General features: G+C 47.0%; 5 protein-coding genes across 14 annotated transcripts in view; 1 reads left to right on the forward strand and 4 right to left on the reverse strand.

Moving 5' to 3' along the window:
• The window catches only part of CRIP1 (cysteine rich protein 1), a 3,834-nt gene extending 3,082 nt beyond the window's left edge, over positions 1 to 752 (reverse strand). Inside the window, exons 1-2 of one of the 2 annotated variants that reach the window (XM_065673905.1) lie at positions 665 to 752; positions 592 to 634 (exon numbers count right to left, since the gene is read on the reverse strand). In XM_065673905.1, coding sequence (XP_065529977.1) covers positions 592 to 631 — 40 coding nt within the window. In that variant the 5' untranslated portion in view covers positions 632 to 634; positions 665 to 752. Of the gene's footprint in view, positions 1 to 591 lie in introns of both variants that reach the window. The other variant, XM_065673903.1, reaches the window with a different exon arrangement.
• An 8,534-nt stretch (positions 753 to 9,286) lies between these two features.
• On the reverse strand, positions 9,287 to 23,558 carry CRIP2 (cysteine rich protein 2). Of its 2 annotated transcripts, none has more exons than XM_065673901.1 (8): positions 23,428 to 23,558; positions 14,208 to 14,302; positions 12,213 to 12,270; positions 11,618 to 11,758; positions 11,421 to 11,489; positions 10,902 to 10,996; positions 10,567 to 10,624; positions 9,287 to 10,446 (listed from the first exon to the last, which is right to left on the reverse strand). In XM_065673901.1, exons 1-8 carry the CDS (start codon positions 23,468 to 23,470, stop codon positions 10,379 to 10,381), a joined length of 627 nt encoding a protein of 208 aa, XP_065529973.1. In that variant the 5' UTR covers positions 23,471 to 23,558; the 3' UTR covers positions 9,287 to 10,378. The 2 variants fall into 2 exon arrangements, with proteins under 2 accessions (XP_065529973.1, XP_065529974.1); XM_065673902.1 differs by lacking the exon at positions 23,428 to 23,558 and adding an exon at positions 18,230 to 18,384.
• An 8,917-nt stretch (positions 23,559 to 32,475) lies between these two features.
• On the reverse strand, positions 32,476 to 113,549 carry MTA1 (metastasis associated 1). Of its 4 annotated transcripts, XM_065673906.1 has the most exons (20): positions 113,356 to 113,547; positions 97,713 to 97,780; positions 95,246 to 95,339; positions 87,450 to 87,576; positions 87,212 to 87,275; positions 81,836 to 81,953; positions 79,884 to 79,986; positions 76,364 to 76,463; positions 74,740 to 74,928; positions 73,585 to 73,659; positions 65,632 to 65,690; positions 59,053 to 59,168; positions 58,064 to 58,215; positions 56,277 to 56,466; positions 55,805 to 55,894; positions 54,045 to 54,197; positions 53,010 to 53,045; positions 41,503 to 41,534; positions 38,461 to 38,612; positions 32,476 to 34,167 (listed from the first exon to the last, which is right to left on the reverse strand). In XM_065673906.1, exons 1-20 carry the CDS (start codon positions 113,381 to 113,383, stop codon positions 34,029 to 34,031), a joined length of 2,085 nt encoding a protein of 694 aa, XP_065529978.1. In that variant the 5' UTR covers positions 113,384 to 113,547; the 3' UTR covers positions 32,476 to 34,028. The 4 variants fall into 4 exon arrangements, with proteins under 4 accessions (XP_065529978.1, XP_065529979.1, XP_065529980.1 ...); XM_065673907.1 differs by lacking the exon at positions 41,503 to 41,534 and having other exon boundaries at positions 34,080 to 34,167; positions 113,356 to 113,548; XM_065673908.1 differs by lacking the exons at positions 32,476 to 34,167; positions 41,503 to 41,534 and having other exon boundaries at positions 38,460 to 38,612; positions 113,356 to 113,549.
• A 3,668-nt stretch (positions 113,550 to 117,217) lies between these two features.
• On the reverse strand, positions 117,218 to 198,413 carry PACS2 (phosphofurin acidic cluster sorting protein 2). Of its 5 annotated transcripts, none has more exons than XM_065673915.1 (24): positions 198,244 to 198,413; positions 170,086 to 170,173; positions 166,722 to 166,811; positions 162,019 to 162,144; positions 159,806 to 159,968; positions 158,478 to 158,551; positions 157,647 to 157,727; positions 156,168 to 156,227; positions 154,795 to 154,952; positions 152,632 to 152,722; positions 151,730 to 151,807; positions 150,853 to 150,974; positions 149,984 to 150,119; positions 149,216 to 149,320; positions 147,605 to 147,711; positions 146,733 to 146,887; positions 143,248 to 143,358; positions 141,134 to 141,242; positions 133,921 to 133,963; positions 130,194 to 130,236; positions 129,085 to 129,220; positions 125,523 to 125,749; positions 123,516 to 123,629; positions 117,218 to 122,535 (listed from the first exon to the last, which is right to left on the reverse strand). In XM_065673915.1, the coding sequence occupies exons 1-24, from the start codon at positions 198,369 to 198,371 to the stop codon at positions 122,417 to 122,419; spliced, it is 2,664 nt and encodes an 887-aa protein (XP_065529987.1). In that variant the 5' UTR covers positions 198,372 to 198,413; the 3' UTR covers positions 117,218 to 122,416. The 5 variants fall into 5 exon arrangements, with proteins under 5 accessions (XP_065529987.1, XP_065529984.1, XP_065529983.1 ...); XM_065673912.1 differs by having other exon boundaries at positions 149,984 to 150,116; positions 151,730 to 151,804; positions 198,244 to 198,401; XM_065673911.1 differs by having other exon boundaries at positions 151,730 to 151,804; positions 198,244 to 198,401.
• A 302-nt stretch (positions 198,414 to 198,715) lies between these two features.
• SEC22B (SEC22 homolog B, vesicle trafficking protein) lies at positions 198,716 to 205,665 on the forward strand. The gene is made up of 5 exons (XM_065672600.1): positions 198,716 to 198,884; positions 199,138 to 199,247; positions 203,488 to 203,648; positions 203,978 to 204,124; positions 204,529 to 205,665. The coding sequence occupies exons 1-5, from the start codon at positions 198,810 to 198,812 to the stop codon at positions 204,681 to 204,683; spliced, it is 648 nt and encodes a 215-aa protein (XP_065528672.1). The 5' UTR covers positions 198,716 to 198,809; the 3' UTR covers positions 204,684 to 205,665.
• Positions 205,666 to 213,256: the final 7,591 nt, after the last annotated feature.

Below are 213,256 nucleotides of genomic sequence, written 5' to 3' on the forward strand. Positions count from 1 at the left end.
TCAGTGAGCCCAGTAAGACTCATGACTAGCCTGCAATGGTGGTTTAAAAATAATGCCCCAGAGCAGTCACCTCACTCTACTAAACCACACCGCACAACATGTGGGCAACCCACTGACCCAGGAACCCAGAACCCATGAGAAGGTGCTTGCTTGCTTGCAAGAGCAGTTTAGAGCAGTGGGCTGCACCAGCTGGGCTTTTGGGCTCCAAACTGGTATGGGGCTGTGGGCGATGCTAGGAAGGAAACAAGGCTGAGCTGCCATGTTGTGCCATGACCCTGTCTGCAGGCTGGGCAGCCCACTCCCTGCAGTGAAGCATCTCTTTGGGTGGATTATAGGGCCACCCAGCCAGGGCACCGTAGGGACCCAGTGCACAGAGCTGCATAACTCTGGGGCACCCCATCAATTTGCAGTGATGGGTTCTACAACATCTGAGTACCCAGACTCGCAGCGCTGGGTGCACAGGGACCTGTGAGCACCAGGGTGCCAGGGGACCCAAAGCCCTGAGGGGTGCAGCGTTAGTGTACCCCTGCTTAAGCAGCCCGGCGGACCCCGAGGGGTGGAGGCGGGCGGGAGGCAGCGGGAAGCCCTTACCGAAGTAGACCTCCTTCTGGCAGCGGGGGCACTTGGGCATGGTCTCGGCTCGGCTCGGCTCGGCTCGGCTCGGCTCGGCTCGGCTCGGCTCGGCTCTGCTCGGGGCGCCGCTCGCACCGCCTGTGGGATGCTCGGCTCTGCCCCGCCGGAGTCACTGCCCGGCCGCCCCGCCCCGCCCCGCCCCGCCCAGATGTGCGGCCCCCTCCGCAGCTGGAGGCACGCGCGCGGGGCACAGCCCTGCCGGGGCTCCCAGGGCGGGGCTGGCACCCCTTGCCCCCCTTGCCCCTGCAGTCCCCCCACCTGCGCTTCCCGCACCCCTTCCACCCTTTTCACCCGCATGCCCTTTGCATCCTGCAGCCCTACACCCCTTGCGCCCCTACCTCCACTGCACTCAACACCCCCTGCACACTCCACACTTTCCAGCTGTGCCCCGTCTGCACCCCGATTCGCTGCACCCTGGCTACCTACCTGCTCCCTGCCCATGCTTGTGCGGTATGGGTGGCTAAGCCCCACTCTATCAAGCACACTCCCACATATATGGGATACAACTGGCATCTGTCAATCGCACTCCCGGATACATGGGGTGCTGACTACCAGGGCTCATCCCCTCGGAGCACAGATCTGTTTTCTCCCAAGACAGTGTAAGAGTCGACCCTCAGGCGGGGTGTTCTGCCCATGGGGAAGTTTGGGGTACGAGGTGAAGCAGGAGAGAGACATAAGGCTGTAACTTCCATTGCAGGACCTGAGGAATGGCGTGGGTGCCGCGGGACATGGTTCCACTCACTGTCGAGAGCCAACCCATCTACGTCGCTGACTTGTCATTTTATTAGGAGCGAGGACTTGCTGTTCCTTCATGCTTGGCTGTGAAGGAAATGAAAAGCCTATCCAAAGGTCTGTTTTGTATGAAACAATCCTCCCCAGGGCACGTTGCTGTTCTGGGAAGGTCATGAGGGCTTGTGAAACCCAGCGCCAGGACGCCTGGTGTCTGCCTCCTGAAATGCAGGGCACCCCTCGCCTGCACCAACAGGGCCCTGCTGACGCCGGAGACCGCTCGCGGGCACAGGGGGAGAGGCGGCAAGCTGTGCCCAGAGAAGTTCAGCTGTGATTGCTTTATAACCCCGCCTGGCTCCAGCCTCCCTTCGCAGCGGGATCCCTCATCCCATTCTCCCCGCTGCTGTCTGTGGCGCAGGGCTCACCCCACTGCTGGCTGGGGAGCACCTCTGACATGTGCATGGGCACTGCGGGGCTCAGCAAGGCGGTCAGCAGCCTGTGCGGGCTGCGACATCGCTGGGAAGCCCGTTCCCAGCTAAGGCGTGAGTCATGCTGAGACAGTGTCTCACAGCATGGGAGGAGAGAGGTGTCCTGCAAAGGCTGCTTCCTCCACCCTGCACACTCCCCATCCTTCCCCCCCCTGCCCCGCGAGACACCGCACACATGTAAGCACTGTATTTCAGCCACACCACGTGTCCCTGCTCTGAGCCGCAGCTCCCGGCTGCATTGTCCAGGCCAGGACCCCCTCCCTGCACCTGATGAAATACAGGGGACAAGGCATGCCCTCTCCCCTCTCCCATGGCCATGCTCCCCCTCCCACATGGTGCCAGGCTGCTTTGAGGCCACTGCCTGGCTAGGACAGCTGTCCTCAGCTGTGCTCCCTTTTAAGGCAGGTTTTGTGCCAGCGGGCAGCTGAAAAGCAGCCTCCCACAGGTCTCCTCTAGCTGACCCTGCCCTGTGGCTAGTCCCCATGGAGCACTCAGCCCAGCTCCTGTGCACTGGGCTGATGCAGCTGAGGCAGAGCCTGGCCACCCCTTCCCCTCTGCTCCCCATGGATTTACTGGAGACTGTCCACACAGCAGAGTGGGCACAAAGCTGGTGGCAGCTCTGACAAAGCAGGCGCCACCAAGCTGCGCATTGCTCTGTGCCAGCCTTGCCTGCACGGGGCTCTGCGCCTGATGTCTGCCTCACACAGCCCCTAGATCAGACTGGCCAGCCCTGCCGTGCTGTGGGATAGCCTCACCTTGGGCTGCCCCGAGCCTGCTTCACCAAGGGGTGAGCCAAAGTGTCAGAGCATCATGCAAACCAATGGGGATTACAGTGAGCTGATATCAGAGTGAAGGCTGCTGCAGGACAGCAGCCCCAGTTCCTGTGCCTCACCAGAGCTGTTCATGCATCCTGCTCATAGCCGTCACCATGCTCTTGTCCCATCGATCAGAATGGGTACACGGCAATGGCACAGTGTAGCAAAGATGGTGGAGGGCCCTAGGCAGGGAGGGAGGAAGGGTTGCAGGTGCTCCCAGAGCATAGCAGCGCCCTGGGAGCTCATGGGAGGGGCATTTTTGCTTGTTTTACAGGGAGCGAGTCCATAAGCACTCCAAATGACGGAGTGTGAAATACATCAGCATGTGGCAGGGCAATAAACCAGGCTCCCATTGGCCTGTGCTGGGAGGAGCTGGCTGGAAATGCTGTGGCAGACCAGCATTAGGGGTCACCACCCCTTCTGCCATCCAGGGTACCCCAGGAGCCAAAACTGAGCTGTAACTGTCCATGAGCCATCTTGGAGCAGCAGTAAGCTTATTCCTCTGCAGCAGGATGCTGCCCACAGCGCACACAGGCAAGGGCAGGCAGTGGGCAACTCTGGTGCTGGACACAGATGGCTCCAGGTAGCAGCAGAAGAGAGGCAGAGGCACTGCTTTCAGCAAAGCCAGATCCAAACACAAGCATCTCTTCAAATCAAGGTTCACAGCCTGCAAGGGAAACAACACAGCCAACACCAACGGAGAACAGCCTCCTCAGCAAACCACAGCCTTATCTTATCTGGAGACCTTGTTCCAGCTAATTTAACCATTAGAGAAGAGCATGCTTCAGCTGTCTGTGCCCTGGTAGGAATCTGTGGGTGAGGCTCCATCCCAGAGCATCAGGCGCCAGTGCTCCCCGATGGCTCAGCAACCGCCCGCAGACAAACCTGGGCTGTCTCATTTGTTTGTTTGGATGCTGTTGTTATGGCAAGGATCTCCTCCCCGGTCCCTTGGCAAGAGCCAGCACCAGCTCCCCAGGTCTGTCCTCAGCATGTTTTGTGCAAGGTCCCCCCAGCCCTCAAGGATTCCCCAGGAGTTTCCCGAGTTCTTGGGTCAGGGTTGCAGGGTGAGAGCTCCTGGGCACACCAGAGCTGTGGGCACACGCTGCCTGCCCAAATATCCCCCTTGAGCAGCTTGGCCCTGGTGATTACCGGGGTAATGACTGGAAAAGTCACTGGCATTTCAGCATGAACCAATTTAGGTTTGTTTTGCTAACACAGCAAGATAAACAGCTATTTCCACATGGCAAACCAGCCCATCTGCCAGGGTGGCAGCCCCTGGCTCTCCTGTCCTCCCTCAATGGAGTGGGGCAGGGGCTCCCACCCTTCTCACATCACAGCCCCCCAGCATGCCTGCACAGCAGGGAGACGATGCACCAGTGAAGGCATGACCCAGAGGCCTTCAGCCTGCACTTGTGCAAGTGAAGGGCCTGCTCAGCCGAGACAATTTGTTGGGAAATACGCCCTACCCAGCTCAACGTGGGACTCTTATTTGACAAGAAAATTACAGTGCGCATAAAAAAGACCAGTAAAGGCTGGGGGGGAGCTGCCAGACATGTGATTCCATCAAAAGGCCTGTGAGATGCTTGTGGGAAGCAGCACAGGGTACCCCACAGTGGGGGTCAATGTGCCGCTCCCCCCGTTCACCTTCTATTACCTCCGGATTTGCACACCCCTAATCCCATTACTGCCCATCCGGGAAAATAACAGCATGAAGGCAGCTGTCAGGGCAAATTAGGCTGGGCGTAATTGGGAACAGCATGGCAGCAGGAAAGGCAGAGTGGGAGAGAGGGGCTTGGGGAAAGGCCCTGTAAAGGGCCGCCATGGGGGGATGCTGGCAGGGGAGCCCAGCACACCCACCACCAGCCTGCCACGGGTGCTGTAAAGCCCCAAACGGTTTGAGCCTGTGAAACACACTTGCTGTTGTGACAAAATCTGTGCTCGCTGCCTTCCTGGATGCAATGCAGGGTCCGTCCCAGGGTCCATCCCACCCTGCCCATTGGGTATGGGCAATCACACAGCCCTTTCTAGCAGAAACTGTTAAAGCATTTCCAGCCTGGTTAAGGGAGCTGGCTGCCCACAGCAGTCACTTCTCAGGTCAGCTCCCAGCCTCAAGAGCCAGGGTGTGAATTACTATCCCACGGTTAGTATTACACTGCACGAGCAATAACAAACACGGGAGCCCTGGGGCCAGCTCCCCAGGGTTCGGGGGGATGGGATGAGCCCTGCTGCTGAGAGAGCGCAGGGCTGCCTGCACAGGGCCACACCAGGGATGCAGCTGAGATTTCCATCCATGGGACAGAAGAGCGGGGTAGCCCTCGCCCGCCTCTCGAACCTCTCCAAGTCCCAGCTACATGGAAAAATCTCCTAATTTCATCCAGGCATCATTCCCCCGGTCTTCCCGAGTATGGTCTGGCCAAAGTCTCTGCTGCCATCTGCTCTTTTCTGCAAGCTTTCCATCAGCGGCAGCCCAAGGAAACCTCCTGGCTAAATCCTTCCCCGGGGGAAGGTTTGGTGCATTTTCCTGGCACAGCCCTGGTGTTTCTGTTGTGGCTATCAAATCCAGCCAGGACCCTTGAGGAAGCAACGCCTGCTGCTTTGGGAGGCCGCCCAGCACCCATGAGGCATTGCTCTGCCTGCTGGGAGATCACATCTGTACTGGGGGCTGGTGAGGAGTGTGGGCACGGCTCAAGGGCTGCTCCAGGGACCAGTGCCAGGGAGCACCTTCCCAGCCCTGCCCTGGCATAGGGCACTCACTCAGTGGTACCATTTGCCCTGGGCTGGGTCTGGAAAACAAGGCTGTTGGCACCACACTTTTTATTCCTGGTTAAAAATTCACCGGAGGTGAGGCAAAGGGGAAGGAGTGCAGAGGTGTTTGCTCTCTCCATCAGCAAACTGCGTGGTCGTGCCACAGTGGTGGTGCAGGGAGGGAAGAGGGATAGAGCTACTCCACTCTGCCGCACCCAAGCATCACGGAGGGCCAGGACAGAGCAAGAGAGGAGGAGCCACAGGTTTGCACACCCACTGGCAGTGTGCACACCTCCATCCTACCAGCACAGGTATTCCTCCCCCTGCCCCTGCTGCTCACCCCACCTGAACACCAGCCAGCTATACAAAGGCTGCTGCAGAGCCCAGCCTATATTCGGGGGAGGAAATTCCCTAGCAGATGCACTCAGGCCAGAGCCTGCCCCAGCAGCTCTCCCTGTGTGACAGCCCACTGCACTGCAGTGACAGGGGATTTACAGCCCAAATCCTTCTCTGTTTGGTATCATGCCGTTCCTCCTCCTTCATCCCTGCCTACTCTCCTACACCCTCTCCAGTATTTACACCCAGGACTTTAACCTCTCCTCCTGGGGCTGAGCCAAAGCCTGGCCAAGCCAGGGAGAGCCACTCCACTGACTTCAGGGAATATCAGAGCCAGTTCTTGGCCCTTGTGGAAACAAGCTGTGCTTACCGGGTCGCTTTTAATATCCCATCTTAAATCACATCTTCCAGCACTTCATCCTTTTTGGCTCCTATTTACTGACTTCCCAGCAAATGCTTTAAGTCTGCCTTGCTTTACTGCCCAGCTGGGCTGCTCCAGCCCCTGGCACATCAGAGCCATTTTGCCAGCCATAGTTGTGCTGTCCTGCCACTTCCCTGCGCTTCATGAGCCCCTCCGCACCACGATGCTGCATCTCCCTTCCCCACATGGACTGACTAGCTCAGGTGTTATAGCACAGGCCTGCCCTCATCCTTCCTGCCCCAGCAAGTTCCTCCCTGGTGTTTTCCATGTGTGCAGCCTGCGGTGCCCCTCTAGGTCCAGCCTCTGTGCACTCACCGGTCCCTTTCCTGGGTCCCTAAGGACCTGCTCAAGGAATGCAGCCCCGTTCCTGGTGGCACAAGCGCCCTCAGCCTTCTGCTGAGAAACACCACTAGGTGACAATCCTGCTCCTCCTGCGGCTGAGGGATACCTGGGCTGGCACCCATCACCAGGGCTGCTCTCATGGCAGCGGTGGGATCCCTGCCTGTGCCCAGAGAGGAGCTGCAAGGCATGGCTCCCCCTCTCATGAGAGCTGCGAGCCAGCAAGGGTAATTGCCTAGCACAAGTTCACAGGGCTTGGGGGATTTCCAAGCAAAGCTGAATCCACTTTGTTCTCTGTTTTCCCCTGTACCCTGGAGAGAATGCCTGCAGTCACCAGAGCCCTCCAACCTTTTTTATCCCACTAGCAAGTCCAAGCTGAAGAAAAATAGAATACTTGACATCCCCGAGGGGAAGGATGTTTTCCAAGCCTCAAGTAAAGGAGCATTTTCAGCTCACACAGGCCTCCCAAAAATAAACACAAAAATGCACCAAGGACTAGAGGCCAGAGCTGCCTCCTCTGCTCAAGCAAAGTGCTTGACTCTGCTGTGTCAGTGCCGGGTCCTCTCACTGAGCCAGCAGCACAGGGATAGCCCTGACCTCTCTGAACGCACACAGATAACCCCACATGGGATTCCAAAGCCCTGCAGCATCCTTCAGCTTCCTGGCCTCAACACCCCTGCTGTGGGTTCCCACCGTACCTGCCACAAGGGGTGCCCAGCCCCCCTGCCACATCAGGGTCGGGGGACAGGGAAGAGAAATCACCCACCTGGAGCTGGAGCAGCTGGGTTGTCCCCTTCGGAGTGACAGGAAACTGTGATGGATGCTGGCTTCCCAGCACTCCCTTGTGCAGCAGAGCTGAATTTTGTCTATTTTTAATTTCATTGCATTCCCCCAGTGAAACTCTCATGGGGAAAAGAAAATGTAGGCAAAAAAAGAAAGGAGGAGGGAAAAAAGCCAGCTCCAAACCAAAATGAATTCTTGCATTTGATGGATGCCGCCTGGGAGCAGGCAGCAACAGGGATGCTGTACCTGCCCTGCCCCATACCCCTTCACACCACAACTAACCCAAGTACCAACCACTAGGGCATCCCATCCCTGCTACCCAAAACAGACTTCCCATCTCAAGACCATTTGTTTAACTAGTCCCAGCAGCCCTGCATTGCCTCTTTCCTATCACACTCTGGCCTGGTGGTGCCCAACTTCTCCCTACACTGAGCATCCTGCCCAAAGGTGCAGGGGATGGAGCCTGCGCTTGGCCTAGGGAGAGACTTTAAACAGGGCCTGTTGTGATAGGATGAGGGGTAATGGTTTTAAACTACCAGAGGGGAGGTTCAGGCTGGACATGAGGAAAAAAATTCTCTACAGTGAGGGTGGTACAACACTGGCACAGGTTGCCCAGAGAGGTGACGGGTGCACCATCCCTGGAGACACTCAAGGCCAGGCTGGATGTGGCTCCTGTGCAGTCCTTCAGGGAAACTCCCTGCTGCAGGGGATTGCCACAGGCTAGCAAAAAGGTTGGCATATCAAGCTCATTAATTAGCGACAGTAAATAATTGATTGCAGCAAGAGCTGGATTTGTGCCAAGGGCTTCTCCAGCAGCTGTGTCGGGTCCCAGGTGGGATATGGGGACCCCACCACCCCTGCTGCTACATGGGGCAGATTTGGCAAAATTTGGCTGCGAGTGCACAGCTCTCTCGTCCGGGTTAGGGAAGGAGCCAGCAACACCACCACTCTGATTCACACAGCGGACTTGATCCCTAAAGTGTAAGAGGGGTCATGTCCCTATAGAAACCCTGCCAAAACATGAACACACAGAACCCATTCCCTGGCCCGGGAACCCATTGCCAAGCCCTCTGTGCCTGGGAAAAAGCTGTATGTTGCTGGGATCAGTGCTGGGAGAGGGAAAACCAGCAGCTGCTGCACCCACTGCTCTGAGCCTGCAGGATGCCACTGTGGCCAAACGCTCCCTATAGGCATGATGCATGGGCAGAGCCAGTGGTCCCATTCTGCAGCGCCCATTGCATTTCCTAGCCATGCCCAGGTGAGGAGTGAGGCCAGGTGCTGTGGCTGGTACCCACCACTGCTCTCCTGCACAGTGATGGAGCAGCTCCAGGGCTGAGGCTGCTACAAGAATGAAGACACTATGGGTGGGCACCATGTCCCTGTTTTCCCCAGAAAATGGGACCGGTGGAGTGCCTGCATCCCTGGGGACACAGCCAGCCCAGCTGGGCTCTTGCAAGAACCTGCCAGAAGGGACAAGCTGGAGCAACGGTTCCCAGAGCCAGTGTTTGCCTTGGCAGCCCCAGCCTCTGTGCCTTGTTTTCCAGACTCCAAGCTCCTAGGGGGAATAGCTCGATGTCTAAAACCAGGCCTGGCAGCCAGGTTGGTATCTGGCTGGGACGTGGCAGCTCCAAGGGGTTAGGGGGAGTGCTTCATGTCTCCACGCTGCATTCCTACCCCTCTGCCTCCTGGCTGGGCTTTCCCACTGCAGCCCTGCTCAGGCACTGTGCCTGCTCAACAAACCTGGTCTGGGGAAACAGTGTCACCTGCTACATCACATCTCTCCGTTAGTTTTCCACCCTGCAAAGCCAAGGAGGATCCCATCCCAGGCCAGCACAGCCTACTACAAGCCCATCCTGCCCACAGCCCAGAGAGCAGCCATGGGTTGTGCTGCACCAACAGCAGTGTGTCCTGGGCAGCTTGCGCTCAGCTGGGGCTAAGGCTGCTGCGTGGCACACACAGCTTCCCCACCTCCACCCAGAGCTGAGCCGCACAACACATCTCTCAAAACCTTTATTGTCAGCAAATAACAAAAGTCAGCCCCATGGCAGCACAGGGAGGCTGGAGAGAGCGGGGTGCTGGCACCCCAGGGCTCATGCCCTGGTGGGTTCCCTGCACCAGCCCCCTCCCCAGCCTCCTGGGCAGCAGTGGGGCTGCCTGTGCACAGGGGGGACGGGTGAGACAAAGGGCACGTGTCATTCTCCAAAGCGAGGGGCACAGTTACAACTGCTTATAAATAAACAACAACAATGGGAAAACTCCAGCTCTGTGGAGCAGGCGGGAATCTCGTTGCCGAGCCGCCAGCCCAATGTGCTTTGCCCTCCGAAGGTGGGGAGCAGCCCACTGCCCCAGGGCTGCAGCCACCAAGTGCTCCCCCAGCACAGGCTCTACCCCAGCATGGGACCAGGCTGGGGCCACAAGCCCAAACTGACTGGCAGGGCAGGTTGGGCACCTGCCTGGGTGGATGTACAGGGATGCCCTGGGGGTGCAAGGATGGGGATGCAGGGAGGTGCCAGACCCTGCAACCCCAATGGCAGCTGGGGTTGGCAACAGGCACTGGGAAGAGTGAGAAGCAGGGCATGGAGCCTGGGAGGTGTCAGGAGAAGGGGAACACTGGCAGATGGACCAGAGCCCTCAGTGACACGTTTCCCCAGCGGCTGGCAAGGAACGGGACTGGGTGCCCTGGCCGCCAGCTTTCCCAAGTGCTGCGTGACACCTTCCCTGCTCTACCACCCTCCCATGGTGGGACTTCAGCCCCCACCTTCACTCACTCACAGCCCTTCAGGTGCTACCCGCCCCCCCAGCACATGGTGACATTCCCACACACACCCGTTGCCTCCTGCACTCAGGAGGTGGGAAGGCTGAGGAGGGCAGAGCGCATTGGGAACCATCAGAGATACCTTCTACCTTTAAACACTGAAGCTTATATTAGAGACTATGATAGATAACCCGGGGGGCAGGGCTGTCCTGCCCTGAGTAGAGACAGCAGAGAGAGCTCAGCTCTGTGGCCAGCCTGGCGAGGGTCTGCTCCGGCTGCGAGCAGGAGGTTAGTACAGGGGCACAGAGCAGGCGGGTGGGCAGGGGGACACCGTCTAGGGCTGGTTCTTCGCCTCGGGGTCTTTGTCATAGATGTAGCTTCCCACACCTCCGGTGTTCACACCTGCGCAGGGGGAGATGCAGGAGGGTGAGGACCTGAACAAAAGGGTGGCACGCTCCAGGGAGACGTCCCCTCTGGGCATGAGCAGCGAGCTCCCTGTCCCACATGTCCCCAGGCACTCACCCTTTGGCCCAAAGAGGATCCCGTAGCAAGGCTTATGGCAGTATGGCTGTCCATCATGCTGTGCAGGGCAGAGAGAGGAGCATGTCATCTGGGGTGGAGGGCCAGGGAAAGGCCAGTCCCCAGGACATGTTGTCCTGGCTTGTCCCCCAGCACCACTAACACCCCCTTAACTCACCCCACCCCCCCGCCCCCAGGCTACAGGGGCTGCTTCTGCCAGCCCTGCCCTGCCCTCTTGCAAAGGCAGGGGCTGTCCCACCAGCGCAGCCCAGCTCAGCCATGACCCACGGCATCCCCCACGCACGCTGCCCAGGCTCTCAGGGCCAGGACATCCTTACCTCGGCATGGCCCCCCGGGGTCAGCGTCTTGCTGCAGCGCTCACAGCGTAGGCAGGGACGGTGCCAGTCCTTCCCCAGTGAAGTCACCTTCTCAGCTACAGTGGGGACAAGGAGGGAGGGTCGCGCTCCATGCGCACACATGCTGAGGGGAAACACCCCGCAGGGCCAGCACCTCTGCATGTAAAACCCTGAGACAGCCCTGTGCACTCCAGCCTCCCATGTTTCTCACACCCCTCTGCTGCCCTGCAGGTAACAGAGGGTGGCTACTAAGACCACACCACCCACCTGGGAGGTGACAGCAGGACACATGGTGCAGATGAGGCCCTACACCCAGGAGCTAATCCAAGAGGACCCATTCCTGCAGGCTCCTCGGGCACATCCCTCTGTGCCCCCAACCCCGTCTCTGAGCCAAAACTCCCTCCCAGCCCCTCTACGTGCCCCAGGAGTCCTGCATGGAGCCCCGCACCATGGGACCATGCCATCCTGGGGCATGTACCCACTGCCCGCTCGCCACCTTACCAAAGTAGACTCGCTTGCCGCAGCGCGGGCACATGTTGGGCTCCCCAGTGAAGGTGGTGACACTGGAAGCTGAAAGGAGACAGAGCATGGGCATGGGAAGTGGAGGGACATCTCAGCCAGGACACACGGGTGCAGCGGAGCCCCCCAGCATCAGCAAACACTGAACACCAACACTGCCCGCCCTGCCTGCCCCTCACCTTTGCTGGGTCCCTTGGGAGGTGCAGCATTCACCTTCCTCTCCTCCACCTTCACTGGGTGCTCGATGGGTCCCGGCGCAGTCTGCCCCTCGATCTGCGGCTTCTCGTAGATGTAGGACCCAGCACCACCGATGTTCACCCCTGCAGAGGGGCAGAGAGAGGCTGCTGTGGTCTGGGAGCACTTGGAGTCTCCATCCTCCCCCCAACACTCTGCCCCCCCTCCCCAAGCACCACTGAGCCACAGGGTCACTGCAAACACCACTGCATGCCAGCCCCAGCCTCCTTTGGCCTGGCCTGGCTTTCTCCAGCCACATCCGGGATGGGAGAGCAACTCCACCTTCTGTTGGAATTGGATTTTGGCTTATAAATATAAAAAAAAGGGGCAGCTGTCAGGACGGATCCCTCCCTCAAGCTGCTCTCCCTCTGTACAAGGGGATGGCAGGGCTGGGACTGCAAGCGCTGGCTTGATGCTCAGCCCATGCTAGCCTGGCTCCAGGGGTATTTTCAGGGCCTCAGCTCCCCACCAGCAGGGATGAGGCGAGCTGGCCCCTCCTGCAGCCCTGGGCACAGCCACATGGGGAGAGCACGGACCTACCTTTGGGGCCAAACAGTGTGGCGTAGCAGGGCTTGTGGCAGAAGGGCTTCCCATCATGCTGGGGAGAGAGAGGGTAGTGTTAGAGTGCTGAGTGGTGAGCATGGTTCTCTTGGGATCACTTCCATCCCCACTGGTGTTCAGAGACCACCATGGCCATGCCTACACCCCAGAATGTACCCAGCCTGTGGGTCTGCCAGTGACAGGCTAACCCAGCCTGAGCACTCAAGGATTCTGCCTGCATCAAGCACTCTGGCTGTTCTGCACACGCCATACAGCGGGGCTGGAGCACCAGCATCCTGCGCCACTTCAGCTGAGAGGCATCTCCAAGCCCCAGCCTGGCCGTGTGCCACTCAGTAAGATATCACTTTGCCAGTTAAGCATCCTGTGCGCACCCAGGCCGTTATTAGGCACACAGAGCACCATGGCTACCACCAAAGTCTGCCTCCCCCTCGCCTTGGTCTGAGATCAGAGGCTCCATCCGGGCACTGGTCCCAGCCCAGCCACTATCAGCCCCACTATCAGCTGGGGCCGATTTATCACAGGAAGGCATGAAGCAGGCGATAAGCCCCAGAGCTCCCTGTAGGCATTCCTCATGGGCCAAGAGGAACCGAGTCCAAGAGAAAAGAAAGAGCCTTTGTAGCTAGGGCAGGGGGCCAGCAGGGCTACCGCACACACCACCCCGTGTGGAAAAGCCACTGGGACCCAGGAAAGAACTTACCCCATTGCCTGCTTGGCTCCATTCAGCACCTCAGCCCTGCTTCCTGCCCTGTGCTCCTGCCCTCCATCCCCTCTGCTGCAGGCAGGGATGCCTTGCACAAAGCACCAGGGCAGTAGCTGAGCAGAAGCCATGTGCCTTTCCTCGCCTCCCCAAGCACTGCCATGCCAAAGGCAAGGGCTAAGAGCAGCCAGGGCAAGGCTGGGGAGCGGGCAGGCAGCGGGCTGGCAGCAGGCAGCTGTAAAACATCGTCAGGCATAAACATCAGTGTGCTTGCTGCGTTACCATGCCGGGGGCAGGTAAACATTTAGCTGGTCTCCCCGCGACACCTTTCCAACCCGGCTGGACACACTGGCTTGAAAGGAGGGAGAAAAAGCAGGGAAGGGCCAAATCCTGCTTCCGGCACAGTTGGTGGGGGCTTGGCTGCTTCCCCACGGGAGCAGACTCTGGCCTTATATGGAGAAACAGCAAAACCCCCGGGGTTAACCGGGCCTGAAGCACAGAGCCACCCGTGCAGCCCCATCGTCCTTCCCGCAGGACGGGCCCGCTCCCCCAGCGCTGCTGCTGCCCCTGCCGCCTGCTCCCAGCTGTGCTGCGTGCTAAAACCCTGCTAAAGAGCTGGTGACACGCTGGCATGACAGGCACTGCGCTAAACCCAGGGCACCGCGTGTCACGCTGGGGCATCGCACAACAAAAACACAGTTGCTCCCAGGCCCGAGCACCTGCCACCGCCGGCATGGCACCCTCACGACCCTGAGCGCGAGCAGCCGCAGTGGTATCGCACCCCAGCACAAGCCCCGGGGCACCAGTGCTGAGCTTGCACCATCACAGCAGCCCCCGCATCCCCGATTTTTGGTGTTTTTAACCACACTCCGGTAGGAGCTCTTACTTCCTGCATGACTGAAGTCAGCACGATGCACAGACAAGCTTGCCTGGTACACAGAGCAGCGTCAAGTGCTTGCCAGGGCATGCACGCCCTGCCACAGGCTGCCTGTGAGCCCGCACCAGGGTGGCACAGCTGGGCCACAACACGTGGAGCCAGCACCACTCTGTGGCTTGCCCAGGACTGTGCACAAGAACTCTTGAGCACCACGCGTCGCAGCAGCAGCAGCACTTGAAGCCACAGTGTGTGTGCTCCTGGACTTGTGCCCTGCAGGGACAACCCATCCGCATGGCACTGGGTACCTGCTCCTGGCAGATTCCTGGGACTTGCCATCCCTGGGGTGCTGTAGAGCCCACCCTGCATGGCAGCACAGCTCCCCCACCCCAGCGGCTCTTACCTCAGCGTGCCCGCCTGGGGTCAGGGTCTTGTTGCAGCGCTCACACTTCAGGCAGAACTTGTGCCAGTCCTTGCCCAGGGAGGACACCTTCTCGGCTGCAGAGAACACGAGAGAGCAGTGAGCAACTGCCCAGCTGCTGCTGAAGCCCCTGGGGAAGCCAAGCTCCGGGTACCACGGGGAGGCTGTGCTCGAGGGGAGCTGCATCAGCCACGCTGCAGGGGCTGCACTGTTCAGGCCATGGGCATGGGACCCCCCCAGCCCCTGCTTCCCCCCAGCGACAGTTCTGCCATTGCACAGATGCTCTTTCCCACGCACCAATCCAGCCACGGTAGCAATTTTTCCTTTCTACTCCCTACATCTATTTTTACTCACGTTACCCGGGCTGACCTGCTCCCATTCAAATATTTAGTGTTACCATGCCCACCCCACCCATTTAGTCATGCCTCCCCACACACACCCAGCCTCTTGGGCTCCCCAGGGAGCCTCCCCCCAGTTCCAGCCCTCAGCCAGAGCTGCCCCCAGTGCTGCTCCCAGGCCCGCATCCAGCCAGGCGGATGGGACCGCAGACAGCCTCCAGTGCCACCAAGGATGGATGTTTGGCCCCAGAACACACCTGTATCTGGGTGTGCGGGTGCTCCCCAGCCCAGCCCAGGAGCAGGCAAGATGTGCAGATGGGCGCGCAGGCACCATCCCTGCATTGCCCTGGAGTGCCATGAACCTGCAGAGCAACTCGCTGCCGGCACCGAAAACAATTTCAAAGCATCAGTGGGAAAATTCATGGAAGGAAACTGCTTTGAGACCGGTTACACAAATGCACCTCCTCGGGCCGGCCCCAAGCTGTATGTCGCCAGCAGCACCTGGGAGGTAGCACAGGCTGCCAGTCGTCATCTTGCATCCCTGGCCTCCTGCTGTCCCCTTTCTCCTCAGCTCCTGGGGGGTGGCCGCTGCCCCGTGCCCCCCACTGCTTCCCATTCCCCCTTCCTCTCCCACATACATGTGCAAAGACAGCTGGAAAACAGCGTGATCCTGTTAAAGCCACCGTAAAACTAAATCAGAAGGGCCAAATAAAATATTTAACAAGCAAATAAAAGCGCAACCGGAGCCGGCCCTACTCCACAAGACCTCCTCCGCCATGGTGGGGTTCCCAGCCCTCCTGCCCACAGAGGACTGCAGCAAATGTCACCTGTTTGCAGCAGGTCAAGATGGGGGTCAAGAGCTCCCCGAGGGCAGGTCCTGGCTTCCAGAGCCACCCTCCTCTCCAGGCAAACAGCTGCGTCCGGGGCATGCCACAGGGCCAAGATAAGCTGAAACAACTGCCCTCACCGCCCACAAAATCAACCCCGGCGCAAAGCATGGTGGCCGGTGGCAGATGAGGGCAGAGTAAGGGGACAGAGCTGAAGCCATTGCACCGGGGTGCAGGGGGGAGCCCCATGAGCATCCCCAAGCAAGCGCGTGGAGAGAACACCCAATCAGGGAGAGAAACGGAGCATGATGGGCTGAAAGCCAAGGCAGGGGCTTGTGGACAGAGAGCTCTCGGCTTCGACACAGCGGATGCACAGCTAGGCTGTGCCTTGGCTCCATCACCCCCAGCAGCTTGACCCAGCAACGCCATGGCCCCGGGTACAAAACAAGGAGGAAACTCCTGGCGGATGTTTTCCAGAGGCCATTGCAATTACAGCCGGCCACAGCCCACACCATCTCCTCCTGCCCCCGCGAGATGAAGTCCCCATCCTGTTGTTCCCCCCCCCCCCCCCCCCCCACCTAATAACTCAGGCAGCTGTAAATCCCTGCTGCTCCCTGACAACGTACACACACACACCCCAGCCAAGGCCACACAGAGCAAGGACTTCGCTGGCATCTGCAGCCCCCGGCAGGGGACAGAGCAGAAGGGAGGAGATGGCCTGTGCATCACCCTGCTCCCGGGGCACAGGGGCAGCCCCTGTGGTTTGGGCTGCCCCTTGCCTGCGGGTGGAAATGCCATGCAGAGACTGCTCAGGCATCCTCTGGTTGCAAACAAGGGCTCCCTGGGGACCCGGCGGGGGCCGGCACAGCTGGGATGGCTTTCCAGGCAGCATTGTTCGCGCTAAGCAGAGGAAGCAGCTCGGAGCCGCCTCAGCCCATTTCCAGGGCAGTGACGTCCTGCCCGTGGCCGCGCTGCCCCATAAATCACTGCGAAGAGAAAGCACCAGCGCCCGGATTTCCTGTCACCCGGCCACATCTGCTCCAGGGCTGCATCAGCTCCAGAGCGGACATCTCTGGACATCCTCCCACTGCAGCAGAGACCCCCGGGTGGCTGCTGGGGGGAGCCCTGCTCCACACCCGCATACCCCAGGGGATCACCCCACCATCAGCACTGCAGCCTGGGGTGAAGCAGCACCTGGGCTCCATCCAGCTCTGCACAGGGAGCACAGGATGGCAGGAGGCTCCAGAGCAAGCTTTGCTTGGCCAGATGTCACACTGCACCCAGCCTCTGCCACTGAACCCCATGCCTCACTGTGCTAAGCCACGCCAAGAAGAGACAGACTCAGCATCACACCGAGCGCAGGCACATCCTGCCCCGCTTGCTGCCTCCCAGCAGCAAGGTGCTCCCCTCACGGCCGCCAAATTTAAACCAGCGGTGCAGCAACCCCCGCGCAGGGCAGAGCACTCAGCTGCAGGAATTTGGCCTCTGCCAGACTTGCACAACTCAGGGTTTGCCTGCCCTGGGTTACCTGTGTCACTGTGGGTGGGCACCACAATGATAAACCTCCCCCGCAGGGGAAATGACCCCGTGGAGGAGAGGTGGAGGCACAGCCGGGTACACAGGCAGCTGCGGGATGCAGCCATGGGGTGGATTTGCACCGTGCAGGGGGTGCAACCCACGCCGCCAAGGGACACCACCAGCGCCGGGTAGGATGAGAGGGCAGAGCAGGAAAGTGCCCAGGGGGGCTGCCGAGGCTGCCTGCTCCCCAGCTCTGCGGCAGCACCACCCCAGAGGCAACGTGGCTCACGCCAATTACCCACCGTGCCTGGGCGAGGCAGCTGGCGCGGGCCAGAGGCGGGTGCATCTTTCCAGGCTTCGCTAGGCCAGCTCCAGGCCCTTGCACAGGTATTTCCACAGCCTGACGTCAGCGCTGCTCCCAGCCACAGGCTTATTCAGCAAAAGCGAGCGTAGCTGCAGCCGCGTCCCTGCAAAGGGCTGGGCTGTGCCCCATACATTCCGCCGCAGCCCTGGGAGGATGCGGGGAAGGGCTAAAGAAACCAAATCTGAAGATAAAGATGCCAAATCCCCGCAGGGACCCAGCGACAGGCACCCCTAGAGGACAGAGATGCTGTCAGACTGGCCGCAGATGCACTTCAGAGCAATCACAGGCACAAAGGAATGAGTAAGAGATGAGCGCAGGGAAAGGAGCCTGGTAAACGGCTGGAAACAAAGCCGAGAGCTCGGGCAGCCGGCAGTGTGGCTGGGAGATGGAAAAAACAGACGGATGGGTTGAGAATTTCCTGCCATGCCATGTCCAGGGGTACCATCATCCATGGTGCCCTGCTGGTCCCCTGCGAAGGGTCTGCGCTGCCTTCCCACATCCCCCACACCATCCCTCCTGCCCTCCCCAGGGACAGCCAGGCAGCTCCTCTCCTCATCACACAGCCGGTGCTGACGGTTACACCGCACTGAGATTTTTGGCCAAGATGTATATATTTAGCTCCCCCACAGCAAGGCGAGGCAAGCCCTCCGGCCCCGAGCCGCTCGCTTGCTGGGCTCCCTCCAAGTGTGCAACAAAGCCAGCTCAGTACAGCCTCACCAGGGAGCACAGCCGGGGCAGGAAAAGCAGCGACAAGGAATATCCCAGGCAGGGGGTCCTGTTTCCCAGGGCCTTGTTTCCAGCCGAGCGAGAGGCGAGGTCTTGCCCAGGACCCAAGCCCCACATAGCTGAACCTCTCAGGCACGAGCAAGAGTTGTTTGATTTCCTGCTGCAGCCCTAAAGCGTGGCACAGCTCCCATCCACCCATCGCTCCCTGACTCTCTGCCGACAGAACCTCACCTACTGCAGGCACTTTCTTAGCCATGGGCCTCCAACCTCCTGCTCTCGTTCATAGGGTCTCCTCCAGCAAATGCCTCTCCATTTTCCACAGGATTGCTGTACTTCAGCAAGTAGCATCCACATGGGATGCACCTCATCGGCTCTGAGGCCAGGCAGCTTGACAGTGACTGTGCTGGGAGAGGATCAGTGGTGTTTCTTGCCAGGCACTGGGTTCAGCCAGGGCTGAGCCCCAGAAATCGACTGCTTTCTTGCTGTGAAGCGTTGCAGGCAGGACCCCTGGCCAGCAGCAGGAACCGAGGCAGCTTGCAGCCCTCCTCTCGCCCTGCTGCATGGTGAGGAGCAAAGCAGCCAGCAGAGAGCCAGGGCATGGGCTGCACACAAGTAAAACTCCTCCCTGTGTAATCGCTGGTCCAGAGCACCGTGCTCCTCCCGCATGCTGAGATACCATCTCTAGCCAGCAGCGTTGTCGGGAGGATCAGACAGTTTCCTGGCCCATGTCAGCAAGAGCAGGGCTCTGCTGCAGCAGCTATGCCTAAGTGCCCCTCCAGCTCCACGGCTCCTCATCTCCCCACCCTGATGGCTCCCCACAGCTGCAGGGCACAACCAGACCCAAGCACGGTAGGCCCAGGGCTTTGGACAACACAGTGTGAACAGAGACAGGAGAGCAGGAGAGGATGCTCGGGACCTCGCTGGGGACCACAGCACGGCACTCCCCACAGCAAGTGCATGACAGGCTTCTGGGGGAGCTCTCCCCTCTGCATGCCAGGACCTGTCCCCACCATCACCTCCCTGGCTGCTCTAGGGCCACCCAGCACACTGACTAAAGCAATGGGCACCGCCACCTCACCACAGCCACAAGTGGCACCACAGCACACGCTCCAGGCTCCTATTTGGTTGCAACATTTCAGTGACAGATTTTCCATTACCTGTCACTTGTGCATTCCTGCTCCGCCTTTCCTTGTCTTTCCAATCCCATCACCTCACCTCTCCCCATCTCTGTGCTCCTGCCGGGGACAGTGAGGGAGGACAGGGACACAATGAGCTCTGCCCAAGCCCTGAAATGTGGGTGCAGAGCTCCATAAACCAGACACCAGGGTCACTGAGGACCAGCCAGGCTTGCAGAGAGCTGCCTGCCAGCCCCAAGCCTCTGCCCCATTCTGACCCAGGAGCAGCACTGCTCACCGCAGGCATGGGGAGAGCAGGGTATCCAGCTGTCCAGCACAAAACCCTACTACAACCCTTGCAAACACATCTATATGGATCCCTGTGTCCCACAAGAGCCAAGATCCAGCTCCCTGCAAGGCAGGCATCTGCCCATGAACGTGCACACAAGATGCCTGCACCACACTGTGCAGGAGCATCAGCAGCTCCAGCAAAGCTGAGGGTGCTTGAGAGCAAGGGGGCTGAGACCTCACCCCATCCATCCCGCCCTCGCACAGGTAATTTTCTATAGCTCTGTTTTCCTGAGGGAGAAGCTAATGCTAATCAGCCCATCCTACAGAGGCATCCCCTCCCCGGCAGCGCCCGGTGTGGGAAGCACGGAGCCGGTGCATCCTTAGTTACCGTTCTGCTAGGTCCACGCACACTCCAAGAGCAGCCGCCCCGAGGTACGAGAGCAGGCGGTTACCCAGGGAGCCCGGCCAGCCTTTGTGCTGGCAAGCCAGGGGCCGCGCCGACACTGACGCGCTGAACACTATGGCTGCTTCCTTTGTTAGGGATGGCTGTAATAGGAATAAAGCCCCTCCTGCCTCTCTGCCCGGCCACCGTCTCCCAACAGGCAGTGCCCGGAGCCAAGGACAGCAGTTACTTATTAATTGCAGAGTGGCTTCTGCAGCTTGAATTTCTGCAGGACTGACCTGTCGGGGCAGAGCTCTGCAGGGAGAGCACCCACACCCCACAGCACCCTGTGTGCTGCTGCATCCCTCTCCTCCAGCACGCTCGGGACATCAGTGTGACAGTGGGGTCAGGGGCACGCTAAGCTTGGACCCTCCTTGCTTCCCAGCTGGATGTGTCCATGCCCTTGCTGCCCCTTCAGCACTCCACCGGCAAATTGTCCCCAACGAGCTTTGCTGCTCCAGCTGCAGACAAGCCCTGGCGCTCCTGGGTGATTCCCACGTGTTACTGGGATAGCTCTTCCCAAAACAAACAGTGCAGCAGCACCTCCTGCCACCCCTCAGACACCCCAGCATGCGCAGAGCTCCCTGCAAGCCGCTCGCTGGCAGGCCCCGCTGCACGTGTGCTCGCCGCATCCTCGAGATGGGATGCGAAAACAGGAAACCCCCCACGGCCACGGTCCCCCGCAGCTCCCTGGGAAGAGAGGACGGGTGGCGGAAAGGCTTGGCCAGGGCTCCCGGTGCCCCTGCAAAGCTCATTTAAGGCTCATGGTGAGCAGGGAGCTGGGGAAACGTGCGGCTGCTTGGTCCCAGGAGACTCCGGTCCCTCCGGCGCTTCCTGCCACAAGAGAGAACCCAAATCCAACGCGCCGCCACCTGCCAGCGCGGGATGGGAACCGGCCCCGCAGCCCCTGGCAGCGCTGCTCCGCCGGTTAAACATTCACTGCACCCCTTCAGCGTCCCCGGAGCAGGGAAGGTCGCCCCAGCCGCTCCTGGAAACAATGTCACAGCCCTCGGCCTGCCTTCAGAAAATAGAGGAAAAGCCAGCAAACTATTTTTATATTTCCCTGCGCTTTTTAAAGCAAAAAAGCTCATTCTGTAGCTCAGGAAACGCCCACATCCTCCCCACCGCGCAGGGAGGAGCCCGCTGGATTTTTCCAGGGAGCATGAAGCAACAGGCAGCCTGGAAATGAGTTTTCCATCGGTACCCAGGACGGTTGGTGTTGGTCAGACGCTGCGCGGGGCCGGGAACGGGACGTGGTGACATTTCTCACACATGACCCACGGCTGCAATCCCAGGCATTTGAGGAGCTCGGAGTTGCCAGCGTCCATTCAGCGCAGGCGAGGAGCGCTCCCGAACAAGCGGGGCTTTATGAATCACCTCCCTGCTAAGCTTCGGGCCAGCCAAGGAATTCACAAGCGCTACCAAACCCCGGGCGCAGTGCTCCCATTGCCCTTCCCACCGAACCATGCGGCCTGTCAGGAGGAAACCCAGGAGCCGTGTCCCGGAAAGACAGCTCAGAGGCTGCACAGTTTCTATGCATTAAATAAACGGACCCATGTTTATCTGACAGAGCCTGGGCAGGAAAGCTCAAGACGTCAGCAAGGACACGCTCCAGCCTATCTCAGCTCCAAGCACAGAGAAGTTTCTGGCTTGGACCCATTCCTATTCATCCCCTGGTCTCTCGCAGGGGCCGTGGGGACCACGCAGCCCTGTGGGGAGATGTGTGATGGGGCTGCTGCTACCCCACTGCGGGGAGCCTGCCTCTCCTCTACTCACAGGGCAAAGTGCCCTAGGGTGCAGGGGTGGGGGAACAGGGACACCAAGGAGCAGCACAGACCTGAACATGGACCACTACATCAGAAACCCACCCAGGAAGAGAGAGCCAGCACACAGCTGGGGATGTGGGGTACAGCTCTGCTCTCCCCACCACCACATCACTGAGGGACCGAGTCCTGCAGCACATGGGGAGAGAGAAAGCACAGGCACTGCTGGTGCCTCACCTCCTGGCACAGCCCGGCCTGAGTGACTGACCCAGGGCCAGTGCCCAGCTGGCTGGGCGGACACGCTGTTTTCTGCTTAAAAAGGAAAAGATTCACACAAGGAAAGACATCCAAGGGGCCGAGCCCTTCCCACCCCCACGCAAAAAGGTTTATTTAACGGAGGAAGACAGCAAATTCCTATTTCTCTGTGTTTACTTGGAGATGGCTGGAAAGGAATGAAAGCACCAATGCCTCAAATGCTCAGGCACCATCAGGACCCTTTGGTATTTCTCCACCAAACAAACGTGCTGAGGCAGCAGGGGCTGGACCCCCAAGCACCAAAGGGAGACATGCAGGGAGGGGTGCAGGCTGGCAGTGCCAGGCTAGGGCAGCCGGACCCTGTGGCCAGCAGGTCCCAGGAGGCAGCTTGGGCTGGAGCGATGGATCCGTGCCCAGAGCCCACAGTGCAGCCCCAGGGGTGCCAACCCCGAAGGATGCCCACGCCGGGGCCGGGGGGTCAGGTCACTCCCTCGAGGGCTCCCGCTGGGCACCACGGCGCCGGAGGGAAGTGGGCTGGGGCAGGCTCCCTAGGGAGCAGCAGTGCGGCACCGAGGCAGGGATCAAGGCAGGGACCTGCTCCCACCTCTGCCCCCGGCATTTTCTGCAAGCTGGGCGGCGGCGCTCACCCCGGGATGCCCGACGGGAGGCACCCCATCCCTGGTTCCGAGATCCTCACCAGCCACAACCCCCGGCAGGGCCCTTAGGGACTCGCTGCTGCTCAAACCCCGCCCGGGCATGCCGGGATGGACCTCTAAGCCCAGACGCTGCCTTTGTAAAGGTCCCGTAGAAACCCCAAACCATTCATTAGCTCGCCCACTGGGCTAGGGAGAGGCGCGATGGGAAGGGTTGAGCAGCACACCTGGAGCGGGGTTCGCAGGGAATGGGAATTCATTGGCCGGGAGAAGGTTTTGTTTGCACCTGCCACGGTCAGCTCCTCCCCACCATGACCCCCGGCTCCTGGGACGCCTTGCCCAGTGCCCCATCCATGTCAGATGGGCTGGGTGCTCCTCTGACCCAAGCCAGAGGAGACATGAGCCCCCCCCAGGACCAAAGCAGGCTGCGGGCACACACCCCAGCCGGGGCTCCTCACCCCTGCTTCACCTCCTCAGGCAGGAACCAGGGCAAGGTGCCCCGGACCCCCCTGACACCGCCCCCCCCCGCCGTGTCCTCAGCCCCGGGGCGAGCCGGCAGCATCCCCCAGCACAGCCCGGGCATGGCGGCCCGGGGAAGGGGCAGGGGGCTCAGCAGAGGGGCCGCGGCCTCTGCCCGGGGGGGACAAGCAGCTGGTGCCGGGCAGGTCTCTGGGCGCTGGGCGACCCGGGGAAGCCGCTGGGACCGGGGCGCGCAGGAGCGGCGGATCCGGGGCCACCCCCCGGAGCCGGGAAGGAGCAGAGGACCCGGGGGCGCACCGGAGTTTGGGGCAGGGCGGACAGGGCTGAGCGCCGGCTCCGGGATGGGGGACCGGGGACAGCGCGGGGGGCCCGGGGATGCGTCCCGGCTCGGGGAGGGGGATGCGGGGCCGGGCCCCGGGGATGCGCTCACCGAAGTACACGGTCTTGTCGCACTTGGGGCACTTGGATGCCATGGCGGGAGAGAGGAGCCGAGCCGCGCTGTGCCGAGCCGAGCCGAGCAGAGCCGTGCGCCCCGCTCCGCCCGGCCCCCGCCCACTGGCCCCGCCGCCGCCCGGGGGGGGGCCGGGGCGGGGCTGCCAGCGGAGCGTCTGCCCGGCCCGGCCCGGCCCGGCTCGGTACGGCTCGGTACGGCTCGGTACGGCACGGCGCGGCTCGGCTCGGCGCTGTCCGAGCGCGGCAGGTGCACGGTCCCTGCCGGAGGAGCCCTTCCCTCCCTCCCCTCCGCTGATCCCATCTCCGAAAGGCCGAAGGATGCAGGTGTCCGCGGTGCTGGGGAAAACATCGCAGTGGAGCACCGTGGCTTGCTGGGTTTTGCCACCGTGCCCGGTCCCCTCCAGGGCACGCCCGAGCAGTGGTGCCGATTTTCCTGTCCCTGGGTGAGTCCTGCACCCACCTGCGGGCTGGCACCCACTCAGGAAACCAACAATCTCTGACCCCAGAGCCCCTGCAGAAAGGAGACAGGAGAGAGCTTGACCACTTTCAGGGACATGAGAGCACCTGGGGGGATGCTTTCCATCTCTGCACACTCACAGTCTGGTCAAAGTGAGGCCCTTTGAGGCTGCAGAGGGTGTACAGCTGTTGGCTGTGGTCCTCTGGGGCAGCAGAGCAGTGTTTGAGGAAGCCCAGCACCGAATGCAGTGGCTGAAAAACCTCTGGCTGCACCCTGACAGCAGCCCCTCTCGGCAGCCCATCCCCAGTGCCACGGCTGTGCAGTGGCTGGTTTGGTGGGATGGTGCTCCAACGGGGATGAAGGGTGCAGGGCTGAGCACAGTGTGGAGGGGGCTGGCAGCAGCCCCCCGCTCTGGGATGCGCCGTGCCTGCACTGGGTATTCTTAGACACATTTTTTCCAGCTGGGGTAACCGAGAAACCGAGATTAAGTAGCCGGGACAGCGGGCCTGATACGGGAGACCTTGGCGGGGGGACGAGGGCAAGAGGCCCTGGAGAGCAGAGATAGTGGTGGTGGCAGGCGGGAGAGGGGAGGGAGCAAGGCACGTCCTAGGGCAGCACGGCATGCATGGCACGACATGGCATGGCATCACATGGCTGCCCATCACAGGCACGCCATGGCCTGGGGCGCAAGCTGAGGGTGCTGGTCCTGGGGCCAGCCCCAGGACAGGGCCTCGGGCATCTCCCATGCCCTCTGCAGGGTGAGGCGCCGCGCTGGCTGCTCCGGCACCCTCAGCCCTTCCCCACCATGCCCTGCCCCGGCTGCCTTGCCACAGCGCCCAGTAGCCCCCGGGTTCCTGGCGCCATTTTGCTTCGTTGCCATGGAAACGCCATGTCAAAACTCCCTCCGCTGCACGGGGATGCTCGGGAGCCGCGGAGCGGAGCCGCGGCGGGACGGAGCCCCCGCGCCCGCCCCGTGCCGGGGTGCAGCGCCCGGGGAAGCCACCCCGCGCTCGGCCGGCTGGGTCCTGCCCCACGGGAGGGGGCACTCGGGGCGAGGCGAGCGGGGTGCAGAGCCCGGGGCTGCGCGCTCCCCGGGTGCGCCCCGCACTGGCACCCTCCGGCCCGGGCCGTGCGGGTAAGCAGGGAACCTGCCGCTCCCCCAGAGCGAAGCCGTTGCGTTGCTCATCAGCCGGCGGCCCGGCTCCCCTCTGCCGCCATTGTCATGTAATTCCTCCTTTCTCTGCCGGCAGCTGGCGCGGCTGCCAAGAGCCCGTCCGGCCCCGGCAGCTCTGGGAAGGGAACGCGGGGCTCCGGGATGGGACGGGGTGACCCCGGTCAGACGGGATGGGGATGCTTGACAGCGGGTTTCTGCACGGGCCGCTCGCCCCGCTGCCTCGGAAGGACCCAGGCGCCCCTGTCACTCCTTGCCCAGCTGCTGTCACAACAATGCGGGGCTTTGTGGCCGGGGGGTCCCTGCGCAGGGGCAGGTGGCAGCGGTGTCCCGGCTCCGCTCGGCCCCAGCGAGGCCGCTGAGCCCTGCGTGCCCCGCCGCGCAGCCCGCTCCGCAGCCACCGCGGTGCCGGCAGGCGCCAGGAGGAGGCAGGAGCAGGGGATCTGTGGAGCTGTTGATTCCCGGGAGGCCAGCTGCCTCCGCCGGCCCCTCTGCTGTACCCGGTGCCTCTGCTGCCACGGAGCACCGCACGGCAGAGGCAGGAGCCAGCACGGTACCAGCAGCATCATCCTCTTGCCTGCAGCGGCTCCTTTCCGTCCCGAAAAGGGTCTGCTGCCTAAATCGCCCGGATCCACAGGAAACCTCAGCTGGTGTCTCAGACCGGGGTGGGGGGGAGCAGGAGGAGGAGGAAGGAGGCTGCACCCGCCCGAACAGTGTGCATGGGGCAGCGACGGGTGAAACCCCGGGCTCAGCAGTGCCGTAGAACCAGCACCCAGCCGGGCTCTAGCCTGCCAAGGGCTTTTCACACATAGAGGCTAGGGGGAATTAAGACAAATCACCTAAAGGTGTGAATCCCTGCCTGCAAATGCGCTAAATCCCAAGCGGATATGCTCTTCCAGGAGCAAAGTGGCTTTAGCTGCTTGTGTCTTAATCGGTCCCGGTTTAGGCTCAGCATGCTCCTGCACCAAGGGCAGGGCTGTCCCAGGGCCACAGGGACAGCGGGACTGGCGACTGAGGTGGCACTGCTTCTCCGCGGACAGCACGCCCAGCGCCGGGCTCGGGAGCGCAGCCATGGGACATCGTGCTGCTGGGGGCACGCAGGGTGCAGGCAGTGGCGGTGGCGCACGGAGGACAGCCCTGGCCCCGCTGTGCCGTGCCCCTGGACAGCAGCATCAGTGCCCAGGGCTGCGCCTGTCCCAGGGAGCCATTTTCACCAAGTGATGCATTTTACACCAGAAACCTGGGGGCTCCCCCGTGCCCCGGCAGCCCACCAGCAGATGGGAGGTTTCTGGCACAGGCAATGGGGGGGGGTGACTGTCCCGAGCCCTCGCCCCATGGCAGCAGGTGACCTATTTCCGTGCAGTGGCACCTGGCCCCTCAGTCCTGCGGCTGCCTGGGCCGCTGCGGGCAGCTGGCTGCCCGGCCCAGCACACATCCCATTGCCAGCACTGGTGGCTGATGCTGGCTGGTCTGGCTGTGCCCTTAATAACCTGCTTAGGGACTGTGGGGCACAATGGGGCCTCCCCGGCAGCCCAGCATTCCCCTCCCCAGCCCGTTTCTGCAGGGATGCTGCACGGAGTGGGTGAGGAGCCACATCCCTGCAGCACCCCCCTTCCCAAGCAGGACTAAGGCTGAAGCAAGCCCAGATCCTAAAGCTGGTGTCAGCACGTGTAGCCGTTCCCTGGGCAGCAGCAACAGCCATGGAGCCAAGGGGGGCTGAGGGACGTGGTGGTGGGGAGGGGGGGGGGTGTTCTGCTGACCATGCTGGGCTGGCCTTGGCCATGAAACAGGGTTTGCCTCCACTGGGAGCCTTGGAAAGGCACGAGGCTGCTTGGGACCTCTGCCTGGGGCAGGTCAACCAGAGAGCTTTGAGGGAGATTAAGGGAAAGTAATAAATACATAAGGAATAACTCCCCCCAGGCTGCCTCTCCTTTGGCTCACCTCTCTCCCCCTCCCCACGCTGCCTCCTCTCAGCTCTTTCTTCTTCCTTCAGATGCAAATACCACAAAATCTCACACATGGAGACAGGGCTGCTCATAGAGGGAGCTGGGGCTGCAAAGCCTTCCTCTGCTCTCTGCTTGCGTCTCACGTTTTCTGGCACCTGGGCGCAGCTGGATTTGTTACAGGGCAAGAAGGGGGGGGGGGGACGGGACGGGGGGGACGATGACTATCAAAAAAGACTAGGGCAAACCCCACTGCTGGCTGGGTTTGCCCAGAGGACAGTTGGCCATGCATGGCCCACAGCCACCCAGATGGTGCATCATGAGCACCCATATCCCAGTCCCCTCTGTGACAGTGCCCACGGGGTGAGAGGCTGCAGCTTTCTGTCACCCCAAAGCTCCTGCACCCCTGGATGCAGCGCAGAGCAGAGCAGGCAGCTGCTGCCACGGGCTTGGTGAGTGGTGGCTGTTGCCCATCAGCTGCCCCAGCTCTGCCTGCATTTTGCCTTGGTCCTTACCAGTTGGCAGGAACTTCATGGCAAAATGGGTCAGGCTCCTATTCAGGGCCTGGGAGCCGCTCCTGGCCGGTGCTCAGGGATGGGACAGAGGAGTCTTTCACAAAACCAGGCAAAACACTTATTTTATGTTTTATTCTTACTGCAGAGGCCTCCTGGATATGCAGTGCTGCCAGCCCAAACCTGGCCACCCTGAGCTGGGGTTGCATGGGGGGGGGCGAGGAGGGCAGCACCCTGCCTGCAGCGGGGAAACCTGCTCCCCAACGGGAAGAGCTCTGGGCTGGCTGGGATGGGGAGGCAGCAGCATGCAGGGGGGATGTGGCCCACACATGCCAAGTACCCAGCTTCACTGCCAAAGGGTGGCCACAGGATAAGCACACGGCTCAGGATGGGGAGCCCAGGGGCTTAGGAAGGATTAGCAAGAGATGGGAAGATGGAGAACCAGAGCAAGAGCATGGGGGGGCTGGCAGGAGCTGGGTCTTGTCAGGCAGCACATGCCACTGGCCAGGGCTTGGCACGTCACCACCTGGCCCCAGCACCCGCTATCTGGAGCTCCAACCATCCACTTGTCGCTTCTCTCCTTTAAAAGGCATCTGAGTCCCTGCTGTTATCAGGCAGGGCAGATAGCACTGTCACGCTTGCAATAAGCAGGTTTACAGACATCCCACTTGTCCTTGCAAGCAGGAATGGATGTCCCCATTGTCCCTGCACCCCCTTCCCAAGGGGCTGTAGTTGCCAACTCACCCAGGGCCTGTGAGCATCCCAGCCAGCTGCATGTGGTCACCCAGGATGCAGATACCAATGGATGGCATCTCCATACCATGGAGCAGGAGTGACGCCTCCTTGAGGCAGGATGCAGGTGCCCAAAGAGCAGCACTGTAACCAAAAAAAGGCAGTACCCGATTGGAGAGACCCGAGCATGGCTCTCAAACCCCCGGTGGAGCCAGGCTCCATGGCAGGGCTGTAGCAGGGGGGCCATGCATGGCAGTGGCTGGCACCGGCAGCTCTCCCGCAGCCTTTCTGTGGGAAGGAAAGGGTGTCCCGGGGGACGGGCTGTGCTCAGAGCCAGGCGTCAGTGGCAAAGTTCAGCTCCTGGTGTGTGGGGCACCGCGGGGTGGTTTGTCACCAAGCTCTCCTGGTCCCAGGGCCCCTCCCAGACACCCTGTGGGCAGAGGTCAGGCTGGCCATGGTGCAACACGGTTACAGGGGCCAGCACAGTGGCAGGACAAGCGTGTACAGCAGCTGCCCAGTTTTCACTGCCTGTGCCCCCTTGCACACCACCTCCAGGACACAGCTGTCTGCGAGCTCCTGGGCTGGACATACATAACCCAGGGCCTCATGGGCACTGCAATGTCCCCACAGCACTATGTTCTTCCTTCAGCAGCAGAAGGGGTAAGACACACCCATTGGGATGCAGCATTTGCTTTAGGTCTGCCTCAGACATTACGAGCATCTTCCTGGGATGCAGGGAAACAAGCATCCAAACATGCCTGGCTTGGCTCCACATCTGCAAGGCCCCTCCTATGTCCTGCATGGGGGCAGCCAAGATGCAGGCAGAGGGGAACAAACTTGTTCCCGCTCAGATGGAAAATCTCTGAATGAGCACAACTTGGCTGAAACCCTCTGGCAAAGACCTGTAAATCTGCTCACTGTGACGCTGCCAGCATCCTGTGGAGCACTGGATCCAGGTGGAAAGTCCCCTTGCAGGCAGGAGGGGAGGAAGCTGTCTGCAGAAAGATGCTGAATTTGTTACTTGCATCGCTCCAGGAATGCGGTGAATGAACTCACAAAGCCCAGGACAGGAATCAAGTGTGCTTCAGCCCTGACCTTGCCTGACTCTCTTCCAGGCTGAAGATGAGGTGGGGACAAGCCCCCAGCCCCAGAGCCTGTCTGAATTTACTGTGTGTCTTTTAACAGCTTTCCCGCTCCCAAGAGGCTGCAGGGATGAAATGTGATCAGAGGCAGAGTCTTTCACCACGTTTCAAAGATGGCAGAGCAGAGCAAACTCCTATTCAGTCCTTAGGAAGGGAAGGAAGCGCAGCAGGGCCACAGGGTACACCAGCCTCCTCCCTCATGGAGAGCAGCAAAGACCAAATGCACTGATGACATGTGAGGTTGGAGATCAGAGCAGAGCCCATCACTGTTGGCTCCTGCAAGCTCTCCTAGAACAGTATTGACTACAAAGCGCATTTACAGGGGAAAAAACCCCAACCAAGAAACAAATGCTTGCCAGCTAGAGAGGACTGTCATGCCAGGGCTTGCCTTTCTGCAGCAATCTCTCTTCTTTCCCTCTAACACTGCTGCCAATGCTTATTTTAACTTGAAAGTGTTTTTGAGCCTGCGCAATCTTGATGGATTAAGAAACCCATCCTCCCAGTCAGAATCTGCTAGGAGCTCACACACCTCCCATACCACTACTCCACACACCACCACGTGCCCACGCCATCATCTGAGCAGGTCAAGTGCCCCCTCCTCCTCCATGGCCCCACCTCAGCAGTGGAAAGCGGCTCCACCGTGACGCAGACTGACCATCCAAAAGACTCGCAGGCTTCTCAAGGTCTGGCTTGTGTAACGCTCACCCCGAGAGCCAGAGCCCGCAGCAGAGCTGGCACGGGCTCCAAATTTCCATTTCAAAGTAGATTTCAGCGTGTATTTTGCTTTACGACTCCGCAGTAGTGTCCCGGTTACAGGCCGCCTCCCACAGCAGGAATGCCAGGTTCAGAACTGTTGGTTTTGGTCATGCTTTGCTTTTTTATCACACTGTTTCAACACGGCTGTTACTGACAGTACGCAGCCTTCATGTTACAGCATCAAATGCCGAGATCCCAGGGAGCTGCTACTGACAAGCTGGTAAAATGCTAAGTAGAAAACACCAAAACAAACGAATTCTGAAGTTAACTAAAGAAATCCGCTGTCAGGAAGTACTGTAGGAATGGCTGGATTTTTCTTTTGCTTTTAAAGGACTTCCCTGACCAGCTCCCAGCTACTTTTAAACCTGTAAAATAGTAAGCATGGTAGTAAGTCCGGAGGCCAACACGCCCCATCCATGTGAGCATGAAGCACAGCCTCCTCAAAGAATCTGAGCTGAGCTTGTGACATGTCTGCTCCCACATCTGCAAGGCAGAAAAGTGAAGGATGGGGATGTCAGGGACACACAGCTAAGGAAAATATCCAAACGTATGTGCCAAAACTTGCTATGGACTGGAAATGCATGCAGTGGAAATGAGCTGTTCCAGGTGGGTGAGCACTTCCAGATGCCAGGCTCCGCACCATGGAGTTAACGTGTCCGAATACCAGCCTATCTTTCACTGCAACTCCCATAAGAATTCTTCCCCTACAATCCAAAGGGCTCTTTAGGAGATGGGAGCAGGGAGTGGAAGGGGCACTGAAAACTGACACTGCCCCATCTGTATGAATCTTATTTTTGCAGGGGTCTAGAGTAGGACGGTGAATAATCAAAGGCAATTGAAGCAGCGACAGCACATCAGCATTTGAATGTGAATGCACAAGAGAGGTTGGTTCAGGAGAGGTTTAGTGACAGCAGCTAGCTTAAGAGAGTGACTGATGGCTCAGCCTTGGATATGTCAGTGGTGGGACCTACCGTTCACTGCACTTCCCAAGAGCTGGCATTTTTTTGTTGCTGAAGATATCTTCCGAAGTTTCCTCCTAAGGTGGTATAAACACAAGCCAGTGAAACACAAAGAAGCAAGGTCTGCTACTGCACACTGAAAAATGGCATCCATATTAAAGGACATGCAAAGGATCTTTCAAAGTCAGGGCAGCCCAGGATATTCTCTCTACTTGCCTGGACTCATTCCCAGAGCAATCTCTGGAGCTGCTCCAAGCAAGCTTTCAAGTTGTTGGAAACTGCAAGGCTGGCACCCCCAAGTGGTTATTCTGAGCTCTTCGTGCAGCCTGAACAGCTTCTCTCAGGTCTCAGTAATTCATCTACCGATAACCAAAGTGCATCGTCACCTGCATGCAGGCACTTTGGAGCTCCCCACACCAAGGCAGAGCACGACCCTCTGCTGCGGTCTCAGCGCCAAATCCCACTGCAGAACGGATGAAGACAATTTGGACACATGTATTCAAAGTGATCTCTTTCAGATTTCATCTTGCCACAGGAAGGAATCCCTGCGAGACCTCACAGAGCAGAATCAAGTGTTACAAAACCTTCCTGCAGTCAGCAATATTTCTTACATATATAGGGTTAATCTTACAGATTGACGGAGAAGTAGACTCTTTGGTGCGGCCCTGCACTGTTGTATGCAGCCTGGAGATTTCCAACTACCAAGCTTGGTGCCCTTCCTGAGCAGTATATCCTTTGGGAATGGATGTTCCCTCGTTCTATGGACAGAAAATCATGACCAGCAGCGTAGGATACACTTACCACATCTGCTAAGTTTCACAGCTACTCACAGCCACAAAGTAAATCTTATCACTCTTGAGCAGCAAATGAGCCCCAAAACACTGACCCCCGCTTTGTTTATCCAGTAACGATCAAACGTAGAAATGAAGAAGTACTTACACATCAGCGGGTTCGGTTGCTAACCCCCATGGATTTCACTCTGCCACATGCCAGAGTCATGCCCCTGATCAGCAGGATGCATGAGCCACCACAGACAAAAGGCTCATTCAGAGCCCTGGCGTTGCATCTGCTGCCGCATTCAAGAGGAGGAGGGAGGGAATCACAGTCTGAAGTGCTAGAAATGTTTAAACTGCACAGGAGGGGAATCAAACTATGAATGGCTCTTGCCCTGTACAATGTACCGGCACCGGCAGCACAGGGATGGGCCGCAGTTAAGCGAACACTCGGGAGCAGAACACAACTCTGGGATGCGAAGGAGGTGCAGAGAGGCATGAGCACCAGCCAGATGGCACCCTGAGCAAGGGTCTTGGCAGCTATTTCAGAAGAGACAAAAAGCAGATGTTTCACAAAAGCTCATTTTCCAGGTTTATTAAGTAAAGTTAACTGAATTGTTTTCATTTTGTGGGGATTCCTTTCCGTCTAACCCCGTGGGTTAGCAGAGTTGCACAGAATCACGGTTGGACTGTGATAACCCAAATACAACTTTGGCTCATCTCACCGCTGACACATATGGAATGACTTGGGGATTACTACATGCTGTGTCTGCTTGAGGCAGGTACATGTACAGATCAGCACAAGTTGCAAATGATAGTTTACATCCTTTCAAAACAGAGCAGGGCATTCAACAAACGCACTGCAATGAGAAGACATATGAAAAAGAAATTATACAGACTTGCAAATACGTAAGAAGTTCAAGAGATGCAAGAAACCTCAAACACAAGAAATGTCAAGGGGGGAAAAACCCACTTAATTTCAGACACAATGTGTTCAAATGAAAACCCAGCTGTAATTTAAATTCCCTTCAAAATGGGAAACATACAGTAACGCAATTAAAGAGAAACCAGGTCTTGTCCTGGGAGAGATGTGTCCAAAACCACTGATGCACAAACAGGTTCAGAGTTCTAAGCAAAATGTCCCTGGGCATTGGTGTACTTGACTCTTGGAGCCAGAGCAAAGCAATTCATTACACTTGCTGGACTGCTGGGCCTACTGCTGGGTCTTGGTGGTATAACAGCACGTAGGATTCCAGATGTCAGAGAGAAGGCAGCACACAAACTGCTGGTTACTGGGAGAAATGCCACAGGCCAGATCTCCCAGGGATTGACTAGAGTAAGGACACCTATTTCTGGTAGCCTGGCCGCCACTGCACACAACGTTAGTGTGATGTTCTGTAGGGTTCTTCAGTTCTTAGCTCACTCCCTTCTCAGCCTGAGTTGTTTCTGTCTTGTGCATGAGCACAACTGGCCGTGCAAAATGATCCAAAAAATATAAGGGACAGGACCAAAGAAAACTGGCTGAACCTGGGGCTGGCTTTCAGCTCCTATTTCCAAATATCAGTTAAAGGTTGGAAATATATCTACAAAAGAAATGATATAAATGAAATAAAAAATGGCACCGTCCACAAAATTAAAAAAGAAAAGAAAAAAAAGAATCTTACAACACAGCCTCGTAAAAATGGCTTTGCAACGAGAGCTCAGTCACAAAATGAAGGGTTCTAGCTCTTCGTACATCGGAAGAGGAAACAAAGCTAAAAAGTACTAATCCACATTCTCTTAATAAGTTAAACTTACTTTCCCTCCCCCTGTCTACAAAAGGGGTAGAAGCAAAGGGGAAAAGAGGCTACCAAAAATAATAATAAAAAATTAAAATAAAAAAAAAAAAAAACAAAGGAAGAAAAAAAGAAAGGAGAGAGGAGAGCGCGCGCGAGAGAGAGAGCAGTCTGTGGTCAGAGGCTCAGAGCAGGGCTGAGTTCCTTTTAAGGGTTTAAAAGATGCAAAACAGTTCCTCAAAAGTTCCCTCTCTTCAACAGTTAGTTCAATGCTGTAGCCATAGAAACTCAAGTATATATTGGAGGAGAGATTCTTTCAGGCAGATCCACCGTCATCCAGAGAGCTGCTCAGTGTGTGTTAATCCTCAATGATTATGGGTTCATCATTCATGGGCTGGCGTAGCTGTACTGCCTGGATGGGCCGGAGGATAATAGGCTTGTAAGGGCGTCTGGCGGCTCGCTTGGCTTCAGAGGAGGAAAGCAGCTTGCGGATTTTCCTACAGACAGCAAAGGAAGAAAGGAACTGATTACAGAGACTGGATGCTAACTACTGTAGCTTTCTCAGCTCCCCCAAGGGAACCAGGCCTGCACATGCAGTGGCTGCTCGCTAACAGGATGGGTTAACGCTGTTATTTCAGTAATGAATTCCCTGGAGAACTTTTGTTTTCTGGTTTATAAACCCACCAATAAAGATGAAATTGCACTCTCTGTTTCAGAATCCTTCCCCTGCAGAGCAGAAGGCATTCTGGTCCAGCCTTGTAGGACCAGGGGCTACTGCTGTCAATACAGCACATGAAGCGGTTCCGATAGCCAGTTTCCATACCACTAATTTACTTTGAAGCACAGTCAGCTGCAGGCAGCTTTGTGGGAATTTATAAAGCCAAATTACAACCAAACCACTTCTGGTGACGCTGGTCACATCCCCACCTGCTTATCCATCTCTCACAGAGCTCTATCCATCTCTCACAGAGCTCTCTGACGTTCCCCAGTCCCAAGCAGGTGCACACAGCTGCCTCTTCAAGAAAGTCCTGTCACAGCACAAGCAAGCAACATTTGGTCTCCCATGGAGCTGTGCCTCAAGGCTGAGCTGCTGCAAGGGAGCTCCATGATGGCCACTATAACCAGCAAACCAACACTGGTGCTTTCCTCCCCACTGGGAAACACTAACAGGGTGTCTCTCGCTCTTATTTCTCCCACACTGCAGGTGCCCAATCCAGAAACGGGTAATATTCATGTCTTGCATTTGCTTAGAGTTTCCCTGTATGTTACAAGACCAGCAACAATTCTTATCAGATAAAGGAAGCAGTTTTCCATATGGGGAGAAAGTAAAAGTGAGGAAGAATGTAGGGGGACACACTGAAGCTTTAAAACTAGCAAAATAAAGGCTGAAAGCAACAATACACAATGATTGCTTCTTTTTGTCAATACCAGTCTTAGAGTTAAACAAAGTATCAAAAACCCAAACAAATAAACCACCCATCAAAAAAACCCCACCAAACACAAAAAAGCCCACAAAACCAAACCCCAGCAACGATGAAAAATGTACTCCGTAATTAAAATGAGGAATTCATTTCCAAAGAATGTTGTGGTGGTAAAAGGCATAAAAAGATTAGAAAAGAAAGTAATAAATATTCACAATAGTCCACCAGTACCCACTGTACACAGCCTTCAGTTCAGGACCTGGGGCAACGAGGAGGGTCTGATAAGGCAGCACTGCCCACCTTACAGGCTCTTACCCTAATGATGTTTTTGACTTTATCGTGACAGACATTATACCACACCAGAGTAAGGGCAGCCACACGGCTTTACAGACCACAACTCAATTAGCCATCTATCCCCCAAAGGCAGCTTTAAGATTTTTGGGTAGCCAACATTGCTGGGGCCAAGAAACCCCTTTTTTGGGGGTGAGCTGTTTTTTGTTTGGTTGGTTTTTGTCGTTTCGTTTGTTGTTTAGGTGTTTGGGTTGTTTGCTAGGTAGTGCACGCACAGACACAGTCTTTTGCTTGCTCAGTGTCCCCATTTCACCAGTGCCTTTTAAAGTTGAAAAGCCACAGAGTGTGGGAGAGAACAGGGTGGAAAGAAACAAGGTGGTAGGGAGAAAAAAAGATGTGATGATTTTTCCAAGACTCATTTAGCTGAAATCGATCTACTTTTGCCAGTGGAGCTTCTTACAATATCTGCATGTGCTCAATTAGACACGCTACCATCAGCAACACGTCTCGTAGCAGCTCTAGATTCTGATCAGGTCACCCACTGCCTCCACTTGCATAAATTATAAATGCCAGGTTTCTTACTGTGAGGCTTGAATTCAAAAACTTACTCCTTTCAACTGACCAACTTTTCAAACTGCTCCCCCTCAAGGCTATCCACTTTTCCAGCACCATTCTCAACAGTGCTACACAAGAAGGGGAGGGGTGCATGTGTGTAAAACTGTAGGAAAGCCTGCTTTCTGTGACTGAAAACACAGCCTGACCTCAGCTGGAGGATGATATGCAGATACTGCTGCTAGATTGATTGCTATGGAGCTAACACAAAGCTCAAATTGTTTCAGAGCTCACAAACAAGTCTTACATTCTTGACACTGGAATGTAGCAGATGGTTCAGGGAAAAGTTAGAGGTGAAATGCTCAACAGAAAACCCGTGCCGATTACAATGCTACATCACTCAGGCTTCCCTGCTTTTCAACAGGCTGCCAAACATCTCCTTTCAGCACTCATCATGCCGCTAAGCAGCAAGACTGTCAGACAAAGAAGCCCGTTCTCTCTCTTTCTTTCTTAAATGGAAGAGATAAGGTCTTACTGAGCTGATGTCTATCACTACGCTATGATTTCTGGGTTAGAGATGTGCTGGTTGCTGTGGGACTGATCTTCCCTGTCTCCATCAGTGGTTCTGTATGAGCAGACAATTTTGTGCCTTTACAACAAACTGTTCTCACAACCAACATCACACTTGATGAATATTCTCACTGTTCTGTACAAATCAAAGGGTAGGGCCTTGTAGTAGCACTGAGACATTACTACCATGGACCTGCAGTATTTCTTGTGGGTTGGACGATAAACATGTCAAGAAGTGTTTCGTAGATGCAGGATTACAAAATAAGCCTTGAGCATCTAAGGATTGATCTGCATCCACAATGGCACATGAATTTGCTAGAGCTGCAGGTCTGTAACAGGATCCCAGAACCTCTTTACCAGAGCAAGAAGACAACAGGAATAAGGAAACTGCTTCCCCTGCAAATTAAATACTTCTCTCACTTTAGTTTCATTATATATGAAATCCCACTGCTTACTTTCACAGCATCTCACAAAAACAGAATAGGAGAAGGGAAAATGCAAGTAAAGATACGAATTCATGTGAAATGCACAGTTGCATTAAAGGTGTACATAGGAACAAGTCTGACAAGGAAAACAATTTCATGTTTCTTATGTGTTCTAGCAGGGGTGGGGGTGTTCCTGCACTGAAATAATCATCCAATAAATAGTGGTTAACAACTTGAACACTATCAGTCTCAGATTGCTTCTGAAGCCCATCTTTGATACTAGGCCCACAGAACAGTCACTTGACACTTGAAATGTCTTGAGGCTGAGGAGGAGTTTGGGGATGTCATGACTCTGACTATGCACTTCATGCTGAACAAATGAAGATTCAGAACAGTTGCCAATTTACTAGTAGCAGAAGAGATGAAGTACTCAAAATTCCCGAACCCCTTGGCCACTTGTCAGGGCTCACCAGACACCCAGTAATTCCCACATCCATCTCTGCTAGTTACTGGAGGGATGGGTAAGAGCTTCTCTACCTGTTGGGAGACTGATACCGATTGTTGATAACTCCAGGATTCAGATACAGACAAAAGCCAGAGAGTGTCTCTGCTTGCAGAGAAGGATGAAAGGCAGGACGGGCTTTGCTCTGACCTTCTTCAAGGTTACCCAGGAGAGAGGCATCAAGTTCTTGGGAGGAAACCACGCAAGAATATGTCTCTACTTTTTTCATCATACCCAGAAGCAGTCCTCCCTTCCTAGGAATAACAGTACTGGGACCACAGACACAAAAGCTCTGGCCACATAGCTTCTACCATGCTGCCAGCAGCCTGTAAACAGAGTTTACAGTGAAACTCATGCAAGGAAGGTTTCTTTCACTATTTCTATCCTCTGCACAGACTAACAAGAAGGACTAGCAGAAGCAGTACCACCAAAGAAGGAAGACAGGAACTGCAGAGAAGGCTAAATCTCACCACTACTGGTGGCAAATGTAAGCCACCAGAGAAATGAGGCAACTCGGCCAATGGAAACCCTCTGTGTCACTTGTAGGTTTCAGCACTCAGACACACGAGGAGATGTTCTGAGAGGTAATACAAGAGACTTTAGTGTGCAAGAACATATGCAGAGTTCTGTAGAGAAGCCTCTATTCCTCAGCATCACCTGTGTAGCAGAAGGCCCTATCTTGTTACTGAGACACTGCAGTGGGACCTCCAAAGGCAGTCATGGGTCTGAACCAGGTGAACTTTCCAGCTCTGTCTTCCTCCCCCCCCGGCCTTATTGCCCATCTCTGACAGCAACTGCTCTAGAGGAAGAATAATCTGCTTTCTCTGGAATGCAAGTTCACGATTAGGCCCATCAGACATGATTAGGTATATCACAGTCTTCATCCACCTCAATACTGGCAGTGGTTTCTGCATTCAGTTTGGAGCAACAGATCTGCTGAAGCGATCCTTGTCCAACACCTGCAGCACCCCCAAGGAACGCAAACCAGAAGACCTCCCCTTAAGCCCATTGAAAGACCCAGTTTCCTACCTGGTTTCTTCAGTGGCCATGTAAAAAACATCATCTGGTGCATCAATCCAGTTCATCCTCCTCCTTTTCACTGGAGGCATGGATCCACCACGAATTAATCGGACTTTTGTTGGGTATGATTTCCCATTGAGCAGCAAGTTTCGGCTTGGTCCCTAACATGATACATAAAAAAGTATAGTTATGGACTGCAACAAACCTGCAGCAGTAGCACGTGATAAGCACTCAAAGGAAAAGAGAAAGAAAGTTTTTGTATCACTTGTTGAGAGCTTACAGTAAAAATTTCCCCTCTTGCCCATGACTGAACACAGAATTCACATAAAAGCAATTGTCCACGAGCAGTACAAGTTAAGCACCTTCAATATAAAATAGGACAGCAATACTCCAGTGACAGGACAAATAATAAATGAAAGGCATTACCAATAATCTGTTGCTTGTGTCTGAAAGATGACATCAAGGTTGAAAGATTGAGCATAAGACTTAGATTTCAACTACTACCATAAATCTAGAGCAAATCTATTGATTTCAGAGAAGGATATCTAGCTACACAGCAAACCAAATATAAAAATCAGAATTTACAGTTATTCTGGGGCACCAAACTTACCCATATCCTTTTTGTTCTAGAGAGGTTAATATTTAATGAGGATAGTATACAATTAAACATGCTGTTGAGAACAAAGCTTAGTAGCTTTCATCATAAAATCCTTTTAGCATTTAACACCACAGATTTACCATATATAACACACTGGCGTTACAAATCAACACAGGTATAATTTTCCAGACCCACAGAAGCCCCCTTCCACTCAACTGGATAAACACGAGCTGTTACTAAGAGGTGCAGATGAAAGGGAGCAAAGTTTTAAGCTTCTCATATGCAGCTGTCCTTGATCATCAGAAGTCCAGTTCTGCTGCCCCTCTTCCTGCTGATTAGCACATTGAGAAATCCCACAGAAATCAGTAACACTGGACAGTCAGAAAAGATGCAAAATAAGGGCCCAGAAAATTCAATTAAAGCTGGTCAGAAAATGTCTCAGTAGAAATTTAATTCTTGCGTTTCACAGCCCATCGCCCGAGGCCAGACCATCTCCCCAGATGCACTAAGGCTTCTCCTTCTGCCCATGGAATGGGAAACTGAGCATGTACATGAGGGATGTCTGCTCTGGGAGATCCACCTCAAAATGAAAGGTGAGGACATGAGGTATTCATGTCCTTAAGTGTTGGGTTATAGTGCAAAAGCACAACCAAATTTTATCACTTTGACCTGGAAATGGAAGATTTCAGTCTGCCAACCAAGGAAAAAAGCCAGCAAAACCCTGCATCTCGATTTTATCTGAGGAGGAACCAAAAAATGTAAGATAGATTACTTTCTTCTTTTTTGACCAGCCTTAATCCACTGCGCTACCAAGATCCACTTCCTGTCAAAAATTAGGGCTTTAGAACTGAACAAACAGAATCCCACTTTTTAAAATCCTTAGCTCTTTAAAGCTGTTGTCTACAGGTGCAATAACAGTTTAATTTCTTAGTTGCCCAGCTCCATGTTATGCAAGACAACTTTGGCACGACAGCAGACCACTGAAATACTTCAAGAAGTGCTTCTGTAGCTGAGATGTATTGAGGAAAACATTTAAAATAAAAAGCTTTTCTGTTGGTTTGTGTTTTGGTGATTCGGTTTTTTGTTTGTTTGGGTTTGGGATTTTTTACCCCTTCCAGATTTCTCCAAGAAAATCCCTTCATTAGTGTTGCAAAGGACATGTTCTCCACATCTGCTACATACACAGGAGAACAACTCTGGAAGAAGTTCTTGGAAATACCTAGAAGGGGCACTCCTATGCTTCCAGGTTGCCTTTTTTCTACCTGCACAGAGCAACCTGTTTCAAATGGTATACCCTGAAACAGGAACCTTTGATTTTCTGTTCAGTAGCACACTTTATCAAGCAACCAGAAATCAAAACAGTTCAGAGGTTTTACCCTAAAACACTTAAAATGTGTTAAGTCATCACAGATTTCTCCCAGGGCACTGAGTTTGTTTATTCAGCAGACACAAACAAGTAGCCAGTCTCCTCAATGACAAGAAATGAAGCTGAATTAATGGAGGAATATAATTTACCACTTCTGATCAGATATTCAAGCAACAAACCAAATGAATGCTTCATTATTACAACACACTAGCATGCTCAAGTTATAGCCTACTCTCATGACACTGCACACTATCCAAGATTATTAGACATAGTAATGCTTGTGATCACCACTGAGTGACCATTGTCATACCTGCTGCTGACTGACCCACGTCAAAGTGACTCTACTGACACTTACACACTGTGGCAATTCACCTAATGAGGTAAGCTCCACTTTATCAACATCAGAAGATCATTTACTGGGGGGGAAATTATGCTTGAAGTTCTCTCCCGTGAGCCTCCCATAAGCCATGTGTAAGAGGGGAAAGTGATGCACAGCCTTTGCCCTGGCCCCTTCACACCGAGGTGAATTTCATGAGAAAGCATTTTGCCAGAGACGCATCAATCAGACTGGCTATTTGCTTCTGTCCTTTGATTAAACTCAGCATAATGGATGAAAGGCTAGGAATAATTTTTACTCAAATAAAATGCAAGCATTCTGAGCAGACAACTTCCACACCAACTTCCTAATTAAAAAAATAAAAAAGAAACTGTTTTCCAAACAAACCCTTCCATCATTTCAACCTTCCTCCTTCAGGGAAACACATTCCACCTAGAAACACATCCCAGAACTTTGCTATAAACAGCCACTCCATTTCTGTATGAGCAGAAACAAGATGTTCCATTCAAAACAGAATCTCATTTATATACAGATAGATAGATTTGAGGTTTAAATTGCATTTTAACCACTCGGATGTTTCATATGCCCCGAAATTGTATTTTTTCTTTAAGTTTTCAATAAATTAGGTAAAATGACCAGCTGCAAACAGCAAAGATGGAAGTGAAACACTATGGTTTAATGGGGTGTTCTATCTAGCACAGGTTAATAATCCTTTTTTTCCCTGTTTTGGTTAAATGAACATTCTCTTACCATTTGTCTGGTTTGTCCGTGGTTAGGCAGACCTAACAAACAGGAAAGAGAATAGAGCTGGTAAGACCATTGCTTTTCCAAGACAGAAAAAAGTACAAAATCAAAACACACGCAGCTATAATTGTAACTGTGTTGTTTTGCTAAATCAAGAGTTGTCTACCAAACTAACTTCTCCCCTCCTGGAAAGGTAACTGAGAAAAGAGCTTCCTTAACAACATGGTTTGAAGAGCAGAGAGGCCCCAAGTTAAAAACACATTCCATTTGCCCATTTTTTTCTCTGTTTGCTCACACCTTTCTTCAAACTGCCACTAAAAGTACACCTCCTCTTTCAGATCCGAGGTTTTCCTCAAGTCTTGGGAAAAATCTGGTATTCTGTTTTAGTTTTGGAGGAATCCACTGACATCAAGAAGAAGAAAATGGAAGGTATTATACACTGTCAAGACAGAAACAAATAGGATCTTTCCTAACATCCTTGGATCCCCAAGGGAGCTCTTCAGCTCAGGCGTTAGCTACTAGCTATTAGCAAACAGACTGTATCTGCTGAACCTGCCACAAGTAAATACTTGCACAGGCGTAGCTCCATCAGTCACAAAGCTCTGCGACTCCAACTACCACACAAAGCCCTTCCACAGTAACACACAAACAGCACTGTAAAGCACTGAGCACAATGGCTTGATTCTACTAGCTTATTTGCTATACTATCAGATACCCTATCATGCTGCCACAGCCTACGTATTGAACTGTACTTTACACATATAAGGCCTTGTAGGACACACAAAGGTCTTGGTATGTAAGAGAATGACATGTTGCTATAAGGCAGCAGGGTATGACACAGAATGACTGGAGACTTAATGAACCTTTTTAGGTCTAGTTAGGTTTAGTTGTCTGAGATGCACGTTCCCAGAAAACACTATTTCATTAGCATCAGTGCACCAGACCACCTTTCTCAGCCCCTTCTGGCTCAGAACCAAAATGTCAGGACACCACATCCAACAGGTACTACAGGACAGGCATCAGCAAATGTTGTCACTGGCTGCAGAAGTTATCAGTACAAATTCTGCTTTCACATTTATAGCAAGCTTCCCAGCCTGACTTTCTGAATCTTTCCATTTCCAGCGAGTTAAACTATGATGAAAGAGCAAAGCTTTTTAAAGAATCCAGCAAAAATGGACTTTTACAGCTCATGGCCCATACTCCCAACAGATTCCTTGACATTCTCCTTGATAAACCAAACACAACGTACTCACAGCAACTATGCCAGGAAACCCATGGCACAGCAATGTAGCAGGAGGGAGAAAGGCAGAATGGGGCACATTTCCTGAGCATTAAGTATTGCAGCACCACAATAAAATCAACAGTTTGTATCGAGTGTATTTTCCATTTTATGTTGCTACTTCAAACATGAAGACACATAGTTTCAATTTTTTGCAGCATTTTTGTTCCTGAGTACCCACAGAGATGAAGAAATAGTTGCCAGAAAGATTTCCATTAAATCTGCAGAACAGATGTACCAGACACCAAGTGAGAAGACCAGCAACAACCTCTGGATGTTAACAAAGGCAATGTAGGCTCCAGATAATTCCTTTTTACATGGGAGCAGCAACTGCATCCAAAACACAGCTGTGAGCGGCCGTTTGAGATGGATAGACAAAGAGCTCCACAGATGTTGGGAAACAGCACAGCCAGCAGGATGCAACCTTGATCTGTTGGCTTTAGAGCCAAGCTCCAACACTTGTTGTTCCCCCCCCCCCCCCCCTTCATAATGGAAAGATAACAGTTTCTTCATTTACAGGAGCTCTGAGAGATGTAAATCAGTTGAGGCTAGCCCCTGGACTGAAGCCACACATTTCATTTTAACCATGCTCCAGATCAGCTCTTTGCTTGTACTAAGAACTTTCTTGATCACAGAACAGACTTGCCTACAGGAGCAGCTGATATGTGGCTGCTGCGATGACTATTGCTGGATACTACCTATGCCAACTCTTTGCTCCAGTACAACAGGACACAAAGTCACAGTTTCAATAAAATTTGTATGCTTGCTCTTACAGTAATAAGGTATCAATCAGCATATTAATCTTAGCTATCTGTTAATTTTCCCTTCAGTCACACTTTGATGACTGGAGTTTGAAAGAATGAAACCAGACACTAGAAAGACTAGCTTCAGTTTGCAGTAAAAAAAAAATCCCCCTAAAAGCATATGCATCTGAAGCACTGCTATTAAATGAATAATTTTACCCACAATGGTCACCAAAGAGATGCAGAGAGACAGCATATAACATCTGTAATGCACTGCAGAACAGCTGTGAAGTCAACAGGACGCATCTGTACCATAAACAACGGATTCTTGACCATAAGTTTTTGGTGGCTTCTGTGTGAAAAATGAGGTCTGTGAGACAGGCACCTCTAAGAACTAAACCAACCCTCTGTCTCTGGGTAAGGAGTGGTGCAGACACATAACTCACCATATAAAACTTAGTCCTCCCTGAGATGCTTGTTCCATTTTCACAGATCAAGGTTTGAGAGACACTTCTCACACATACACATCCACAAGCAGGTTAAAAATGTAAGACAGCTTATGAATATAAATCAGAAGCAAAATACAACAAGGTTCTGGCAGCTCCTCTCCAGGGGAAAAAATCCCCCAAAACTAAACAACAAACCAAAACCACAAACCTGTCTTTATTTTATGGAGGGATGTTTAAAGAAGCCACAGGGTAGAAAGTGTGACTATTCCTTACAATGATATCTAAGGTCTAACTGCCTGAATTGGACCTTAGATATCATTGATGTGAATTAACACAGCTCCAACACATCACAAAAAAAACACTAATCTAAAACTGAGATAAAAAAGGGAAAAAAGAAAAAAAGGGGGGGAAAAAAAAAAGGAAAAAAAAGGAGGTATTTTCAAGATGAACCAAACCATTAAAACCACAAAGTATGAAAGTCTACAACAATGAATCTCAGCAGGTCTTCCACTCTTTGCAGTCAAAGAAATTGCAATGCACTCTGAAAAGTCAAGATTACATGATTTTTCGAGAGCACTGAAAAAAAAACCCAGAGACCTACAAAATATCCTGCCACTCAATCCCACCTGCCAGTCTTCTCTATACACTGAAATAAAAAGGAAGTCCCAGAGGATAAAATGAAGACAAGGTAAACCGAAGGTGTATCTGCAGATAAGCATAAATGTCCTTTGCCACAGATGAATTTTACATTGTTACTGAAATGGCAATAAAACACCTGATCACAGTACACAGATAAACTGACAACCACAGAGCATGCCTCCACTCCCCACAGCTTAGTGACAAAGACCTCAGAACTGTTCTTCAAGCATAAGCACAATTAGAGAGATCTTGGCTCAAAACCAGTCACAGCAGGTTACTATGCCCTAACAATCCTTTCATTCTTGAAGTATCAAAGCTGCAGATGAATATATTTTCATCCAAAGAAACACAGGTGGGGAAGGACTATCACAAACAGCAAAACAAGATTGTAACTACTGTTACTTTGCAGCTTTATCTTTTGAGGATGTGGAAAACATCTCTCAGTCAACCAACCTGTTTCTTTTCCAACAATTTCCTACCATTTTAATCTAATGCTTTCAGATTTGTTCAAAAAATAAAACAATATAAAAATAAAACAATATAAAAATAAAATGAGAGAATACCTAAACTTCCAGCAGCAACTTGAGCAGCACCCCAAGAGCATGCTGTGTGAGGAGGGAATAGCTGGCACCCAACGACACAGAGTGGAGTGTGGGAATTTGATTTCCCAATGGGATGCAAACCAGCACATCTGGTCCCACTGGAAGCCTGAGAGTAGACACGTATGCTTTCTGCCGATCCAGTCCCACCCCCTGCGAGTCCAGCAAGAGGACATCAACACCTGAATGGCAGCATTCAGAAATTAATTCCCACCACACAAACTCAGCCTGCTTTTTTAACCAGCTCTGCACAATACACAACTGTGATTCTGAGAAGCAGGAGAGCCTAAACCCTCAGCAGTGTGCCCAGTGCAGACTGGAGTGCCGGGGTATTTCCATGAAATTACTACAGCAGGTGCCAAGAAGCTGCAGAACAGGCACCAGCCATGGTCACTTTACCTGGATAGAACTCTCCCAGTGATTTTCCACGCCTGGACATACACACCATTCCCTGTATGTTTACAGATCATGTCATAGTTTGGCACAGGAAGCCTGTACAGAGCTGACCCCTAGTACCAAGGACAAAGAGTAGCCCAGCTTTCAGCCACTGGACATTACTTGCAGTTGTTAAATTTGTATTTACTCAAACTTACTAACTCTGATCTTTGGTATAACCACCAGCACACACAAAAATACGGGTCCTTCATGTCAACATAATTCTTATTTTTTTTTTTTTTAACCAGTTGGGACATTAAGCAGTTAGTCACAGATGGCATTTTAGTTTTAACTTCTGTTTACCAAAGAGAACAATCATGCAGAACGTGCAATAAGCAGTAACATTCATAAGCACATCTTCAGTCACAATGAACTCAGAAAATTTAACACACACTTTCACAACCAGCAAGTTTACTATACTAAAATACACTGCTTTCAAAACTCCATACACTCTTCATGTGCATTTTCCTTTTCCCAAAGTAATCCTCCTCCTGGGATTCCATCCTTCCCAGTAGTAACAAGAACATCAACAGTACCACATTAGCGAGCAAGCTAGAAAAAAAATATAAAAATTCATGCATGAATGAGGCTTGATGAACAAGGACTTCACTTCCAAGTTACCGGCTCACTTGAAGTCGTCTCTGCATGTTGACATATACACACAGTTTCTGCAAGCTTGTAAAAATGCTTCAGCACCCCTCCCTTTCTTAAAACTGCCAAGAGTGTGATACTGCTGTGAGCAGACAGAAAGTACACCTTCTAATGATCAAAGTCTATAAACTTTTAGGAATTCAAGTGCAACAAGCAGAACAGAGCATAAGTAGTACCAAACACCACCTAGACTAACATTTTCTTAAAAATCCGTTGTACATAAAAACAATGTTAAAACTGCAATTTACTTACCTAAGTAAGTTCCTACCAAGATTGGCAAAGGAAAAGGAAAAAAAGATTTAAGGTTAAAAAAAGGAAAGATTCACACAGTTCAGAATACAGTAGCCCAGCCCCATGCAACAAATACAGAAACACAGAGTGGTCTGGTTGTAATGAAACACAGAAGTGATCACAGTTCTGTGTGGGACAGATAAACCCAAGACAACATTAAATAGACAGCAACACCGGAAGAGAGATACCACAAAGAAAACCTTTAATTTTGCATAAGTAACTAATGACTTGTTACCCATCTCCTTCCGTAATCCCTGCACATTAACCTTGTTGGATGTGGACAATCCTCCCTGAAATGTTTGGTCTAACAATTTACATTAATTTGCTTCACAGTACCTCTCAGATGATGTGTTTGTTCATGCAAAGCTGTACCTTCTGCTAAGAGTACTTCAAGGACCCTATTAATACTTTCTGGGCAGCGACATCCAACTATGATGAGTCAGTAGCTACCCTTGGACAAGCGTGCTGAGAATGGAGAGCTGCTATCTGTCTTGACGTTGAGGGATAGGGAGGAAAAGGAGGGGGAGTGAGCAAGCGGCTGCATGGTTCTGAGTTATCGGCTGGGCTTAAACCATGACACCTACCCGCATCCCTAGAAGAGCATCATGGTATATTCTGTCTTGCTGTAACACACTATGGTTAAAAAACAGAGGCAACAAAACCATGCACCTCACTGCTTTAGCATCTGCTGATCCAAGCTATACAAACTAGAAAGTGCTGAATTATTCACTGTTCTTAGAATTGGGAGTATTACACATCATACATACATATGATATGTATCACACATGTAGATCCCACCTAATGACAAATTCTGGCTTTGTACTATCTGGGACATTTGCAGTTCTGCACTTGAATTGTTATACATTCATTTCCTCTCATAATAATTACACTTGCTTTCTACCACGGCCTTGGGATATGCACTCTCCTCTTTCTCAATCAACATTTGCATTTTACTCCATGCCATTCCTCATAAATTAAATGGTTTTCATTAGTTGATCCATAGAGCACAATACCCATATGCTGATTTTCTTCCCAGATCTTTCTCCATAACATCAAAGGAAATCAAACACAGTATCATAGCTAAGCTGAAGGCAAGTGGAGAAGTTTCACTTAACATTTCAATACAAAATCCTAAGTAAAATTCTCAAAAATAATCTGTACTTTTGATATATAATCTAAAGTGAGGAAGTTGCACAGGCACACAGTTCTTGGGGTTTCCAAGGAGCATTTCAAGCAACTTGTCATTCCCAGCTGTGCTGCTGCTGGCTAGGAACAGTCATTCCTTTAAGATGCACTGAACATCTTAACACTAGTCAACATTACTCTGGTCTGGATATCAATAGCTAAAGCCAGGACTTCTCCCCAGTACTCTGTGTATCATATTATTTATCAAAGGACCAATATCCCCTGCAGTTTACAGTCATTCCTGGAAGATTTCCTTTGGCTGGTTATCCTCAACTTTGGAAGAGCAGCAAGGGCCACTGCTGATAAAGGCAGAATTTTAATGCAACTTCTGCATACAGAGAAGTCCAAATCATCTGCAAGGTCTAAGTCAGCCACAATAAAAGCTTTGAGATAAGTCTGGTCACCTACATAGCTGATACTAGAGAATTTCCCTATATTCCCACCTCGACAGCTGCTTTGCTCAAGAGCAGTATTTCTACTTTCATGCTCCTATTTTGATAATTAAACTAATGCCATGCTAGGGTGATGAATGCTTCCAGTTCCAGGAATTCATTCCCATTTCCCCAAAAGGAGGTGAGAAACAGTGAACCAGAACATGTTAAATTAGACTGACATTCCACTTTGGTTTAGAAATCCCCAGTAGCAGAAGCAAGGTATTCCAACAGTTAATTAACTTCACTCAAAAAAATTTGCAGCTTGTTTCCAGCCAAAGTTTTTCTCCTGTACCTTCTGGCTACTGCAGCTCATTATTCCATTCCCACCCAGACTTAAAAGCCCTATTATTACACTTCTGCTGCTCCTGTCAGCAGAAACAAACATCTACAACTTCCACTTTGATAGAAGCATTATACAGCGAGTTTTCCAGTCCCTTCACCATTTTCATGGTTCTTCTATAAACCCTCTCCAATTTTCAGCATTTGATCCACTACTATTTTATCAGTGCAAGTTTGTTGCTGGGGAAAGCCTTCCCTTTATTTCCACTACTCATTCATGTTCTCTCTCTGCCAATTTTACAGTGCATGTGATGACCCTAAATACCAGATTTGATTAGATGAAAGCTTTTACATGGTGTAAAAGATAAGGGGAAAAAAATTGAGAATCTAACAATGCTCTCTCCCTTCCCCCTGCAGGATTTGCATAGACAAGTATCACACAGACACCCCCCCCCCCCGTACTGAATAGCTGCAAGGGAAAAAGTAAACAGGGTCCAGAACATAAACCACCCTTCTCTACCTCTTTAGAGGAAGTTTCATGGCAAAGATTGCCAGTCAAGCTCCAGACTATTAACGATAAAGCAATGAACTAATAACTTTCAGCATTTCACTGTACTTGGCAGCTTATGAGACTCCATGTACTTTCCATGCTCCAAAAATGGGATTCTGCAGCAATTTGTCTGTGCTAACCTAATGTTGAAGGAGCTGGGAAGGGCACTGTATGCCTAATGATGCCTCCACTGTGATTTAAAGAAGCAGAACCAAAGCTTAAACAAGTACACCATTCTTCTAAAATAGAGTGGAGGTAGTGAGGAGAGATGAGATTAAGAATATTTTCCTGTTCTTGGGATTCAAGCACCAGTCAAAACTCTAGATGCTTGGCCAGACAAACCATATTCATGCTTGAAAAATAGGGACTACCATAAGCAGGTAGTCACTAGGCGCTGTGGAAATTCAGAGAGCTACTCCACATCCACATCCCTCATCACTGAACAAAGCTTCTGAGAAAGCCAAACTAACCAAGGCAGCAGGATTTTCTTATTCTTCCCAAGTTCAGGTTTTTAGCATTAAGAAGGGATGAGTCAGAAAAAGGATAGTTAAAGATACTTGGCTGGAGTTACAGCAGCAAGAGAAAAAAACAAACAGAAAATTTCAAAGGAAAAATCTGAGGTACTCTTTTAAGTCCAGCAGTTTCCAGTACTGCCTAATTAGTTTAGTTCTGGCCACAGCCAGAACTGAAAAAATAACCAGTCTCCTTCTCCTCTTTGATCTCTCGTCGTCAGAGCTCAACCTGACCAACCTGCATCCACCTACAGAATAGGTGTTCTTCATGTCAAATCCGTCTACCCTCAGTCATTGTTTAGGCACATTTAGGAACAGTGTTTTCATTTACACAGGAGCATTCATCAAGGCACTTCACTGATTTAACTGTTCAGAAGGCTGAATTCCAACCACTGCCACCCATCACCCTAAATACCAAGAGGTGTAAAGACTCGGAGGAAGATCTTTCAGCAGAGTTGCCTGAAGGAACACCCAAAAACCTGTGTGAACAGTTCAGTTGTCAGCAACGTTAAACAGCCTAATTCTAAGCAAAGGCAGCAAGTGCTACAGGAATTTAAATGCTTAGAAACCTGACCACCAATATACGTGTATAAACATGGATCCTAATGTTCTACCCTAAACAAAAATATAAGCTGTTACTTGGCTTATTCCCCGCAAAGCAATCTCAATTTTACATTGCTTTACACACTGGCCATCAGGAAATAATTACAAAACTCATCACATAGAATCAGCTTAGCAACCAGCCATAACTTACAGTATATGTACTTCTGCAGGGACTTCAGAAGCAACAGCCCAGAACCAAAAGGCTTTTGTCACCAGCAAAGAGACTTAAGCAAAAGCCCACCATAACAGCTGTCCGCTGCCATGTGTCAGACTCTGACATGGTGACTGTAAGGTATCACCCAGGTGCCACCAACACAGCACATCCACATGTAGAAGAGAAACCCCTGGATAATTCATGTAACATTGCAGTAGGTTAACAACCCCTTGAAAACTATTTCAACATAGATGGACACAAAGTGTCTTCTTGTACCCAAATTTCTGCAGAAAGATTATTTTCAGTCTCTGCATGCAGTTGTCTTAACACCATCTTTTATTTGCAGTACACTCCTACAGTGACCTAAACCAGCTGGTATGTGCCACTGTGTGTCATTAAGGGGAGAGGAAAACCATAAAAACAACAAAGAACCTCCCCCCCCCAATTTCATTTACATAGCAGCTATGTAGATGAAGAATCTGACTTGTTATAATAATCCAGTTTTATTCTCATTATCTTTCTCTTCTATCTTAGGTCAGTTGCTATCCAAAAATCACTCATTCCAGATAGATGGGTTTATTTCAGTCCTTTTGTGCTAATTCACTGGCTCCCAAATTCTGGTCACAAGGCCTTCATCACTCTTGCTGCAATTCACCTCGTCTTCACAATGGTTTCAGCCCGTGCTCCCTTTCTCCTCTCCCTTCCCACCAGCAGCTCCTCCAAACTATTAAGCCTGTATGTTTAGTAGTGCCATGTTCCCAGGCCTGGCACAGCACAGGAAGCCAGTGTTAGTCATGCCCAAAGCCACCAAAGGTTACTAGCTGACCTACAAGGCAACCGGGTGCCAGTGCTAAGTGGGCACTGGCACAGAAACTGACACCAGGCCAGAAACAGATCCACCAAACTTCCGCCATCTGTTTGCTTGTGCCCAGCAGATCTTGATCCAAGTTCTTTAAATCCCATTTCCTTGCAGGTGGTTCCCTTCCCTCTCCTGTCTCGGCAAAGCTTCCAGCAACCCAGGGTCCGAAAACATTCCAGTGTCAAAACTGCTGTGTGGCAAATGTTCTCCATTCACAAATAAACCTCAACCAACAAGTTGAAGCTGAAACGCCCTCAGAAATATCCAGTTAACACTCACTACCCAACAGGTAAACAGATTCTGGGACTGAATCATACTCCACAACCTAGCATTTTATAAATACTACACCAAGTATTTCAGTGGCTGGCTGAGCACAGACCAAGCAGATAAAGCAGCAGGCATGCGGATGAGAGCCATTGCCTGCACAACTGCATACACATGCTTCAGAGAAACACGTATTCTGAGGAGCCTGAACAGGTACTTCACCAAAATCTTTGTTTTGCAAACTGCTCCAGCAGCAGTTATGACTGAAATGTACCTAATCAAATATGTATACCAGCAGACAGACATTTTAAAAACACTAAACCAAGAATCCTCCATTTCCAGTATGCAAATGATCTCAGGTCATCACATCTAGTGCTCTATACAGAGAACATCTTCCTGAGGGAAGAATCGGTTCTACTTTCCGCTTTCTGGCCACAGCTTCTCAGAGCTTCAGAAGTGCGTCATCTGCTGAGTGACTCAGCAGTACCCCTGTTGATGAGGACAGTCAGCAGTGAGCAACAGACATGCCCATAAGCAGGTAGTCACTAGGAGCTGTGGAAATTCAGAGAGCTACTCCATGTCTACATCCCTCATTACTGGACAAAGCTTCTGAGAAAGCCAAACTAACCAAGGCAGCAGGATTTTCTTCTCCTTCCCGAAATATTAAAGTTAAAAAGCACATGAAAAACTCAGCAACACAATATCAAGATATAAATTACCAAAGAAAGCAAGACAGTAGAAGGATCACTGTCCTCATTGTTACTGTATTCTCCACGTGCACTTATACATGCATGCATGTAAATACCGACAACAGTCATCCACTGTCTCAGCCATTAAACACAAAGCTTAACATCAGGGCATGCAGTGTCAGCCATTCGTGGTAACACGTAAGCTGGAGTTTTTGTGTGTGCCTGTCTCACAATAACATCTGTGTACCCTAACGGTTCAAAATGGGTCTGTTCTACTGAATTTGGCTAAGTAACATCATAGGTACGTTTCCTGCATTATCACAAACTAAAGCTTCTGAGGTCTATTCAGTAGTCACAACACATTATTTTTAACCTGTGGAAATTTTGAAAACTGTGTTACTGTAAGTAGAGAGTGTGCAGACAGCCTCTCACCAGTGACTGTCCATTCACACTGGAAAACGGGGAGGCTTAAACTTTGGACTCAGTGTGAACGGTCTTCTATTTCTTTTGGTCAAAGTGAATTTGTAGTTCAGGACACATTAACTTTGATTTCTTAGAAGTCAAATAGTGAAACAACACCTAATTTCAAACCAACCATCAGAGCTTTCAGCAGTTTCACAAAACTGCTAGAAAACTTTTCCGTCAACTTGAGGAATTAGTAATCAATTCCGAACACAGCACTTCACATCTTCAGTACGGCTGTACGATTTGTTGTCTGCATGTGAAAAGCCTGGAAGATGAGCAGCATAACCACGGGTGGAAATGGTTACCCAGAAACACTCAGACATCAACACAGAAGGAGCACACAGACTCATTAGCCACAAAGCACAGACAAGCCAGCAGATGAAACTAAAAATCACTCTCCTAGCATAAGCTGAGCGCAGCTTCAAGGTCTTACCCCTGCTAGGCATCAACAGGCGCTTCTTCATGTTGCCTGATAGAGCACAAGTGAACAGAAAAGAGAAAAACATCACATCAGCAACCTGAACAGCAGCAGTTTAAAAAGTTCTTAATGTTAAAACACAAACAGTAAGATATCAAATGTTTGTAACTATATTTCAGATAAGCCATTTAGAAAGAATTAAAGGTAAAAAAAGACTCTCCTTGCTCAGTCACCATTAAAACAACTGCTAAGGAGAACTACCCTCCATGTTCTCACTCTTGTTATGACCATTTGAACAGTCCCTTTTATCCTCATCTGAGAAAAAGACTGCACTATTCCTTCCCTGACACTCAGGCAAGAGCAACTCTACAGAACTGAGCCCTGGAGTTTATGCCAGGAACATCCTGCATCTATCTCCCACTTCAAACACCTTTCCCTTGCCTTTTAATCTTGAGGAGATGAAGCCCAAACTCCACTGCACAAAGGTGCTCAGTGACAGGGCCAACAAAAGTGAACGCTCAGGTTCTGCGCAAGGCAGGGGCAGGTTTATGCCATACCAGATCTGGCACATCTGCCTCCCTCAGCTAAGCAGCAGCATCTGGTAGCTTTGCTGATAACCAGGTGATCTACATGTTACAGAGCCACCTGGGAAATGCACAGCTACTACCTACAGGTTAAAAAGCTGTAAACCTCAAAAGAAAAAGGAAGCATAATTGTAATAAGCTATAAAGGTTTTCTTCATACTATCCATTTAGAAAAACCTGAAGGGAAGTTTCTCCTTCACTATCACACTTGCAAAATTGGTCAAGCTAGGCAGAGCTCCACCAGCACATATGTACATACACCACCCAGGCAGTACAAATCATGTGTCTCATCCAGAGAAACGGGATAAGTGACTTTTTGTAAAAGGAAAGAAATTAACCCCCCCTCAAGAGTAAGAAACTTGGAATTTATATAAAAAAAATATAGTTTTAACTAATCTCTTTGTATACAAAAGGGCAGAAGAAAAAGCCTATACAGGCAATATACATTTTGCAGAACAATATTTACCATCCATTCCATTGTGTTGTTCATAACTTCTTTTTCCCAGGATAGTTGGGGACCCATTATTAATGACAGGCGTAAACTTAGCAGGAGTCAGACTATTGAGAGAACTGGACAAACTCTTTGCAGGATCTGGTTTTGGAGGACATGGATGAGACTCTGTTGAAAAACAGCACAGCAGGGTTTTTTTATTAGTGAAGATACTCATATATCTGAAAACCACCTGCACAGGTCATTCCAAGGTGACCAAACATACCTCCACTTACATACAAACTACCTCAGTCAATAATTTTGACTGGAGATTGCTATTTATAAAGTACTTCAAGCATATTTAGGAATACGCCACTACTGAAGATGTTAAGCCCAATTTCATATTATCCTAAAACAAGGGCTGGTAACAAAAGCACTTTGTATCTACTTCCAAAACACTGTTCTCCAACAATTTGGGATCCTTTGGGGTGCTGTATATTAAAAGCCATCTTTGGACAACCACGCAACACCCCTAAATTCTAGTGAAATTGCAGCTTTGTCATTTTTGCAAGGTCTGCAAAAAACCTAATTTCTAAACTGGCCAAACAAATGAGGATTCAAAGCACCAACATTCAACAGTCAAATGGAAACCCTGGCACATCACTAATAAAATCTCAAAATTTACCGTTACATGCTGTACAACTATTAGAAGATGGATTTTATCCAACAGCAAAACTTCTCCCTTTATTGGCTTTCTTTGGTTGCACTGTATGTATCCAAAGGTTTCTCAATTGGTGTATCTCATTAGCATACAGGAGTACAACACTCAGAGAAGTAGTAAATATTTAATAAACTCTGAGTCTTACAATATTTCATCAAGAAAAATGTTCAAAGAAACATAAATTGACTCCAGTGTTTCTTACTAGTGTAAAAAGGCAATCAATCCCCTCGTTAATCTGGAAGCCTTCAAAGCACCACTGCCCAAGATAGCTTTCAGAATCACATCAAGATTGTAACAACCTCAGATGTGTTTTCTGTGTAACACTAGCAACCTGCAACACTGGGGAAAACGATTTTGCATTCATTTGTAGTCAAAGCTGGCCTGTCACAAAGCATCACCTTAGATGCCTCCAGAACCTCAAACATATACAAAGGTTCTGGATAGTGCTACTCACTACTCCCCCACAGGTCAGCTGACGAGGCCCAGGTCCTCAAGAAAACCATAACAAAAAACCACCAAACAGCAAAACTGCAAACAAAAAACTGAACAAAACAACTAAGAAGAAAGTAAAAAATGGAAGTATAGTCCCCTTGCCTAGCTCCAGCACAGGACAGCCAGCAACTGACTGATGAGCTGTGGGGAGTCAGTGCTGTCCTAAACCAAGAGACTTCTTGGAGAACCCAACTCTAGGTAGGAACTGCCTCCAGACAGCCCAAAAATTGGAACACTGGACTGACCAACTCTTCCCAGAACACAATGTTTGTGCCTCCATTAGCAAATAATAACTTGTCCCCACATAAATCAGAAGCCACAGCAAACACATTCCTCCCTTCACTTGAAATTCTGATACAGTTCCATGAGATCAGAGTGGACTGCTGAGGCACTAGGTATAGCAAATTAAACAGGAAAAGAAAAAAAAGGGCAAGTTAATGGGAAGGTTTTAATGTTCCGTTTTCTTTTTTTATGCAGAACCAGCATCTAAATCCGGAACCAAATGGTCAGCAGAATTAGCTAGTGGGGTTTTTGGTTTGGTTGGGGGTTTGTGTGTTTGGTGGTACTTGTGTTTTTTTAGTACCTAAATACCGGAGTACTGCTTCTAAAGGCTTTCGAACCACTTGCTTTAATAGCAATGGGTTTTCTGATGCCTCAGGTAAACGTGCTGTGCCTGTAAAATAAAGAAAAATAATTAGAGTGCAAAGGCATCTAGGTATTATAGCAAAATTAAATTAATAACTCAAGTGTCCTAAAGAGCTTTCCAATTACAAAGAAATTTTACAGGCTGCAAGCATATCTTGGCAACAGGACACAAATGCAGGAGAATGCTAAATGTAATAGCAAACATGAGTATCTTAAAACAGCAGCTCACGAATTCTCAACCTTATTTTTCTAGCCTGTAATCAGTAAGAACCTCTGCAACACAGCCACATTTTGTGAAACCACTAGGTATATACAAGAGAGCATCTCAGGAAGTCACAACTCAAACTTTACAGGAAAAGAACCACAAAAGGGCTCCTTTGCAAGTAGGTCCCAGCTGCATCACCACTCACATTCTGCTTTGATTGCTGCACTGTTAATAGGCAAATAGGGATGTCTTGCAGCATGCCAAGGGCGCAAGATATCTCGACATAAACGTCTGGCAATTCTTGTCAGTTTTGTTGTGTGGAGATAGAAGGCTTGTCGTGTCTTCATAGCAAACTTGGGACTCCCACTGTTTCGGACTGGCACACCATGAGGACTCTAAAAAAAGAAAAATACATACTGTTTGTAAAAAATAATTATTAGAAAAAGAAGAAGAGAAAGAATATCACATAAAATCAGCTACCGATTCACAGACATAAGAACAGAAATAGTATTTTCAGCCCAGCTATTCCCCATTTCCCAAATCTTACCCATTAACATTTGGCATTTTCTTCCAAAATATCTCAAAGGCAGGTATACATTTTCTCGTCACACGGAAGTATTTATTTCTGTGCTGTACCAATTTTTAAAGCAGGGATCCAAAAGCCAGATGTAAAGAAGTTACCTGATGCTATCATGAGAGTTAGTGCTTATAGAGTCAATACACCCTCCAACTTTGGGTGCTTAAGAGTTGCTCTGCATATAGAATGCAAACTCCTTACAGGAAATCATTTGTAAGAGGGAAAGGAAAAATCAGAAAACAGCTGCATGGCTAAAATGTACATCACAAACTCACTTCAAAAAGCAAGCTTACAGCATGCAAGAATGATTTTGTCTCAAAAGTTTCAGGTATTTCTGTTTTAATTTTTCCTCTGAATTCAATGAATGCGTTTACAGAGTTATCAAATATTCACTGTTTGTAATAAAGAATACTACTGAAAGTAATTTATGAACTACAGAGAGCCAAAGCAGTATATTTTTCATGAAAGCAGCAAGTCAACCAATAAAATAATGAAAGTACTTTCTTGTTATCTCAGATCTGCCCACAGCTGGAAAACAGGCAGAAATTTCAGTCTGGGGAGAACAAGACTCTCTGAATATTTACATGTAAATCAACAAACAAGAGTACAGAGCTGGTAAAACCTGGCGGTTATTGCAGCAATTAAGTAGCTTCAGAGGGCAAACAGAAGCCTGGAAAGGAGAGAGGTTAAACAAAAGAAATAGTATAGAAAGGGAATGATAGCAAAGGCTAAGACAGAGGAAAGAAACCAATCTAAGACCCAAGTTCAGTGTGCGCTATCCTTTCTGTCCATGTGATGCAGCTACTTTTCAGCTCAAAGTATGATGCTTCCAGATTGACCTTCCACCAAATTCAGAAAAACTCTCAGAATTTTGGTTTTTAAATAAAAGGGGAAAAATTAAACAGAAGCAGCTCATACAATAAATACATAAACCTACCCAAAAGGGAAGAGCATTAATAAAAGAGGTAGAAAAACAAGATAGGGGATCTCTAAAAAGCCACTAGCAATTTGGGTATCTAATTTTAAATGTGCCTTGGGAAAGGCAACAGGTTTCAGGAAATAATGAATTCCTTGATGGAAAAAAGTCCTCTTCCCCCTACAGCAAAAATCATAGAAAATGAATACCAGAAACACTGGCTGGCATTTCATATCCCATGCATTTGATGCCTAGTTTGCTAAACAAATGCTGGTTGATTTTTCTTTCCTTAGGGCAGTACTTGGCAACAAATTAGTTACAGCTGAAGTTAAATTGCCAACTTTTGCAAGACATGCAATACCAAACCCAAGGACAACAATGGAGGCTGAAGGCATTCTTTCTGTTGTTAAATATTTAAGAACAGTGAACAACTACTTAGTATCATGATACCCTGCTGTCCAGGCAAAAGCACTAAGCAGCCTGCTTTGCAAATACCTACCAAATTATTGCGGTTTGGTCCTGGTCTCTCCCCATCTAACCGTGTTGGCATTTTCAAGCCACCGTATTTCTTCCAGTAGGTCCAACAGGATGCACAGAGGCGACACTGCATGTTAGGGGGACCCCAAGAATACCACTGGTAAGACTGTGTGGCTAGAGATAACAAAGGTGGAAATTATATATATCCTTAAACAGGATCACTTTTCAGAGCTTATTCTCTTTAGAACCATCACAAAAGAAACCCCACACACAGACAGTGCAAAGCTCAAACAAACCTTAAAAAAAATGATGATGGCTTCACAATCATCACCACTGTTACAGATACTTGTGACTTCAGCAGAACTAGTTACACATACAAACTCCTTTTGAAACATGAACAGAAAAAACAACTAATAGGATGGGGAATTTTCCTGCCAATGAAACTGAAAGCTCTCATTTTGCAAGAGTGGTAGACAACAATTTCTGCAGCGCATGGGAGAGAGGGAAATTGTCTTCAGGAACTCCCCATACATTAATTCTATGACTAAAGAATATATGGAATCTGTGACTTGACTTCTCATATAGTCCTACATTCCAGCATATCTAAAGGCTCCCCAGAAATGAGCACAATCATTAGAACTCAGTGTATTAATATCAGGCAGTAGACCAAATACAGTGATTTTTATATTATTATAATGATATATATTTTGAAATCTACTAAAAAATAAGACAAATTCACACCTTGGTGATTCAAGTCTTTGCTCAACAGCTGTATGCAATTATGTAGAACATTTACTAACTCCCCCTTTAGTACTTCATAATTCTATCTACAAATGTAACACCAATAACTCAAACAAAACCTCTGCTTAAATGCTGCAATGTCAAATTCTGTACTGCAACCCTTCCAAAGCCTTCTCTCCCACCCTCCACACAACACAACTTTCACTTTACTGTTTGCAGCACAGCACACACTCTCTCTATGAACAACTGCCATGCCGGCACATCACTTACTGTAACAGCTTTCACAAGCCCGTCCTGCTCCCGTGTTCTGCGCCTGTACTCCAGTACCATTCACCACTCCCGGTTTGACATTATTTACATTGATCTGGTTGGGGTTTGGCTTGTTACTTAAAGCAAAAAGAAGGACAAACGTTAATCGAGGCATGCAATTTCCTATTTGACTTTCAAAAGTATGGCCCAAAATATTTGAAAATTCAGATTTCATTCATCATGTGGCTTCCAGAACAAGCTGTGCTTACCAGCAATCTCACTTCTGTGAACACACTGTCTCTGACAACATTTATATAACACCAATAACAAAACTAACTATAATGATAGTTAGATGTCACTTTCAAGAGTCCAAAACCATTTAAAAACAATAAACCAGTGAGGCCATGTAGGTATCTTACTATTCCAGACATTCTACTCTAGGTAACAGAATGATCTCACCTCCAGATCTCTCTCAGTCCTCAACATGAGGGACATTTTATTTAAATCTCCAAAAAGAAGGCTGGGGGGATGCAGCAGAGAAAGAGCAACCCTTGCCTTACTGGGGGAAATATAACCCTAGATGCAGTCACAAATATTTCCACATTGTCTTACTGCAAAGGTTTGCATCTTGTAGCCACAGTTTGCACAAGGACACCCAACCCACTGAACAAAATCTCTGGACCTAACATATACACAGATTTTCATGAATATGAGCCTTCTGACAAGTCTTAAGCTATGGTCTGTGCTTTTAATAGAAAACATTTACATTTCTACTAAATAGAAAAAGTCTGAAAGCTTAACATCCACACAGCAAGAAATGCAGAAATGCATTAATGGCTGTCACCAATACATTCCAATATTACAACACCTGAATCACCTCAGCTCATCACTATAACTCTCTTAAAAATGTTGACTCAGGAGAAAACAAAAAAAGCTACTGGCAGGAGCAGATAATGGAAGGGCAAACAAAACCTTGGCATAGAGAGCAGCATGGAATGGTACAAAATCTCTGCAGGGGAAGAGGTATCCAAGAGGGAAAATGAGGCATTCAAAAAAACTTTGGCAACTGAGGGAACAAGAATGATAGAGAATTGGTATTGCAGGGACAGGACTTCTAGAGAAGGGAGTAAGATGGGAGAAGCCACATGAGAAGTTTCGGACGAGAATAAACAAGGAGCTTATAAAACATGCAAGGACTCCCAGTTGCTGTTAGGAGCTCAATTTATAGAAACAACAAAATATAGACAGCCTTTGGTGACAACTTCTGAACACAAGTGGAAATGGTAGTGTCGATTGCATTTCCTCCTCATATTCTCTTACCTGAAGACCAAAGGAAGTGGACATATTCCTTTTAATTCCAACTAATAAACCCATGATTTAGAATCCGCTTATTCAAGCAGAAGTATCTTAAAATGGCTTTCTGAAACCACATTTTCCTACACATCAGTTGCACACTGACACACGAGTCACAGTGATTTCAGTGACTGAGAATACTTAACTTGGTTAATACACCCTGGTTAGAGCTGCAAAAACAGCATTGTGAGAATATGGCCAAAGTAATGTCTTTCTAATGGGGCATCAATATTAGGTTTCATGTTCACAGCAATGACCCCTGAAAGCAAATGAGTTCCAAGTAACTGAATTCCAAAAACAACTGTCCCTCCCAGCTCCAGAACAAACCCAAATGCCTCTGGAAAGCATACACTGCCCTGAAAGCCAGAAGGTCATACTTCTCATCTGAAAATATCTGATCAGGGACTGAGATAGAGAGCTCAGTTAAGCGCCATTTCTACAGAGATAAAATACATTCTGCGGTGTATGTCCTAAAAGAACCACATATGGAGGTAAGAGAGAATTTTCCCAGTCCAGGAAAAACTTGTGACACTGTCCTGATGATGCTCCCTGCTGTAAAGTTCAGGGCCTTCCTGCAGAACAGAAAGCTGAGGAGGCTAAGCAGCACAGAAACACTGTAGTTTGTTCCTTCAGTACACTCAGCAGTCCATACACAGCCCATAGAAGCAGAGAAGAGAGGGAGGGGAAGGCCTTTAGATTAACAAGCCTGACGAGGTTTTCATTTCCTTTTGCTTATTAATTTGTCTGGCTCATACAAAGATTAAAGGGTTTTGGGGTGTTTATCAGAACGGCACAAAGTTCTGACACCACAGACAGCAGGAGATCTGCAGACGTGTTTAACAAAGGGAAAGTTGAAAGAGGGTACACATTCATGCTTCCCAGCATTATAGTGACTCCGGGATGTCACTATAGTAACCTGCTGCAGAAGAACTTTTGCCAGTGATTCACTAGCAAGCTCCATGTGCAAACATTACCAAGATGCTGCAAAACAAACAGTCCTCACATATGCACACTGTTACAAGCAGTGTTGCTCATAAAGCAAATGACTGAAGCAAATAAAATAAAGGTCTTACAGCTGAACATGAGGCATACTTTTCCATCTATACATGGATTTATCCTCCCAAAAAGACAGTAAAGGAGTCTGAAATCCATCCGTAAAGCACAACAAATGTTTTGGATTTTTGAGCAGCATGACAGGAAGGGATGTAAACAGTAAGTTGAGAACACGACTGCACGCGTTGGCATGAACATCCAAAGTACTAAGATATTGTGCAGAAAGGAAGGTGATGGCCTGACTCCATTGTGCTTTCTACAACCCTTATCAAATTTGTATTTCAAGCACAAGAGAAAGGGATGGACAGGTGAAAGCTGATCACTAAATCATGCTGATCAGCATGAGATACATGCTGTATTTGTGGCAGTAACTTCACTTTAGGATTTTTGGAACACTACAATTAACGTAGCTGCAACAAGCACCAGAAGTGTCCTGCTCCAAAGCTAAGGTCAAGTTTCACAGGGGCAATAACAATAAAATTCAGGGAGCTAATGCTTTCAACATATGGGAAGAAAAGAAGCTCTTAATTGTTGATGATATGTTAATTAAACTTATTTGATATCACCAAAGCCTGCTACAGCTATTAACAAGAGAATTAGATTAATAACTGGATGAATCATTACACAATTAATGAAGCTGAAGTGAAAGATGCAAATAAGGTAGGAAAAATACTGATGGCGTGGTAAGCTATCATTTCCAGTTCTTACATCAAGAATGGAAGTCTCTTAAATGGGCTTCAATTGCAATGGAGCAGTCAGTTATGCTAGAACAGGGATCACCAAGTACAAATTTCTGGGCTGTATTCTGCAGGAGATCAGTCTCAATCTAAGAGATTACGGTGATAAATAAAGCACATGCAGAAAGAAGGCACTGGAAGCCAGCCATCATGGACTGAAGCCCCTGCCCCAAAAAACCCAAACTGAAGATAATCCTAAACCACACAGAACACCGAAATCCCTTCACTATATGACTGACTAGCATGTAATGCACAGCAGAGTGATAAAATTTTAGTTGTTAAAAAGAACTATAAACTCTACACCATCCTGTTACTGACAAAACCACAGTGGTGCTAGGTGCAACAGAACAATTAAGAAATAAAGCATAAAAAATAAGTACAACTTTAAATCCTCTGCGAGGAATATTTATGCCATGTACCCCTAGACATCTAAAGTAAGTGTCTGAATTCCTTGTCCAGACAAAAAAGGCAAATTCTCTTCACAACTCTCCAGGCTACTGTAAATAATCCACTTCTAAAAACAGGCCTACAACTGCTACTTTTTGAAAATCAGAAGCCTTCTCCAACAAAATGTTGACCATCACCATTTTAAATAGCACAGCTACAAAAGAAAGAACACTGTCACACCTGTGCTGCCATGCACCTCTGCACAATTAAACAGGGAAGGAAAAGTCTGGCTCCTCAGGCAGAGGACAACCAAGAACCAGATAAGGGAATTACCTTCAGCTTGTTAAGCAATGGCCCTTTGTAGTCACCCAAAGCTTTGACTTATTCTCCCTACCCTGCCTCTTTTTTTAAGTGAATAAGGAAACAGGGAGACTATTAATTTCTCTACTTTACAAACGTTTGCAAGGCAGCGTTTGCAGCTTGTCAAAGTGCTTTGAGATTCTCAGATAAAATTCCGTAGTAGAACGTATTAATTTACATTTACAGATGTAAATAATGCAAATTCTAAATGTACATCAATACATTTTGGAGATTGGGGATTGCATGGAGCACTTCATGCTTCCCTTTCTGTTCTTATTTCTTCTGGGATCACTGAGACCAAAGCAAAAGAGAGAAAAGCCACACAAAACTGTATGTCTCTGCTGTCACGATTTACAGATGCCATAATCCCAAAAAGCAACAGCTTTGCAACTAGACCATCACCAAAAAGAAGTAAGTAACTAGTACATATGATGCCCATAAGATTAGTGAAATGAGAATATGACTTCCACAAGAGCTTGAGGATTATGTTTGGGTACACAGAAGGACAAAGAGATGGAGACTTCACCTGCAACAAGAAAGGTCTCTGAGTTGCACATTCATGCTAATGAATGGCAGGATGAAGCATGTGAGAACATGAAATCTGTGCATTTGGGCTTCTGCTGCTGCTTTATTTAACACCTCTCCCACTGACAGGGAAATTGCTACAGAAAATAACTTATTCTTCTCCCTGCCCCCCCCCCCCCCAGTGTTTCCTAAAACCAGAATGCATCTGATTTTATGCCTTCTCCTTTCATCAGAAGTCATAAAACAGTGCTTTCAATCTAAGGAATGCATTACAAAGCCACACATCCAAACGCTATTCAATCACATCAGCTACAGATGTCTGTCTCAAAACCAGGGTTGTTCTTGGAAGGACTATGCATGCTTCAGTTACCCACACTGAAAATTTGGGCCATAGCCTCAAGCTGGAAAACACCAACCTGAAAGCCTCAGTTTGACCTGTTACTTTTTAACTGTATAAAATGTATGTGACATGAGAAATAAGTTTTGAAGACTGCGTCTATTGTTTTTCTTATCCTGCTTCCCTCTTCTCCCCCTAATTTTCCTGTTAACATCACAAGAACAAAGTGTCCTATCTGTAGAACACAGCCAGAGACACAGGCATGGATATTGAAAGAGGAAGGAAATTTGACATCATTTTATCAATTAAACAACAAGTTAGTTAAGGTATAACACTCACAAAATCAACCACAACTGGAAATCAAGGCCAGAGACAAAAATAGCAACCACACAGGCAGAGACAGAAGTCTTCCTGAAGTAGAGGTAAATTGCTGATTTGATTATATTCTCCAGATAGCAACCAGAACTATCTTCCTGAGAAACAGTGTTGAGGGATACCATCCCAGACAGCCATTATCAAATAAGCATCATAACCTTTCAAATACAGAGCCCTGCCTACATACATTATAATCCAAAAGCAAAAGCCAAGACTACCAGCCTCTCTCATCTGCAATATCCTTTTGCAACTGCAGTCTCAATTATATTGGCTTTTGCTTTACAAGCTTATCACATTGTGAATTCATGTTTAATTTGATGTCCAGTGTCCCCCTGCAGAGTAACACCATGCACAACAGCAATAGTGTTGAAAAACTGCATGACAAGAAATCTATTTGGCTTCACTCTGAATATTACATCTAATTTTTAGCAAATTCACTTGAGAGACACTGACGTATTTCAAAGCAAAAAGGAAATCAGGGATCCTTGATTTTCACAAGAAATAAGGGATGGTCTTGCAAGCTAAATATGTGAAACTTAGTTTTCTCTTAAGTAATGGAACACATGGTAGAACACATGGTAGAAGTTTAGAAATATTTGAAAGGAGACTGTATTAAAGAGTGAAGGAGTTATTGGGGATAATACACATGGGAACGTATCTGGAGTGAAAGCTAAAAAGAAAAAGGACAGAGGAGATTTTAAATTCTGACTGGATTATGCAGAAGAAATGCAATAGAGGGAACACCTTAATAAGTATTTATATACCAGTATGTATTATTTTTAATATATTTCTACATACAATTTATATATATATTATGTTAAGAAACAACCACATATTGGTGATCCACTGATGACAAAAATGAAGAAAAACAGAGGTATTATCAAGCAGTTAATTACCTACGTTTTATTCACAACCATGCTGACCTGCTAGCAAGTCCCCAACTCCCAGTTGGTATAAAATAAAAATCAGAAGACATGTAATGATTGCTTCAGGATGGGAACATTATACAGGATGAAGAAAATGAGCAACATGACAGCACACCATCCTAACCAGGAAAGCCCCAGAGGGAAAGTCCTCTGCTGTCCATTAAGGAAATTCACTTCTGGAACACAGAGTAAGGTCAGCACTTGGGAACAGCTTTACCTTTTACATACACATAAGCAGCAGCATAAGCATACTGGGAGGAATGCTGCTTTGTTCTAGCCAGCTCTGAATTACCAAAGCTATCATGTTTTCTTCCACAGGGCAGCTAGTTCTTTATTAGCATCAGGGTGGTTAGCATTAACTCAGATAAAAATAAAAAGGAATTCAAGCATCAGCATAAAGTTCATTATATTGGTAACCTAATTTAATAGTTGAAAAACATCATAGAACTATGTCTCTCAAATATATAATACTGGCAGGCCATCGAAACTGCTACACCAAACCCTCTACAATGAAATAGAAACCAAAACAAGACAAAAAGATACTTACTAGTTGGGTATATACACTTGTTTTAGTTTGCTTTCTGCTTCTGCTGCTTTCAATCGTTTCTTTAAAAAGAAAATAAGAACAAAGAAAGTTAAACTAAAAATGAAATAAGCAATATTTTTATAGATATATTATTTAATTCCCAGGTAAAACTTCAGCACTTATTAAGGTACAATGAAGTTCTCCCTTCACTAAGCAGCTACCGCAAAACCCTTTTCCAACAGGAAAGCGTCCTCTGAAAACGACTGAGCATCAGATGACTCTGTACACAGCTTTTCAAAAAGTCAAAGAGATGACAATCTACTGCTTATATGGACAAACTTTTAATTCCTGTTCATTTCAATGCACATTCATGCATTGTTCCTGCCACAATTGCCGCTTTTCTTTTTTTTACCTGCAGAGGAAGATCTGACATATCAGTCTGCGCCTGTTCTCCATGACAACATTCACCAACTGGACAATAATAGGTACCTTAATGTACCCTCTCCATCACATCTACTCAACAGCTGAACCATTTCAAGGAAGACTCTTTTGTTGACAGTCCTCACTTCTGAAGACCAAGTGACTCAGGAGATTTTCTTTAAAAGTTTATAAGGCCCCTAATGAAAACCACCACCGCCAGGACATCAAGGAACATTAACACAGATGTGTTATGAATGCATATAAGAAGTAGAGTTCCAGAGCATGGGGACACAGTACACACCATTTGTCTCTTTATGTGGCCCTACTTCAGTAAAACCATCCATTAACTTCTGCCCACATTTCTGTACCAATTGATCAGAGGATCTTTTCAATGGGATGTACGGAGAAAATTCCCCCGGAATAGCTCTGCTCCTTTCTTTCATTTCGCTACAGCTGTGAACTTGTTGAGAGTCCACAAGAACATGTCAGAGGTGTGCAACTAGCATAAGCTTTACTAACTGGCAAGAGTCTCTTTTATAACTCAGACCTTCATACCATTTAGAAAGAGAGACATTCTCAAGTTTTCCCTTTATTACGTAACCTAAATTCATTTAGGGTAAATCTCTGGAGGCCTCCAGTCTGACCTCCTGCTCAAGCCATGCTCTTCAACATCCACGCTGGTAACACTGGTCTGCATAAATCCACAACGTTTTCCAGACAAACCAGCAGCATAGCAATACCCTAGACAAACAGGTTAACTTAGCATTTCCTATGCAGCAGCCTCAAGTTATAGTGTAGAAAAATAACTGAAAGCTGAATTTCATATCTTCATAGCAACAGTAAGCATCCAAAAAATGCAGTAAAACTGAACAATGTGTCACTGAGGAACGGACAAACATTTTTACAGGGTCACAATGAACGCACAGAAGAAAAAAATGTTTCCCATAAGCATAAAGCTTGCTCTGATCAGAAGGCCAGGCTTAAGCAAGGATTTTCCATTTGACAGTCAGACAGTTTCTCACCAAAGCTCCCTAGACTCGTTAAGAATTCCCCTCTTTCCTTCTGCAAATAAAAGTCAACCTATCTTGGAAATCAAAGAATGAAGTTTTCAGAGAAGAGAACAAGGGCTGAGAAAGCAGAACTTCTGAGAGCTATCTTGATACTACGGGTACACCTTCACGGTGCTGCATTCAAAAGCTGACTTGTTTCTGCTGGTGTAGGCGTTTTCCAGATCCTGATGAATCCTATAGACTTGCAAGAATCAATAATACAGGTTTTGCTGGAAACTGGTGATGAAACTAAAAAAGTTCTCCCTTTGAATAAAAAACCCAACTTCAAACATTTTCAAACCACCCTACCAAAGTCTTTATGTGAGAATCCAAAGCATCCAATGATGGGCCTCAAAAAGTGCTATGACAGTGGCTTTCCAAAGAGCATCAGCATTCCTCCTCCTCAACTTTGCAGAGAGGCACCACCCAAAAAAAAGTCACCCTTCAACAAAATGCATGCTCAGATGCCTTTTGGCTCAAGACCTGGTGGCTGTTCCACCCACAGCCTGAACTGGAAAACAGGTAGTCTCTCCCCAGGCACAGATTACCACGGCAGTTACATCAACTGATGAACAGTCACAGAGCTCATTATCTCCCCAGGAATTACAAGGAAGTCCAACATAGAATCATAGAACAGTTAGGCTTGGAAAGGACCTTAAGATCATCTAGTTCCAACCCTCTGCCATGGGCCGGGACACCCCACCCTAGACCATGTAGCCCAAGGCTCTGTCCAGCCTGGCCTTGAACACTGCCAGGGATGGAGCATTTATCACTTATTTGGGCAACCTGTGCCAGAGCCTCACCCCCCTCACAGTAAAGAACTTCTTCCTTATATCTAACCTGAACTTTTCCTGTTTTAAGTTTGAATTCATTAGCCCTTATCCTGTCACTGCAGTCCCTGATGAAGAGTCTCTCTCCAGCATCCTTGTAGTCCCCCTTCAGACGCTGGAAGGCTGCTGGGAGGTCTCCACACAGTTTCTCTTCTCCAGGCTGAACAGCTCCAACTTTCTCAGCCTGTCTTCATACAGGAGGTGCTCCAGTCCCCTGATCATCCTCGTGGCCCTCCTCTGGACTTATTCCAACAGCTCCATGTCCTTATTTTGAGGACACCAGAACCGCACACAGTATGCCAAGTGGGGTCTCACAAGAGCAAAGTAGAGGGGCAGGATCACCTCTTACAACCTGCTAGTCACACTCCTTTTTATGCAGCCCAGCATAATATATCTGATACTGATAAACATCAGATACCGACAAACAGCTTAAAATACTGCTTGATGAAACTTGTATAACGACTCTACTTCCTTGAGACCTAAGCAGGAAATTCAGGGAACTTCCACTGGTATAAAACTGCTTGGGTTATTTTCCACTAGATTTCTAGACTGGGCAGTGGGGGAAGCTGCCGTTTGCTTGACAAAAGCTCCCAAGAGGACTATCTAGACTCATTATGTCATGGCAGTTTTGGAAATCTATGAATGCAAAAGCTTCATGCAATCACAAAGTATTACCAGCAGCTGAAATATTCTACTATCCACAATGTAAAGTCATTTGCCTTGGAGACATGCTTAATTTAGGGCATTGAGCAACATTTTAGTAAACTGGTGATGAATGTTAACTTCACACCACAGATCTTTGTGATTGAAGATCATAGCACAAAGCCTGAGCTAACAAGTGCCATAAGTCACCTGGACCTAGCAATACCCTCCTCTCCTACAGCTGCCTGGGGATCAGCACAGAGCATGACATACAGCATATGCCTTTATTACAAACTAGGATACCAGGAAAATTTAAGGTTTTTAGAAGGTACCACAATGGACTGGATAAGAAGAGGTTCTGCACTAAGTACCTAATGCTGTGGGCAATCAATAGACCAGATATGATGAGTTTCCTATTTTCTGACAGTGACTGATACCAGAAGGTACAAAATAAAGGTGCCTGAAATGTAGTCCTGCACAATTGCAGAATAATCCCTTCGCAGAGAAAGTGCTTTGCTAGGTTCTTGGCCAGTTATTAATTGATTTGTGCTTGAAGCATATTTACACTATAAATTCTTAATGTTGTCTGATGCAGTGCTGAATGTCCTTATCCACAAAAAAGCCCTGAACATTTGCAACTTTTCCCTAGTAGTTTGGCTTAAATGAAATCTTTTGTCTCTGAGTTATTTATATATCTTAAGTATACCCTCTTATTTATCTCATCATATTTTCCCCATCTATATAGAAGGGAGATATTACCAACTTGTCTATCCCACAGGGACTAAGGGTTTAAAATACTAAGCACTGTACATTTAAGTTAGTACAAACATCTGTCCTTTATATATCCTCTCCCTAGATTTGATATCTTTCATTCTACCCACTAAGCTTGTTTGTGGTCATTTTAGAAAGACTGATTATTTATAAAGAGGAAATAACAGAAGAAACCCAGAAACACAAGGGATGTTTCAAGGTCTACAACACAAGAGTTGGGTTGGTAAATAGCACAGGGACACCTCAAACATTCTTAAACAAGCCTTTATGACAGGGAAGACTAATTTAATTTTCTGGATTTAGAGGAGAACTTTCACACAGTTTATTCTTTTCCAAAACTCTGAACATACAAGTGCTGCTGTGGGGCAGGGGAGATGGGACAGAAAAGTTAGCCAGTCCATGAGCATTTGAAAGAAGTGTTTCCAGCTGCCTGTGCTCCAGTAACACATCTGGGTACTGATGTGTGGTACCTATGGTCTCTGTCTCTTGCTTGCCAAAACTGCCATAGTTCCAATGTTAGTGTAGGAGGTGTCTGGGGATAAAATGCACTACGTATGCGGAAAACCATTTCTTTGATGCTGTTTCTACTTTGCTAGCACACAGAACTTTATGAAGGCTAGTACATTAAGATGTCATTCTCGGCTCTTGGCTAGGTACAAAGGGAGCTTGCTTCCCTTAATAAAGATGTTTTCTACCCTCAACAAGATTTACCCAGAGCTCCCTCCTTTATTTAAACTCCCTACTTCATGTAGCCAAATATAAGGGCACTTCCACTTTCTCTAGTATCTTCTCAACACTATACGTACCTTAAAACTGATTGTTTATTCCTTGACTTTTCCAATAAAAAAATAGCACAGCAGAGATTGATATTTGATCTTTACCCTCAAGTTATACGGACCTCAAGCGCAAATAAAACTTAAAAAAGTAAAATAAAGCCTTCAATTCCCTAAAAGCGTATGACTAATTCAGTCATCTGCCACTGCTAACTGCCATGTCTCACGCTCTCCTCAACTGCATCTCAACAGTTATAAAGAGTTATGTTTTAAAGCTTTCAAAACTTCCCCTCATAACATGAAAACAGAAGAATTTAAGGATTGGGGTGGGGGGCAAGGAGGGGAAGGAAATCAAAAATCACCCTGGAATTCACAGCTATGTAAGAACTGAACTTTTACTTTGGATGAAAACATAGGCATATCCAAACATCACATCGACTCTGAAAGAGCAGTTCTGTTCTTGGAGGGTCAGTATATCTCTTGATATGACTGAACTCCCAATTACATTGGGTTACCTTCAAAAACGTGGTATAGCTGAAGCCAAATAAAAATTACTAAATAAGAGATCCAAGTTCATGCTCCAAACTGCTCAATCACAGTGTTTTACTCACAAGACAAGGAAGTGCTGTATTAAGCCTTTTGATCTTAAGTATACCAAGATACGTATACCTTATTGTTCAATTCCAAAAAAGGGTCTTCTGTTGAAGTAAACTAAAAATTTAGCTTCCTCAATGGCAAGAAATTTAGGATTATGATAATGCTTACTCAGTCTAAGAAAATATCAAAGGAAATAGAGAAGGATGTAAGCAATTCCCAGCTGTTTTCCACCAAAGGAGGCAATTGGCTGATCACAGAATCACAGAATCCCAAGGGTTGGAAGGGACCTCAAAAGATCATCTAGTCCAACCCCCCTGCAAGAGCAGGGTAACCTACAGTACATCACACAGGAACTTGTCCAGGCGGGCCTTGAATATCTCCAGTGTAGGAGACTCCACAACCCCCCTGGGCAACCTGTTCCAGTGCTCTGTCACTCTTACAGTAAAGAAGTTCTTCCTGATGTTAACGTGGAACTTCCTATGCTCCAGTTTACACCCATTGCCCCTTGTCCTACCACTGGATATCACTGAAAAAAGCCTAGCTCCATCATCCTGACACCCACCCTTTACATATTTGTAAACATTGATGAGGTCACCCCTCAGTCTCCTCCAAGCTAAAGAGACCCAGCTCCCTCAGCCTCTCCTCATAAGGGAGATGTTCCACTCCCTTAATCATCTTTGTGGCTCTGCGCTGGACTGATGACAAAGAACTTCATTATTATGTTGTGTAACTCTGAGAAACAGACAGTATAAATGCATGTTTTTATGTTAATTCAGCCAAGGATTCTACAGGAATGAGCAAGTTACTAGTATTTTTTAAAAGACAATAGCATATAGCCTTGGAATATAACTTAATCATCCTCCTAGAAGGAGGACAAGTCAAAGGGAAACAATTTGGGATACACACTTCTTGTATCCTTACTTAGCATATTCATGTACAAAAATGCTGTTAGCCCCAGAATCATTTTGTGGTATTAGTCAGGAAAGAATCTACACAGACAAAGCACTATGAAGAAACAGATGGAAAAAGTGGTGAGGGATGTGCTTTGCCAAAGACTCTGCACACATGAAGTAAAATATAAATGTAATACATCATTATTTCAACTACAACTTCCTATGCTTTCTTTGTGGTTATATATAGATAGCTCTCCCAGGCTTTTTATAAATGTTTAATAGTATTATTTGCTTGTACAAGCTGGGAATTTGAGATGAGGTCTTCAGCTCAGTTCAGACTTAACTGATGTGCTATCTCTGTACAGCAATTTCTACCTGTTTGGCTTACACTCGTACTGTCTCCTAAGTGTAAAGCCTCTAAATAGAAGTTTTCCTCAAATTCTACTCCCTGGAACACTACTGGGCAGAACATGTAAGATACAGTACAGCCATGATAGAAACCCCACTACATAGGAATATTACAAAACAGAGAAACTGTGGGTTTGTTGGGTTTTATTAATTGCTGCAAGAACAAATAATCAAAGTCTTTCATGCAACTATTCCCTCTCCAAGTCTGTCTATGTAGAAGAAAGTCAAGAAAGCGGAAATAGCAAAAGAATTTAACCACTTCCTAATCAAGGGAGTTTCTCCAGTTGTTCTGCCTTCCCGGCACATAAGTTCTCACTTTTTCTGATACCTACCATGTTGCTAGATGGATTTTTATGACTAATATGGAGGATAGAAGATAAATGGATTCTTCCCAGTGCAAATATTGATCGTAGAACAAGCTGAGTACATCTCCTAAACAGCTGTAGTCAGAGAGTATAGCAGCACTCACTATATCAAACAATACACAGTTCGATGGCGAAGGAAAGACCATGACCTCATTTCTCCAACATGCCAGCTTCCATCACCATCCCACTGTATTACCACCTACTCTTTTACTGGAAGCAAAAGTTTATACCAACGAATGAACTTGGGGAAATACTGGAATGAGGATGCTGTTCATTAAAAATATAAAATTGATGCAAAAAAGAGCTCTCATTTGTCTAGAGGATCCATCTGTTATTTAAACGGTGTTCCAATCACAAAGAAAAAGGTAAAAATCACACTGCAAACCAAGGTACTCAAAAACAGCACATTCCGCATACCGGTCAATGCCTCAGGCATCTTCTCTTTATCACAGGCTGAATTTCCAATGAAGCAAGCTAAGGCTGGACTTTTTTGTAATTCTGTTTCTTCTAATACTTCAAATAGATGTTTAAACATAAAACTAATAATTATACTGAAAAATCCATTATAGGTTCTCCCTTCTTTTAATTAATTTTCCTATTAAATAAGTAGCATCTAATAGTCTGCAACATTTTGCATGCTGCTTGCATTTAAGGAATCAAGCAGCCTTCGTATTTAAACAAGTAGAGATAAAAATGATTGTAAACACTAGTCAAAGTTGATTCTCAAGTATAATGACTCTGGGAACTTCAGCTATCAATGCTTCCCAGACAAATACTTTACTCGCAGTGCTTACATGGGGGAGCCTCCGTGCATCTGAATCAGTCATGGGCAGGCAGAGATGGAGAATTAGCATGGGTGCCTGCTGTACAGCACTGCCCAGCCCCTAAGAAGTCAAAACTGAATTTAATGCTGATCTCGAACTCTATGAGCAGAAATTAACTGTATTCCTTTCTTCAAACTGCTGAACTCCTAAACAGACATTTGAAAGCTCCAAACAAATAAAGTGGAAGCAAACATGAAAAGAAAGCACAAATGCCAATGTTACATGTTTGCATCAGAATGGCTGATGAATTCAGTGACGAAAGAGATTGTTCAGTGCTTCAGATAGTTACAGAACCTACCTACTGGAAAGGCTGAACCCCAAAAGGGAGAATGAAACATTTGGTTTCAAAGGCAAGAAAAACATATTCCATTAGAAAGAAATACATGATTCTGACTCTCTTACCTGCTGAACGTATCTGTCTGTAGTTTTCCACATATAGTAATATTCTATTATGCTTGTTAAGGACTTCCATGGGAGCTAGGGACATAAAGAAAAAGCAGCAGTCATTGCAGGGAACTGGCACACAGCCTCACTGAAAATTCACATGATTCCTTTGACAGCTTCTAGCAAAGTCTTGCAACTACTAACCCTCCTAAGAAAAAAAGACAGTCTAAACCTCTTAAGGGCATTAGATGCACATGGGACCCATGTTAAATTAAATGTCCTTTCAAAAGGGTTCTTTCAGTGCAGAAGTAGAGCAGGTTACAGGTAAATCTTCATGCTGCATTGGCTCCACAGTAAACAATTCGAGAGGCACAATGTGAAAGGAATCCCACTGGCTCAGACTCTCTCTGAGCAGCAAAGACTTGAGCAAGAGTCACAGCAACACCATCACAATTCTGATCTGCTTGGCTTCTATGGAGTTGGCCCATTAAAATAAGGGCAAAACTAGTAACAGAGTTGTGCCCTGCCAGTTCTGTTCTCTGTGTGAGAAGCACGAGGATTTCAGGACCAGTGTATTGTGCTGTTTCCAAGTTCCTCTGTCTAAAAGATTAGAGTATGGGACAAGAAGCACTAAAACTACTTGTTTTGTTGCAGAGGACTCAAACAGCAATACAGTGAAACTTGGCTCTCTTTACTTTGCTCTATTCAATCTGCATGCTGAGCACCTAGGGTAGAGCTTTGGACAAACTACAGGACACTTCCCTTGGATGCCCAAGATCCCTTCTTAAACACCAAAAGGCCCTTTCTGAAATTTCATTATTCTAAGTGACTAAATTTTCATGTTTCAGAAGGCCCAATACTTATTCTCCTTCAAACACAAATTAATCTACAGCAGCTAGGCTGTCACAACACTTTCCTAAATCCTCCTTCAGCTGTAGCGGAGCAGATGACTTTAAATTAATGTCTCTAAAGGAAAAGCTATCATCTGTGATTTGAAATTCTGACTGTATAACAGGCTGTCATCAGCATGAGGTCTTCCTTTCCCCAATATATGGCATGACACATGCTCCAGTTCAAAGCCCTCTTCATCAACATGAAGAAAACCAACACAATTTAGACAAGCTGTAAACCAGCTCTGTCCCTGATTAGAACAGGTCACCATGTGGTACTTACAAAATCTTGCTGAATGTCAGTGAAATCTTTTCCATATTTTTCTAGTGCTTCCTCAAAGAGGTTTGCCTCTGAAGCAGACCACTCCTCCATCTCATCTCTGCACAGGACTGGCCCACCTTGTGGCACAAGCGCAGAGATTGCCTTGGAAATGTCATAGACATTTTTGTGCAAAGTGTCCATAGCATGGAACTACATAGTTGTAAAAGAGAAAGATAAATGTCAGGGCAAGCATCTAGGGGAGAAAATGCTCAACAGTGAAACAGTAATAACAAAAATTCTGCACCAAGATTTGAGGGTGCAGTGATCGGTACCTATCACAAAGTCAATAAAAACCTTGTTCCAACCTTAGACTCCCTGTAATTGTCAACATACAAGTCTAATGTTCATTAACAGTGCAGTTTTTGTGGCCTATCAATAACTCTCACTTAGCTATTCACCAGCAACACCACTGTAGCACTTGAGGTATGTATCATTATTAAATACACTATCCTGTGTATGTCCTGTGTGGGACAGAGACCCATTCACCCCAGGACTGAGCAGGCCCTGTTAGGTACCATCCATACATGTGACATGAAGATAGAGGTCCAAGAGTACGTTATTGTCAAATAATCCACAAAAATTGCACGAGAGAAATATTTAAGTGCAGCAGCACAGGCATAAAGTCTCTTCAGTGGCCAGAAACACCCAGAAGATTCAAGTCAAGTCACACATCATAGCTGATTAGGAAAAAAGAATTGCTCCCATGAGCAATTACTCCTCAGAAAGCTGAGCTATGACTGTCTGCAACTTGTGATTTACAAGGGCTGAGAACATGTTGCGAGGGAGGAGCTGGTATTAGTAAATGAAATTTTGGCTTTATTTCCTGATTTCTGCAGCTTTAGTCAGGATGTTATTTGCCTTTCATCATACCAGTTTTGTGCACGTGCATAATTGATCTGCAGTGCTCTATCCTAGAATTTATTCTATATGGTTTCACATTACTCCACAGTTATGAGGTGAGGCTTTGGTAACAGTTCTCTGAAGACTTCATAAATTTTATTCAGATTTTCATTAAACTAGCACAGAAGTTCAAGTTTTTCCTTTCCTGTATGTACTCAGAATAATTTATGATTATAAAATATTAACAATGTCACTACTCCTCATGTACACTAAAATACAGCTCACTGAAGAGAAGAACTGGATCAACTGAAATTTCTTATCTGACCACAAGCTCACCCCCCAGACAAATCTTGCCCAAGGATGCCAGTGACACACTGGTGCAGGGGAAGTGATGAGGAGGGGCTTCTGGCACGACAACATTGCAGGCAGGCAGATTTGCATGCTTCTTAGGACAGCTACTGAGCCCATGCAAGAGATGGGCTGTGAAGCATGTCATCAGAACATGTTAATAAAACAGAACAAAAAAAAAAAAAGCTCCTACACTTATCCATGATGGATCATAGGAGGCACAAGGCCAGAAAAAGTTACTTCATATGTAAATAAAGGGTTCCTTTACAAAGACAGGATCTGCTTCACAGCAGGCCACAATTACAATCCATCTGCTCCTCTTTTTGCCAACTGTTATTGCTGAGGTGAGTATTTTGCGTTTCTCAAAAACTTACAGTCCTCTTAAAAAAGATCTTACCAGTGTGATGTCCCTGGAGGCTGCTGCAGCGCTCATGTGCAAACTCGGCTGTCTGACAGAACTACTGCAATCTAGCGCTCGGGCAAATGTACCAACAGACCTGAAAGAAATTAAACGGAGCATTAACTTTAATGCAAAACAAGCATAAACACACAGCTAACACTCTGAGATCAGCAGACTCTCTTTCTCACTAACAAGATTACATGGTTTGGTGTAGTTCTGAGCCAGTTGACCATTCTCTTCAGATGTAGTTTGTTATTACAAACACTTTACTAGGTTCATATGACCAAAGAGGCTTAGGCGGGGAAACAGTGAAAGACTCAAAGACCACAAATGGGGGAGTTCTGAAGTACTCTCTTATGTCTTATCTCTCAACAGACTTAAGCTTTAACAGAAACTGAGCACAAGCAACCTTTATGAATGGCAAAGTCTCTTCCACAACAGCAAGAATAGTGCTGTGTTATCCAGAGGTAGAGAGAGATGCCAGTATCAGACAGAAAAAATGCAGTAACACAAGCTTTTTCCTGGAAGTTTACATAAAGTAAAAAATAATCTTTATTTTACAACTTAATATTTAATAATAAATATATAGCCTGTATGAGAATACAACAATTCTCAAATACTTCCTGATGCAAGCCGTTCCTGCATCTGAGGTCACAATCCCATGATGCTCCTCATCTTATTCCTAAAGAAATTAAGTTGGAGAAACCTTCAACAGGAAAACCAGCTCCAGCAATTCCTGCTCTCTTCACTGCTTGCTACACCACATGGGTGAAACACTCGTGGCTCCTGTACAGTAAACTGGAGCTGAATTCCTCTGAGCAACTACAGCAAAAAACAGGTGGGTTGGGTTTTCTCCACTTGTATCACTTCCTCAAATTAGTTGAGCACACAGAGAAACAAACTAGTTCTGAGCAGCACAAGAGCAGGAAAGGTAAATGCTTAAGCAGTAGTTGTCATCAAATATTTAAGTTGGGCCAAAATAGAAACCAGACTCCCCTACTCAAGGTTTCTGTGGAGATTCACACTTCACCATCTCCCTGGCCTCCCAGTCACCATCCCCATCCTGCTTCACAACTTCCCCACCCCCAGCTTCAGCTGAACTGGTACTTTTTGTGTGTTTCACTGACATTTTATCATAAACTGGACCACTTTGCTGATTCTGGGTAGAAGCAATTTTTATACTGATCTCCTTAGTGATCCTCATTATAGCATTCATCTTCAAGTGGCTGCATCAGCAAACCCAGTGGGTAGCAGTCAACAGCCAGAAGGAACCACTAAAAGCAGCCTCACCACTAAAGCCTACACCCAGTGGAACCCCCCACCACAAAGCAGCTCTACAGTCACTCTAAACCAACCCACTTGAAAACCCCCATCCACCGGGCACTTCTACGCTCTCACTTCCTGCTGTGTCTTCCTCACACCAACACCAGAGCACTGTGCGGCTCAGTGGCAATTTGAATCAATCCTGCTGCAAATTAACCCAGAAAACAAAGATTTTAGCATTTTGGTGGTGTGCTGTATTACACTTGATTAGAAGCAACTGTGAAGCCACAGCCTTGCCAAGAAGGGTCCCTTAAGAAGTAGGAACACCCCTTGCTCAGATATTCCAGCTCTCCCCATCACTCCATCTGTTTGTTCCATACTGCTCATGGAGATGATCCTCCTGCCATTTTCATCCACTTTCCTTCATCCATCCAAACAATTAGAATTAATCTGTTGCAGATAAATCATTTAGTTCAACCAGTTTGACTTTACTGTTGACACAAGTCAAGGGAAACAGCAATATATCATGTAAGCAGCACAGTAAAACTTCCAAGAGCCTAAATTCTATGGTGACTCCTTAGTGTAGCCAGAACACTATGAACTTTATGAACCTTAAAAAGAGTCTACACAACAAAAAGTCCATATTTAACCAATGGCAAAACTATATTAATGGATTCTGAACTGTGAGATTTTCTTCAATGTGGACTGTAGCTGAATTTTTATTTTACCAGCCTGGTTTCACTCTTGGCTCCCTCTTACTGGACTCTCACGCAAGGCCCAAGCAGCCACACAAAGGGTTTTAAGTGCTGCAATGCAGATTAACCATTTATTGTTTGGGGTTTTTTTTAAATTTTGGCCAAAGTTCATCATAATGGCAAGCTTTACCTTCAAAGTATACAGAAGAATCGCTGCGGGTATGTATTTCTGAGTATACACACACTTTTCATCTTGAGTATTTAAACACTGCATTTCCCAAGGTCCTTCATTTACATCAATTCTTTTTTATTTTTCCTCAGTATTTCGCTGAGCTTGTACCATTCAGCATGTTGAACACAAGTACTGCTATTTGATACAAACACACCCTCGTTGCATCGTCTAGAAGCTTCTACCAGAACTGGAGGGCTCTGTCAGGCAGACTGTTACACACAAGCTCTAGTGCTGCCTCTCTGGCAAGTATCCCATCAACTTACCCCACAACAGGCACAGCAATGCCACGCTTGGGAAAGTTCAGGAGAAATTTCAAAAGCATAGTAACTCAAGGAGTGAAAAACTAAGAACCAAAAGGCAGACAGAACTAGGGCCCAATTTAACAGAGTATGTGAAATACAGGTTTAACCCTTTTCCAGGGCTAAAGGCCTTGACTGAAGTACGTAGCCCTGCAAGTCAGAGTCCACATCTATCAGACAGATCAGCCAATGAACAAGATACTACTAGCAGCTTGTAACTTCACACATCCCTTTCCTAACCATATCCAGTAACTTGCTCCACTTGACTACAACCAGCAAAAAGGTCCAACTATCCATTTACACACAACACTTTCCTCCCATGCAGTCCTACAAGCTTACCTACAAGACACAGAATTTGGAGTGTTACCTTATTTTTTTTCTCCCCTCCCCAAATTATTCAGTCACCAATTTTTAGAAAAGCCAAAAATTTTGCATTGGCTTCTGTTCATATAAATGCATACCAATGAAAAAACTCAAGAACATTTTTAAAAGGAAAAGCTGATCAATAAAGATTGCATCGGGCTTAAATGAAAGCACACGTTTCACCATCTGTACAGATTTGCAGGGTGCTTTTTTTCACTTTATTGTGCCTACCTATTGGAATCTAAGCATTAGAAAGCATCCATGCTCCATCAAAAAACACTTTAACAGACTTCTTAGCAAACTATTAGTAGATGCTAAAATGTCACTAGATTTGAAAAAGGGAGAAAATGGACAGAGTAATAAACTGTCAAGAATCTAACTCACTAAACCTTCCGCATGCTGGCTGAAGTATTTGAAAAACCTCACCAAGTAGAGGAAAGTTTTAACATGACATTTGCTGGTCCTTTATAAAAGTGATTAAGTTGTAAATCTGAGTAGCCATGCAATTCCCAAGAAGGCATGTAAATGTCCATCATTTCAAAATGGAGCAAGTGAATAAAGCAACTGAAACCAGCATGTACACTAATAAAGCATAAAGAACATAAAAAGTGCTTTAAAGAGTTATTAACATTTACTTATTGAAAGGAGAGTTAAAATGCTCTTACCTTGCTACCACCAGGAACTGGTCTATCTGCTTATCTACTAGCGGGTTAAAGGCTTCCCAAACTTTTGTTTCAAGTTTTGACTGGTCTCTTCCATCATCCTCACCTGGTTGAAAAGCAAACCAGAAATGCTTGGTACGGCTGTTTTAAAATAGAACTACCTTCTAGACTTTTTTCTCTCACAATAATTTAACTGCTAACCCGTTTCAGTTACTCTGCTTTAACCAGCCACTGTAAAAATTTCATTCATTTATTTGCCATGACAATTTCAGTTTGACAGGCATGGCAACACGCCTCACCTGCATCAGACAATCAGATTTTCAAGCACTGGTTTAAAGGATGCATGTAATAGGAAACAGAATACATCCTTCCCCTGACTAGACAGTCCCTCTTCTGTCCCGTTGCTCAGCTCCTCTTTCTCCTTTATCTTGCAGCAGCTCCAGGACACCCTTCCAGCTACTCTGAGCAGGCAAAGAGTAGCTGGGTTTCAATGTGCATCAGCTGCTAAGGGGGAAATCATGGCATCAGACTCTTGCTTTTATATTCCTGACTCTACACAAACCAAAACACCCTGGAAAAATACAGGAGCTATTGAGAATTTTTTATTTTTATTTTTTTCTGATCCTTTTAAAACATCTGGAGATTATCCTTCTCTGAAGACTGCTGGCCTACTGAGGGAAGAGAATGCCTTTCAAGTTAGCTCATCCTCACTTAGGAGGCTTGCTCAGCTGCTGAATAAATACCAGTTTCACAGACAAGTTAAACAAGAGTCCTGACCAATCTGTTTGCCTGTTCTAACATGAGCCTAACAGTATCAGCAAAGCTCCTAAGCAAAGACAGAAGCATCTCACTGCTTTCACATCTCTTCCCACACAGCCAGAAGTCTTTCCAACATGGGCCACAACTCCTGCTCTCTTAGGAGAAGCATCCCAACAGACCTTTCCCCATGTGTTACATGGGTCTCAGAAAGGAGCCATTAGACACCAATATTCTCCATCCCTCTCAGCTTCTCCATCCACTTTTGGATCTGTAGGGTAGTGCAATGACAAATCTGAAGTTAGTTACTATCTGGTAATTAGTATCAGTTACTGCTACTACTCCCTCTTCCTTGGGCCAGGGTCCTCCTGGTCTTACTGCTCAGTGGCACAGTGGGAGCAGGCAGAGGTCTCAGAACACATTCAAGCCAGCAAATTCTTCCTCCTGCCTGTTTTGCAGGTGAGAAGCCTAGGCTGGCAGCCAACACTTGGGATGGGGAGAGAGGGCTCCGGGGAAAAAGGCATCCAGCAGTAACAGGCAAATCGATGAGGGGAGACAGCATTTAACTCGCAGTAATTTAGGAGGGGCTCTTATAGGGAAGTGAGGCTTGATTAAAACCACAAAAGGCTTTATAGTCACAATGGAAATTTGTGTTTCCCATGGAAATTCTGAAATCTCTTAATAAAAGAGTACAAGCTCTGAGAGAGCCCATTAATTCAATTTGTTTCAGCAATTTTTATTATTTGGACAAATGCCACTTAAGACTGGTTTGAGACATAACTAATTGTGTTTAGTGGGCAACAGCTTCAGTTACCAACAAACCAGGCCACTGCTGTACACATGACCTGGCAGTGGAAAAAAAAAAAAACTTAAACAGGGGAAGTTTAGATTGGACATAAGGAGGAAATTCTTTCCTGTGAGGGTGGTGAGGCACTGGAATGGGTTGCCCAGGGAGGCTGTGAATGCTCCATCCCTGGCAGTGTTCAAGGCCAGGTTGGATGAAGCCTTGGGTGGGATGGTTTAGTGTGAGGTGTCTCTTCCCATGGCAGGGGGGTTGGAACTAGATGATCTTGAGGTCCTTTCCAACCCTAACTATTCTATGATTCTATGAAACCTCCACCTCCCACACCTCTGCAGGCTGCACACATAAAAGTGGCCACATTCAACATTCAACAACTGAAATAAGTTATGGAAATTACCCTCTTTTAGTAAGTCTGTTATATCTGCCTGGTATCTGTTTCCAACTCGGATCTCTCCTTTATCCGCGAGTAAGGTCTTTTGTTGAGGATCATATACTAGTGAATAAAAGAAGAAATCCTAAAAATAAAACAAGAGAAAAGAAGTAAACAGTATCATTAGCTTTTTACTTTCAGCTTTGTATACATACTAGAAAGCACTTACATTTTAAGTCTGATTACCTATATACAGATTTTAAAACTGGGTGAAGAAACAATAAATGAACCACTGGTTTTAAAACCCCACATTAAATGCTGCCACTTTCTAAGTGTAACAGCTCCCCCTCAAAACCAGCCATTTCTTTAATATACATACAGTCTTTGAAGCTGAACAAAGCTCCTCTTGCACAAATGAGGCTCAGAAAGGCCAGAGATAATTTTTAGTAATACCAGCTGTTTCAGAACACAAAATTGCACTTTCTCATATACCGAAATAGCAGTACGAGATGCTAGTGACTTATCTGCACAAAAATACTGGTACAAGTTAAAGCATAACTTCAGAGTGTTACCAGTGAAACACGCCATAGACACAAAGCTCCAGACAACCTCTGTGGCCTCTACTGGACTTGCTCCAGTATGTCAATTATCTCTCTCTTGCTGGAATGCCCGAAGCTGGACAGAGCACTCCAGAAGTCATCTCACAAGTGATGAACTGAGGGGATGAAACTCTTCCCTCCATCTGCTCGCTACACTCCTGCTAAAGCAGACCAGAATGTACATGGCTTTCCTTGTCACAGAGATGCACTGCTGATCAGCTTCTTGTCCACCTCCATCTAAGCTTAAATCACCATGTCTCCTTCAGCTTATTACTGGGAGAAGGATAGAAGATTTGGCAGCAGCAGTAATCAGCTGCAGGTGGCAATACATTAATTTGCTGCCTTTGTTTAAACAGAGAAAAAAGCTGAAAAAGCTGCTTGGCCTCTGTTACCTGGGTGTGTAAAATTAAAGCAAGAATTCATACCAGAACAAGAAATGTCCTGCCAGGGTGAAGAAAGAAAACAGCCACAACTTTAACTACTTAAAAGTGCACAGTACAAGTAATTCAACTTTTCTGCATGGGTAAATACTAAACTGCAGCTATGGAGTGACACACTGGTGACCACGTATGCCCCATGAATGTATAGCGGGTATATGGGGCAGGAAGAGAGCTCTGATAGGTCATGAAATAAGAGACCTTTCATAACGTCTGTCCACAGCAACACTATCACCAGGAAAGAAAGCTGTTTCTGAAGAGAAGCATTGGGTTATGTGTTGCACCATTTTTCACGTATCAGGCTTCTGGCTAATTTTCCTTTCCCCCATATTTCTGTGTCAATAGCAGGCACCCTGTTTAAACACATCTCATTTCATGCTCACCTCATTTTCCCTTTCCCTATATTTGGTATGTGTCAACTGCATGCAACAAAAATGAGGACAAAACCAGCATCAGTTTCAAGCCCTGTTCATCTTCATGAAGAGGTGGCAAGGGAAAAGAGTCTCCCAATCTGTTATACAAAGCCCGAAAAAGGAAGAATCACTGTGAGTTTCCCCAGTAACATGGCAAAAATTCTGCAGGCTAGGGCTTCTAAGGTACATACTAGTTCTGTTCCCCAGCCCTGCACATTACACACATTAATCCAAGACTGGTATCACAGCAGTAAGGTTTCTCATGTTTTCTTTACACGCGTAATGCATCCAGCATCCAATTACGGCATGTTGCAATTACAGAGTGTTAAACCTGGTAACTCTGTTTTCTGCTCCAATTTTAATAAAAATTGTCAATTTTTCTGGGCAGAGATCACCATCTTTGGAAGGGAGGAAAAAAGCCAAAAAAAGAGCCAAGCAAGCAAGCCAAACCTGCTTTGCTACCTAAGAAAGCTACTGCACGAAAACTGTCACCTATGCAGCACAGCACAAGAGACAAGACAGGAACTAATAGCAGTCTCCTCCAGCAAAAAACTTGTCACTTCTTCACCATGAAAACGTGAACTCCAAGGGCAAGAACAATCTCAAGTTATGTCACAATTAACAGGATAGAAGTTGGCAAAATGCTGTTCCAGCACCCAGCCAAGTCAATTGGAAGGGTTGTCTGTGGTTGGGTTTGAGGAGGTGGGATTCAGTTGCAACCTATATGACATTTCTGACTCCTACTCCCACCAGGCACCAGGGTCAAATCTACTTACAAATAGAAGGGAGCTTCAGAGTATATGAAAAGTATATTCTGGCTGTGTAAAGAAATCTGGGTCTCTTGCTCTCTGTCATATACAAAGTTCAAGATATTACAATATTTTGAGAAGGTATCGTTGCATAAATAAAATGTAGGTAAAGCTTCTGTCTCACAAGACTCCACGTTATAAATACAGCCTTTTATTTATTCAGGATTAAAATAACCAACTCTAGGACAAAGTATATGCAGTGCAACATTAATGTGTTTCAGGCATGCTGCCCAGCAAATACGCAAACCAAACACTGTAGTATAAACAACACAGTGGGCCCCAAGAAAGGCCAATTAAGTCTTTCTCTGCCAGGGAAAGTCATTCATTGTGGAGGGGGTTTCTCCCATGGTATTTGACTGCGAGATGCCCTATTGCTTCTTTTTTATTATCACTATGAATTTTCTCTACAAAATAAACTCCATCCTTCTCTACCAGTCTCAGGTCATATTCCTATACTTTGCCCAGTTTTGCCTCGAACCAAGCATGTCCTATGAAAAAAATAAAAGCCTCTCAGCTCTTCTCCCCGACCACAGCCTCCTCAACTGAGGAAAGATTGAAGTTCAAGGGCTAAACATGAATACAAGAACAGGCTGTAATCACCAGATGGAATGCAATCCCAGCGCCATCTTCTTCCATAAAAGTATGAAATTCACGCAATGAGTGGGATTTCTGAAAACATTATTAAATGTCAGTTTAGTGCCAATGCAAACTATAATTTAAGGAACAAAGCAGATCCTTGCATACTCTTGCACATGTGAACTCCCGATCACTATTATGCAATAAGAACAATTTTTCAGAAGGGTTTCATGAGAAGTGTGATGTTCAAGACAAAATAACATGGTTCTTCAAAATCCTCCATGTTCATTTCAGCTGTCAAAACTGTGTATGCTGAGCTTGCAACAGTGAAGAAAAAGACTTCTCTCTTTTAATTTCAGATCCCAGACAACACCCAACATGTTTGGAAAGATTAAAGTGACCTGCCAAGAGTTAAAATTAAACCATGACTTTCTCCTTCTCCAAAGTGTTAGACACACAATCTCAGAGCTTCCCTACCCAAACCCCTAGGCCACCTAAGCTATAGCCAAGAACCAAAGCCACAAAGAAACTGCAGAAGAACCAAAGAAAAAAAACAGGCTCAAAGTCAAAGTACAGTACAGAAATAATGGTTATTTCATAACAGCTTGCAAACTTTTTTTCATTAAGTCAGTGTGGGTGAGGGGGGAAATGTATTTTAACTAGAGAGCACTTTATTTTTAGGGGGGATACCAAAAGGAATGGAAATGTCAGACATGCGCCCAGCAGGCAAAATGCACACAAGTCTCTGGATATATCTGAGCAGAGCAGTAAAATTGATGGTACATATAGTTTCCTGCAGAATAGAGAAATCAAATGCTTTTGCCATAACTGGCTATATGCCTTTCTCTTGATCTCCATGGGAATTCAGTATCTACAGGAAATTCAGGTTTTCCAGTTGCTTTTTCCCCCCATTCCTCACTCCTGCTAAAAACCCTATTTTGCCAGGCACAGTAAAAATGTCTTTGCTGGTCCCCTTCAGCCCGCTCTCCAAATGTAATGGAGCAATCTTCCTGGGGAAAATGACAGAGAAAGGGTGGAAGGAGGAAAACAGGTAACACAAATGTAATTTTGCTATGCTTACTATCTCCTTAAAATTTTCCATCTACATGTTTAAGCTCCTCTGAGGCAGACAGCCTCGGGCTTAAAACCTACTTTTAGTGGTCATAACATATAAGAAATCAAAAACAAATTCCCTAAAAGTGCTGAGGCTTTATTGATAAAAGCCATGTTTAAAAAAAACCAACAAACAAACAAAAAACCCCCAACAAACCAACAACAGAACAAAACAAACCCTGAAACATTTTAGAAGCAAAGAATGGATTAAGAACAGGGACAGGGGAAAGAAACAGTTCATAACAATACCATTCAGGGCTAGGAATTTACCAGACAACAATTATCTCTTTCTTAATCTCTTCACCCTCCACCCAAGCACATTTGTGCTCCTGAGCTTTCAATTTCTTTACCATCTGTCCAAGTTAGTTTGCACCACAGCAAAATACCACGTTAAGTGACAGGACACATTCAGGGAACTCTCTCATTCTGTGAAATCTCTAAGTGCCTGTTCAGTTTTAAAAATAACCTGCATCACTCATCTTGCGTTTTGAGAGTTCAAAAGGATGAAAAAGAGAAATCTCTTTCTATTCCTACATATGCAACCAAGCAGTTGCATGATTAGAGGAAGCCAGCTCCCTTCTCTGTCTCAAGGTACCTACCTGTAACATTAGCAGTAATAACAATGTGTTGGGAGCAATTGAGAATAAACACTACTTAAAAGTTGGATACTAGCAAATCAAAAATAATTTCAGTTTAACTTTTTCATTCAACATGGCCTATCCTGGGCTGCTAGTTGGTTACAAACGTTTCTGAATGCAATGCCCCTTGTTTGACGCACTGCCATTTGGCAGCCCTGAACAGACTTGAGATGTTTCTGGTTTCACATTCCAGAGAGAAACCTGACTATTTAATCTGCTTTGTTTAAAATTCTCTTAAACCAGAATATCAGATTTAATTAATCTTATGCTTAAATAAATACTAAAGAAAGCTAAAAAGTGATTTTAAAAGAAAGGCCAACTATGAGACAGAAATTACAGTATGTTCCTTGCAAAAAAAAAAAAAAAAGGTCTGTTTTCTCCTTGTTTCTTAAAGGCTGGTGATGACTGCTACCCTACTGTTTTTAATTACAAGATTTCCTCTCTTGTATAACATTTTAATGTTTTCAAATGCAAATCTAATGCTTGCAGATGTATTCAGTTTCTGTATCACCCACCCTGTCTCATCTCGGGCATTAGGCTTCAGGTTTGAATTCTGAAGCTGCAAGGAGCAAGTAAGGCTCTCTTTACAGAGGGACAGGCGGCCTGAAGTTACAAGGATGTAAACAACAGGTCTGGCCTCTAGATCCACAGAGGTATACATCAGAATGAAGGAAGCCTAAAGCTTCCCACTGTCAATACTGGGGTATGCGCAGAAATAAAAGAACCACCTTCTTTTAGAAAACCTGCAAAAAGCCATCAATCCTAGAATGTGCCAGAATAAACTGTTCAAGGTTGACAATTCAGAAAACAGTCCATACCTCACGTTCCAGATATGATTTAAGGGACTCTGTCTCATTTAACAGAGTAACGCTGCATTTGCCTCTAAAAAACAGAGAAACACATTTTATGAAAAAACATCTTAAATGCTCATGTGATTCACAAGATGATATTACTGAAGTTGTAAACGTAATTTTACCTTACACTGAAGAATACTTTAATAATAATAATAACAATAATAACAATAATAATAATGCACTGGAAGAAAGTAGTCATTACCTAATGTGTGTGGCTGGCAGAGATTCCAGCTGTCGTGAGAGAAACAACTCACGATGTCGTAGCTGATGCTTCTGTTTCTCTGGTAAATCAACCATTTCTGGATTTTCCATCTCTTCTTCCATTTCTCCTAGTTACAAAGAGACAAAATTGATCATCAAGAACAGCGCAAGTATCTATTCTGAGCCAAACAGGATGAGTTGCTCCAAAACCTTTGCTAAATAATTCACATTAATTAGATTAAATCTAACTTCATCTGAATCCACATTTCAGCCAAGTGTATAATAAGGTAATTAGTATAAATCCTTTAAAGATGCCTGTGAAGAACTGCACTGGGATCAAAAGCATTCCAGGTACACACAGGTCATACTGGCATACCAAGCTGAAAGTCACATACTATTCTATGGTTGTATCTGCTACCAACAGACAAGCTCTGAGGAGAGCTGTTCTTGGAGACCCCATCACTGCTCTGACAGATTCATCAGGTAGAAGCTAACACACAGCTACTGAGGCAGTAAATGCAACGTCTTTCCCCTCTGCCAAGCATCAGCTATCTTACACCCTACTCCTCTTTCAGGATATCATAGACTCTTCCATCCTGACTTCAACAGTTTTTGCAGGAAATGCCCCCTGAAAAGGTTATTTATTTATTTAGCATATTTTATGCTCTTTACCCCAACCACAGCAAAGAGATCACAGCACAAGACCAAATGCCTAAGGCCAGTCTTCCAAGCCACTCTACCCTACCATACCACACACATTTGAATGCCGTGCTGCTGCATTTCAAAAGCTTGCTTTATTCTGGTGTCACGATCCACCATGTCTGGCTTTGAGCTATCCAAGCTCCATCCAATCAGTTTTTAAATGAATGCTATAAGTAAATATATGAACTCACATCCACACCAATACATAACTGATCCAAAATATCTCGAGGCACCTTTCTTGTAAGAAATACACTGTTACTGTATTTTGTGTTCATTAGCAAGTACCTTCTCCATTAGGTAAGACAAAGCTGTAAAAGACAAAATACTCCCCTCAAAAAAGCTTCAACCCCCCACCCCCCAGAAAAAAATGTGCAAAGCTTCTTCACGATGAAGGACTTCAAAAGAAAACACCAAGCTTCCTCCTCCCCTAAGAAATTAAGGCAGTTACTGTATTTTCTGAAACCACTGAAAGAAACAGAAAAGTTTCCCAGACTCTAATAGAATGAGCTGTAAAGTCTCATGCATGAATCGTAAAACTCTAATTTTACGGCAGGAGTACTCTCAAAGAGCAGACTTATGCCTGCAGCTTAATCCAACAGTTGTTGCCAAGAAACATTTCTAGTCAGAAACACAGTCAGGCACAGTTATGATTTATATACTCTTAAGATTAGTTAACTATAATCCTCATAGTTATCCTAAAATAAAGCAAACAGAAATGAGAGATCTCCATTTTATAAAACACTAAAATTGCACTCCATTTTAAACAGGCCACCATTACACTGAAGGGGGTGACACAAAATTATGTACCCTTCAGGTTCCCCACAGTTTATCACTGTTTTATTGTCCTGGAAAAAGACCTGTGGTTTATATGCCCTTCAGGTAAGCTGCTCCAGAAAGGAAGGAAAAAAAATAGCAGCATAATTAAACCCAACTGCAACATACAGTAGCTCTTACACCACATGAGCTGTTAAGCATACAGCATTATGCACTTACATGATAATATTTTCCTAGGAACTAGAACACCAAATTTACATTTGTGCCACGGTTTCATGGTTCTGCAATTTATTTACTGAGGTGGATTCTGTTTTAGTTGAAAATTAATATTGTGGCTGCTGACCTACACTATAAATATACCAGCAGTAATCCACAAACAAGTCAGTTTAAGTTCCAAGGTAGCTTGCCTTAAAACTGAAGGATACACAAATGAAAAGGCATTCACGCCTGCATTTACAACAGTTTTGGGTAATGAGAGTAGTGCACTGTGTAATGCAGGAAAAATACCATAAGGAGCAACCTAAAATACTTAATATCTTCAGTATATTTAATAACCTAAAGGGTTGTTTTTTTTTAATTACATTTAAAGAAAAAATAGATATAGCAACCACTTTGTGCCAATCAAATCTCTAAGCAAAATGAAACCACCCAGCACAACCAAGCTAATCTTGGGAACTGCATCCCTTCAGCTAGGCTTGTCTTCCAACTAGTGTTTTATTTATGTGCCCAGCTTCTGTAATAAAATAAGGAAGGTGGGAAGCACACGTTTTCCTCTTATGCCAGCCCTGCTATGCACAGCCTTTCAAAATAAAAATGCACAATACTTTTCTTCTCAAAAACATTAAAGACATTTCTACAGGTAACAAACAACTCCCCCACACTCACGGATAAAACTGTCATAGTTCCCAAAGACAAATTTAGGAGTATTTCAAGAAATGACACAAACAAATCTACACAAGCATCTCCCCTCCTTTTTTCACAGCCATGACTTAGTACTGAAGAGAATGAATCTAGTAAATCATTCTGGAACCAATGGAAGACGGAGAGAATACAGGACTGGATCTAGCACAGGTCGTGAGAAATAAGGACCATGGTTTTAGAAAAATATAAAAATACATATAAAAAATCTTTTCAGAAAGACTTGCCTGCATTTTTTTACGGTACTGCAGAATAAGTGGTATGTGAATACAGAAGGTGCAGTATATTGGGACTTCAATCCTCTCACAAAGCTCTACTTCAAAATTAATCTCTCTGCTTGATAGATGTGCTTGTGCAGATTTAAAACTAAACATTTAGTCTTAATACAGACAGTAATATATCAGCTATGCAGAAGTAGCCAGTGGAATGCTGCAAGGAGTGTATTAAATTAAGTATTATTTGATATTTGATGACAGAATCATTAATAGCGCATTAAACAAAGCTTGAAGATGACTTATACTGGGAACAAGAGACAGGCAGATCGGACACAAACAGCAAGACTCATGTGAAAGCTAACATGTATGGGGAAAAATAATTAGAGTAAACTTGGAGTTGACAGAAGAAACCCAAGAGGCAGTAATTGTAATTTAAAATGGCTGGATGTGTGAGATGTGAAATTAAACATCAATATTTGCTAGACATTAGAAAGAATAGCAATTTGCTATAGATCAGATTGGGCTCTACAACAGAGGCAGAAAGCACCAGCCCTTTCTCTGCATTCTGGGTGTTGTACAAGTAGCTACATGGCAGAATTCGGAAACACACAAAGGCAAACAAGGTACAGAAATCAGGTTTAAAGAGCACAGCAGGTTGTCCAGCTTGGGAGACAGTCTCAAAAGACTGCCACAGGAGAATTAGTTAGCATGCTTATCACTAACAGAAAACGTAAAGAGAAAAAAAAAAAAATTAGGGTCAAAACATTGGGAAACACAGTAAAGCCAGTGCTAGTGAGCTGCGTAACAGTTCCTTTGGTAGCAAAGGAAGCACTGACCTAAAGGTTAAACAGCTCAACTAAGCAGCTTGGAGGGACATTACAGAAGTGTTGCATATGACGAAATGAACAATGTAACACGACATTCCTTCTCCCAGGTCCAGTTTCAAATGGTCTATGTTAAGCCTCAGCCTTATTAATTTTCTTGCTACAAAAAAAAAAAAAAAAACCAAACAAAAAAAAACCAAACCAGATATTGATTCTTAGCTATACAAAGTATCATGAAAGTTTTAACTAATAGAAATCCTTATACCTTGACACTTCAGAAGGTATTTGCTACATTATCAACACATCACACTACAATCCCTTCCAAAATGTCTTGTGACCATCTTTTGCAGCCATGGCTGTGATTACAGGTAACATACAGAGCAAACAGACACCATTTGGGGCACTTAGCTCATCTTTCCTCACTGCACCAGCCCTAGAAGAGAAAAAAGTTTCCTCCTCTCAGTAGCAACAGAGCCAAAGTGTCATCAGTGGAATAATGAATTTGACTTCTCCTAAATCTGCATACGTGGTGTTAGGAGAAAACAGAGAAGGGAAATAAAATTAAAGAAATAAAAAGAGCTAATTTGTGAAGCTATTGCCAAGCTGCATTTAGACTAGTGTTACCTAAAGATAAAACACAACAAAACCCAAACGACCCCCAAATTCAACAGCCCCCCTACTTGTTTAGGCACAGAGGTCTCACCGACTGATTGAGCAATGGCACTTCACTGCAGCGACATATATTTTTAGAAGCTTTGGCACTTAAAAAAACCATGCTGCCATATGTGCCTGGTATCCAAACATCAGCTGCTGAAAACTAACCATTAACTAACCCACCAAACTGGCCAGCAATAACTTACCAGCTCTCCAACCTCTACCAACTAGTCACTCGTTTTACAAATCAGGATAAACATTTTCAATGAAGCAAAAGCTGTGGTCATAAGACAGATCACAACCATCTGGAGATGGTTGGGTTGGATCGTTAGAAGGGAGGATAGGAGGTCATATTCCTGCTGTTGGAACACTTTTAGTTAATGATACAAGACATTATATAGAAACTACATATATATAAAAAATATATAGTCACAGCATCCAACAGTCGCTTGAGGAGTAAACCATCTTTATTACTTCTCTTCCCTCAAGTTCTGCCTGCAATCTTGTTTGCACACATTTATCTTAAACCACTATAAAGTCTCTGGGCAAGAACACTGAACAGTCTTCTACTTGTGAAGCAGGTTTGTTTCAGAAAGAGGTGGAGAAATTCCCTAGAATAATTTGTGAGGTCATTAAAGAGGTCACTATTTTTACAAATAAAAAGAGCTAACAATGTATGGAAGCCTTTATAACGCTGAAAGATTTATAGGACAGACCAGACAAGTTTTATATCATATGATAAAAACAGTAAGATCATAGACCAAATCCAAGAATCAGGTTGCATACATCAGGTGCTAATTTACAGTCTCCAACTATAGAATAAGGTGCTTCCAGCTCATTTCTCTTTATAAAGAATTATGAGAAAAGACAAGGTACCTCAGACTTGTCTGTTTCAGATATCTGATGGATTATGCAAGCTAAGGCATAAGTGGGTTTTGCTATGGGTTTGGTTTTTTTTTCCCTTTAAATCTTGCAGTATTCATTTCAACCACATCTTTTTCCTTTCTTTATTGTGATATTACAAAATAAACATATACTTTTCCCATTCATGCTCTGGCCATATCTTGCCATTACTTGGTCTCTCGCCGCATTGATCTCAACAGTAGGTCTAAAATAAAGGCATCTTGAACAGAAGACTGTGTGAATCCAGAAATGTCTGCAGTCAGAATGCTCCATTAATCAGCTGAACAAAGGCAGTTAAAAGATCAGCGATGCAGATACGTACATCTACTGCAAATGCATCAAAATGAGGCAACAGGAGACTTTATGGAAATGAACTCAAAGTCAATGACAGTGCCGATATCTGTACTAGAATCTTAACATCCACAAAATTCAATTTCATTATATCACGCAGGTTGTAGATGTTTTTTTTTTTTTCAGAATAAAGAACTAACACTGCCCAAAAGCTTCATTTTATTCTCTTCTCCCTCTGTAAGAAGAAAGGAAGTCTCACAACAGCACATCTATCTAAATAAATGAAAGCCATTTAGAAGCAATTTTATAATGCAATAGAAACATACTGGAAAAAAATGTTAGTTAGTAATGAAATTTACACTAAGAGACAGCCTCAGTTGTCTCTGGTGGTTCTATTAATAGGATTGTGTTATAGAAGAATTTTACTATGAATATGAACAATGAACTATTTGTTAGCATTAAAAGAAACCCTTCAATTTCTTATCACAAAAAAAATCAGCCTTTGCAGGTTCAAAGAGCATTTATATGAGTTCAAATACTTTCCACTTTCAGCCTCAGACATGCATTTCTTTGAATCATTCCTACCTGCTTCCTTTACTAAATCTAGTGAAGTGAGACACAATGAAGGAATCAATAGTCATGTTTATGGTGAAGCTCCTACTCAGCTTCAGTATTCTCTGATAAAACTAGCTCTGATAAAACTAGCACTGTGCACTGAAGAGATACCAAAAAAGCTTTGCTACCACAGTTCTGCAACATAGCCAAATCTCATCTCAGTGCCATGTGACATTTTTCCTATGGTATGGTTGCAATGGAGTGACTTATTTGGACTTGAAACTACAACACAAGACATCGGAATTTATCAACAAGGGTCTAGTTTTGCTGCATGCTTTCCTCAATGGCACTACAGCACTGAGAACACAGCAAGACACAATATTGTTAAAACAGAGTATCCGATTTAATCAATGTCCATACAGTCCAGCTATGTAGATCTCCATTACATATATATCACAGTCTATTGACACACCAAGAAACATACTAAAAAAACAATGCTGCTTGGCAGCCAAGTCATAATATTGATATGCCAAGATCTGATTGCTTCTTTTTCATTAATGCATGTGCCTTGAATTACACGGCTTGATATGGTTGTCCATGCTTTTCGCTAAATTTTAAGCAATCTGAACTCCACTATTTGTAAGTAAAAACAGTTTAGTAACTCCACCTGCTTAGTCTTTTTCTCCCTTTAAACATGTCTGGTTTCATAACTGTTTTGTTAGTACTATATCCATCATTTTGCAAGGATGGAACAAAAGAGATGAACTGACAGAGGAAGGTGTAATGAAACTAAATCTAATTCTCACCAGCAACTAAAGTGGAGTCAAATGGGCTGGAAGCACCCCAGATCAACTGCCCAAAGTCACTATTTCTTCTCTGAAGACAGATACTCTCCATGAGAGCCAGCTAGTGTGCCCCGCTCTCATCCTTTCTAATTTATAATGTACAGATCTACAGCAGCTGCTTAGCTATTGGGGGTGGGGAGGCTGGGGGTGGAATTTGTGGGGTTTTTTTTAAAACCATCCAAATTTTTCTTGCAGTATATTGTCTTACAGATTTATATAGGCAAGCATCTAATCTGTACTGACACAGAACTATTTTTTGCATGAACTTTCTAGCATTTTAAAACTGTTTCTATAACTGAAAGAGAATCGTAACACTAAGTTTCTGTTGAGAACTAAGTTTCCATCTCTACTTAGCAGGGTATCTCACACGTTTTTGATCTCCTCAGAAGAGGAGTAAATGCTAACCTAAGTTAACAAAATATCCTAAGAAATAACAAAAATCAAGAAATTAGTTACATGGCACACAGGCAAGGGGGGCTGATGCAAGGTAGCATGAACAGCTCCCTGAATTTTATAACAGTTCAATTTCATGCTTTTTAATTAATTTTTAAGTAGCTACAGCATTCAAAAAAAGTTTTCAAGTCTCCTCTCAACACAGCCATTCTTTTTTCCTAACAAAAGGACTTAAAATATTCAAAATACTGGAATCATGTCCTGAAATTCAGTGCTTTTAAAGTCTGTATCCTGAGCATGTTCAGACGATAGCTGTGTCACTACAAAAAATATTATTAATGCTGGAATTTAAAGAGAATTTCTGTTATCCAAGTTTCAAGTTGGTTTCCTATGATCAGTCTATCTACTCATAAAAAAAGTGTGAGCTGGTTTTTATGGGAAGTTGTTTGCTTTATTTCTTTTTCAATCTACTAATCAAACCAAATAATTAGAAGTAATATATGAGACAGGGAGAATACATCTTCTCATCCCCAAAATTAAGAAATTTACTTCTGTGAAGCAAGTAGGATGATTTTATTCAGCCCTAACTGAAAATCTATGTCCTGTCTGAGATTAATAAGGACATTTAAGAATAATAATACTGACACTTGTAATTATAACATTAAAGTTCTATTCAAGTTTGGCAATTTTGCGTAGAAGAAATCTGAACACAAACAAGCTTACTTGCATGTTTGTCTGCCAATACAATCAGTGTACTTGATATGTCTCTTCTTCTGTAGAAGCATACCACCTTTGCTTCCACATTTCCATTGGCAGTCTGAAACAGGAAAAGAGAAAAATTGAGCACAAATCAAGGACTGAACTGTATGTGCACCAAACGACAAATATCAGACATAATGTGGAATTTTGTTACAAGAGCTACACAGCTCTTGTACCTTCTACCTTCTAGTACCCTCCAGCTGCACACACTTAGCCTAACAACACAGAGACTCTGGTGTAATCCATTCCAGGGTAGGGAAACAAAGTTTGGCCTTTTCCTCCTAATTGTTTCTGTGGGATCACCATGTTCAGCAGTTACAGATATTTCAGTTACAGATGTTTCAAGGGGCAAGAAATACCACTTACCTGCAGTTACAACATATTTACATGTCACTTTGGTACTTTTCAGGTAATACCTACATTAAGTAGAACTCAAAAGCATTTTTAAAATCCTAATAAAAACAGCTGAGAAACGTAACAACAGAATTCACATTCAGGCTGTTCTCCAAACTCTGTTGGACAGTAGGAAAGCAAAAGAACTCAGCCATTATTACCTTCACAAAAGGTTTTTTTCTCTCTGACAGCACTGGTGAGCTAAACAATGACCAACACAAAAAAACATTCAAAAAGGAGAGCCAAGGAAGCTGCACCAGGAAATAAACTGTAAACCACTGACAACATACAAAAAGGGCTGAATTTTTCAAAGGTTTGGGATTTTTTTCTTAAAGCTCTTAAAATGTGATCATCAATCACTTGTAAGATGGCACCTGCCGAATTGTGAAAGTGCATTTATACAAACTCTGGGGAAAATGTACCTACTGGTGTGTAACAGCCAATCTACTGCCTCTAAAATAAATCCACAAATAATTACAATGTAACTTCAAGGAGTTGTATGGTACTACTGAAGGGGCCTTGAAAACCATGAGCCTGCTCAGCTTCATAAATGAGCAGCTTGTGGCTAAGATGTGAATGGAGGAAATGTTTCATCTTTTATACTATTGGTTTTCCTAGCACAAAGAAAGGAAAGGGAGAAAAAAATCCCAAAACAAACCCCAACAAACAAGCACACACAAAAACAAACACCCCAACAATCGACACAAATATTTGTCCTTGCAGCCTAACAGTTTTTGGTACAGAGCCTGAGGAACTTCTACCCTTTTCTGCTAAATAATTCAGAAGTTTCGAATTTTGAGGAACTAAAACAGAAAGGCAGGAGCCATCTTGCTAAACTACAGATAGCTACATTGTAGAATTCTGTATTTCATTTAACTGCCCGAACTTCATTTACACTCAGGGAAAAAAAAAGGCAACTCAAGATACACAATTCACTTCAACCTGAAAGCTTTACTTCAAAGCACGAATCAGGGAAACTACAGCTCAAGCAAGAGCTGCACACAGATGAGAGGCCCAGGCTGAAAGTTTTTTTTCAAAGGGGGGAAGAATGAAGAGGGAAAGCACAGCAGAAAACAACTCGTTCCTAGAAAGTGGTCAGCACCCTGTAACTGGTGGAATACAGCTACCGATACCCTCATGGCTACGGATCCACTGGGAACATTCTAAGAACTTGATCTCACTTCATTAATGGAGGAGAGACAAAAGTATTTCTGCAAAAGACCTCCAATAAAAAGCAGGGGCTACAACGATATCCTAGCCTTCACATTCTTTCTTTGTCATTATATTGATGCCTTTTCAATTCCAAATAGCTGGTTTGGAAAGACCTGGTTTTCCATCACTGGTGGCTGAAGAAAAAGATCTAATTTTAGCCAGTTAATTTAAATTTAAATCCAAACCAGCGATGTCATATTCCTTTGGGGGCGCAGAGAGACTGCAGTGGGCACACTGGTACTAAACCTGAGAAAGCAGCATGTTTAGAACACAGCTAACAACTTCAGAACGCTCTCCCCCACCCCTTGTATAGGTAAAATTTCAGCATCGAGGACATCAGCTGGCTTCCCACACACAAGCTACCATGCTTCCCTTTTAGATACAATAAAAAGGAAATTTGGCAGATGAAATGATACACTGGCCCAAAGACAACCAGCAAAGTCTGAGGAAGCAGACAATAGCTCCCAACTTTCCTGTTGAACAAGCCTCCCCAAGAAAGATCAAATTACAAAACTCTCCATCCTCTAGGCAAACTATTATCTTTGTATCACATGATCCTGGCACAGGATTGAAGAACTGCAGAAATATCCTGCCCTACAGGTGGGCATAACCACCTTGAGAATGACCTACCACTGACATGCAGTCCTTTCATACCAAAGGAGAACAATCCAACAGGTCTCAAAGCATTCCAGAAAACTATTAGAACAAAAGTATTTTTAAGCTCCTAATTACCAGAGAACTGCTAAAGAATTGGTTTGATTTTAATCAAATCAAACAGATCATAAATTCAATTAACTTCAAAGACTTGAAGGAAGAACTTGTTTACCTTATTGAGCTCTTCTATTCTTCGTATCAAATACGGGTTACTTGAAGAATTCTCAAAGTAGACATAATCTGACAAAAAGAAAAAAAGCTCTTTACAATATGAACTGCTAAAAAAATTGAATCAAAACCTCCCATGCATACCTGTTAGAGACATCACGGCAAATTCATTTCTTGGCACAACCAGTATTTCAAATGTTCCTACCAAATCCAGGATTTTAATAAAGGAAATAAAACCCCCACACCAGTATAAGGAACATTTATTAGTGCAATCTGGAGGCAATAAACTCACTTTCAGGGGAAAAAAAATACGATGCTCTACCATCAGCCCTGAAAGCAAATCATATGATCTTCATTCTCTCCCCAATCAGATTGTTTCCACTTCTATCACACTGCTGTCTTTACTTGCTTCCTCTTCTTTCCTTTTCCACTCCAACACATATTACACATTTTACACATATTGTCCATTTACTAAGAGTACAAACAGTTTCATTCTTTCTTTCTCCTTTATCTTTCTCTCTACTTCCTGGTCTTTTACACTTACTCCAGAAGCCAAACCCTAAGCCTTAAATGAGGCAAAAAAAGAGGGCCGAGTTCACCTCCCTGCTGCAGCCACACACCCTCGGGTGCTGACCTTGCATACAGATCTAACAACCATTCCTTCAAGACTATTTACTAAAATCAAGACTATTTCCCTTCAGATTTCCCAGCCCATTATTGTTTGGAGTCAGAAGGTAGTGGAAGGACCCACAGTCCCCGGGCATGACTCAGATAATCTTCTGCAATGAAGACAAGACATTAGCATGATGCTCCAACAATGAATGGGTTTTTAGCAGTGCTCCCCTTCTGTAAACAGAGACAACTACTGACACTGTTAGCTTAAATCTCAAAATGCTTGTTAAAAGGGCAGTCAGTATCAGAGATATTCTTACCATCTCCCCAGCTCAAAGGAAGCAAATGCTCCTGAAGAGCTGCACCATGAGTTAACCATTCCCCTCTTATCCTCAAGGTGTCCAGGGAAGTATCAGAGCATTCATCCTTCACATCCTGCAGAAGCCCTTCAAATTCCTCAGGTCAAGCTGCTCAAGCTCCTGACACGGATCTTCTAAGACTACTGCTTTAGCTCCTGTTATCTACAGGTGTCCCTGGAGTTAACACGCCAAGCTATCCGCTATGTGAGACCCAAGAGCACAACAGGGACTGCGGGCCCAGTGACACAGCAGAAACTGCAGCTTGCACGACCTGCCAACAACTCAGGTGTCTTCATGTTCCCCCAACAAGGCTGGCGCGCCTTGGGAGACAGGTCACCAGTTGAGAATCCCAGGGGATACAATCCCAAGAGTGATAAAAAAGCTTGAAAGCTCTTGTCTTCCCAAAACCTATGTCATGTGCCACAAGTTGCAAGGACACCTTGCACTGAAGCCTCAACACGACCTTGAAGTTGTGAGTGACAAGGCTCTGTGTGATGCCAATCCTCAAACAGTGCACACCTGGAGTCATCTAACGATGCATACTGTAACCAGGGCTAATAAAGCATAGAAACACTATTTTATATATATATATAATTTTTGTGCATTCAGTGCTCCACACTTCTCAGACTGATCATCAGCCATCTTCACGCGCACTAACATGCATGTGAGCGACTCCACAACTTCCTTCCCAACTCCCAGAGTTGGGTCTTTCTAAATGTCACTTCCCTGCAGGCTTTAGACTGGAAAATGGTCTCATCTAAGGAATTCAGATTGGACATCTGCTTTGTAGATAACAAAGTTACTGGAAATGGTTAAATAACCCAAGTAACCAGGTCCTAAATTTTCACTCCCAAGCACAACATGGAAAACAACAGGCTCAACATTACTATGACCAACTCTACCGGAAGTCCCGAAACCAAACAGATATTGTGCAGCACCAGCAACAACAACTGCTGACTGAAACAACAATGACGGGCATTAAGCAATTTACAGATCAGCAGAGCTTTAGGGATATCTTTTTCCCCCACAACAGAACCATCCATGACACAACAAAGGCAATGCAGTGGAGGATGTGGAAGCTCTGAGGTACCTCCATGCTCACTGGCGACTTCTCAAGGCTCCACCACCTGAAGAAAGGATGAGTTCTTTCCCTCCAGCCCTCTCATTACTCCCAAGACAACCTGCTAACCCCCACCTCAGGTAGTTTGGATGAGACTGATGCAAAAATCTTATATTTGTGAACACTGTGACTAAAAATTAAAAGGAAATGTCAATCTCTTCCCTGAAAATACAATCTTGTTAATTCTATGGATTTCAGGTGACTGAGAGCTTTTTTTGCATGCATATATGTGCATATATTCTCACAGACACATTTTCTACCCCAAGGGAACATCAAATCCATTTTTCATGTAACACTTATTGATTGTAGAATCTGGCATGGATTTAAAGAAAGCTTATCACAGATGAATGGTTTCCAAAGAACAGCTCACGGTGGCATCCAACAGTTTTGAATAATAAACCCCCCAAAACATTTGTTTTGCTCAGCAGAGGAACATCCCCAAACCTGCATTCTGTGATCAGCAACTGCAAACAAAGCTCACACAAAACAGCCAACTGCTCACTGCAGAACTGAAGCTGTCCCACGGGATGCTTCAAGAGCTGACACATGACAGTGTGGAGGTGCATACTTAGACCAATGCCTGATGACTTCATCATGTCACAAACGCACAGCCTAGTACATCTCATCCACGTTTCAGACTAATGCCACAACTATGTTAAGCGTATCACCAGTAGCTATGCAACTAATGAAGACCTATTTCCCATTACTCAAATTACCTGGAAAAGGGTTTCTTCCTCTCTGCAAGTAATGCAGAGTGCCCTGCAAATCACATAAACCAGAATGCGAGCAGATCAGAGGGGAGTAATTTGCATTTTTCATAGAGATTTTAAATACTTCAACTAAAATTAAAATGCTACCCTGCACAGAGAAATGCTTGAATTACTCACTGTTCCACACATGTAACAAGGAAATTTCAAGTTCAACAAACCACTTTCCAAAATGATGCCTTAGCAGGGAAGAGCACTCTTCAAATTATTCCAGAAGAAACAAAAAACATGAAGGTTGGTTTCCTGCACACCAGGTTTAAAGGATGCCTAAACCATGCTTCACTGACCCCTACACTCCAAAATACCTCCTTTCCCCATGAGCTGCAGTTCCCCTTCATCTCCAGCTTCCTCCCCGTATCATGGAACAGCATCCTTCTCATAATGCCTACCCAGCTAATACTATTACTTTTGCTTTAAGGACAGTAGCTACAACTGCCTACAGAAGCAGCTGGGTAACAGAAACCCTCTACAGTGTCCCAGCAATCCAATTTACAATGGGGGACATCCTGTATGTGCACAAGTGCCTGAGTCTTTGTGCCCTAGGCTAAAACAGAGGATAGGGAAAGAGACAAAGTTAACAGACCTCTAAACAACAGGAAGAAACCCATCTCAGCTCCTGCCACAGAACAGGAAGGAAAGAGTACACTAAAACGAAATACAAGGTCTAGGGACAGAAAAGTAGAGCCTCATAGCAAGCAAACCAAGTCAGACCCTTCAACTGGCAATCCTTGCTAATTTATTTGCTTTCCTACTTACACAACTGAAGAAAAGGACTAGCCTATCCACTCCGCAGCCCACAAGCACAGTGTGTGTCCTTACAAACCACAACCACCATAAAACACATGAAGCTCACCCCTTACCACCAAACTGCCTGAACAAAGGGTTGGCTCAGGCTGGCAATTCAATCCTATACCTTCACAACAGCTTGCAGCTTAAACTCACAGTCCCTGACTTAATCAGCCATGCATCCACATCACTGTAATTAACAGCATCACTCATGCACACTACAGAATTATCTGTGATAAGGCTAAAACAATGACTGAGGATCATGGCAATACCATAAGATAGTAGGGATCATCACACATATCATAACCTTCTGACTAAAACTCAAGATGTTTTTCTTCCTTTTGCCTACACTACTATAGAGTAAAAGTACCTCCATACATAAATCTACCCCAAAACCCTTTATATCTCATAATATTTTTTTCCTAAAGTTGAAAAAAACACATAACTTACTAGAAAGTGATGCTGTATTACACAGGTACTGAACTGCTGGAACACACAGAAAGGAGCATACTTGCAACAGAATGACAGCTTACAGAAATTTTCCACAAAGGTGGTAAAACTATTGTTCTCAATTAGCAGTAAACAAACTTTCTTTTTGCTCTCATATCCTTTTAAGACATCACTGCAAAAAAGCTTCCCCTTCTGCCCTCTTCAAGCTGTTGATTAAGTCTACTTCGGTCCATGGAAAAGAAAATCAGGAGGGGGTACCGCAAAAGAAAGAACACTGTCTAGAGGTCATATGTTCAGAAGATTAGACATGTCTGAGCTACCTAATAACCTTATGGGCTTTTAGGCAATCAAGCTGCAAAAATGCCCAAAAGTATTTTTATCCTTCCCAACTTACATCTGCCTTTCAAGCTACAAGTGCTGAGGACCAACCGTGCTGAATACTCCCCACCTTACCTGCAGAAAGTTGCACGCAGTGCATACAGCAGTCTACAGATGTACCTGGGAAACAAGGAAGGCTGAAGCCTTCTCCTTCCCATGCTCACTACCACTGGTGGGCAGAATGTGCATTTCCAGACGTGATAAAGAAGGAACTTCACAGTTGCAAATATTTCCCCTGCCCAAACCACAAAGCTGCTGCCCTGAATTAAAGATGAGCATCAAGAGAGTGCATAGACTTAAGATGACCTGCCTACTTTATGACTTCTCTTATGGGAAATACATGTCTCCTCATACTCTGGGTTTCCAATTCAACTCTGGGCCAGCTTCTTTCAGTAAGCTCCAGTTTTCAAATTATTCAGTAGCTTGGTCCTGAATCTGTCAATCACTTTACATTTTGGATAATACAATCCCTCCTGATCTATGTTCTTGTGTAAAAGGAAGCTGGAGGGGTTACACTGTTTTAAGCCTACAAGTCAAGCACTCTCACCTGGCAGACCCAGGTTCCATTGCCTTCTGGCTGTTTGAAGCACACCACCACCCACAGCAGATGTCACCTGATGAAATGTTTAGCTACGGAACAGATAGAATTTCAAGAAAGCAAGCCTTACCAGCACAGTATTTTCATTACCAGAAATGCAAAACTGGAACAGTTGTTTCTGTTGCTATGTGGTCCAATACACCTGGTGGTATACATGAACCAGGTATTTACAATTTCACAGATCAAAGGTATTAAAAACAGACTGTCAGCACAAGTTCAACTTGTATTTACCAGACAGCAGTATCTGTGGCTACTGTACAGACAAGATACATACTGTCCTGTCCTCAGCTTGCTGTGCTATGGGCAACACACCCCTACCGCCACTCAGCTCCTTAAAAAAGGAGTGGAAATGAACAAGCCAAGCACACAGCATCTGCAATACCTATAGCCACTTAGTGAGGGACATGGCAAAAGCAAGCACTGTCTCCTGCAGAAATCTCCAGCAGTTAGCAGCAAACCACCATTAAAATTTTGTGAGGGCAGGTTGAGGTACCTCAGTTAATTCAAGCTAGCTCTGCTCTTTTTCCTTGATCAAGGATTATCTACACGTTCACATGGTAAACAAAATGTTCAGATTTTATTTTCTTGCAAATGTATAGAACTTGTACCTAGAAAGGGGCAGCCAATACAACTTGGCTGTTTTGAGATGAAACCTACATATCATTTTCTGACTTGCCTCCAAAAATCCAGGTTCAGTATTCCCCAAACCACAGCCCTGAAGTCGAAGCAACTCACAGCAAGGCCCACGTAACAGGACTACAGACCTACAAAAATGCTGATACAAACTTTCATCACTGTAAGCTCTACTCATGTAGGAACAGATACTACAAGAAAAACCTACTAAACCAAAACAACAAAACAAAAATGCCACACCAAATCTATGAATAACCTGCAATGGTTATAAACAAAACCTCAAAGGTCTACCACACAGAACTCTACTCAAGCTAAGAAATATTCCTTACCCTTCTGGAGCAAAAAAACCCCATCTAAGTTAATGACATGCAGTTTGCTTGGGCAACCTAACAGCTGCTTGACTCAGTTTAAACTCTGAAACATTAAGTGATTTGGAACTTCCCAAAGGTCTTCTGTTCTTTGTTTTCTGTCATGTCAAAGGGGGAAGAAAAATTCCTGTCCAGCTACCTCATATAATTTTTCTTCCTGATTCTTAGTGAAACAAGGTTTATGCAACTCCATTATCCACCCATTAGTTCTTCCCTATTAACGCCTGAACCCTTTGTTTAAAACATTTCACAGAGGGACAGAAGTCTCAAAGATAATTAAGTTCTGAACGCTGTTCCCTATCTTAAAAACATAGATACTACAACTACAAGAGAAAGTGAGACAGTAAGACAGACAGTTAGAGATATGAAATGGTTCCCACTTCAGAAACAATTAACAGACTAGGTTTTAAAGCAAATCACTGGAGATCCCACAGTGTTTGGGGGGATTATCAAAAGAGCTTGCTTTCTTATGAACCTCCCAACACCTCTTTTGTCAGTTCTGTTCAAGGCAGGTCTTGGGCTCGATTAACTTCCTATCTGACTTATTATGACCAAGTATGCTCTCATGTATGCTGGGGAAGAAGGCAGGTATTCTGCCTAGCAGCAACAATCTAGGGAGTCAAGATCTCAGCTCTGGATGAGGCACTGCGTTCATACATACGGTATCTTTCCCAGTAAAAGTGTAAAATTACAAAGGAGTTGGAAGAGAAAGGGAAGAACCACCCCATGGAAGAAAACATGAATTTTACACAAGTTCAACATCCTTATTTCTGTTCCTCACAGCCCTGTCAGCTGTTTTCAGTTGCAGAAGATCTGTGGAAAAACTAAAGAACAGTAACCTGCTTGTTCTTGTGAAGAAGAGGTGATGGGTGTCAGCTGTACTGCATGGGTCACTCTTCTTAGACAAGAACTATGCCACACTGAACTGTTATTAGTGATGCCAGCTTAAACGAAAGGTAGGGAGACTGTGTACAAACAAGACTTGAAAAGAGAATTTGTGAGAATCCTGGAAACAAAATTAAGCTTCCAAAGTACTACCCTGAGGAAAAAGAAGCAATTCTACCGCTAGAAATCAATTATATCGCAGTACAAGGAAACCCATTTCAATTAATCCACTCCCAATACCTCAGCTGTAACTGAGGCACATTTGTATGTGGCTCTGACCCTTCAGGTTCACTAAGTCACCTCCCTCAAGCTTCCTGTAGGACAAGCATAAAAGAAATACTCCTGGAGAACCATTTTTTTATTCTCTGCTTTACATGAGCTATCCAAGCATGATTCAAAGACCTCTCAACACACAGCTCTTCAACTCCCAAGAATGCAGCTACACAAACATTTTGTGCAGTAGCAAAGTTGTGAGTATACATAATCTCAGCTGCACCAGCACAACTCCTTGTGGGACAATACCATGAACCAGCCCATGGAAACAGTCCATACAGTTCTTAAAAAAACAAAAACCTTTCCCGTAAGGTGGGCTCTAAGGGACGACCAGGATTGTCTAATTTACAGAAGAAACACAGAAACACTTGAGCAGACAGAGAAACTGGTAAGAAGAGAACTTCTTAAATCACGGGGGTGAGAAGGAACAGACATAGGGGAGGAATAATCTCAGACTGCACCCTAATAGTCTTCTCTAGCAGCCAAGAGAACAGCCTGTTCTATTGCAATTCTCATTGCTAAGGACAGATAAGAAAAACATTTTTCCACAAGATATCCAGGCAACATCGAAGATGACAAGAAACCAGTTTCATGTTCCCTGCAAATACCTCAAAGAGTTGCAGAACAAACTAAACAACAACAGAAAAGTTGGTTTGCTTTTTTTTTCCTTTGGGCTGGTTGGTTTAAGTACAATGTTCCACTTCACTAGTCAATGTGAATTAACTTCTTGGGCCATGGCATGACAGTATATTAAGTCCAGAGTCTGGGGTTTCAGTGCCAGATCAAAACCATCATGACTTCACAATGTAAAACACGGATGAAGTATAAACTCCTGCCATAGTTTTGCAGATGTTTCTTCAAACAAGAGTGCCAGTGAGGCTGATTCATCCCCCGCCCTCTCATACCACCCCCTCAAGTTGTGACATCTTCTCCGTGGATGGAGGAGACGGGCGCACACGTGGGAAACCTGATTAGGAACACACCCCGGTCAAAAAACTGTCTCCCAACCAAACCACTTCCCTGATGTGCTTCACTGCACAACCACACTGAGCTGTGTAAGCCCAGCTAAGGAAACAATGTGGGACAGTAACCAGTGCCTGCGAGCAAGCGCACCTTACATCTACACCTCTACCTAAAGAAACATCCACAGAAACAGTCTCACTTGGCTGGTTCAAATCTGCTCAGATGTTGACAACTTAACTCTGTAAGGACAAGCTCTGTGCTAAATCAGGCATCATCTGCTCACAACACACTAACTTTATGCTTAGTCAAGTATCGTCTGTCCTCCTACATCTTGCATAAAGGCATGAAGTCCCCAAATTAACCAGAGCACATCATGAGCAATTTAACAGAAACACTACCATGGGCCACATTTGCCACAGATCAGGATGGTGATCTGGCACCGCACAGCACCAGAGCTGTGAAACCCAAGGTGCTAGGAATGCTAAACAGCTTGCGAGTAGCACACGTGTAAAAGACTGGAGAAGCCTACATTTTTGCTTTCACTTGCAAACTCACTTTAAAGCTGCCAACGAACTTCTTCGCTTTACTTCATTGATCAATGTCAAGTAAAAATTGCCTCAGGAATACTTCTCCTTCCTAAAGATGATCCAGCCAAAGAACTGGAAAAGGAGAACATGTGCATGCTTCTTTCTGGGCTGGGCCACACTGCCTGAAGGCTTCACTGGTGCTTTGGAGGTCCTGCACTGGTTCTTCTAAATTTGGTTTTACAAGTAAAGGGGAGAGGAAGAATCATAACAGACTCTAAGAAACACTCTGAAGCAGGGCTTCTTTGTGTATTATATCTACAGCGGCGAGCTCGGAGATAATAAAGACCTAGAACTGTAATATCTTATAAGAGCACCTTTCCTAACAGTTCCAGTTATCTAAACCTCATAGGAAATGCAGGCAAAGCAGCTGGAGGCTTGGTAACTTACCTATTTGAGGATTTAAAAAATAATGATCTTGCAAAGCAGTAAGATGTGGTGTAAAAACTCCTTGCTTGGTGTAGAAATAACACTGACTTAACAGATGACTTGTTGCCAGAAGATGTGCAGAACTAGGAGGAGGTGACCTCCAACAGTTCATATCCATACTTTCAAGAGAGATTAAGACTCTATAGTTATTTAAAGTTAGGATGTTTATACATCAGAAGTTGCCAGAAAAACAACTAGTGAAAGGACAATCTCTCCCATTCACCCAAAAATCTCACTAGTTAAACGAAAGAAGATCCTTAAAGAGTTTAAAAGTCCCTTTTCCACAATTTCTTGTCAAGTGTCTTTTATTCACCATCACTGAAAAGCAAAACACACAAAGATGACTGGCTGGGCTCCGAAGGCTGCCAACAGGGTGCAGGCCCACCAAACCACTGCCAGACCCCGCGCGCAGTGCAGGCTGTGCCCCTATCCCAGCCCTCCCACCAGCCAACCTGGCACAGGAAACTGTTTAAACTTACTAACCCAGCAGAAAACTGTCCCCATTGCTCAGCGGACCTTCTAAAGGGCCAGTGACGCCAATGTGGCCAAAGAGGCAGCCAAGGAAAGTGAGACGAGGCACCAGGTGAGCACCACCCTTTCCTGCCTCTGGCAGAAGCAAGTTTAGTGCTTTCTCTCCATTTTGCCAGCTGCAAACAGCTTGAGAGCTATTACAAATCCACAGAATGTGCATCAATACCATAGTTACAGGTCTAGCCCCCAAACACATCTGAGCTGGCTGACAACACACTCCCCACTATGCAGCATTTCCCAATTAAAGACTAATGAATGCTGAAGAGGTCTAATACAGAGGAGAGGGGGAAGGAAAGGAAAACTGTAAAACACAAGAAGATAAACTTGCGTAACTATAAACAATGAAAGGAAAAGATTAAGAAACCCACTGCCTGGCTGTTGCTGAAAGATGATAAGCTAAAAGTTGTCCTAAATTTACTAGGGCAAATGACTACATAAACGTATTAGTAAGTTGCAAGAATAAACTCTCATTTTTATTACCTTTACTGGTTATTTAATACCTCTCTCCACCAAACTCACTCTCAGCTCAGCTTACCTTCAAATACTGCTCTTCAGCTGAAAGTTAACAACAAAAAGGTACTACTAATAAAAAAACATTACCACCAAACACAACCAAAACAGAATTATCCCAAGGTACCCCCTCTTCCAACCCAAAATACATCCACCCTGATAACAAAGCAAGGAGACAGGAGAAGGGTTTACACATGCCCTGAAGTTAAATAATCTGAATTACAGGCTCCAGATCTGGACTCAACAACATGCTTCCATGTGAGCTTCCTTAGAAAGTCTGTACCTCAGTTCATCAGGAAAAGCAGAGAAGACTGTTGTTGACATCACTGTGATGCCAAGAGGGCCAATGCACCCATCTGCTCACAGTCCTCTGGCAGCAGTTCGGACGACAAGAGACCTATGCTGCCATGACAGTCTGGATGCCAAAAGGGGATATGTAACGGGATGAGGGCAGGTCAAATCGTGGTCTTCAGCTGCACATTAATAACACCCTGTAGCAACAGAGAGGTGATGTCATTCTGCCATTCTTAAAAACTCTGGGGCTGGCTACGCTGCAATGAGAAGTATGACTGCAGCACACACAGGAACACAGACACCAGATCTAATCCAGTCAGCTAGAATAACACCACCAAGTAAGTTGTGGAGCTTCAGTCTCCAGGGCACTGGAAGAACGCTGCTGGAAATATTAGGTGCCCGTGCCAGGCACTGTGGGGTCCTTTCATCTGCTTTAAACATGTTAGATGCAGCTAATACATATGTGCACGACTGACCTGTGATCACATCTCCTAATGCCATATACATTAAGTATACCAGATTCAAAAGCTGTGATAATTTTGTAGCTGAGAACGCTCCCAAACAAGAGGGTAACTCTTACAAGTCAAGAACATGTAAGAGGCTTTTCATCTAAAAGCATAAACTGACACTTGTCTTAGCAAAAGTGCTGGCTTCAGTAGTTCTTCCTCCATCCTTCCTCTCCTTTCTTTCCCATCCCCTTGTTCCCAGAACTCCCACTGAGCCCATTCAGCTGTTCACACAGTCCCACAGTGAACCAGATCGGGTAGCTGATGCAGATTAAAAATAATCCAGGAAAAAACAAAGAGTGAGGAGGAGGGAAGGTGGAAAAATGTAAGTTCCTCAAATTGGTGCATGATGGAAATGCAAAAATCATTGTTTCACTGAATCAGGGGAATGCCATAGGGGCACAAACTTGCAGTGGGGCTCAATCAATTACTGCCACTAAAGAAGTACTCATGGTACAATTAAACTCTCCCAGAGAAGGTGGAGACAGAATAGCTGTTGGAAAGTCTCTTGATAGGAGATGACCTGTTCTCCTCCAGGCAGCTGACACAGCACACTCCTGAAAGGGGAGCCTGGCACTAGCTAGAACAATGAACATCTCTCTCCCACATACATTTTTTCATCAGAGGCCCCAAATTCCAGCTCAGAGGTCCCAAGCTTCTCAGATCTGGTGTTTATCCAACACTCCCATACGGTCTGTGATTGTGCAGACTGCCAGGCCGCTCTATGAAGCGGCAGGCCAGCCCACCATGGCTCCTTCCAAGCAAAAGCAGCCCACTCTCATCACGCTGCCATTTATTTCATGGCTGTAGAGCAGCTGTTAAGAAAATCTTCATTTCTGCTACACTGGAGGCAGGCAACTCCAGGATTTCCTTCTGGACAATGAGTAAGATACCATACTGCATTTTGGAATTTGATACCTGGCATCTTCCTTGCACATTTAAAACCAGTTTCACGCCCCATGAACTGTGCAGGTTATGAGTCCAGTTTGTATTGGAAACCAACCCTCTCCCCATCAGAAATGTACCAGTTGAAACCTTGCAGGAGAACCATTGCTTTCTCTAAGCAACTCAATGCCACCAGTCAACTTACCCCCAGAGGCTTAACAACAGTTCAAGTGGCAGCTCCTAACTTCCCTGAACACGCTCACTCTGCTACACAACACAAAGGAGAAGACTTGCATGCCACCTTTGGCCCCCATAGTGCAGGCTCCTCAGCTCCTCTATCTAGGAATGACAACATTAAAAGAGAGAAAGACACTCCATGTCCTCTGGAAGAGCTGTCAACTATGCATTTAAAATCAGTCTTTCTCAGACTAGTGCAATCCACCTTCTGGCTTCTGAAAACAAATACTCATGATGTTCATGATTGGGCCAAAAGCAACGACCATCTTTTCTGAGTCAACACATACCTCTAAAAGCATTATTGATCCATTGTGAGCAAGCTGCTTTTGGCAGCTGTTAGGCCTGGAGTTCATACAACGCGATTCGGCAGCCACAAGAATAATAACAGATTATCTGCTGAATGTTTGTCTTCCAGTGGGAAGTGTATGAAATGACTATGCACAAATCCCATTCAGGATTTAATCCTGCCCTGGAGTTCACACACAACTTCAGTGCACAAAACCGTTAGTGGGACATACCAGCACTAGAGGTCAGAAACAATTCAATAATACAAACTCCTCTGGCTCAGACTGAACAGAGCTCTAATAGAGAAACAGCTGCATGCATCCATATGTTGATCTTGGTAATATGTCAAATCAAGACTTCATCCATATGTACAATAACGGAGCACTGTAACCCTGGCTATTAGCCAGCTGCCTTGCCCTCTGCCCAGAAAGGTTACTGAGCAAATCTTGGACACCTTTTCCAAGTACAGGAAGGACAAGAAGGTGCCTGAGACAAGACAAAACGGATATACCAAAGGCAAATCACACCTGACTAACTTGACTCCCCTGTCAGGATAAAAAGACTGGCTCTGGGCTGAGGGGAGAGCAGGGGATGTTGGACACCTTGACTTCTTGTAAAAGACCATGCCAGTGCCTCCCATTGCATTCTTCGAACCAAAGTGCTGAGGTGTGGCCTGGATAATGGGATAATAAAGGTGGCAGAAAAACTGTCAGGAATGCCAGGCTCGAAGGACTGTAATCAGCCACCACAACCTTCACCTGACTGCTGGTTACTAATGGCATCCCTCTGGTTATGAAAGGTACCCAACATGGATCAATACTGGGGCCAGCCCTGCTTAGAAGTTTTTTAATTACCTGGATAGAGACAAGAGTACACTGTCTACAAGTCTGGGGACCTGGGAAGGCATACTACATGTTGGAGGGTGGGCTACTATTCAGAGAGGCTTTGACAAGCTGGAAAACGGGCTGACAAAAACCTCAGGAACTTCAACTACAGCTAGCGCAGAGCCTCACATCTGGAGCGGGGTAACTCCCTACGATGGTACATGCTGTTGGTGTAGCATCTCTGTAGGAAGGCACTTAGTAGAACAACAAATTGCCCAGGAGCCAGCAGCCCACCCTTGCAATGAGGGCGGCCAAATTGCTGTGTTAGCATGAGTGCAACCAGGAGGGTGAGGGGACGGATCCTGCCCCTCTGATGAGCACTCCTAAGACCATTGGAGATCTGGGTGCAACTTGGGCTCCCCAGCAAAAGTGACATATAGGAAGAAGGCCAGCAGACGCCACAGAGGCAGTCAGTGCTGGAGCATGGGATGCTCAACGAAAGGCAGAGGAAGGTTAGTTCAGTCTGGGAAAGAGAAGACTTAAGGGAGATGTTACTGCTGTCTGCAATTACCGAGTCGGAGGTGTTGTGCAGACTGGGCCAGGCTCCTCTCAAAAATGTGCAGGGATAGAATGAGGGATAAGGGACACCAGCTGGAACATGAGGAAATCCAGAGAAACAAATATTTGCCATAAGCATGGCCAAACACTGGGCAGGACTCAAAACGCGGCATCGCCGTTCTTACGAGATACTCAGAACCAGGCTAGACACAGCCCTGAACACTGCTATGATGGGCAAGCTTCTAGCAGAAGGTCAGCCTAGTGATCTCCAGAGGACCCTTCCCACCACCCATGGGGTGCGCAGTACGGATTTTGCCATGTAAAATACTAGAGATGACATTCCACGCAAGACGGGCACCTATAACGTTAAATGCCAAACAGCAATTTCCAGGAAACAACTCTCTTTACCAGTCACATGAGGAACCAAGCTGTAAATTTTCATAACTCATCTTGACCTTCGTCTTTCTACTCTCAACACCTCCAACCCAACATAACTCTACGCGCATACGTTCAGCTTGTAGCAACCCAGGAAACAAAGCCAGGACAGCCAAGAGGCACACCTTATTCCTCGATGAAAACCAAGTACAACCAGAAAAAAAGTACAAGCATGACAAAAGAAGTGGTATTTTTCAGAGCACAAAGTAAGGGTAGGCCCAAAGAGCGGAAAGTTGTTGATGGAGAGCAGCCAGACAGGATGGCTTGGCCACCTTTGCTGGATTTTTTTCCTTGTTTACTTTATGCTGGCTTTACAGAACTCCACAAGAAACAGGGCATTTTGAAGAGGAGAGAAGCCCACAGAAACATCTTCCCGCACATCCTACCATGCTGGGGAGAAGGAAGCTCCACAGAACAGCTTTTATGAAGGAAAATGGCCGAGCACAAATTCATGCCAGACCACGCTCAGTTTATATTTCATAAAACACAGTTCCAAAGCCTGTTGCCTCTCCTTTCTCTTCACGTGAGTCTAAACAAAGGACATCTAGACAGGAGAGCAACCCTGAATAGAAGACTAATGAGAAAGCATACAACAAAACAGCAAGTGCGGAAGAGGAGGCCAAGATCTACAGGACGTGCCTCACACCAGTCCCCTGCTCTAACAGCGGTCTCTGCCCATCTTTGTGCTCCTCATCTCAGCAACTCCTCCTTGGTCCCCACCCCCCAACCTCGCATGACCCCCACAGAAATAGCCCCTACACCCCAGGCCCCATCCCTGTGCCCGTCCCGACGCCGCTTCCCAGCGGCCTCTCGGCCCTTGCTGTCCCGCACCGCCCCAGCTCCACTAACCCACCTCACCATGCCCTGGGCCCGGGTCTGCCCGAGCCCCCCCCGCAGCCTCAGCCCCGCGCCGTGCGTGCCCCATCTCCCCGCACCCTCACACGGCCCCCCACGGCTGCTCCTCACCGCTCACCTCGGCCTCCCCCTCTGCACCACGCATCCCCCTAAACGCACGGCGCGTCCCGCCCTGCTCCTCGCCCCACAGTCCGCACAAGGGCTCCCCGCGGCAGCCCTTCACCCCGTTTAACCCCACTCCAGGCAGCCCCGCAGCCCACCAGGCCCCTGCCCCGCACCGCCCGCCCCTCGGGAGGCTCCGCGCCGTGCTACAGCCCCCTCCCTCCCGCGCTGCCCCTGCGCCCCGGCCCGGCCCAGCTGCCGTTTGAACCCCGGCCTGCCGCCGCCCCGCCCCGGGCCTGCCCCGCCGCCGCGGCCCGCCGGGCCCCCGAGGCGCCGCTCGCACGCGGGAGCGAACGAGGGGAGGGAGGCGCGGCGGGGCCGGGCCGGGCCGGGCCGGGCCGGAGCCCCGTGGGCGCTTACCTCCGACCCGGTACATGTTGGCGGCCATGCCCGGGACGGGGCCGGTGCGGGGCGCGGGCCGCTCCCGCCGCCGCCTCCAGGTGCCGGATCCGCTGGAAAATGGAGGCTGAGGCGGCCGGGCGGGGGAGGGGAGCGGGGGAATTAAAGGGGCCGCGCCGGCTGCCGCCCGGCCGACAAGGAGGGAGGGAGAGAGGGAGGGAGGCGGAGGGCGGGGCGGCGGGCCCGGGCTGAGAGGGGCCCGGCGGCGGGAGGGAGGGAGGGAGGGAGGGGGAAGGAGCCGGAGCCGGCCCCACCGCCCAGCCCGCAGCGGGTGAGGGCGGTGCTCCGAGGCCTGCGCCCGGCGGGAGGGGACGGGGCCTGCGGGCGAGCAGAGCCAGTCCGCACACAGACACACGCACAGGCACACACACGCACAGACACACAGGCACACACACACACAGGCACACACACACACCGACTGCTCTCACAGGCGCACGCAGCGGCTGCCCTGACACAGCCCTCCGCCACAGCTCTCCCCTCGCCACACAGGCTGAGCCCTCCTCACGCACACACACACACACGGGGCCTGTCCCCAGGTAGAGCCTGACACGCGCCCAGGCAGCACCTGTGCTCATGCATCTGTCCACACACAGGGCGCTACACACGGACCTGACTGTACCCACAGCCCTCCGCACACACTCCTTCACTCACACACAGCCCTCCGCACACGCTCCTTCACTCACACACAGCCCTCTGCACACACTCCTTCACTCACACACAGCCCTCCGCACACACTCCTTCACTCACACACAGCCCTCCGCACACACTCCTTCACTCACACACAGCCCTCCGCACACGCTCCTTCACTCACACACAGCCCTCCGCACACACACACATCTGCCACTTCTCAAAGCCCTTCTTGCGCACACACCGCCTGTCTCCACACACAGCCTCCATGTACAGACAGTACCTCTACAGTCCTAGCCTGTCCTCGCTCACACGCAGTCTTCCTCATGCACACTGAGCCATCACAGGCCGTCACTACCCCAGGCAGGAACAGGCCACTCCATGGACACAGCCATCCTTGTGTACACCCACAGCCAGCTCACACCCCAACAACAACCTACACCTTCAATAGCCAGCACAAGCAGACCTGGGGTGCTGCCGGCCTCTTGGGCACAGCAGGATGGCTGCTCTTGCTCCTCAGCTCCAGCGCAGAACTGGAGAATGACCTGGTGTTGCCTGAGCCAGATGTCAGCACAGGGCCCCTCCTCAGACAGGTCATGATGGCTAAATAATATGTTACGAAACTCTTTGCTGGAGTTAAGTGGCTAACGGTGTAGTCATACTCTTGACCAGGGCTAGGCATGGCCACTGCTTGTGCTCTCAACCCAGCTTCTTATAACACCCTGAAACAGCCGTACAAGACCATCCCAAACCTTGGCATCTCCTAAAATACATAGACTTGATGTATTTTTGTTAAAATTCACTTTGTGCTCTAGAAAGAGGAAAAACACCCAACCAAGCCCCAGATCTCTGTCAGTCCTTGGATGCCAGTAGGGCACTGGGCTCTGTCTTCATGTTTGTAATATGTGCAAGGAGCACAGCCAAGCGAGGAAAGCATTTGCGGGAGTGAACACCGGTCAGCCAAAAATGTTTGGTGCGCTGGGGGGTACTGCTGTCATAATTCTTCCTCTCAGAGCTGGCGCTGCTGTCAGGGATGCCTCAGGACACAAGGGCCGGCTCTCCCCAGGCTACTGCTGCGGCCGTTCTGCAGAGCAGGAAACAATTCAGTAGGACACAGAAATATTGTCCAGAGTGAATATTAGTCACATCATGGAGCACTCGGCAGTTGCACATGAAGAAGTGGATGGTCACATGGCACTGACTGCTCTTTCCAGATGCTAAGTTGTGTTTTAAATGATAGGAACAAAAACATGCTGGAACTCCCCTGCTGTTCCTCCGCCAGGTTAAGCAATGGCTGTGGGCACTGCTGGGGCGTTGAGCAATGGGAGGAAAGGGAGATGGCAGCACCTGCCACAGCCTGGGAAAGAACAGGCACTTGCAACACCCCGTCTCCCACCACCAAACTGCATTCCCACAGGTGCTACCGGCTCCCACTGCGGCAAACCCAGTCTTCCAGGACTTCTGGTGCATCCTGACAGGGCATCGCTTGCATCTGAGACCTCTTGTGCCAGCAAAGGTGCACCTCTGCTGGGAAAAGCCAAGACCTGCAAAAGACAGACACCATTGCTTTGAGAGCGCAGTCCAAGGCTGCCTGCAGGAATGGGTTTGTCCCAGCACACCTGTGAGGGAGGCTTTGTTGTCCCATCCCATGCGACCTGGCACACCCCAGCCCTGAACCATGCTTGCTCCACCCAGCTCTGATTTCTCCCTTCCAGAAAACAGGGGAGTGCGCCCATGCTCCCCACCAGGCCTTTTGGCTTCGTGTGGATTGCTTCTGTATGCTCCTCAGTGATGCAGGACTGCTCCCCTGCTCTCCCTCCACCACCCAAGCCTTCTAACCACCCTGGTCCCCTCTGCTTGCACCCTGCTTCCGATGCCAAGAAAGGCTCCTCCATGGGGTCTAACAGGCAGAGCTCAGGCTGCACCTCTTCCACACAGCTGGGCCCTCAGTGCAAGTTCACCTGTGCAAAAATACACAGCCCAAACAGCCTTCACACACACACTTGTCTCCCCTAGCAGTCCCACAGCCCCCATCATGCCAGCAGCCAGGCACTCTCCATGGCTTTTGGTGCTGTCCCTGCTGAAGTCATAGAATCATAGAATAGTTAGGGTTGGAAAGAACCTTAAGATGATCAAGTTCCAACCCCCCGGCCATGGGCAGGGACACCTCACACTAAACCATGTCACCCAAGGCTCTGTCCAACCTGGCCTTGAACACTGCCAGGGATGGAGCATTCACAGCCTCCCTGGGCAACCCATTCCAGTGCCTCACCACCCTCACAGTAAAGAACTTCCTCCTTATATCCAATCTAAACTTCCCCTGTTTAAGTTTTAACCCATTACCCCTTGTTCTGTCACTACAGTCCCTAATGAAGAGTCCCAAATTTGCTCCCTTGCAAGCTTCTTTCTTTCTGCCTGGAATTACCCAATCCATGCTCCATGCCACCTGGGTGGGACTTGTGCCCCCCGCTGCAGCAAAGGGCTCAGGCCATAAATTCACCTGCAAGCCTGGCCAGGCCATGTGGAGAAGCTGAGACATCCATCAAGACCTGCATGCTTTGAGAGCAGCCTATCCTGCTGGAAGGAGTTCCCTTCACCTCTTGCTCCATCAGCAGCCATGCTCCTGCCTCCACCTTCAGCCAGGGGAGCATGGGGATGCAGGCTGCTCCAGCTCCACATTCCCATGTGCTGTATCCTGGGGACCACAACCATGGGCCCATTTCCCAAAAGCCTTTCTGCCTCAAACCACCTGTTTAGCTATTCCCTTTCCTTCCTCTCTCACTTTCCCACTCCACAGCACAAAGTCCAGGTGCTTGCCACCCCACACATCCCCATTGCTCTCCCATTGCAGCTTCAGGCTACTGCAGCCTCCATCTGCCCCCACTGAGACCCCCCTCAGTACCCTAACACCACCAGCCCCCAGACCAGAAATAGGCACCAGCCTGATCCCTCCTTGCTGCAAGGGGGTGAGGACCAGGCCCAAAGAGCTACAGGAGATGAGCAGGTCCCTCCAGAAGAGGCATCAGGGGCAGGGAAGAGGGCAGCACCGATCCACCAGCTCTGCCCTGGAAGTGCTGGTGGGCAGCAGCATAAATAACACAGGAAATCCCCCCATGCCAGAGAGCCAGGCCGCTGTCTTTTTCTGCCCCATTCATACCAGAGTCCCTGTCGAGAGATGACTCAAGGGACAGGTGTGTGCTTTCACGTCCAGTTTTATTAGTGTTGCATTAGTACCATAAAATAGTTGACGAGGTCGAGCACGTTGCAGTTTGTTCCAAGAAAAACAAAACAAAAACCCCACCAAAACCCCAAAGGCTATTTACATTTAATCAGTCTTCATGGAAAAAAAAAAAAAAAAAGCCAAAACCCAAAACCAACAACCTGGAACCCAACAATACAACAATGAAACAGATGGACAACTCGGGAATCTACAAAGTGGTAACGTCCCCTTGTACACTGCAGCCTGGACAAGGCTGGCAGCACGCAGCCCCGGTACCCATGCTTACAAGGTGCTTCCCCATGTCTACATACAGACAATGCTCTGCAACACCCTGGCCAAAGCACAAAGCAGCAGCTGACTGGATGTAGCCCCATTCCAGTGCTCTTCCTAAAGGAAACTAGTGACCCACTGCTTTCCAAGCTGGCATGTCCCCATCTCCCCCAGTCTGTCCCAAAGCAGCCAAGTGACCCTGCAGAAGCATCTCCCATGAGACCCCCACTGAAGAGGCTCCAGGAAGCCTCCAGGAGATGCTGCTGCTCATTTCTGGCCTTCTCCCTGCCAGATAGGCCCAGAGGGAGTACCACACTAAAATGCCACCACACAACTATCTGCTGACATCAAGACTCCCTGAACGAAGGGGACACAGGCACTTCATCCAACATAGCTTCAGGAAAGCTCCAGGGCTCCCAACCCTTTACTGCTGCACAGTGGGACAGCCCTAATTCCAGGCTTCCCAATTCCTTGGCACACCAAGCATCAGAGAAGGCCACCAGCCCTGCTACCTCTTGCCAGGCTTTTCCTAAACACGGAGGTGCTGGGTGCAACACCCTCCACAGCAGCTCTCCAGTGCTCTCTCTAACACACTGCTGGTGAGGAACAGTGGGGCCTGTGCTGCAATCGCAGGTTAAGCACGGAGCAGTGGGGTTCTCAGCCGAGTTTGATGACGGAAAGCAAACCGGCACATCTCTTCCAGCCACAGAAACCTCTCAGCCACCTACCCCTGCCCTCTCTGCAGGATAAAGCCACAAGCATGTGCTAATTAAAGCAGCAAAGCACAGCCAAAGAGACACTGACTCTCCCCAAACTCACAGGTAATTAAGTAGGGCTCTGCAGTTACTGCTGAGATGTAAATGGTAACAACTGAACTGGATGAAAACTGCAGTACTGAGTTAAAAACAGCCACCCAAGGCATCAAGTCAGCAGCGCCACAGGAGAGCCAGCCCTGACTGAACACTGGCAGGGCTGAGGTCCAGCCTTTGCCTCCAGGAAACTCAGCCTGGAGGAGCAGGAAGCACTCAAGGTGCAACACAACGCCACAAAACCCTTCCATCTTTCATCTGCTCACCAGCGCTGTTAAACTAGGTCAGCATCACAGAGCCCAGCACAGCAGTGAGCCCGCTCCTGAGACCTTGCCTCTGAGAGAGGTGGGGGCCCTTCACCCAACAGCAGCTGGAAAAGAAACCGGCTGCTTTGAGAAGCCGCAGCCAGGGAAGCCGGAGATGCGAGCTCTGGGACACAGAAGGGACAGGGAGACCAGGGAACGCTGCCTTCAAAGCGCCTCTCAGCCAGAGATAGCTCAGATGTTGCCTGCTCCAGCCCCTGCCTTCACTGTTAGATGGCATGGTTCCAAAGCAAGCCCTGCCTATGCCATGGCATTTCTTTGTTCGAGTTGCACCCTCCTCACCAGAACTCAAAAGAGCTGGAAGCAGGGAGGTGCTGCCTCTGCTCTAAGCCATCCTTCCGCACTTGCCAACCCGCACACAACCATCTACCCTGACCATGCTGGTGCAGCTCTGGCTGGTGGGGCTCGATCTTGGCAGCCTCCCCAGGAAATTGTTGGGGAAGCTGGGAGGGTGGAAGGCCCAAGATCCCAAAATGGCCTGAACCACACGCATGCTTTGACACTCCTTTTCCTTAGAGACAGAAACCTGTTTCTCCTCCAGGCAGGGTCAGAAAGAGCTGCACAAAGTGGCTCCACACAATACAGGAGGAACAACAGAGGCACAACACCCTGACTGGAGCAGCACCACCAAACTCACATGCCAGCCCTTTCCTCCAAGGCAGGGAAATGCTACAGCCGTTGCCCCAGGCACACAGCTGGACTCCAGGAGGACAAGGCTGAGGAGCCTGGATGTTTCCTTGCATGTTATAAAAGCATTTCAGAGCAATGGCAGCTTTCCACAGGGGAGGAGCCCTGCAGAGACACCAGCCCTCAGGCCTCAGGCCTACAGTTCCCTGATGAATTCACGTGTATAAAGTTAGAACAAAACACAAACCAACATGAAATGCAACGAGCAGAAGTGTTTCTCTCACACATACACACACACAGAGTAGAATAGGGCAACACACATTTGACAGGCAGGACCCTGGAAATCCTGTCCTAGCTACCATTTGTTTCTTTACAGTAGGTTGAAATACAAAGAGGAGCACAGTGATTGTTCCCCCCTTACCCCCCCAGTAAACAAAGTTATTGCAGTCAGTTATTCCACCCCACCTCTGCAGCAGTATCATGCTCTGGTACTGAGAGCTACCCAGGCTGCATGCAGGTCCTGGCACTGGAACCCAGCCCAACCACTCCTGTCACACCAGTGTGAGACTCAAGGAAGAAATCACATACTAATTTCCTTTAAAAAGCTGCTTTTTTCCGCGATGCCACAGCCTCAATAAAGAAAAAGAAGCGATGTGCTTATACACCATCTCCCACACCACCGCTGCTAGGCAACACTATACTGTCCCATAGCATCAGCTCAGGTCAACCGAAAACACACGAACTGAGGGACACAACGACATCTCAGTTACAGCCGAGCTTTTGTCACAGCCAAGAGCTAGCAGACGGCAGGCACACCTGCCTGCAGGAAGAAATGCACTACTGCAACTAGACAATATGTCCTGCCCAGCAGCGTGCCACCAGGCGTGAGTCCATGTCCTCCTCCACAGTGTGGTTTGAAGGGAATACCCAGTCCCCGGCCAAGTAGGTTCCACTTGTGCTGTGAATGGGTTTAATGAAATCAGAGTTGGTGAAGCAGCCTGCGCTGTGAGCTGCAATAGGCACTAGATCCGGCAGGGACCATCCTCTCACCTAATAATCCCTTGCTCCTGATCATCAACAGAGCACATCAACACTGTCCTGCCCAAAAGAACCCGGGTGGCCCCTGTGTAGAGCAGGACCTGCCAGGCAGGGTAAAGTGCGTCCCCCAAGCCTTTAAAACCAGGATCAGATGGGGAAGGGAGGAGGGGAAAAGAAAGGTTCAAAAGCATCACTGCCCCCAGAAAGTGCCGTCTGGAAATGTTCATAGAGCCTGGCCTGCCCACTAGGGTGGGACCCAAAAGGACCCCATCAAAAACTTCAGTCCCTTACCCTGATACACCAGAGGTGTCTGCTCTTCCACACCGCAAGCACATTGTTCTCCCCACATCCCATCTGCTTCCAGTCCCTCCTAGGTATGCCCCAGGAGGCCTGGAGAGCAGAAGGCCACATCTGCAGGACCTGGAGCTGCCAAGACCCATGACTTGTCACACTGTCTCCTTGTCTCAGCACCTCAAGCATCCCTGGCAGCAGCAAGGTGTACAACATGAACTCAAGTGCAGCCAGAGCCAAGCCAATGGTGCAAGACACCCAAGAATCTCACTCTTCCATCTCACAGGACATCCTGCTGCCTGAGGCAGGCGGAGAACCTGGCTGGCTTCATGTTCTCTCACATCCCAGTTACAGCTTCCACTACACCAGGTGCTGAAACCTCTAGGCAAAGCCTCAACCCATAGGCAATGCTATTCCAGAGCAAAAGCATATCCTGCTGGGGAAGGGATGCAATCAGCAGAGAAATTCCTGTGGGGAGGAATACTCAGAAAGCAGAAGGTAAGGACAACATCCATCAATGGAACAGCCCATGGGAGACTGCATGCCCCCAGCACCCTTCACTTTTGTTACAGTCTCTCAGTCCCTATGAGGAGAGGTCCTGTGTGCTTCAAGGGCATGGCGAAAACACACTCCTGGCCCTGAAGCCAGGCAGTCTGCACCCAGCCTGGAGACGTGCATGAGGGAGACAGCAGCAGGCTCTGGGGAGCACAGTGCAAGTCAGGGCAGGACAAAGGCAGCAGATAAAGCAGCCCATGCTACCTCACGTGTGCAGGTTGACAGATGGACAGGAAGGCAGCTGGACATGCAGAGTGCCTGGCTGGCTCCCAGTCCAGCTAGGACAGTGATGTTTCACATCACAGACAACGGCTCATCTTCCTGGGTTTGTTCTTTTTGGCAACTTATTTCCCCCCTCTTTTTTTTTTTTTAATTATTATTATTTTTTTAGAAAGCATTAAAAAAAATCTGCAGCTGTTAAAAAAAATCCTTTCCCTTTAGAGGCTGGACGAGGTTTTATTGACAGGTAAATAATCGGTGTGAGTATGTAAATAGCAGCGACCCCACTGACGTGGCATCCCTCAGCTGCACAGCCAGCTGCGGGGACATCACGACTGGCTCGGTTTGGTCATTGTCACAGACCTGGGACACTGGAGTTTCCTTACACATAGTGTTTCCCTAATTCCAGTTCCTGTCCAACTCTCCTCAGGCATTACTTTAGCACAAACACCTGCCTGTTCCCATGGCAGACTTGGGGATCTCCTCCCCAGACCTCTCTAGCTACGCAAATGGTTTGTTTTTCAAGCTGGACAGTTGAACTCCCTCCAGACTTGCTGATCTCTCATCTTTTGGCAGCAGGAAAGAAGAATGGCCATCTTTTTTTTCCTGGAAAGAAACAAGAGGGGGCCAAATGCATCACATGATCTTCCGCAAAATCCACTCGAGCTGATCCATGGCTCCCCCAGACCACTCACACCAATGAGGTCTCAAGGTTAATAAGCAGTGCAGTTATTCAGCTATCTGCTTGTAAGTGGTAGGTGTTCTTGGGCAGGTTGCCTGCTCCTGCCAACTCCCCCACGGCTTCATGTTGTCAGCACATCTATATTTAAGACTGGGGTTTTTTTGCCTTTGTTTAAAGGGGTTTCCTTCCCTTGTAGTAAACTTAAGAGTTAATAGAAAAAAGTAATTTGAAAGTAATCCAAGCACATCTGTAATTAATTCTGCAGGAGAGGGCAGAGAGATGCGAGTCAGAGTTGGCACGCAGTTCCTGGCTCCTGGTGTGCAGTCCCGGGATGGACAGAAGGTCCCTCTGCTGAGCACGGCTAGAAGTTAGATTTGGAGTGTCCAAATATGCAGATGGGAAAGTGCTTGACATGAGAGGACCACTGTGCTGCCAGCTGAAAGAACTTGACGTCGTTCCACTCCACCCCATCAATGAGGACTGCAAGGGATGATGAAAAGAGAGAAGAGTTAGAAAACACTGAACAGAAGTGGGCAGCATGAAACAGCTTTGCTAGAAACATCCCTGCAGTCAGCAGAGGGAGGCCTGGCCACATTCTGGGCCCAGGCTACATGCTGCTCTGCCTGGCCACCCCACCACTGTACACAGCTGCACACATCAGGGAGAAAGGCTCCATAGCAGACCGGGTTTAGGGAGAACAGCTCAGACTTTGTTCTAGCATCGCTCACTGACACTGGAGCTCCCCAGACTGCTGATTTCAGTGTCACCTGATTTGATTTCCTGAATTTCCCAAACACACTTCATTTTCTTTTATGGGCAAATGCACTCTGTAAGAGTTGAACATCAGTCTCTCATCACTGGCACTTCTAACCAGATCCGCATCTTCTAAAGAGGAGCCGCATGTTCTGTGAACACCCCTCAGCACTCACCAATCTCACAGGGACTGAGCCAGGATTAAGGGGGTGACCTAAGCAGATCCCTCTGCTGTGAACAGTGGTGGTGATTATCAACTGAATAGGCTACAGGGATAGTTTTGATACTAGTGGCACAGCTCCACTGACAGCCCCGTTATGTCTGTCTGCCAGACGCATATGTGGCTCCTGCTGCAGTGAGCTTTTGTGCCATAATCCTGACCAGAGCAGCAGCAGCACTCCAACTGCTCTCCACCACCACTTGCACCAGACATGCGAGACACAGAAGACAGGGAGGGGAATGAAGCCTGGCCCAGCCATTGTCCCCACCCAGGGCATGGAGTCAGAGGAGTTTTTGGGTAAGGGAAGATATTCCCAATTCAAAGACCTATTAAAGCATTCCCCTATGCCAGACACATCCAAGCCCATTCCCCCATTATGTTAGCTCCAGGGTGTAAGGGCAGGACAGCAGGTCAGCCCTTTGCCTGTAGGACAATGCTAGCATGAGCCTTGCCCCAGAACTCGACAGGATGCAAGCACCACACTTACCGCGCAGCATGTTCTGCTGATGTTTTGCTGTGCAAATCAACCTGCTGATTCCTTCAATACACTGGCTCTTTGACTCAATCTCCTTGTCTTTTGTTTTCTTGGGCAAAAACATCACTGGAAGAAAATCAAGCCAGCACACAGTGAATCTCCGCCACTCTCAGGCAAGACTTGTTTGGGGTTTTGGATTTAAACATTCATGTCTGAAAATTCTAGCTCTAATTTTAACTCCTAAAATCATCCCTGTTTGGCAGGAGTTTGACTGTGTCAGTGCTGAGCACCATCACCTATGCATATGGACATCTTAAGTCCCAAGTGTCCCCATACGAAGCATTCCCAGCTCATAACCCAGGCCCGAAAGGGCACCTTCAGCGTAACTCCTGCTGCTCTGTTGGGACACCAGGGAAAACCGCAGCATCTGTAAGGGGCTCAGTCTGCGTCCTGCCCTGGGTGAGGGATCTGCCGGGCGGCTGCACCACCTAGGGACAGTCCCACATACTGCACACGCTGACAGGCAACGCCGCACTGCAGCCTCCCTCTCGCCCTGCTCCAGCCTCGCTCTCTCTGCAGACAGGTCTGCTGCACCAACAAACACCTGGAGAGCAAGAGGGACTAAACTCTAAGCGGCTGGTGGAGAGGGTAAGCATTAGCAGACCTAGAAAAAAGGGTCCCGTTCCCCGAGAATTATCCAGATGCATGAGCAAAGATGTACAAACTGACTCCACAAAAGCTGGTGGTGTTGAAAACCACTGCTCCAGCCTGGGCCAGCCCCACTGAAGAACATTTTGAGTGTCTCAGGATTGCTTCTCCTGTAGGCATGCCACTTAAAAAGGATGTGGTCAGGCATGGGAGCTCTGGTACCAGCAGTGCCACAGCTATGTTGCCCATAGTGACCTGGCTGTAGGGTTATGCACTTACATCCTGCAGCCATTGGTTCAGGAGGCTCCATCAGCCTTCTTTAAGACCCCCAAAAAACAGGCTTCCATCAAGAATGACTCCCAGTAACATAGGCAGAAAGCCGTCACAAAGGACAGCTACTGGCAGTTGAATGTAAGTGCAGCACTGCCTTGCTGCTTCCCCGAAAACACTTCACTGCAGAGGTGCTCTCAATTTTTAATACGTTTCACATTACCAAGGCCAGGAGCAAATACAGGATTATTGACAACATTTAAAACGCCTTTTGTTTGTTTTGAGAAAGTAAGACTTCAAAAGCAGAAGATTAAAAATTTGAAAGGTTAACATCAAGCTTTGTCCTGAAAGCATTCCTCTTCTACCTCCTTTTGTCCCACGGAGCACTCTGTACAAGAGCTCCTGTAGAAGAGCTTACATTGCTGCAATCCGGCTGTTTGACACCACCTCTTGTATGCACAAGCACACCTAGCAATGGCTTGGCAGGTCTGGCTGATGTATTTGTCCAGCTGTGACAGTGGTATTCTAACACAAGGATACCACACCAAATCCAGTAAAACAACTCTCCTGGGGCTACTGCCATATGCTGCAATATGATGGGATGCACACTGTCCTGCACCTCTGCCATGTGGCAGAGGAAAGACCAGAGCATGGACCTGTAAAGGTTGAAGTCTCCCCTGACTCTTGTGGTCAGGGCAAAAGCTGCCTCATACCTAATCCAACACTGCAAACCAGCACCAGCAGGCTCATAAGGAACACAGGGAAGATGTCCAGAGCAGCATGCCTCCTGGCTTTCTGAACAGCCACCCACAGATGTCTCTGCTCTGTCCCCACCCTTGGTTCTCTTGAGCTATACCATTTCAGCTGTTCAGCTATAAGGGTGAACTCACCCCCATTTTACAGCATAAAGAGGAAACACCCTTTCAAAGAATCACCTTATTCAGCCACTTCTCATCTACAGACAGACTAGGATTTTGGGGATAAAACCATGACTAAGGTGCTATAATGCAGGACTGACAAGTCAGGCAGCCCTGGAGCAGCAGAACAGGGAGAGCAGCATTGAACTCTTGGCCTTTGGCAACAGTAAATGGGTCACTTTACCTTTCTTGTTCTTCTCTTTTGTCACAACAGTCATGGACATTGTTGGAGTGGTGGCAATCTCACCGCTGGCAGGTAACCTGCTGACCTGGAGGGACCGGAAAGTGCATTTCAGTGTGTTTTTGGTAGTGGAGGGGTCCTTCTTCTCTGGGTCTCTCTTTCTGTCCACGGGTGGAGCTGCAATCCAGTAATCCACCTGCAGGCCCATCAACTCAGCACCAGCGCTCTGGCTGGAAAACAAGAGAAGAAGGTAATTTCTGTGCAGCAGTCAGCAGAGCTCCCCCCGTTTGTGTTTTTCAGAATGGCTGCTGTTCAGAAGACAAGCACCTGGCTCTTTGGGAAATCAGGCAGCAACATTTCACAGCGAGACCCAATAATCACAAAAACAGAGGAAATCATCACTGAGTGATTACATCACAGAGTCACATTACATGGTGGTATTAGTTTGGCAGCACAGAACTGAAATGAACTGAGACAAGCTGACCTACTGCAAAGCCATAAGGATGGAGCAGTGGGAAAGTTTCCTAACAGAATGCTGAGTTCAATGACTCAGCTTGCAAACATGGCCACTGAGGTGGTCCAGATCACTTGCAGTCTTTGAGTGGCAAAGAGGCTGTAAGCACCTTCCTGCTGCCTCCTGACCACCGATGAGTGAGTGAGTGAGTGAGTGGGTGGCCAGGCACAGCACGGCCAAAATCAGCTCTGAACTGGGGTGAACAAAGAGCTGGTGGGTCCCTCAACATTAGGCACTCAGTTCTCAATCACCCTGTCTTGCTTTCATCTCCTATGCTAGTGAGTTCTTCCTGTCACCAGCTGCTTCACTTCCTGTCCAGATGCTCCACCAAGTCACACAGGATCCCTGCTCTTCCCAGGTCCCTGTAACAAAGTTGGTATGGGGCAAGCTGCCCTGCAGCAGGCTGTGTGCTAGGGAATTCCAGAGCTGGAAAAATGCTCTGCAGGTCCTGTGATGTTTGCTAAACAACGGCAGATTTCAGGACAGGATCTGCTATTGAAACCTGCCATGCACCATGTGGTGACAGATGTGCACCACCAAAACATGCTACCAGCCCTTCCTGAGACAGAAAAACAAAGATGGGCAGCTTGGGAAATTCCATCCCTTACCTGCCTCTCACTGGCTAACCCCAACTAGAGCAGGGGTTTATCATTCAGCAGACCTATGGCTGACAGCCTATACTTCTTCCTACACAATGACAGAGTGCTGAATAATAGGGAAGTACTCGATGAGAAACTAAGTGAATGTATCTACCAGTCTGTATCCCTTGTTTGAGAAATGGCAATTGTTAAGGAAGAGGAATCCATGATTTCGAATGAAATATTCATCCTTTACACTGCCTGTCTAATGAGAAACTCTCAAGGTACAACAAGGACATCCCATAATTAAAGTCCTCTCTGCAAATAATTTCCTTTTCTTTGCCATTCACCTGAAAGCCAGACTGCAGAGTTCATCTTTGATCATCAAAACCAGGTTTGGAGTTCTCAGGGTAATTTCAGAAGTGAGATTATTTAAAGATAATGTTTTGGAAATGCAGCTTTGGATTTAAGGCTCCTTTACATCACACTTCTCATCTCACGTGTAAACACAAAGCATCCTAATGTTCACTATGTCCAGCCAGGATTTTCTGTTCCACTCCCACTTACAACATGTGGCCTAATCTTTCAGTCTGGGTCACCCTCCACCCCATGCTGTCACATACAGATCAGTGGAGATGGAACCATGTTGAACCTCAACTTCCTCATTTCTTGACAATTTTACCACACAGCATGAAACCAAAAGGTACCAGAACCTAGAACCAGGGTGTCAACTTCAGATGTATCACATCCATGGCTCACAACTTTAATAGCCTACAGTCTTGGGGGGATGGGTTCCCAAACCACTTCCACCTTTGGAAAGCCCCCACAGAGCTCACATTTAGGAAGGCAGCTTGGTTCTTCTGAGCCAACACGGTCCCCATCTCTCTGCACTGCCAGCCAGCTGCTGGGATCAGCCTGGGGCAGACTCTCCAGCCACCAAACCACAGGGAACCAACAGGAAGGACTTGGGGAATTGTGCATCCTGGCACTGGCTAACAGCCGTTAACACCTTCTGGTGGCTGAGCACCTGCTAAACTGGGACTTCCACATTTCCATTTCCTCTTGTTAAAAGGGAACTCTCCTAAGCCAGTTTGAGAAGTCAGAGGTTAAAGGTCCCCATTCTGTTTCCAGCAGGGACAACAAGAGGTGCTGCTTAGGGAGAGCATGTGAGCCCAGTCTCTAACTGCAGAGCATTTCCTTACACTTCACCAGCCTGACAAAAGGATTAGGGATATTAGAGGGGACATTCCTGAATCATCCTGTAGTAGCCATTAATGGACCTGCTATGCATGAATTTGCCTAACTCTTTATTTGATCTGATCCAGCTGCCACTGAAGTAGCTCAGAAGGCAGACATGGTCCCAACATGTCTTTCCAGCTGTGCGTGGAAGTCCCTTCCCTTCTCCCTTTTAGTTGACAGTGCTGCTGTGTGCCCCCAGGTCTTGTACCACAGGTTTGGTGAATGACAGTTCAATACACAACAAACCCACCACCGCTGTGATTTTGCAAAACTTCGGCGGCTTACCTCTTTCCTCCCTTTCCCCCTACCAGAGTCCATCACTTGTAGTCTCCCCTCACAAGGCTGCTGCTCTGTTCCCTTGACCCTGTTAACTCCCCAGAACCCTTAACTTCACCATCTGCTTCCAAGTACCAGAACTGCACACAAAGCATTAAAGACAGCTATGCCAATTTTTTGCACACCAACAAAATGAGGGTCCTGGCCAGGGCAATTCTTCACTAGCAGTTTTATAGGGGGTTCCTCCCTTCACCCCTAAAAATTTTACCTAAGCTGGAGCTTCAGATTGCCTACAGGTGCTGTCTTCCTGCTGCTGTGATATGCTTTCAGGCATGCACATGAACGGGAACTGCAATTCCACTATGCTATCTTACAGCTGTCTGCTGTCCCCTCACAGAAAAAAAGCTTGCTTATTTAACAGAGTCACTCTGACCTTCTGCTGACTTGGTACTTACAAACATAAGAAACATGAGGAATTAAGCTAGCACCCACATATATTACGATCAGTATTTTCTTTGGCTACATATCTCCCTAAGAGAATCTAGTCTCAAAGAGAAAATAGCAACAGATGGAGAATATAAACCTTCCCAAACAGGCTGCCACAATGGCTCATCAGAATCAGGGTTTCTGCCAGACTATCAGAAACAAGGCCCCCCCTTTCTAGTTCAAATGTGTTTGCCCTTGAGAAGCACAGCCTTTCCATCAGGTGCAAGATCCCTACTGCCCTCCCCAGCTCCTTGTCAGCCAGCAAAGACACAGTCACTCCAGGAGTAAAACAGGTGAAGGCAGCTTTATTATCTTCCCCCAGGTGAAGGGGAAAGGTGACAACTTCAAGTGTTTGCTAGGAAGGAAGACAGCAGACCTATGGGTTTTTCTTTACAAAACTTTTCCTCTCTCACATATATATATGTCAGTTAAGATAGCCAACGGGGCTGTAAGGAGACAAAACATGCTTTACCTTGAGGACGAGAAGCTGCCTGTGACAGACGGTGAGGAAGGTGGTGTGGGGGAGGCTTCTTTCACAGCAGGTGACACAGAAGGTGGGGTAGAAGAAAGGACACTGGAGCTTGAGGGAGCTGCGTCATCAGAGTCACCTTGCAGAAGAGAATTCAAACTGTCTGGGATCATTGCACAGCACAACACATGCACACTGGGACAGCTCAGTCCCTTTGGTCATGCCCCTGATGCACAGGTTTTGTGCAGTCAATCCAGAGATCAGCTAGCCCATCACTTCTGACTGCCTCCACACTTAAACTGTGGGACTTTCTATGTTTGGGTAAGAGACAGGCACAGGCATTCACACTCCTCTGGGCTACCGCAGAGTGACCCACAGGAGGGCTGCCTCCACAGCAAAAGCTATGTGTAACCCAGGCCACAGCAATCTGCGTTTAATAGTGAAGCAATGTAAGAAACAATCCCAGTAGAGGAGGGAAAAAATATTCCTGACTAGAACTGCATTTGAAGAAGGAGAAAACATTGACAGAACAGCACTACCTCATGTCCATGTGTGTAAGTAGGCAGCGTCCCTCAGCTTTGCACTCTCCCGTTAAAAAAAAGTGTCCAAATTTGTTGTCACATTGGTGAACTGGCTGCCTATCCCAGAGTTCCCAGTGTTAGGCACATGTTTGAGACCGATTTTATTACGCAATTGAGCCCTAACTGTGTAGGAAGCGTAAGGAGACAGGCATGAACTTCCGATGAACCGCCTCCCCAGTTTGGAGCAAAAACCTCAAATAACCACAGCAGTGATAGCACCCCTCTGAGAACACACATAAGAAAAATTGGTGTTCGTACATGTATAAGTGGAACTTCCCTGGATGAGGGTGTGGTGATTGCAGCTGGCCTGAAGCTCCTTGTAAAACAACAACAGAAAGGTCCTCTCTCAAGAGAGAGGTCTCTCCTTCTGCAGACAGCTGCTGGGATTCAAGGTAATGGAACTGGGAGGTAGTGAGACCCAATTCCCCCTTACAAAACTCCAAGATGTCAGCAATGGACAAGTTTGTTCAGCCTGTGAAGTCAGGCTCCTACCACCTATAAGACACAGAGCACACATAGGATGCTTGTTACCTGATGTTGCAGAAGATTGTTCCACTATTCCAACCTTCACCACCTAGAGAGGGCAAAACAGAAGATCTCTGTGAAACATGAGACCCCTGAACTTCAGGAATCCCCAAACCAAGCTCATCTCTACAGCCCCCTAGCATTGTCCCTGCAAGTCAGAGTAGTGTTAAAGTATGTTAAAAAGTGAAGTCTAAGAGTCAGGCAGGTCCCAGCAGTGTCCAGCCAAACAGTACCAGCTCACAACCCTTCCCTGACCTATACAAAAGACAGCACAGAGCCCGTGGAGCCGTAGCAGACCTGCACAGCTCTGAATAAGCCTATTGTGAGCCCCAAGCTATGGCAACTACCATGCCTGCCTATGACACTTGCGGAACTAGCATAGGGAGGAGAAAGGAACATAAATATCCCCTTAGCATTGCTTTGATACACCTGCTAATTACAGACATATTGCTTCCACCACACCAGTGCAGCCACTTCTAGGGTGCAGCATAGCTGGGGCTTGTTAGAAAACCACAAAAGCAAAGTGTACTTTCTGATCAGAGTTTTCTGGTCTCTAAACAACAGAAGTATCTAGCAAAGAAGACAGAGCTCGTAGCAAAGCCTCTGGGCATAGACAGGGATAAACCACCGCATGGACAGGTCATATCGATCCCAATCTCACTGTAATAAGAATACAAATGTGTTCTGATATGGCCAACCACCAGCTAGGTTAATGATAAATGCCATGGGCAATAATTTGTGGAACAGAGCATGCTACAAAACAAAGCTCCCAAGGACACACTATGCCTAGAAAGATAAAATGACCCTTAGTGATATAAAAGCAGGGACCTCCTGTAGCAATCATCTGTACAGTGCAAAGGGATCATTACTCTCAATACTGCAGAGGAGAGACCCTTCTTAAGGTCCTTAAGAAACTTGTATTGAGCAGTAATGTCTACCTGTATAAATGCTGACAAATGGGAAAGAGCTGCAAAGGGATCTCAAGTCAATAAAACCTGCTTCAGAATAAAAAATGATGTCATACAGTCTATTTTAGTTTGAAAACAGCAGATTAAGTTCAGACACGACCATATATAGACCACATCTCTAGGGAGCACATTTCTGTGCTACAGAATCAAGAAAAAGGACCTAATCATTAGAAGCCAAAACCTTTGCACAGTTTGGAGTCAGGGGGGGTGTACGCTCAACACCAGATCCTGGAGAAGTGTCAGGCTCTCTGGTGGATTCTGTTTGTTCCAGTCTTGAAAAAGCCATAGTGAACTCAGCAGTGTGTGCAGAGGCTCCCTGAGGGGACACTGGTTTGGGAGGAGGCTGCAGCTCAGTTTGGCCGGTCTCCATCCAAAGGACAATAAATCAGGTTCTCGAGTTCAGCAGCCATTTGTTCTGTATTTGTTAATCCCCAAGAGGATGTTTCACACACTGTACACAGCTGCAAGCAAGAGGAGGTGAGGCAGAAGTTGGGGGAAGAACAAGCAACACAGAAAACTGCCTACCAGCCACCTTGATCTGCAAGCCAGACAGGAAATCTCTCTGGCCTCTTCCTCCTTGCTGACTAAAGATACTTGGTTCAGACACATGGAAGGAAGAAAAGGTTAAATACTTTCCCCTCCATTCAGGGAAGCACTTGAGACTGCTGCAGTCCCAACAATGCCTCCATCCAGGAATGCTGCAGCAGCCAGCCTCCTTTGCCTTCATGAAGGGGGCACGTCCTGTTAACTCCCTGGCAACTGGCACAACACAGGTGCACAACTGTGCAGTCTCACCGCCAGACTCAGGCTTTCACACCCAAACGAACCCCCTTGTGAGGCTCCACTCCCACCACTCCAGGGCCCAGCTGAGCAGCACAGCACTGCCCTGCTTGCTCCTGGGTCACAGACTGTGCAGCCCAGCTGCAGGACATCAGGTTTTGCACTCTAAAAGCCAACAGTGACCAGCAGACATCAGGAGTCACAAAACCAAATGTCACTAGGCTCCTGTCCTTCCTTCACCAACAGCTCCAGCAGGCTGCAACTGAGGGAAAGAGCTTCCATGTTCACCCTCAGACTTTGTGAGACACCTGCAACTGGCCTTTCAGAGTCTCTTCAGATGTGTCTCATGGGGAATTACTATGTCCGGAACACTTCAGAAGCAAGAATAAGCAGCACTGATTTGCCCTCACCATCAGTCTGTGCTTTCAAGACAAGTTTTGCTGGAAGCTGGCAGCATTATGCACACAACAGAGAAAGTTGCCACTGTCAGACAATCAAATCCATACTGGAAATGCACTGCTAATGTTTTAGAGCAACTGCACAAACACTGAGACCCATTTTCTTGCACATAACACTGAACTAGGCCCCAAAGAAAAGCATTGCAGAGCCTAGCAGCTATTGCGAGACAAGTCCAGGAGTTTCCAAGCTCTTCTGAGCTTTTTATGTTACTGGGAAAGGTGAAACTGCTGTTTTGTAACACCAGTTCTTCAGCAGCAATCACAGTTCATGGGATAGGCAAGGTCACAGCAAAGCTGATTAGCAGGGAACAAATCAGGAAGATGCAACTCTGCTTTTGCAGAAGACATCTTTCCTTCAGCAAACAAAAGTAGGTCGTCATCTCAGGAACAGGACAGAGAGAGACTCTCACTCTGAAGAGACACCAGAGTGAAAGCATGGTCAGCCTGAGGGCAAGAGAGACTGAGGTCTTTAAGCACTCTGGGATTTCAGATCAGCTCTGACGCACTAACAGGGATACAAATGGGAATGCACACAAGTCAGCTTAACACAGAGGGGGCAGAACAAGGCAGCCAGCATGCAAGAAGGAGAAGCTACAAAAGAGCAGCAAAAACTGTGAAGAGGACATCCAGTAGCTGAAGAGCAGTCAGGAAAAATCCTTTTGGCAGCAGGTCAATGACTTTATACCTAGAACTTAATGAATTGAAGAGCATGATCAAATAAGGGGAAGGAAGCTATAAAAGGCAAAGTATACCGTGCACAAAAGAGTGTGCACAGACTGACAGAAACACAAACACACTCCTGCCTACATACTCTGTACTTAGCCATCTGAGTTGGGAATGTTTAATGATAATGACAGGAGGAAAAGCCAGGGACTGCTACCCCAAACACATATTCACATAATGAAATTCATTAAATAGCTACTGCCCAAGTCTCGAACTTAACAGTGGTATAAAGTGATCTCCCTGGTGGGAAGTACTTTGCACTTCCCAGAAGTAGACGAGGACTGGAGACCATTCATGACAAACACACAGAATACTGACACTGAAATAGCAAATTTGGCCACATCCAACACCCAGGGCGATAACTGGGCACAGCAATATTGACATCAGGTTTCCAGGAACACACCACCTTCCTCCACATGCAGCCCAGCAGTAATCCTCCACTATGTAGGTGCTTTGGTCCGCAGCAAAAGACAGGCTGTGGATCAGAGCACTTCAGCATCACACTTTCCTCTCTGTATTGAATGAGCAAGGCTATGGTGCCTGCTTCAGTGCCTACAGGCATGCAGCACAGAGCTGCCCAGAGCCACCTGCCAGGAAAGCAAAATATACCCTTTACTTTGTTGAGGGATTGTAGAGGCTTGCTTACATCCCAGGCAGATGCATCAACTATCAGATGCTCAGGCTGACACTCTGCCTTAGAGCACTCACTGCTCCTGCTCTACCCCAGAAACCTGATATATTTAGGTTAACACTTGTGGATGTATAATAGCTGGCTTGAGACAGCATAACTAAGACAACACTCACCCCAACAAACGGAATGAACTTCTGCGAAGATTCTTCATCAGGGCTAAAGGCAAAGAGAAAAGAGGTGTTATCAGCTTGCTTCCTCACTGGACACAATACTCACTTCATATGTTGCATTCAAGCATGCAGCAGGGACGGACAGTATGCAAGCGCCAGTCCAATGTCTCCTCTCAAGGCCCCCTGCCAGCACGCTAAGAATCTGCATGGGTGGGGAAGAGCACGCAGCTTACGGCACATCTCTCAGGGGAAAGGTCTCTTCCTCCCTCCCTCACGCTTGACAGAGAAACATGCTTTAATGGCATTGCAGTCATTACAGACACACAACCTCCTACTGCAAGGAAATGGATCTGTGCCACAACAACACTGAGAACTGTGCGTTACTTACTAGTACCTGAAGCGCTCTGCACGCATGGCCTTCACGCGTCCCACCTTTGGAGTCATGTGCCATACCTTGCATATCCCAGCATCGCTAAAGCAGTTAGCCTGCCACAGGGTTACAAGCTGTGACACGTGGTTATTTGTATAGCACTAGCAAGTACGTGTACACACACACACTCATGCACACAGATACATGTTCCCTGACACTGGGAGCTTGCAGTCCCCTAGACAGGCACACTAGAGAGGTTGGGCACCAGAGCACACTGGGTAGATCAGGACACCAACTCGAGAACAGCAAACAGCTATACCAAACCGAACAAAACGCACACCATGTCCCAGAAACAACTGAAGACGACACTACACATGTTTTGAAAGCAGGAAGGCATCAGCCCTTCCTGCTCTGGCCCTGCCCGGGATTCAGAAGCCAGAGGGTGGAAAAGGGCCAGCAACAAAAGCCACAGTCAAACCTAGCAGGAATTAGGGAGAGATCCAACAAAGACAAGAAGGGGAAGACCTGAGTGAGGATGTAGGCAGGCTGGGGGGGGCCTGCAGAACCTCTGCTTCCTTCAAGGGCACAGAGATGAAGGGACCCACAGGGCAAGGAGAGGACTGCAGAAGCATGTCCATGAACTACGATTCAGCACTAGAAGTGACTACATCGGCAAGACACAAAACATTTCTCAGTGGCCAAGCAAAGGAAACAGGTAGGAAGTGGACAAACACTGAGAATTCTCATGTTTCTCTTGTGCATCCCTCATAGCTTGGAGCACTGCAACGTTCAACTTCGTTTGACCATCCATCATTTCCTTCACCCAGAGTATTGCTGGGTAGAGCACAAACACTTCAGGAAAGCAGGTATTTCTGTGCTGTTTCCAGCAGAGATCAAAAATCCATCAAATGCACCAAGGTTGCTAACCGTTGTCCAATTAGCACAGTTTCCTCTAAGCCCTATGGAAAGAATGGCATAGACCTGCAGCAAACACGACCTAGCCAGAGCTCCTTCCTGGTCCAAAGCAGAGCGTGCTTGTGTAAACAGCCTCTCGCTTTGTCTCAGCTCTGCTTACCTATTCCTAAGGTAAGGCCAGGGGCTTTGTTCCCTTCCTACCTCATGACCTCAGGCACTGCACCTTCATTCTTCCCCCAAAACACATGACAAAATGACCAAGTCCCCAATTCTGCGATGGAAGCCAGAAAGGTTGCATCTTTCCAAACACAGCTGCAGACTCCCCAGCAATAGATCTCCTACAAACATGACGCTTCCAGCTCCAGTTTTGCAAAGGGAAACAAGAAACATGCAGAGCTGTTGGGAGAAACACAGAACAGAACAACTTTCTTCTCATTTCTTCAGCTCCATGGGCTGAGAAGCAGCCAGAAGTGAGTCCCACTGACCAAGTGATGGGAGCATAATAGTCTCCCAAGCATCTCAGCTACTGGATGGCTTTGCTCCGAGCTCTCAAAAGCAAACCATATCCAACTCCAGCAGAAAACTCATTTTTGTTCCACCGGGAGCTGAGACTCCCACTGAGGAGAGCTCAGGGACAATTCTGAAATAAATAATTTGCTCAGCCACCATTTATCACAGCTCACAATGATGCACAGATGGTTCCTGAAGCAATCCAGCTGGATTTCAGCTCAGCTAGTCTAGTCCTTTCACACATCTTTGGAACTCTGATCTTGCACATGTGCCTCTGAAAACACAGCTTATCAAAGCAGCTGCTCTTCATGTGGATGAAAGGAAAGCTGAGATGACTGTGCTTGTTCTTCACCCATTCTTTTATGCTCTTTCCTGATTCTTGTCCTTCGGGATCCCATAGTATTAATCCAGAGTCCTTTCACCTTGGTGATGGTCTCTTCTATTCCTCCTACCACAGCCCTGAGACTAAAATATCCCCTGTCTCTGACAAGGCAGTCTCCCCCTTATACCTTGGCTGCACAGATTCCCTGTGAGATCTTCTACCCCCCCAAGCCATGTCCAAGGCATTAATTTTATCCATAGGGCCCTGGTATCTCAGCTGTAATTTAAAGCCAGGCCTGACTGCCATTTGTGATGTGTAACAGTATTACTGATACTTCACCTTTGTAATTCTGGGGAAAAGTAAAAACAACAACCCACAAACACATTCTGAGGAAAACCAAAAACCAGACCTATGCAGAGAGACTAGACAGAAAGTCCTTATCTGGAATGGGGAGCTCTCTAATCAGTGTTTTTCCTTGGGCAAAATCCATCCACCTGCAGTCAGTCCTTGAAAGGTAAACTGTCCAGAAATGGACTTGCAGGGTCGCCCCCTACAACAAGAAATTAATTCAGATTGAACAAAGACAGATAGTCAGACTTCTGGTTTAGGACTCCTGGAAAGGACAAGCCACCACATCACCAGGAGTCACCCACCTGACAACGAGAAGTAATCATCTCTCACACTTTTGTGGCAAAGTACAAACTAAGCTGCAAAGCACTCAGGTATTACAGTAAGAGGCCCTGAACAGTCACAGCAGTTATGCCAGTTATTAGCCTTTTCATAAGATTTTATTTAACATTTAAGCAACCCAAAACAGATTTCCTAGCAGGAGCGTCTCGAGTACGACCTTTATTCGAGGCAAGTGCTGCAGGGGTGCAACAGGAAAGAGGGGACTTTTACTGAAGGACTAACAGGCCTTTAAGCCACTTCAGGCTAGGCACTATACCAACAACTCTCCAAGGTTCATCTTTGGTATGAAGCATCTTTCTTTCCCACTGGGCAACTATAGCTGTCTGCTGGCTAACACTGTCCCTGCTCCACAAGTCTCCAGTGATCAAACTCTCCAATACGACAGAACAACCCCAGGTCCCCATGACACATCAGGCAAGTCACCTCTCTGCTTCCTCATGAAACTCACGTCCAGCGCCCTTCTTGTTCCTACAGCTGGTTGGACATAACGCAACAGGACATCCAGCATTTTGTGAGCTTTGACTCTTCCCTTATGCACTGCTCTGCCAGGAAAAGGGCACAAGTAAACTCCTGTTATGTTCCTACCAACTGCCCAAAGAGGTTCATGCAGCAACCGGCCAGATGATATGGGCACTGCTGAGCCAGAGAAGGGACAGGATCCATCTTCACCAGCTATGTCCATGTTCAGCAACTGCTGCAGGGTGTGTTTTAGAAGCAGCACTCAAGAGAAATGACTGGACTGTGCCCAGCCGCTGTCCTGCAGAGCCTCAGAAACACACAGCAGGCAGAAAACAGTGTCATGTGGTTTCCTACTCCCCAGGAACCCCCCAGTGCAAGGCACTTATGCTCCAGGGAGCAAGAGTTGAGGAAGTGCTCTACAAAACATAAGAGTGAAGAGCTTAGTAAATGTGTAATTAGTTAGGAAATGACCCAGCCCTTGCCCTGACAAGCAAGTAATGCTTTCATTTCCAACAGCCATGCTGCTCCCCAGATTTGTGCAAGGGCTATCCAGAAGCCACATGTCATGAGCTGTGCTTGACACTGAATTATAGTGAGTGACACCAGCCCAGGTTCACAGAACTTATCAGAAATCCAGCCACACTGGGAAGGAGTGTCTGTCAAGCCTCAGATCTGAAATATCGCAAGGTTTCATTCATGAAAGCAATGCAGAGAGATATCAGCATCAATGATACACCCCTCCTAGTGAGAGGGTCACCTCTGCCACTATGGTCTCAGCTCCCCAGATGTTGCCCAGACTGCAGTGTTCTTGACAATTCAGTAACCAGTAATTCTCCCAGTGCTCACAGACAAACTCAGTCACCCAATGTAACGCAGAGCAGCTGAAATGGCAATTCATTTCCTTTCTGAACCCCTTCCTCATCAACAGCCCCCTTTATTTCAGGTAAGGTCAGCAGATGCTCCAAAAGAATGGACAAAGCTTTCACACCACTGCAGTCCATCACAGGCAGTACATGCGCCAACCTTTCGCCATGACAAACAGAACAAAGGGACAAGAAGGAGAGCGGAGGTAAGTCAAAGTAGGGATAGCTGGCAATAAAGTTGTAAAGCAGCTCATCACATACAGCTATGTCCTAAAGGCTGGCTTGGCTTTTCTTGGACCACCAGGGCTTGTTTAACAGAGCAAATGCTAGGATACTGGGAGATTTGTCTTGCAATGAATTTGTAGGTACCACTGCTGTTTCTACATGGACCACTGCCTTGAAAGCTGGCCTTGGAGACAGCATTCACCCCTGGCCTTGAGGAAAAGGGAGTTACAGTAATTTTGTGAACTGAGGACAAAATAAACAATGTTCAATAATCATATGATTTGAAGTAGGGGACCCTGCAGAGCAGAAGGGTCTTGTAGGTAGCTCGGAGAGCACAACTCCACTGCTAGCATACATCTGTCTCCTCTTTCTTAAGCTCAGAGAAGTCCCATAGCCTGCCAGCAAGAGACTAATCTTCAGTTTTTTAGACTAGAGGAAGAAGATTTGCTGGTCTGCACTTAAGACACTGCACAGCTGAACCCCACCCTGAGCCGCCGAGTGCCATCTACAGCACTCCAGTTACAACAGATGGGAACTGAAAAGCTCAGTTCTGATGCTTTTGGAGCTACACTGTATTCTCTGATGACTAGGAAGAAAGGAAGAAAAAACCCCTTGCCTTCTTTTTGTTTTACTGCTCAAAGCTACTCTTTCTCAATAACCCCTTTATTTCCATTCAATCTACATCCTGGGAACCTGTATGTGTGGTCCAAAGGCAGAGCAGTCATTGTCAACAACACATTCTGACAGCAGATGCCACAGTTTCAAAGCAGCAAGCAGAATTTAATCTAAAGCACAAATTGTGCATCCCAGACCTGCAGGAACTGTTAAACAAGGCTCAAAAGACAAGTTCATGGGGGAAAAGAGGCAGGAGATAGGAGAGGGAACCTAAAAGGAACTGATACCTTAAGGTAAAATCAAAATGAAAGCTCTTTTTCCTTTTCAGAAAGCAACCAAAGAAAGAGATAAATATGTTATTATACTTACAGCAAAGTGATGCATTAATTTAATTGCGCTAATGGAGACACAATTTCTGTGCTGTTCGTCACAATACACTCCCTAAACTGCTGCCAACGACAGAGAGCTGCAGTTCTAAAGAAAGCCACACGGGGAGGTAGCTGTCCATCACTCCATGGGAGAGCGTGTTCCTCTAACACACTCTCTCTCCAGTTTGCTCATGGGGTACTTAGCTGAAAGCAGAAATTACTTTAAAGTGGACACAACAGAAACTAACAGATACTGTAGGCTGTGCCACGAGCCTGACTACAAGTCTCAGCGATCTCTCTTCCAAGTAACCATCTGCAGGGTCTGATCCTGATTTAAGTCTATTGACAGCTTCAGATATGGTACCACCAAGTCCAAAGGGTCTAAAATCCAAATGGGTCATCACCCCAGCTTGGTTAAGCAGTCATACACACTGCTCGGGAGCTAAATACTGTGTGCTGCTGAAGTACATTTCAGAGTTTTTCAGCAAAGTACCAAACTGAGGTTTTGAGGCACATTCGAAACTGAAAATGATTAAATGTGTGTTAATGACAAAAACGAACCTATAACAGAATGGAGAAGGCAGTGGAGAGCAGTGCAGAACCCAGTAACCAAAGGATTTGGAGAAAGAACAAGGCAGCCACCAGAATGGATTCACACTGCACTAAGGGTGTCTGAGCTCCATGCTGGTAACTAAGGTAAGTCTCCACACCAAAAACAAAATGAAAGCTTGAAGCTAAGTGCTTCAAGTACCCTGTGGCTCTCCGAACATCACCTTTATCAGGTTAACATCACAGAAGTTAACAAACACATGAAGAGTGTGCACTCTTCTTAATGGACTAGTCAGTCTGGAAATACTTTCCCTAGGAGACCATGAAGAATGGGCTAAATGCTACTGAATCACTTCAGCAAAGTAATGTAGAGCAGACACAGGAATGAAACATTAATACACAATGAGCATTTCCAAAAAGAGGGGGAAAAAAGTGACTCTATCCACACCTTTAATTCCTTCCAGTTCATAAGCAAAGGAGGCACCAATGGGGGATGTTAACAGACCAAAAATGAAAAATCAGCTATAGCATGGGAAGGGTAGTAATTAACAATTAATAGCATCCATGTCTCACAGGAGATTGCTAGTCCTTAAATGATTGCTAGTCCTTTGTCCTGCTCTCAGAAATAATTGGGATGTATGTTGGAGTCCATTATTCTCATCTGTGCCTCAGAAACAATGCATCTCTGCCCTTCAGTGACAATTAATCCTGTTCCTGGACCATGGCCACATGAGGCTCTACATTCTTCTGAAACCTTGTTTTCAGACCCCAATCCTTCCTCCTAAGGATGTTTATCCCTGAAGAGAAGTTGAAATAAAACCTGGCGAATGTCAGCCCTCCCCAGTAGGAATCATGGTAGTCTGCAACTGCCAATCAACAAGGAATTTGTCTCTCCTGTGAAAAGCTCTGCTATTTACACTCTAAAAAGAATGTGTTTCAGTTCCCCCAACACCCATGTAAAAAGGCCAGATCTCATGGAAGATACTTAGGGTGAGAATGCACAGTCCAGTCTTACTCACCCAACGTCTCTGTGGTAAGAGATCTCTGGAACCTAAGCAGATATAATTTGTCCATTCCTCCATCCTGCCTCGTCCCCACTTCCCCAAACCTCTCATGTCTTCAAAGAAGTCACTGCACTTAAAATAACTACACTGCTGTAGATTTGCTGTTATCTAAATGGGACATACCACTGGGTGCAGACTGCTGTAAGGCTCCCAGGGTGTTTGCAATTTGGAGTGACTTTAAGACTGCTGGCACACAAGATGAGAAAAGCACTTTGCTTTCAACCTGATGTTCACTCTGGAGAGTAAGTATTACGTTAGTGACATACCTTTTCTGCTTGTATGTCAGCATGGCTTCAGCAATGGGCAACTGGTGTGCACAGTTTGCACCTGCTATATACTGCGTTATCCGGGAGACAACATCAGGTGTTTCTTGAACTGCAATAGAACAAAGACAAAGTAATTTAAGTGACTTCTCAGACCATCGCCAGCACTGTCCTCCATCTGTCTGACCAAAAGCAAACATCCTACAAGAGCACCAAGGTAAAAACATTAGGAAGACACACTGGATTCACAGACATCTGTACGCATCATTATTGACTGAAGTATTATGGTTATTTTATATTTGTGAAAGTGCTTTTTTTTTTGGAAAGTGCTTACCTGCCCAGAGTCAGTTTTAGACTTTTTGTACCTTGACTGTAGGTATCTGCTGAAGAACATGCCTAGCCATTTCTTCCAGGGCCTTGGTGAGCTGCTCTGCTCACACCAGTATTTGAGTTACCTGATTTCCTAATGAACTCATGGCCTTGCTGAGTTAACTGGAAAGACTGAGAGCCACACAAGGGTAGGAAGAGCACAAAGATCACATGTGTAGCAGCAAGCATGCTCCAGATCTGTGGGACTGTGTTTAATTCAAGTTGACAGGAAGACATTTCCTAAATGCCTTTCATATTTCTTTGGTTTTAAGCAAAGAGCCACTACTGTGAGATCAAGGGAATGCAAGCGAGTATCACCAAGCACGTATCACCACAATACCTTAATGGACATTTTAACTTAAACACTTTGAATTTGAACAGTGAACTGTGAAGAATTAGGATTCTTCACCATATCAATATATGACATTACAGTGTTTCAGTGCAGTTCTCGCTGCACAGATGAAAATGGAGAACCTAAAAAGTCTGGACTACACAAAAATGAGTCTGAATTTTCCTCATAGCAGTCAGACAAATAAATAAGGGCTGCAGCATACAACCAACTAAGGAACAGATACGGATCTCTCTGGATTTGCATAGCTAATGAAGTATTCCTAACCCAGACACAAAAAACAAGTCTATATTGACATCTGTCTGCATTCCCAAGTGCAGCAGGGAATGAAAAGAAACCAGTTCCAGAAATCTGTTCCTCCACAAGCTTAGAATCAAAGAAAAGCCTAGGTTAGATGGCATACCAGGAGATCTCTAGTCCAGCATCTTGCTTCAAACAAGGCTAAAACTTCACCTTTATAACAGGCTGCCCAAGGACTTGTCCAGCCAAGTTCCCATTTGCTGGAAAAATCTCTGAACAATCAACTGTGAAGATGTCTCTCTTGCCTCCTCTTATGGCTAGAGGACTTCTAAGAGCACCCTGGGAGCTCCAGGCACTCGGCAATTCCAACAGGAGCGCCACACAACAACCTCCCCACCCTCCTAGTGATCCAAAATCTCCAAAGCTTTTCCCTTCTAGTGAAATTTCTGTATGGGGATATGCTGCCATGAGGACATCGCTCCTCATTCAAGTCTCAAGCCTTCAACGTAGCCCTAAATGTCAGATACAAATCTTCCTTTCTCCTGTTTCTTTCTGTCCTTGAAGGAATGGATGGAAAAACTGTAAGCATTAATATTTTAAGTAAATTAGTACACTAACACTGTGAGGCTTTATCCTGGCCTAGAACAGACTCAGATAAGAACAGGAACTTGTTGATCTGACCTAGGGCAGCTCCCATTTCTTACAACACTGGTGAAGAATAAAATTATGCTTTAATAAGAAAGATCCTGCCAGCAGACTTCAGAAATGTCAAGGTCATCCTCACACACAACTAATAGGAGATAATCTTCCAAGAGTTTCCAGTTTTCCAAACCTTTCAGGCTAGACAGCTTGTGAAAGGCCAAAGAAAGCGATGTACTAAACTTGGTAATGAGACCTCCACATCAAAAAACAAACCTGAGGTATGTAATACCAGCATGATTCAGAGGCAACTAGTGCCTCTGGGAGCCAACAACTGTTTGCAAACCACCGCATGGAGGACATACAAAGGTCAGCATCTGAAAAGGGAATGTGGTGGAGAGGGGAGAAAAGAAGAACAAAAACCTTTGTCTGCTTCCTCTTGTATTTACTTGACATTTGCTGAAATTACTCATTCAAGCCTTTCATCCCACACAGGCCACACACAGACACATGGTCTTACCAGTGGTCTGTGCTTCAAGTTTGTTGAACAGATCTCTCCAGGCTAGATCTTGGAAGAAGTTGTTGTATCTATAATCTACAGACCCCAGGTATTTGGCCACTGGATGAGAGCCTAAGAGAGAAAGGAAAACATGACAGCTGTTCTTCCCAGCCCCAAATATTGTATTCTTTAATCTGTAAGGAATTAAATTCCAAAATCAAAACTACACTAGAGACCCCAGAAATAAATTTCTTCCATAATAACCAAGTAATTTAGTCCAGCTTATCTTTACAAGAGCATGCAAATAAACTTTCCAGCAGAGAGACTGCTTCAACACCACCGATATCTTTCAGTGACATCTCCCTCTTTCTCCAGCCAAATTAAATTTTAAAAAGCCAAAGAAAACAGGACTGGGAAACTGCCGAGGAAATAAATGATCTGGAAGACATGGATGCCCTATGGCTCTCCATCTCAGCCTTGCAGCTTTGCAAGGGGCTTTCCCAGCAGCCCTTCCTGACCACAGCCTGCACCACAGCCAGGGCACCTCTGAAAAAGGAGTCAGATTCCTTCCTCCAAACACCATTTGCACACCACAGCTGTTTTACAACACCTCCATACACCATTTGCACACCACATTTATTTTACAATAGCAAGAAGAGGCAATTGTCTCCAACCAGGAAAAACAACCCAAGGAGGCTTGTTTAATTGGTGGAGAAGGGCTGAAAGTTTAATAAATAGGTTGGAATTCAAAACAGGAAGCAGAGTGCAAGGATTAGAGTCCCCCAGTGAATGCTGGCATACGCATCAGGTCCCTGCTTGCTCTGGCTAAGCCTTATGGCTCCTCTATGAACATAGAAAGACTTCTTTGCATGAAGTTTGTGTCTCCAGCCTCCAGCTTGCAGCCCTGGATGGAAATCTGACTCCATACTTATACTGGACAGGGAAGGCATATAAGTGACAAACTCTGCCTTGGTCGATGGTAAAAATTTCCCACGTGCAGTTTAGGCCACACATGTCCCCAGACCATACAACCCACTCTTCAACTACTCCCTCCAGTCTTTTTAACACATGAGAAGAGTTGTGCTTTCCAGTCTCCACAATTCAGTCACACTCAGTGTAAAGTCCTATACATTTACAATCAGCCATGAAGTAGCCTCAGGGTTCCTACCAATCATCTCATTTTTACCCTTCTTGCATACAAAGTTCTCACAACAAGCCACACTTCCAGGGACTTCCAGTTGAGTCATCAGCTGGTAACTGGTAACCTGACAGCTCCTCCCAGGAAGACCCAGTTGCTTAACTATACTCACCACCCTTCAAGTAAAGCTCATGGTGGAAAAACCCCAACTCTCTTCGCAGTGCTCCAGAATAGGGCTAATTTCCAGACTTCCAGGAAAGGTTCAAGCAGAAAGTCTCTGAACTTTCCTTGATGTCATTAGAGACTGTGGTCAAAGTTCTTTCCTGGACCCCACTGATCATGGCTACTTTCAGACCCATCATTTCTTTTTCAGTGGAGTTTTAAACAGTGCACTTGGCACAGCTCTGCATCATGCACTGGAAAAGCCTTCCCACATGCTGGGAAGACACACTGCATGGGGCAGATGCAGTTGGAAGCACGTAGTGACCACGTGCTTGAGACATCGAGGTCCCCAAGAAGTTCTATCCCTGGGAGCTAACTAAAATGCTAAAAAAAAACCCCATACAACCAAAATTATCCCCTACCTTTTATTTTATTTGCCCCTTTTCAGTTGTTTATATGCTGGTTTGGACATCAAAGGAGTCCTTCAGCCATAGAATCAGAAGCTGGAGTGAATCTCCCAGTGTGGATGCTTACAGACACTGAGCGTTTCTCATTGTTAATAAAATGCAGCATGTAGTTGTGAACTAAGCATGTAACACCACCTTAGGAAAAACTCTGCCATTCCTACTTCGAAGGTGCTGCTAACAGTAGGAAGTCTTTTCCCCTTAGACATTTCTGGCACAGTCACCATTCTGTCTTTGGTGCTTTTTTTAATTGTCAGAAAAGAGAGGTTGCTCCTCAATCACTTTTATGAGCTGCCAGGAAGCTGGCCAGAAATAAGCACTTGGTCCAACCAGGAATTACTGCAGACTTCTACGAAAAGGTCCTGTTAGAGAAGTTTCTATATTTAAAGTACATTTAAAAAGCATTCACCATTCTGAAGCAGTTCCATTAACAAAGTGCTTTGGTAATTTCCTTTTCATTCCAAAAGAAAGTTCTAAGTTTGAAAAAAACAACACAAAAGACACAATAGCTACATCTTGTATTTCACTTTCAAAGAGAATATTTTCAGACCATTAAAGACTGCAGGACAGAAAACTCTTCTTCTGAGGCCAGGAGACAGCACACAAGGACCAAAGCCCTTGGTCAAACAGACTCTCATTCAAAGCACATTTAACCTTGCAGAAATATTTATTTTGTTTTTACCCCCTAAGGGGCTCTCTTTTCTCGTCCTGCCAACCGCTCTGGAAACTAAATGCCTTCCTTTCTGAAGGATTTAGCTCTCTTCCTCTGCATTTTTCATTTGACTTCTGCAAATCAACAGCCTAACCACACTGTTCGTGGTGCCTGGCAGCAGCTTCTGACTCCTACCACAACTGCCATGAGCTGGTCACAAACCTAGAAGACTTCGAAAATACTGAGAAAAAGTGATTTTCAAACACCGTCACCCAAGTCCTTCATTCACACAATCCGAGCCTCGGACTAGACTGGCTTCTGACATCATGCCCTTATACCACCAACACTGCTCAGATACCCCTGCTGACAAGCATCAGTGACTGCCTGGCTTCCCAGGCCTCACTGCTACAACATTCCTCACATTTCTAACAAGACCCCTAACATTATCATCAGTCCACTCAGCATCCCCCAACACACGCAGCCCAAGCTAAGTTAACTTTCCAGCCAGGCAGGCTTATTGACTGCTGGAAAGACAGAGATAAAGTGCTGGAAAACTGAAGGAAAAACCTGAAGAGAACAGCATGTAAAGGAAAGGTCAAAAGATACATGTAATTTGAATAATTTCATCTCTCAGCAGTTTCACAGCATTTAAAAATTTTCAAACCCCCTTCCTCCATATAAACATTTATTGTGTCAGCCTCAGAGAAGCCAGAACAGTTACTGCTCAGGGAAACAGGGTGCCCAATGAATTTAAGATTTCAGCCAGGGAAAGAGCTTCTACAATGTTGCTCTGTGTATTCATTGTACTGTGATTAAAAGATACATAGGAGCCTCCCCTTATTGGAGAAGTATTCAATCCCTTACTTCAAACAAAATGTTTACAAGCAGACTTTGGCATCAAGAAAGTAAAGATGGAATTCACACATGCAAACGCAGCAACACAAGCATTACACAATACTATGACAGCATGACGTTTGCCTCATTTAACAGCCATATACCAAGATAAAGTTTCCACAAAGGCTTTTCCTGAGGGAACACATCCCACTTAACCCGTTCATCTTTCTAAGAAGAAAAATTGATCCTTATTTACCTAGAGGGATGATCAAAAATCTCATGTAGCCAAGCCAGTCTGGGGTTTTGTGAGACAGCTGCTCTACAAAGAGCCTCAATACAGCACTGAGGTAATTCTGGGCTCCGGCCACTGCAATTTTAATTGGGTTTGGAGGCTGCGAATTGCAGTTACAGCTAGATAGAAAAAGAGGAAACATTCATAATTGTGCTTCCAACCAGACATTTCAGAACAAGTAAACAAACCTGTTTAATAGCAACTACAGCAGAAGAGCAGAATACACAAAGCGGTATCACCAGTGATTAGCAGCAGCTTCAAACATTATTAATGAAATGCAACATTGTTCAGTATTTTCTTAATTGGCCTCCTTGGTCCTTCTTTCACATGTTTGGATTATCTAAAGAGCTGGACTCAACTATCTAGGTTAGAATGTACTTGCTGCAACTAACTGCTGCGTCAGAGACCATACTTGGGTACCTACAGCCCTTAGCAGGTACCTAGGGAACACCTTGAGGACTTAATCTGGGAATTACCGCAGGGGTGCATGGGAAGAACTATTTAAAAACCTACCTATTAGGTACATATTTTGTATGCTTTACTGCTTATTAGATCTGACCCGTGAGGCAGCCTCCAAAGCACAACCTTTTAAAATCACTGGTGTTGACGAAAGAAATGTACCTTCACACACATGGCAGAATAGCAAGAGTGTGCAGGGCTGGCGAGTGCCGAAGAGTCACACAACTCTGACTTCAGGAGAGTATACTAGGGAGAAGTATTGGAAGGGAGAAGTATTTCACAGCTATTGGGAGAACTCCCTGGGCACGGGGGCACAGAAGCCGAGGGGCTTTTAGAGCTGAGATTCAACAAACCACACAAGCAAAGTGAAAACTTACTATCTCTGTATCCTGGAGACAATAGTGCTGAAAGCTGCCTGAATATCCGCTGAAGAGCATGTGCAGACCACTGGCAAGGTATGCTTTTGCAAGACATCTGACAGATACTGAGGAAAGAACAGAACATTTTGTAGTCTTTTTTTTGCTACAACTTGTCACAAGAAAATCCGCCTGCCCTAGCCTCCTAGGTATTCTCACACCCAAGCGCAGGCACTTTCACCGTGCCCAATTTGTAAGTCATACGGCTATTTCTCAAATACCTCATCTTTGTGAATCAGCCAAAGGAAAGCTCTTCCTCTAGAAAAATGGAAACATTGCACCTTCTTGATAAACACTAACACTATACCCAAAACACAGCAATGACAACTATATAACAGCAATAGTTTACAGCTGCAGGGAGCAGGACAGCAACAGGTCATTCACTTAGCAGGCAGCACTGCGTAAGAGCACATGCTGCCTACTCGCCTCCTTCTGGAACTGCAGTTGCTTTTCTCCCTGATTTCAAAAGGACTTAAACTAATGCAATGTTCTGGCTACCCTCAAGCACTAAAAACGCGCTCCTCATGAGACTTTTTCCTTTCTGTGCAGCTAATGGCAAACAACGCAAACAAGTTAACACAGACCTCAGGTATATACGGACACAATGAAACTCAGCAATCACCTCAAGCTTTCAAATTCCACACCACTAATCTGTACACTCCAGCCAATGCTACCTTCATGTCCTCTGGTACTGCAAGCACAAGCTGCTAGAATTACTGGAAGATGACCTACAACGACTGATGCCCATCTCCAGAAAGCATTTTTCTACCTTCCAAGTACAGAGAAATGAGAACCAGTAGATCAGCTGGTATTTTTGCTCCCTCAAACATCGAGACCCTAGTTCTTCCAGAAGCAGAAAGCCAAACCAGACAATGTAACTCTATGAGCCTGGCATAAGTTCCACAGGCCACAGTCACCCTGCGCACATTTATTGGTCCTCTTCCATGTACATCTTACTGCTTTCCCAGACTAAGCTCCCAAAAGGAGCAAAGCTCGTTCCAAACCTGTAACCACCCCATGTTGACAGCAGAAGAAAGGACTGCTCAGGGTTCTCCTTATACAACTATCACTCTACTAGAAAAAACAGGGTGACATACCTGCAGCCAGGAATCACAAGCATGTGTGCAAGGCAACACAGAGCTGACCTGAAATATTTCCTCCTGTGCTCACCACCTGTGCCTAGAAATCTCAGCCTAAACCACAGGTCAGCCCTCCCTGCCTCCTTTGTCCCAGACTACTACAGCTGAGAAGTAAGGCTCTTGAGTGCAAAGCTCTAGCCGGTCCCAGTGTGCTGCTAACCAGAAGGAACAGCATTTCATGGAAGAGGAAAGAAAACAACTCTGTTGGAAGACTCAGGTGGGAAAGCTTTACAAGATTCACAGCATCTCCTGGTCAAATGAAATCCAATCTGTAGGCACTGAACACTTAGTATGCTGCCAGCCCCCACGCACCACCACTGCTCTTCCAACCAAGCAGCAGAACCTACTTGGTTAGTGGTAGAGCTCAAGGCCTGTCCATTCCTGAGGAACAGTGAAGGAGAACTGTGCTTCAGGTAACGTCTTGTGCCTTTACCTGGCCTTGCCAGTCAGAAGTATTGACAAGAATAATGTTTTCTGGCAGCTGGTCATCGGAAACCAGGATGTGATTTAGTTGGTCATACACCGTTTTCCTGGGGATCTGGAAATAAAGACAGACAAGAGAACAGTAGGAGACGTCAGCTCTAATTGTCAAGCCACCAGATCGAGCCCTTGCAGTTCGTAAGAGGTGGCTGCGCATGGCCAGCTCCCCTGCAGGCCCCTTTATTAGCCACCTTGGTTTCACTGGCCATTACTCTTTCTGCCATTCACTTTTACTTACATCACTTCATACCAACAGCAGCACAAGAAATTTTGGATTCATAGAAGCTAGGAACAATCTCCTTCAAGAAGGGGATTAAGTGTGTCCCACAGCTAACAAAAGAATGGCACATATGCTCTGCACAAGTCAGTCCCCTTTGGAAATGCCCAGCAATTTGCCTTATTTCAAAGGAGTTATTCATCAACACAGCCCTGTTAATTTCTCATCATAACAATCTGTTCCAGTGCTTTCAGTTTATGGTGGGCTGACAAAGCAATAAGCTGGCAAAACCCAGCAGACTGAATTGTCAAGGTTTAAGCTGAACCCAGGACAAGATGTAAGGTATGATATCAGCCAAGCCAAATACCCTCTTGCCTGAAGCTGCAGGGCCCAGATCTCTTCCAGTAGAGATGACACTTGGGCCACAAGGAAAGGAACCACAAGAGACAGTTGGGTAAGAGGAAAAACTATGGGTGGCTGAAGAGACAGCAATCTTTTTCACACCTGTAAGTGGTGTCGCGTGTCTGGAGAGCGTTCATTGTCCAGGCTGTTTGCTCTCTCGTTCTGTGGCCTCACGGGCTGCCTCTCCTTCAGAGATGTACTCCTTCCCCGACGTCCAGTCTGCTTCCCTTCAGACCTGCTAGAGAGATGTGCTCGCATTCCAGACCTGGCTTGTATGATATATGCATCCCCAAAATGCCAGATCACCCAGTCTGGCAACCTCAACAATGTGTTGGGAGGCATTAGGGAATCATGCACATAGACCTGAGTTAGCTTAAGATCTATCTGCTAATTCTGCTTCTGATAGTGCAGAGCACAGAGTACAGCTACAAAGCCTGGTCCCAGGCAGACTTCCACAGCCCAAGCTAAGACCCACACTTCCACCCTGCTATTGCTACACAAGTATAACAGGATCCAGCCAAGCAAATAGCAGTCACACACCCAAAAGCAGCACAGAAATACTTCTTCAAAAGAATATCTATCTGTTTGCATAGAACTGGAGAAACTATATGGTGGAGTTGCTTAAGCCATATTTAGTACCCAGTTTGGGAAAGTTCAATAGGGCATAAGCTAGACTTAACAACCACCCTTAAAGCCAAAATCTGCATCAGACATTGACTTAGAAGCTACAGAGTTGCACAAAAACTTCCTTGGACATGGAGTAGGTACAACAAAGGAAACACGAGCAACCTCGGAGCAATGCTGCCCTTCAGGTTTCTGAGCATTCATTTATTAAGTGCTCAAGATCCATCACTTAAGTGCTTGGACACAAGGAGGGTGTCCTTGCAGTCAATGGCTTAAGGCCATCATGAACAAATGTTAGCAATGAGTTGCAGCCCTGCAGCAGGCGCAGTGCTGCATCACCACTCTACCTGGTGGATGGGATAATGAGGGACTCTGTCTTGGTGATCTTCCCGCTGGGTGGGAGCTTCTCAACAAACACATCTGGTGTGGGAAGTTCAGCTTCAGGGACCTCAGCTTGCTGGTTAGGCTCCTGCAAAAACACAGGGAACCAATTCATCAGGAACAAACCCTCCCCTAGGTCTCACTACCACAAGGGCTAGCAGGAGGCACACCAGCTTATCTCTGTCTGGGTCACGTTCAGCCTTCCTCTTCCAGACATGCTAATCACTGCCAAGGGGAGAAGCCAATACTGGCTATCTAGGGCTCCCAGTTCTCAGCTCTGCCTTCCTCACAAGTGAGATGGAGGGAGAAAAAGTGCCTAGATATGCTCTATGGAAAAGGCACTCCACCAGCTCAAAGCTAGAGACATGTCTTCTCATGAAATGCAGATTAATTCAGTCTAGCCAAATGAACTAGCAGAGCGAGGAATGTTACAAACTGCATACCCACAGCAGAGCAACTTGAGCTTTGCAATTTTTATCCCAGGATCAGCTCAATTTCTGCCAATTCAGCTGTAAGTAACACCTCTGTCTGATAAAATGAATATTTTTCAGGACAAGGCACATGCTCAGTAGCATACTTCAGGGCAGCCTTACTCAAACCAAGAGAAAGGCTGTTTCAACAGAAAGACACGTACAGCATTTAAGTTTCAAAAAACTGAGACACAAGAACCTCCAACAACCAAGGTCAGGAGGAGAGCTGAGCACTATCTTCACTGCAGCTAACGTTACTAAGTTGTGTTGCATATGAAACTATATGGACAGACTGACACATAGCACAGAATACAGTTCACAGCTGACACCCAAACTGTCAGGAGTTACATTAACAAGTGTCTTTTCAACTTACATAAGAGACAGTGTCAGAAATACTGTCGCCTGCATGCTTGGTTCCAAGACTCTTTGTCTTTTCAGGCACTTCTACCTGCTTGAGAGGAGAAAAATCATTAGGAGCTATGGCACCAGCACAGCTTTCAGCCATGCTCTCTGGACCAGGCCGTTAAAAAGACACACTTCTCTGTGTAAACACTGCACAGCTCTGCAGGATGACCAGGAGTGCTTCCTGGTCACACCAGGAACAAACACATCCGTGTGGGATGGGCAAAGCAGTAGCTGATACACAGTAGAGGTAAGGAAGTGCCCTGGAATAAGACTGATATTCTATGAGCCTAACATGCCCATCCATGAGGAGATGGAAAAGGGGCTGAGCTGCCCCTCACCGTTTGCTCCCAGCCAGCATGAAAAGAACCCCAACAGCAGTAAGGTAAACCCTTCTCCAACAGTGTCAGTCCCAAAAGCTCCCAGGCAACATCTCCCATCCTGGCAGACACTTCAAGTACATGTGAAATGAGAGCTATTCATACTGTTAGCAAGTATGCAACACATAACCTAAAGAAGTCCCCCTTGAGTTAATACAATTATTGCTTAAAACAGAACCCCAAACAAACAAAACAAAAACCACCATAAAAACAAACAAAAACACCCACCCCAAAAAAAACCCACAACATGAAAGCTCCCTCAAATAAAAACAAAAGCCCCACAACAACAAAACCACAACCAAAAAAAACCACCCAAAACCAAACCCCCAAACATGCCCCCTCTCCATGTTTTCTTAGCAGAAAATTTGTATCTCTGCATTCAAGTCTCTGGAGGAAGTCAGAGAGAGTGCTTTAATTTGCACCGTTCTCTATTTGCATGTGTAAGTCTGCTATATTACCTGCAGATAGATAACCTTCATGAAACATGACTTACAGGACTTGATGGCTCTCTCTGGCTCCTGATGCTGTGGATGCTACCAATTTCTGTCTGAGAGCTGGAGTGTGACAGTCCTTCAAAATAAGGTCTGAACACAGAAAGAAAAAACAGTTTCTTATTATCAAAACCACTAACAAGAGAAAGTCCACCACATTCACAGCAAAGCAACGTGACTGTTCCCAGGGTGTCTCACTGCTCCGCAGTGGTTCCAGTGAAATTTATAGGCTATTTCTGAAAGGATAGGGAGGTCTCCAGGACAGCAAGAGAAGCCAGAAAGCCCAGGGACCTCTGCCTAGACCTGACACTAACTGGTAAGACTTCCATCTAATGGATCCAATGTGTCACCTATCACACATCATACTTATAAAGCCCTTCCTAGGAATACTTGCTTGCCCCCAGACTACACACCAAACAGCAGAAAATCAACAGTGCGCATGCAGGTCCAGCTTTTTCCCATAGCAGAACAGAATTGCACATTCACCCCACAGGAGCAGTTGTGCCCTCACTACCCCAAGCACAAGGTGCAAAGTTTGACACTGCAATTCTTGTTTCAGCTTTGCAAATGCTGACTGAACGACATGCCAGCCTAGACAGTGTCTAACTCTTGACTGAAATATAGCAAGTAGAGCTACTGCCCCACACGGATACTCTGCTCCTGCGGGTAAGTGACTCCTGGTACTACGCATATTATTTCCAGCTTGCATCTGGATTTGGCTGCCAGCCCTGTGATCCGATTACAAAGTCACTCAGGAAGATAAGGTAGCACATACAATCAGGTTGTGCTTCCATGTAAAAAGGCAGCTCATCACACCAGCTACAAGAGTCAATTACAATTTAAGGAACTGATTTTTTTTGGTTGTTCTTGTTGCAGGAAAAACCTGCTTACAAGCATCAGCATTTATCACATCCTTTCAAGATGTGAACACAAGAACTGGACCCAGAAAACCACAAAGTGTCTCCTCAGGACCAGACACAGTAAGTTCTTATTCCAGTAATATTCCTGTAATCACATATCCCAGAACAGCTGCCTCCAGGGAACAGGACATGAGCTCTCAGTGTGTACAGTACAACATTCTGGCTTGTTTCAAAGCATATGCTTACCTTATCTACTTTCAAATTCCTTCGAGGTAGGGTCTACCAACTTGCAATACATTGGGTCAAGCTCCAAATGCCTTTAAAGGCAGGAGCTCCATCACTTACCACTGCTGCCCCAGCATATCCTTGACATCTTCTGGCTTGCTGATAGAGAGCACGTCGCTCCAGACTCAAAACCTATTCTCAGCCCAATTAGGATATTCAACATTAATTATGATTATGACAGCTGGCAATTACCTGGCATTTACAGATACTGTATTGACCAACTGCTGTGGTAGGCTTTGCTTTAGAGCCACCACAACACTGAAGGCCTGAGCATGCAACCACATGCCAGTCAGAAGCATGAGTGCAGCTCAGTCATGTTTTCGGTCTTTATTTGGCAGCACTGTGACACAGCTCTGTCAGCTCGGGGTTCAGCATCTGCTTAACACCCTGAGCCAGTGATCCCTGGCTCAGCTTCACAGTGCTGTGATTATCCATATGTCAGTGTCCACAAAAGCTAGTTCAGAACACGCTTGCACTGATCTATGTGTGCTGCAGTCAGTCCCCTTGAGCCCAGAGAGGCTCCTTTGTTTCCCACAATTCTGCTTCCCTAATGTCTGCAAAGACCCTCTTTCCACAGAGGGTCTTATCAGCTTTTCCAGAAAGACACAGTCTGCTTTTTCCATCCCTGCCTCTATTTCTGCAGCTTCCAACCATGTCTCCTTCTGCCTTAGCACAGATGTCCTGGCTGTTTCTACCACCTCTTCAAAACAGCTGGTTCAATTCTACTGCCTTCCAGTCAGCAGCTCCTACCCTTGTGCTCAGGTAGCAGGGCAAGCAAAACATCTGCACAAGAATCAAGGAAGAAGTGAGACTAAAAGGAAGTAAGACCCCCACACACTACCTCCAGCTCACAAGCAGCAATTCACATTGTAACAGCACATGCTAGGGCTCCAAGACCAGGTCAAGATGAGGAAAAAAAAAAAAGCCAGGATGGAGGGGTGGGAATAGCAAGAACACCTAATCTGTGCTGACACTGGACACAGTCTCTCTCTGGCCCAGCTTCAGCCTCCCCACACTTACTTTAACTTTGGCTTTGGAGTGCTCAAGACACTGTCATCATCCTCCATTTCTGGCCCGCTGTCACTCGGGTTCTCTATATCCAGTGTGTCATACAGAAGGTCCAAGTCCTCCTCCACCTCTGGAACGTGCTCTGCCGGGTCCTGCTCTGAATCCAGAACCTACACACAGGACAAAAGCAGGCATCGCTGACTCAGGTAGGAGCCAGACTGATCCCATGTCACCTGAGCTGCCCCGGGGAATGCAGCACACCGGACTTGGGAGCAAGATTCTGTTTGTAGTGCAAGGATATTATATCCAACAGAAACATTAAGTATACGAGAAACCTTTGCTTTGGGTCAAGCTTGTCAGCATCTGGTTAAGCAGAAGTTACCTATTGGACTAAGCATCCACAAACATGCTATTAACCACAGATTATGTGCATTATTCAACCCCCTTCTACAAACAAGGCTTTGAAAAGACACCTAATGGAGTCCCAGTTTTCTGAGAACAAGATCAGAAATGCAGTACTCCCAACAGTCTTGGGTTTTACTGAAAAAGTTGCCATCACACCTCCTGATTTGATAACCAAGAAGGTAGAAATGACAAAAATGCCCACAGGACGTGCCTGAAACCTGGACAAGCATCAGCTAGACCAACATGCAAAGCCCAAGAGAACAGGTATTTGCACAAAACTTCCACAGGCTGCTTCATGTATACACCACAGTAAGCAGGCACAAGGTGCGCAGTAAGTGCGCAGGGTGCTGACTCTGCTGAGCTAACTTGGGAAGAACAGCAAAGCTAACAGGGCTGTCTGGAAGCATAAGGAAGCATGAGGAGTTACTCGCTCTTTCCCACAAGCCACAAAATCGACACACAGCCATAAAGCCAATTGAGATGCTAACTGTTTTTATATTAGATAGTTAATGTTACACAGGTTTCTTGAGTTTTGGATCTCGGCTCTGACCGGAACACTGACTCTCCTGTGAACCCATGCTCCCTTATCCAAGTTTTTCATGTCTTGCCTGGCTGTTCTAGTAAGATGATCAAACAGGCTGGGATTTAACTTCACAAGCAATATACTCCTTGTATACTTGTCTTTGAAATGGTCAAAGATAATTCTAAACCAGTCTGCAAAACTAATGGGTACATACACAGCTGCCATAATCTGCTTTTGATAAAACTTGATCTAGAAAATGTTTGATGACATTTTAAAGTTGGCCCTCAAGCCTTCATGCAAGGCCAGGGTGTAAGGAAAGGTCACATCCACTGCAGATGTGAAAACAAAATGAAGGGAACTAGGGGGAAACAGAAGAGTGTTCCTGACAACTGAAGCAAGATGCACCAAGCAGAGGGCAACACACAAGACAGGAAGGCTTATAGAATGAATTACTTACCTCATCAGACACTTTGAACCTCTTCAGCAATGCCACAACCTTCTGCTTGAAGTTTTGTTGCTGCAAGTCAAAGACACTTTTACATAAGTAAAGCATTAAGTAAACATTTTTCTCCCAGTCTGCAAAACGCTCAGACACATCTGACACTGGTGCTGTAGCTGCTGCTTCAAATCAAATAACTCCTGACATCACAAACCAAGTCTCTGCTGTTCTTATGTTGAAATTGGCTTTTCCACATCTACTATGAACTTTCTTTCCTGCACTACAACAAACCAGATCACACTCCACCAAGCAATGTAGATCTCCTGGCTCTGACAGATGGCACATTACTCTTGGGTGGACACAGGAGATAAATCATTTTATCTGCCAGATCTCCTCCTGCACTGACAAACCTAATACACACACTCTGAAGAAAAGATGAGATGTGCTGGTACAGAGGTGGCATCCCTGTGTCAGGAGGAAAGGGAGGAGAAAATGGCTGGCACCAGGCCCCTAAACCCAGTTTTGCATCAGCCCCACATCATGCTGGAGATTCAGTACCAGTTCAGAGATCAGGGCTAGAAAGATATTATTCTTATTATGAGAAAGCTGCTTAAGAACCAAGTGGTCCATTTTGTCCTGGCTGGTCACTGACTCCTGAAAACAACATTAAGGACACCAAGGATAGCAACCAGCATGCTCCTGGTATCAGAGAGGATCTTTTTAGTGTCAGATTCAGGTCAAAATAGGGTTTATTTCAGAGATTATCAAAACATGGATTTCAGAAATAGCCTTATGGGAGGTAGGATGATCTCCAAACTTACTCCTAGGTCCAAAAAAAAACCTAGACTACCTTGGCAATTCTGAGTTACTGTCATCACAGACTTCAAGCACACTGGTATAAGCAAAAAGCTGTGTTATGGCATGGTCAAGCACAAGTCACTGCTCTGCAGAAGGTATGAGCTTTACAGGCATATGCATGCTTGCTTAGAGAGGCTGGATAGCTGCATGTGACTAGCCAAAGCCTTCAATATCCAGCTACTTCTACTGCAGCACCCCACGCATTAAATCAGGTTCATCTGTCAAGCTCAAGCCCCTGACTGAGCTACTTAACTTCATTCTGAAACCTTCCCACTGGCCTCTTCCACGCACAGTACAAACAGAAGAGCTTCCCTTCACTTAAAGCTACTTTCGGGACTTACATGAGTGTGGATTCTGCACTGGCTTCTTCATGGGGGTGGAAATTAATTTCATACCCTTACACAATTTTTGGAGCTTCTTAACCTGACAGCCAAAGGATACTCAAGACAGCACACAGACACATCTTGGATGGCCCCACTCTCTGAACCTGCTGGTTTTGCCAGCTCTTCATATGCTGTGACCATGCCCCCCAAGCTCTCTGCTGAGCCGGCATTTCTAGTACTGCTGCCCCCATAAGCCACATGCACCGTGCATCCTGGCACATCCCCATCAGTGTTAGTAAAACTAATTTCCACCGACCCTGGTTATGGACGTCGTTCTTACTATCGATCTCCGCTGCTTCTTGGGCTTCCCCAACTCGTACTCATCATCATCCAAATCCTGAACAGAAAAAGGATTCCTGCATTACCTTTGTGATTTGGAGACACATGAACATTTATGTGACAAAAACGTTCCTTCTATGAAGATGAACCTGCTGCTTTGTCTTCCAGGCATTTAACATTTGCCTTAATTGCAGTTATGATGGCAAAGGGAAAACTAAGTGAACCAGGTCTGCAGAGAGCCAGGAATAACAGCTTAGAGAAGAAAAACAGACCTAGTTCTGCGTTCAAGGAACAAGGATAGTCACAGCCCCCCATTTCAGGGGGTACCTTTCTCAGTACCTTCCAAAGGAGGAAGGCAGCTAATGCCTGAGTCTCAAGGCAAGTAACACCCAAACTTGAAAACATCTCACATCTAGCCAGAGGACTTATTTTATATAAGGCATTAAAGACTATGACTGACTCAGGCCCCACTGGCCCTTTAATTACAGCTGGGGATCTAGTTGGGTTCTTCAAATCCAATCAGTATTACAAAAGTGATCAACTGATGCCTTGACCATTAAGCTGACAAATACACAAAGATGCTAATGTTTACTGTTTAGAGGGAGCTCAAGTCCAAACACATGAATAGATAAATAACAGCATGGTGGAAGAAATGGGTTACTGTGCAGGCCTTTTGTCACTGCAGCTAAACACTTGGTGACAGTCCTGCACTGTCACGGTTTAGTTAAATAGGCTTTTAGTTTCAAGCATGAGCCAAGAGTGTATACACTACACTGAAGCCCTCACAGGGAGAAGCCCTAAACAGTACCTGGCCCTGTACGGCATCATCACTGGCCTCCTGCTCAGAAGAGAAGCTCTCGTACTCTTCCTCGGAATAGTTGTCTGAAAGGGAAGGAAAGATGGGAGAGATCCTGTGAAACTTCTTTAAGGCAAGTGTCTCATCTCAGAAGCAGAGAAGGCCAACTAACAGTCACAAATCAAGAAAGGAAGCAGACAAGGAGATGCTTGTTGGTTTATCTTAGTTTATCTCCTATCTGCGCTAGAACCAGTGAGATGGCACTGGAATAGGCTGCCCAAAGAAGCAGTAAGTGCCCCATCCCTGGCAGTGTTCAAGGCCAGATTGGACAGAGCCTTGGGCAACATGGTCTAGGGTAAGGTGTCCCTGCCCATGGCAGGAGAGTTGGAACTTGATGATATTAAGGTCCTTTCCAACTCTAACTGTTCTATGATTCTATGGGAACCACCTGGAGGTAAGGAATAAGGAGAAACACATTTAATAGGAAGGAAGGAGCAGCATACAGATAAGGCTTCTTGAAACACTATCCCCTTCTATCCTGGAAAGAACCACCTGGTAGACAGCAGCAAATAAAGAGGTTTCCTCAAAAGGGAGATAACTTTTCCCTCTGACATGGGCATAACTGACTTAAAGGAGCAAGTGAGACATGCCAGGAGAGTCTAAATCCTTTACTGAAAGGAGACTTCAGGTGATCTGCCTGACCTCAGGCAACAACACACAAGCACCTGTGTGCACTATCTTCAACAGGTCACTCTTCTAGCAGTGAGCAGAAGGCTAGTACCACAAGCAGCAACACAATGACTTTCCTAAATGGTGCACAACACCATGGATTTACATTCATCAAACCAGGCCATACGTCCACAGCGTAACATGTTGCAGGTTTACAGGCCTCACCTAAGTTAATGATATTTACTGTAGAATGCTCAAAGGAAAAAGAAGTTGGAAGAGTATCTTAAATGCAAATATCCTGAATATAACACCTTTAGCTGGGTGAGAAACTACAGGTTCTCAGCACACCCACCAGTAATGCTGGAAGGGCACTGGTGAGAGCACAACTAACCCTTGCTGGATGGCTGAGGCCTGGTGTGATGCAGGAGAAGCTTTGACAATTCAATCTCCCACTCGGGTCACACTCTCTGGGGACATAGCAACAGGTTAAAAACATGTTAATTTTCTTTGTTAAAAACCTTTTCATTTTCTTTGCATTAATCAGTCATAGACACAGCAACTTAGGCAAAAGAGTTCTTATTTGGCCCAGAAAGCATCTAAGCCCAGGTGGTGTTTAACTTCAGCTAGTTCAGCAAAACAGTGGTCTTCAGAGCATGTGGTTGTATTCTTACCTGTAGACTTGATTTTCTGGCTGGCCTGCATTGTGCTGTCTTCATGGTCAATTGGCTGACTGGACAAGGAGAAGATCCAGATTTCTGCTACCTTCACTGCAGCCTCTTTGATGTTGCTGAAAAGGCTCAGAACTTGGCCACCTTCTGTTGGGTGCTGCATGACCTGGGACAGGAATGAAGTGGTACGAATTGGCCTTTAAATGTATTTAAACTTGCATAATTTGCATACTATGAGAGATTTACATTAATAGAGTTACTCCACATTTCCAAGTACAGAAGCAAGTCAACACCCTGCAACTGCAGGAGCCACTTGCAAGCAATATTCAATGCTAGTTGAGATTTTGACTACTAAGGGAAGCAATGAAGGAAGCAAAAAACATTCTGAGCTTCACAGTTGATTACCTCATGCTTGAAGCACAATACTCGATACCTCATTACTATGTATTTGCTTTCATGGCGCAGTACTGATTTGAATTATCAAGTTACCAACGTTCTGAACACCTAATGAAGGAACTTCACTTTGTGTTAAAGCCCATCAGAACAGCCATTAAAGGCAAAATTTAATGGCAAGATACAGATGCAAAGTGCTTCCTAAAGCAAAAAATCCCACTCCAGAGAGCTGGCATCTGAACCTCAGAGGAGCTGGCCACTCCAGGCCAACGAAGCAGTGGGTCATGAAAAACAAGACAAATGGTTGAGGCAGAGGGACATCTCAGTGTGGGTTTCTCCTCCATTTGACACTTACACGGTTCTTCCCAGAACCTAAGACTTACGTCCTTCTCTTGCCTTACTGGAGTCCAAAAGTGCATCCCCATGCCTGTACCTCAGCTTTATAACATACGCCAGGCTGCTTTGTCAACTCCTTGTGTGGCTTTAAAAAGACCTGATCTGATGAGGAACAAATACCCCCCTGCTCTTGAACTCTGCTCAGACTCACAACTCCAATTCATTGCTTTGTTTTAACAGCTAAGAGAACTCTATTTTTCAGAAATGTGTCAGTGCTGTTGGGGGTCATCATACCACAAACTACAAAGGAGGCTTGTAAAATCTGTTTTCCTCAAGTCTTCAATTTCAGAAATAGCCCAGATGAGCTGGAGAGTAACTATGCCCTAACAGTGCACCTTTGAAAATTTCTGACCTTCTAACCTCAGTCAGCTGACATTGCAAAAAGGCCTAAGAAAAACCACATGCAGCAGCAGCAAGTGCCCAACACTTACAGGTTCACTGACGGGTCTCATTAATGGAGCCACATGTTTTCTGCTTTACAGCAGTATTTAATTTCTAGTCTTAAACAAACCAAACATCATACACGAAAAATGTCAGCTACAACACAGCTACACATCGGAATTTGGCCAGTTCAAATGGGGAATTCACCATCTACTGCAAGTTGAAGGGAAACTGAACTCACACACAAGGAGCAGCCTTTATAATTCATTATTTAGTGTAGTAAAAAGTCACCACAGCATAACACTAGTTTATTTTGGATGGAAATGATTTTTTCATCAGACTGCATTCTGTGAACAATGCTGGTGTTAACCTGAACTTGCTACTGCTAAGTCCATCTGTAAATACTCAGAAACAGAAACAGCAGAGATTAAGCAGGGCATGAAATACTGAAGCATGGAGCTAAGCCATTCAGAAAGCCTTAGTGAATAATTTATCCATACTTGATTCCAGCATTAATTTTCAGATGCAAATCTGAAAATGTTATCATTTACCTCTCATGAATAGAACTCCAACCAAATTATCAAGTCCTGAAATAAGAACTGCAAAGTGTGTTTCGAGCAAAACAAAAGTACTTTATCCTTAACTTCCATACAGTAGCACAGAGAAGCACAGCAAACCTTGCTTTAACTTTAGCAAGTTAGGGTTGGAAGGTTTGCCTGAATGACCCTGTCTGTCTTGTTCTTAAGAACAAGAACTTAAGATCTGGAGCCTGTAACTCTAAAAAAACCCCCAAAGTCTTCACAAGGTGAAAAGCTAGTCTTGTGAAAGCTTTAGCTCTCAATATACTATCCAGAAAATGTCCAATATTATCACTCAGTGGTAAAATCTGTTTAAAATATTGTCCACTGAATACTGATTGCAGTTATTAAAACAGCCATATGAAATCCCATGAGGTACTACACAATGAGGAAAGCCACAACACTGGGTCTAAAGAGAAGAGAAAACATCTACCTTTGTAAAAAGAGATAATGCCAAATTCTGCTCACCTCAGCCATGTTAATAGACCCCACAGCCAGAGTCTTGTAGCCTAAAATGGTTCTGTTCTTGTATCGCTTTCTCCGCTGCAGCATGATCTGAAGCTTGTTGCCTTCTCTCTTCAAGAAGTGAGGATACTGCGGTTGGGAGCACAATGGAAAACTTTATTATGTCTCTTGATGTTATCTCTCAAGCTGCCTGCTCCGCAGGTAAACTCCATTTCTAGGGATTAGCCCCAGGGCTTTTAGAAGTGCCTACAGCTAACTGACACTCAGCAGACAGTCCTTTATTATCCCAAGGAAGCCTTCATCTCTGCCCAAACAGCTCAGATCTGGCCTTTCATTTCCCCAGCCAAGCACAATGAAAACACAACCCAGGGGCACAGAGGAGATGTTCAGTTTGGGAAAGGCTGAGCCCAATCCTTGTTCCAGAGGGAAAAGCAGCCTCCAGGAGACACTTCCCACAACAGCTGAATGGAGGCTGCCCAGAACTGGAGCCCCAGAGGTGCCACCTGGTGCACAGGATGCCCTTGCACAATCAGCAGGCAGCATGCAGTTGCACGGACCCCCACACTCTTGGTAGGACACTGCCCTCCCTCCAAGTGCAAGGCTACTGCTCAGTATTGGACCCTCTACTGCACACATTAAGAACCTATTGCACTCTGAATGGCAAGCAAAGAGAAGCAAAGCTATGGAGAAGGCCAAGGATTTGCTGATGCCTCTTTTGTTAAAGCATGGAGACCTACATGATCATGCAATGATCCTTTCCAGCCACACAGCTCTTGCAACTATCAGCATCTTCCAACATTAACACTCAAACTTCCAATGCTCAAAGTGGTTGTATTTTAAGTAATTACATCAAGAACCCTCCTGCCAGGCTACATTGCTAAGACATAAATCCTTCCAATATATGTTCCATACAAGAAAATACATTTGGTTGTACATATCCCCCAAAAAACTCCCCAAAACTCTACTCGACTGTGAAGTCAAGCAGAGACTTCTAGGAAAGTGTGGGGTTAACCACGCTATCTCAGCTTGCCCTGCTCATCTGCAGTGTATTAATGCCGTCAGGTCCTGCTTTCTGCGAGGGCACTTGCCAGAGCGCTGGCCATCCCCAGGGCCCAGCTCAGCTGCTGGGGGAAGAAGCCACGCCATGGAAGAGCAATCCTCAAGAGAAGATTTCAGCAGCCGCCTGACCAGTCTCATCCGCAGAGGTGAATGGGACACATGCTCCAAATATACAAAATACACAGCACTAAGTAACCTACAAACAGGAGAATCTAATTGCAGGGATCTCAACCAGGACATTCCCAAGTGAAGCATGCTCCTCTTGCAGGCAAGACCTACATATTTTTTTCTCCTTGGGACATTATGAAAATAACTTACTGCCAATCAAAACATGTGATAAATACAAATGCTGAGTGCCACCAGAAACCCAGAGATAGAGTTTAGAGTCCAGAGCAAGCCTGGCTGCTATGCAGAGAGCTGGAAGCTGTGGCCACACAAGCAAGCAGAATACTAATTAACTGATTGCTCTGCAAGAGCAGATCTACTGTGCACTGCAAGAGGCAGTGGCCCTGCAGAAGAGAGGAACTTGAGCCCACATAATTAAAAGACAACCTCAAAACACACCTGCAACCAAAAATGAAGCATGTGACTTTACAGACGTGCAACATCCCCAAAAAAGGGGAACAAAGGTAGAACAACAAGAAAGATACTAGGGAGAAGGGACAAGAGGAGCTCAAAAAGCCAAAGCCAACTTTTGCATTCAAATCTACGACCTCCTTGCCTCTGGGGCCTTTCCACATGTTGGAAGGGCAGCAAGGGAGAGGGACTCCCTGCTCTCAGCTTAAAGCACTTGGGCCATGCCAAGGCTGCTTATGTATGAGCCTGCAGCTAAGGTCCAAAGTCACACTTGGTCCCAGGCCAGCTTGACTTTCAGGGATTAAACTGGATGGCCCAAGTCCACACATGTGCAAGTTTCCATTTTTCAAAGGTGTGCTGCTTGGCCACCTCTGATGAGCACAGAGTCTCAGGCCACTCAGTTCCTTTGTTAAAAAGCAAAAGCCTCTAGAAGAAATGCCAAGCCCTTTTCATAACACAGACAAGCTATTTTAAACACCAGCCATGACTTAGCAACTCTACAGAAGGGTTTCAACGAAAACATTTCAGTAACCGTCAGTCATGACAGAGATTGGAGAAGAAAACAGTTTGACTCAAAACACTGGAAACCAAGGCTTTTAGAGGAAGCACCAAGTGCCCTAAAGCACCTCAGAGGGGTGTGAAGAAGGGACCATCACACACATCAGAGTAATGAGAACCAGGGCAAGACATTCTTTCTGAAGCCCCAGTGATGTAATCCCTTCCATCTGGAAAAAGTTATTAGATTAAACACAGGAATTAAGTGCTCTGGAAAGCTGGGATGTTGTGTTTGGAAAAATCTGGGGAATTTCACTTGATCCTGTGAAACTCACAGAGGGTCCAGAGAAGCAGGCATTCCAGCAGTAAGGGTGATGGTAGCTCACCTGCCAGAAAGGCTACCACTGATCTAGCTCTCGCTTTAGCAGGTAAGGTGAAACAAGATCACTTAACATCACTAACTCCAGTCTTACCCCAGTCTTACCCACAGTCTTACCCTGTGTAACAGAGCAACAGGAAACTCCTCCCTTCTGTTTGAGCAGAGGCCTGCCAGACACAATGGGCTGCTCACTATTATGCCAGCCAGCACTGTCACCTCTCCAGCTTAGCTCTAACAAGAAAATGCTCTGTGCAAAGGACAAGAATTTCACCCAAGAAAAGCAGCTGAGAAGGTGGCGACTGTGGAGATAGAAGGGGCTGCAAATCCAGACAGCTAGCATAAAGTAAGGCTTACGGTTTGAAGAGCTGACAGTGCGGTGTGGAGATACTGGCTGCTGCAAGCCACCAAGACCTACTTGTTCTGTGACATCCACATGCTTTTACTTTGTGGCCCATCATCACTCCCAAATATATCCAAGGGACTAAATTCAGACCATAATTTGGTTTAAACTGCAGTTGTTAGCTAGAAGTAGCTTCCAGCCATCATCCAATTAAGAAACAATAAAACTTGTCATAAAAATCCTGCTGTGCCATTTCAGGAAGTCTTCCCAGGCCTTACTGTATCCAAGACCACCAATCTTTCCTGCAGTCAGAGACCAGCATCACATCCCTGCATTATGCTTATTCACCTACTCTGAAGGCTCAGTGTCATGGACATCGCTCTCCCCTATTATTCTGGCTCAATTCCCAGTCCCTCCAGGGAAACTCAAGTTAAAGCCAGTGCTCTGCATCCTACTGCAGCACTACTCTGAGTTTCAGGGGGGGAAAAAAAAGCCAAATTAAAACAACCAAACATATTCCCAATTAATTCCAAAAAGATCAGCAAAAACACTTGCTCCTTGATGATACAGAACTGGCAAAGGGAGACCTGGCTCATCTTGCAGCTCTGCTCCCAACCATAGAAACCTGCAGCCCCAGGAGCCAAGCATACATATTCCTGGCATGTGGCTTTTTTATTCCTGTTCACAAAGGAGAAGATGCAATACTGCAGTTAGCACAGTCTGTGGGCTGCACCAGGACAGAACCTGAAGCATCAGCCATCTGTGTATCTACCTGGGCTGCTGCAGGGTTATCATCCATCTGCAACGAAATCTTAGCTGCTTTGAGTCTGCACAGGTCTGAGTAACCACTACACTGTCTCACCTGAGGCTTTCTCCTTACAAGGTCAAACTCTTCGCTTCAATATAACCAATAGTCCCAAACCACAGATAATCCAGATACGTTCTATGCATGCAGGGTCCTTTCTCTTGCTTGCAGCAAGCCAGCCTCTATTTACCTTACTTCCCTGCTCAGGGGGTAGCATGAGGGCAGTATGCTTTGAGAAAAAAACTGAACCAATAAAATACAGTTGCTCCAATTCCCATCTATTTCTACGACTCTAAAATCAGGAGTAACTGTCTGCATACTGCTATTGCTTCCCCCAGATGGGGCTTCCTTTGGCAACTCCAAATCAGAGGTTCACCTGTCCCATTCCTACTACTGCTTTCCATCAGCCTGATACACCATGCCACCTCCCCCATGGCTGTCACGCTCCAGTGCCTATTCATAAGGAAGTCAACTTATGGCAAAAAAAAGCCATCCTGCTCTGCTCCAGTTCCTGCTACAGCTGTAACATGAAGAGGACAGACTGCAAACTCCTCATGTTCCTGGGCTCCAAACACAGGATGAACAAGGAAGGCCCCCTAATACTGTGAACCAGCACCCTGCTCCAGGCCCTCAATGCTGAGAGGCAGTTCAGCCAAATTTGTGTTGTTGCACTCAGGACATGCAAATTGCAGCTAGTGTCTAACTTGTCTGTTCCCCCTCAACAACTCAGGATTAGAGATCTCCTTCCATGATCCAGAGCTGGCACCAAGAACAATTCTAAGTGTTTATACAGCAGTTTTCCTAGTGGGCTTCCCTGTTCCCAGATCCTAGAGTCACCTGGCCTATTTGTGCTCAAATTCCCCACAGCTGGCTGCCCAGAGACAAGCCAAAAGAGCTCATACAGTTCTTTGGAAATGGCTGCAATTGCCTTAAGAACAAGCATCTAAGCAGCACTAGAAGGATCTTCACCTCAGACCCACAGTGCACTTCTGCTCACTGCAAAGCAGCAAGTCCAGCAAGCACACCTGCCCCAAAGGCACATCCCACCTCACCTGCAGCGAGAAGGTCAGTGCAAGCTCCGTCTCCACATGTCCACTCGGGGGCAATACAATCTCGTGAGACCGCAGGATGCGCTTGGAGCCCTATACAGAAACAAGAGTCCATTGGGTGAATTCCTCAGAAGCCAGCCCTTACATCCCACCCCAGCCCTAGTTACTGAAAACCAGGAAATGCTGTCAGGGACTACCACAGAGCAAGTGAACGGATGGGTCTGACCTTGCACTTCTGTGAAATATTAATGAGATCAAAGGGAGATATTTGCCTACCAAAGATTTGGGCATATTTATTGTCCCCAACTGCAACAAAGCAGCTTTTGTTCTGCCAAACCCCAGCATTCAAAAGCTGTGAGTCAACCTCCACCCCCCAAGTTCAAGCCTCATAATTTTACTTCAGCCAATAGGTACAAGGCTCATCTCCTCCTGGGTCTGGAGGCTCCAGCATCATGCTTAAATCTCTGGCACTAGCCATGACAAACTGTTCTAGATCTTTTTGTGCACACACCCCTCCCCCTAGGGAAAGGGCATATTTTTCACCAGTTTAAACAACTGTATTAGAGGTTATAAAAGAAAAAAATCCACTAAACAGCGGAATCTGGAGACCTGATCATATTAGAGGGCAACTCCAAATCAATACAGTGTTTGGGCTGCTGTATACTAACTGAATTACTGGGCAACTCCACATGTGAGCATTTCATTTCAGGGAATGTTTCAGGGAAAACTAGTAGGAAAGCAAGACAGACTGCTGCCTAGCAAATTCTTCTGCACTGTTCTAACACAGTGGCAAGTTTCAGAGGTCCCTGGCTCAACGTTCTGCTGAGGCTGCAGATCTGGCTTTGTCCAGACAGGCTGATCCCAGAAAAACAGAACTGTAGCTCTCAAAAAAAAGCAGCATTAGGGAAACCAAAGAATAAAAGGGTAAACACTTCCCCAGCTACCTCCAAACGAAAATCTGGTCTGCCCATATCAGCCTCAAACAGCACCCGGAGATGAGAGAGAAGCAGAGACTTACTTAAATCCCTTCGTCCCCAAATGTGTCGCTCAGGCAGCCAGAGCGAGCACTGGGATTTGCAGCAGTGCCTCAGCTGCACCGGCTTCTCTGTGGAATAGGTGAGGTGCCTAAGCTCCAGCGGATCAGAAGACAGACAGCAGAGCAGAGAAAGAAGCTGAAGGGCTCCCCCCAGGCAGAGCAGCACGCGTGCAGTAAAGCACAGCTAGCCTCGCCGCTAGCAATAGTGACATCTGTTCCATTGGTGCAAAGCTCCTCATAGCAGCAATCTTGCTTTACGTGTTATGCAACTTGAAATCTAATGAAATACCAAATATAGCTGCTTTTAAAAGACTGCAGCAGATAAATAGAGCAACAGCTCAGGAAAACTGGCAACAGTTGACAGTTCTTTGAACATCACTGTTCAGGAGGCTGCAAGGAGACATGGGAAATGCAGGTAAGATGTTCTCATTAGGTCTGTATTCAGTCACCCCCTCTGGAAGGACTCTGGTGTCTGACACCTCTCTTGCAATTCCTCATACAAAGGCAGTGAGTCATCTGACAGAGATCATATATATATTTGATGATCCAGTATCACCAGGCTCAAACAATAGCCATGTCAGAAACCTAAGTGCTGCCAAATTAAATGTCCCTGAAAGAGCTTGTCAGCATTATCATCATAACCTGCAAGCTACAAAAGGACTTTCATTAACAGGGCTTCAAATTTGCCTGTATCCGAGATAGCTGCAGTGATGCTTACCCACCATTAAACAGCACATCACAAAGAAATATGGGTGCACAGGGGACACCCAAGGTGAAGCACTCTCTAGGACAGTGGTCATTCCAGCCACTGTTACCTCCAAGTCAGGTGGACAGACACAGGAAGAGCAAAATAAGAATGTGAGCTGCAGCCTGGGACTTGGCAGATGAACACCCCAAACAGGGCAAGTTCTGCCTTCCAGTTCTTCAAAGATATGCCCTGGTATAGAGAGGATTGCAGAGCTGCAAAGGTACCAGCATCTGAATTACTGTAGCAAGGCAGATCACAACATGTACCCAAAACAGACAAAGTCCCATGTGTTAAAACTCCCTATGGACTTGCAAGTCAAAGACAAGCTTTCACCATAGGAAGTGTAAGCAATCAGCAGTAACCTGGACAGGAAAAGGTTTTGCTCTAGTAAAAGGTACCGAATTCTCCAACCCAAATCTGACATGCTCTGGATGTAGATCATTCACTGACAAGCCTCAGGCCCTTACAGTGACGCATCCAGCACCTCAGAGTACAACCATAAGGAAAGCTTTCAGCCCTGATAAGCAATATCTGACAGCCTGGAAACCCACAGCTGTGCTGCTTCTAGGATTCCCATGTATTCCAGGTGCATGAAATAATTCCTTGCCTTTCTGCTCCCTGCTGTGGCTGTGTAAAGCCTCTCCAACAGAAGGACACATTTTTACCTCAGCTGGACCACTCAAGGAGATGAGAAATGCCAGTTAAACCCTCAGCTGCATGTTCTTGCACCATAGACCCTTCATGATTTCACCTTCCAAGCTAGATTTTGTGTGCTTTGACAGAACCAGCTTTCTGCAGGGATCTTCTTGAGGTTTATTTATTTAAAAAGCAGCTGCTTTTCAGTGTGATTAACGGTATTTTTCTACTTAGAGGTCTGCTAGGCTTTTACTCATTAAGTATTTCAGCATTTGCAGTGTTGGGGGCATGTGAGCTGAACTAATGTTGTGACGCCAACTGTGGAACCGAGTCCCCTTTCTTCCTAGCCTGCCTCCAGGCAATGTGACCTACATGTAGGCACCTAATTAAATGGCACGAATGTATGCTGTAAAGTGGGTTATTTACCTAGGATGACAGCTGTATTTTATAGAAACAAATTAAAATGTACAGGCACCCTAAAAGTTCGTTGACAAGCATCTGGCTACAAAATGACTTGACTCGATAGCAGAGCTGCCCATCAGCAGAGAAAGGCCCACACTCCAGGACCCTCAAACCAGGACCAAGTTATCAAGATGTCCAGCCCTACAGTGGGCTGAAGCATGTTAAATAGAGAACCAGGCTTGGAATTTAGTGACAGCTCAGGAAGAAGAGGTGACAGCATATGATCTGTAAAGAGAATTTTTACATACAGATAAGCTCATGCTGAGCCCTCAGCAAACAATACTCTTTGCTTACAACAGCGAAATACAGTATGAATATGGGAGTACGCATGAGAACAGACTCTCCACATAACCAGAATGCCCTGATGTACTTGGGAAGAAGCCTGCAGCTGCAATGGACCCTCACATGGAGATGAAGCTCAGCTGAGGCATCTGCCAATACTTTTAGCCACACACATTTAATTCTTAGAACTGAGTAGCAATTACCTGCATTTTGACAGCAATGACCCCAGAAATAAGCTCCTTATCCAATTCCTTTAAGACTACCAGTTTCTTTAATGTCAAGCTGCACAACCTGCAAACAGGAACAGAAGAGAAACAGTTACAATCATGCCTGAAAAAGGAAAAACTCCGAACAGCTTTTACACACAGCAGTATCTCCGTTTGAGGGTGAACAGGCTCTGGACACAAGCCACACACTAATAGAGACATAAAGACAGCAGAAATATGTGAGGTCTTCCCTTGCTTTTCAGGCTGAATTCCTCCAACCTTTCACAAACACAAGGAGGTGGACAGGAGGTACGCCTCCCTGTTTGATACAACCCACGGCCCCATGAGAGCACCTCACAGTCACAGCACAGACTTCCATCAACCACAACTGGGAACTCTTGCTCTGAGTCAGACCAAAAGCTTTAGGGTCAGAGGAATTAAATTCTGGGAATATAAAAGCACTGGGTCAGTCTAATTTTAAACTTATCTGCAAAGCTTTCCTAGGTTGTTGGCTTTTTCAGTTTCAGACTCCTGGCTCTCAAAGATCTCATTCCCACCTCCTCTTGTCAACCCACACATTCTCCCCCTCACCCCCAGACAAAAGTGCTAGCAAGTGGCTCAGGCATCCCTAATGGGAAAGGAAGAAAAGAAAAGAAAAAGAAAGAGGGAAAGAACCCAAGCGGTGGCCTCTGGCCCTCAGGTTCACATGCCACACATATGCAAGTAAATCACATTCTTTACCCTGGCAATGCCACATTGTTCTGGTTAAAGCTGTTTGCACTTCTGCTTTCCAGCACAGGGAGCTTGGGAGGGCATAAAGTTTGGACTAGGCACAGCTAAGTTAAGGCTCTGAGACAATGGGACCATGGTACTGTCACTGTCACAATCCCACAGAAGTTGCCACCAGCTGGTATAATTAAGAAGGCATGCCTAGAAACAAATTTAAGGGAAGATAATCCTGAAGCAAAAACAGCTCAGCTTGAGGCAAGCGGAGGCCAGAGGAAGTTGCCAGCTTGGCTCTAGTGACTAGACATCATCTGTCAGGCTGGCTAGGAGCCAGCACTGCCTTTGTGTCAGGTCCCCATCCCATGGCATGGGCATCTTTGGCCTCTGCCATAGGATGTTAGCACGCCTCAGCATGGCTTGTTGGAAACGCACTGCAGAGCTTTCTCCCAGATAAAGTGTAACATCAGGGCTGTTCATGAAGGGGCCCGCAGTAGATGGGAAGAGGAGCCAACAGTGGATTTTGGTATATGCCCAGGCAGCAGCAGCACAGGTGCCATTGACTGAAGCTTACACTTAAACTACAGGATGCTACACTGGTGCCAGGAACCCAACAAGTCACCACAGCAAGGGTGACTTGCACCTCCACCACCCTCTCCATCACAGAGGGAAGCTGAAATGTTGCTTTGTTGCAACGCCCGCAGGTAGCCACAATCAGTCTGGGTGAAAAACTGCAGGAGATACACAGCTAAAGGCTCTTCCAGAGAGGAGCAGCGGCAGATGTTGAAGCAAATGCTGCCCACCTCATCCAGAAACAGCAGTGGCTCTGCCCAAACTCTGCCTCTTGCACAGGCAAGCTTTTACAGTCTTCATACAAGCAACTCTCCAAGCCTACCCTTGCCAGTCTCTCCTCCCTCCCAGCCCATGCTATCTGCTCTCCCTGCTCACTTGCAAAGCACTGATTCTTGCCATCAGCCCCCCAAATAACCAAGAGATCCAAAGGCTCTCTCCGTTGCAGAGTTTTGCATCAGGAGATATGCAGCCAGAGATGCTACAGAAATTACAAGGAAGCTGGAAAACCTGGGTGTGCCTGGGCCTCCGTTCCCTCTGTCACACCACCAGCAGCTGTGCACGGTGTCATCAAGAGAAATGTGCTACAGAGCACAGCCTGGGGGTGCTGGGTGCCAGAGGAGGATCAGCAGAAGCAGGCAGGACAGTTTGGGAAGCCAAGCATGCTTTCACCCACAGCCACAGCCTCCCCTGAGTAAAGCAGGCACCTGCAGAAGCAACAGAGCATGGGCCAGTGCGTTCAATGGGTAACATGTTGCTGTGAACTGGAAATCAAGTTAAGCTGCATCCCCTCAACCTGGAACGCAGGAGGGGCTGACAGCTTTTCCCTCTGCATCCTGAACAAAACAGCAAGCACAGATGCATGTGGCTGCTGCCATGAAGCAGCCAGGCCAGGATCTAGAGGAAAGAGGCTGTGATGCCATTTGTTTTCTTTGTAACACTGTAGCTGGAGGACAATTGCGCTTGGCTTGCCAAAACCCACACTGCTTGGCTGGTCAGGTGCTGAGAGCAGAGGTAGGACAACACACTGGCATTGTCTTGGCAGACAGGCAAGCAACAATGGCCTTTTCTCTACAGCCCCAAGCTTGAGGATGAAAAAGGTACGGGAAGAAACAATGGTATTCTCAACACAGAGCCGAGCACAAGGAGGGTGCTCTGTTCTCTGCCAGGCATTCCTTCAATTCATCATTTATGAGCTTTGATCAAGCCCTGTGGAGCACTTGCTGCTTGGAAAAAAAAAATAAAAAAATTAAAAGCCTTCTTTACAGTGATCAGAAAAACAAAAGCAGTTAAAGAAAGACATGGGACGCATCTGCTTGCTTTATTCCACATTGCTCGGCTGCTGGTACTAAAAGGCACTTCATACGCAAAACAATGAATGTTTATGTTCTCCACTGGGGGTGGGGAAAAGGAATAAAAATCAGAGTTTAAACCCCACCAAATCACTCTTACCCTCAGCACACTTACTGTTCTGGGTCTTCAGTCTAAGTTTGTAGCTTACAATCAAAGCAACCTTCAGGATATGTGGCAGAACGGGGCCATACCTTCCTCAAATAATCATGAAAAGGCATCTTCTAAGCGTGTCACTGCATCCAGAGCCAGGGTGGTGCCCCTGCCACCAGCACAAGGATCCTGAACTGCTCAAATCCACAGGTACAGCAAGGATTTGTCTGCCATAACTGCCTCTGATAACAGCAGCACCTCCTTCTATACATTTCTCTCTTGCCTACGTTTTGCTGTACTTCTATCAATTCTCAAGGATCAGGAAGGGGCCTTGCCTCACAAAGTATTTCTATCCATGAGCCTGCTTAAATATTGGTAAGAAAACCAGGACAGACACAGGAGGATCTGGAAAGATCTGAAAAGAGAACATGGCTACATTTGGAAGTATCTAATACTTACATGCAGGATCTCCATGAACACAGGGAAAATAACCTAGCACACACATACACAAGGGGAACTGAGGAAGCCTCAAGTCTGGAGCTGAAAGAGCCTGAAGTATTTTAAGCAGTCTAAAAAAAGCCTGGGACTGCAATACAGGAGGTGCAGACAACCCTCTCTTTGCATGTTTGTTTCAGCAGTGACCCATGGCTGCACATGGGGACTTAAGCTAGCAGAAGTGCTAAATTAGAGGAAGCAGTGTTAAATAAGGGCAACAGAAAACTGAGAGCCACGATTTCTACCCATTCTGAAGGTTCATAGTAGATCTCCCTGCTAGGGGCACAGCTGGGTCCCACACAGCAGTGGGCAGTGCCTACTGCAGAACTTGCGTCCCCTCCAGTCACACATACCCCTTCCTGTGGTGAGGAGGCACAAGGTACCGGCCTGACCCCGTTCTCAGGTTAACAAATCATGAGACAGCTTAATGCATTCTACAAGAATAAAACTCTTCATCTTTTTACACCACTGCTGCAAGAACAGTTTTAAAGAGGAAACCTGGAATTGACCCAATGGTTTCAACTCGCCCTGCTAATGCGAGTTGTGGTGAATAGCTTCATCACAAGCTCTTTACTGAAAGAGACAATTATCTGCAAAGAAGATAGCATTTTGGTAACCAAGATCCAGAAGACATGCCCAGAACAACCAAATAAAATGCTGCACTCTTTACTCATTGCATGTTGTGCTCTTGCATCCCTCTGAGTAGGAAGATCAGGAAAATAAACCCCCTCCAAGAAAGAGTCTGGCTCACCAAATTAAATGTCTCTGTCTCCACAGGGAGCACAGTAATTACACTGAGACCTTGCTCACGCAGAGACAGTCACATCAACAGGAACAAAAAATTAAAAATTAAAGAACTGTGTTTTAATTAAGCCCCACAGAAGTTGAGGAGAATAATAACAGCTAATAACAGATGCATCCACAGCTAGAGGGGACTCCACGTGCAAGACAAGAGCCAGGGCAGGAAGACTCTACACCTCACTACACAGATACCTTTTGGACAGGCCAAAAGCTGTGAAGAGATTGTTCCTAGAGAAAATGTTACATGCCAGGAGCACTCTCCTCTGAGGTTTGTAAACCTCAATCAGCTGATGGCTGTAAGGAAGGAACTGATTTCTGTTTTGTCACTGGACAGTTTTCCATCACCCAAATTACTTCAGCATTTCAGGACAGCTAGCAGGCTCCTACCCCAATGCTTTCAACATCAACTTTGAGTGTTTTGCTCTAAGCTGACACCTCACACTCAAGTCAGTCCCAAAATAATTCGTGAGCCACTTAAAGAAGTGAAGGGAGAAACCTGCTTGCATACACGCTTGCCCAGACAAACAGAGCCATTCTGCACATAGCTACAGGGTGTCTGTGCAGGAGAGGCATTTTTCAGAGACAGCTGCTTAAGTAAGGTATGAATGCATGCAGTGCACAACGAACCAACTGTGCAAGCAGTTCCTTATGCCTGCTTCACACATGCCCAGGAAGAACAGAACGCAAGGATGTACTCTGCTGCACTTACATGATAAAGGCAGGCCTCTGTGCTGGCCTAGGAGAGTTAACTCGGGGAGAAAAGCTGTCCTCTAATGTCACTGAACCACCAGAGCAGGGCCTCCACACAACGGTAGCAATGATAGAAGCTGCAGGAAGAGTGTTTCTTCACTTTCCAAAGCTTATAAACTAATTCCCTAAAAATGGTCCCATTCTCAGGTAAACTCCAAGGCAGGAAGAAACTAAATGAGGAGGCAAAGGCAAAGCACCCCAATTTCTGTCATACCAGAAACAAACTGACTCACAAAGAAACATAATAGTCCTGCACTAATCTCTGCTTTCTTCTTCCTTCACACTTACCAACAAGATAAATTGCAACTTTCAGATAGCCATTCTGGCTACAGATCCATTCACATAAGCTTTAAGAAGCCAAGGAACAATTGCAAAACAAGTGTTTTAATTCTTCTTGTTCTCAAGGGTCTCAAAATAATCCTCCCAGGTTTAATACAGAGAATTAGGCTTTTAAGATTCTATAGACTAAGATCCATAGAAATGCTGGAGCCAGCAGGCCTTGTTCAGACAGGTAAGAGGATTCCAAGTTATTTTACACAACAGGCTCTACCCAGGACCTCACAAGGACACACAGGCAGAGCCAGACACTATCCTTTTACAGCTGAAACACCATCCTGTTAACTTCAAATATATTACAAATATTCCTCCTCCAAACTGAGCACACAAAAGCAGTGAGGATTTCAAAGTTTTGCAGACCTGCGTCATTTTTAGAAGACCCTAGAATCCTGCATGGGCACATTTCCGTGCAGTGCATGCAGTTAATACGACCAAGGATTAAAGCACTTCTGAGCTTAGATACAGCAGTCCAACATGGAATACACTAAGAGATGTCTTTCTTCAGTGGGACAAGGCATTGCTGGTTGGCTCTAGAGGACTCACCCAAGGCAAGAAAGGATCAGGATCCCTGCAAGCCAAATGTCTTCGGCTCACAAAAACATAAGAGTTTACATATTCCATTGGCACTTCTCATTTCGCAGCAGTTCAGTGGTCTAGAAAGGAAAGGGCACTACTGAGGCACAGCAATGCTGGCGAAACACACAAGGGTTAAAACTAAACCTTCACAGCTCCACATACTCTTCAAGTAGCCAAGCAAAACTTCTGTGCAAGCTGGCAGTTGTGTCACATCACACTCTGACTACCTGGCTGAGACCCGATGTACTCCAAGTCACACTGGCAGGAAATCAGCCCATCTGTCACCAACTGCTCACCTCCAGGTACATGGTCTGAACTGTGCTACCAAGAAACAGCAGCTTTCTGTCCCCTTAAGGGGTTGTTGCAGTGAAAACAGAAGCAGCTCTCTTCACAGGTCCGTTGGCCTTAATCAGGATCTCAGTTCTTGCACACACTGCTATACATTTAGCTTCTCACCAAAAAAAACACCAACAAAACCCACCAAACCACGCAACAGATTAGTTCTGTTTCTCAGACAGGCAATGGAGTACAAAGGAGTTAGGCAAAAATCACCTATGCTGCCTGAAAAGCCAAGCACAGGAACAGGTGCAAATACGCCTCTCTTGGCTTGTCCCTTCCAAAGCCAGCACCAAGAACACCAGGACTGCACAGCATCCTGATACCAAAGTGAGCATCAATGAAAGAGCCTATGGTACTGGTGGATTAGGTTTGATCAATGTTTTTAAAGTTCTGAGGCATTAGGAAGGTGGTTTATTAGCTTTAAAGACTAAAGTCAGCAAATAACGAAAAGCCGATTCATGGGTAAGGCTCTTTTGACAGACTATCAGCATTACAATTTCTACATTATAGATGACACAAACACATTTGATATTTATTGTATTAATTTAGTAGCAGCTGGAGTTAATCAGAGGCACCACAACCAAGGATGGAGACAGACCAGGCATAGTCACATCCATCTGATCAAAGTCCAGGGGTAGGGTCTAACAAGCTGGCATAGAACACCCTTGCACTGCAGTACAGCCTCCCTCACACAGAGAGACACAGCACTAAAATGCCAGTCTCCTATTTGAGCATCTAATGAGAGCAGTCAAAGCAGCACATGTCAGAGAGGGGAAACCTTTAGGATGTGGGCTGGTCAAGCCATTTTTGTAGCTACAGTTTCATTTCTCAGCTAGCCAGCAACAAAATAAAGGCACAACCCATTAAACTTACATGAGACAGCCAGCATGGAGAGCAGCTCCCACCAAATGCCTTTCACATTGGCAAAGAAGCATATACACAAATGAAACAAAAAGAAGACTCTGGAAGGAGGAATGCAAAAACAAATCAGAGGGGTAGGGGATAAAGAGGAGAGACCTTTACAGCTGGAACAAATTCAGCAGTCCTCCCCTCCCTTATGCAACCTGTCCTCTCCTTGCTGGCCCCCTGCCCCAGACAGCAGCACTTGTCACACACCAGGATCAGCTATTCCAGGCATGCTACAGGAATGCTCTCCCTGCCTGCGAGGAGCCATTCCCATCTGCCAGTGAACCCTCAGGGACTAGTGGAAGCTGCACAAAGTAGCCAGCAGATGAGAAGGACGAGAGCTAAAAGGGTTCCTGATTTGTCTCCAGCTTGCTGCAGAGCATGGAGCCGCACATTTCTGCCTTCATTTGTACCAGCATCCCCCTTCCAAGCTGACAGCATTGCAGCCAGCTACACGAACAAAGACAGCAGCCAGCCTTCCAGCACACACCTGAGGAAATCCTTGCAGTGGTAGCTAGCTGTGCTACAGGCATCAGTCAGTGAGGTGAAAGGATTAAAGGAAATGTGTCAAGGCACGTATTTCCTCTTAAGTTGTGCCTAGCCTGGACAGTAACCCTCACTCTCATTCACACATTCATGCTTCAGCCCTGAGGCACAGCATCCCTAAACACCAGCAGCAGCACCAGGTTGGGAGCGGTAACATCTCCACAGCAACTAGGGAAGCCACAGCCTGCACATGACCAGCTCCTCTGTGACCATGCAACAAATGAGACCAGCTCCTCCAACAGCCTGCTTGCTCCTCCTCACTCCCCTTCAGAGCAGACTGATGGCAAATCCTCCTCGACCACTTCGTGAAGAATGATGTTCTCCAGACAACTACTTCCCCAGCAGCTCCCCTGCCACATCCCAAGTGTGTATGCACTTGGCAGTGAGAAGTCGGTGTGCATCTCAGTGCAGGCAGATTCAGAGGGAGGTCCTGACATGGCCAGTCTGGTTTGGTATGTAGTCTTTTCTTTTTGATAGTAGGAAGCACAGGTCTCCAAGCACTCCTGCACTCACTGCTTTCAGAATGCTATGTGCTGTGCCACCCCTGGTGCTGTGCAGCACATATTGTCCCTAAGGACTGCCAATCATTAGAGGCCAGGACTCAGCCTCTTATCTGTCCCGAGCTTCCTCTTTGTCTGTAAATCAGCCATTAAAGGCACCCATCTAGAAGGGAAAAAAAAACCCTATGTCAACAGCAGCCTTAACTTCAGGCTCATGTCAGAAGAGCTTGTAAAGAAGAGCTCAGTTCTGCTCAGGTTACTCGTCACTGTGATATCTTCATCATAAGAAATCAGGACTGGGAAGCCTCCAGCTAACAAAGCAGTCAAGGAGAAACAGATGGCTTCTTGGTGTACCTAAATCTGAGCTTGCTCTCAGGACATGAACAATTTGCCATCTCTGCCTTTTCTTCTACACTTTGAACAGCTTCCACGACACCTTCTGATGCAGCAGCAAGCTCAACAGCCTACCACTCCATACACCATATAGGCTTACACCATGAGTTGCATTAAATTACTTCTCACTCAACCATCTCCAAATGCTTCCCAGTTCACAAGCAAGTCAGACACATGGTCCTCCCGGTCAAAGCCAAGATCCTCATGGCATGTAACTCTTAAGACTTGGTGCTTGTCTGAAAGACAACCACCGGACACCACTCTGAATAAAGAGACTTTGAGAACTGTTGTAGATGAGTTCTTTTAAAAGGAATTTTGGGGGTGGGTTTGTGTATTTGTTTTTAAGTTTGCTTTTCCCTTGCTGACCCATTTAGATCCAAGGCAGCAAAGCCAGGGCAGGTGTCCCTGCATTCCTAACAAACCGCCATTCTGTAACATTGATTTAGACCAGTTGCACCAAGTGCCAGATGAACACGGTTTTGTTCGTGAAGTTTGCAATACAGCCCAAAATAAACAAGATGGGAGAACCACACAAGCATACTTTAGACCCCCAAATGGATGCTTGCTTTTTTACTGAGACTCGGCATGTCCAGTAAGAGTAAAGGCAGAGCAGCCAGCAGCAGCAAAAAGCATTTCTGAACTTTCATGATACGTTTGGTATTAGCCAGCACAGCAATCAAATATGCAAAGCATCTTGCTGGCAGGCTTGCTTTTCAGACCAGAAGAACACTTCACAGATCCCAGTGCCATTCTCACTGCTGCAAGTCAGGCAAACCCTGCCATTCTGGCCTCTTTCCAGACTGGCGTATGCGCCCCAAAACCTCACGGAGCCAATGGTCTATGCTCTTCCTTTAATTGCCAGCTCCCTCCTCCCCTGACTGCAGAGGTGAATGGGATGACAGTCAAAGAAATATCAGAATTCATTACGTAAGTTAGAAACATTGTGTTTTTTTGTACAATTCTCATCATGCCTCAAACACAGAACTATTTAGCACCCCAAAGTACGTTTCCAGCACACAGAGGATCCAAAAATACAACACTAGCAATCCGAACTACAGGGAAGGAGCAGCAAAGGAAAAGTTGCAAGTCCAAACCTCTATGTATTCAACAGTAAGTCAGAACAGAGGTTAGAAGAACCACCAGCTCCATAAAGAGCAATTTCTGCATCTGTACCACACACCCTGCGTAATGCTTGCAGCACCTCAGCTGTTTGGCACACAGCACTGAGCTCCTCTGAGCCCCACAGCTCCAGCTCATCTCTGCCCAGGTACTTCCAACAGAGAACTGCAACAGTGACAAACGATTTGCTCTCTGGCCACAGCTCAAAGGATGTTTCCAATTCAAGCACATTAAAACAGTTATAAAAGGAAGGTTCTTCTTTCCCAGAAGCATTTATTTAGATTTGAATGGTGCCAGTTTTTACAAGGCAACAACACACAGCTGACAAAGCAGCCTCCATCAGTGCTAAATATAATTCACAAAGAACTTCAGATCCTGCCACTACATCTGGGGAACTCTATTCAGCATTAAACATGTTGGAAACACTGGCTTAACACCCCTCAAACTGGAACAAAACATCACGGGTAAACCAGCTGGAACATACTATCCCTTGCAGATGCATCTCCCCAGAAAGGAAGGGGCAAACTGGGAGGAACTTTGCAGTATTAACAGTAGTCAAAAAAGGCCTGAAAATGCAAACGCACTCAGCACTCCTTGCAAATAAAGAAATGCCTCTTGATGTCTTTGGCTAAAGCTCCACTGTGCTCTAACACCTAGCCCTTGCATTACTCCCATCAAATATTCTGGGCAGAGCTTGCTTATTTGCACACTGTCTGCTGGAGTGTTCCTAACAGCACAGAGAAGCCAAGAAAGAAATCATCAAAGAACACAAATAAGGGACTAGTAAGATTCTAAAAGCCAACTAGTTAATCACATTACCCAGGTTGATGCAAGCATGAGATGACTGCAGTGAAACTACCACCATTACTGCAAGGGATAGATCTTCAGCACTAGCCAGCAGCAGCATTTCAACCTCCAAAACCAGCCAAACTGGACTGAAAAGGCTTACAGAGAATGCAGTGCCTGCTTCCAAGCCTAACACAAGTTACCCATCAAAGGCCTTCAAAACTACAGAATCCATCAGGAGTGCACTAATGAACAGAAACCGGGATCTCTTATCTTCAAGGCTGACTCGTGGAAGTTACTCTACTGTGAAGCAGCAGCAGATTTTGCATTGACAAGGACTGCATGAAACATCTACCCCCACTCTGAGGAGACACCTGAACAGCAAGGAACCTGCACCACCGGGCTGTCCTCAGGGCCTGGGAATGGCCAGGAGACGCATTTCCAGACTTTGCAACAAGGCTGCACAACACTGCTGATCCCCTCTCAGTAAGAGCAGCTTCCCTTAGGGAAACTCCCGATCTCCAGGTGATCTCAAAATGTCTCTCAGTAACACTTTAAAAATGCATCCTACCCCACAGTCTCTCTCTTCACATCTAAATATACTCTGTATGCTCTAGTTTAAAGAGCTGTTACTTGAAAAGAGAGCACTTGTTTGGAAATAACTCACCACAAGGTTTTCTATTTGTTTTCTTTTCTGTAAAAACCCTTGTGACTAAGATTTCACTGCATTTCTCATGGAAAAGGGAGAAAACCTGGCAACTCGGACTTTGCTTACCCTCTTTTCTGAAAGCTTACATCATCTTTAAGTTTACTGGGATAAAAGGAACCACATTTTTTACTAAAGGAGCTCAGAAGAGCCACCAGTGCTGAACACACTTGCACTGGAAGGCCGAACACAGTGATTTGCTCTGGAGGAACATTTGCATTTCCTTAATACTCTAAACCTCTTCAACAGCTGTCAAAAGTTGAGCTGGAAAGCAGAGATTCAATATTATTTGAATAATACATTTCTTTAACATCACTGCTGATGACATTTCATTCCTGAAAGCAATAAGGAAGCGGCAAAGCAAAACAAATTCCCGAATTTGTTAGTTCAATTTGCCAAGAATATTTATTATTACATCACAGTGACCTGTGTAAACTAGCAAAACACAAGATGCTGGTCTTCACCACTCAGAACTTGTTCCAGATCCCCCCATAAGATTTTTAATGCTGAATAAAAGCAATAAACCAAAAAGTGATTTATAGCAATGATAATCCATTCAGTCCCCAAAACCTTTAATCAGGCCTATGAGTTCCCACTGAACCCAGATTTATCAAGATAAACTTGCAGGCCTTCTACAGAATAAGCAGATGGAGGTAAATGAGGCATGAAGAAGCAGAGACTGGATATGAGTTGGCTCTTCCTCAGCAGGGTATTAAGGTTCACTGCTGGGAGGGAATACCAAAAAGCCTATTGCGCATTTAGATAGTTACTCCATTTGTAAATAGGACCACACTATTAGATCACTCATAAAGACCAAACTCTACAGGCAGACCAGTCTTGGCTCCCTAAAAACATTCTCTTCTAATACCCTTGCCTGATACCATCAGCTAACACTAACAAGACAGCGATGCTAAGAGCAAGGAAAAGGTATCAGCATCATTCTGTGGTTGGTGCGCCTGTTTATGGATGAAACAAAGAGCATCCAGAAACCAGGTGCATGTACACAGATTATCAAAGAGCCTCAACCGTTTCTGTAACAGAAATGATCACAGTGGAGATGAGATAGAGACAGGTACCACAATGTTTTTTCAACCCTCAGGATGGAATTTGTCCTTAATTTTATGCCTCCTCACTCAGAGGACCATATTCAACCTCTGATTTTCATCACATGACTACAACTAATACCAACTCCATTAAACTTTGTACTGGGGCTAGTTATATATGAAATCTGTTTATGTACATTATATGTTTATATTGTAGCCTCAAATACACTAACACGCAAATGATCTGCTAAAAACCACATTATCTAAAGCTGTTAAATGCTCCACATCTGGCAGATTCAGCTGAGATTTAAAACAGTGATGCAAGAAATTCATTACATTATACCCCTTTCTGTCTGCCCATCTGTTACAGGGCAAAACAAATCCACCACCACTTATGCTATCTTCCTTTGGAGCCTGAGCACTTACACTGTAGCCATGATGAGAGGGGGCATCCCTACTTTTTCACATCTTACAAACAGTAGAATAATGCCTCCCATTTCAAGATTCTGCATGCAGTTTGCAAGAAGTCTCCAAGGCCATGATTTAGTATGACAGGCACCACTAAGGCAGTCAGATCTGTGCCTCTGAACAAATCGTATTTCCCCATAGTGAGAAAAGTGGTCTTGAGGCTCCCACAAGCTTGGTGAGCCCAAGCTCTCCAGAGAGCCAGTGTAGATTTGCTACCACTCTCCAGGTGTTTATTTTGAGCCTTGATTTCCTCTGCTTCACTGTGTCAGCTCATCAGCTTACAGCAAGCACCTTGAAACTGGCTGAAGGGAAACACTGGAGCCAAGGAGAGTGCAGGCTGCAATTGTTTCACCAAGAGATTTTCATGTCACGTATGCGAATTGTGATCACAGATAAATGTTCATGTAACTACAGATTACTAAGCCATTTCTCTGTTTTCACACCTGAATCAGCAAGAACACTCCAGAGAGACAGATGGCCCCCCATGACTGATACTCAGCAGGGTCTTCTGTTTGCAGATGTACCATCTCAAACACAGATTAGCTTCTACTCAGAGCAGGTCTTCTTGGAGAGCTGGTGGAGAGTGTGAATTCACTCGCAGAAGAAAAGCCCAGTGTTACTCATGTAGTAGTTTGGAAGATCTGGTGACAATTTTGGAACCAAGATAGCCCAAGAGACTGTCAGCAGAAGCAGCGGCAGTCTGCTGACAGAGGACAGAAAACGGAGAAATAAAAGCTAGAAAAGGAGCCTGAATTCACTGTTCAAGAGGCAGGAACTGTGGGAGGCAACATGAACTGTTGAATTCTCCACTCTAAGCCACACCAAATTCTGTCTTTAAACTGGTACAAGCCTTCCTTCTGTGATGCCCTGGAAGTTAATAAATCTATTTCAACTTACCTATAAACAGGTGTTGGCTCTTCATATGTCTGTGATTCAGTCAGCCCCATACCAAATCCTGGCAGCACTGGGCCATAGTTACTGTGTCAGAACACTATATGTCTGCAGCTTTCGGCTGCTGAGCTTCATTATGCACCATAAAAACAAGAGATCACAAAAGCATCGAGTCTGATGGATCCAAAGAGGAAAAAGAGTTACAAAATTTCTCCATTCAGTGGGAAGGTAGAGGAGAGATGCAGCATGCAAGACTGGATATTCCTGATGCTTCAAACTTAATATTTTATTGATTATTCAAATCAATAAAACTTTAGTCTAATGGGTACTTTATTGTACTCTAGCTGTTTCATGATTTCTGCAATACCATGCAGGGAGAGCAAACGAAAACTCCTTTTCTGAGGGACACATATGTATTTCCTCACCATGAATCCATCCTGCTCCACATCTTTCCTATCTGCACTCAAAAGTAGTAAGTGGTCAAAATATTCTCAGAGCTTGATAAAAATGGAAGTCAAATATTTTCAACAAAAACCTCTTTGTTAACACATTCTCATGGCTACTGAAACTGCAAACCTGTTCAGAGAGATGCCTTAACAATGAAGTATCATTTAAAAATGCATTTGCAGCTGTGCATATTTCACTTCAGTCACACCATTGTGAATTATACCTCACCATGTCCTCATAGAAAAGAGGTGGGCTGTCAGGGGGATGGGAAGGGGGAGAGAAAAGAAAGGAATTTTTACTGAACAAAAGAGCTCCAAGAAACTGATACAGCATTGCTGGAAGCTATTCCCAGCCCACTCAACATTTTTGATTGTATACATACATACCAGAATCCCAACAAGGGGCATTCTTCCCAGCTAAAATATGAACCATCAGCAAATCTGACCACCACCAGGGAAAAATACAAAACCCTAGTGGAAGTAAAGAACAGCAGAGTGAAATCATCTTTCAGTTGTCCTAAACCAAGAGCTACATTTGAGAGCTCACCATGGTGGCAGCCCTACACAAACACACGCAAGTATCCAGCACACTGCTAGCCAAAGCTAAGCTAAGCAAAGCAGGGTTCCTATGCTGTTATTCACTTTACTACCACAGTCAGTTACACAGCACTCAAAAAGTACATAATACACAAAGCACCTTTTCCCCACCTCCCCAGAAACCTTGTGAAAAACTGGGTGAATTTACCAGTATTCACCAGAGAGTTTTGCAGTGAACCAGTCTGCAGGGAAGAGTGCACTGACTCCAAGTCAGCTGAGAAGCCAAGCACTACGCACTGCTTTCACGGCTCAAAACCACAACAGTAGCCTGTGGCAACGCTGAGAGAAGTCAGCGGGGAAGTAAATACCGCAAGAAAGCGAATGCAGAACACGGCTGGGATACTGGTGAGGTCGAGCTAAACCTACTCACAACCCATCTCTGGCCCAGAGCCTGCACACAAGCATACCTGGGTGCAACAGGGCTTTTCATGCAGAGATCCTCCTGAATGCAAGTGCTGTACAAAAGCAGGAATACCAGGAACCAGGCTGCTCAGACCTGCAGGAAAGCAGTACTGCACAGCAAACCTGAGGGTCTGAACCCAGACAAGGCAGATGCATCTTCAAACACAGCACTATCAGCATCTGTGCAGGACATCAAGAAAAGCTGAGCACCCTGCACGCAAGAGACCAGCACTAGAAAGCTGGCCTTGAATGCAGGTGCAGCAGGAATATAAACAGCACTGCTCAGCACTGCCAGGCTGCCTGTACATTTAAGTCATGATCCTGGAACAAGGAAACAATTGAATGAACAGTAAAAGCTTATTACAAACGTTTTTGTAAGGACACCCAGCAGGACCTGCCACTCACATGTCAGAAAAACAGGAACATGCTGACTGAAGGCTGAACTGAGGAAATCCAGTTCTGAAATCCCTTCTCCCTGGAAAAAGCTCTACCCACTTGCTTGAACTGAGCACTGGCCAGCCTGCTGATCCTCAAGCACATTACCATGGACCAAGGGTAAAGAACCACCATAGTTTTGTCTCCATGAGCAGCTTTACAAGTGAGCCACTGAATGCTACATGTTGTAAGGAAAAAAAAAAATCTTCTAAGCTCCTTCGGTATCTGCAAGCAGCTGTCTCAGATCCTCACTGGGACTGAACATGAGCAGGCAAAGCTTATCCAAGTACCTGGAGACACTCAAAGTCTATTTGTAAAGCAAGAACAAAACCTACATGAATGGTCTTCAACTCTATCAAGCAAAGTAAAGCTGAACCCTGGCAGAAAGAAGATACAGATCCCACCAGCCTGAAAGAGAAATTGGAGCACCTTAAATTCTGACACACTCAAGTGCAGCATAGGGAGAAAGTAGAAGAGCAAATAAAAGGGAGTTCCGCCCCTAGCAAGTCACTTGCAACATGAAATATATATGATCCAGTTCTTGCAGTTCTCAGCTTTCCTTGCAAATCCTTCATTTTAAGGCAGTAGGTGCAACTTGATCAGGAAAGCAGCATATCATCTTTCTACTAGTTAGAAAGCATGCAGATATATTTTCATGAAAGAGGACATTTTGGCAGGATCCTTTTGACACTGAAAACTGCCCGTCTGAGAGGGAGAGACCATGGAGGAAGGCTGTAGGACAACCCCAAGAAACTCAGAGCAGACCCTGCAGCAGGCAGGTGGAAGGGTGGAAAGGGCCATGGGAGGAGACCAGGATTAGAAGCACTAGAGATTTGTAAGTGATGCTTTAACAATAGCTTTCTTTTAAACTACAGCAGGAAGAGCTTCCTTCTTATCTGTTTAGTCTGAACATAAATTTAAACACTGGGGAAGGGCTGCACAGAGGATAAGCAACTCCTTGGTCACCCAAAACCAACAGCTCTAAAACTCCTGCAATACCTATTCCAGTAACATGGACCATGGCAGAGAGGAAATAGTCACTCCCCAGAGCAGTGGTCAGGGGTAGCTCAGAGGAGCTGCTCCAGCCTTTACATAGGCTAGCAGATGACCTAGAAAGGTCTTTTTCAGCCACATTTTCTATTTTCATAGTCTCTCCCCTCTCCAAGAGGTCATGCAGATGAAAACACCAATTTAACTAATGCCAGATGGGAGACAAGTTAAGCGATATGAATCTTTGCTTATTATAGAATTATCTTAATTTCTTGTAGAAACATGGAAATGCTTACAGTTACTGCCTGGATATTTTGTACCTAAACATTTCTAGGCTGTTTGTATTTGAAAGAAATTAAGCCCACATGGTTTTGACCAACTACTCCATTACCACGTGGCACATTTATGAAAAAAGAAACCCAAGGCTAAGTTTGAAGCTATGCCAAGAGGTTGCAGACACCAGTGTCCCTCAGGAGCCCAAAATAATACTTATGAAACGTGCACATCAACTCACAGTTGTAGATTTACTGGACAGAAACTTAAGATTATTTGCACTCAGTGTTACATGCACCAAATCATTTTCTGGCAAACTCAAGGCCATTCAATTTACCTTTAACGAGCCACAATGCATCAGCAAAGACAACAGCACTTGAGTGTTCAAGCTCATTTTGCTACTGAATCACATCAGTATGGCAATGGACAGTTTCAGCACCAAACACACCAAGCCATGTGCCAGAACCTCCACAAGTCATCTACGGATTTTACAATCTAAACTTCATGTGTGCAGGTAACAGCAGCACTGAGGAACTGTTACAGATGCAGCTCTGCAAGTTATGCTCTCACTATAAAGTCACTAGCAACTACAGATCCAGTGCATGGACAGACTTCTGAATGAAGCCAGTTATATTTGTAGGTGTCCCATTAGAAACCAGGAGCACATGTTTGAATTTGCATAAGAATCGGTGTGAAAGATTCAGTTACCTCCCCAAGAATCTCCAGCAGCTTTGGTTACACTGTCGATTATTCAAGTCAGGAAGTGCCTGTCTGACAATTTTCTTGCAAAAAGCCTAGCTCCCAAAACCTTCTTCCCACAAGAGACCTCCCCTTAGAGCCCAAAAGAAGGAAAGACCACCTCCACTCCAAACATTTCTTCCCCTGGACCCACTCTCCAGCTCTCACAACAGCAGCCCCAAGCTGCAGAACACACACAAGGCTTCAGACCACCCAGGGTTTCTAGCATGCAGCTGAACACATGCCTCTAAACAAGGGGCTGGACTTCTCCTCCCCCAGTTATTAAGTCATTTCCCCAGCCTAAAGAGAAGCTCTGCTAAATTAGAAATGTACTGCATACATTGGGAGCATGCGGGTCCACTTATTGCTTCCACTTGATGACCTTCCAGCAGCAGCACTGGATTAAATAGGTTACCCGCTCTGTCCTCATCCCCATGCTCTGCCTGCACAACCATTTGGACCATCATGCAGCAAAGCAAAGCAGCGGACTGATCCAACTGGAACAACCCACCTCCTCACCTCTGCCCTGGTTCACTTTACTATGTGTACTCCAAAATGCTTACACTGGGACAAGGCAGAAGGTGCTGGCAACCAGAAGACTAAGCAGGTAGGTTACAAAGAGCCACCGGACACATCAGCCTCTGAAGAGCTGGTAAATGCTAGCTATAACCTTACCCAAAGTGTAAGGGCAGTGTATACACCTCTATGCACATCTGAGAAAGAGTCCTTCAGTGAGCAAGCTATTGGAGCTTGGCTATAACAAGCAGAGGACTGGTAAATGCTTGTGTCTTACACCCAAAACTACCCATCACACAAATGGAACAGAAAAGACAGAGCACCTCGATGTTGGCTCCCCACAGCCAGGAAAAGGATACTGCAATTACTCTGCTGAGAATGGCAATGTTCCTGTCCCCATTACAAACCCATGAGTTCACACAGCTGAAGCAGCAGTGAAATCAGGACACATGTGACAAGGTGAAATAAAGACTGCATACGTATCTGATGAGCTGGAAAGCTTACAGGATTGTCTTGAGATTAGACCCCATGTTAATGACAGCCCCTCCAGAGACAGTCAAACCCAGCTCCGGCACAGCCTCCAGCTGAGCAGGCTCTCCCTGAAGAAACTCAAGACTGAGTGACCTCAAACGATCCTGCTATATTTGTAAAAATGTGTGTGAGGAAATGTCCTCCAACAGCCCTGCGACTTTCATGGTCTCAGGAAAGACAGAGCATGCCTTGTCAAGGTTCCAGCCTGAACAGGGTTAAGAGTTATGCTGCCAGACAAACCCCTTAAAAGACAAGAGAAGGTAATCAGACTCTCCAAAGTAAAAAATGGAGCTTCTTTGTTAAAAACAAACACCTAGACCCACAATCCCAGAGCCAAATGCATCCAAAGAGACACCATGCCTCCAGCAGGTCCAACAGAACCTCAGAAGCTGTTCATAAAGTGACGTTTCAAGCTGGTACAAAGCTCCCCAGAGTCTCACTTCTTTGGTTTCAAGATGCGCTGCAAAACTGCAAGATGGGCAGCAAGCTCTGCAGCAGAGAGAAGGCAGTGTTCCTCTGAAACTGGCCTTCAGCAGCTGGCAGGACATCTACAAAATCCAGTGGTGCACCAGTTAGAAAAAGTCACGGACCGTATGTAAAGGAAGCCTGACTGGGAATGGCCTCACATCCTAATTGTGAAACTGCACCCATACATAAATTAATAGGAGACCACACTGCTGTGTGAAAGAGCAGCCTTGTTCACCTCCCTGTGTGTTCCCACTGCTGATCTAAGCCACCTGCTATGTATTTCCGTGCATTAGGATGAAGCAGGTGGGCTGAGCACTGCAAACTGTTTCTCATTCCAGAAGCAGTAGTATGTATGTGCAGGTTTCTCTCACAGTACACCCTAGCAAGCAGCTGCAAGAAAGCAAATTGTACTGGCATAAAAACCCTATGAGAGCTGTTTCATGACAAGCCACTGCCAAGCTATGATCTCACAACCTCAACGAGAGCACCCAACAGACCAACATGTCCAAAGGTGCTGGCACCAGCAGCTCCACACGAACAACGTGCCACAGCCATCGCAGCTGTTCCCCGTGCTCGATGCTGCCGCGAGTTCCCACAGAGGATGAGCCTGGCTGGCCACAGGAGCGTGTCACCAGCTTGCCACAACAGCACGATCACAGCACGGGGTGGTGCAGCTGGGCCTCCGGCAGAGAATTCCCCCACGCAACCCACCACCAGGAGCCAGGGCACACAAGGGATCGCTCACAGAGGGCTTGGCAGATGTGATACTTGTGGACATGTGCCTGGTTCTCAGAAGCTGAGGTACATCTGCATTAACTATGCTCCCCAGGCAGAGATTGTCTTCTCAGCAGAAAGGGGATACAGACTTATATAGACTATATATAGATAAGGCTTCCTAAGAATCTCCCAATGGGGGTTTATTCTCTGCTCTGTATCTAGATCCAGCCTAGTGCCTGTCTGGAAACACGTATCAGAGAAGTGTATGTGCAAGCTGCAGTTCATTTTGGCCATTAATGAGAACCCTGCACTAGAAACCCTTGAAACACAGGGCAGAACTACATTATGAGCTCCACAGTTTTCCCATTACTTCATCTGCAGCCCTCTACCTGCAAGGGTAAAGATCCCTTTAGAAATCTCCCTCCTGCACATGACATTTACTTACCAGCAGCAAGGAGCACCTCCAAGCCCCCACATTGCAGTGGCTTTGTAGAAAAATAAAAAGAGCAGGGAAGGATTTTTGAACAGTCGAGTTTAACAGAGCAAAGGGATCTGATGGAAGGAGACAGTGGCTTTCTGCAGAAGATTTTTAAGAGCATGCTACTTTGCTGAGCAATGAAAACATGTCCCACTGCACCCTGCATATAGACAGACAACTTGGCTTTATACCCTTACACCTTCAAACCTCCAGCTTTCCCCAGCCCCAGTAACACACACTTAAAAAAATCCATCCTGAATCACGAGGTTTGTTCTTTTTTTCCTTTGTGGAACAAAAGAAACTACCTCCTCAAGGCCCAGGAGCTTGCACACATCTTAGAGCACTGAGGAAAAGGTGGCTAAATGACCATTTCCCAACAACAGCAAAGCAGGAAACACAGCAAGTTGATCAAAACCTCACAGTGTCCAGGTGCTGATGCCTGCCCAAATAGCACACACTGTTCTTGGAGGCATTTCCCAACACATTCAAACACCTACAAGACAGTTATCCTTCCAAATCAGCACAGGGGCTATGCACACTGCACACGACATCAAAATTAATATTTTATGATAATCTGCCTGCTTAGAGGAGAACAAATGCCGTTTTCCTTGACAACTCTTCTGAAATAGGATCTAAGCCACCATGCAGATTTCAAACATTTTTGAAATAGAAACACACACTCTTATTTTCAGTGAAAAACCTCCCAAGAACAGCCACTCAACAGTTCAGGAAGACAGGACTTCCATAAAGCATGCAGCTGCCAGGACCTGCACCCAAACCATGGTCACCGTAAAGCTGCAGCAGCCACCACGTATCACCCCCAAGCAAGGCAAGCAGTAGCACACTTCATAGCTTGCAGACCCCTGCTCTGGTTTGGATGCATGAGAGCCTCCACTTAAGCAAACTGCACAGCCTACAAGCTGCTCTGATGTTTATTTTTGCTGCACACTTTAAAAACTAGATTCCTTTTTCACTGGGGCAGGGGAGGTCCCAACACTGGCATTTGAGCTCTTGATCAAAATACTTACTGCCCTGCAAGAAACTGCTCTGGAAGCCAGACTGGCCTGAAGGCTCCCAGCTGCTAGATGAGAAGGAACAAGCAGGCAACCTCAGAAGTAAGGCACAGCTCGTGACAAGTGACACAGCCACACAAAGCGCTTCAGGAAAGGCTAAAGTGGTTCTACAGGAGGAAATGGGTTCCAGGCTCCAGCATGCAACAAGAGAGTCCATTGCACCCACTTTTCCAAACACAGGAGCTCATCTCCTCTTCTTCCCCAGACTCAGGCTCACCAGGTTGATCTGCAGACCCTCTACTAGAGTTGCACTGACCCAAGGACAGGGTCTACATGTGCAGTAGTTATCAACCACCCCCAGCCTTGAGAAATCCCTCCTCCAGGGCTACTGGCTACAGCATGCCCATCATAGCTCTCTCTAGGCCATTCATTGTTTTAAACAAATGAGTGATTAGCAAGGATCCACTCTCTCCTTGTGAAGCTGGCTGCATGCCCTGCAAGCCTCCACATCACGGTACAGTACCATAATCCAATTAAACCTCACTATGAGAGGAGCTTCACGCTATCACATTCAATTAGACAGCTAAGCTTCTTATCATCTGCACATTAGGATCCGTTCAGACTAAAACTCTCCCAGCCCTGTTTGGGAAGTGGCATTCTTCAACCAAGCAAGGACACACAGGAGAACTATAAAGGTTCACATTCATACTGCTGGCGTATATAGAGGTAGAAACACAAGAAAAATAAGATACAGTGACCAGTTCCTGTCCATTCGCAGTTACATGCTCTCAGAGGCTCCTCGCTACCCCTTTGTCCTACTGCTCCCAAACTTCCCAGGGAAATGGAGCAGTTCTGAAGGAGCACTATGGGTCCAGATGATTTTCACTCTTTAGTAAGCTAATGGAAAGGCAAAAGCTACTGGAGGACCTGGCAATACCGAGTTGTCTGGCAGACAGCCACCAATTCCATAGGAAATACCCTCCCTAGAAGGTCACCATAACAGTGGCAAAATTTGTCCCAAAAGAACTGGAAAAAGCTACCAAGATGTGACGCAAATGAAGGCAGCGAGCGGAGCCAGCTTCCTGCGCGAGGCCAAAGCACAAGCTGCTCCTGCAAAAAGAAAGATTAAGGGTTGCAAGAAACATAATGGCCTCTTGCAACAGCTGAGTTGTTGCTTTGCTTTTCTTGGCAGAGAAGAGGGATGTTTTGTTGCTGGTTGATTAATCTATTATGCAAATCATTTCATAGCTAATTTGATATAGCCAGACACTTGCCACAGATATCATCTGCCTGCTAAGAGATGATGAAAGGTGGAGTATCAACAGCTCCATGTGACAGAGCTTTTATTTCCTGGATAAGCAGCTGCAGGGTTGCCTTCTGCCACACAGAGCTGCAAGCATGGGCCAGACCTGCCAGGGAACACAAGGGGAAGGTCCCTTGGGCACCTTCACTTGATGGAAGGCAAGGAAAGAGGCCCTTCAAAAGAGCAGCCCTTTCCTTCCACTCCTAATGCCCTTCTGCACTGGGCATGTGCAGAGAGTCCAGATGAAAACCATGCACAATCCCATCCAGAGACCTTTCACTAAGCAGCTTTTAGATTTTAAGACTTTTTCAGAACTGCTCTCGACGTACACAAGCTTCATCTTACATCAGCTAAAAGATGATTCAAGATAGGTCTAACTAGAAGCTTAACTCCAGCAAACCACTCAGCCTCGAGACAGAACATTATTTCCACTGAATACAAGTGTCCAAGTTATATACAGCAGCATCATACAACATGACAAACTCAGTAATCACTGTGATAGGGTTTGCATGTGGAGCACTAAGGGATCAACTGATCTTGCCTGAAGTAATGTTATTTTGGTCTTGATCTCTTCTACAAAGACCAAGGAGGAGAAATAGGCTCTCTAAGAATCAAAGGGTTGGTTTTAGCCACTGCACTTTACCCCAAGCATTTCATCTCCATTGCTCAGTTGCAGATGCTTTTCCTCATGCATGTCAAATGTCCAATATTGGCTTAGCGATTGTTTCAAAGCCTATCCTGTGTGCTCATTTGTATTCAATTGCCTTCAGTGGTAAAATTTAGCCACTCCATGCTATTCAAAGTCAAAACAAAGCCTCCAAATAAGCACTTCTGAAATGTACCTAGTCATCTGAGTAATTAGACATTTGCCTAGTTCCAAATGTACCGAAAAGCTAGTCAGCTCCCAACGAAAATGCCAGCAGTTATCCTGAGTTATTCTCTCCTAAATGTTAGCGTACCAAGAGATCAGGAGGTTAAGATACATTTAAATTGGGATCTCTCCCTCCCTAAATTAATCAGCATCTTTAATTATGTAGCATCACCTGATCATAATTACTCCTCTAGCAAGTTGTCTACCTTTCTCTGCCAATATAGCATGTAGCTGCCATCGCTCAAGCCAGGTCAGAACATGCTCTCACTGGCCAAGAAAAGTGCCCATTCCCAGTGCAGGCACACATCCCTCATACCAAAAGGCAAAGCCTCTCCACTCTGAGCACATTTGCAGAAACCCTCACAGAAAAGAGCCAGCAATGAACTTCACGCAGGTCACAACTCCCTCAGCACTCAGCTGGGAGACAGAACCAATACCATGCACGGGTGCAAACATGTAGAATGCTGGAGTGATGTGCAGTCCTCACTGACGGCCCAGTGGTCTGTTGTGGTCACATCTCTGTGCCATTACCATTACATGCTCACAGACCCCTCTGCAAACCAGTGCAACTCATTAACCTACAGGAAACTGATAGATCAGTAGAAGATGGGAGCTGGCACAGGGAGAGCAGCAAATAGCCCAGGGCATGAGCAAACTGGCAGGATCCACTCAGCTGCTGCGAATCCATAGCCTCACTCCAATCAGTTTCCATCACCCCGGGGTACGTCCACAGCCAGGCTGGTGTGAAAGTCCACGTACTGCAAGGGCATTTCAGCACACCCAAAGCAGTAACATCCCTGCACCAGCAACCTCCTGTTCAAGTCCAGGGGATGCATATTGATTCCCTTCATGTTTCCTCACCCAGCAGGCAAGCTACAGAGACAAGCAGACATCTGAAATGCTCAGGTAGTGCCCAGTCAACAAGCTTGGATCTCCAGCACAGTCTTTTGCTGGGTCTGCTCCACAGCCTTCCTTCACATCTCAAAGGGACACCAGGTCACTCCTGCTCTATGGGCAGTTCAGGCTCAATACATTCAGCTTCGCTTTATAGTTCAAAGCTTGGCAGGAACTTCAAGTTACAATTAAGGCAGTAGCCTAAACCAAAACCTATTCTTGATGGAAGCATCAACCCTCACCTTCTCTTGCTCCAGCAGACCCCCTTCCAACAGAACTTTTCCTCCAAGACTAGTCTTCCTCTGAACAGCCTCCCCATGGTGCCATCTCCTCATGAGGCTCCTTCAAGATGGGATGGTGCTGCACCATGCCATTCACACCACACATTCATCAAGAGATTAGAAAGGTAAAAAAAATAAAAATAATCCACAGAACACTTCATTGTGAGGAACTGAGGGGAAAAGTGTTGAGTCTCCCCAGCCAAGCAGCAAGAAGATCACTCAGTTTTACAGGTGGTAGGGAGAACTTTACTTAATGTAACCTTCCTCAAAGGAAAAGATTTCAATGCACAGAAGAAACAGCAGGAAAAGGTAGGCATCTCTCCTCTCTGGTATGCGGTGGTTACACCCAAATAGTGAGACAGTTTGAGTCACATTTCTGGGATGACTAAAAGAAAGTACTTGCATTTCAGCAGCACTATAGTCAAAACCCCCAGGAGCTGCAAGTGCTGAAGAAAGAAATCAGAAAATCATTTCTGCAAATGGCTGAAGAGAAAGGGAGACCAGCACAACTGCAAAACACCACCTAACCTTATGTTGCACTCAAAACATATGATTGCAGGACAACACTATAACTCTTCACTATTATTCTCCCTCAAGTTTAGACACAGCCTTTTCACACAAGGGAACTCAATGGATGCGCCAAGGCAGCCTTCCAGATTTTACTGACACCCCACCCAAGCTGAATGGTCTTTCAGTAAATCACCCACCGAAGAAGAGTGTGCTGAAGAGCCGTGCTTTAGAGCTCTCCCTCCCACAGTCCAGTTCTTGCCCATCACCTGGGAAGCGCACACCTCATTCACATGAGGACCTCCACCTCAACGCTCACCTAATACGGGGCAATACAGGCACAGCCCGCTCCAGGCACTGTGTCCACCCAGCCCCTCCTGCTTCAGCTTCCTGTAGGAGAAGCTGTTTAGAAATGGGGAAAGATTTATTGTACCAAAAAGAAAAGAGTAGGAAGCAATACTATCTCCCCAAGCATATGCCTCTCTTCCATGAACCCTCTGGCTTTCTGACAAGCTTAGGCTTCTTCTCAACTGGGAGATGCCATGTCAACAGAAGCCCTCAGGGGAACTTGCAGCTGGTTGAAATCTCTGAAGAGACCAAGGCAATTCCACAGTACTTGACCACGCAACCAAGGCCCACTTCATCCACATCATCCTCTAGGTCCACATCATCCTCTAGTGTCCCAACAGATGGCTGCCTCAACAAGCTCATACTGAATATTGTTTTCCCCGCAGAACAGTTTTTATCCCAGTCTCACTCACTTCAATACAATCTTAAATGCTGTTGCGGTACAAGAAAAATCATTACAATATGAACTTAAAATACAGAGGCAGTAGTATATCTTAAAGATGCTCAAATTCCTGCCTTCTCTGACAGAGAGGTTTGTTGCAAAGTCTCTAATGAAATGCAAAGCATGGACCCAATGTAGCATCACAAGCTGATAGAAACAACAGAATTGAGCCTTCAAGCTCTGCACCCCCACTGCTGCTACAAAATTCAGTTTGCCCAGCACATGCAGCATGCAGCACACATCTTACCGTACAAGCAGACTAACACTGCTGCAGAAACTGCAACCTCAGCCGCTCCCCACTTCACTTTAGATTAATAAAAATCACTTGGCACCCACAGCCACAACTACAGACCTGCAATACACTGCACACCTGCCATACACTGCACAGTGTATGCAGCCCTTGCACACTTGCCCAGCCCATGTGGGTTAGTCCACATCCAGCAGGGTTATGGAAAGACCTGCTCATTCGGTCAGCAGCAGATAAGGCACCTGATGTTCACCCTTCCTCCTGCCCAGGCTCTAGGAGAAAAGAGAACCTAGGAAGAACAAGCAAAGATGATGGCAAGAACAGGGCTGAGACCACAGGTATCCACGCTACACACAAATTACTTCATACAAAAGGTATGTTCCTAGAAGATCGCAGTTGCCCCAGTTGATGCTTAATGCCCCAGGACACGCAGTCCAAGCACTTTCACCCACCCCTGCTTCACAGCTTGCTTCAGTGACTCCAAAATTTTCCCCTCAAGCCCCAGTTCTGTCCCACCTGCCCGGATACCCACATGTCCTTGCATCACTCAGATTCCTCTAGGCACCTTGACCAGCTGTCTAAAATCTGCTGCAATTCCAATGCCTGGGACCCACCCTAAATGCCAAGTCCAGTGCAGATGCACCCACCCTCTACCACAGCAAGCCAGGGACAGTGTTCTCACACCATATTTTCTGGTCATCTACATATATGCAAACTAGAAAGCTATGTTGTGAGCTTGTTTTCAGATCTGCCAGTATCAGCATAAATGATAATGCAGAATTAGAAGTCCTTGGCAGGGACTGACATTTGTTTGAGTTTTTTTTATTTCAGTTTAACAGCCACTGTAATCAGGTTAGATGAAATGGGAACCCAAACACCTCCCTGTAGTCAAGGGGTACAGCGGAGACAGTTTTCAAAACAGCACCACAACAGGGCCTCCATGTCCTCCGCACACCAGCAGGGTCAGTGCAAATCACACTGGAATCTATCACAAAAATCAAAAAGCACCATCTGCTCCTCCAGCTCCTCCTGTACAGGCAGCTCCTTCCATGGCAAAAGGACTTCTTAGAGGGGCACATTCCCCTTGGTGCTATTCTCCTTCCAAGACCTCTCACTGCAGATAAAGCTAAACAAGACACAAGCTGAGAAAGTTGCTGCCCGACAGATACTCCAAGGTACTGTCAGCACAGATAAGCTGTTACACACCAAAATCATCTGCAACTGCCAGACTTGGGTTTTCATCTACCCCACGCTATCTGTCTGCCCACAATGTCAAACCACTATGACTGTGGGTAATGTTTAAGCTAAGACAGCTATCAGTCCCACGAGCAAGCTGTTAGTACTGCAAGACTGGGACGTGGCCATCAAGTCCAACCTGCTATTCAGATGGAGCAGAAGCCAGAGATTTGGGGGGGTTCATAAAGCTTGCAAAACATTACATTCTTGTGAGGTCAGCCCGATGACTGTTCTCTTTCTGCTTACTTGCTGTGTGCCCATTAAAAGAGAAAGAAGCGCTTGGAAGATTGAGCTTTAGCACGTTTAAATCCTCAAAAGCCAGACTTCGAGAGTGCTAATTTTGTAGAAGCCAAAAGGATCCTTCCCATTTGGGCTAAAAAAAAAAAGCACACGCAAGGATCACATCCACGTGTTTCTACACAGACACCAGAGGCGGGGAAAGGTTCGAGACCAGGAGCGGGTGAAAAACCAGCAGAAGATAAATCTGATGCCTGCTTGGAGGCAGCTGATGTGGGGCACTTACCCGGCAAGGGCCCCGTTAACAGGACACCCCACATGGGATGGTGAGGCACAGGGAGCACTGACATGAGAAGGCACCTGACACCCCAAACCCTGACAACTAACACATAGCCCACGCCAAGCTTTCTGGAGGGCCACTCAAACGCTGTGAGGATGACCCCTCACAGACCTGACAGAGGGCAGCAGCCCTCCCCAGGCCCCTCATTTTAGAGTGGGGGGGCCCTGCACTCCCCACCCCCCCCAAAGCCCACCGAAGGTGTGCGGGGAGCCCCACCCACCGCCGTGGTCAAGCTGAGGTGCGGGGAGACGCCCCAAAGCGGAGGAAAGGGACCCTAACATTGAGAGAAGAGCCGCAAAGCTGAGCGGAAAGGGGGGATAGAGTGCGGGAGCAGCCCCAGGGGCCTCACGGCTGGGCGCGCAGGCCTCCGACCTGCGACCCTCGGCGTGTGAGAGAGGCCCGAGCCCATCCCCGGGGGCTGGCGGCTGAAGGGGAAGGGTCCGCCCGCCGTTACCTGGGGACGCAGCTAGGGCTGGAGCCGTCGATCTCCCAGGTAGCGAAGAGGTTCATAGGCACGGGCCGCCCCAGGGCCCCGGTGCCGCCCGGGAAGCTGAGGCGGCTCCGCTCCGCCGCCGCCGCCATGGCTGCCGGCCTGGCGCGCGCCCACCGGGCCGCCGCCGCCGCCTGCGCCGCCACCCCGCCCCAGCGGGGGGCGCGTCACGTGTGAGAGGGCGGGGCTCGGCGGGGCGGGGCGAAATCATAGCGGGGGGCAAGATGGGGCGGAGCCACCTGTGCGGGGAGGGGGGTGTGGCTTAAATATGGGCGGGGTTCCACGTAGGGGCGTGTCGGGAGCGCGGCCAGGAGGGGCATGTAGCCACGCCCCGTTCCACCGCGCTTCCCTCTCCCGCTGCGGCCCCCTGGTGGTGGGGTTGCGTTGTGGGTCCGGTGGCCGGAAGTGCCCGTGCGGCTGGCGGTGGTGGGACCGGATGTGGAGCCGGCTGTTTCCGGCCGGCTCCGTGGCAGGGGCGGGCGGCGGCGCGGGGCTGAGCGGCGGCGGGTGGGCCGCAGCGCGCCGCGGAGATGGTGCTGCTCACCATGATCGCCCGCGTGGCGGACGGGCTCCCGCTGGCTGCCTCCATGCAGGAAGACGAGCAGGTGGGGCCGCGGCGTGTGCAGTGGGAGGCTGGCCGGGTGCGCCGGTGAGGGGCGGGGGGGCGGCGGTCCCTTCTCGTAGCTGTCGCACAAGCGTTCCCCGCCCGGTGGTCGCGGGTGGTGGTTGTAGAGAAGTTTCTGTGCTGGTGGGCTGTGCTTTCTTCTCGGGCTGAACCTGTCGTGCCCCCCGCTGACTGCGGATGGGGGGTGTTTCCCCGGCAGCAGTCGCTCCTGACAGCCTGTTCTCCCTTCTCAGTCAGGCCGCGATCTGCAGCAGTACCAGAGCCAAGCAAAGCAGCTCTTCCGCAAGCTGAACGAGCAGTCCCCCACAAGATGTACCCTGGAAGCAGGTGCCATGGCTTTTCAGTAAGTGTCTGTGGCTGTGATGGGGAATGGGCTCCTGCCTCCACTGTGGAAATATGTGAAGGTACTTTTGGGTCAGGGTGAGGATTTGTTAGAAACTGGGCTGCCTGAGAGTGAGTTATTTGTCTGTACCCTGCTGGCTGAAGTGTAATAGACACTTGAAGGGTAGAGCATATAAGTTGTTATTTCTTTGCAGTGTTGTCTAGCACTTGCCTTCCACCAGATCCATAGTTCTGCCTTTGCTGGCTGACAGTGTAGTTCCTGTTTCATTTAAGGTTTTCCTGCTTGTTTTCACCCTCTAAGATAACCTCAGAGTGTCTTCTGTATCTCTTGTGTCTGGCCTTCTGTAAAGAAAGGTGTGTGTAGTAAAAGCAGCCTGGCAGTACCACTGTGAGCTCCTCTACATAAGGCCTTTCCTCTCTGTGTCTCATGTGAGAGTTTACCTTTTCATACGTTAGCTTCGTGTGTTACAATCACATGGAACATATCTGATTTTTTTTTTAATTACTGCCTTAGTATCTGGCAGACTTTTTTTCTCTCATCTTGTAGGATCAGTCTTACTGCTGCCAAATGTGTTGGGTGTGAAAAGCAGGAGAGCAAGCTTGTGTTTGAGAAAGGAAATGCTTCCTTACATGATATGCAGTTACCTAGCAGAATATTGCTAGAGAACTTAAAGCCCAAGATCTTGTCAAGAATCAGAATTCCCATATTAGCAGAAATAATTGTTAGAAGTCTCTGAAATCAGGTGGCATGTGAGAGCACCGAGGCAGAACTGTCCAGTTTTGCCAGTAGGATTTGCTGGCAGCAGGATCCCTCTCAATTCCCAACCCTGGTGACCAGGTGTGTGTTTACAGCTGCGTGAGTGGGACACAGCCTTTGAATGCAGGGCAAGGCTAGCTTTAGGCCTCTGTTTCTGTATCATGGGTCCTTTAGCAAATCTCCTGCCCTGTCCATTTCTTGTGAGATTTAGTGACATGAAAAGAGAGGAAGGGGAGTTTTTTGAAGGGGTGATCTTTGGCAACAGCTACAAGGTTTTGAGAGTAACTTTTCTTGTGGCTGACTTATATATGGTAATTGTAACAATATTTTTTTTTTTTTTTTTGTCTTCTGATTGCCTTTGATAGGAAGTTATAGTGGTCAAAGGATGGCCCTGATTAAAATAGTCTGGCCATCCCTATCTCCTGTTGGGTTTGGGTGTGGCCTCCAGAGTTAACTGAAAAGTGCTGCTCTGCATCACCTTCTTTCTAGAAGTTAAAACTTTCTAGAATTTAAAAGCGCTCCCATTTTAAATGTTTCCATGGCACTGCACGGGCATAGCTCTGACTGGGAGTGAAGCCTTGGGAAAGAATCTGTGCAGATCCTAGTAAATCCCTTCTTGCATTGCTTCCATGATGCAAGAAGAGTGATGTCTGAGAAGGCACCTGGCAGTGCCAAGGAAATTGAAGCCTCTTAATGGTGGCTGTAATGTCACTAGTTTTGCCAAGGTGTAAGTACTTGGGCCAGCCGTGTCAAACCTGCTTTCTTTGACACAGAAAAGGTTACCTGGCTGGTAGGTGAGGAAAGGAGCATTTATCCTTCTGTGTTGAGTTAGTCCCTAGATGGGGTTCCACAGGCAATTGACAGCTACTTCTGCAAAGCACTCAGCGGCTCCCTCCTTTAAGGTGGGACATTAAGGCAGGACCTATATAGAAAGGATTATTTCAGATCAGAAAACATCCTGAAACTGTGAGAACATTGCAGGAAGGGGAGGAAACAGGGGAGTTTGAGATTTAGTGTAAAAATAATGCTGACTGATGACCACGTTGTTCGTTAACACAGCATACCATCTTTTCTGCCAAATCAGAGCTCTGACTGCTGAGGGCAGCACAAAACAGGACAGAATATTTTGTGGTGCAGAGTTACAAGTGTGGGTCAGGATATTGCTGAACTTGCTGAGGTGGTGTTGAACGTTTTTAGCTTGGTCATCTGGAGAAGAGCCTATTCTCGCTGAAATGTGAAGCTTAAACTATGACCACTGAAATTACTGAGATAATTTTTGTCAAGTGTAGTATTTAGACTGGCTCCAAAAGCTGTGTCACACTTTCAGCTTCATTATTCTCTCACTTCTGCGCATGGCTGTGCAGGTGCAGAAACACTGATGGAGTCTGCGGTGCTGTCAGTCACTAGTTGACCTTTGGCTCATTAATGGCTGAAGTAGCTCTTACCTGTCACACCGAGAACAACCCTTGGCCTTTGCCACTATTACTGGGATAAAGCTTTTCTTGCTGAAAATGTCCAAGATAATTGTAAGAAGCATATTGGGAGTACAGAAGTTAGCAATGGCAAAGGGCAGCGTACACTGCTGGGCACTCAGCATGATTGGGTGCTGTGCAGAAGCTCAGAGGCAGGCACAAAAACTGTCCAGCTGTGCAGGAACTCTGCTCTGATGTTGAACTGACATTGACAGAATTGTCTGAGTCTGGGACAGAACGAGGTGTGCTTGCTCTCTGTGGTGCTGATGGGTTGACTTTAAATCCAACACATTTTCAGGGGAAAAACAAGTGGGAAATAGAGCTGCAGAGCTCCAGGCAGCACTGTCTGGCCCGAGCAGAGGTATCACAGCTGTACCAAAAGAGCAGGGCAGGTTCCTCAGGCTGCTCTCATCTTGGAAGTGGTGCTCCACCTCTGAGGCAATACTGTTAGAATTGCTATCTGACACGAGTTTTCTGTATTTCTTAAGATGGTTTTGGGTCTTGCTGTTCGTGACAGTGGCTAAATCAAGCTCTGGGGGATGACATGTAGCAACTCCAAGCAGTCAAGCAGGTCTTCAAGGGTAAGGGCAGAACAGAGGCATGGTGTACTGTAGGATTAGTCTTACACACTGATGCAGTCCAAGCTGAGGGAATGGAAGGATGTGCTTATGGGGACACACTTGTGGAACGGATTTAAGTAACCGAAGTTTCTTGCTTCTGATAGGGGTGTTGAAGGCTGTGTTATTTGAAGGCTGGCAGGATTTACAGGAGCCATATAGAGGCAGGAGAAGTGGATACTTCTGTCCCCCGAAATAACTTGAGGATGGCTGATTTAAAGGACTTGTACCTATTGGGGTATTTGGAAAAACAGTGTTGAGGAAGTTGTTTTGTAAGCCTGGTGTGGCTATTAAGAAAATTTTAAGCTACTTATTTAACTACAATGCCCTCAGGATTGCGTCAATTCTTAAATACACTGTTAATCTTTATGCTAACTAGTCTGCTACATAATGGCATTATGCAGAAAGTCTAAGGAAGGTTTTGAATCCCACCCTAAATAATACAGATACACATTCAAAAGTGTAGGCAGGGCTAGCTACCACCTCAACTCCCTTGGTTTTGGTGGAAATATCATCGCTTTTATTTTTCTGTTAGTTAAATGAGGTGAAAAATGTAGTTGGGAATGTGTAGCAGCAGAGAGCTGTAGCAAAGCCTAAACAATCTCAAGATTAGTTCTATCTTATCCCTTATTTCAGTAGGCTTTTTTGTGGAATTCCCTGCCTATGGTGGGGGGGAGGGTTGGAACTAGATGAACTTTAAGGTCCCTTCCAAACCTAAGTATTCTATGATTCTGTAATGGAAAGCCTCTATTTTCAGTGCTGACAGAGGCACTGGAGCTCACATTGAAACAAGGTCAGCACTAAGCCTTTGTGAGCAAGTAAGGATTAGATGGGGATGGGGTTGGTTGAAGGAGGAGAAGAGGACCTCTGTGCATTCAGCTGCAGGACAAACAAAACAGCATTACACAGTAACATGCTTCCATGCATGTTCTGGGGCTCCTAACGTTGCAGCCAAAGAACAGGTAGCACAGTCGTACTTACCCATGGTAAACCTGTAAGGGAGGTCACCAGAATCCAGATAGCAGCAGTATTTTTCCCAAAATGCCTTTGAGGTCATGCATGTGGATAGCAACAGCCGACCAGCAGGCTGGTGTTGGAGGGAAGGGTACCTCCTTTCCCCCAAAATAGAAAGCACATATTTTCCTAACCTAATGATGTTCATAGGCCAACTTTTGTTCAAGTGAAGACAAAGTTCATGGCTGTTGGTGTGGGTATAGGGTCTGAGGGTTCAAGAGAATTTATTTCGGGTAAAGAAGAAATAAGCCATTATTTTGTAGAAAGTTTGACACCTGTACCCACTTCCCATTGCCTCGTAGGAATAAAAGTATGCAGGGTGGTGTTTGATAGGATAGGTTCAAAATTGATTAATAAATGTTCTGTCTGCTGTTCTTTTAGCTACATCATTGAGAAAGGAGTGTGTTACCTGGTCCTGTGTGAAGCTGCGTTCCCCAAGAAACTGGCTTTTGCGTATCTGGAAGACTTGCATTCAGAGTTTGATGAGCAGCATGGCAAGAAGGTGCCAACGGTCTCCAGGCCCTATTCCTTCATTGAATTTGGTGAGGTCCCTCTCCTTGTGGCTAGTTAGGAAATTTCTTGCTGGGGGGAGCAGCGGCGACAGAATCCTCTCCAGCTTGGCCTATGAAATTGACAGTTCAACCTCTTCCTGGCACTACAGAAACGGGTGTTTTAAGCAAGAGAACAGAGAAGTGGTAGGGAAATTGTAAATGTCCTTTGATTTAGATTTTCTGCTTTAAGTCTCTTGGCCTTGCTCCAGTGAATATTTTCATGCAGTCTACTAGCTGTCCCAGCAACGCTCCCACTCTTTCAGGAGCCCGCCTGCTCTGTGTTAAGTGAGATCCCCTCTGATCGCCCCCTCTTGTTCCAGATACCTACATCCAGAAAACCAAGAAGCTCTACATTGATAGCCGGGCGAGGAGGAACCTGGGCTCTATCAACACAGAGCTGCAGGATGTGCAGAGGATTATGGTGGCCAACATTGAGGAAGTCTTACAGCGAGGAGAAGCACTTTCAGGTACAGGGAATTCCTGGTATTTGGCGTATGGTTCTTTATCCCCTTGATAAGCTGAGTGGGTAGAGCATACTGGAGGAAAAGGCATGCTAATCCCTGAACCTCCCGAGAAAAGCAGTGAACTCAGTGGGTGTTTCATTTGGATTGGTTGCATCCTGAGGCACCTGGCAGGTACTGGTGCCTCTTTTGGGTAAGACGAGCATCTTGCTAGCTTGGGTGGCTCCGTCCCAGCAGGACAAGCACTGGAGCACTGCACACAGACATAGGCCATGCTGCCTTGTGAAACTGCTGCACTCCCAGAGAAACTGCTGCTGCTCCAGAGAAACTCGTACAGTTGTTAGTATAATATTGGGGACGTATAGGTTGCTTTAATATTGATTAACTTCTCTGCCCTTTCTCATTAACAGCTCTTGATTCCAAGGCCAACAATCTCTCCAGTTTGTCCAAAAAGTACCGTCAGGACGCGAAGTATCTGAACATGCGTTCCACTTACGCCAAACTTGCGGCTGTAGCTGTGTTTTTTATCATGTTGATCGTGTATGTGAGATTCTGGTGGCTGTGAGCCGGTTGCAGTCACGGAAGAGGGAAAGCTGGTAGCCTGGCAGGTGTATGTGTGCAGGACACTGTTCATGGGGGATGTGCATTAGAATACACACAGGACCACCACCTTAACGGAAGTGTCCTGAAATTGTTAGGTGACACTTGACTACTACACCTCTTAGTGAAGCCTAACAATAGGTATAAAGGCTTGTTGACTACAGGCTTTTCCTCTGAGGCAGTTTGCACTAGGGCACTGGAGAGTTTGGCCTCCCATGGTCCTGCCCCCCTCCTGGGGGCATGCTCTGGGAACTGTCAATCAGTGCGGTTTAGCATAATCACATTGTATGTCCTCCTGTTGAGTAGCTCTAGTGGGAACTGTACTCTAATGAACATTCCTTGTATTGGCAATGTTTGCTTTTTTAGAATCTGGGTCTGCAGTTCTTTTTCTTTCTTTTCTTTTTTTTTTTTTTTTTTCTCCAAAGGCAAGACTCCCCTGTTTGAAGGTAAATACTGCACTGTACATGTAATAGCTTTTACCTCTGTCAGAATAGCTATTGTTGAGTTTTCTGTGTCTGACATCTTGGCTTGTTACACTTTAAATTGCTTTGGGAAGAAATGGATGTTAAATTATGCCTTAAAATACATTCTGTCTAGTATTAGGAGGGGCAATGGAAGACTTATATGTTACGGATTCCTAGAAAGTTAAACTACAGGTTTGTAAGTGTCCGCTTTCCCTCCCCGGACAGCTGTGTATGAGTGTATGTTTCCTTATGAACAGGGTGTGTAATTCAATGTTGGAGCGGGCACAGTGCAAACTATGTCAGCACTCTGTGTTTTTCCCTTCTATCTGCAGATTCACTAATTATTTCCTTCATTTTATAACTGTGCATCACTTCCAAAATGTGTCAAAACTGCCAGCATTTCATCTCTGGGATGCTTGTTTTCTTTCTCCCTCTTTTCCTCACCCAAAACAACAAGAAAAAACCAAACCCTGAAACTCTGAATGTTGTTGTGAAAAAATGGCAGTGTTTCCTTTAAGAACACTTTAACTTTACATGAAGGATTCAAAATGATAACTTCAAAACAGTGGAATCCTTTGGAAATGCCACCTTTTTTCCTGTGGTCACCCTCTCCCTACCTCACTTGGGAAGCTGAAATTGTAGGTGAAGAAAAACTCATTAAGGGGCAATAGTATAGAGCTGCTTCTTTCTTGTGGGCCAATATGTATCTTTCCAGTAATGTGATTCTTTTTTTTTTCCCTTGGGTTTTGGTTTTTGGTTTTTTTTTTTGGTGGGGTTTTTTTTTTTGGTTTTTTTTTTTTTTTTTTTGTCCACCTGTGCTAAGGATAACATTTTAACAGTCAGCTGTTGTTTTCACTTAAAAAATAAGAGGAAAAAAGAAACCCCACAGCTCAGGCACTCTTCTGCACTCAAGTGTCTGCCACTTGGTAGAAGGCAGGCAGCATCACAGAAGAAAGTTTCAGGACTCCCCAGCACCTTTTACAAGCACATAATCTTGTGTAGTTCTGGAAGTACAAACTGTGACCTGGAAATGTTTCCTGCCACTGGGTAGGAAACAGAGAGCTGTTGTCCTGTCTGGGAACACTCCCCAGCTTGACACAGTGTTGGACTGGCACAGAAGCAGTTAGCACTTGTCCACCAGTAAACCTAGCGAATTTGGTCTGCCGTGTAGCCTAAATCAGGTTTCTGCATGATGCCTCCAAGTGTTCCTTTGTAGCTTGCTTTATTATTATCATTATTTTTAATCCTTTTAAGTGATGTCCCTAACAGGTGAATGTCCCAGTGGTGTAGGTCTGTGTAGTGTAGGTGCTGGAAGGTGAGCAGACACTGACCATACGTGGATTGTTGTGATTGAGGGGAGTGATGCTTCTGCAGTGAAGGGCAGCTCAAGGAGCCGCTGCCTCCTGCAGCCCCACTGTCAGCAGTGAAATAAACGCTTCTGAAAAATCCCCTCTGCAGCGAGGAGTTTCCTGTGTCTGGTTTCTGTCATCTCGAAGGATGCTTTCTTTCCTTCCAGGGACACAAGAGGGTAAAGGCCCACCTGGGATGAAGGTCTCCTTTTTGGAGGCAGAACTAGTTTGAAAAACATGTTCTTGCCCATTTTATGGCAAAGAGGCTATACTTGGGTTGTAGCAGGGGTTTCTTTCCCTGCAGGTGTGTGTGCTTTGTTGCATGAGGGCAGGCAGCTGCCTCAGCAGTGGCAGAGCCCTGTAAGTGCATGGGCAGATGTTCATGGGGACAGCTTTTTGGTAATGCTGTTCACATGGAGCATATAAGAGGCAGAATAAACTGAGGGTAGTGTATGTGTCCCCCATGGTATCAACATTAACAGGGCACAGAGCTGCAACTGCCCCTTGCCTAAAGAGGAAGAAAGGCAAGGAAGACCAGCATGGGCCTCCAGGGAGTGCTTTATAAGCAACTCCCTCACATTCAAAATACAGAGCCCCTTGTCCTCTGTCTCACAGGGCAGAGGTGCTGCTGGTGCACTGCAGGTGAGATGCAGGCTGTGTTTTGTTTTGCTGCGGGCTGTTTGTGCGTCCTCTGAAGCCAGACGTGAGGTTAGCTGTTCTGTCCGGGCAGAGGAGAGAAGCTGCCTCTGCTTTCTCCCATGTGTTACCTGAGGGGTGAGCACCCGTGGCTCCCCGCGCTGGGGCGCACCAGGGTTAGCGCTGCTGGCTGTGGGTGACCGCCGCTGCTGCGTTGCTGCTCGCTCGGGAGCCCTGGTGCGGTGCACTTGGCGCTGGCAGGGGCCCATAGCTGGCCTCGGAGCTGCTGCCTGCAGATGGCAGTGCCGGCACGGTGCAGAGCCGTGCCCGGAGCGGGAGGGACGAAGGAGCTCCTCCCGAGGGCCTCGTGGCAGTGCCTTGGCCTCCCCAAAGACTCACAGCCTCGCTGGGCCTGGGCTGCCTCCTCTTGAACCCGGGACGTGCCTGCGAGGGCTTCTGGACTGTGTCACACGAGGCTCATCCCGTCATGCCACTGGGAATTCCGCGCCTGAGCTGGGTGGGTGGTGGTGCTTCCAAGCAGGGTGTTCACTGCAGTCACCTCCTGCCCAACACCTATCTGATTTCGGTTCCTGAGCCTGCTCCTCGGGCTCCTGAGGCTCTTTGCCTGCTGGTTTCCCCCACCGTGCTTCCCCTCAGCTCCCGTGCCTGGTCTCCTCAACCTGCAGAGCCCAAGGGGTTTGTCCTAGCTTGGGCACATGCAGAGCAGTGGGGGAAGACAGACGTGGGGGCGGTGTAAAGCCCTGACACCTCTGCAGCACCGGAGCCCCTGCACTGGGGGTTTAGGTGACAGAACTGGGCTCTCCCTGGCCCCATGGCATGCCCATTGCCACCTGGAAACCTTTGTCGTGGGGCACAGGCAGAGAACAGCAAGGTGCAAAAGAAAAGCAGATGGTGCAAGGTGCCCCGGGGCTGCTCTGTCACAAGAGTGATCATACAGAAGAGCTGTTGGTCTGGGCTGGCTTGCTGCTGCCATGGCACAGCTCATGTCTGGGCACCCCTGGCTGCTACTGGGGACAGTGCCTGCTGCAGGGACTGTGTGTGGCTGTGCTGGGTGGCTTCACTGCTGGGCAAGCTGGTGCTGGGCGGCTGGGTTTTTCCTCAGTGTCTGACAAGCACAGCAGCAAGAGCAGACAGGCAGAGCTGGTTCCCAGACGCTGCCAAACCTGCCATGGGTGCGGCACGGTGCGGCATGGCACTGCAGAGAGGACTAGCACAGCAGGGTACTCCAGCCACCGTGTCCAATGTAAACCAGGTCTCGGCTGGCACAGGCTGCAGCCATACTCTGCACCACCACCACTTCTGGGAGCAGCTGTTGGGGCACTGCAGGGCTTTGGTTTCTGTGTTTACTTGGGCACCAGCTGCTTCCCCCACTTTGAACCAGCTCATTGCGCTTCCAAACCCCTCTTCTGGGCAGGTCTCAAGAAAAACCCACTTTCAGCATCTTTCCCTCTGAGCCCCCAGGGAAGTTTGACTCCAGGTGGTTTCTGGCAGCTGCTTTGAGATGGGTGAATGTCCCAGCAGTGAAGAGGGCTGTGCCAGTATCCCTGTGGCAGGGCAAGTGCCTTCTGGGGCACCCAATGCCCTGGGCAGCAATGGCCAGGACAGCAGGACTTGGAGTTCAGCCTTCAAGCATCCTAGTCCTTGTCCTTCCTTTCTCAGTGGCCACCGTGGGGTCATGGCAGCTTGTCCCTCTGGGAGCTATCAGTCACACTCAGACAGGAAGGAATGTCCCTCAGAGCCAGGCTGGGGAGCGCTGGAAGTTACCTTTCTGCCCTCTCCTTGTGGTTTACTCTGCCCCATTGATGCTGACCTTATGAAAAGAAGGATGTCAATTTTCTGCTACCCAAAAATGAAGGCTTTTCAGACGAGATAGTGCTTGGCTTGGTGGCTGGCCATGGGCAACCAAGTGCCAGGACCAGCACTCCCACATGGGCCTCAGTCTGCACTGTGTCCTGTCACAGTGCACCCCTGAACCCTCCTGTTCCCTCAGACCTGGGTGGTGCAGCTGGGCTGGTCCCCAGCCCCAGGCATTCAGCAAACTGCAAGGCAGGACTTCGGGCACCGCTTGGTCCCTGGCAGCCTCTTTACTGTTCCTGTTGGCCTGAGCTTTTGAGGGGTTCCTGGAGTCTGGCTGCTCCTGAGCCCCTGCAGCCAGCACCCAGGAGAGGTGGGGTATGACCTCTCCACTGCAGATGCCTCTGCTTCTTCTGACCAGCTCCCCACAAATGTCCTTGGTTCTGCTTCCCCTTGGGCTGCCATACCACCTCGTCTCCTTCCTTATTTCTTGGCTTGCGCACTGTTTGGGTCCCCTGCAGGCACAGGGGTCCCTGGGATGAGCCTGGGGCTGTACGCGCAGCACTGTGCCTCACAGCGTCTTGCATAGCTGCTCCTGGCTGGCTGCAGTCACGGCTGAGCTCACAAACCTACTGGGGGGGCATAAAGCAGAAGCTGGGGAGTCCCCGCTCCCTCTGCCCACCCCGTCAGGCTGCCAGACCTCTGCCATGCAGCTTTATCTGGCTGACAGCTGCATGGAGGAGCCTAGCGTCATCTTGAATCATGGCTCAGAAACCCCCCTGTGGCTGAGCCCTGGCACTCTGCACAGAGATGATAAACCTGCTTCTTCTGCCACTGCTTTTCCTTTTCCTTCCCCCAGCATCGCACCAGCAGCACCTCGGCCCTGCGAGTGCTCCCCGGTATGCTCCGCTCCACTCCCCTGGAATGCCGCTTGCGCTCACTGGAAGTGGAACTCCCCAGCCCTGTCGCAACACAGCACCCGGACTGGAAAGTGCACCCTCCCCATTGCCTGTGGCTACAGCCCCTGAAAATGGCAGCAGACACAGGATTTGCATAGAAGAGCATAACTAAATGTGCTTGCAGGAGTCATGGTGACCCCCAAATTCCCCACACCAGGACCTGCGTGAGTCCCCATGGGACTGGAGGCTGCAGGACCTGGTGTGTGTCTCCCCATAACCTTTCCTGGACCTACATATCCTTCATGACTACACCTACGATGGCATCTTGACCCCAGCACCCACTTTGGGAGTGGAGGGGACCATCAAGGTGAAAGGGAACATGGGTGGCCTCTGACCCAGCATGGGATGGGAGCAGGCTGCACAGAGCAGCATGAGGCTCCCACCCGGTGCCGAAAGGCTTGTAACAGCACCACCAGGGACTGAGGCTGCATTCTGGGTCCCATAGCAGTAGAAAGAAGCCTCTGTTTGGCTTTCCTGTGCCCCTGCCTGCATAGGGATCACAGGTGATGGGGGCCATGCCTGGGTGGGCAGCCCACAGCAAGAGGTGCCCAAAGGGGTGGCTTGCAGGGACCATACATGAGCTAGGAGAGGAGTGGGGTGCTTGTCTGCTGCAAATCACCACTGTAGCTCTCCCGTGGCTGCTGGTCAAGAGGGAGAGCGGCATGGTTTCATCTACGCAGCTGCTCATGGCTACAGACCCAAAAAAGGCAACTGAAGGATGGACCCAAGTGGTGCTGAGCAGCTGCCCCTTCCTTGAGTCATGGCCATACCACCACACCAGCCATCACTACAGCACTGCTGCTACCTGTGCTACCTGTGACCACAGATCAGTGAGTTCTTGCTCCATCACATGCCCAGAGCCAGGAGCATTTGGGAGCTTCACAGCCACCCTTTACATCAGACCAACTTTGGTAAAAGCTGCACAGCTCTGTCTGCAATATAAATACTCAAGGGGCTGCTGAGAACTAGGGCAGTGGCAGGGAAGGCAGAGGGTATGAATTCCCCAGGCGATTAAGCAGGGCAACAGAGGCAGCTCAGGGCACCCAGCACATTCCTGCAGGGCTTGATGCAGGAATGCCTTTGCACTTCTCTGCTTCTCTTTAAGAGGAGACTAGCTGTCAGGTAAGGTAATCGTGGTGTAAGCCAAGTCATGTGAATGTTAAGAGTTAGCAGATGAGCTACAGGACAAGCTATTTGTAGTGCAAGCACAAGGCTGCCAGCCCTGAGGATTTTACTGGATGCCTCTCTCCCTCCTGTTTTTCTTAAGCCTCTTGGCTGCTGACATCCTGCAACTATGAAATACCCTCAGCTTCCATTTTAACGGCGTTCCAGCTCTCCTATTTGCAAAAGAAAAAGCTGGGATATATGACTCAAGTGTTTCCTAAGGATGCCCAGACCATGGGCAGGTAAAAATGAGGCAACATTTAACTGGGTGTGGAAAATGCTAGGATGAAAGGCAAGCGTTTGGGTGTGGGCTGAGCCTGAACCGGCAGCAATGTCACTGAATGGTTATTGCAAGAAAACACAATTTGTTCTGAGAGAGCCAATGCAAAGCTCGTGAAACCAGCGGCTCCCCCAAGGTGAGGGACACAGGAGAAGTGCCGCACCGCCCTCTGACGAGGTACAGACACCCAGCAAGCGCCTCAGAGTGTTTAAATACATTTTGCTTTCTGTCAGGAGAGCTGGGGGGAGCACAGCAGAGCCCCGGGGCACGTCTCTGCCTGGCATCATCCTCCCGGTTGCAGAGCAATGAGGCACGTAGGGCGTGGGGAGGTGCTGTCCCTCCCTGAGCGGTGTGCAGCACACCCTCACCCCCTTTCACCACCGTCTGCAGAGATCAGCCACTCGGCATCACCCAGGGGGACCCTGCTGAATGGGGGGACCCGGACCCTGACGTCGCTGGTGACAGCTCAAGGGCTGGTTTTGAAGCAGCAGCGCAGGAAGCCTGAAGAGCCCTGGAGCTGGAGAGCAGTCTGCACATGCTGAGATCAAAATGAGTATGCTACTGCTCTGCGGAGCAGGCAACCGAGATCATTGCAGGGTGAGACTCCTACCATGAGAGGGCTTGATCTCCCTGCCTTTGTCAGCCAAAGTGCCAGGATTTTGCTAATTGCTGGGGCTGTTGAACTAAATGCTGTGGATATGGAGTCTGTTCAGCTCTCCTAATCCCTCAACTGGCATCGCTTCCAGTGCCGGAGCGCACCCAGTCCTCTGCCAGACATCAGCACCCTGCCCACCTCCCCTTGCCACTCCAGGCAGCCAGGGCTTGCTTCCTGTCCCTGGGCAAGACACTCTGTAGGTAAAGGGAGCAAGGCATAGTGAAAACCAGATGGAAACTATGGAAAACCTTGCCAGAGCCCTCCAGTTCCAGCACTGGCTGCTGGCCATCTCTTGGTGGGAAACTGGGGGTGAGATTGCAAGGTGTAAGGCTGGAGGGTCACTTCTGCTGGCAGGTGGCCTGCGTGCAAACCCCTTTGCTTGTTTCGGTACAGTGGTGTTAATGGGACTGTAATGAGGTGCATAAGATGACTTCTCTGCAAACAGCTGATTTCTTAATGACAGACCCATGGGAATGATGGGGAACTAACCAAGGAGCTTTGGTATGGGGACGTGCCCCTGTCCCCTTTCCACTCTGCCCTGCGTGTTCACTCCTGGTGTAGGTAACCCGCCTGGCCAGAGCAAGCTGGCCTGGCCTTCTCAGCTGCAAAATCTGCTTTGCCAGCCCAGGTCCAGCCTCAGCCAGCCTCTGTCATGTAGAGGGCCTGCTTTTCTCTGACAGCCGCTGCGGGATGCTTTTCTTCTTGAGCAGCTGAGCCCATGTGCACCCACAAGAGCAAGGTCCAAGTGGAGAGGTGGGAGCAATCCGCAGGTTCCCACAGGTTCCTGCAGGAGCAAGGTGATACCTTCCCTCATTCTGGCTGGATTCCCCTGATGAGCTTCATGTGTCAGGTGGAGCTGGTTGGCCTCATGGCATCTTCCAAGAGTGGCACTGGGGACCTCAGAGACTGTGGCTGTGCTGGGTGTCAGTAACTTGTGCTCAGCTAAAGCAAAACACAGGTAGTGGGGAACCAGCCTCTTCAAGGGCAGGGACAATAAGTAATGTTCAGCACTGACAGGAGCTGGAAATGATAGCTTTTGGTGAAACAACAGAATTCTTCCTGAATTAGTTTCATTGAGGAGAGCACCCCCAAGTTCTCCTTCTTCCAGTCACATTCCTGCTTGTCCCTCAAGTCCCAGCTTGGCTTCATGATCATTTTAACTCAAGTTTTGGTCACCACTACCCATCATTTTATATGTGGAAAGCTTCGGGCATGT

The sequence above is a fragment of the Lathamus discolor genome, chromosome 3 (assembly GCF_037157495.1).
Source record: "Lathamus discolor isolate bLatDis1 chromosome 3, bLatDis1.hap1, whole genome shotgun sequence".
Classification (NCBI taxonomy): domain Eukaryota; kingdom Metazoa; phylum Chordata; class Aves; order Psittaciformes; family Psittacidae; genus Lathamus; species Lathamus discolor.

Excerpts from the sequence above, each read along its gene's own strand:
- SEC22B (XM_065672600.1), top strand. The coding sequence starts at position 198,810 with ATGGTGCTGCTCACCATGATCGCCCGCGTGGCGGACGGGCTCCCGCTG. Across the intron at positions 199,248-203,487 it reads GCAGGTGCCATGGCTTTTCA|CTACATCATTGAGAAAGGAG; the intron begins GTAAGTGTCTGT and ends CTGTTCTTTTAG. Across the intron at positions 204,125-204,528 it reads GCGAGGAGAAGCACTTTCAG|CTCTTGATTCCAAGGCCAAC; the intron begins GTACAGGGAATT and ends TCTCATTAACAG.
- PACS2 (XM_065673915.1), bottom strand. The coding sequence starts at position 198,371 with ATGGCGGCGGCGGCGGAGCGGAGCCGCCTCAGCTTCCCGGGCGGCACC. Across the intron at positions 147,712-149,215 it reads CTTCTGACTGGCAAGGCCAG|TATCTGTCAGATGTCTTGCA; the intron begins GTAAAGGCACAA and ends TTCTTTCCTCAG. Across the intron at positions 143,359-146,732 it reads ATTTTTGATCATCCCTCTAG|GCTCTCATCCAGTGGCCAAA; the intron begins GTAAATAAGGAT and ends TTTCTCTCTTAG.
- MTA1 (XM_065673906.1), bottom strand. The coding sequence starts at position 113,383 with ATGGCCGCCAACATGTACCGGGTCGGAG. Across the intron at positions 65,691-73,584 it reads CAGACAGATACGTTCAGCAG|AAACGATTGAAAGCAGCAGA; the intron begins GTAAGAGAGTCA and ends TTCTTTTTAAAG. Across the intron at positions 55,895-56,276 it reads TGCAGCAATCAAAGCAGAAT|GCACAGCACGTTTACCTGAG; the intron begins GTGAGTGGTGAT and ends TTTATTTTACAG.
- CRIP2 (XM_065673901.1), bottom strand. The coding sequence starts at position 23,470 with ATGGCATCCAAGTGCCCCAAGTGCGACAAGACCGTGTACTTCG. Across the intron at positions 12,271-14,207 it reads CCCCAGGCGGGCACGCTGAG|CATGATGGGAAGCCCTTCTG; the intron begins GTAAGAGCCGCT and ends CTCTCTCCCCAG. Across the intron at positions 11,759-12,212 it reads CACACTGTTTGGCCCCAAAG|GGGTGAACATCGGTGGTGCT; the intron begins GTAGGTCCGTGC and ends GCCCCTCTGCAG.